Source organism: Channa argus, chromosome 1 (genome assembly GCF_033026475.1).
Source record: "Channa argus isolate prfri chromosome 1, Channa argus male v1.0, whole genome shotgun sequence".
NCBI lineage: Eukaryota > Metazoa > Chordata > Actinopteri > Anabantiformes > Channidae > Channa > Channa argus.
In genome coordinates this window covers 46,173,452-46,454,080 of record NC_090197.1, presented here as the reverse complement: position 1 = coordinate 46,454,080, position 280,629 = coordinate 46,173,452, and the positions used below count along the sequence as shown (strand labels likewise).

Genomic DNA, 280,629 nt, shown 5'->3' with positions numbered 1-280,629 from the left:
TTTAAATCTATTAAAATTGTAAGGTAATGTTTTATATTAGAGTATAACTTCATGCATATTTGTTCATGTAACTAAGAAAGCTCAAATATTCTTATGTGACAGAAAGTCTATTGTATGAAGGACCAATTTCAGTGTCTAGATGTGCTGTATATGTCCTCATTGTATCTGTTCCCGTTGTTTTTCCTTGATGACAATTACAAAGTGGATCAGCCAGTGGCCTTACACCACTGTTTGTTTCTTGTAGGGTCTCAGAGAAGAATCTGCACGAGCGCTACATATCCTGCCCTCAAAGAACCTCTCAGAGACAAACAAATGCAGCACCTCCCATACCTCGGCGCGTGCGGTGATCAACACACGTCTACATGTGCTTGTTGGTTATTTTATGTCAGAGGAAAAGATCAGTTGCAAAGATAGTGTGTTCTTCTTTATACAACCATTGGGATTTTTTCATATGAATTAACACAGAGACTGTTCAGTTTTTGTTTGGTCCTATTTTTTCCCCCCACAAAGTATCTCAATTTACATAATATAATTCTGTGTGTGCATGTGTGTGTGTGCATGTGTGTGTGTGTGTGTGTGTGTGTGTTTGTGTGTGTGTGTGTGTGTGTGTGTGTGTGTGTTTGCAGGTCGGCCGATGTATATTTTCATGTGTGTTTCTGTATAAGTGAGTGAGCCTGTGGTATTGTTGTAGTACGTTGAACTTGTGTAAAAACTTGCGTGTGATATGTATATGTACTGGTATATGGTATACCAGTATTACCTGTAAAATGTTCTTAAATAATACTGTGATATATTAATAAAACCTTTAGCTTTAGAGTACTTACGTTTTAAGTGTAATGTGTTCACCTAACCTGATGGGATAGTTTTTTGTAAAATATTGTAATTACATATATATACATATATTGTCCTAATTTATGACACATGCTGTAAACATATAAAAGCACTTAGAGATTGGCTCTGATATTTCTATAGCACCTTTCTTAATACTACCACTGGTCACTGGATACTACCAACTACCACTGGTCATACAGGAAGCCATAGCAACCTTTATACATTGCCTGTAAGGGGTAAGTATTGTTTTAAAATAGACTAACATCACAAATGTCAGAAGTCCTTGATATAATAAAACCTTTTATATATCTAAAATGTTTGTTGGTACTGGCTTTTGATTTATTTCTTGTGCAATATGGAACTTGATCACTTGTTGGTGCTTTATATTCTTTTGGTCCTTTTGAAAGGGGATTCCACATATTTCTATTTATGTAAAATTCTTTTTATGGTTATTTGAACTCATAAAAATGCAGGCGGTATATCACTTAAAAATGACTCTCTATTAAGGAAATTTACCCAAACTACTAAAACCGCCTCACTCTTAACCTTTGAACAGATATATACAATGTCTAACAGTTGTAGCAGCCAGGACTTCTGGTCAAAATTTTTAGAATAAAATTGTGACTGCTAAATACTGTATCAAAGTGAAAAAAAATACAAAAATGTATATAATAGCCATCCTGTTTATTTTGTGATTCAGTGTAACTGAGTTTAACTCCAAATCTTATGCAGATTTGATAGCATGTGTTTACTGATTAAGGTAATTGGTTTAAAAGCTTCATAATGTAAAAATATAGAAACAATTGATATATGAATAAATGTATAACAAGGTTTTCTTATAACTATGTACTTTTGCTTTTATTTGCCAATCAGTCCAGATGTACCTTTTTATGATGAGGATTATGGTTCTCCAAATTCTCCAAAATATCATTGTCTTGTCGTATTAGGTACTTTGTATTGTCACCTTGGTGACAGCATATTTTTATTAGAATTTTGTGATATATGTAAATAATATCCTATGGTATTAATACACTGTGTATAACATATACTTTTAGTGTCATTCATGATATTTCCCTCAGTTCACAAGAGCATTTTAGTATCTTTCAGCTAATTGTTTCTGTTTTAAGCACCTCAAATTTTAAGCACCCAGTAGTTAGACTTTGATACCTGTCCAGAAACGACACATCAAAGTCAAGCAAGTTATTACTGAGCATGTAGGGGCATTTACTTGTTTAAGACACATTTTCTCAGCAGTTGGGGGTGAGCTAAAAGAAGTGTAAATATTGTAAATATGTTTATCAAGTGGACAGAAATATGCTGATTCTTCTGTTTCCTAGATGTGTAAAGGTAGAAAGTTGTGAATCATTAAAAAGTTGGCCATGAACTCTATTTACAGGTCAAAGTTGTGGTTGTTATGATGCCCATCGCTGGTCATGTGGTAGGAAAAAACTATATTTGGGAAATACTGAAACAAATATTAATGCAAATTGTGGAAGAAAAATATATTTGGATAAACTGGTAAAATAATTTAGGTGATGTGATAAGAAAAAACTTTCCCAAATGAAAGGTATGAAGAGGACTTTTGCCAGCAGTCACTGCTATAAAGTAAGTACTGATACTTTGCATGTTTATCCTGTAATAATTTACAGTTTTGGAGGCTTGTTAGCCTAATGTCCTTGTTGTTGTTGTTGTTGTTGTTGTTGTTGTTACCTTTTCACCTAAATAGTTTTTTCAGGCCTACTACCCCCAAGTAGGCCTGAAAACTATATTTAGTGCTACTTTAAATCAAACTATTTCAGCGTGCCTACAAGTCCAACCTTTCAGTTTATGAAATAACGGAGTCCAGGCTTTTATTGTGAAAGGACAAAGCCCGGAGCTCCGGTGCTCTGTGTGTCGTGAGGCGGTGTTGACGCAGCTGAGGCCGCTGAACGTGCAGCGCTGACAGGACAGTGGTGGAGAGCAGCCGACGGCGCACAGAGCTCAGTGAAGTGTGTCTGCAGCAGCGATAACAACACTGGATTACCATCACACAGAGGTAGGCATGTTTCTGCTCCCATCACTGCTGCATATGCGCCTTCCGCGGCTCTGTGAGATTTCTGACAATTGTCTATTCTTATTCCAAGTCCACCTCTTATCCACAGCTTGGCACCTAACAGCTGACTTTGTGTTAATCCTATATAATGCACCACTACTTACTGTATTTCTTTTTAACCACTTTATCCTCCAAAGCCAATTCAGCAGGCTTTGTTCAACATAAGTGCTTTTATAAGTCAGTCGATTTTTGATTTTGGATCTCAGCAGACCGAGTCTGGCTTTGGGACAGTTACTGCAGTACAGGCAAATCCATACAGTGGAAATGCGACCCACCATGGGTACTGCACTCTGAAGCTGAATGCCCAGGAGAATCCCCAAATACTTAAATCTGGGAATTCAAAGCTTCCTGACTTTACTGATATTTCACCAAATTATTAACAAAACCTTCCCATTCTTTATGTTGGCAGACAGCTGGGAAGCTGTACTACCAGCTGTTATCATTGCGAGTCATTAGCAGCAGACCACAGACCACTCCACATGCATACAATAAGGCTGTGACATCAGGACAACACACTTAATGGAATTCATACTATGCGGCACCGATTTTTGATCAGATGAAGAAAAAAAATTGATTAGATAAGAACCCATGTGATAAATTATTAGCTGTTTTACTCCACAGCTAATGATTCAGGAGTCCACTACTGCATTGTGAATAGTAGTAATAAAACCCGTTGTATTAGTATTTTATAGGAAAATTGTGAGAGAGATTTTTCTAATTTTCAATTTGTATTCTTGAGATATTGTGAGTATGCAAGACTACCTGAACAACTGTAATTTGTAACTGCACAATTACACAAGTGTCAGTATCTGCTGCAGTTTTTGACCCAGTGGATCCACGAATGTTAAACTTCACGTTCAGGTCTGACAAACATGTCTGCCTGATGCCTGAACAACATGTGACGACTGTCTCACAACACAAGTGTGGACTTTACATACACATACAGTACAGCATTGCCAATCCAAACTGGCTGCTGTATGTGTATAAGTCGTAGTAACTAGGCCCGGTTAGGACTTTTTACCTGTATCTAAAGTTGTATGTAACGAGCAACTACAGTTATATGAAATTTAAATAACAAACATATAGAGTAACATCAATTATTTTGTCAGTTTTGAGGTAAATTGCTACTAAGGATAAAAATGTATCGTAAACATTTGTAATAAATTATTTCCAAGGTTTCAGGGTATTTACCGTACTCTATATATGTCCCCTATGACTCCATGTGTCCACACAAGTTGTGAAAACATCCAGTGAGAACTCTTATTTATCAATCCCATTAAATAAATTAGAAAAGTAAAATAAATCCATATCTTTAATTAATTGCACTGTCAGTGAGCAGTGTGTTTTTCCTTTGAAACTCAGCAGATCTCTTCACTTGTGTTTTCATTCATAATTTTACTCTAAAAGGAACAAGCGTAACATGACGCAGCACAAGCTTCCTAAAATATTAACCCTAGCACAAATAATTAATCAAAGCGCTGTGTGAGGACAGAGGCAAGGCCAGTCAGACTGTATCTTACTCCAAATTCATTTCTCAAAACTAACTGTTCTGGTCAAACAGTTCATACAGATACTATATCTACACTATATCTTTACTCAAAAAGCAGACAACATCCATTACTTACCAACATGTTAATAGACTTTACATGAGCAAAGACTGCTATGTTTAACTTGTGTTTTGTTGACATATTAATACTCAAATATACGTGTGTCAACTCTGGATGACAAGTTTTTCAGTTTCACTGCAATGTTGACTCAGTAGTAGTTTAGCAACACATAAAACAGATTTCTGGTTCACAGCATGTTAGCAGAAGAGTTGTAGATGTTTACACAGACATAGGACAGGTTTGCCTGGGCAAATGGAACCGGCACGTCAAGCAAATGCTTGGTACAGTATCGAGGCTCAGCCATGAGCCCTTTTTTAATCAATCACCCAAAAGGCTGCCATGTCTCTTTTGCACAAATTGGATATAATTTTTCAGTTTGAAGAAATTGAGCATATTTATTTCTAGGCTACACTGGTAGAATTTATCTTTCAGAAAGGTAATACTTGTTTATTTGACATTAATCAGCCTCAGTGCAAACTATTCTGCAGTTTCAGGCTAAAGATTGACTTGACATTTTAAAGAAGAGTTTTCTTTTGGAATTATCCTTAAGCTACTGACCAGTGATGTTTTGAGTGTAAAATATATGTCACTGCTGTAATGCTGTACAAAACTATTAAAACCAAATGTTATATTTGCTTTTGTGAGCCATTAAGATCTAGTTTTAGCTTTTCAAAGACAGAATACAGTATATCAAGGTGGTGGCATTTCAATCTTTTAGCCATGACAAACAGAAATGATAACCTTTAGAGTAAGGCTGGGAGCTGTTGGAATGAATCCCACACAGTTGTTAATATTTCATGAAGTTAGTCCAGAGTCACGTTACACAGATCCCCTAGATTTGAGATGAGCAACCCTCAGAATTATAAATCTCAAAACTGTGTTTTAAAGATTTGCTAAAGCCAGCTGGCCTCCAGATCACACAGTCTTGTTTTTCCAAGATCCCCATGTGGTTTGGAAGTCTGTCACAGTAATAGAAACTAGGAAATACTTACAGTTTGTTTATTTAAGTAAAATTCTGCACATATTGTGGCAACCACTTCTATATGTTTATTTGATACATATAGTATAGGCCTACTGTACCGATGTGTTCACAATGAGTTTAAACTTATATTTGATGTAGATCAAAATGTAATACAAAAGTAATCTGGGTTAATGATATTTATATCAGTATATTTCTTCATGCAAACTGCCCAGTGAGGCTGAAACAGACAAAACCTGTAGGAAACACTCTTGTCTTTATTGTTAATGACGGATGGCTTTGGATCAGGCCGGATGTTTCAGCCAGACACCAGGTTTCTGTTTCCACTCCATGTTAATGTTACAACAAGTTGCTTAGCAACCCCCCTAGGTCGGCTCTCTCTGTCGGCTGCCATTGGCTGAAAGCGATGGTGAAGTGTTGTGCTTTAGTGTTTCAAGGTCTGTGGCACAAAGAGGCCCTCTGATCATGAACACATGTAAACAAGGCTGTGAAAATACAATTTATGCTTTGGTGACAGATTTAAGCGGCACCCTTCTCCAGCAATACCACACCCCCAACATTTGAAAGCAACTGTTGGAAAACAATAGCATCATGTCCAACCGGAATTATCCAGTAACACTGGTGCACTGAAGGTTTATAAGTCAATCCCTACAAAAACAGTTGTGAAAACTGACATTTACACTGTTACCTAGGAAGCCAGGCATTGATGGAGCTGCCTGTTGTTTGTGTTTGGCTATGATGGGACAAGTCAGAGTGGTCCAGCGTTCCCAAAATAGCAATCTGATGGGGACCCTCTGGAGTCCTGCTGCATGCTCATTTCACACGAAGATACCTTCATAGCACTTAAAATTGCTGGATTATCACATTGCTGTTTATATTCACGCTTAGCCACCATATCCAATGACTCAATTATCAAGTAGTCCTGTCACCTAGGTGCTTAGAGAGCTATACTGGGGAGCACACTCAGAGCTTCCATTCCACATCACAGTCAAAACATCCAGCAGAGACGAGGAAACACGCTCCCTCACACAAGGATTTGAATTGTCACCGCCACTCACCTAACATGCAGTATGGCCTTGTATCTGAGTCAGGAGAAAACTTCTGTGCACAGCTGAGCTTATCTTCCATGATGACGTAAAATGAGCAAAATTATATTCCTACATTAAGTGTCACTATATTATCATATCAAAGTTTCAGTATATTGTGGATGTTGCAGATTTTTCCCAGTTTGGTGACTTATTGTGTGTTATGTTAGGGTTATGACTGTCTCCGTATTTGTTCAAAGGCTTTTCTTTCTCTGAACCTTTCACTCAGTGCCTACAAAAGTAAATTCTCTAAAAGCCCCCCTGAGGAGACACCACAAAGCTACTTGAATATTCAGTTCCATGTTTATCCTCACTCCGTGGTCTGTGATCCGAGCTTTTGCACTCTTGGCGTGTAGCCTGGAGCCCTTGCAGTGAAGATGTATCACCCTGTGTAAACTGTCAGCTCAGTCTTATTACACTGGCTCTAAAAGTCTAACAGGCATGTTATAAGCTGCCTGATTCCAACACTTCTGTAACAGGCAGTTTGGTCCATGTGGCTAGTTGCGGATTTCTCGGGACCCTCACACGTATTATCAAAATGTTCCACATCCAGTATCAGGGCTTCTTATGGACTGCGGGTCTCCTCAATCCCAAATTGACACACCTTTTATTGTGTATGAGTGTTTTTTTTTTATTCCCAGATTCCAGATGTGGTCAAAACAGGATCTGAAATATGCCGGTGATACACTACACTACTCTAGAAACTCATCAACTCCCTGTGTTACTGTCATTTTTCTTTATTCAGACATAGAAGCAGTATCTATATACTGAACTCTTGGTTTAAATGCCCTCCATTGTCAACATCAGTGCCCAATCCTGCCTGTAATGACTCCAGTGTGTAAGTTACATACATTTCCTTTTATGCTGCAAGTGTTTGAAATGAACTTCAAATAGCTTGGTAGAGGAATGTGTAGAATCCCAGGCGGCTGTCCAGTGGGGAAACTGTTTATGGAAGAGAGTTAGGCGGGTGGAGGGGTAGGTATGGGTTGCTTCTCAATTAGGGAGGGATAAGCTGCTCTTCCAGAGCAGCCCTTTCGAGCCATGTTTGGAGCTGTTTGGTGGGATCCATGCACAGCGCTGGATAGCTTCTCCCCTCTTTGTCATTTGTTGACAAAGCAGAAGTCAAAAGGCGTTATGTAACAGCTCTTTCTCTGCGTTCATAGTACAGCTGAGTGTGTGATGAGAGCTCTTTTGTGTAATAACATATTTCACTTTTAAGGCATGCTCTGACTGCACCACAGAGAGCCCCCCTGTATAAAATACCTCACTGTTAAACTTGGTACCACCACACCCTTGTTTAGTTTTCAGACAAGGCAGACAGAGAGAATCTGGAGCCGTAGTCAGATAAAGTGTTTGTTGCTGCTGATAGAAAATGTTCTGTTTGGCTGGTTAAGATACTGAACTCATAAAGGTGTTGATAGAAAAGACCAGTTTGTTGGAAATCATCCCGTTTGCTTTTCCCACATTTGATAATGTGGGAGTTTCACTCTTATCACCTACACTATACAAAGAACATAAAAGCCTCCCTTTTGTGGCTCCCTTATGTTTTACTTAATACTGTAATCAAATTGTTTAATACCATTTCTTGTAATGTTCACTTCCTACTACTCATCAAATGTTGAGGAGAAGAAAGTCCTTTTAACTTCTGTTGTATCTTTTACTTGCTCTTCAGAGAAAAACTGGGGGAGATTTTCTTTTGGGTGACTTCTTGAAATGAAAACCTATTGACAGATAAAGAGACATTATCAACTTTGGTGTAAAACGCTGGAGAGTCATATTAGTCAAAAGCCCAGAATGAGCCTTTAGGTCAAACCTCAGTAAAGTGCTTTCAGAAAAGAGTTAATTCACTTGACATTGAGCTTAAAGATGGTTAAAATAAACCACTTAATGGATTTGGTTAATGGTTTTATGATAGAGAAACAAATAAGCTTTGCATAGAGGGTGTCTGGTTTGTGTCTGACAATATATCCAGATTCAAAATATATTAAAATAATGAAGTTGGAAATGCTGAAACAGCATTATCAAATCCAATGTAATCTAATCCTTTAAATATGAATCAACCATTGCTTAGACCCTAACACAAAGCCTGAGTATCCAGAAAACTTTACACAACCATTTGCAACCAGTCATTTGTATAAAATGGTCTACATTTTAGTAAAGTAGACATTCCAAAGAGACTACAATAAATCTATGTGTGCTTTAACATGCTTAGTCAGACCAGTCTAATGGCAGTAAACTAATTAGAGTCCGGAGCCAACGGCCGGTTATCTTAGCTTAACATAAACTGAAAACAGGGAAACTGCAACATTTGGGTGTAAAACTTTGTATCCCCCTAAATGTCAAAAAGAGTAAAACAGATTTCATCTGTATAATATTTAATTCAGCTAGTACAATGTTCCTTAATCTTTTCATTCATTTATTAAAGGGGATGCAAACATTTGCTTAAATGTAATTGTCATAATGTTACTCTTTTTAATACAATCTTTGACTATTTTTGTTACTTATTGTATGATGATGAAAGAACATTTTTATTAGCCAAATGTGCATTGTTAGTTAGGTTAGGTTCATGGCTACATTAGCATGCCCTTACACTGATAAGGTACAATTATAAGGTACAGTACAATACTGAAAAATATACTGGTGCATAGGTCTGTGTCACTCTAGTAAAAGTAAAAAAATAACCTAATACATTTTTTGAGGAAGGAACATTTCTATTAGCTCGATGTGGGCGACTGTGGTGCAGGAAGGTAGAGCGGTTGTCTATCAATCCCACCTCCTCCAGGCACATGTTGAAGTGTCCTTGAGCAAGATGCTGAAACCCAACTTAGTTGCTCCTGGTGAGTGTTGGCCATCTGTATGTGTGTGAGTGTGAGTGTGAATAAGAAGCAGTGTAAAACGCTTTGAGTGCCAATAGGTAGAAAAGTGCTATATAAGTGCAGACCATTTACATTAAATATTCTGTTAATGACAGAATTTCTTCTTTTCCTTTTTGATGTTTCAAAATAAGGGAATGGAAACTTTTGCACCTAGTAGCGTTACTTTAGCTGCTTATAAGAATGTGACAACACTAACTAACACATTTTGTCATGTCTGTTAATTTACACTTATCAAAAATGTGCAGGCAAGCTAGTTCCTCCATCTTATAGTGTTTATGCTAAGCTACGCTAATCATAGACAAGAGAATAATGATGAACTACTTCTACAGGAGTCAATCATTGCTATGATTTTAACTTATTTATGACCTGATCTCATGCTATAAATGCTCGTTTTTGAAGAAAAGCATCAAAAGTTCCTATAAAGTGTATATGCAAGTGGTCTAGATGGTGTTTCTCATTTTTGATTTATAAATGACTAGCAAATGGTAATTATTAGTTACTGATACCAATTCACATTGTAGTATCTATATACACTATATATATGTATATTTCTGGTGGCATATAATTGTTACCTTTTGGAAAGATTTTCATGTCAGGGTTCTAAATATACATTTACATGCGGTCAATAAAAGTCTTTGCAGTTTAACATGCTGACTGACGATTGAGGCATTAGGGCCTTGCAGACACTTGAGTCACCCAGTAGTGAATTCCAGAAACCGTCAACAAGTCTGTTGGCCTCTCATGTGCTGGCCCTGCAAGAGCCTTTCAGGAGGAAGAGGATTTAATATGGTGGTCTGTGCAGTTGTTTAGTGGGTGCCACATTCCCAGGTGAGATGTGGTGACAGGTCCATCTGGACATGCCTGTTGTTAAAAACAAACAAACCCTCTAAATAGCGAGGGTCAAGTTCATTGCTGGGACCGTCCCACCCAGACAAGACCCTCACCGCTCAGCCAGACGTCTCAGGGGGCTTCAGAGGGACCTGACACATGTGGATTAAGGATTATTTGTGCACAGCTTCAAGTATGTAGTTCATCTCCCCACATCCACGGTGATCCCTGGGGATGACCATGGTCTTTTGGGAGTTTTTTGGAAAGGTATTTTAGCCATGCATGAGAGAGTTCGGAGATTCAATACTGTATGTTTAAGAAAGTGTAATGTCATAGTGGAACTGAGAGATGAAAATGGGATGAATCATCTGGCTTTTGCTGCATATTCCTGCTTTTAGGTACAGACAGATTTGAGTTGAGAAAGTGTTTCATTGCAAGTAATTTTTTCAACCTTGACTGATTTTAGTGCCTGAATAACAGCTGCGCTGTTTGAGGGGTTCTCAGTTCTGTAAACTTGGTGTCCTTGGAGACAAATGGAAGATGTGTAACATCAGCAGGATTGTCACTTGCATCTGTGGCAGTTTTTGTGTTCTTCCTCATTTTTAAGGAAATGTCACAGAAATTTTTGAATGTACACTTGGTGTGTTATTCCTATGAGGCTACGAGTCTAATCTAACAGCCAGTTCACCATGAGATCCTGATATTAAAAGCTTGAAAAATTGAACATTTTTAACCTTTTAGCTCCTTCCTGTAATCATTGTTATATAACTGAATAGCCATTCATGAAGCAGAGCCATCAAAAATCTTCCTATATTATAAGGTACGTTTAGGTAACTTGCTGATTTACAGGAATTTGGCTGATTAAGTCCAAACTTATCTTCCTGTTGCTATTGGCAGGCCATCCCACAGCTTCTGCCCCACTAGCCTCCTGTTTTTCACAGATTGTATCCTTTACCCAGCTCTGCCTTAAGGCTTCTCTTCCTAAAAAGGCCAGGGGTGCTCTCATGTGTTTAAACAGTGAACTGAACATTGCAAACAGTCAACTTCAGATTATCTTTCATACGTGAGAGTGTCAAATGATCCCACTTCCGTCTTTCTACTGTATATTCACCATCTTGGGGTTCATCTGAGGACACAGTGGAAGTTGAGTTTAGGTCAGTGTAAGCACTCCTCAAACAAATGTCTGGTAATGGTTTTAGAAATGAGATCATGGATGTGTTGTCTCTCTGGGACACAGGGGGCCAGGAAGTGACTTGAGTTTATTAAAGAGAGATGGGAAATAAATACACAGTATTTCTTATGTGTAGGGACAGCTCAGCTCCAAGACTGGAAGATGTTTTAAAAGGTTTGTGCTTTGTGTCCCCACGGGACTGGTTTGGAAATGCTCCTATTTTCCCTCATCCATTAAGGCCTATTTGTGGAGGTTTCCAGCTGGAACATCAGTCCCCTGCCTGTTCTGCAGACTGACTTATTTACAGGCAAGTGTAAATACACACAGGCTCACACAGAGTCAGTATCAGAACAAGCAATGGTACAAAGTTTCAAAGCAGCATACTGGAGATGACATTTTGAGATGAACTTTTTAAAATTCCTTCAGCATCAACCATAGCAAACAAATAAGAATAGTGTGTTTCTGTATTTTTATGTGCACGAGTAAGTGTTTTATTGTTTTGTGTGTGTTTGTGTCTTGACTCAATTAGCCCCTTTCTTGGCATTTTAAATGGGGACATCTCCTAAATCATTCGTGGTGGCTGAGCACAATGGGAGGCCTAGCGTAGCGATGGGAAGTGTTTCACAGCCACTTCTCTGGTGGCCTTGGTTTTGCTTCTGCATGCTCAACTGATGTAGCTCAGATTAACATATGTTTCCTCTCACTCACTCCCTCCCTTCTTGCTCTTAAAGGGTAATATGGGTAAACTTTAAAATTCATAATAATGGTTGAAGGCAGACCAAACTCCCCCCCAAAACCAAATAAATAAAGATGTGTAAACTCATCTGCACCTACAGAGTTAGCTCACTAATTTCTTAAAGGTAGCAGTTCCAATATTAAATTGTTTTTAAGGATCAACAAAATGTTTTTACATAACACCTATAAGGTTGGATACTACAAAAAATATAATTTTATTTATTAGATTGTGCTATAACCAATGTTAAAGGTTATTGTTTTGTGTTTGGAAATGTATTCACTTTTCAATAATGACTATATTAAATCATTTGACATGCTTTTCATCAGTTACCAAACAGATGCAAGTTCACTAACTTCCTTTCTGGTTGCACTAGATCTCATTTCAGTGTGTAACGCAACCATAGGAGTACCACCATAATTTCATTAGCTGCATGTGCATGCTGATTATAGCTTTTACGGAGTCTACTATTGTACAGAAGCTGCAATGAATGCAGCTCTTTGAGTAAAATTTCCTCTATATGTTTTATTACTACTGCCTTAGTAGTAAAACTTAATGCAGGCTGCAACCCAACACTGCAGTGATGCATTTGCCTGTTTACCAAACTTCCTCTGCTAATCTTAGAATCTTTCTGATGTGAAGTTTGGTAAGCAGCTTACAGAGATCTTATACACTGTATATCAGATCTACTTAACTTTCAGGTGGGGACCCTGTTTTGCTTTGTGGTTTGTTACACTCAATCACGTGTGTACTCGTGGGTCTTGTTAAAAAAACAAACAAAAAACTACAAGCTGTTTAACCTTTCTTTACTAAATGTATGCCTGCATCCGGTAAGCTACAGTACAAACACCGGGGATAATTATTTATCAGTGCTAGATTTAACTGTGTACTTGTGTTTTGAGTATTTTGTAGTTCAAATATCTGTAGGCTGAATTTTAATTACATACACACTCCAGGTATCAGCTCCTTTCCTTGACGTCACTGTGGTAAATATTTGTCTTCCCTGTTGTTTCTCCTTCAGGGCTCTTCAGCAGAGGGCAGTGTAAGACCGACCACAATCCCCAGTAAGTCAGCGCTCTGTCTGAGTTTATTAAGGAATTCACTGCATCTCATTAATATCTTCCTATGATTGTGTAATCATGTCTTCCATGCCAAAATAAAGCTAAATCAGTTCATTTAAAGGGCGAATTCACCGATTCTGAACTTGCTTTCTATGACTTTAGTTTAGGATGTAAATGCACGTTAATGCTTTTAACTTCCCTCTGCTTTCACTATATTAAAATATTCCTCTGCTTCTAGCTGAAAAACTCCTCCAGATGACATCAACCGGCATTGAATTTTTTTCATCATTAGGATTTTAGATGATGTCATCTGGGGGAACCTTGGGCAAGCAGGTTGACCATGATTACAAACTCCTACTGCTAGTATGAGCAACATAATCTGAACTGAAGGTTCCTCCAAGTGATGTCATCTGGAGAGACATTTTTCAGTAGAGAGATATTTTTAATGTAGGGAAGTAAAAGGGAAGTTTAATGGCATTTATGTACATACACTACACAAACTAGAACCAAAAGAAGCAAGTTCAATGTCAGTGAAGGCATCCTTTAAAGTCATTCATTGCTGCTTTCTCTTGCAGTTTTTCAGAATCCATATGTTCTTTCTATTTGCTTTAATGAATAGGAGATAATGCTAATGCAAAGCACATTAAAATATGCATTAAGCTTTTTATTCAATTCAATTCAACTTTATTTATATAGCTCCAATTCACAACAAAGTCATCTTGAGGCACTTTACGTAATAAAGACAAGTCTATACAGATATGTCAAATAAAAAACACGATATGCCCATTGAACAAACCCTAGGCCCTTTATTGAAAACCATTGAAACCATAATGAAAATTGAATAGACATTGAATCTATTTCTTGCACTTTTTCGGTAATACGGTGGTTTTATCTTAACCAGTAACAAGTAAAACCCTTGCATATAATACATACAAAAAATGTCATCCTGTCTCTGTGTGTGTGTATGTCCCATCAGGTCCTCGATCGGTCTGCGCTGTCAAGATCACGCCTCTGTCAACCATGAAAGGCTCTCCTGACCTAATTCCTGCTGCAGGTGAAGCATCCTCTCCACCTTATCAATCTTACAGCACATGCAACTGTGGAACGCCTAATACAAAGAAAACTTAGAAGAGACTTTTAAGACTCACTTTTTAACAACCTGTATTGGGAAGATAAGAAGCACACAGGACAAACCCCAGCTGCTCTACTTTTAGCCTTGACAGTGATCATGTGATCATGGCAATTAGTTTTGCAATGGAGTATGATATTAATTGATGGCCTGGTTTTGATGTTTCATTCTTATTTTGATCATTTGGGGCATGAGGAGTGCAAACTGGGGACACAGAACAGAAGCCTACTATGCCTTGAATAATTAGGGGCTGTGGAAGTGAAGCTCTTGTTTTAAATGTTTTTAGATCTGGACCCAAGCAGAGTGTGCAAAGGGAAAGGAGTCGTGACCTTAAGGGCCACCCTCGTCCACATAGATGATGAGGGCTGCATCAGCGAAGAGCCAAACGTGATCACGATGCCAAGTAAGTCAGGGTGAATGCATCGAATTTCACAACAACTCTCTGCATGATGAAAAACTATTTCCAGGATTGAAATCGTGTAAGAAAAGGTAAAATCCTTGTAAAATGTGGACCGAGTATGTTGCTTAAAATTAAGGAGTATTTCATCATGTCCTTTAGTTGTAAAAATTCCTCACATACCTTTCAGGGATCTTTTTGATGTCAGCATTATATAACGTCACATTTTGAAGTATATGCTCAGTCATAGGGCGCACTCAGAGTTGTGATTAAGGGCGATTGCTCATATTTTCTTTCTAGTGTCAAAGACATTTTTTGTTGCACCCTTCCCACACTGAACTTTGGACCAAAGGGCCTTGACTGTGTGCTTGTTTGTTGCATAGAGCAATACTGGAACTGGATTGGAGGCTAGCCAAGGCTTTTGGGGAGATGGTTTAATTGTTGTAGAGCCTGAACATAAAGGCCATTGGAACAAATGGTCTTTGCAGCTCCCTGAATAGGCGCTTTGTTCTGGTAGCAAAGTTCAGAGATTGTGGGAGATTCTTTTTTTCCTTTCCTGGAGATATTACCACTTCTGTGCATGAAAACCACCAAGGAAAGCATTCACACCCCATGGAAAGAAATGAAGATTTATTTTATGAGCAATTAGCTGTTATGGTTTTCTGGTTTTCTGTTATACATTCACTGAAATACTATATTATTTAGTATCGTCCTCTGTGTTCTGATTCTTGCTGCGCTGGCTGCCAAACTGAGAGAGTTCTGGACTCTTTTTAGGTGGTTGGACAAACCAGATTAATGGAGACAGCTCTAAAACAGGACTGGCTGTGGGAGGGGACAACATCACAGCTGATTTACCTCCTGTAAACAACACTCAGTGCCAGGTACGTTTACTTCCACACGATTTAACACAGGATCTTTGTTGAGTTCTCTGTGGTTTTACAGTTATGAGAACTGTGTGATCTCTTTTTTGTAGGGTGTTTGGTTACTGTGAAATTCCTTGAAACATAAATGTTTTTTTTATTTCTGGACTGTTTCAGGCTAATTCACCTGAAAGCATCAAAGAAAATCAGGCTCCATCCTTCACCAATATTCAGAACTGCATCACTTCGACTTCCAGCTCTGCTTATCCCTGCACCAGCACAGTTAACCCCACCATAGTCCTCCTGCAACACAACCGAGGTGAGGACACCAGTTTTGCAAACGTTCCTGGACAAGTTTGGAAACTTGCTGTCACCCAAAACTTTTATGTGTCTGTGTGGCATTTTAACAGTCAGCTTTAATTTACTCTGGGCTATTTCTTGACTGTTTCATGTCTGTAGTCGATCAGCGTTCCTCACTGTAACACATTGGCAGTGCTTTCACGTGTTTGCTTTATTGCTTAGTCACACTTCACTGTCCGTGTCTGTCTCTCTCTCACAGCAGAGCAGCAAAAACATCTTTCTCATTTGGAAGGTATGCCATAGATTCACAAATATTTGCAATTTATTTTTAATTTCTAAGACTGCTGAGTGTAGCCACAGTTTTATTGCAAAGCCAAAATCTTTGTCAATCTCTGTCAATTACCGATTGTTGTACATGACACATGACATACTGTACAATGCCCTGATATTCTGCTTGTGATTCATAAAAGTTGTCATATGATTGTTTTTAACGTTCACTTCATGTTTATTCATATTATGCTGCTTTTGCACATGTACCTCTGCTGTTTTCATAGTACACGAATCAGAATTTAGAATACATAAAAGAAAACATTTATCCTTCTTGCAACTAAAAAGTTAATTTCATTAGCAATAAAACACACCCTTATAATTCAGGAAGTTAGTTTATTTCTTTTTTGTGTGTGGTGATTTCTAAAGGCTAATGTAATTGATATTAGCCAACTGTAGGCCAATGTATTACAGACATTACTGAATCAGTTCTGTGATATTCTGATTTTTTTCTACCTGTGCTACAAGCCTTTAGCATTTTTCATTATTTTATATTTAGTGATAAAAGTACCATAGGATTGTTTAGTGTTTAGTGTGCCAGACAGCAAGCATTTACCATCCATCCAGTATAGCTTAACTGAACAGGATAAGAATTTTTTAGAGTTGGAAGTTTATTGTATTCAGCTTGCATTATCTGTAAATGCTGATATGTAATTTAATGCAATAGTTCAGCGTGACCTTTACTGCAGAGCCCCAACTGAACCAGGTGTTACCTCTCCTTTGACCTGTCGTGTGCTGTGTACTTTTAGTTTTGTCCAGTTTACAGGTTTAGTTTAGTTTAGTTTTGTTTTGTTTTTACAGATCCAACTCCAGAGCGGGATAAAAGTCCCAATCCTGTGAGAGACACAGTTAGTCCAGTCCCTGATATGGACGAGAAGAGGCTGCGACTATCACTGCACTCCCCCGTCTTCAGTCCTCTCAACAAGCCCATTGTGCCTGTGCGGGTGAGCAACAAAACTACTGTCAAATGAAGATTAATCTACTCTCTGTAGATGTTTAAAGGATGTTTTGTTCATCTGTGTCATCTGGTTCATATTAGTCTTTGTCTTATTTAAATACATTACATAGATCTTTTGGTTAGAAGTTCTAAAACAACTTTATTATTATTATTGTGTCTTGTTGCTTTATGCTGATTTCAGGTTTTCGTTTTATTTTTAAGCAATAAATCTTTTCTCACAGGAAATAATTTTGACCTGTCATAACAGATAAAGCACAGGTGTTACAAGCAATAACAAAGATAACAGTTCAATTATGCTTCCAGAACACACAACAGGACAGCCCTGGATTTAATGCAACCATTGTTAATAGTATTAGTTACAGCTGTGACAAGTCACGGCTCCTATTAAAAAACATGTGCTGGAACATCACCAGGCCTATTATACTCCTGTTTGAAAAGTACAAAGCACAATCTGATGTGCTTAGTTATTAAAAATGCCTACATTCTAATTTCAGAACACTGAAAAGTCCAAAGACTGGTATAAAACGATGTTCAAACAGATACACAGAATACCCGGTAAGAGAGTTAATTACCATTTCCAATCTTCGTGTGTTTAACCTGTTTTGCATGTCCTATTTCTCTGTTGGTGTCCAAGTATTGTGTATGTTTCTATATGTGTTTGTATATTATGTCACACTGTGCTCTGTCTCTCCATCACTGCACTCAGAGCCTATTGAGGAAAACCCTTACCGCCCCACCTACATTTTCCCTGAGAACTATGACTATCAGATGAAATCAAAAGGTATCCGATGGCAGTAACTCCACTCTCGCTGGCTTTACTAATTTGCCGTCATCCTGGGACCTTTCACATACTTTAACTGTGTTTAGTCTGTCATGCCTGATCACATGTACAGGTACAACTCTCGCAGCTCTAAAGTATTTGAAAGGATTTAAACATATTTCTTTCCTTTCTCCTTCATACATTAGAGCAACTAACTGATGTAACTCAAATACAGTTAAAGGCAAAATCTGCGGTCCAGATTTAATAAGTAACCCCCCCCCCCCTACCAAAAGCGAACACATTACACTGTTGTCACTCTTCAATGGATTGAGAGGCTTTTATTAAAAGATTGATCAAACAGAATCTGAATCCTACATATATCAATGTGGGTGAAAAGCCCATTGAGGAACACAGCAAATGCTTATTATGCTCATTTATGCATAACTCTTTGATTGAGCACGAATGTATCTCCTAAGTATTGTGGTCTAGGAAAAAAAATATGCAGGCTTTTATAGTGTTGGCCAGCATGTAGTCTCCCCTTTTACTGAATTTAAACAACTTGTTCATTGTCTCCTTACGTAACCAACTAACAGAGCAGTTTAGAGCAGTTAATTTCTCAAATGCCCGAACTGGGCTGTAGTGTAGTGTAGACGCCACTAGATGCTGCTGCTGTTTTGCACTTGGGTTGTGGGGTGTCCAGGCCTGGTCAAGGCTGCAACCCTCAGTCTGTTTGCTGCCAATAATAACTTCAACCAATTAATATCTGGGTTTACAGTTAAGATGATTATGGTTAGGGTTTTGTCCATGACTTTGGTTTTAGCTCTGCAGAATGACAGAAAGTCCTTTTTTGCTTTTCTCCGGTTCAGCTCAGCCCATTGACTTCCAAATGTAGTTGTGAGTTTAATGGTTTTGCAAATGCAGCCTAACAGCAAATATACTGTTTACAGAAAGATCAGTCGGAATGTTGTGGCTATGGCCTTCTTGCTTTACAATACATTACTTATTCAAAGCCTTGATGTCCATCAATGCTCAGATCCCTTTTTAGCTCAGTAATGCTTCCTGTTAAGTGCTTCGATTTGGCAAACTTTGATTGAATTTGATAAAGTCTGGCCTAATGGAAGGTGTGAAGACAGGGGGAAGACACGGGAAAAATGTGTTTTAATACCTTATGAATAATTTACTACTGTGTTACCTACGATATAGAAATTACTTTTGACTGATTGTTTTTTGCCCCCTTTCAGATGATGGTCCCACTCCCTTTGGTTACTTGGAAGATGGTGAGTTTGGCAATTTGATACAAATACCACACTCCAAATTATAGATGTGCTGTGAGATTTAAGCAGTATAACCTTCAGTAGACTGGTGTCGCATTAATTCAGCTGAGTGCAATGTTTGCAACCTCACATTTATTTGCCTGTTTTAGTGAAAACTGTCCCACGCTCAAAAAGTGACGCTGAGGTCAATTCGAGAACCTTCTCGATGCCAGTGCCAACACGGACCTCTTCCCTCAAACCCTCTGCCAAAAGGTCAGTTTGCTACATCTACTCTAACTCACCAATATTCGATTTAGTGCTTAACACAAGACCACAGGATGATTCAGGTTTGTCTTTGAAGTAAGAAGCTGTTTACAACTTAGAGTTCTTCAAAGGCCAGGTTCTATAATTTAGCTCACTATAAATGCAGTACTTTTTCTTTAAACAGTGGCTTCAATAGTAGATCTGTTCTCTCAGTATGATATTACAATTATTATTATATATTATAACTAATTTATAATAATGTTATCCTTTTATTATTATCACTCCAGAAAAAACTACGTACATCTTTTGATGAGCAGTATTGACCTTTATGTATAGTCTAAATGTGTGTAAGTGTGACTAAACGTGACTGTACACAGCATTGCCAGGGTTATTGTGTCCTCACTGGCTTCCACTACTGTGTCCTCTACTATTTACATGAAGTCTGGTTATTCTCACCCCTTCACACAAACACACACACACACACACACACACAAACACACACATGTCATCGCTGACACAGGATGATCTTCCCTCTAAGAAATGACTGAAAGAGTTATGGAGGACAGGTGATGGAGGATTAACTCCTGCCCTCTACTGCTGCCTATCACATGTTGAGGAGTGACTTTCCTTCTTCCAAAGTGGTTATTTATGAAGGGGTGTAATGCTGTTGGATGTTCTTGACAGCCACAAAGAGTTTCATTCATAAAATTGTGATTTTTACATGTTGAGAATCTTATTTCTGCTCTTCTCTGAACCATAATTTATCCTGTAATCCTGTAATAATTTAGCTGTCTGCTAAAAAAATCTCACAGGAAACGGTACACTCTGTTTTGTGTCACTGGGTCCAATCTTATTTACCCAATTGAGTTACTGACTTGGCTCAAATGTGAATTGAATTTTATGACATATCATCATTAGAGAACGTGAGGGAGGGAGAGAGACAGGGCAGGGATAAAGAGGGCAGACGTCATGTTTAAATTAAAAAACGTCTTAGCCTATACTGGTTGCCATGGAGACTACTTGATAAGGATTGGCTCTCTTCCATCCCACACCCCGCCCCTCCCTGACACCCGCCTCTCCACAGAAACGAGTGGGAGCCCCTAGATAAAAAGGTAGACACCAGGAAGTACCGCGCCGAGCCCAAGAGCATCTTTGAGTACGAGCCAGGAAAATCATCGGTGCTGAAGCTGGAGAGAAAGGTAGGCTAGCTTCCTGTCTTCTTCTCTCTTTCTCTCACTGTGTGCCTTTCGTTCTGTCATGTATGTCATGTGAGCTGTCCCCTACTCCACCCACCATCTACACCACCTCTGTATCTATGCCCCTCAGTGGCAGCTTCACTAATAGCTTGGAAGGCAACATCTGTTTGGTCTGATTCACCATGTGCAACACATTCCTGAGAGTGTCATGTTGCGGTGATAGATCCTGCTCGGCAGCAAGGGGGCATCACTTAGAAGGACAGTCATTGTGTTTTCTGTCTTCAATTTAAGGTTATTTCGATGAATAAGCTCAGCGTGAGAGGACCCCAGCACAGACAGAAAACATGAATCCTGTTTGTTTTCTTAAGAGGAAGTGTAATGCTTTGTACTGTACTTTCATCTGTAGCCTTGGTTTCTGCTGAATCAAGTACCACAGCATTATTCAGTGTCCTTGAGGGCTGTCGTCTTCTAAGGATGAGTGAGTTGTGCCTAATGGAGAATTTTGTAGCTGCTCTCCAAAAACAGCCCTGCTGGAAATATGAAAAATATTCTTGAATATAGTCAGAATGCCTTGTATTATTATTAAAATTATCTGCTAAATGGGTAAGCAAATTTAACTTAGCAAGGATTCTCAAAACTAGCAAAAAATCTAACTGCTGAAAAACTGCAATGAGCCTTAAAACTAGAAAAAATGCTCAAATTACAAATTAATTGTGGTTATTACAATCCAGTTTTTTACCACAGACATATTTTAAATAAGTATGGTCTCCTTATTAAGCTGAATTTAAGAAATGATTAGTTAAAAAATTAATTAAATCAGCTTAAAATAAGATGTAAAATTATTTAACAAATGTTAACAAACTTGAACTTCAGAATAACTTACTAAAGTGAATGAATTAAGACACTGAACCCCTAACAGCCCATCCCCAGCTATGCAGTGCCGGTCCAAGCCCGGCAGAAATTGGGGAGGGTTGCATCAGGAAGGCCATCCGGCGTAAAAACTGTGCCAAATCAACATGAGGACAATGATCCCCTGTGGCGACCCTGAACTAACGGGATAAGCCGAAAGGACAAAAAAAAAATACAGTACAAACTGAACAGTCATTTAGACATATTAAGTTAATCTCTAATTCTAGTTAAACTTTAACATAGTTCCTGTCAGCTGCCAAATTTTTCATCACTGCCTTTACTCAGTGACCACACCCCAAAAGTGTATTAATGCTCATTACTACAGCAATAATACAGTAGTAGTAAGGCAGGCAATAGCCAATTCAATTAATTTGTCACGCAAAATTCAGTTATTGAAAAACAAAATGAAGCCACAAAAAGAAAGTCAGCTTACAGCGTTAGCATAACTACACCAATGTTAGTCTTTCAACATGATGTTGAAAACTTATTATAGTCATCTCTCTATCTTCATCTCTGTCTTTGTATATTTCTCAAAGATGGCTAAAGTGCATTATAGCATAGCTGAGTTGTATTCAATTGGGTCATCCTTGTATGAATACGTGAGACTTTCAGTTTTCATTGAGCACAGCACTCAGTCATTCATGTATTGCTGTATGTGTATTGTATAGAACATTATACATTTCTTTTAAAATGTGAAATGTGAAGCTCAGGTTCTCCTCTCTGATAATTATTGTAGAATCTGAAAGTCCTTGCACTCGTTGACAATTACAGTATTAAAAATATATAAACAAATTTGAAATGGTGCCATTTCAAAAAACTCTAAAATAGAAAAGTTGTGTAAATGCTCTTATTCTTAGAATAAGGAAAACAATCCTGTTGCTCTCGTGGAGCATTATGCAGACCATTGTTGTAGCTTGTTATCGGGTAAATCAATATTAGCTGCAAAATCTTCCTAAGACAACATAAGATTTATTATCTGAGAGATTTTATATATATACTTGACAAGGTTATTCTTTCTTACAAAGAAAATAAGACTTTTTTAACTTTCTTAAAATAAATTTTTTGCGGTTAGTCACCCAGAGCTACAGTATATTTGTTTACTAGCAGAAAATACAGTTATTTTGCATTTAGATTTTTGGTCTTAAGGCTTTCATATTTTCCTGTTGCATAATAGAGGACATGAGTATGTTTATTACTGTGATAGGTAGGTAGTTGATTGTGTAATTATTGTTTGTGTGGTTCTCAGTTACATCAATATAGTAGATGTTAGCCAAGATGTGGCCCAGTTCCAGTACCAACAAATACACTAATTAATGTTTGCTCCAGTTCATCCTGGGACCACTGAAATGTTACGGTCTTTGTTGTTTTTTAATTACAAGCTTAGTTATCACAGGCTAGTGTCTACCATGCACTAGCTGTTCATTTTTTGTGTTAGGTCCATTAATTTGACTCTGTGGTGCCTTAAGTTGGGCTGCACCAACACTGTGCTGTATGTATCAGTACCTGGAGAAAAAGAGGTTGCATAATTTGATAGTTAGCCCCAGTGTTTGTTTGGTGAATAGAGAGAATTTCAATGAAAACTATAAATATGTATTTCACCTTAAATAAGAACACTTTTGTTTAATATAAACAAAGCATAGGTTTCTATTTGTCATGTGTATTTTATTTTTTATGCTCTGTTTTTAGTGGCTGAACCTTTGTTCTTGTTGTCCATGCTGACACAGAGAGACTTCCTACTCTATTTGCAATAGTAGAAATGCAAATTTCCCTTAGAAAGTTAATCTGAAGTTAACATGCGGCTTCAGAGCTGTAGGATTTGTGTCTGTCAAGCCAAGACTAGTTAGTTACCTGTGACCCAGACCCAGAATGGGTTTTTCCTTTGTCTACAGTCAGCTTTTTGGCTGCTTTAGTGTCATCTTTATTGAATAAATTAGTTCAAAAAAACAAACCTAAAAAATGTGAACCTGTTCTCAAACTCAATATTCTGTTTTATCATAACCTCTAGTGGTGATGAAGTTTCATCTTGAGTGAGATCACTTAGTGTTGATTTATATTGTTAGGGAAGAACATCACCTCAACCAAAAATATTTGATAGGCTCATTACCTTGGCATGTATTTTCTGTGCTGTCTGAACTCATTTCTCTTTGTCTTTCTCCTCCTCTTCCCATTGCCATGCCCCTAGACTCAGGATGTAAGTCCAGAAGATGTAGATATAGAGAATGAGCCTTGGTATAAATTCTTTTCAGAGATGGAGTTTGACAAAGCGGTAAGTGGTCACTGTCTTTAAAGTGACAGTGTATTTTATTGCATGTGATAACATCCATGTATGTATAATGCCTAAACACACCGTGTTTGTCTGTAAAAACTACTCCAGTTTCTGCTCCCAATTTCACTTTCTATGTTGTACTGAATAATTTTCTTTGTAACTTAGTTTGCTCAAAAAAAGTCATCTGATGGCATGTGTCGGAGGAATTTTTTTTAACTAAATTGATCAACATAGTTTAATGAGACCCACCTTTAATTTCTATTTTGTAGGATTTTTACTAAGCACTTGATAAGCAGTAGCTGTTGTCATTCTTCACACTATCACTATGCTATTTTAAAGGATTTTGTGCCCCACTTATGTGTAAAATATTCAAGTGAGTTCTATTTTTGCTTCGTCTTTAGAAGTGTCTCACGTAACATTTGTTTGTATGCATCAGCTCAAACAACCGAATACTGTCTGACAACTTATGTTAGCTGTGACTTTTATCCCCCCATAGTCTAGACAGTTAATATTTGATGCAGCTGATTATTGAGCACGATTTTATATGATCCAGCAAATCCAGAGGTACAAATGATAAATGATGAATTTATTACAGGGCACTATCATATTTCCTTTACAACAGGATTTTGCTTTCTATTGCCAGCCATGCCAGCAAATCCATTCCTCCATGCTGTTAACTTAACACTTTGTTTTGCTCATTTTGACCTGCATGCTGCCAACTAGAATACATATCATAAGTCAGAGGCCTTGGCTGGGTGATTCATTCAGAAGTCACTCATCACTTGGAGAGCCTGCAGTCCGTGCGGCTACTGGGCTCCAGCATAATCCAAGGCTCTTGAAATAATAATTGCTGCCCATCTGCTATCTGGTATATTTACCAGAATATCCAAAGGGGGTCAGGCCTGTTGAAGCAGTATACGGTGTCATGACAAATCCATGCCTCGGGCCTTAGTTGGCATCAGACAAGCGTGGCACCTGGGCGCCCACAAACAGATGTTGATTCTCCTCGCTCTCAGTCAGTGAGAGCCACACCGCCACACCCTGGATCATATGAGGTGGCACCACTGACTACCACATGAGGTCATATTCTAGCATCAGCCAGACTCAGGGGCAGAGTCTCCTGTTCCAGGTTTGTGTATATGTGGAGGAGGTTTAGTGGTGGAGGCGACCCACTCTGTCTCATGGCAGCCTGGATGCATGCCAGAGGAGCCCGGCCTGATGATTGGCTCCTGTTTAATGTCAAAGTCACTTCTAAAGCTGCATCTGGTATGTGCACTATTTGACCTTAAGGCTCAGCCAGACAGACTGGCTCATTGAGGCTTGATTGACGTATCGGCACTCACTCTCAAGTGAGTGCTTGTTCTTAGTAATAGCCTTCAGAGTGCCAAGGAGAACCACTTCTACTAACAGAATAGCATTATAGTAGGGAAAAAGTCTTGACAGTGTAAAAACAAAAATCTTCTCTGGTTTCATGTTGCTAATTAGCTAATCAACTAAATATCAATAGGAGGCTAATGCATTTGATAATCCTTCAAGACTGCACCACACTTCCCTCTTCATAATCCTGTTCTGTCAGATCATAATGAGTCGTCCTCTAGTTTCACTAAGAGTGGCACCTGCCTATAATCACAGTAATAGATCGCTCTTGATGAATATTTACTGTCAAGGTTTTAGGTTTAAGATAAATCTGGAAACACATGCAGTGACAGTTTCACCAGGCTCTTTGATATACATCACTAGCTGAACCTGGAATTCAAAACTTAACTATGCTCAGGAAGTGTGAGTCCATTAGTCAAGCATATGCTGATGAGGGGGCTGCTGCCACACTGTCTCAGCACTGAGCTTCCCTCTGCCACCTGACATATTCTAAAGGAGGCAACTCCATAAGCCTGCCAGACTGTTTCATATTAGACCTCTGTTATACACTTAACCTTTAGCTTTAATCATTTAGAGGAAATGAGATGAATGGGGTACAACAGTATTACCGGTTATTAAAACGGTTTGTTTTAATGAGAACATATCAACAAATAATATGCTGGAAAGACTGGGAGTCATCTTACCATGACCTACTCATGATCGCTATCTTGAAAATGAAAGCAGCACACAGGATCCAAAGCTCTGAGTAGCCTGGGACACCTGTTAGGAAACATGCAAATTCTGCAGAAACGTTGTCATCGGTGCTCCCCTGACTCACTAAGGCCTTCCTTCATGTCCATATACAGCTTCAGACGTCTTCCACTGTTGAATGAACTGTCAAATTCTTTGTGCATCTTTGTCAGTTTTAATGGTTTTACCTTTTTATCTAAAGATTTTACACAAACCCACCCTATTTAGACAGTTTAAAAATAACCAGATTAAGATTCCAGCCCTTTACTCCAGATAAGCCTTGCATGCTTGTTTTTCTTGTTTACTTTCCACTAGTACTGTGTGTATGTAAGTCCAATTAGTCAGATGTGTCAGAGGACACTGTCTTCTCTCCCGGATTTAGATTTGAGGGGGATTCAAGACATGGAACAAGCAAGAGCTGCAGATTATTCAATGACACTGACTTTTTCTCCAAGTAGACATGGAACATTTAGGTTTATAAATAGATTAAACTGTAGACCTGCCAGCCATTTGTTCTGTTCTTATGAAGGTAGGCATTTATTCTGAAAGGTTATTAATGACATTCTGCCCTGGCAACTAAGTGTAAAGGCATGTTGTGGCCGATGAGCTGTTGAGAATGCTCCTTGTCTGGTCATAGGTGTGGGAAGTAGAGGCTTGGCTGCACCATGGGGAAGTGGATGTGGTATTAACAGCATGGTCGAGCTCGTTGGGATAGGGATTGTGCAATCGTATTTGCAAACAACACTTGCGCTCTTATTCATAGTGTCCGTGTCAAGTCTGTTATTTTTACCCACTGTGACGTCCGAAAAGAGGAAAGCAACAGAAACAGTGGGCTAAAGTTAGTTGGCCGTAAACCATTCAAAATACCAGTGGGTGCTACCACACTGTACGACCCCCCCCCCCCAGTGGTTTGAAGATAATATTTGCTTCTAGATAACAACAACCTTTACTCTTATTGATCAATTATTTATATTTTTTCCTGGCTTTATGTTTTTGTTCTTTGTGACCATAACATTGGTATGAATATCTGTTTCTTTTTTCTATATGAATGTTTTACTGTATTCTTTACTTTGTCTGTGAGCATTTGCCTTCGTAAAGGTTTGTGTGTGTATATGTGTGTTTGTGTGCGCGTGTGTGTGTGTGTGTGTGTGTGCGTGTGTGTGTGTTAAGGAGAGTGTGTGTGTGTGTAATTCAGCCTGCCTGTGTGTGTGTGTGTGTCTGTGTATGTGTGTAAAGAAGAGTGGGTGTGTGTGTAATTCGGCCTGCCTGCACCACCAGCTGGTTAATTGTCCCGGTCTGGTCTACTGTTAATGAGAGTGACTCAATACCAGACAATAAAGACGGCTTCACTGGGAGACAGCAGCCTATTGGCTGAGCCTGTGACAGCCCCCTCCCCACATGGGTGCCCCCTGACCGATGCACGCCCACCACCCCACCCCCTCCACTCTCCTCACCGCCGCTTGTTTTCTCCAACTTGCATGCAGGCCAAAACACACGCTTACTCCTTCATGCCAAGCCCAGTCCAGAGTAACTAAGAACCCTGGCAGCTCGAGAGAGAAGCCCAGAGCAGCGACAGACAGCGAAATCAGACAGAATCTGCCCATTGCTAATGCTCCTGCCTCTGTTCTAGCTGGAGGAGACCTTCCTGTGGATCTATCAATGACTTCTTTGTTTGGTTTGTTGCAGAGTACCCCCTCTTTCAGCCCCCTGGAAACAGCCTCCGACCTGCAGCAGTAGTAAGTCCATCTTTATCCTTCTTTTTCAACGTCTTGTGCTCTGAATCCTCCAATATGCTGATGATTTTTTAATGCATGTTATGAAAATAAATGTCAGGGAGAGATTTCTCCACCCTTTAGAGCTCGCCCGCTTGCTGCTGGGGGATTCCTGCTTCCTCAGGAGATCCTGTTCATAAACCAAAAAGCTGTCTGAACAGTGGGTCCTCTGTCTGTATTTCATGATGTTTTTAGAAGGGTAGGGAATAGTAGAGTGGAGTCATAGGTGCTGTGACATTTAAACATAGTACCCTGGATGTCAGTTAGATAGAGGGAACTACTGCCTAGCTTAAAAACCGTTATCTCAGAATGAATTAGCAACTGGATTATGAACAGTGGTTGTATCCTATAGAAAGAAAACTGAATAAGCCTGATCGAAAGCTGGGACTAATATTTCTGTTTTTGTTGTTAGTAAGGAAGTTAGAACTAAACCATGGTGACTGTCTTGTGCTCCAGCCCAGAAGAAAGTTTTCTTTCCATTTCTGCCAAAACCTTTCCATCTGCTATAATCATTATGTCATCACAGTGGAGTATTTGAAAATATATTTCAGATCCAGATTTCATCCTTTGGTTTCTTTCTAGTTTTGTAAGGTAGAGGTTTCTCATGAAGGGTGGTGGAAGTCCATTTACCTAAAACTTTTCAAAGCCTCGATTCATAAACTGACTTCCTTCAAAGGAACATATGTTTAAGGCAGGATGTTTTTTCCCTCAAGGTCTGATTGCAATTTGAGACATTCAAAGGACATCTTTGCAAAGAAATGAAAAAATACACCAGAGAATAAAAGCTAAACTAGCACGTGAATTAAATCTAAGGACATGCTGTTGTACTATACTCTGTTTTACTATAAATGCAATAATTCATATGTGCAATAAAAGACTTATCATCATTCCATATAAACAGGTGAACATTATAGTTTGCCTGCAGCAGGTCTGTCATTGGTTCGCTCTGAGGCAGCGCACTGACTGTTGATTTCACCAAACCCTTCCCAACAGATGGTCTTAAATCATGCCTGGCTCCTGTGCTGTACATTTCCTGTATAACCTTATGTAAATTCTTATAGGTAACCTAGAACCAAAATGATTTTAATGGCTCTCTGCAGTCAGCAGTCCACACATTTTTCTAACAGCTGTGAAAGAGCCTCTTGTTGGGCCAGTGAACATGAAGGGGTAATGTAGCCATACATTTGTGCAAGCTTGTAAATCTGTCTTGGCACCACTGCAAATCTAAGCACATTTAGAAAAACAAGTATCTTTAGTGAAAAGGCTCTGTATGGGTTTTTTATTTCACTGGATGACACTGGAGCCTCCATCACTTGAATGTGCATACATCCATGTACATTTAAAGGATGTTAAAGACAGTAAACCCGAGAGATGTAAAGGTGCATGGTGGAAGCTGATGCACTATGTAGGAATGTCCAGAGAATTTTTATAGACATCTGTCTTGCTGGCCTGTCTAGAATGCCAACTTATGCTTATGAGCCAATGTTTCATCTCTCAACATCAGTCTCCAAATTGTGCACTTTCTTTCTCAAGTGTGGCTTTTTCTGTCTCTAAATATTTTGTCTCCCACAAGTCTGCGAAGACAGGAATTACCTCAAGATATGCTAAATAAGAACCATATGACAGCTTATTTTCCAATTTGTGTGCCTCTGTTTATCATAAAAACTTGTAACAAAACTCCTCTGAATGAACTGGAGTGTGTTTAATTAGCTGTTTTGTGTTCACTCACTCCTGTCCAGCTCAAGCAAGTCTGGACACAGCGAGGTGGAGAAGGACGGAGGATCATCGACGGGTGAGCCTACGGCTCCAGAATGCGACCGCCAAGTTTACAAGAGTGTCCTGGAGGGTGGAGACATTCCCTTACAAGGTCTACGGGCCCTAAACAAGCGCCATGGTAGCTCCTCCTCTTCTAAAGGTAGGACATGTGGCCAGTAAAATGGAAGGTGTGCGTATGTTTTTGTATTTGGATGTTGGGCTAGACAGTACAGCCGGCCCATTAAAAGCCTTTCCTGCTGAGACAGAACCAATGAGTTACAGACACTTATGTTGGATCATTTAAAATGTCAGACAGGGATACATGTGTTTCCGTTTACCTTTCTGTTGAAATCCTCACATTTTCTTTGCTCCCAGACATCACAGCATTGGCCAGTCACATCGCAGCATTCATTACCCCAGTAGCTTTTGATTTATTATTGATGTCATGGATGTTTTCACCAGACCTGTATTGGCCATCTGCTTTGGAAAACTCATGGAGGGTGTGAGGTTGCCTTGCTAAGTCGATGGAAGTTAACCTTGGGGATTTTCCCCGCTCTTGCTCCAGTTGTGAGTCGCCAGTCACTAGGCAGGCTTAGGGCAAGACTCCAGAGTGTTCCAGCGCCAGGGAGAGATGGATGAGAGGGGACCAGCGAGATAAACAAAGCATTGCTCTTTAAAATCCATCCAAGCAGGGGTGAGATAAACAGGAGGGACACAGAGGGTGGGCAGGCATGAGGAAGTCAGCTGTCAGTGTGAGGTCAGGGACTGGAATGCCTGCGCACATGGTCGAGCAAAGAAATGCTGGGGGAGGTGAGGGGAAGATGTAAGGAAGAAAAAGAAAGGCATGCGTGACATGTCATTACATTATACCTAAGAACAGAACAACACAGAAAGAGTCCACTCAAGAGATAACATTAAGAATATTTCCACAATAATAACTAATAGATGGACTATATCTACAGCAGTTCAGAAGAGAACATGCATGTCAATGGTGTTGAAACCCAGATATACCAAAATAGCTGCTAATTTTTATTTTTGCCTGTTACCTACTGGAAACCTCGCCACTCCAGTCAACTGACTACAGTAGCATGCTTCTCTGTTAGCTTCCTGCCAGAGGCACCACCTTGATCATTAGCCTCACTTACTGTTCCCCACATACAAGGTGAAGTCTTAACACGCCCAAAGTAAGAAACAAGCGCTAGAAACCAAACATTTTATCATGTGCTTGTTTCCCATAAAATCTTTTTGTTTAAAAAAAAAAATAATAATCTCCTCGAGGGCACTTTAGTGGCCAAACTGTTAACTCTTCACTTTCCACATCACATAGATTAATTATCTCATTTACTTCCTGTCTGTGTTGTTTTTCTGGCAGATATGAATGTAACAGATGGGTCACTTGTGATACAGAAGAGTCCCACAGCATGTCAAAGTGTTGTGTCATTTCCTGGTTTCCATCTGCTACCACTCGCATACTATAGCCAAGAACTGACACAAGTATTTCTCTAGAGATCTTTTACAGTGATATTTTACTCATCAGGTTGAATCAGGATAAATTTTATTTACAGCTGTTTAGGGCAGCAGTATATTAAAGGTAGTGTCCAAAGCCCATTTATTACCAGCGTAAGTGCTAAAAGTAGAGAAGGAGAATATACTTTATACAGGAGGTCAAAGCAGGACATGCAACAATGTGTGTATAATGTGTTTAGCCTCAGAATAAATACAAAATAGACAACACGTTTTATTGTTTTATTGTCTTTTTGTTTTTAAATTGCTCTGGTACTATAGTGTTAGTTTTACAAATTCCTATATGACCCTAAACAACACAGAACATTTCATGGCATGTTGCTATTTACTTTATGTTATTTGTTATGTTGCTGTTTATAGAGACATTGATAATGCAGGAATCTAATCAACAGTCAGTTTCCCCTTGTTCCATTTTTTACAAAGCAGAATTCTTCACTGCAGCACCACACTGTTAGTATAATAGCCATCAGTTACTTGATGTGCAATGCATCAAGTCTACTTCCTCTTTTCATCTACTTTTGACGGAACTTGGTCTTTAGAAATGTTCCTGACTCAGTTTTAACGTGTATGTGTGTAAACCTGTGAGCATTGTAATCTAATATGTTGTTTATTCTGTTGTCCTGCATGCTTGCCAGTGGATTATAAAGGTGGGAATGGCTATATAATTTCGCCCTGCTCCTCTGTAAATAGTCGATCAGTTCTTGCCAGTAATGCAATAGGTAACCAGTGTAAGAGTAAGAAGCCTCTGTCTGCAGCTAAAGCCTGCATACCACAAATCCTGCCCTCTAAGTTCAAGCCCAAGCTGCTGCCACCCAGTGGTGACAGTCAGGAAAGCCAGACCAAAGCTGTCAGGCACCCAAAGGCCCACAGCTGTGAGGATCTCTACACAGGACCATGTGACAGAGACTTTGCTGGAGCTGAGGAAAAAGATAGTGGGCAACATTCAGACGTTAGGTCTAGCTGTGCCAGCATATGTGCAGATGGCCTCTGTGATGTTTCCCCTGCAATTAGGAGAAGCAAGTCTGACTTTTCTAGCCTGTATAGGACCATGCATCACATCCAGCGACCGAGCTCGGCAGGTTGCAGTCCCCACGGCAGCGTCCGCAGCCTGGCTTCTCTTTTTGAGAAGGTAAATGGAGAGGGTGATGAAAGGTCAGAGGCTGATGATGGAGATAACATTCCACGAGACGCTGTGTCATCACGAGTCAACGAGTTTGAAAGGATCATCCAGCAGTTCAGCGCTGCACCCAGCCGCTCCTCGTCTCTGCCCACCTTGCACTCCAGCAACAGCCATAGTCCCAACCAAAGCCCCGCTCATCTTTATATGGCATCTGCAGTGTCAGCCGAGTCACTTCTAGTAGCCGATGTCACCCAGACAGATTCCAGTTCCCCAGTGGACGAAAAAGGCAAAACCTCCGTGGAGGAGGCCTCGTCACCAGGCAGTCTGACCTCTGACCAGTCTGACAGGTTTAACATCGGGACTAATTTCCCCTGTAACACCGAGGCAGAGGTGGAGCAGATCTTCAGTAAAGGTTCCCCAGAACTCATCCAACAAAATGTTGGATGCGCATCAAAGCTTCCAGAATCTCCTCCACAACACAACCATCTCCTCCACCACCAAGACCACCTCCTGCACCACATGAACAATCAGCTCCTCCTGAGACCCAGCAAGTGCAAAGGATCCTGCCCAGCCTCCTACACACGCTTCACCACCATCCTCAGGCACGAGAGGCAGCAGGCCACGACTCAACAAGAGAGGCCACCTCAAGAGAAGAAGACTACACTGCCTGGGAACCTCTTCCTCATGGGTCCCGCTCCATTTAGGTTACGGAAGAACCTGCAGTCCCACCAGACAAGGAGGACCATTTTAGCCACCAAGGTTACAATGGGCACCCAGAGGCACTGCAGCCTTTCCCCTGAGCTCAGACCCCTGATTCCTCAGCGCCTGTCTTCCCTGGAAGTCCTGGAAAGGCTGAGTAACGTTGAAGGAGGCAACACTGACTACCTGAGTAATGGACAGTGCTTGGATGCCAACGGGAACCTACTGCAGCCGCTGGCAGCTCACCGCAGAGGTGGCTATCTTCATCCCTTCACCACTGTCACCCTCCTCTCTCCTCCCTCTGTGGTCACCCATTTATCAACTCTGTCTTCACCTTGTGTCCCTTTTCTCTACAAAGCGACTCCGCCACCTTCCATCTCTAGTCTGTGTGGTCTGTTTAAAGGTGGCAGGAAAGCCTCCATCTCATTGTGAGCCCATTGGTGCTCTTCCATTTCTCTGTGATTGATTATGGTCCCCCAAACCTTTCAAAACACTTCGGCAGCTTTTGGTAATGTATATCTCCTTTTGACATCAGATTTGAGTTGTATGCAAGAGTGCTACAGCCTGCATAAGCATTACATCAAACCAGATGAATCTGTTACATGGTTATGGGTCATATAAAAGGAAATATAATATTAACGTTTTATGTTCCACAATGATATGTCAAATTTTGTCCTTATAACCTCATCTTTAACAACAATCCCAGAAATCCACTGCAATGTTTAAGCAGGTTATTATGACCTAAGATTGCATACACTCTCTCAAATTGATGTCTCACCATGTCTGTATTCATATTTTATTTCCCAGCTTATTGGGGACTGTTTACATCTGCCATCTTTCATTCTCACACTATAAAAGGTTTGTTTTAGCCAGACAGGATGTTTTCCTGCTTTGATTTCTTTTACGTAACAGCTGGTACTTGGAGCATCAGAAACAAAATGAAACATCTATGGTGATGTGGGGAGCAAATTAAGTAACAAATTACAAGCTGAAACTTGATCAGTAAAATCATGATGTCAGGATGTTTATTTTGTATAAGGTACAATATTATATAGAGTTCATATTTTCTTTCCTGCATTTGTTTTTTCACGAACACACATGGGATCATTCTGTGTTCATCCCTATGCGCATGCAGGATTACATTTGGCTTTTTTGACATGTGTGTGCTTTTTCTTTTAGTGTTTCAGAATTTCTAGTGTTCATTTAAAGCATGTGTGGTTGTACTGTAGTTATTGTATATTTTTATGATTCTGTTGATTAGAATTAGGGATTTGACTACAATATCATTGTCTTATGTTTGAAAAGTTTTGTTCTTTACTTGGGCTTACTGAAAAGGCTTTGCAGTATAAACCTCTCTCTGTTTCTGTTTCAGACTCATCCCCAGCCCATGGGGAGAGCCAGGATGAAATGTTGCGGAGACGTCATGGGGACAAAGAGGTGAATCCACTTTAAACTCAAGCCAAACTTTCATAAATTTAACCTCACTGACTGCTTCAGTAAAGAATAAAAGAGTACACAAGACCCATATCTGCAGGGAACAAACAGTCTAGTCTGGTTTCCTGGCAGAAAATCTTGGAGGAGCAGCGGCGGCTGAAGCGGGAACAGGAAGAGGCTGACACAGCATCGAGGCGACACACGGGCATTGTTCCAACGCACCACCAGTTCATCACCAACGAGCGCTTCGGAGACCTGCTCAACATCACAGATAACACAGTGAAAAGGAAATCAGGCATAGAGGTACAATGCAGGGCTTGTCTCATCCTTCTGTAAGCAGGAAAAGTGATGGCAGATGCTTTGTCAGTTTGTGCGTGAGTCCCAGTTTGTGCTGGGAGGGGGTGGGTGGTGATGAGCCTGTCAGCAAGATTTCTGCAGACACAGATGGCTTTCTCCTCTGAGTCAAAATTCAGACGATGAGAGCAATAGTTGTTGTAGAGTTTATAAATGAACATTTCCAACAGACTTTGCACACACAGTCGACTAGGTACACTGTATACAGAATGTGTTTATCAGTTCTGCCAGTGTTTCTAACAAAGTTTTTCTGAACTCTTGGAGGGTTAGTCTTACTGTAAACAACCCACTATAGTTTCTATCTGGGCATGCTTCAGAGGACAAGTAACCCGGTCAGTCACAAGCATGTCATTGCTGTCATTGGTAAAATATTTGTCTACAGAGGGGACTCTGAAAGGACAACCCAGGTTTACAGTTAACAACGAACACCAGAAAGTCTTCTTTATTATTGTAAATTATAAAGCACAGAGAGAGGCCAAAAAGTGACAAAGGTGTGTGTACATAAGAGTATTTAGTGTGCAAGATTTATATTTACTGTATCTAGCTGTAGTCATAAAAAAAGAGTCATAAAATGCTTGTTTTTTTTTCCTGCACAGAAAACTCCAGCCATGGCTCGCTTTGACTTTAGAGCAGAATCTCTAAAGTAAGTAGGAAAAATCTGAAATTTTATGTAGATGCAGGATAAAGCCAATTCAGTCAATGCAGAGGTAGTCCAATACAAAACTGGGAGCATTTGTTTTTAGGCTGTTTATTTGATTTAAAATATTGTAAAAATCACATATGTGGTAATATTGGTTCCACCTTGCTTATTATCAGAGAAGAAATCACTATTTAAATGTTGATGTTTTAAAATTGTAATTCTTTCATTTTTATGAGAGAAACTAATATCTCTGCAACTTGATTTCTAGGGAATTGCCATTTCAGAAAGGAGACATTGTGTACATCATTCGACAGGTAGATCAAAACTGGTATGAAGGGGAACATCATGGAAGAGTTGGTATTTTCCCGCGAAGCTACGTTGAGGTATGTGGGTTCTCTCTCTCACAATGAAGTTTCTTGAAAGGCAGCTAATTGTAGAAATTAAAGAATGTTTAATATGTTCTGATTCACATGTATGACAAACTCAGAAACTGCTTCTCGTTTCTTCCTAAAATTGTGTTTCTTTGCTCAGTCATTTCTGTTATTTGTCTTCCTGTGCAGCTCCTTCCCCCCACAGAGAAAGCCCAACCAAAGAAAAGTGCCCCTGTACAGGTCCTAGAATACGGAGAGGCTATCGCCCGCTTCAACTTCAATGGAGACACAGTGGTGGAGATGTCTTTCAGAAAGGTGTGGTGAAGGAATTAATTATCACACACTGAAAAACATTAAAGTTTTCAACAATATTTAACAATCTTCTAAACCTCCTATGTTTGCAGGGAGAGAAGATCACATTGATTCGGAGAGTTGATGAGAACTGGTTCGAAGGCAAAATATCCGGCACTAATCGGCAAGGCATCTTCCCTGTCACCTATGTAGACGTGCACAAAAGGCCCCGGGTCAGAAACGGAGTGGAGTTTCCAGACCCTCCTGTCAGCCAGTCGCCACAGCGCAGCACTAATACTTCTCCTCAGGTAAGGACAAGGAGCCAAACTGACAGGTCGATGGTAGAACATGTAATTGAGCGTTTACCTACATTTTTAGCTATTGTGATCACTTTGATGCCCACCTTTAATTTATTTTTTTTGTTACTAGTGAATTTGTTTCATCCTTCATTTCCTTTCCTTTCTCTCATCCCTTCTTCCTCTCTCTGCCTCTATCATCTTCCTCCTGTTATTATAAAAAGCTCAACCGTCTGACCACCTCTCCCCTGCCCCTCCCTCGCTCCCCCCGCCGCTCCGTGTCCCCCGAGGTCCACGCTATCTCCTCTGAGTGGATCTCCTTGACTGTGGGAGGCGGGAGCCCTCCTGCTGCCCCCACCCCACCCCTGCCACCGCTGCCCACTGTGTCTTACCGCTGCGGCGAGTACCTGCCCCCACCATTCTCTGTCAGCCCTGTGCCTCCCATCACCGGCAGCCCATACTGCATCTCACCTATGGCCTCCCCATCAGCCTCCCCGCTCCCACCGCCTTACCCTCCCAGGCCTAACTCAACCACTCCCTTCCTTACATTCACCCCTCCTCAGGGGGAGGACTTCCTACTCTCCCATCCCTCTTCACATCTGTCACGCAGCATGAGCCCGTGTGGATGGCCTGTGCTGGAGGGCTGGCTCAGGGGGGAGAAGGAATTGACAGAGGGGGAAGGCACAGAGGGGGATGGGGGCCGTGCAGCCCAGGGCAACAGGCAAAATAGCCCTGCAGAGGTATCTTCTGCATGGTGTGCGGTGTTGTATCACTCTGCAACATGGGCTTTTGGCAACAGTTTGATTCCCTAAACTAGACATACTGAAGCAGAAGTGTACATGTTGTGGCTAAATTATATGTGGCCTGAAGTTGATTTTAGCCAGTTGGAGAGATACATCTGGTAGTTTATTAAAGGCAGAATAAGTTCACCTTTATCACATTAGTGAAGACTGCAAATATGCATGATGTTGTGTGTGTTTGTGCGCTACTAACACGCTAATATTTTACAGTGTTGAAAAAGAAGAGTTTCAGATTCCTAGCTGTAAGAGCAGCTGTTGTGCTTGGATTTCCAGGACTGTATTTAGATTCAAAGTAATTTTTTTCTACATAAAATTTAACATATGATTGCATGTTGATGTGCTGTGCAGAGGTGGTAACTTGAATGCACTGGGAAGTTGTACGTTTATTTTGAACAGTGACATATTTATTAGTGAGTATTTATAGGTTTCACGTGTTGGTTTCTATTTCAAAAGGTGTTGCAAGCTAAAATTTCAACCTGCAGGAAACCTACAACCTGACTGTCTCAGCAGTATGACAGTATCTATAGCAGGTGGACAATGCTGCCATCACCAGGGAACAGCTTTTATTTTTTATGTCCAGACTGATGTGATATTTTTGTGTTGCAGTTTGTGAAGAATGAAGGTGACCATCATGGACAGAGCTCCAGAAGCCCTGTGATGCTGTTTGACATCCAGGATAACAACAATGTTAACTCATTTGCGGTAAGATGATAAAAGTTTTACAAACATATTGTGTAATTATGTAACTTCATTTTTAACCTACCATCTTCAAACATCCATTTTACTCACATCACCTTTAACAGGCATTATGCCTTCTATATTTGTTTTTCTTATTTGTGCAGCATACAGTTGCACATATAAGATTGTAGAGGACCAGCCTTTTATCAAAGGAATAGTTCAACATTTTGGTTTTATTTTTTGCTTTCTTGCCAAACATTAAAAAGATAAGTATCTCTCTTTTGGTTGTTGGTTTGTTAAATATGTTACTGAATGGCCAGTTAACTTTAGCAGCATCAAAGTTGGTTATTCAAAGCTCACTTATCAACACAATACAGCACAAACATTGTTTAAACCCGAGGATTAGATTTTTTTATTGGAAAGTAGTTCAAACCTACTGGAAAGGTTGTCTGATCATTTACATATAGACAATTGAAAAAAACAAGTCAAGCAAAGGTTTACTGGCCCATTTAGCTTTTCTCCCCACTCATTCTATACACTTTATTAAAAATACAGTTTACCTTTTACAAGCGCTACCCAAAATGTCCAACTATTCCTTTAGGTTTTACCTGTTAAAAAGTGAACTAATATTTTATGTTTCCTGTCTACGTGCTCTCACTCTGGTGTCTTGCCTTTTCATGCCAATCCCTCTGGGTTCCTCCAACATCTCCTCTGCTTTTTCTTCTGGCTTTTAACGGATCACTACCTGATTTTCCCTTTCTACTTATTGGAGCTACCTTCCTGTCTCCTTCACCCCCCTTCCCTAACTCTTTAACTCCTCACCTCTCCCCTTCAACTTCACCTCGGCCTCTTCCGGGACACTCGGTGGGCCTGCTGTCTGTCTTTCTCTGATGACTTCACCTGCTACTAGGAGGCAGTGTGTAATGAGATCTTAAATATAGCTGAGACCTCGGTGAGGTACTGCAGCACCCTGTCCCACCGCCCCCATGATTCTGTCCATAGACTGCACCCCCACCTCAGTAAACAATCTCTCATCATTTCCCAGCAACCCCAGTCACACAGCAGCAGCCCGGAGCCGAGCCGTCTCAACTGTGGAATGTGAGTAAGATCTGAGTTTTAGTTTTAGTTTTACACAGTTTTTTAATTGCACTTTAGGTCACCCACCCTTTTATTTTTAGTGAATAACGTTTCGTCTCTTTTCAGCTTTGCAAATTTGCAATTATTTTTTTGTGTCCTGCTCCAGTTTCCAGGCTTTGTACAGTTACGTGCCACAGAACGATGATGAGCTAGAGCTGCAGGAGGGAGATCTCGTCAGCGTCATGGAGAAGTGCGATGACGGCTGGTTTGTTGGTATGTGCCTTGGGATAAATTCCTCAGAGATGCAGTCACACTGGCGCTGTCACATTATTCCATATAGGGTTTCTGAAGAATGACAGTAAAGAACCACATGTGTGCAATGTTATATGTAGGCTTTTTGAAGAGTGCAATGTGCTTGCACGCTTCCTGCTCTTTACTTCAAATATATCTGAGATGACATAGTTTTGTACAAAATCGATTTAGAATTTTGAGACAGAACACTTGAATTTCCTGTTCTCTGATCTAAGTTTCTCTTTCTGTTTTTCTACAGGAACTTCAAAGAGGACAAAACAATTTGGGACTTTCCCCGGGAATTACGTGAAGGAGGTGAAACTGTAAAGATATCTAATCTGGCTAAAACACATGGTTGCCTGTCAAGCTTGGGAAGTCATTTCTATCGTGCATGGCTGATTGGTTAGAATAGTCATTTAGCCAGGCGATTCCATTTTGTCTGGGAAAGTGATCAGTTTGGCCTGAGGTATGTCAAACTGTAAGAGGCGAAGACAGAGATGCTCACTGCCCAAACCTCAATATGGTGTACACCTTGATCATTCAATACACAGTCACTTAACAGAATTTGTCCGTTCCACATGTGGAATCTTCTGTGTGAAAACCTACCATAAGCTAGCTTTTAATATAGAGTACACACAGTAGCTTCCATCTCGTCCATGTAATTTAACCATTGCGCAAGTGTTCAAGTAGCACCTCAGTCTGGAGGCCGGCAGCAGAAAGAGCAGATTTTATTACCTGAGATGGACTTTGGAGGAGTCAGAATGTATCTTTGTATTATTTGGGGGTGGGAGCGGTTTGTCATGAGCTACCTTTTAGCACCAGAGATGTTTGTCATGATGCAAACCATGCATTTCATTAATCATAATTATTTTTATTTGTCTAGCGTTTGCTTGCAAAAGAAAAATTCAGTGTTGGGATTAATTTACCATGGATGTATTTAATGTGATGGTTAATTCTTGGATGGTTTACCTCATTCAAAATGTAAGAAAATAACTATAAATATATTAGGCCTTACATGTGAAGCCTTTTTAGAAATATTAATCTGACATACAGACAGGAAAATAAAGATTGGCTACTTTTGAAGAACATCACAGTATTTAAAACTCCCAAAACTCCCAGTGTAACCCAAAAATCTTTCTATACCACTTAAGTATTGTCTTTGTATTCTATTCAAAGGTTGTAATTCAACAGCCGCATGCATGACTATGAACACTAAAATACTGACATCTCATCTAATTCAGAAACCAATACTGTGATGGATGCCTCAAAAAAACTTTAAAAAGTATATGCACATCCTATATTTTTGAGAAACTATTTATTTGTCATTTTACACCTCCTTTGTTAAAATAGAAGCAAACTGTGTTTGCTGATGGGTGATGCCTGTAAGTTAGCTGATTCCAGCTCAACGACAGGATAGGTGCGGTAGCACTTAACTTCCTGTTTGGTAAAGGAGATCCCACCAAACAAGTAATAGTAGATTACTCATTGGTGGCAAAAAAAAAGCTAATCAATGTTTTAAGTACAGCCAACAAGGTGTCTTATAAAATGATGCTGTTTTTTTAAAAGCATATGAGATTTTAACCATGCCCTTAATGATAAGATTGTATGTTTTAGTCATGTAAATGTGTACAGAAAACTTTAAGAGGCCTTCAAATATTGGCTACATATTTTCATATGTAATGACTCCAACTTGGGTAATGCAGTTAGTGGAATGACTCACATAGTAAGTATAGCATCCAGTATAAAATTGAGATTGGCAAACAAATCAGAGCAGGAAACACTGTCACCCCTATATGTGCACCTTTAGCTCAAAGAAAACACAAGCTATGGCAACGTTAACTGTGTCTGCACACTGAACATTAATATCTCCTTGATATAAAATTGCTTTGAATTCGGCTATCAAAGCATCAGGGGCGTCTTCCTGTGAGGACAAAGCTCCCACATCTTCATCATCCGATCTTGTAAGAGACACCACATGTCAGAGTAGGTTATCTACACATGCACATAGAAGCATGATAATTATTGTTATTTTTTTCTTTGCTTGTATTTTCATTAAATTCCTCATTGTCATCAACCACTGAAGTATGCTCCCCAGTCCTTAGCAGAGCTGTCAAATTGTACTTGCAAAAAATTCTCAGTGCGTGTTAGGACCTGCCCAAAGTAGTACATGGGTGTAGTTTTAGGGACAATTGTTGAAAAGGTATTTTAAAATACCAGGAGGGTTGCTCTAGTGAGGAATCTGAAGCTTACTATTACGTACTTTTACTAATCAAATGGTGTCAGACTATCAGTGGCCTACCATTCAGGATAACTCTTTGATTAGCTCTATACAAAATCTAAAATACAAAGTGAAGTATTGAAGGATAAAAGTCTCACTTAATAAATCTAACAGTGTTACTGTATATCTCAGTTTTTTTGAATGTGTAAGCAATAGTAGTGCAGTGATGATTGCCCTTATTGGACCATAATTTGAAGCTGTATGTGACTAAAACATTAGTGATATATGAAGTTTAAAAATCGATGAAGTATTTAATAAAATCCTGCAGCACTCAGTGTTTCGTCCTCTTACAAAATCAGGTGTTGCTTCATGCAATAAGCACCACTGAGACTCTCTGAAATGAAGTATTTACTCAGAAAAATAAAACAGAATGTAATGCACTGCATTGTGGGTTTGCCTGTATAGCACTGATATAATGTTCAGGTATTTTGTGACACCACAAAAGCATGTTTTTCCTTCCAAATGCTGGCCAAACATTTTTGTTCCTGTGTAACACTAGCTTCTCATGAATGTGCTGATTGGTTGGGAGTTTGTGGACCCAAAGGCTATAAAATAGTTTGTCTTCCATGAGAGAACAAGAAAAGGATGAGTTTTGCTCCATCTCTAACACACTATAGTGGTCACATAAGCAATCCCTCATTTAGCCACAAAACAACTCGCAATTAATTCTTTCTGTAATATTGTGCTCTGTAAAACATCACAGGATGTATGAATGTATGAGTATATGAATCTGGCTCAAACAGTGTACACATGCAGCACAGCACAAGAATGACTGTAAATATGTAAAATAAGAAGTCGACTGTGAGTGATGGGAGCATCAGATTGAGCTTCTCATCACTTGCAAAGGTTTATTTACCTGAAGGTTTTTTGGCAAAGCACAGAGTGGAGCGTTTATGAGCACAGGAAGTTTGACACATATGAACATTACGCTGCCATTTGTGAGGATCATAATTCCTTACGTTTGAAGCAAAATTGTGCCTCATTTTCATTTTTTGTTTTTTTGTTTGTTTGTTTGATTATCGCTGAAATGTATCCATGATATATTTAATATAACAATTGTTTTCCCATCAGTCTTAGTCTCTGGGATGGGGGAACATTTACTAAGAACTTGTCATGTACTGTACCTAAATGTGTGACACAGTGCTTCAACATAATGATTAATAATCATAACAATGGACTAGTTTGATGAGACACACAACCTGCAACACGTTTGGTTTGTTTGCTTCAATTTGCAGTGCTGTTACATTGACAATATTAAAATAAAATTCTATACACTGCTGTGACTTCAGTATTATGCAATATTTAATAAATCAATTTAAACCATTTGGTGTGAGTTGCCTTCCTGTAAACTGAATGAAAACAGAGGGAATCCTGTGATGAAACACAGTTTTTAACACAGTCTTCTGTGAAGTGTGTTTTAAAAGACAAATCCTCTGCTCAAATGCATTTGTGCTGTAAATGGAGCTGTTAGTTTGGGTTGGTGAAATGTGGCTTGTTATGTAGTGATTATTATTGATGTTGTATACTATTTAGACAACACCCTGGGCAATTATAGAAATAAATACAATGGTGAAATTAGGGATAGCTTCTGTAATATCAGTCACTTTACTAGCTTATTCTAGCTGCTCTGTGAAGCCTGTGACACATGCTGGTTAAAAATCCAATTAGAGTGATGGTGTTAACAGATGTGTTTCTACAGAAATGGATCCTTTTCACCTGGATTAAGCGCATATTTTGTAAGAGTTTGGTAAGCCCACAAAAGAGGACGTGTTTCATTGTGTCAGTGTGCCTGGGGCTTTTCTCTGCACTTTCAGCAGAGCTCCTAGGGCAAGAATTTTTATTTTGGGAGTGGCACATTCCACATCCTGGGATTTGGCTCTACCATAAATGGTAAGCTTGCATATAACAAGGTGACGTACCGGTAGGCCGACGTCCCTACAACTAACAGTACTACTTGTCTGAGAGTTAGAAAAGTGATGAAGGATCACTCCGCAAAGTATTTTCCAATCATGAACCGTTAAGTCCTATTGGGCAACACATAAGCACCCTACTCATTTTTAAATATGTTACTTTTAATCAAAAAGTTCAACATCAAACAAATGTTAGACTGTGATTTCATCAGACAGATGTGTATATATATTGTAAAGTTATTAGAGAATACCAGTTACATAACAAACAAACAAATAAATAAATAAAATTTGGAATACATCTAGCTCTTCAAAATCACTCACGCCATCTAATACAAACGCAATATAACGTTTAATCAAAGGAACAATGTATATCAGGCTCTTGATAAACAGATTATGTTTTTTTTATACATAAATTTATATATTTCATTTATTATTTTCATGAGAATTGATGACAAACAAAACAAGCTTGTCACGGGTTTTATCTTAAATGCAATGTCTCGGAAATGAATGAATATACAAGCAGTTGCTGTCATGCATGTGTCACGTGACATGTAGATTTTACAGCACCGTATTCTTACCTGACGGCTTGATCAACCTTCCCCGCACACTTTAAAGAGTGATGCTTCCTCACACAATACACGATCTTCGTTCTCTCTCACTTATCGGCGAGAAAACTTGTACTCGACCAGCTGAGTCCTGAGAGTCCTCCCCTCTCCGGTATTGATGGGACTACGGCCTATAGATCTCTGCACTTTTCGTATGCTGTAGGAAGTGAACTGGTCGCCGGGGACAGACCTTCAAAGACAGTTTGACGCTAACTTCAGTCGGCTCTGTTAACAAGTAACGACATGCCTCTCCGGGTGGAAATGCAGGGTCCTGGGCCCTGGGGATTCCGGCTGGTTGGGGGAAAGGACTTCGAGCAGCCACTGGCTATTTCCCGGGTGAGTAACGTTACGTTTTGCTGTTAGCTGCTACACTCATCTGTGCCTGTCCCGGCTAAAACTTTCACTTGTTGTCTCCTCTCGATTTTTCTAAGACTATACGGATAGAAACCTAACGTCAGTGAACCAACTTAACGTAAACCAGCGGCGTTAATGGAAAGCTAACGTTAAACCAAGACTATGTTAGCAAACATTACCTCACCGTGTTGGTCTCTGCTGTGACGTTTTATTTCAGCTGAGCTACAATCATGTGCAAAAGTTAGGACCCTTTATTTTAAAACTCTAAACCTAACATAATAACAATACACATGCAGCAACTACAAATGTTCTTTCATCAACAGAAGTAACCAAATTGGAAATGAGGGTATATAAAGGAAAAAGGCTCTAGTAAAATAATGAAAATTTAAAGTTTGCATCTACCTTGCCTCTACATTTATTAAAAACGAACTTTAGATATACAGCTAGTTGTCCATTAAATATTGTGTTGATGAAACCAAATTGCCATTTGAAAATAAGAGGGTGCTAAGTTTTGCACATGACAGTAGCTTAAACAGTACACTTGCCTGGGTGTTTTATTTCTGTTACTCTAAAGAGCTTCAAATATGGTGGTCTGAAGTCATTGATTGCTGGATTAGGTTTATGCTATTTTAAATATCTTGTTTTTGTGACCTTAACATTTTGTGTTCATGCTAAACCTGTCCACATTTACCAGTGTTTCATCATGGCTGTAGACTTTGGCAAGAACATTTAAAATGCTTTATTTTGAAACACATGAGCTAATCCAAGCTTTTGCAATAGCTGCAGTTACTTTACAAGACTAATGGCACACACAAAGGGATATCACCTGAACATGTTTTACAATGTGGCAATAATGAACTAGAATATGACTCTCTATTGTTTACCTTGTCTAAGTAGCTGCTGTTGTTTCTGCTGTAAATGTTACAGTGGTCTGTCCTCTCCACCCATGGAAAAATGATTAGGAATTCCTGGACTGTGCCAGAGACTCTGTCTGCTTCCAGCCTTTATCTTGAGTGCAGTGTTTGCCCTCAGGGCAGTGCTCGCCCTCAAGGCTCAGTGAAACATTAGAACTGTAGACATGAGTTCTTATCGGGGAATTACATTTTCCGGCTATAAGGGCACATCTAACTATGAACTATTATTTTATGTTTAAGTTGTGTTTATTTCAGAAATAGATGTTAAAAAGTACAAAAGTACAACTTGGCTTTTGGTGGTTTCAAAAAACCTAAAAGCCTCAATTCAAGCTTTTCCCCAAAAGGTTTTTAATTAATGATTTCTCTTGTGTTCTAGGTCAACCCTGGCAGTAAAGCTGCCGAGGCTAACCTGTGTATTGGTGACATAATCTTGGCCATCGATGGAGAATCAACAGACGACATGACTCACTTGGAAGCACAGAACAAGATCAAGGGGTGTATAGATGAGATGGTGCTTTCCATAGACAGGTAGAACAAAACAGCATGCGCCTGTATGGTATGCACAAGCTCAGCCACAATCCAGGTGTTCAGGGAGTGACACTATGTTTATTCATGTTTTCAAAATGGCATGTCTGCCAGTTTATGTATAGCTATGTTGTAATACTGTGCCATGTCATAATATTGCTTCATGAATTTCTGGCACCACATCATTTCAAGCAACAAAGATAAAATGGATTAAACAGGCATATTGAACCAAATGTCTTCAGTTTGGTTCTTGTTATGGAGTCTTGCCGTAAAAACAGAACAACGTCCATTGTGCATTTAAAGACACAGGCAAAATAGTTGATGTGCAGCTACATTGGAAAACACACCCAGAAACAGAATAGTTTTACATTTAAGCTATTGTAAATCTTGCACCTTTCAAGTTTTGTTTTGTTTGTTTGTTTGTTTTTGCTTCCTCTGTCTGCAGGTCAGAAGCAAAATTGTGGTCACCACTTTCATCCGAGGAGGGGAGGTCACATCCGTACAAGATGAATCTTGCATCTGAGCCACGGGTATGTGTCAACATAAAAGCAGGGCTTGAGTGTTTAAAATGATTTCCTTACCTGCCTCCATTCCCCAACTCATTTTATTTAAATTGAAATGGGAAAATCCCATGTACAGGTATACGTATAGTTTCTGGAAGCTTAAACAGTCCCTTTCCCACCACGCCTGCAAATCCTTGTGGCGTTTTTTTTTTTCTTCTCTCTTTTTCCATACTGCCAAGAATTAAGTCATTGTTTACTTCCCAACAGGAGGTTTCCTAGGAGATTGTATTTTATCAGCCAAGCTCTGACGCAAGCCTCAGTTCCTGCCTGCTAAATCGAAGGTTGAGGCCAAAGTGTGAATTCATGTAGGAAACTGTGTGATGTGTCCTAGGCTCTGTATGTTGCGCTTTTTTTTGTTTGTTTGTTTGTTTGTTTTTTGATATAAACACAGAATTATACATTTCAAGCACTATTTGAAACACACTTTTTTAATTCTTTAAGCCACAATAATGCTTTTCAGGCTATTGTAACATGCTAGCAATTCCACTTTTCTTTTTTTGTACATTTACATTTACTTGCATAGACTTTGGGATATACTGCAATTTAATTGTCAGATGCTTGAAGCATTAGCTATATTTGGAGGCATTTCCATGCTCTCTCTTACCATGAAGCATGAGCTAGATTTGGTGGTATTTATGTGCCCACTTTGATAGCATTCCAGCATCATGACGTCTTTGTCTTGAAAGACCATTAGCTATAATTAAGGCAGAAACCACAGTCATGTATCATATCCTGCTGACTTGTGTGACTTTACTTTAAACTAGAAGCAGCAGTTAAGAAGCTCTCTTACCAAACACAGTTTTTAAAATTATTGCAAGTTGCAACACTAATGTATGAAACACTAGAGGTTGGGTGCTTACAGGTGTTGAGTAATATTCATAACTCCCTTGATATCAGCTACATGTTTGTACGTGTACAAAACCTATGAAGTTTTTAGAAAATAGGAGCATGTTTGAAGTTGTCAAAATGTGTGACCACTACTGTTTGCACTAGTGTTGCATGTTTCAGAGAATGTTCACACAAACATGTGATGCCTGCACTCATCTTTTTGCTCTCAAAAGCCTTTAACAGAAGTTTTGGGGTTTTTTTTTGTTTGTTTGTTTTTTTTCTCTTTCATTTTTTAGGAGGTGAAACACATAGGTTCAACCCACAACAGGAGTGCTCTGCCTTTCACTGGTCTGGGCTCCAAAGTCGTGTCCAACCAGTACAACAACCCCTCTGGTCTTTACTCTTCAGAGAACATCAAGAACTTCAACTCAGCTGTAGATGAAGCTAAAACTACGGCACCCAATGAACCCAACACCAAGTAAGATGAGCCGAAATAACACCCTTTGATCCAGTCTGGGTCAACGTTGGGTTCTAAGGGGATCAAGAGTAACTCAAGACAGACTTAAAAAGCAAAGAAAGTGTATTTATAGTATAAAGTATACATTTACAAGAAAGTATATTACTGACAAGTGTTTCTAAATCTTATATGTAACACTTAAGCTACTTTGGCAGTCTACAATTTTAAAACGCAGTTAAAAAAAAAAAAGTTAAATGGTGTATAAAATTTAAAGAATGAACCTTATCTTATAAGGTCATTGATAACGAAAAGTTCTTTGCTGTTTGCTTTTTTTTTTTTGCATCCTGCTAGTCCTGCAGAGATATTGAAATGTAAACACTCACTTTTTAGAGCCCCATTGGATCCATCAAAGACAGGCAAGCGCCCCCCTGTAGCTGCAGAGTCAGAGGTCTACAAGATGCTGCAGGAGAACCAAGAGTCGAGTGAACCTCCTCGACAGTCTGCTTCATTCAAGGTGCTTCAGGAGATTCTTGAGACAGGTAAGCCAGCGTTTATTGTTAATGGCAGTTTTCGGACTGAGGGTGGTATTTTTTTTTTTTTTTTTAAATCAGAGATTAGAAAATGGATTTGCTTCTCATTGCCTAATATAAAAACTACGAATGAAAAGAATTACAGATGTGTAAAAGGTTTTTTGTTTATTTGTTTTTTTTGTTTTGTTTTTTTAGGCGACTCTGATAAACCATCTGGATTCAGGAGTGTGAAAGCCCCCTCAACAAAGATTGGATCATCAGTGGGGAATGCAGACCACTTACCCATGTGTGACAAATGCGGATCGGGGATTGTGTAAGTATTGAATGCACTGTTGACTTACAAATTGCATTTTTTATAGGCATTGCACATAAGCAATGTGTTGGCTATTTATGGCTTTGTCTAAATCCAAATTCATTGTCAAAGCAGTTCTGTGTTCAGGGTTTGCCTCAGGAGATTCAGCGGTGACTGTGAATGCCGTTTAAAGTTTTTACACTTTTACATTATTGAGGTCAGCCGAGGGGGGCTAAAATGTTAGAACCACCTCTTATTATAATGCACATCAGTGCGACTCCCCTACCCATTTTAACCCATTGTACAATTAACACCTTTCTGACAGTTTCAACCTAAAACTGAAAAATTATAACCTTGTAAAAGTAGAATTCAAAACACTGATTCAACCCAAAGATTCTGTTGTCTATGGTTAGTGTGTCTCCCTCTTGTGGTTGAGTTATTGAAAAGTACAAAACAAAAACCAGCAGTTCTCCTGAAGCTCGTTTTCTGCTAAGTCTTGCCATAAAATTTATTCTAGTTGATTCCACACCATAGCTTTTATATTTTATTTTTTTATGTGATAAAACTATAATTTCTTTAAACTTTATAGTTTCAGTGGATTTTACTATTGTTGTTGCTCAGGCCCAATTTAGATCTTCTCCCATTTATCTGGTAAATTAACACATTTTATTGTTGCAGTACAAGATCACATGTGCAAAGTATTAGCTAATTTGTTCTTCTTTTGCCACTGCAATATTTATGCCATTTTGAAAACTATGAAAATGAATCGTATAGTTTCTACATAAATGTGCCTGACTAGCCTTCCTAGGGCTCGGACCATAGTCCCTATCTGACACAAACCTCGTCACCCAACACTGTGGTTTTGTTACAAATGTTGGGTGTTTTGCTTCTAATAAGTTACACAAAGCCCGGTTCAGAAATGTTGTAGAAAGTCTTTCCAAACAAATGAGCCCTGTTACAAAAGCCATTTGGATGATCACAGCTTTAAAATGACATGTTTAACATGTTCACCTCTCAAAATACTACCCTTGGAGTGTGGCTAAATACCTTCTACAGTGAACATACCAAATCATTTTAATCAACGTCATATGTTAGAATCTGAATAAAGAACAGAACTTTGTGTTTATTAAGCCTGATGTTATATGTGTATGTCCGCTTCAGTGGGGTGGTGGTGAAGCTGAGGACCAAGTTCCGTCACCCTGAGTGCTACACCTGTGCAGACTGCGACGTCAACCTGAAACAGAAGGGACATTTCTTTGTGGAGGACCAGATTTATTGTGAGAAGCACGCACGTGAGCGAGTGACTCCACCCGAGGGCTATGACGTGGTCACAGTTTTCCCCAAGTAAAGTGCTTACTGAACCCGGCCTCGGACTGCACGCCACTACAGGACGCCACAACACAATCCAAGACATTCCAACATTTAGCTCTTGCTACTTCTCAGACTAGAAAATGGTCTTCTCTTGCATTCTGCTTCAGTACTGTCACTGGTAGGCAGGACCATAATGAACTACATTTGAAAATGTTAATTTGCACAATAAGTTTGGCATCTACAACTATAAGATGGCATTCCCTTTTTTCTATGTGAAAGACAACCACTGTGTTACAGTAATATTTGTTTTTGGACATTTGTTTGTACATTTTCATTGTGTTCATGATATTAGACAATTTTTTTACCCACAAGACATTCAGCATATTTTATACATTTTTATTAAATAAATAAACATTGTTATTCAGTGAAATGGCTCAAAAACACATTTGAATATTATTGCCAAATAAAATTTTCAGCGAAAACCAGTGGTTTGTCCTCCCAAATAATTGATTGTATTTTCGGAGGTTTCTTTTGTGACAATGTCTTTCATTGTATGGATTAAATTACCAGTACAACGCAGGAAAGAGGCTTTCCAACACACAGATGTGACATTATGATTAAAAAAGCAAAAATTAGGTACACATTTGGTCAGTTTCAATTATTTCTGAGATCGTTTTCAACACATAGTGACTTAAAATAGAAGGCAATAGGAATCGTGGATTCATTTCTTGTAAATATTTTAGAGTTTATTTCATCAACCGATGTGTAAGAGTATCTCGGCTCAAAGTCAGCCGAGGTCACATAACCAGACTCCACAGGTGAAGAGGATTCCCAGTCAGCAGATAAAACGCTCGACGGGCTTCTCGGAAACGATTCCACTAGCAGCTGATCTTCCCCATATGCGCGTTGGTCACACATGCGCAGAGTCTGGGTCAGAGCCCAGATGTAGTTGTATGCAAAGCGCAGAGTTTCGATCTTTGTCATCTTTGCGTCTTCGGGCAGCGCCGGCAGGATGCTTCTCAGCGCGTCCAGAGCGGAGTTAAGGTTGTGCATCCGGTGACGCTCTCTGTCGTTGGCCTTCATTCTGCGCCGGCCACGCTGTCCTGACTTCACACATCTGGGTTTGTGTTTTGGTCGTTTTGTTGAAGGAGCTTCTGTTCCTCGGAAAAATGTCTGTGGCTTTCCATGAACATTTATTCTGTAGTCTTCTGAAGTCCCACCAGCTTCATTCACAATGTTGCGGAGTTTGTGAGAGAGTCTGTGCGCCACTGCGTCTCTGGGTGTGCGCAAGTCACCTGGAGTGCATCGTACTTCAGGAGACATCCTGTGTAATGAAGCAAACAGTTATTCACCAGCTTAAATCCAATCAGTAACTCTGATACACAAGAACTCTTACCACGGTCTTACAAGACGTTGCAATAAATTATGTTGAATTGTGTCTTAAAAGATCATCTAGTGAATGCAAGACTTTGCAAGTCAAAAATTATATTTCCATTTTTTTTCCATCAGCCTCAAAAATGTAAACCCCTACTTAACTGAAATCTAAATGTAAAATCGGCTGTTCTCTTCCAGGCGAATCATCTGCCTCCATCTAACCCTACCTTCTGCACCCTCTTCTCTCAAACATGCTAACTTCATGTCCTCGCTCACTACATCCATAAATCACCTCTTTGGTCTTCCTCTAGACCTCCTGCCTGGCAGCTCACTGTCTCTAGACCTGCCTGGCAGCTCCAACCTCAGCATCCTTTTACCGATATATTCACCAACTCTCCTCTGAATATGTCCAAACCACCTTAATCTGGCCTCTCTGACTTATTCTCCACAACATGTAATATGAGCTGTCCCTCTGATCTTCTCATTCCTGATCCTATCCATCCTTGTCACTCCCAAAGAGAACCTCAACATCTTAAGATCTAGTACCTCCAGCTCAGCCTTTTCTTCAGTGCCACTGTCTCTAAGCCAACTGAAATGATTGAACTAATTTTCTCTGGGAAGTTTTTTCCTTTTCTACGTGGCAAAAATGAAGCGCGTTACGAAGAACATTGTATAACTATCTAGTGAATCTCTAAATAATAAAAGTTAAGATGCGTAACTATATTTGCACTTACCTATACTCGTGAAAGGTGAAGCTGTAGAGACAGCCAGCAGTTCTTGTTAACCCTCTCTTATAGCTTGAAGAAGCAGGGAGTGTATCTGTGCAGCTGACAGTGAGGGATGGATGCGCATCTCTGTCATTTTATATGGCCTTTATCTTATCTTTTTGCTCGGTGGACGCCTGAATCAACAGCGCTTGTCAAGTGGCCAATCAGCTTCCACGCAGGAAGTCCTTCACCCTCTCTCCCTCTCTCTCTCTCTCTTATTTTTCACAATGCTGTATTTCTTTGTGTCATATTCAGTGAAATACATGCGTGGTAAAGTGTCACAAATATAGGTCAGATCATATTTAAACTTAGGCAGCATGCAGAATTGCCGTTGCCTCTGATGATTTTATATTCTATCCACAGTTACTATTTAAAAAGTGGTAATAATAGTTTGATGTAATAACCACTCCACGTTACAATCCCAGCGCTGAGCATCTTGGAAAATACACTATATGCTAGTGACCAAGTGTTTTTACGCATATCACAAACGCAAGAGTCTATTTCTAGGCATATTCTTCCTCCAGCACCAAACACTGTAAAATGACAGGTAAAATATAGGTGTAGTGTAGATGTTCATTGGTCAGCTCCACTGAAAGCAGTCGTGGCTGCAATACATTTTCTCACATTTTCATGTTAATGAGTAGATGTTGAAATTAGGACGGTTGGTATTTCTTAAGTTTAAGAACGATTAATTTAGTACGCAAATATTTGCTGTTTTGTGTTACTTTTATTTGAAAATATTTACATTTTTTAATCGCATGCGAGTTTGCCTTTGTACATGTTATCAGATCCTTAAGGGGTACTTGTAACGCCAGTTTTTACGCACTAAAAATATTGGCACTCGCCGTGCAGGGTACTATACCTGTTATTCATGGTCACTGAGCAAACTAGCTTATAAAATCAACTGCAAGAGGACCATGCCAGTGAAAACTGCTGTTGCCACGGTTATTTGTTTTTTTAATCAAGTGATTGTAATTAGGTTGCATTTGCGTAATTTGACTGGGCGCAAACCGCAGGAGCTGGTGAAGTTGGTATTAAAGAAGTGTAAGCTTCTGTAAAATGGCCGAACTGTTAAATGGTTTCTTGGGAGCTGCCAAATATTGTTTAAAGGGAACGTCCTGTTCATATTCTAGCTCAGAAAATCTAACCCATAACAAAGTAAATGTTAAATTTTAATCCCATAGATATTCGGGCAAACTTGCTTGCTGCGTAAAGCTCCGGTATTTGGACAAAGACAATTACGCATGAGGCCACACAATTAAGAGGACTGGAGAGGGTGAAACCTGTTCTGTGAACTGATAGTACTAAGTGTCTTGTCGTGTGGCACAATAATAAAAGCTTGACTTTTTCTATTTTGCGACCCTGTATCTGTGCGCTATGACATCTCCAAAAACATATCCACTATCGCCACAAAATGGTTGCGCATTGCATTTTTGTAATAAAACTTTATTTTTTGGAAAAGTAAAGATATGTCAACGATACGCAAATACGTTTCAGCTCTGGTGAGGGCGACAGGGGCAGTGTGACAGAGATCAAACATGATTTACAATTGCCAACAAAGGACCACAAAAAACTCTCTTTAAATTTCTGTCTAAATATGTGTTTTAGGAGCAATCTGATAACCATATGCTTTCAATAAACTGGACAAATACACCAGTGAGATAGGAGATGGTGCCTTGCTGTTATAAAAGGCACGAAAAGTCTAAAGTAAACTGAATATTAGCACTTTACAAATAATCTTTGATGCCATATCCATATTCGGATATCATGGACAGGTGTGGGTTTGAAGTTGTCAGTCTCTCTCCTTGATTTTTATCAGTGTGCTGTAGTGTCCTGCTTGTTATGCAAAGTATGGGCAAACATGAGCGCCCAGTTGCTGTGGAAATAGCAGATATCGAAGCAGACTTGCTACGAAAAGTGATTTAACAATATTTAACAATAAACTCAGCGAGCTCCAGAGCAGGTGATAACTGTCCGATGCTCCTGATTAATACTTCCTCTACTACTTCACTTTACAGTCTCTTTTGCTTATTTATTAGACGAAATCTATTTATTATTATTTTAGCAAACAGAGGTACCAGGTGGGGCTTTATTTTCGTCCTCAGCTTTTTGTTTGAAGTACGTTTTGAGGGGGACAATCAAAGTCCAAAAACTCGCTGACCAGATTGTTGTCATCCCAAACTAGCAGCGAAGCCATTCAATGTGCCCCCCTCCTCTTGTTCTCTCTGGTAAAGAGCTGCCGGGGGAGAAAAAAAGAAAAAAGAAACTTCTTTAAGAAAGGAAAAACATCTTTAAAACATTTAATTGCAACCCGGATGCCATATGTACACCTCTTGTGGAACCCCTCAACAATGTGACTGGCTTTTAGAAAGTATGGAGTGCGCCTTTGGAGACGTGTGCGCTTTTGGAGAGATGCGCGCGTCGTGACCAGAATGACCCCGAACACACTTTACACAAGAAGTAATTCACTTTTAATGTGCTTTGGAGTTTCCTTTCACAGCCAGTGCATTGTACCTCTCACCTCAGCTTCTGAAGACAGTGTACACCAATTACACTGAAATAGTTGTCCTTTGGAGACGGTATTTTCTTAAGATGTTAGATTTTAGGCACAAATAGGGCTGTGGCTGCAGGTTGCCCTCTTCACCCCTTAAAGTAACGCAGAATTTTTTTTTCTTTGTTTATTACAACTTGTCTTCAATGTCTTCATTAGTGGTTCTTTGTGAATCAGAACAATAACATGGGCTCTTTCGACAAATATATGAAGTCTTCCGAATAAGTCTAACATTACGTCAACGTTTATTTATAAATGTAAAAATGTATCACTGTTCATTTAAAAAAGGCTTTACGCTCAAACAGGACGTCAGTGTAACGGGACTAAATATTTGAAATTGACTCTAAAATGTCTGTGGTTGCTTGTTGCCTAAATTGCAGGAAGTATTTGGAAGAAATAAAATACCGTTTTTTGGGTTTTAGTATTTTGTATTGCAACAAGTCGATCATAAACAATTAATTTTTCTTTTATAAACGTGGACCACATGGTTGCTATTTTCCCCAGAAAATTAAAGCAAATACGGCCCGTTTTATTGGAGACAGCTCCTAAAGTTCCAAGCCACCAATTTATTTACATTCACCTCAACATTTTTTTAAGTCGTTCATTTTGGTCATTTTTCAAATGGGTATATAGAACTTAGTTATACTAAGATAAAAGCTCACTTTTTAGGCCAACTAATTCGACTGGATAAGGCCTGATAATCAGTAGCGTCACATCCATTCAGTGCACCACAAGGTGAGCTGACTGAGAGAATGTTTGAAAGATGTTGCTCTAAAACATATCAAGTTAATCACTTGTGTAAAACTGAAGCCCCTGTAGCTCGATAACAACAATGCAATTCAGCCACAGCATTAATAATATAGAAACACAAACACTCTGCAACAGCACAGACTTAGTGCTGAACTTTAATAATTATGTATCTTCAGCATGGTCTTTATCGTATTGCCTTTGGAGTTGCAGTGCCACTGCTCGGCTACACTGAGGCGCTGTTACTCACAGAAGGAAAAAAACCCTCAAATGATGCCTTCAGCAGTATATGGGAACTAAAAGTACAATAAAGTAGAATTGATAGGCCAAAACAGTTGTAAATATGAAGGTACCACAGAATCATCACAATTTGCAAAATCCACATCACAGATTTATGGCAGTTTAAATGTCTTTTGTTTATGTGTTATGTGTCTAGTGTTTATATCAGCAATATTGGATGAATGAATATATATTTAATATATTATATTTATTAATCCAATAGTAGTTCTCTGGTTTGTGGTTAATTAAAATAACAATATATTAATTATTGTAGATATAGTCATGACTACCTTCGAGAACAGATTAGAAATAGAACTGTATAAACTGTCCCTATACGCCCTGGCTATAGCTACTGCAGTCCTGGTGATTATTATTATTATTACTAACTAGACTAGAACTAAACTAGAACTTGTGGAGCTTGTGAGGAGCAGCATCACGTCTTGCTAACTCAACCAGTTCGGAGTCTCACTGAGCGAAGCCCTTCGCTTTTGCAAATACAAGATTTACAAAACATGTGACGACCCAATGAAAGCAGGCGGTTTGGTGCCTACATGCATTCACAGCATTGTCAGATCTGCTCATGCGCAGGGAGCGTAGTTAAATCGGGCCGACTCACTTCCTGAATCAAGGTTAGCTAGATTATGTGTTGAGTAGTAGCATGTACACGAGAAGTCGAAGAGCCTGAGCAGGTTGCTGAGAATGACTTTCTAGAGTTAGTAGTCTAAAAAAAAGGGAATTTCGGTGAAATTCAGCTAAGAGAACATGGATTATTGGGTAGGTATTGTTTTACATTGTTTACAAACGATGTGATACACGGGACGATGACAGTGCTGCTACAAGACGCTAAAGAAGGGGATGACTTGTGTCTGTGCAATGAAATAAGCTTATGATTGGATTTGTTTTGCCCTTAGGGATGCTTTAAAACCCAATAACAACGAGTTCGACAATAACCGTTGTAATCAATGTTATATTGTGTTGCCGTTTTATAGCTGTTTTTAAAAAAAACATTTAACCTACATTGATATTTTAGCCCTTGAGACTACGTAAGAGGCACCACATTGTGGCATCACACGTCACATATTTCGTTAACAATACAAAGTAACAGTACTGCCTGGACCTACATGGCTGCATATTTCTCTGCTATTAAGGCAAAACTAGTTTCCTTATTGATGATGTGTCTTGTACTGTAGAGTACTTCCTCTGCAAAAGCTTCAAAGCTCCTTCCTATTGTTTATTGAGGCTCCTGCTGCTTAAAATTAGAGATCCTGTTCAACATAAACCTGCAGGAACTTTAAACAAAGCATTACTCCCAGGACTGCCACCAGAGAGTTGTTGAGATTTGTGGGGTTGTCCTTAAACGGGCAGAATCAACTTTTAGTATAGGAGAAGATCTGCAGTAGGTACACAAAAGATTTCGCACTAGAGGGCGACCGACACAGATCTGCTGTCAGTGCAAAATTTAACTTCCAGCTGTCACTTTCTTGGCTCATCCAGGTCAATTCAAACAGAAGAAATAAGATGTAACCCCAAAGGCTTAAGTTGATTTTGACCTAAATACCAGTTCATGGCATAATAGCTTAGAGGCTCTGCAGGTGGTTGAAGGAAACATTTTCCAGACATTACAGCTGTAATTAGTTTCCTCTGACTGATGTCTCTTTGAACATAAGCACTGGTGATGTTTTGCTCCCTGTCTGGTTTCTCTTGATGTATCCAGGGGCAGCTACCTCACACCCAGTACATTTCCATGAGAACATAACCTCCCCCCAGAGATAACAAAAGCTCTCCTTACAGAATAGTCAAATGTTGTATGTAGGGGAGCAAAGGAATGGGTGGTAACTGATCAACAATGAGCAGGACAAAACTAGTACAAGAGTCTTTGTGTGAAGCCAATTTAAGTTTTTCCTGAGGCAAACATAGCAATGACTGGTTTGAAGTATTGTGGGCGAGCCTGACAGTGTGTTAGGTAAGAGAGAAAGAGGGCTAGATCTAAAGGGACAGAATTGCCTTTTGCACTGTGGTTAGATAACAACAACAAATATCATTTTTTATGATGGGCGCGTGCCAGCGATCATAGACAAGCTTTGTACCTTTGAATATCTTGTAATGAAAACTCAAGACAGGCTTTCCAGTCAACACACGATAATGCCCTTTTTTCCTTTGCTTCTCCCCAAAACCTGTATGAGAATATATTATTTGAAATGATGTCAAAGTGGAGACCAACCTGTCCTAACCTCCATAGCCACAGGCTGCAACCATGATGTGTGAATGGTAGTCTAATAAACTCGTGACCAGTTCCAATGACTTGTTTTAGCAGTTCTCCATCTGACGGTAATGTATACTGTCAGCCTTTCCTCGCTTTACCAGTCAACAAACTATAGTAATCAGAGCTGCAGGTAAAGGCTGCAAAATAAACCCATAAAAAGACAAAAAATAACACCACAGCTACATATAAGTCTTAAAGTTAGTCAGTTATTATTAAAAGCTACAGGCTCTGTTTGTTGGAATGTGTGAATGGACAGTATAGAGTTTAGGTCACCTGTGCTTTGGAAGGGTTCAGAGCCTCTTTGGGTCAGCATTGCCTCTTTGCTTCAGTACAAAACTGCTTCTACTTTTATTCATGACAAGGTTTACAATATAAAAGATGAAGCCTTGCTAGTGCTGATTTTCTTTTGGCCATATTGCCCACTGTAGTTGTGGAATCCTCTTTAGTGGATGCCCAGTTCAAGGGAGACTTGCAATAGAATTAAGTTCTTTTCATTTAAGAACAGTGAACTGATGAATAGCTAAACTCTTTAAGATAATTTTTTTTTATGGTTTTTTATTTATGGTTTCACATGTTGCTCAATTGCTTATTCCTTTTAGCTTGTGTTGCTGTCCTTTGCCGAAGGGTTTACATAATTTGTCAACATACACTGTCATTGTTTTAAATATCTACAAGAACAATACAAGGATTTAAGTGTTATTAATTAAAATAAATTTTTTGGTCGCAACTTAGGTTAACATTTGTTTACATTTTAGGCTGAGATTGTGAACATACAACTGTGTGTTGCTACAGGGGTGTATCATTGGGTTCTCTCTACTAAAGCTTCATTCACTAGGAAACCAAAAGTTGTCTTAAAACACTTCAAAAGTTCCCTTTTTTAATGATTAGGCTTAAATGACAAGTCACATCTTTTAGGTTGAGCCAGTGATTGAGAAACATAATAAATGAAATGCTTGGCCTGCACATGAGGAACTTGCCTCATTGCACTATTATGGGATGTTTGTTTGAGCCAGCAAGAATTGTGATTACTTAAGATATTTTCTTTTGAACCTTAAGCTTTTCTCCATCTGATTGTGGCTGAGATGGGGAAACCAGTGTCGTCGTTATCACACTACCTGATACTGCGTCATAAATACACCAAAGGGAAGAGATAATAAGAAGATAATTTTGCTGCACGTATGAAATATCATTCACATGGCTTTTATAATTAACCTGCTTTTATAAGGCAGCTCAGTCACCCTTTTTCCATGCTGAAGAACATCGCTACAGATTGCCATGAAACATTTAGTGGCAATCTGGCTTAGAACTATATCAGTTATGTCTCTGTCAATTTAAAGGCAAAGTGTCTGTCTGGTCTGACCATGATTGACTGCTGGATGTGTTGTTGCTGATTTGAGTACTGGAAGGAGTCTGATGATAGTCGTCCAGTTAGCTGAGAGTGATCTCTCACCTGTAGAAGGAAGAGACAATTGATCGACTGAAAAGCTGCTGACAGCATTAGTGGGGGTGGATATTTGTAGGTCTGGTAATGACTGGCAATGTAAGTAAACTAACTTGTGAAATTAGAAATTTGGGCTAGGTATATAAATAAAGCTGACTACCAGCTGGCATAAGATCAATAGCATTACGGGAGAGCTTATTCGATTATCAACACTTCAGTAACTTCTTCTGTGTGTTGTCGAAGTATGTTGTAGCACTGGGGAAAGTTAGTTACTGGTCTTTAAAAGGTCATCCTAAAAGTAATTGAGTTGTTGGAGCATGTTTCATGATGTATGTGTATTGTCTTTCATTAGAGACAGTGGCACTGAAGAAAAGACAGGAGGCAGAGCTGGAGGTAGCAGGGCTTAAGATGTTGAGGTTCTCTTTGGGAGTGATGAGGATGGACAGGATCAGGAATGAGTACATCAGAGGGACAGCTCATGTTAGATGTTTTGGAGATAAAGTCAGAGAGGCCAGATTGAGGTGGTTTGGACATGTTCAGAGGAGAAACTGTGAATATATCGGTAGAAGGATGCTGAGGTTGGAGCTGCCAGGCAGGAGGTCTAGAGGTAGACCAAAGAGGAGATTTATGGATGTAGTGAGGGAGGACATGAAGTTAGTTGGTGTGAGTGAAGAGGATGCAGAGGATAGAGTTAGATGGAGGCACATGATTCGCTGTGGCGACCCCTGAAAGGGAGCAGCCGAAAGGAAAAGAAGAAAGAAGAATCATTCATAGATTAAAGTGTGCATTGACTAGTTTTTTAGTGAGTTGCATGGCCTTTGTGTAAAGGACATGATGTTAAACTAAATTGCAGTATTTCTTAAGGTGCTGAATTTAATGTCTGTATATCTGTGCATAGTGTGTACAGGTGTGGACAAATAAAAATGCATCTTTTCTTTAATTAAAAAAATATTCAAATTGAATCATTGGCTCATTTTGTATTGTTCCTGTGATCAACACATAATATAAAATAAGCAAATTTTTTATACGCACCCTTTTGATAAAATGTACTTCATTGCATCAGGATGCAGTGTTGCAAGTTGACTGTTCATTTGTAGCAGCCTGAACTTTTTTTGTAACATATGCTGTGTTTCTATGTTTAGAGTGCCTTGGACGTGTATAAAGAGATGATCCTGCTGTACCTGGAGGAGGGCCGGCGGCAGGTCAATTCGTACTGCGCCCACCTGGAGCCGTGGCAGATCATTGGAGCAACAGTCCTCACAACAGTGGGAGCACTCTGGGTCAAAGGCTTCCTCTTCCAGCAAGAAAGTAATCTTTCATACCTGATACTTGGGTGGAGAGTGGGCCTACCTGAGACACGTAAAGTTAGTCAACAATCTCCTGAAGCTACACAGGCTATGCTCACAAAGATTATTGAGTCATACTGTTAGTTGCAGTTCGCTTCATCTCAACATGTTGGCTAATAATTGAATAGCTTTTTGATGAATATCTTTTAAAGTTTTCCTGTTACTCTGCACCTGGTATCCTCCCGTAAAATACTGTTTGACTAAGTTTGACCTTCAATAAACAAGACTTTCTAGATCTGCTATCAGTCCATCAATGGTGGAATTCCTAAGCAACAAGGTCCACTTTACCCTTCCTACTTCAACTCATAGAGTAAATGTTGGTAGGACTTTTTTGGAGAGAAATTTCTGCATATTAGTGCTTTTGGGATAAGAATAAACTGCTCTGAGAACATCAGTCCAATTTTAATAGAGCATGTCTTGTCTTGCCTTGTGATTATACTGTAAGTCACAGTCAGCTGTTTGATATTTGTGGTTGAATGTGCACCAGCATTTAACCGCAGCTGGAGCCTTGTCTTTTTGGCTTATAGGTCTCAAAACCCGAATCAAGAAGCGGGCCTTCCGACTCATCAGAAAAATTCCCTTTGTTGGCGTGGCAGTAAGTATCAGTGTTAAATTTGTTCCTTTTTCTCAGCAGATTTGCACTGACTCTGTTGTCTGAGGTTTGTATGAGTCACTTCAATGTGACTGAGCTTTGGGGGAGGAGAGGGGAGGGGGGGGTCAGACCTTTGGCACACTTGCCATCATGCACTGGTGATAACGTTCGGTTACTTCTCGTCACTATGTCACTAGCAGAGCATTCTCTTTTAGGCTTTATCAGAAATTTGCATAAAAAGTTGACACAAGAAATGCTGTCAGTGTTCAGTTACATGAGCAGTACTCAGTTTAGGAAATGATATGCTATACTATACTGTTGTTTTACTGCACCCAGAGACTGTTTATAAAGATACTCTGTCCTCTCTTTATGGCAGATTCAAGGGAAGCTGAACAAGGCTTTGGATGACATGTCTGCTAGTCTGTGTACTCTGAAGGATGGGATGAGCTACACTAAACAGCTGCCCTCTAAAGGTCTTTCTCAGAACCAAGTGTTGGAAAAAATCAAAGAGTATAAGAGTCTGAGTAAGTCTTAATTCGTGCCTGAGCTGTGCCTCATGGTTCCTTCTTTGTATCAGACTTCCTGTAGTGTATCTCTGACCTGTCTCTCTACCACTAGTGAAAGTAAGGAGAGGTGGATTGTGTATCCCAGTGTTATTTCATGACTAAAAAGATTTGCTAGATTGCCCTCTTTCGTATACATAGGACTCTATTTCTGAAAACCAGTGTTTTCTGAAGAGGTGATGTGTTGTTTCAGATGAAGTGCAGTGGGAGAAAGGTTGTGTTTCTGGTGCCGTGTACTGGGGTGATGAAACACTGACCAAACTCCTGGTGAAGGTAGGCATCTCTGAACTTGGCATGACAAGCACAGATAGTCAAGGTTGATCTTGAATCCATTTTGTTTTAGTTATAGCTGGGAAGCCTTTATTTCCCCCTTGTTTATAATTCATGAAAAACAACTCCTGTTCACCCTTTAATTATTACTGCTGGCCTAGTTTGTATATCTGTAAATTTTGCTTTGTGTGTCACTTTTAAACTTATAGGTTTATGGAGATTTTGCATGGAGCAACCCCCTTCATCCAGACATCTTTCCTGGTGTAAGAAAGATGGAGGCAGAGGTTGTCCGAATGGCTTGCACACTTTTCCGCGGTGGACCTAACTCATGTGGCACAGTGAGTCAGCAAACAGTGTTTTCTTTTAAAATGCGTCAGCCAGAATGGAGCAGATTGTTAATATATATATATATATTTTTTTTTTGTTTGGTCCAGGTTACTTCAGGAGGAACTGAGAGTATCCTGATGGCCTGCAAGGCATACAGAGACATGGCGTATGCACGAGGGATTAAATACCCTGAAATGTAAATCAAAGTCTTGTAAATCATAAGTCACATGGTACCTTCAAGGCTTGCTTTTGAGCTAGAGAAATTTACCATTTTTGCTCAACCTTTCACAGCATTGCACCAGTGAGTGTCCATGCTGCTTTTGACAAAGCAGCACATTACTTTGGAATGACACTTGTTCAGATTCCCCTTGATGATAAAACTATGAAAGTAAATGTGAAGGTGAGAGTACAATACACACACAGCGTGTCCTAATTGAGCAACATTCTTGTATATTAGTCATTCCCATTTTGTTTTTTCTTGTTTCAAGGCGATGAGGAGAGCTATCAGCAAAAACACAGCCATGCTTGTGTGTTCAGTGCCTCAGTTTCCTCATGGAATAATGGATCCTGTTGAAGAAGTAGCCAAGGTTAGAAGTGAAACCTTTTTCCCTAAATAGGAATTGAAATAGAAATGGAGAAGTTAAGTCACTGACACTTTTCCTTCTTTGTGCTCCAGTTGGCTGTACGCTACAACATCCCACTGCACGTGGATGCCTGTCTGGGAGGTTTTCTCATAGTTTTTATGGACAAGGCTGGTTACCCCCTCGCCCCATTTGACTTCAGAGTACAGGGTGTTACCAGCATCTCTGCCGACACCCACAAGGTAAAGACTGGATGTTTATTCCCTTCACATCGATGTTTCCTGCAGTCTTCTTCACTTACTGTTTCAAAACTAATAAGCAAGCATAATGGAAAGTTAGTTTGGAAGTAAGTCTGGTCGTCGAGTGGCTAAAGACACATACCATGTAAAAGCAGTGTCCCCAGTTAGATGTTGGGTGGCATACCCCTACTGCTCTCTGCCCTGTTTTTTTTTCTCTATATATTGTCTATTTTAAATAAATCCACAAAAAAACATTGTAAAAGGTTAGTGTATCTAATAACCTCTCGGCAGTAGCCAATATACTGTGTGTATATGGCTACTGAATTTATAGATTGTCTTATCCTAACTGGTGCCAGCCCATGCTTGTATAGGTATTTTAACACCGCATCTTGTCTGTGTGTCCCACATTCCTCTCCAGTATGGCTACGCCCCTAAAGGTTCCTCAGTGATCCTCTACAGTGATAAAAAGTACCGTCACTACCAGTACTTTGTAGCACCTGACTGGCAGGGGGGAATCTACGCCTCACCCTCTGTAGCCGGCTCCAGGCCAGGAGGAATTATCGCTGCCTGCTGGGCCACAATGATTTACATGGGAGAGAATGGATATGTAGATGCCACCAGGAAGATCATCAGCACAGCACGCAAAATAAAAACTGAGTAAAGAACTCAGATTATTTATGCCATAGTTTTTGGTAATTCAAATATCAGAACTGTAATTCATCTTATCACCTCTAACATTCTTTCATGTTTTTTCTTAACAGAATTCGCAAGATTAAAGGAGTGTTTGTGTTCGGAGATCCAGAGGTGTCAGTGGTGGCGATAGGCTCAGATGTTTTCGATATTTTCCGTCTGTCTAATGCACTAACATCAAAGGGTTGGAACCTGAACACGCTCCAGTACCCATCCAGGTACGTAGAAAACAAATACTTATTAGTATGACAAATGTTCACTTGTGTATTAAGTGTATGATCGTTTTTTTCACAGCATCCACATTTGTTGCACAGTTCTGCACACCCAGCAAGGTGTAGCTGATCGGTTTATTCATGATGTCAAAGAGCAGGTGGCCATCATCATGAAAAACCCCAAAGAGAAAACCACAGGAATGGTGAGCCAGCTATTTATACACATCAATATAGTGCAGCTGCACTATTGGATGCTTTTACGAGGAATTCCTGTCAATCGGCAGGTGGTTTTATCAGTTCTCAGAACAAGAAACTTGCCAATTTGACTTGACTATCAGACCTGTGTAACCTGTTAGGTTTGCAGTAACATGTAGAAGTGGTTGCACCAAAAAATTGTAAATGTGTCTATAGTCTATATGTGCACTAAACTCGCTCATGTCTTACTGCTCTTTCAGGGAGCAATCTATGGCATGGCCCAATCCATCCCCGACAGATCCATGGTCACAGAAGTCTCCCGAGGTTTCCTGGACTGTCTTTACAGCACTGAGGTGAAGACAAACACGAGCCACATGAATGGCAATGGCAAAGCCCACTAAACAGGATTGGGCCAAGTCAGGCCTGATGCCACTGCACTGCAGGGAAATTTGCCCCATTCTAGAGCCCTGAATTAACTGCTCGCTGGTTGCCTTATTTTCATACCTACTACAAACAGAAAACATCTGCTAAGCACAAGCCATTATCATTTTAATCAGCCTGAGGGAAATAACATATGAATCCGTTCTTCAGTGGCACAGAAATGACTGGTTTTAAGTTAGTTTTAGTCTTTTCATTTGATTTTATTAATTTAGTGTGTGCTTTTTTTTTTTTTTTTTTTTTGTAGCTCATTTCAAATTTTTTGTTTGTTGAATGCATTGGTCATTTTCTCTACTGATTTCATAACAAAATCATGCAGCTTTTTTTTAGTTTTAAATTCCGGAACATTTCAGCCTGCAATCAATGCTTCTCTAGCTGTGATAACTCTGGATAAACAGACCACTGAAAGCATGAAATGTTGCGCTGCCCTCTTGCATGAAACCTGCAGTACTGCTCTAGACTGGCTCTTCTTGGAAGCCTGTAGAAGGTGTATGGTTAATAATTTCACACATAATATGCATGACATACAGGGATACAAAATGTTGTTCCTCATGGACGTCATTGCAACATAAAATGCATATTAATCACACTAAAAATAATGTAAAGGAAACATTATAAAGTTCATACAAGACAGTGTTAAGGGTAAGAGTGTGATCATTAACTGCACCAACATGGATCTGAATAAAAGCTCAGTTTGTTTACACTTGTATCAAAACCTGACATTATGTTTTTAAATTTTACATGATTTCAATTGCCAGCCACACTATCCTGCTGTGGTGTGTGTTTTTTTTGTTTTTGTTTTTTTTTTGTAAAAGCACTGCAATACCCTGATAAGAACAAATCTGATTAATTTGTAACTCACTCGACTCAACTACTATTCTGATGTAATGGTAGACTGAAAGCATGACCATATAAGTTTTTTTTGTTAGCACTTAGTATAATTACATTAATTTCGCAAAGGTCTGCATTCATGGTGTCCATCTGTAGCAGTTGGATTTGTAGGTAAAGTGAGAATGATTTGAATAATGGGAACCTTTAATTTCAATAAAAGTATTTGTAGTTTTTAATATGGGAGATGTTGTAACCAGGGCACAAGTACTTTAAAGTTGGTTTGTGGAATCCAAAAAAACTGCAGCCTCATTATTATTTTATTGAATTAGATAAGGATTCCCCTAAAGTCGTAGGTTTGTAATGTATTTAGACTGAAGGCTGTTTCCAACTCTGGTCTATTATCAAATAGCAGGGACTCAGTGTTTCCTCTGTAGTCTGCATGATTTTAGCTGTGTACCACCTTGTTTTAATAATTTGTCTCCTAATTCAATCTACCTCAGTTTCTACTAAATGCAGATGTTGTTCATCTACTAAAGCACATAACAGGGCAACCCCCCCCTCCATATTTTAGACATGAATTTCAAACTGTTGAGGCATTTTGCAAACTGTATAAAGTGTTCTTAGATATACAGATACTGAAAAGGAAATGTTCCCATGTGAAAGAGGTTTTTGATTCAGTGTGACAGATTTGATACTTGTAACTTCTGAAAAACACACTCTGCTCTAATTGGGAATGCATTTTGAATAAAAACCCATTCAGTGAAAGATTTACACATTAACCCACAGGTTTATAACAATAACAATGCATTACAGTAACACCAAAATAATCTGTGTTTTCTTTCTTTTGTTATTTCCTAATAATGCTTGTTTAAAATTTGTGCATTTCCATGAAAATTATTTTACATGTTGGTGCAATATGTAACCTTTCTTTATGAATGTAATGAATGAAGTGAAACCAAGGGACATGTTCCTCTATAACTGTTTGAGTGAAGAGGCATTAGTGTTCTTAGTGTAATTTAACAATTTCTGTGACTGGGTGGTAAATAATCATTATATTTGTCTGTTTTGTGAGTGTTTTCAGCGATAGTTTCTTTATTTTATTTTTTTAAACATACAGACCAGTTTGAAAGATATTAGTGTATTTAGGTTCTCACACAGGCTGGTATTTTATCATCTTAAACACAGTGCCTACAAGACATAACAAACACCATTTCTCTACTGCTTAATTAGATACCCATGCCTGGCTTCCCTAACGCAGATTCATTATGTTTTCTTTGGAGAAAAAAAGGTTTGACAGTTGAATGCCCAGGAAATGTCTTTTGAATAAAAATGTTGTTTATTCCTCCTAAGCAGTAACTGTAAGAGACTATACACTGTAACAGATTTTTATAAAAGTCAAAAACATTTAAAGTCTGTCCTGTGTTGTTGGGTGACATGTCGTAATAATCAGTGTCCACCTCTGTGTCTTTAGGGGTTTGAGCTCTGTCCGTCTTAGTAGTTTTATAACGTCCTCAGGGAAATAACTTTGTAACACCAACATAATTAGGGTGCACAACTAATAACTATACAGGGGGAACAAAGTAACACTTCAAAGTTTACTGCAGTTCAGTTCCACAATCTGTAACAAAAACAAACTTAAGCCAGGCTTGTAAGGCTAAATTAAGTGTAATTGATCCTGAAGTACTGTTTTTTTTTCCAACCATTTATGCCATGTCGTCATGTGAGGTTTTCAGTGTACAAGTTAAAAAAAAACAAAAAAAAAAAGGTTGTCAGCTCTTGTTTAGCTTATTCACCTGAGTTTAGGAAGCACCTGTCTGTCAAATAATCCATAACAAACACAGTCATTAAATGCTCCTAGTTGACATAAGCAGATGATCTATAGTATCATGTTTTCAATAAAATGCATTCAGTCCTCTGGAAATACAATTTTCTGGTTGTTTTTTGTTTTTATCAGTTTATCAAAAATAGTTTGGCAGAGAATATGACATTTCATAGTATGCCACCATCAAATTGTGATAGAAATACGCATAACACGATTAGTATGTATAATACAACTTGAATGGCTGTTGAGAAATTATATTAAATTGTTGACTTTAATGTGTAAATATGGTTTTGCCATTTTATTTGACTAATAATCTCTTAAATCACATGTGCACAATTAACATATTGTTGAAACATATTGGACCCTTCACACACAGTAACAATATCCATAATTTCAGGTGCCTTGGGTCAAGCTGACCACATCTTCAGGGTTTTGTCAGTGGAATGAACATCCAAGGAGCTTTGACTTTTTTTCCAGATAGAATGAATGATGCTCACATCAGAGATGCTTGGTCAATAAATGTGGCCAAAGTAATATCACGCTGCGACAATCCCCCACACTCATGGGTACTCAGAGTGATCTGGACCTGAGGGAGAGGATGACACTCATCACATGACTAAAACAAGCTGTTTTTGTTGTCAGCTGAAAACTAAGCACTGAAAGTAGCTGTCCAAAACAAATGGGAGGGGGTTATTAAACTGGCTGTTGAAAATTAGCAAATGTTTTTTTTTAAATGATCATAAAATGTATTATTATTATTGCCAATGGACAGTGCAGCAAGCTACACAGTGGCACTAGCTTTGGTGAGAACGTGGCGCACTTGTTAGCAAACTGTACCTAAACGATAGTTCCCAAGACCTGCAAGTACGCACAGGTGTCTCCAGGTTGGGAAGTAGTAAAAGGAAACTAGAGATAAAATAAACTTTGTGTAGCCCAAATCAAATCCCAAGGCCTGGGATCTAGCTAAAACTAACAGGGACAGAAAGTTAACACAAGGAACAATATTTGTTTTAGAGCGGCGTGTTTCTGGCTACTGGACAAATGTCCAACATTCACTTTTATTTTGGTTTTTACAAAATTACAAAATGTGTGGTGAATGATTGAACCTCAGCTATTAGGATGGTACTGGTATTTTAGCAGAGAAAACGAAACTCCTCGTGACTTTACAGTTAGCTTTAAATTATATAAAAAAAGATTAAGTGATTCAAAGTACTTATATTGAGGTTCTCTTCAGCAAGGAAAGTCAATTTCAACCAATTTAGCCCATTTGTATTCATTGATAATTAAACCCTCATGAGGGTTTTAATCTACTTTGCATAAGTCACAATAAGTCTTTAATACCTTATTATAGACATTGAACCACTCAGGGTGATGATCCATCTTCTCTGCTTGTAGAGCCACTCTGGACATGAAACCAAAAGCCTAAAAATAGCAGGACAATATATCGCTCAATAAGTTAAAAAATGAGCTATTAGTGATTAGTTATTTGGGTTTAGTGATTGTAAGTACTGTACAGTGAAATATACAAACCTGATTGAAGTCTTTAAAAACAAACTCTTTGTAAATGGCATCCCGTCCCACAGCTTCCACCCATTGAGCATCACGCAGTAGAGGAATTAGATGGGCCCTCTCCTCTTCAGTCAGACTCTGGATCTTACCAGCCTGGTAGGACAAACAGAGAGAATAGTACTACAGATTTTAGGGGGGCAGTTGCACAAACACGGACTGTGATTGGTTGCACAGGGTCCCATCTGGAAACAATGAGAGGCTGCATTCCTGGCTTAAAAACTTTGCCGGTTCAAGGGAATGTGGTGGTGGTGAGGGGATTTCTAATCTTGACACATGACCCACGGTCACACGGATTTAAAGCTATTTATGTCTATTTCAGGCTTTGTGACTCCAACTCCAAATCTGAACTGTACTCTCAACATGTTGCAACACACACCAAATACATTGCAGAGACATTTGGAGGCTTTATCCCCAGTTGAGCGGCCATCCTTATAAAAGAGCAAATAGATATCACAATCAGAACCGAAACATAGCAGTGACATCAACAGGTATCATAGCAACAGTCTAATCAGCTCTATCTGGGCGGTACCGACAATACCCACTGGCTTACAGCCAAATCTATTCATCACACACAGCAGCTTAATGCATACACAAAAGGGCAGGAAAATGTGCATAGAGTACGTCATTATATACGTCAATTTTTTAAAACTCATTCAGCTACATCTGAAAGTGTGTGTGATATATTTTTCTTGACTGCGTGTCTGCTACAAAACATCCTGTGGAGTTACATACAATGTGAAAAACAAATGGTCAACAGGTTTTTGAGGCAGTAAGCTGTTGTGCATGGCGGGTTTTACAAACCCTGTAGAGATGTTGTGTACTCACCATGTTTGCAGACTGATTGTTACACACAGGACGATTGGCTCTAGCCTGCTATTGCACAGAGGCAACTCTGCTCTGGCAGCCAGTGGGAACAACTGGAATGAATGCATCTGACACATGAGTTGTGGGTCCTGCTTAGCTGCCCCTGCAGAAGCCTGAGCAGAAATCCCTGCTGCTGATAGATTACTGAGCCACCTGTCAGCATGGGTTTAATCATAAACTGTCACCTGTTGCACAAGGCATGTCTAGGGCCAGCTACTGAGCCAGGGTTAAACACAAAGTTCAGCAGTGTTTACAATGTGATTAATGGATTAAAAAACCTCTTATACACTCTTTATAATCTATATTGTACTTACACACTGAATAAATGTAACTTAAATTTCAAACTATTAATAATATTAATGTCTCTGTACAATGGGACACAGATAAAAAAGCAAGCTCGGTTCTTCAGCTGACTGGAGTTCACATCAAAGGTTAATGAGTTGCCCCTGTGAGATTGACTCAGTGAACTCATTGGTCACAGCGAGCGCTTAGGGAAATGAACAGATTAGTGAAATGACTAGAGTGGAAGGATGTGACAAGTGATCAGCACTTTACAGTTAGCTGAATGTGGAAAGCAAGCTTTAAAACAAGACAGTGTAATTTGAGTGTAAATTGTGTGAAACACATACATATACCTGTAGCAGTTTTAGAGTTTAGAGGAATTCAGTCTAGTTTTATTTATTATCCCTTTACCAAATTATGAAAATCTGTTTTTGCCCTAAAAGTGATTCCAACGATATGCATCACAGGTAACCAGGTAAAAGGCATCACCAACCACGCATGCATACTGCCCTTTGATCACTTTTTATATTGGTGTGAGAGTTATAAATATGAGCAGTGTAAGTAGTTTTTCAAGGAGCAACATGGAACCTGTGACATTATTACAGGCGAGTTTAACTGTGTTAATTGTGGTAACCAGCAGCTATGGAGGACAGGTTATGTCAGGTAAGTCTTTACCTGTTTTATGTTTTATTAGTAGTTATTTTGATTCAAGCACAAATAATAAAAAAGATCCATTAACCGCAGCAAGAAACACAGTTCCTCAGAAAAGCTGTCACCTTATGTCAGTACTACAATATATTGTTTTGTAACATGCACATTTTTATCCTTTGGGGTTAACAATTTATTCATCATTAATTTATTTTTTACAAAGAAAATGCAAGGTAGTTTGAGAACTAGTATAGTATTAAGCAACTACCAGTAAACCCTCTGCTACTGTGTTTTATATTTATTATTAAAGCTTTGTGTACCAAGTTGTAAGTCAAGTGCTGTTTTCAATTTATTCAGGACCTACTCTAAAAATGGACCAGGCTTTGTTAACTTTTCATAATCAGATGACTGAAGAAGTGCAGGTTTTCTACACATCGGATTACTGCTACAAGGTAACAAACATGGAGTCAACGGCTTTTGGCTTGTACCTTCAGGGGTCGCCAGAGTGGAACATGTTCTACACGTTGATTTGGCAAGGATTGTTACGCCAGATGCCCTTCCTGCTGCAACCTTTCCTCTTTATTGGGGCTTGGGACCAGCACCAAGGTGGCTGTTGGTGGCTGGGCAGGGCCACACCTGGTGGGGTGGGATTCCAACATGTGGCCTTCTGCATCCCAACAAGTGATCCACCAGGCCCCCATAAAAAAAACATACACTATACTTTCAAAAAATAAACATGTTTCCTGAGCACAACATTGTCATCAGCAAATCTAATCTCCTTCCTTTACATTTTCATGCTAGACTTGCATCCTTGTGTGTAGCCAAGCTTTGAATTCTTAAATTGTACTTCTATTCATTATGACCCCATGACATTTTTCTACAGAAACTTTGGCGACCACTGTCACAAACTCCAGACTTTCTATAAGTGTAATAACCCTAACATTTTAATGTAAAGACTTGTTCACTAAATCAGTGATTCTCCTTTTTTTAGTGTGTGTACCAGCATTTGGTCACGGTGAAACCAAACAACAACAATGCATCTGCACTGATCAGCACAAAGTTCACTCTGACTGTGCAACTGGAATCACAAACAAGAAATGCAACTCTATGCAGGTAACATGTTTAATACAAAGCAGCGGGGACTGTAAATTTCATTTTACACCCACAATAGGTAAAGTTGCTGATTTTCTTCCTGTTTACTTATATTAATTTGGCCTGTGGGAGTGTATCACTCTTGCCTGCAGACATAATATAGTGTGGTGGCATCCGATGACTGCATCAGCAGTCTGTGCGATTATTTACAGGGTTGGGGGAGTAATCCTGACCTGCTTTCTGGACCTGAGTGATGCCCTCTTTTAAACCACTTCGCTGGCTATCGATCGGGAGCCTTTTTCACGTTAATAAGACCCGACATTCCAATATTGATGAAAATGGCTAATTAAAGCTTGAAAGCTAAATGTCCTTTGAAAACCTGGGCCTGAATCTGAAATCAAGGAGACACCTACCATATTTATAAACAATCAGAACGGACAAGACACTGGGGCCATGCTCTTCATCTGGGGGTCACCTGTGAACATGGTTCTAGGTTTTCAGCTGCAAATTGACAATCCTCTGGTGCTTTTTTTACCCTCAGCGGTCCAGTCTCCAGCTGCTTAGATCAATCATGAGGGCTCTAACCCGACTATGTGCTATTGATTTTTTTTCTTTGAAAAACACTCCAAGTGATAGCTAGTATGTCATCCCAACAGTGGATCAATGTGAGCGTGTAATGCATGTTTTTGGGGGTCTAAAACTAGAGATGGTGAGAAGACAGAGGGACGCACTTTAAATCTGCAGACACTAGGTGGTGCTCCTGAGTTGTTTAGATGTGAAATCCCGAGATGAAAAGATGCTTTTCACAGTCTGGTCAAGAGGTAGACAGCAGCAGTGGCAAAAATTTAGTTCTGACAAAAAAAAGCAGAGATCAAAGATTTAGTTTTATGTGCTTTTGAGGGAAACTTTTCCTTATTTTTTATTGATTTTGATGCAGGTGGACTCAGACTTATGGAGAAGGTGGTCATTACTCTGTTTGGATCCAGATGTCAGATGCCATCAGTAATCCCAGCTGCATTCACACTGTGGATGAAAGACCAAACAATGCATACCTGCGTAAGTGGACTATGCTAATAAAGAAAACAGTATGATGTTCAGTAATCAGTTTCTTAGTTTTGAACTACGAGTAATTTCTGTTTGCCCTTTTAAGAAACTATGACAGCAAAGAGACATGTGTCCAGGCTCAGGGTGAGCCTTTGTACCACTCTCTGCTTAATTTAGTCAACAATGTAGAGAATCACTTGACTTGTCCACATTTACTATGCAGTAATTTCCATCCGTCTCTTGGGACATGATGCGTATTGATTAAAAAAGACATGCTTTCTTGAAAAGGGATTAAAGAAAAGCTTGTGTTTGTTTTGAAGCTCTGGCTCCACACATGGAGGATTGTGGGTAATACATTAGGGAGTGTGGAAGGATTAGGGCGTAATGGGATTTTGAAAGCGTCTCTCTCCATAATGTACACTCTACTTAACAATATTGCAGATTATGTTGTAGATCAGACTTTTAAGGCCAAGTAGCCATTATCCGAGCAGATATATGGTCAGTGTGACTGCACCCCTCACTGTATGATGAGCTTCCATTAGCTTCACAGACCGGTGATTATACAAACTCCCCATAGGACTTGCTCATCTTAAGTAATGGTCTGGTCAGCAGCTCAGACAGGTTAGACCTGCCCTGCTAGGGAATTTCAAAGTTTACTTCACCGTCTCGGATTGATTGGCGGCAGGGCTTCATGAGGCCATTTGTTGGGTGCGGTGATTTCCAAGGATATGTTTCTGATCTGCGGCTATCAGATCCACCCTTTAATCTTATTAGTATTGTATTCTGCATTGCAACACAAACCACAAGTCACCTGCTGCGGCCTTAATTCTTACAAAGAAATCCACCATATCGACTGATATTAAGTGTTCAGTTCAATTTTAGCACACACATTGATGAACTGAACTTAATCTACTTTGTTTCAAATGCCTCCATTAATTTTCTATTTTCAGTGACAGTAACTAATAGAGCAAGCATCCTTGTTGCAGTCTAGAGTCTAGAGATGTCCCAGTTCATGTGCCGAGAGCTTTATGGTTCTTTTATGATTGGACACCAGAGATACCATGACTTTTCTGAGGTGATTAAGTGACCACTCTTTGCTCAGAGTAGATAGTGTGATTTCAGCTCAGGTTAAAAACGTTCCTTTTTCTTTGTTCTTCTTCTGTGCTTTGTGTGTACAGATCTGTTTATTAATCTATAGCAAGATAAGCTTAATTTTCTAAAACAACAAATTTGTAAGACTTACCCCATCTTTGTTCTATAATCTGGGTAGATTTCATTATTTATATAAGTAATAAAAGACATCCAGGCCACGGTATTTTTGCCCTCTTGTACTGTAAACCTCATCTTTCCCTCATTTCAATCTACAGTGGCCTCTGGCACCTCAGCTCCATCCCTCTTTCTCTGTTTTTCAATCCTTGTCTCAGTGTAGCCTTACATTTTTTCTTTTTGGATGCCTGCAGGGTTAGATTAGCCAAAGTGATTGCTCCATGATGGATTGACCTAGTGTTTGGTGCAAGGTTCTTGTTCCACATTGGTTGACTGAGATAGCCACAAGTAAAGCTGGTGGTGACTAGATCAGACAGTTTGGACTGAACGGTCAGGCCTTTTATCTCCATTCAGATCCTTTTCTGATAGTAATGCACAGAATAAAGCTCCTGACATGGACATCCAGACAGAGGGACTATGACATAGGGTGGTACAGTCTGATTACAACATGTCCATTTGTAACCATTATCTTTTTTCATTGTTTTTTCAGCATTTCTGGTTGTAGCTTTCATACTGGCACTGGTTGCTCTCTTGCTTGTTGTGGCACCCTACATCTACAGGTAGCCATGCTCTTTACATCAGCCACAGTGAAAAGCATTCTGCACTGATTACTCTTCCATCAGAACCAGGCAGATCAGACTTGTTGTCCTTTTTACAGGAGGCATTGCACAGCAAAATTTATTAAGACCATCTGCTGTCAAGGCCCACAGGACTCAGTGGATAATGTAAGTAAAATGCTGCTTCTAATGAATGCATTAGAATAATATCGTAAATGCAGTGAGATGACAGAGATGCATGATTTTATTGATTAGATTATTCATAAACCAATCAAACATTTCCATTAAGTAAGGGCTTAAGGGACATTTTTATCAGCAACAGCAGTGCAATATTTAGATACTAAAACATTCACTATGTTCAAGATGTAACATTAAACATACTCTTTTGTCCATCAATAATTTATGCATTAAAAAGTATAGGGAAGTTTAGTTTTGGAGGATTTTACACTTTGTTTGGTACTTTATTTAAAAAAAAATTCCATGTAAGTCTTTAAATGTTAAAGCCTTTGGAGAATAACAGTTCGGGATAACTGCACCATCTTAATTTCTTATAATTGACTTCATGCTTTTTGTAATCAAACATAAATCCTTCCTTGATCCAACAGTTACACTGCATTATTTTCATTGGCCAACTCTGCAGCCTGAGATGTATAATAAAATTGCTCTGAGTCTCCAGTCATCAAGTCATTTGGGAGACACTAATGGAATGATTGATACAAATGTTAGCAGAGCCAATTGTGGAGCAGACTTGCATCAAGTGATAGAGCACTGTATCCATCCAGTCATCTTGCTTGATGGCAAGAGCTGCTGTGTATTTTGGTGAGCATGAATAGCTCCTCTCAGGCTTCCAAGCAAGATGTCTCTGTCTTCCATATGCTGTCTGAATGGCATGTAGATCCATCATAACGTATTAGTGCTTGTGTCTTCCTGCTCTGGCTCTTTAAACTACTGCATGGAGGCCAGTGAGGCTGGCTAATCCAACTGAGAGGGCAATAGGCCAGAGTCATTTCAATGCTGCCTTCACAGAATGAGGGGAAAAAGTAGTGCTGCTCTCCTGCACAGAGAATGACCTGGTACAGATATCCAAATATCACTTTGTGGACTTCTGACCCATGTGGCATTATAGAATTGTTAGTTTTGTCAAAATTTTTACATCTCAGAACAATCACAGTTATGTAATACATATATTCTTTGTGGTAACAGAATAATAGCTTTTTTTGTTGTATGTATTTTAAAATGTTTTTCTGGTGTGTTTCAGTGTCTGCAAGCTCATTATTTTTAGTATTTCTAAAGTTTCAAGCAAAACAGAGCAAATTGATTTCTCTCAGGAATTAGGAACCTGGGTCTAGAGATATCATATCATCATAAACATGACTCTAAGTTAATGCTTATGTTTCCCCATGTATGTTAATTGTGTTAGCAGACTCGGTTTTGCTTATTCACACAATCAACTTTTTGAATTTGTGCTGATTCCCTTAGAAAAATATTTTAATATAGGGAAGTCAGAGGAAAGTTTAAAAGTATTACTGTACATTTACATCCTAAACTAAACCCATAGAAAGCAAGCTGAAAATTTTTGTCATTTGAATTATCTTGAATAAGTTAACAAATGCAAACAAAATTAACTGCAACAACTGAAAAAGCAATATAACCCTCACTAGTTAAAATAACATAAATTAAAAATGTACTTTACATACAATAGAGCATAGACACTGCAGTATGGGACATTAGCAAATTTACTTTGTTTAACACAACCTTATATATGACCCACACTGGTGTTTAGATATCTAAGAGCAGAAGGCCTTGCTTTGTTTTGTTTGCCTCCAAATTATTTGTCCAGGATGGAGCACAAGCTTTTGAGGTTGCTAAAGCCAAACCAACACGTCTGCACTCACTGGATGCTTTCCGAGGGTATGTATGCAATTAGGAGCCACCTTGTTTATTACTCTATCACCACATGTGGTTTGTTCACATGCTAATTCTTTTTGGAGCAGTATGAGGTATGATGAAAATGAACAGGCTCTGCAAAACGAATAATTACAGGGGTCACAGTCTGGCCACATGTTTCCCCAGGCTTTGGTTATCAGGCGGTATAGCTTTGGGCATGATTTCAGATATCAGTACGTCTCGGGTGTGTAACAGTGTGTTTCTATTGGGCAGGAGTGATGCATGTGATTGAATCTGGGCGCCTTGCTAGCCTTAATTGTGGCCTGGGGGTAGACACAAAGCAAGCCTCTCTGGAAACAGGATGCTGGTGTGGCTTTGACCTCCCCCTTGCCAAATAATTGATGTAATAATACCATCAACATATCAGCACACATCCACACGGCCATAGATCTCCTGCCAAAATGGAGTGCGGGAGAAAACTTTGCAGCACAGATGCAGCATCCAGGAGACGATTGGGATATTTTCCATCTGAGACTTCCTTTTGGATAAAAAGCCATTGGAAAGCAACATACATATGTGCTGAATTCAAAATATCACATAGCTTAATTTAGTTTATTTACCACAAGAATTTGAAGGTTTAAGAAAAGGATTCAGGTTTAAATTTTCTTTATTTACACTTTATGCTACAGCCCTTTTGTTATTATTATCTGAAATGCCACTCTGGGGTAAATGATACTTGTTGCATATTGATGGATGGATGGATTTTATTAAAAATTCTCATACCTGACAACACACTTCATCAAACAGTGGTGCACTTGAGATTAATGCTGCATTTGCCACCTCAGCCCTGTGAGTTATGATCTATACCCCTGACAAGTATCAACTTTCTCCAGAGAACAGACACATCAGTCATCTGCCATAAATGCTGAGACATTTCTAAAGGCAAAAGGCTTTTCTTCTAAACTAAAAGGTGTTTCGGATAATTTGCTCAGGCTCGACTGACATGATATACAGAGAACTGTGGAGTACGGTTGAGCGCTAATTTTTCTAAAAGGATTTGGATTTTAATCTTGTGCCACATTGCTAAAAGCCTGCCACCAGTTTCCTTACTGTTGAAAACTGCCACATCAGTAGTTAGCAGTGCTACACAATGAACAGGACAACTATTGAAGCAAAACAGTTCATTGTCAGTTTCCTTTAACGCCAGGTGGCTGACTCATTCTGTGCTTTATTTTGACTAAGTTCAAAGTTTTTATCTGATTCAGTTTCAGATGTTCTCTGATGTTTAGCCACAAGAAAATAACCTTGGCATTTCCACTGAAGATGTAATTTATTATGACTAGATTGGTGTCCATGAATTTGATATCGCCATCACTGTAGGTAACTCAATACTCTGTAGTGACTGTAACTATCCATTTGCAACAGGGAAATGTACTAAGCTAATACTCTAATTGGTAATCCATGTACAGTGATTCAAATCAAAGAAGTCCATCAACATCTATCAGTGAGCTATAACCATCTGTCACTCTTGCAAGAAAGGCACGTCTGTATGTGATCTATAAGCAACAAATCATAGAACTAATTCCCAGACTTGAATTAAGGCTATTACTAAAGTGACAAATGTTCTGTGGTGAACTTCTCAGGGATATTTACAATTTAAACCTGATTAGGAACCAAGGAACAAGCCTGTGGTGCTTCAACCTGGAAATTATCTGTACTTATATTAACTCTGGTGCAACATAAACCAAAGACATCTCATACACATCACATTAATTAAGCCCGTAATAATAATGATCAGCAGCCACGTCGAACGAGTATGGGATTTGTAATCTAATCGTTCCATAATCGGACAGCCAGAGTGTTTAATGAAAAGAATGGGCAAAAAGCTGTGATATTGCAGTGATTTTCACCTGGTCTCATCTGCCTGCTGATTTAACCTTTGTCTTTGTCACTATGGCAACTAATGGATATGTTCGTCAAAATTTGAATGATAGCCTGTGTGCTTATGTGTGTGTTAGAAAGAACATGGACACATGCAGCCGGGGTTGCTCTACTTTAATAGCCCTTTTTAGATGATAGTGGCCGATTAAAATCTTGTATCAGTAGGTTGGGGCTAAAAGAGCAGTAATGGCTTTGGTGCACTTAATTGAATCTAGGCAGAAAAACAAGAGGAGGCAGAGGTAGATACAGTGTACTTTATCAGACTCATTCTTAGAGCTTATCCTAATGTTGTCTCTCAAAGAACCCTTATGATTTTTTCTCATTATTTTGATTAAATAAAGTAAAGCTCTGTAGCCATTTTAACAAGCAGCTATTTACATTCTCCTGCAAAGTTGTGGTGTGTAATGGCACCTGCCTATTTTTTGACATGGAGCGGAAAGACCTTTTTTCCTCCAGAGTCTGATTCAGTAAAAAACTCCTTCATGTGTGCCATGTTCTAGCTGCCTTGGCTGGCCCTAGAGTATATTGTGCATCATATATTAGACGCAGAGTCTTTAGTCAGCACTTTTGCTTGAGGAGATCCAGAGGACAAGTGTTCATTTCCTGAGTGATTCATAATGCTTAGATTGCATTACCTTGCATTTGGAGTGTGACAGAATAAAAAGCCCCTACCCGGGGCTCTTTAACTTTAATTCAGATATTAATATTGTGTCAGAATTAAAATATTAACTGAATGCTAACACAACCATTAGCTGTGTTCTATGCCTGATTTTATATATTATTGTGTTTTAAATAAGGGTGGGGGTGGGGTACCCTTTATTCTTTACTGGTTGATGAAACTTACCAGAATTCTACCATTATGATGTCTAAGTATTTCCCTATAGTGTTTAATCATTGTAATGTTTTGGAAGGTTTGCCCTGACAGCGATGGTGTTTGTGAACTATGGTGGAGGAGGCTACTGGTTTTTTCAACATGCACCATGGAATGGTTAGTATTTAAAGCGCAAGATATATACATTCCATAAATATGACCAAAATAAGAATTATAATTACTTAATGAGTCATGATTACTAATCATAATAAATGCAATCTCAAACCGGACCTACAGGATGTCATTTCTCATAAGAGCCATATCACAGCTGTAATCCATCAATGGTTGTTATTAACAACAAAAAAGAAAGGAGGGGGAAGGTTGAGTGTTTAATTGACAGTTGGGAGAACATGGGAAGGAGCAGTAAATGAGAAACGCTAACCTGCAGCATCTGTGATTAAAGGACACAGTTGCTGCGTCACATTTTCCCTTTGTGTTTAACAGACTTTTAAAAATGCAAAAATGTCACTGTAGCTTTTATAAAAAAGCAAGTCATCATTAAGGGTGTTCTATATTTAAATTATGTAATAGCCTTTTTACCACGTCTATAAGGCTGTATTGATTTCAGAAGTGGTTTGATTAATCATCACTTTAGTGCAGTGGTGCGTCTGTCACAAGAGTGAGATTTTTATTAATCATACCTGTTCCAAATGCCATTTTAAGTTAATAGCAGAAGCAGCACTTTAAGGAAATAACATTGTTCTTCATTCATCTTGGAGACCAAGAAGTGTGAATTCTGTCTAAGGATTAATTAAACGATTAATTTCAAGTGACCCTGTATGTACTAATCTCTGGGATTGTTGCAGGTCTAACCGTGGCGGATCTTGTCATGCCATGGTAGGAGGACTGTTAGATAATTTCAGTCCTATATAAATATTTAAATATGCATATTTTGTACATATGTAGGTATGTTTTAATAGCTTAAAAAACAAAATGAATCATACCATTGTTTCACCCAGGTTTGTCTTTATCATTGGGACTTCCGTGGTCTTGGCTTTCAATTCCATGCAGAATAAAGGAGTTAGCCGTCTGCAGCTACTGCGCAAAATCACTTGGAGAACAGTCGTCCTCCTGTTGCTGGGCTTCTGCTTCCTCAACTACTCTCCAAGAGATGGACCATGTAAGTGAAAATTATGTTGCACGTGTGGGAAGAAATGCATAAAATGTCAGTGGACCTCTTCTGTGTTTCTTGTTTGTTAAAGCAACTATTACTAAATTATGTCATGGAATCAACGTACAGTAAGGTATATTAACAAGTACACAGAAGCTTTGAATTACAGACTGCAGCTACTCCAAAAAAAAAAAGAGGTTATATGTATTGAGATCCAGATTTGTGATAAAAGCCAAAGCTGCATGTCTGTGTCAGACCTAAATGAGGGAAATGCTCAAAATCCCCACTTCATCATCCACCTGGGGATGCACAGGGTGCTCTTCACACATTAGCCATCCCTGGTGCTAATGGACTTTTCCTGGATGGACGCCTGGATAAATGGGTTAACAAACATATTGTTATTGTGTGTGCAATCTCAAAACCCAGCACCAGGGGATGTTTAACAGAGGCAGATTGAGGAAAAGTGACCACTGCTGTAATGGACAATTACAAACAGATTGTGTTACAGTTTTCAGTCCCATGCAGCTGCTGCAGAGGCTGCTGCTTGAGAGGGCCATAACAGGACAGTGACTTTTACAATAAACTGCAGCTTTGCCCCCTTGTCTCCAAGGATGGCTGTTCAGTTGCAGGGCTTGATCTAATAAGAGAATGGTGTTGCATCAGCTCAATATCTTTGAATGTTTCAATGTCAGACAAGTCAAAAGAAGGTGTTAACCTTTGGCATCATCTATGAGTCATTTCAAATAAATGCTGACGAGGTTATGTGCTCAAATCATAGTCAGAATGGTGTTAAAGTCCTTAAAACGCCACCGTTGTTTTTAAGATTCTATTAGATCCACTTAAAATAGGTTGTGGTGAGACTAATAACATGACTCTTTATTTTGATTTCTATTATTTGATGTTTTTGCAACACAAAAATGTACCTTTGCTCAAGGTGAGAGTAGTTTATGTTTTCAGGCACAAGGTCAAATCCCAATCTCTTCTCTTGAGCAACCGCCAGAGGATGTTTCAAAGACTTTTCTTGAAAAGTTATTGGCTCAGCTGTTTGCTCTATTTTCTTTTGCTCACTTCCACTATAGAATCATCATTTTATTCAATCTATGACTAAAAGGCTCAAAGAGGGGAAGCAGACAGCAGAGCTTTTACTTCTTAAATGGTATTGAACACAAAAAAGGGTCAATTTTATACCAAACAAAATGAACATACATTTTTCAGAAACAAACAAAAGGTGTACCAGTATTTTCCTGCAGATACAGATACAGGGCAGATACAGTAACATTTCTTGTAGGGGGGTGTTGTATTTAACAGTATCATTACTAAGAGCTTCCCCTTTTCCTGCGAAAACAGAGATTTCCGCCTCTTATTTGATTTGTCTGGCTCAATGATTGGGATCACATTGTTTTTACGGCACTTTGTGGGGTAAAGAGGTTTTCAATTAACTAATGTGTAGATTACAATCAATCTCCCAACAAGAAGCCAATCCCATTCAGCCCAATTTGTTGAGACCATAAGATAACTGGTAATCTTTCATTAGGTTCCCACCTTCTTGACATGTTCATAATCTAAAACCTGACACTATTTCCCATGGTGTAATGCTGCTCGTCATCATTCTACAGACACAGTAGCTGTGAATGAATAAGGAAGAAAACGTTTAATATTACCCATGTTCTGATCTATAATCTGCTCAAATCAGCATGAATAGCTTTATAACAGTAAGCTATATTGTATCTGTGCCTTGTTTGAATTGTAGGTTTATGTATATATAATAAAAAGGACCAATGGTTTTGTGAGGGTTCATGCTATGTGTTGTTGACCGTTTTCCAGTGTCCTGGTCCTGGCTGCGTATCCCTGGAGTGCTGCAGCGTCTGGGCTTCACCTACTTTGTTCTGTCTCTCTTGCAGACTTTCTGGGGCCAGAAAGAAATCCCACTGAGAGTGGTAAGTAGCTCTGTCAGGTTCACTTTCATCAGTCATTACACACTAGGGCCAACCTAAAACAATATATTTACACGAGACAAAAAGAGTGTACAGCAATGGTTTGTAGCTGATTTTAGGCGCAGTATAGTGCTTTGAGATGAATGCTATGATTAGCATGCTACCATGCGCAGAATAATAAGTTTAACATGCTGCAGTTAGGTATAATGTTCACCATTTCAGTTTGGTGTAGTAAAATGCTATTTAGCACTGCACAAAGTACACAAAGGATTCACAGGATGCCTCTAGATGAAAGGTTAGAGGATGACCATCTTTAGGATTTGTTTCCACTTGAGGACATGAATGTCTCTGACAAATTTTCAAATAAATGATTATTTTATATTAACAATATCTGTGTATTGTGCAGTATCACTGGTGGAACCCTGTTCAGGATGTGGTCATTTATTGGTCACAGTGGCTGTTCATCATTCTGCTGGAGACTCTTTGGCTATGCATCACCTTCCTCATGCCTGTACCCAACTGCCCCACGTAAGTCCCAGCAAGCCTCCTGCTGTCACCAAGTCTGATGTGCTCAATTAATCCACTGTCCACATATGCTTAAAGTGTAAATTTCCCTCGTCCCTTCATGCTGAGATAATCTTCAGTTGGAGCCGTAGCGCTGCAGCAGAGGTGTTAGTGTGCGTCTTGTGTTGCTGGTGTTATGAACTGCCATGATTTATGGGCCTATGGTGGATGCTTCAGAGGGCATAATTAGCCAATCTCAGCCTGTCATGTGCAATAAGAGAAGCAGAGGCAGAGGATCCATCTTCCTCGCTCTGTGTCTTCTGCTCAGTTCTGCTTTTTGTGAGTGTCTTTTCCCATTTCTGTGGCGCTGCATGGCATCAGTGTTAGAAAGCCATGGGTTTCCTGATTAGTTTTTAGTTTTTACATCAGACAGTACTTTTTTAATGTATTGCTGTAGCAATTTTACAAAACTGGAATAACATGGACAACAAAGATAACACGGAATAGAGCATAAGACAGAGCAAAGATCTCATAGATATATATGCGTAACGTACATATGGTTGAGGTTCAGTGAATTCAAACAAATGACTCCATAACAGATGTGATACATGATGTGTTACTGTATATGTGAAAATGTAATAAAGTCCGTATGAGCAACCTTTCTGTTGCAAGATAAAATTGTCCCATCAGAGCAGCTCTCCCAATTGACCTGTTGGCGATATGTGAACTACACCGAGTCAAGACAGGTCCTCATCTGAGGTCTTAAAAGGTTCAGCAGCAGCCTTTTGAGTACTTTACTGATGTCTCCTGATGTGAAATACAATATGTGTATGTGCAGTGCATACTGTAGAAATACACGTGTATGTATGCATATACATGTTCTTTTCCATGAGATGGATTCCATGATTTGTATTTTAAATGTTTAAATGTATTTTAAACAATAACTTCCTTTTTTTTACCCTAATAGAATGCAATTTTTTCATTTCTTTAAATAATGGTTATACTACATTGTATGCCATCAGAGGGTATTTGGGAGCTGGTGGAATTGGTGATAATGGTCTTTACCCAAACTGCACTGGAGGGGCAGCAGGATACATTGATAGATGGATGTTTGGTGATAACATGTACAGATACCCCACATGCAAAGTAAGATATTTTTCACACACACAATCCATCATTATTTTATCTTCCTATTGAACTGAAAACCACAAAAATAACATTTTTACTTTGCTTTGTCCAGGAAATGTATCACACCACCCAGCCCTTTGACCCCGAGGGGCTTCTAGGTACAATCAACTCAGTTGTAATGGGATTTCTGGGCATGCAGGTATGATTGATTCAGCAAGTAATTTTGATATTTAAATTTTATTTTAGATTATGTAGCTTGAAATGTATTATTATTTGCAATATTTTATAATTTTCCATTGTGTTTTAGTTTGGAAATGCATAGTTTTTAATTACATTTTTTACTGAAATGTTACAAAGACTTATTAAAGGGTCAAATTACCCTTTTATTATAGATTATATTAAAATTATGATTACAAGCCATTCTAAGTTAAGATTGGAAAATTTGAAAAGTTGACCACCAATATTCAAGAAAATGGACAGCTATATATAGACTCAGCATGAGTCAAAAACAACTTGGCTGCACCTAACAACCACAACAATAACAAATAAACGTTTAGTACAAAATAGTTCAGCAGGTAACTTGCAATGGTTTCCACAGAGATAAGTTCATTTTCTGTTGTACTTGAAAGGCAACATTTTGGATTCTCAGCAGATTTAACATGTCTCTCTTTACATCACTAGATAATCCTGTATGTATTTTAATTTTACATTTTTTAAATTGTGATTTGAGTGAACTTCCCCTTGTGTCACAAAAGTAGCCCCTGATTGGCTGAGAGTATCAGCTTCTTTTATTCAAAATAAACCAGAATTTCCCTGTGGACACATTCCACCTCTGTGGACACATCAGATTTCACATCGTAGCCTTAATCAAATTTTTACAATTACTCTATTAACATTAATATTTATGGTCAAATAGTGGACCTTATGAATTTTTGCAAAGGATTAGTGATGCCTTCTGTTTTGTTGAATGTGATAAAGAGTGAGACCACGATTAACTAGAGAGCTTTTGGTCTGTAGATCTGAATCTCTGTTGGCAACACTGTCACTTGCGTTGTGGGAAGCTGCCATGCAAAAGCAGCCACATTGCTCAATTCCCAGTGGGCGGTTAGTGCTGGGCCCCTCAGTCAACGAGTCTTAGAAGACACGCCAGGTGTCCGCTACCCTCCTCTGTATTCGCCCATGCTAATGTTCTCAGCTGATACACATTCATCATCACCAAATTAATCAGAGGGTGTGTATGACTTACACTCCACATCTGGCTTGACAGGATAGGAGAAATGTGACCGCCATGTCAGGGCCATAGTATTGAAACCCACATGCCAGGCCTTTAGTTACCCAAGGACAAATACGTGGACAGAGCGATTGTTGGTGTTTATTTGGCATTTCTCATTAAATATATAAATAAAAGAGTTGGGCTTTCTGTGCTTATCTCTGCCTTCTTTTCTGCAGGCTGGAAAAATTATCCTTTTCTTCAAAGGGAAGAATGTCCACATCCTCTGTCGATTCTTTGCCTGGGCCATCATCCTGGTATGTTACATCATATGGAAGTTTTAAACACAGCTGGTAAACAAAATTATTTAAATGATAATTTAAAACCAAGGCAGCAAATCAGTTAAAATACCTTCCTGCTCCTTTGACTCACACAGTGCTGGGCACATTTTATGGTCTATGTTTTACTTTGCCTTGCAGGTAAACTCTACAACTTGGGTATTGGTCATACATGCCCAAGCCGTTCGTTAGCAGGACCTAGCAGAAGACATGTGTGTGATCTCAATATAATTAAACAACATCCATGTGTGGCTGTGTTTCCGGGCAGACATGGATATCCAGAGCCTCAGGGGAATACACACTGTCTCTCACTGACTCACATGTGGTTTTAGATTAGAAGAGTTCTGCGTATTACTTACAGTCTGCTGCAATCACTATACTAGCATCTGGATAAGAGCATGATGAATTTATCTACCTGCATGCAAATGGTCTCAGCAAATATTACACACCAAACATGTGACAGTGTTGATAAAGTTTTCAAACAGAAAAGTTCATTTCAAACCAAGGCTTAAAAGGTAACCCTTGTAATAAATGCTTGGATAACATTTGAGGTCATGTATGTTTTGGATTTGTGCTCATTATGGGTGGTCTAAAGCACAAAAAAAAGACAAGCTGTCCCCTGTTTTTTTTAATAGGGGCAATGTGTCCCACAGGGAGAAGCCAAGTGTTACATGAGATGGTTCATTTTGCATTCCTAAACCTTTGACAGGAGGCTGTTAGTCTACTGTAATGAGACTGACATGCAACCAAGCCAGATTTTGCCAAACTGTGATTAGCCACTGTTTTTATGGACATTCACTGAAATGCTGTAGAGATGTAGCTTGTTTGCAACATATTAGTAGGAGCCTGCATGCTGTGGAGGCAGACATTCTGAACTGGCAGTCCTGTGACCTGGAGCGATGATAGAGTTGGAGGAGCTGGCTCCATCACACCGTCTTTAAAATCAAACTGAAGAGAAGGGCCCAGTATATTTAGCCAGAACACACAGATGCAGAGCTAGTTCCCTCTAGTTTAAACCTATGTAGTTACTAAATCTGTAATTTTGTAAATAATTTACACTGAATGTGTAAAGTAAATGTGTTGGGCTTTATCTGACCCATGTGTCTGAACCACACTGGAGCTTCTTCAATTAGAGAGACAATTTTATTAATTTACTTTCTGCTATTCATTTATTAGAGAAATCAGGTTCACCAAGGCAAGTAATTTTTATACTGTATAGATTGTATCATATAGAGTATCTCAATTGGAAAATTAAAAGCCCTAAACAGCATTTGGTCTGGCCCATACTCTAAAAAGACAAAAAAAAAAAAGAAAGAAATCCCCAAAAGTCTTAGCATGTAAAATATAGGGACAGAACAACATATTAATGCTGAAGTCAACTTGCTTATATACTCACATTGTTTATGTTTTATTATTTACCATGTCTAATATTTTCCTTTTTCATCCTTAGATTTTGCAGTAAACAAAAAGCATAACTGAGGCTGCAAAGATCGTCATTATTAAAGTATTGAACACAATTATATTTTACAGTTTATCTCCAAGGGAAGAATTTAATATGATTAACCTAAATTCCTAAATGAAAAATTTCTCCATTATGTCTCCTGGTGTTGAATGTTAATGACTATTATTGTGTTGCAAATGGCTGGAGGGCAGTGAAGTAAATTAGATCCATTTGGCTCCTCCCAGAAGCAAAAAGTCATAAAGTAACACATGACAAAATAGCTGTATCTCTTAGTTCACAAGTCAATGCCAGATGCCACAGATGATGTGTGATCAATAATGGAACTTAAAATCCAAGGTGACTAAAACAGAGAATAACAATAAAATTTATTTTCTCACATTGTAGTTGTTGACGCTGTTTAAAGTATAAATCCTGCATATGATGGTTCCATGTGTTCTGCTGAAGGGCATTTGTTTCAGTTTATGTCCTTTAATATTAGTGCTTACATTTATTTTTAAGCCCACAAATTGTTTTCACAAAGCAACAGTAGTTTTAGTAATTGTCCTACCCTTAATTTAAAAATGTCTAATATGTATATGACTCAGAGAAGAAGCAGGAAGCAGAGCTAAACGCCCTCTTGTTTCAGACATGTGCTCTTGACATTAGCAGGTCTCCTCATTGGAGGAGGGAGTGCATTTCTGCACGCACCAGAAAGTGTTGATACAGTAAATGACAAAGCCAGGTTTTACACCACAGTTCACTGTTGTCTGATTTTCTTTAGTGGATTGATATTCAGGAGTGGCCATGTATCTTCCTAATAAACAACAGTTAATTAAAGTCCAACGATCAGGCCCCAGAAGTGGCAAATTGAAATTGAGCGATTGCCCCACATACCAGCCCCATCCCACATCCTCCTGCCTGGATAGCCTGGAGACTCAGTCTGGCCAGAGCTAGGCTATTTCCACACCATTGATTCTGTCATCTATACACATGATGGATATCTACCTAACAAGCATGTTTGGATTTTAATCTATTGCCTTGGGTTTTTCTCAAAATAACAAAATGTAATGTCAAGTATCTAAATCATATGTATAGGTAAATAGATTAGACAGCAAAGGTTCTGATTGATGTACAGTATCAGATCATACACTGTTCCTCAGGATCTTGGTTAATGAAACCATGGACTCATCCAAACCCCAAATAGGTGTGACTTTGTTCTGTGGATCTCTTTAAGAATTGTAACATTCAAGTATAGATGATTAAACTGTCAGGTTTACAGTCCAATGCTGTGCAAGTGTGACTTGATGGACCTTGCTTGTCTGCCTCTAAGATTATGTGCCAGGCTTGCTTGATTCTGTTGACTCACACTTTAGCAGCCCAATACAGCTTGCTTCATCACCCTCCATTGATTCAAAATCTGTTTCATTTCCACCCGTAGGGAATCTCTGCAGCCATCCTTTCTAAGTGCACACGAGACGGAGGATTTATACCTGTCAATAAAAACCTTTGGTAAGTGCTTCCTGACCCTCTAAATCCAGCCACTTTTTCTCACAAAAGAAAGGATGGGTTTCCAACAGGCACAAATCACCGCTGCTAAAACACGCGTTTACTTACCTCTAACGACAGCTAGGACTGTAAATAATCACCCAGGCTGTTGGGAGTGTGAGGTGTAGCGACTATACATCCTCCTAACAGGATCACTCTTCCTTACGGCCAGCAAAATAAGGGATGCTTCATCCTCTCTTCCCCAAGAGCACTTACTACACATTTTACCAGCCCTGTGTAATGGAACAGGCGCAAGCTCTGGGAAAAACATCTATATAAGCATAGTGCAGTCTAACTGTTCCCAAACTATGACGTGACTTTTTGGAAAACAAGGCACAGCATCTTGATAAATATTTGTAATGATTTTACATGAAATATAATGCAGTTATTATTTGAAAGCGTATACTTTATGACCTGTGCAGTTGTTCCACTCCCACATTCCCCTTAATGTGATGTGAATCATTTTAATGTTTCAGCAGGAAGAATACCATTTCATCTGTGATGTGTAAGCAAATTCTTCATGATGTTCCACAGGGGCCCCACACTAACACCACACTCATCCCTCGCCATTACCTACCTGCCTTTTATAGGCAGTTCATCATGCACACGTTATTGAGCTCTTGAGTACCAGTCCCAGCCTGGATGTCTAAAAGTAATTAACTCTGAGCCAAGTCTTTTTTGGCCCCACTACAGCTGAGATAAAAGAATAAAAAAAGCCCACTAAAAGGAGGCTCTGGGAGGCAGCCATTTTGCATTAGAAGATATTACATCAAACATTCTTGCACTTAGGAAGAGACAGGGACATGAGTGGCTGGCAAGGCTCCACAGGGCACATGCCGAGGATCCACTGCTGATTCTTTAGGCCAATCCACAAAACTGCAGGGCAGTTGGCAGTATTGGCTCAAGACCTCTGGCTGTTATTTATTTGCAGTAGAGGATTGATAGACTTTGTGTTCGTACACGCTTGTTCACACCGAGCAACTAACATTTTAGTGACATCCAAATGTACAGAGTAAAATGTTGCTGTTGATACAGAGTGTTGTTGATGGTCTGCTTCCCCAGGTCGTTGTCCTATGTGACATGTATGGGCTGCTTCTCATTCTTGCTGCTGGGAGCAATGTATTCTGTCATTGACATCAAGGGTTGGTGGGGTGGACAGCCATTCATATATCCAGGTACAGATTGTTCACAAATTAAAAAGCCAAGTGTGTTATACAGTTCAAACGAATAATAAAACCTCAGACACATAATTGCAAACTTTGAACACATGAAAGAGTTTTTTTCTTTTTCAAATTGAAACTTTATCTCTTTCCTTCTACTCATCAGGAATGAACTCCATCTTTGTATATGTTGGACACTCTCTCCTGGGTTTCTACTTCCCATTCAGCTGGGAGATGCACTTTCAGGAGAGTCACTGGGAGTGGCTCTTCCAAAGCCTGTGGGGAACTGCACTGTGGGTGCTCATCGCCTACTTTCTCTACAGGAAGAAATTCTTTCTCAAAATATAAACAGAATGATTCATGTGGATATCATTGTCTTGTTATTTAATGAAAACCCATATTAAAGGTAACATAAATAAATTATTTTATTTACAGATCTCACCTTAATAACTTGAGATTATGTTTCAGTAAAGCATTCCCACAAAGATTTGAATTAATTTAACATTAACAACGTTCATAACCAAGTAATCTGATAAATCAAGCTCTTAAGAGGATTTGCCTAAAGTTTTCAGTAAACATAAGATGCAGCACAGTGGTGAAATAGTAATAAAATGTTGATCTGTGTTATCACAATCCACTTTCAAAAGACGACGTCTTATCCACTTTCAGTGTGGGCAGCTGAGGATTTATTTGATGCCACTTGTTTTGTGCATTGAACACACTGATTAAATCAAAAATACTGAGGTGGTACTTAACAAATTAGACTGAGTGATTCCACAACACACCAGGCTGGCTATTATGAGTCTGTTACCATGGCCACTCTTTCTCTTTCTGTGTGTGTCTGAGTGGGAGTGTGTGTATGCTGAGGGGTACCATCTGCTGTCCAAGTGACAGTACTTTAATAGGGGTCAAGATGCACAGCTCACAAAGGAGTGTCATTAATGGGAGTGACACCTCTGGCACTCATTGTATTAGAAAATTACACAAATCCAATTCATTAGAGGACGATGACGAGTCCCTTGGAGCATTTTGAGCCCTTTACGTTTTACATTTCACACATTTAGCACGCAAAGCTTTTTAGCCACAGGGCCAGCCTTTATTTTTATACTCAGATTGTAATATATCCCTTTTTTGGTTTTATACTTACTTTTATAGAACATATACCCTGAATGACACTATTGAACATGGTCAGATCATTGGGTCAGATGGCGTGTACATCACAAAATAATCATCCAGTTAATGAAATGAAACAACACCACGCTTTTCTTCCAGAGTGAAATCATGTTACACACTCCTCAGAAGCTGTAATGACATTGCGTAATTTGTTGTAGTGGTTTTGGTAATTGTCTTTTGAACAGACGTTGTCTGAATCCCAGTAGGTACGTCATGGGTTTGTAGACTACACTTGACACTGTAATAGCTTTCTCAAACTACTGTGCCTGCAAACATAAAGTCAAAGCTGCAGCCTCACAAGAGAAAAACGTAATCAATACTTAGTCATTAAAGAGGTCTGAAGAAAAAAGTTTTATGTTTGTGAATACATTGATGAAGATGCATTAAAATGTGTGACTTGCAGTAACTGGGACAGCAGGGTCAGCACTAAAACTATTAAACATCATAAGCAGCATTTAAGAAAGATCAAGAGTGTCAAAAAAAGAAGTCCCAAAATTAGACGAAATTCACATTCAGATTTAGCATTTGCTAAAACCATGCTACAGTGCTCCTAGCTTTCTAACTAGCAACTAAGTAACTAGCATTGTCAGAAGAAGCCTGTAAGATACACCAGTGTGGTACCTCGAACCACATTTCCTCTATTGATTCTCACTGAGCATATGTCTCAAGATACCTATAGTCTGTCATATGGAAACTTTATACAATGTTCTCATGCAGACAGCCTGGTTTCTTATATCATCTAATGATCCCATTCTCCCTTGATACAGCAAACAGCCTTATATTTATCCTGCTAAATAGTGTGATTGAAGAGATGAGCACATTATCTGATTATCAGGTCATTTATTGTAAACATTTATTTCAACATTTATTTCACACATAAAAGCAATATTACAGATCTTTTTTTGTGGTCTTGTTAACTTTATTTATTAGTTTCAAAGCAGAGAAATGGTTTATTAATGCACAGAAGGAAAATGTATTATATTACAGTGGGCCTGGGTACCGTGTTGGGATTGTGCTTTTTGTTTTGTTTTGTTTTTTCCAGTTAGTGAAAGTTGCTGGAGCTCCTGAGACGCCCTGCTGCCCCACTGAGTTCCGGTGTTCTTGGTCCATGCAGAGACATTGATTGGAGAGCCATTGCTCTGTGAGTGACTGGTGTCCTGCCCTGGGGCTGCAGCAATGCATCACTCTGCACTATCCAGTCACAGAGCCTTAGATAACTCGGTCGTGAGAGCAAAGTCCCACAAATTTTGACCAGACTTATAGTACTGAGCAGATAGTCAGTGCACATGTCTACTAGTTAGGTCACCAGTGAAGGAGATTATTATTGAACCAAAACCTCACATAGTGGTAGGCCAGTGAAATCTGGTTCTCAAAGTCTTTAAGTAAACTGGCCAGTGTCATAGAATGAGATGTGCGATTAGGGACATTTCAGCAAAAAGCAAAAATTATAATAAAATAATATTCACACCTGATGCCCCCACACCTAAAAAAAAACAGTGTCTGTAACTTTAAAATGAGTCATTGCACAACTAATGACAACTGTTAATAATTTCCCCCCGCAGGGAGTTAATGAGATGACTGACCTGCTGTTAAATTATGCTCTTAAATTTCCTGTAGATGCTGTGCTGCCTGCTGCTGTGGACGCAGCGGGGCAGTGAGGAGTGGAGCAGTGAACCTCCTCCTCCCGGACAGCCAGTCAGCCCAGCAGCAGCCGCCGGAGCCGCACACAGCAGCGCGTTTATGGGACACTGAGGACTTCGTCTGACTGCACGGTGGCGCGCACACGGGACGCACCCTGGTTTATATATCGCCTTTGTTCATTTTATCGGGTTGATTTTTGTTTTATTACTGATCGCGATCCAAAGGAACTTTTTTGAATCGCGTTTTCATTCAGAAACTTTCACTTATGGTTTGAGAATATGGGGCCAAGTTGTGGTTTCTCTCCGGGAAACATCGCAGTGATGCTGCTGCTGCTGGAAGGTAAGATTCATCCTCCGCTATATTGTTTTAGACGAAGATGAAGCAAGAATCAGCTTAAATATGTGATGGTCTAAAGTATGTTTAGATTAAACTGAGTCAAAAGAATATTCTTGAAAAAAAGAAAAAGCGATAGTCTTAATGCCCAATCACTAATAAAAGTGGCGTTTGGATTTTCTGCTTCTTGCTGACCAACATGCGTTTTTTGGTCTCAAGCATCTTGTTCATCATCTTTTCTGTCAGTGTCAGAAAGCGATGCACTTTAAATTCACACAGTGTGTGATTCTCAGCAAAAACTGACTATAATGTAAAAAAAAAAAAGAAGAGGAGAAAATAACAGAGAGGGAGTGATTCCTGAGCTGCTACAGACAGTGGCCAGTGGACCTGAAATCTAGAAGGTAACTGACAAATGCACATGATTTTGGTTGCTCATGTGTGAAGCCAAATTGCTTTGCTCAATTGCAACATTTTGGAAGCTTAGTGAGTTTTAAGTCTTTCCCAAGAAGTATCTGAACTGGCACGAATACAATGCCAGCACTGTTTGATGCTGCAGAAAGTGATACTTGTATTGTGCTGCTGGTTGTTATGTCTGGTATGGCACATTGAGACCTACAGTCAAATGAATACAGCCATATATCATAATATTTTAATCCCAGTCACAATCCCACAGCCCAACTGTACTAACACCGTGCTCCCATGTAGTCTATATTTAAAGTGTTGCTCATTGCTCAGGAGTGTGCAAATCTCGCTGTGCAGCAAGTACACTATGTCAGATGTGATGCTTAGACAAATATAGGCTATTGTGTAAAATTACTGATTTTGTGTTTTTAGATATAAAAGCTCTTACCACTATAGCTTAGTGTGAAAATAAGATTATCTTCACAGTCTATTTTTGGCATTTAGATGTAAAAAATTTGTTAATTTTTATGTGAATGGCTCAGTGTAAATGAGTGCGTACCCATAAAGTAAAAGCCTGTGTTAAATTGCCCAAGGGAGCAGTTTCCTGCACAGTTATTAAAATGATTAATGAAATTTTTAAGGTGCCACATTTGAGTGTAATGTTCTGATTGTTTTTCATTGTGACAGACAGCAGAGGTCTCAGCACGTAGAGGCCGAGAGATGGAGATTCTCATCACACATGCGTGATGCTCTTATCACACGCAAATCCTACCTACATTTACATCTCTTTGTTCTACATCAGGGAAGCAGGCATTTCTCCTGATATTTATAGATGAGCACAGTTGGTCTTGTTCAATTTCACAGGGCAAGGACGTGGCGGTAATTAAATAGGTGTTGAAATCTACACTCTGCATTAGCCTCTGTGCCACTCACCTGCCTGTTTGTTGCAACAAAAGACCAACACTTGTACAGAGAGGAGCAGAAGCGAGCCATGGGCAGGTGTGCAGCAGCTGCTCCTATCTCTGGGCAAACACTGTCTGTTTGTTTTCTTTAGGAAAATATCGCCTGTTATACAAGTGCACACAGCATTCAGATTGCAAGTCAGAAGTTAGCTGTCCTACACTACTCTTATTTTGCTGTATATTCGCAAGCTGAGGATTTTGTCTCATATTTGGAGGATGTTGTAACTATTGATGTCATGAACTGTACAACTATTTCCTGCCCTGCGCTTCTGGAAAAGATTTTTATGTGTCAGTTCTCATATTCTAAGTAGTTTAATCATGCACTTTTTTATTGCATAATCTCTAATATGAGTCTTTGTTACAATTCAAGTCATTTCATTTTCATTGAAATCAAAGGAGCAGTTGCTTTTTTTGTTTAGTTTGTTGAAAACAAAAGTTGTGAATAATGTGTTTTTGGAATATCTCTGTGTCACCATTCCAGGCTACTGATTAGTTTATGTGTTTCTTGCTGAGGTAATCAAACAAAGGAAATTGACAATCAGTGCTCACTATAAGATTAATCAGCATCTTTAAAAGTGGCTGTGGCGTTGCCCTGCACTTAAGAGTAGAGTTAAGTAGAAGAAGGGAGGCAATTCAAGACATAAATTAGAATGAATTGGAGACTGGTGCCTTTTTGCTCGTGTAGTTTCAGATTGTGGAGTTGGTTTCAGTGGGGATGTGAAATATTTCTAGTGTTAGAAAGAAACATAGAGATTGCATTAAGAGCATGCTGAAATGACCTTTGGTTCATTTGGTTAATTTTAATGAATTGAAGAACAGATAAAGCCTTTACACAATAGTGTTTGTGAGTAAACCTGGTGAAAGCATTTACTGAAATTAACCAAATCCTCTTAACAGACACTTGTGTGTAATCCATCACTTTCACAAGAGAAGCCACAGATGTTTACACATAAAAGCATTGATCTGCTTATCTTCCACTGTGACCTTGCTACTGTATTTTTGACCCTCCCTTGTCCTCTGATCTCTAAAATCCTAACCAAGTACCAATCCTCTATGGTGACCCCATTCAACAGGAAGCCATGTTTGAAGTGTATCATGCTCCTCCTCCTCCTTGCATTAGAATGATCATTTTCACCAGCATCTTTTGCTTTTGAGAAGAGCCAGACGAATAAATCTCATTTGATACATGATGCTGTTTGATTTAGTCCCTTATTACTTTATATAATTTAGTAAAGCTTCTGTCTTATGTTGCCTATAGAAGCCTTATAAATTTTCCACCCTTGCTGTCACTACATTTCTTTTAGTATAATTGGAAAACATTGCGATACAAGTTTTTTGCTGCAGAGTTTATCTTTTATATTAAACTATGCAAACACCAGTGCGTCTCTGCCTGCTATAGGAAGAACAAAAAAAGATTCTTCTGTGGTTCTCTGTTAAACAGTTACTAGCAAAAATGACAATTGAGTCCAGCAGCCTTGTTTTTTTTTTTAAGTTTATTGATTTCTTTTAAAATTGTGACATATCGCATTTCTCACCACTTGATACAAAACCATAAGCATCTGGACTCTGCTTCTTTCAAATCATCTCATCCCAACACAATCGCTAAAAGAACAGTAAGCTACTGTAAGCTTTTGTTTTTTGTTTTCTATTATAGCTCTCCCTACTGCCATCTAAAAAGTATGTGATCCCATCATGTTTTTGACCAAACTAGACAATAATGGAGTGACACAGTTCATTATTACTGTCTTTGTTGGCACCTTTGCTTCTGCTGCTGCTGGCATAGCATAGATTCTGCTCCTACCTGTCAAGGCCCTGTCCCTGATCCTCTAGTCAGTTCAGGGTCACACTTCCCTCTCATGCATGGGTAGAATCTAATTTGCTGTGGTGAAAGGACAAGGAGACATTGATTGAAATTTTGCCCTCAGGGCATTCAGTCCTCTTGTTTCACATGGCTCTTGACAAGTTATTTTCCAGTCACCTAGTGGTGCATGCTGTGTTTGACTAATCATTTACAACAATGAATGAAACAAAAAACAAGCTTAGCTCATGGTCTGTGTGATACTGCATGACTGAGGTAGTATTTGCTAATTAGAACATTTAACATTTAGAACATTAGAACAGAAAATGTAATTTGCAGATTTATTGCTATTGCGCTAACCAAATCAAACCATTAAGGGGAAATTTCTCAACATTAAAAAGTAATAATGTATTGGGGAAACCTATTTTCCTTAAACCATGTTGTCAATTTTCACAGTAATTGTTGCTTCTTGCTTTTTTGCCACTAGTCCCACCCTAGCATCCCAAAGTGCCCATTTATTTGTTCCTTCACTTTAGTAAAGTGGGTAAACATGTTGGAAATGTTTTTTCCACTGCTTTAAACCACCTGTCAGTGCCAGAAACTCTGAAAGCTTCACTTCCATCTGCACTGAAAGATCAGCACCGTCCGTTCTCTGCTGTTCTATAAAGCAAAACCCCTCCCTCTGTTTCCATAAAGTATTACATTGGATTCTCTGTGAAACCCGATGTGGCGGCATACAACACAGCAGAAAGCTTCACATACTGTAGCTCTGTTAACATGCAAACCAACGAGTACCATATTTATTATATTTTATATATAGTTTAGTTTGTTTGTTTCAATAGCACAACAGACTAAAAAGAACATTTAATACACAGTTTTTATATGGTATACCTAAGCATCCCTGATTTCAGCCATGCTACTGTAGCACTGTGGTTCCCCAGTCTCTGGCTGGTGCTACTTTGGTTGCAACTGAAATATATCAACATTTATATGATTGACTCATGATATGTTTTGCAGACATTCACAGTCCCAGTGGAAGAATCCTGTTGACTTTGGTTGACTTTAGTTTGTGAGCAGAGACTAAACACAATTATTGCAGCTTCAGTTGTACTTTGTGTTTTTCATTGTAACCTTTATTTATTTAGCTTTGTTTCACTGAGAGGTTGCTTGTCTTTTGCCCTGATTACATTCGCACCTGGAAGTTACCCAGTACAACCAGAGTTTGGCCTGTGTGACCAACTTTTGCATGATAACAAGCAAGTGGTGGACTCTGTAAACATTAAACCAGCTAAACATCACAGTGGTGAGCACAGTTGTGAAGCTCTATTTAAAAACAGCTCCAAAGCTGCAAGCATGGCTGTAGAGCCCTAGTCTTGTTTAGATGGTAGAGTTTATATGGGATTAGTTTTAAATGTTGTTAAGCTGTAAAGAGTCTGTTTCTCTTGGTAATTGTTGTACGGACATGGTCTTTATTTTAGTAGAAACAAACATAAAATAGTTAAACAGTGAAAGTTAGACATAAATGACATAGCATGTTACATGGCAGTAAATTATTAAAACTAATATCGCTTATTTTACTTGCCACTGGAATTTGCAGCCTTTGTCTGTTTGTGTGTACATGTCAGTAAATCTGATTGCTTTGTACCTCTGCACCAATGAGGACAGAAATGCTTTATCGAGGCAGGATCTAATGACTATTCCATGTAACTCAGTCTGGAACTCTTTGATGTACCTCCAGTTCAATTTTTGAAGCCACTGTCACCCCCAGAGGAATGTCTCTAACTGAATTTGTACTTGTAGTTTACCCCCAAGGAGATGTTTTATTAAATTTCTTGATGACTGATGAACATGGTTCATTGGATCTCAGCTCTTGTGAGAGCTAAGGGGATTACATTATGGAGTAATTGATTATTACGTTACGGTATGCATCACAGTAAACTGAGTAATCTACCTGGAGCCCAACAGCCTTCTCCGAACTGAGATCAAGTATCATATTACTCTGATGAAAACCATAATGACTGTGTCATCATGACAGGAAACTATTTTCTTTCCTTATTACACCTTATTATTGTGAAATTGGAAGCATCACAGTCATGCTTACATTCAATGCAGTTCCTGGATCTTGTGCAATTGTGTACACAGGCACATACATCCAAAGGAGGAGAGTACAAAGCAATATGATAAATAATAATAAATAATAGTTTCGTTAAGTGGAATTATAACTCAGTGTGCAGCTTTTTAGTTAATTGAATTCTGGAAAAAAACATTTCCACAACTGTTGTTTGGAAGTGGAGTAATCATGTTAGATATCAGAGTGAATAGAAATATTTTTGTGTTTACATAACCATGATATGACTGAGAGAAATGCTTCTTAACGTCTGTGGCTACGGCCACGAATTGTTTGAAAATGTGGATATCGATGGAGCAAAATGCAGAGCCGACTGTGAAGTCAAATCCAAACATGTAACATTTCTGCGTTCATGCAGGACAAGTGGGTCCATATTATGTGTAGCACAGATGATTGGACACATGCAGCCATCAGCTTTTTTCCCAGTCTGTTTCATAAGTGAAAAACAATCAGCATCACTGTTGATTAGTGGGGTTATTGATTGGTCTCCTGTCAGAAGCATAACCTTTCCAATGGGTCATTACTAGGGACTGATGCAGCGCACGTTGACCTTGGGAATAATAGGGCAGTGGACTGCGCTCTGACTGCTCACTTCAGTCAAAGAATAAAATAATTCAGGGAATTATACAGCGCCCGGGCTGTGCCGGCCCGCTGTTCCTAAGCCTCAGTGCTGTTGACAAGGATACTCAGTAAAGGATGTATGGAGTGGGACATCCACATTTTGTTTCATTGAGGCCTCCACCGCGGTAGATTAGTAAGCCGGTGGGTTACTCCAGCACATGAGCTCATAGCCACTAAATCTATCGGCCGTAGCACGCATTGACTTAATTGAGTTCCTGCCTTTGTCTGGGACGATGAAGGGAGCGTCCCACCCTGTTGCCTCTGATTAGTCCTAGACTCGGTGTGGTCAGTGGTTTTTAAATTTTACAATGATGAGCTTTTGTCCTTTTTGTCCTTCTACAAATAAAATCTGAGACAAAACAGACACAAAACAGTGGTAACTGCTATATCTCAAGGAAAATGCCGTCATGAAAGACAACCAGGAAGAGCATACGTGTACAGATTAATGAGTGGGTTTTCCACTCTTGTTTCTCAGCTTTGTGCAATTTCACTATCCACTCAGCAGTACATGATATCTCTTGTAAACACTGTATTGTAAACATGGATTGCTACAAGAGTCCTCCTGTTCAAACACTGGCTTTGTTTGCAAAATTACTTACTTTTGCTTTTGAAGAAATGACACAGTATGTGGCAGCTCAGCATCACTTTAATAGATGTGTAAAGGCTGTAAAAGGTCTGCTTATGATGGTAATGTTTGCACAGCTTGTGTTATGGCAGGTTGAGGCTGTTGCAAAAGCGGCGTGTTGTCCATTTATACGTCAGAATCTGAAAGAACATTAAGTTGTACCGCGTAATTCATTTTCTAAATCATTATCCATGCACAGTTATAAAAGGTGAAATGTCATTACTATGTGTATTCTTATCATTCTTTTGCATCATTTAGAGAAAGCAATGAGTCATGCTTTGGAAAATCATCATCATGGCTTCACAGACCAAAGATGCCATTTGCTAAGAGAGGCCTACTTGATCCATTCAATTAATTAGTTTTGATATAAACTGCTTGCTTTTTGTTGGCTTCAGTCCTGGAAAGAAATTGAATTTTGAAAGATATAAACGAATTGTGTTGCATGGGGTCCAGCCACTGTGGCTTTGAGCCAAAGCCACCATTCATTAATGTGATCAGCTCCTACTGGTTAACACGTTCGACCCTCTAGCTTTTACTGGTAGAGCTGCTGTCATCTACTCCTTTTGATTCATGATGCTGTCATGTGTGGAGACTTATGTATATTAAATTAATTTCCCTTATTTATCTAATAAAGAGTTGTAGAAACTGTAATATTCTAGCCTGTTAGAAATACATAAGAACTGAGAATCATGAGAACCTTATCAAATTAGTACTGAAGTCAGTGTTTAATGTGTAATAATAGGGGGCAGTTTGTGTCAGCATGATAATGTCTCCCTCTAATGGCCAGTTTGAGTAAAAAGAGAAAGACCTATAGATACGTACATTTTTTTATTTACTTTCTGTGTTTTCCCTTATAAAACTGTCATGTTTAATTTTTCTTTTTAAAAACTCATTATTGACAGAAGCAATTTAAGAGTGCATGTGCTTCTGAAAGTACATTTTAATTTTGTCAGTGACGATACCATTTTGTAATGGTGCTGTAAGGCCAACCGTATATATTGAACCCCTTACTACACTGTCCTATATTATTAAATGAGAACAAGTGCAGTTGTTTAGGCACAGAGGTGCTGAGATATCAAACAACCTCAGGTGTGCATCAATGAATATCATGCATCCTGGGTGTGGCTATAACCACAGTATCAAAACATTCAGTATGTGAGCCAGAATTAGTAACAATTGAATGTCAGTAGATTTCATATATAAACCTCTCCTTGCAGCATTTGCCTAAGATGTTTTTTCAAAATATTCTAGTTTGGCATCCACAGTTTGTTCTTTTACTTAAATCCTTCCTATGCAGACACTTTTTAGTATTGTGCTGCACTGTGCAACACAGGTAGAATCACCCAAAGTCAATTACAGTAACTTAATCCTATTTGTCAGTACTGTAAATACCCTATCATTGCTGCAAATAGTGGATGAAGTTTCACATTTATCTAAATGTCTAAGGTTTCTAGGAAAAAAATGTACATAAACATTTTTCACAGTGCATTGTTAGAATGAACTGAACCAAGAAATTATATATTAAAAATTTAGTCATATATGACATATCTACAGCCTGTGCACAAAACATAACTATAGCAATCCTAAGTCAGAAAAGCCTCATTTTCAGGCATGAGCATGAATGGCCCTGATTTGGATGTGACAGATTAAGGAAATGGGACATCATGACTAGAATGTTAAAATGTCATGAAAGTGACTCCTACCAGTCCAGCAGGATTAACAAACAAGTGGCCTGGTGTTTGTTTTTGTCCTAGGAACACTTTTAATAAAAAGCACTGCACCCTCCCAGAGTGTATCTCCATCTCCATCCTTCAGGAAGGACGGCCACATTTTATCCATCAGCTTGGCCTCCTGTCGTCCAAGCTCCACAAAATTAAATCAATGTCTGAAACCAGAGCTGAGGCCTCAACTGCACCAGCAGAAATAGAAAATCTAGTTTTGCTGTCTGCTAATGACATTAGTGCATTCCCTAAATGGCCGCCTACTGTCGTCAAAGGGGAACATAGCATGGATATAATTACAGAGGGAACACAAGCGTCTCCATTTTCCTGTAAAAAAATACAGCTTCCTATAGTTTTTTATGGATTACAGCCCAAACTCACATATGAACACTTAGACATACATACATACCCCACACTCCCACACTGGCAGGTAATGATTCATTTCTCTTCCATATCATGTTGTCCTGTGTAATTAAACTTCTCAAGGTGAACACAAGGAGAATCGGAAACCACGTTATTGACCATCTGAGAAATTCATTAAAAGAGCTGCATAAGTGTCATTTGAGCCCTCCTTTCAATTTCCGCTAACCGTGAAGATGAAAGACCTGTCAGAGAGAAAAAAAAATACTGAATCTGTCATATTCCACGTATGTGTTCATTTCCATTCAGTGGTCAGACAGCATTGTCAGTGGAACACAGTGAAATATCCAGAGAGAGATGTCTGATAACGGCTGTTATCCTGCTCTGTAATAAGACTTTCAGTCATAACAATTATTTCTTTACAGGGAATATGCAGTAACTGGATTCCACTTGGATTCACATTGCTGTCTGTTTTAAACAGCTGGTTATTTTGTGTCCTCTTTTTGCAGGAGTGAGAGGGTTATACTTCCCTCAGAATGAATACACTGAGACAGTGTATGTTGGCCAGCCAGCAGGTACACCGATCCTGCAGGTCCACGCCATGCTGGACATTGACTCTGAAAGGCCATGCTTCTACTTGTGCAGACGTCCACCTTACAACTCCTGGTTCCACCTAGATGTCAACACTGGGATTCTGTTTTTGAACAAAACCCTGGAGGAGCGTGACTTTGCCTTGCTAAGTGAGTTGGCTTCAAGCATTTCAATGTTAATGTAAATTCCTGTTTCACTGCCAGGTATCCTAGACACATGAGAGTAAATTAGTTTCTCATGTTTATTCCCTTTGCATATTACTAATCCTTCTGCTCTGTGTCTAGGTTTCTGCCTTCGTGATGATAATGTAATTGGATAAAGTCAAAAGAAGTGCACAGTCATCAAAAAGATTTTGTAATCAAAATACCTCTTGTTTTTGTTTTGGCTGTGTGTCTCATCAGATCAAAATTCATGGTCTGTGAAGAAGTTGGTCCTGCGTGCTATAGTTTTACCTGACTTCTCCGAGAACATCCAGTGTGTTGGCAGAAACATCCTACGTATCACGCTGGACTTTGACAACGCCACGTTACCACAGTGTGCTCATACAGATTTGAAGGAACTCTGCTTCCCACACAGAGACACCTCCATCCCTCACATTACAGAGAACAGGTTCACCGGGGCCATACGGCAACTTCGCCGTCTCACCAGAATCAATGTCTGCCCAAACTACACCATCTCCTATAATGTGGAATCAGGTTAGACACAATAAAAACAGGCTTTGTAACATTTCAAAGAAGCCCAAACACATTTCCTCTTACAAATTATTTGTTGAACTCCCAGGTGAGTTGAATACATGCTCTTATCCAATCTGTCATTTTTACCACACTATTGACTGAATGTCATTCCTATCTTTAACTCAGTACATTTAGTTCATGCACTGACTGTAGAGACACACAGAATTTTTGTTATTCCTCATTTCTATAGAAACCCCAGCGCCATTTGCTGTAAATGAAAATACCACAGAACTGCTGGTGACGGCTCCATTGGACAGAGAGGAGAGTGAACGCTACAGACTCCTGCTGGTTTGCACAGTCCGTACAGACACGGTCATTACCAAGGTGGAAGCTTCACTGGACATTTTTGTCAACGATGAGGATGATAATGCACCATATGTGAATGGAACAGATACAGCAGATGTTATTATACGCTACAATCGGAAAAAAGTGAGAGGACTGACATTAACACACACTGATTTGATTAGTTCTGATTTTTGTATAGTTTTATGCTAATTTTATCTTCTTTACATTAGGATTCAGTTTCAGAATTTTCATTTTCTTTCTTTATTTTTTTTACAGGGTAGCACTTTTGGAAAAGTGTCTGTCTATGACAGGGATTTAACCCCCATCTATCCAATTGACCAGACCCAAAATAAGTATGTTGGGACCTTGCTCAGTAACGACCAATGGGTGAAGGAAACATTTGACATAAAAGGTACCTTTACTGAAAAGACAACTGCTCCTGGACATATTCGCGAGACTGTCCATAACTACCGTAAGTGACCCAGGGACTACTCAAATTAATAAATTTTTATAAACAATGCAGTTTAATACATATATTTTGTGGATTTATCTTTGATTTTAGAGCTTGTGCTAAAGAGGAACCTCTATGTGAATGAGAATCGTACTGTGCAGCTGGACTACTTGGTCAACGACACCACTTATCCTGGCCTAGACGGAACTGTGTTGCTGCATTTCAACATCACCATCTTACCAGTCCACATCCACTTCTCCAACATCACACATATGTACTCGTTGACACGCAGAGCTTCTGTTTATGCACAGGTACTCGTGACTACTCACAATCCATAACTCTCTATTTAGTCTGCTGCTTTCATAAATAACAACTTAACATTTAATTCCATATTTGAAAAATCATCACCTCTATTGTTTTCACCTCACAATACTGTCCCTAAAGTCCTTTTAAATGTAGTTCATGGTGATTTAAAAGCTATTAAAGAATACGAGACATGCGAGAATGGGACATGCCCAATACACACAGACTATATAACCTTTTAACTATTTAGGTCCTCGGGTTTTTCTGAAACACATGCATCTGGGTCCACTATTGTGCTTACATACGCATTGTTTTAGGCTCTGGTACTATCAACCTCAATTTGTCATTAATGAACATGATTGATAATGGTGACCTAATTAATGAGTAAAAAATTTTACATTTACATTTACATTAGGACAAAATGATGTTGTAGTTACTGATGCTCAGTCACTGGGCAAACAAAGAGAGGAGGGTTTTTGGGGACAAAATTCACAGTCCTCATTTTGCAAATGGTCAGCACTTATATAGAATTCTTCTACCTATTGGCACTCAAAGCACTTTACACTGCTTCTTATTCACCCATTCACACTCACAATCACACACACACTCATACACCGGAGGGGTAGCTGCTATGCAGCTGGCCAACACTCACCAGGAGCAACTAAGTTTGGGTTGAGTGTCTTGCTCAAGAACATGTGACCGGAGGAGCCGATGACTGAACCAACAACTGTGATATTGGTGGACAATCGCTCTACCTTCCTGCGCCACAGTTGCCCCACAAAAAAAAAACAAAAAAACATTTAGGCCAAGTTCATGGTCTACTGACATGGGGCTTTACCACTCACAAAAATCTACTTTTAGTTCAAAGTTCCTTCACCAAAGTTTCTTGTTGAATCTCCTGAAAACCCTGTCATGCATTTTCGTCCTATGTAATCGACAAGTGTTTATCACAAAATGGCCACTTGCTTTGTAAATAAATAAAAATCTGAGTTGTTCTGACACTTGTGCATTGCTTTGTTTCAGTTTGATAAAGGTTCAAACAACATTTTAGCAGTAATGTGCACTAAACTCATGAATGTAACAGTTTCATTCAGTGTAGCAATATACAGACCAGCTTTATCTATTTCTGTACGAAATCCAAGGTGTAGGAAACAAGGAAACTTTACATTGACTTTACTTTTTACTTTTTACTTTTTGAATTACCAATTGTTAATTGAAAGAATTTTCTTTCTTTTACTAGTATGTCAAACTATTTTGAATGATTAGGATTGTCATACACATCTCGTTATCTACAGGGGTTGTTGTAATTAGATTGTTGACTCATCCAGTTTACATCTTGAAGTATCTTTAAGTAGCTAGTATGATGGCCAAGAAATTAAAAGACACTTGGGGTGGATTATAATGATAGTGAAATATATCTCTACCATGTGTAGTTATTTAAAATTTTGAACACTGCTCAATCTCCTGTCTGAAGATTGAGCAGTGTTGATGCTGCTCCCTCTGTGACATCACACTGGGTACATGCAAGGATAAGCCCCTAAAATGAACTTCATGGACACTATCCCACTGTTCTGAAATACCCTGTTCAAGTCTCAGTTGTCTTCAGCAGGTTCTCCCTCTTCATATTCAGCCTTTGTTTTTCCTGGACGTTGCATATTAATTGACATTACTGTAAATGTGTTCAAATGCATTTTCTCTTGTTCCCCTTGTTCTAAGGTTGCCAGAATCTATGTGGAAAACTGCCAGCAGTTTGATGGTTTGAGTGTCACCTACCGACTTGAGGTGCCAGATAGAAATGTGTCTGCTGACGTACAATCCTGCTATACAGCCATAAGCATCGCCCAGGCCCCAGACGAGATGTGGGGGGTGCTCTATGTGAATGACTCTGAAGCTCTGCACAGGCGTGAGTGCCAGGACCTGCAGTACATTGTTGTAGCAAAGGAGGAGCACACACAGCTGGAGGCTAGCACACAGATTCACATCCGACTAGATGGTGAAGGTGAGACTGTACCAGCAGGGTCTGCTTTCACAAGCTTTCAAAATGAAAGTTTTTCACATCATAATACCAAATGCCTTTTAAAGATTTGGTTATGTGTGCTTGCTGTACATAGCAAACAAGGCGAGTCAGGAGAGCCAGCCGTTCCTGTCCTGTGCAGCCAACAGATGGCGGGGAGACTGTGAGTCTGTCCGAGGCCTGGGGGCAACAACAGGGAGATGCCAATGGAGACAAGGCACAGAGAAAGGTATGTTTGATTTTATTAGCACTAAAGATGAACAAATAAAACCTGTGTTTCTGCATTTATGTAGGATTTTAACATCACTGAATCATATCAATAATAATTACGAGACTATGGAGTATATTTTCTAGAACCAGATGAACCCATTACTGAAAGTTTCCCTAAGTTGTGGTAACGGAACCAATTAAAGGCCCAGACCCAGCATGTGAACCCTATTTTATAGAAAATATGGTCTTTAATTTGATAAAAGCGCTACAAGCAACAACATAACAAGCAAGCCGCTGCAGTGATGTGTTGTTGGTTAAAAGGCTGTAGTTTTACATTTTCATGAAAGGTGCCATGATACAGTTATGTTGTCCCTTATGTTGTACTAACCTTTTTTCTGCTTTGTGTCTGTATTTCAGGAATATCTAAAAATTATTCAACCTGTTCCCCTGACCTGCGAACTTGCCCTGATAGCTTCTGTGATGCAGTAGAAAGCAAAGATATGTCAATATGCCCTCAAGATTGCACAAGTACTAAACATGTCTTTCTTTCTCTACATACATAAAAATGTAAAGTGCATTTGTTATTTACATAAAAAGGACCATTTTGGTGACAATTTAATGTTGATATTTTATTTGTCTCTGAAGAGGAACCTGTTATTGGAGGTCATGAGCGAGGCTTGAGGAATGAGATCCAGGCTGGCTATGGAACCTGCTACTGCTACCCTAACAATTGTTTCTGTGAAAAAGAAGATGTTGAGGGTGAGTTGTCATAAATCACACAAAACTTTCAGTAATTAGGTAATATTGAATAACAGACAATAAGTGCAACATCCTGTCCTTACAGAGGTGTTATGTAATGACATGTGTAAGACCATCATCGCGACAGCTCTCCTCCTCTCCTTCGTCGTCTCTATCCTCCTGTCGTCCTACTTCATCCACCGTTATCACAAGAACTCGCCCAAGCCTCCCATCGCCTCTGCTGAGATGACTTTCCGCCGACCAGCTCAGTCTTATCCCATCAGCTTCCCTGCTAACAATGTTCGCCGGGGCTCTCAGGAGTCCATTGAGGCTGACACCTTTAAAATACCGGTAAGCTTCTACTTTCAGCCTGTGACAGCCTTTCCTTTTTCCTCTTTATTTTTCCTCTGTATTGTATACTGGACATTTGAGGAGTCAGAAATGTCATTACATTGTTTCAACAGGAGGATCCAAAGTGGGAGTTTCCTCGTAAAAACCTTGTACTTGGCAAGACTTTAGGAGAAGGAGAGTTTGGGAAAGTTGTCAAGGCAACAGCTTTCAGGCTGAAAGGGAAAGCAGGTTACACCACAGTGGCTGTGAAAATGCTTAAAGGTAAGATAAGCCAGGCAAAAACCAGACAGGCCTGAAAATAATGGTAATATATGAGGAGTGGAGATATGAATGGTTTTATAATTATGATACCCACATTACCTTCATAACAGAAAACGCCTCGCACAGTGAACTGCGTGACTTGCTGTCAGAATTCACTTTACTGAAGCAAGTCAACCATCCGCACGTCATAAAAATGTACGGAGCATGCAGCCAGGACGGTAAGACCTTAGTCCCCCAACTGATCTCTGTCAGGGTATGTGTGTTACATATTATGTCTAAACATGCATTTCTCTGAATAGGTCCATTGTATCTGATTGTGGAGTATGCCAAGTATGGGTCGCTCCGCAACTTCCTGCGCGAGAGTCGGAAAGTTGGCCACAGCTACATGGGCCGGGATGCCAACCGAAACTCCAGCTACTTGGAGAACCCAGATGACAGGGCACTCACTATGGGTGACCTGATCTCCTTCGCATGGCAGATATCCAGAGGCATGCAATACTTGGCTGAAATGAAGGTATTTGACAAACTAGAATACTACTAGTAAAGTACTACAAAACATAGTATGTAGAGAAAAGTTGAAAACAATAAAAAGAACTTTAAATGTTAGTTGTAGTGGAACAACAGACATTTAAAGTATGTGTAATGTAAGCTGTTCAAATACCATTTTTCTTTGTAAGCATTGAAAGCCACTGGGCATTTTTGTCCTACAGCTTGTTCACAGGGACCTTGCAGCACGAAATGTCCTCGTAGCTGAAGGACGGAAGATGAAGATTTCTGACTTTGGGCTTTCCAGAGACGTGTATGAGGAGGACTCTTATGTTAAGAGGAGCAAGGTAGAAAAGATGGAAATGTGCAATTAGCTGTATATTGACAAAAATCTTTTAAAATAACAAAGTTTCTTTCTGCTTTCCAGGGCCGTATACCTGTCAAATGGATGGCAATAGAGTCTTTGTTTGATCACATTTACACTACACAAAGTGACGTGTGAGTAAAATAATCATTTAAAGGAAATAGTTCTGGGTGTTCAATGGTACTGGTACTAGTAACATTGATTAGCGTTTTTTTTTTTTTGCATATCCAATAGTTCACCACATAACCTCTTGTAAAACAACAATGGGTAGGTTTTTATATGGACTAATCAAAAAAGAAATAACATCTGAATTAATGAGTTTTAGAGGTGTCCTTAAATAGATATGTTATCTTCAAACAGAGTCTAGTTATCAGCTTGTTTCCAGTGTTTATGCTAAGCTAAAGTAACCAGGTTCTGGCCAGTTTAATGTTTAATGTTGAATAATCAAGTAGAATCGATCTTTTTAGTCACCTCTCAATAGGAAAGCTTAAGCACATACATTCTCATGAGCTCCTGTGTTTTCTTCTAGCTGGTCCTTTGGTGTGCTGTTGTGGGAGATAGTGACACTGGGCGGAAATCCATACCCAGGTATCGCTCCTGAACGCCTCTTTAATCTTCTCAAGACCGGTTACAGGATGGAGAGGCCAGAGAACTGCACTGAGGAAATGTGAGCTCCACTGTGTCCCTCTACGGCATCTCTTCGTTTGTACTGAGTGCCAAAACTCTTCCCCCCCCCCACCACCACCACATTTTGACAATCAGATGTGGAAAATTGCTCTTGGGAGGAGAGTAAATCCTACTTATTTAACCCACTTTTAAACTTTTTCCTTTGCAGGTATAACCTTATGCTTCGGTGCTGGAAACAAGAACCAGACAAGAGGCCGACATTCTCAGACATCAGTAAAGAACTGGAAAAGATGATGGTAAAAAGTCGGGTAAGGTGAAGCTATCCAATACATTATAATAACTTATTCATATTGGAAAGATGTGAGGGGAGCTTATTAATCAGCCATTTTCCATGAATAACCAGCACAATCTTGACAGAACTCTTGTGATAAAGTACTGAGATCTGGTGGGAGATTGAGCAGAATGAGCAGTATATCATTTTGGCTGGACAACACTTATTCTTGGCTTACTGTTTAGAGTAACATACACATGCAGACTTGCTGGACCTGCTGTACTAAATTATCGTTCACTCTTAACCAAAATTTGTGTTTGAGAAGCTGTGCTAAAATGTGGCCTTGCACAGTGTAATCACAGAGCATACCACTCAGGCCTCTGCTACTGAAGTGAGGCTAAATATAGAGCATTTAAGCACAAGGGAATGCAGACTTCCCAGCATACAGCAGAACAGTTCTTCACTGTTATCAAAAAGACATAGCAGACAAGTCACTGGATAAATAGTTACTGTGATAAATAGAAAGGTTTTGCTCAAATGTCTGCAGGGTCTGTCTCTGACCTTTACTGCATTCAGACTCGCTGTCGCTCCTCTCCCCCTAATCAGCCTAATCACACCCTCATCTGCTCTTGTCAGGATTACCTGGACCTTGCAGCATCTACGCCAGCCGACGCCCTGCTGTACGACGACGCCCTCTCTGAAGAGGACACACCACTAGTGGACTGTAATAACGCCCCTCTCCCTCGAACCCTCCCCTCCACATGGATTGAAAACAAGCTCTATGGTAGAATCTCCCATGCATTTACTAGATTTTAGAAACAGGACACACAACACAAGCTCTTTTTTGGCAAGTTGTGATTGGCTTTTCTGTAGTCAAGTGTGTGTGACTGTGATCTAGGCATGCCTTTTGCTGATTAATGCTGATATATCTCCCATTTCATTGTAAATGAGAGACTCAGTGAAAAAAAAAAGATCTTGTGTCTTGACTGTTTTTTTATTTGGACCTGCTTCTAATGTACATGAATGCTGACCAAAAATGCTACCTTTGTAAATATTAAATATATCTCCATCATTCTAATTTATATTGCACTGCTCATATTCGTGCCTCATCTGCATTTATTTGTACATAGTTCATGGTTTTATTCCATTACATTGCCATTGTCATCATTTCATTATTTGTTTGCATTGGAAGAAATAGTGTGTAACATTTGAAACAGGTCCTTGCTGAATCAATCACTCATTGTGGTTTGAATTCCAGATTGTCATAAATTTCCTGACTTTCTAATGTATATTAACTAGTAATGATTCCACAATGCTGAACAGAGAAACAGTAAGGCTTTTGAACGCAGCTCTCAAGTGACACTGAAGAAAACTAAAGAACATAGTTACATGTGTGCATTTCTTAACGGTAAGAGCACAGCCATAGTTCTTGTACATGAGCAACATTATAGCCTTGATACACTCGTAAATAGTAAATTATGTTCTTTCATTTTTTGCTACTGTAGCTCATACAAAGCAATCAGGATTTGTTTCAGAGACAGGCACTGTAGAGTTTGATTTGAGAGCCTTACTGTCTGCACGCTTTGTATCTTTCACCGAGTGCAGAAAAATGATATGTTCTCGTTTTTAGGCATGTCATACCCAAGCTGGCCCGAGAAGAGCCCGGTACCACTCAACAGACATGATGCCACTAATCCAGTCTTTACAAGATATGCCAATGATAGTGTTTATGCAAACTGGATGGCTTTGCCTTCACCCGCAAAAGCTGTGGACAAGCTTGATAGCTAAAGACAAACCAACACTGTAGAAAAGATGACTAATTGGGAGATGTGTATATTTCTATAAGACTGTACATATACAATCTGATGATAAAGTTGGTTCCCTTTATTTCTGTTGCACGGGTATTCAATGTTTAAACCTGGGGTCTTTTAGCTGCAAAAAACATCTGGATCTACATAGACCATGCTACATTTAGCTCTTCAGTGTGTTAATTATTACCTCACAGGTCATGTTGGCCAAGTTGTATCACTGCATGGCTTTTGTACCAGAGTGTATGTCAGTGTCAATGTCTTTTAAGTGCCTGTGCCGCTTCTACAATAGCCTCTGATTATTAATCTGTGACTATAAAGATCTAGTCCCAACCTGGGAATTAAAGGGAACGTCTTTACCATCACCTGTTGTAGACAGCTGGGATTGAGTGGACAAAAGTGAAATACTGAAATTTCTACTTAGAGGAATGTGCTCCTCAAAATGACAAAGACCCATTTTGTGTATCTGCCACAAGATGTTTCAAACTGTTCTTGCCAAAGAAACGTAACACAGAGATGTTCAGTGAACGGTTTTCTTGCTTCTTTCTTTTCTTTTTTAACGTGTAAAATATCAACTAGTGAGTGCTACTCCAGTGTAAAGACATGGGACTTAATGTAGATTGTGACCATGTCTTGTGTCAGACTACAGTTGATTTTTTTTTTTTTATTCATTGTAATGGCAATCGTGGAAAGAAAATGTGATTATGTAAACTAATGAGTGTTATCATTATGCTATTATTTGATTATGTTCCAGTTAATAATAAACACAGAAAAAGATGCTGTATGTCAGTTCACATTAAGTTTCTAAAAACAGACTATACGCTTTTTTTTTTCAGACAGTTACTTTTGACAAATGCAACCTATGTATGGATTTGTCTACAGAGGACAACTCATGTGCTCTACATATGTTCAGTCTAGCAGAATGTTACAGACCTTCTTTGCCTTTTTCATTCCCATTAGGTCTAATCTCTGCTTATCTCTGGGTTTGCCTGTAAACAAACATCAAATGTTGAAAAGTAATTTAGCATTGAAAATTGAGTAATGGGAGTAATGTTTTCTTTTAAAACCTTAGGTTAAATTTGATATGTCCGTTGAAAACACTTCTGGAATAGTAAAGTGGTTCTAAGATTGTAGCACCTGGACTAGAAGAAAATTATGATAAACATTATATGCCATATTACCATTGACCATTACCCTTTCTTGTTCGTCAGCGTTTAGTCCATGCTCTGTAATACTGATGTGCCTGCAGGTCAGGTGCATATTTCTTTAAAAGCTCTGCATCAACTTGTTGACCCATTGCATTGTCACTGAGACACTACAACCCACCACCCCCACCCGAAGAAAAACAAAAGATAATGTGTCAATGGCTGCCTCTGTGTTTTCCTCGTAAAGCATCCTGCTGAGATCCCACCAATAATGGAAATTATTAAAGGAAATGAGTAAATAAACAACTACAAATAGAACCTCGTGGGAACATTTCCTGCTTTGCTTTATGTGCCACAGTGATAACTGTTGAGATCTGATATTTGTACATTCAACAAGCGATCTGTCTCCCGTTACAGCTCAGTCGTCCAGCGGTAATGCAATTCAGAGTTGTAATCTGGTGTATCATTGCAGATAAGACAGTTGTTGTGTCAGTCATAAAAGAGAAAAATGAAAAAGAGAAAGTGATAAGTAAAAAGAAGAAAAAATATCTATCAAAATTACGCTGAAATCGTTAAGCTTATTTTAATAATTAGTTCTTCTGGAAACTTAAATCTAAACAAAAATAGCAACAACAACAATAAGAATACTTCTACTACTACTACTGCTACTACTACTACTACTACTACTACTACTACTACTACTAATAATAATAATAATAATCTAAAGCTATTAACGTTATTATTTTGAACGAAGTATCTTCAACCTGATTGATGACGCCCCTCCTAAATCTCTTATTGGTTACGTCTAGTCCGGAAGTAAAACACGTCTCACTCCATTCTCTTTGCTCCGTGGCATTTTGTTGAAGCGGCTGCCTACAGCTGCAGGTTTTATACCAAACCCATACCTATGCGCACAGGACGAAATGAACAAACATGTGAAAAGGTGAGTAATTGTCTCTTTACTACCATTAATGAATAGTAGACGGTTTAACAGTTATAAAACAACATGAACGCGTAATAAAGCTACGAACATCGCTAAGCTAGCTCGAGAGCAACGACAATGTCCGGTCTAACCTTTTAAAAACAAAAGTACAGATAATGCACCATAGCACGATCTTCAAAGGAATCGAAGATGCTAAAGCTGACGCTGCCACATTTTACATAGCGACATGCTTAATAACTACAACCAAACATATATTTTCAAATATAGGCTTCTATGGCATGGACCGTGAACAAAATGTGTGTACCGCACCAAACTCACTTTGTAAAATTGTGGTAACAATATAAATATAGCAACTCGCCAGTCTGAGATTGTGTTTCCAATCAGTCATACATGCCACGACAAACCAAATGTGATCCTTTTTAATTACATAATGAGAGATCAGACTTGATTTCCTACTGTAACCACATTTTTTCTTTTTTTCTTTTTTTTTGTATTAGCTGACAGTTAAGTAAGTTGACTGGAATTTACAAGTCCCTGTTGGTGTATAAATCTTTTGGAGGAGTTTACTGCCATCAAGTTCAGATGCATTCATACTAAGAGGATGATATTCTAACTATAGATTTTTAAGTAAAGAAGAATGGACAGAGTCTGTAAAGTACTGTCTTTTACGTGAATGTTATGACTAGTAAAGATTTTACATTACATTCATATTGAATGAGCAGTTCTGCAGATTAAAGACCTGAACACATTATTGAATTTTATTTGTGTATATGTAGAAGGACAAATATAGATGTAAAATATGACTTCCCTTTTTTGACTTGAAAAACTGGTTGACGGAAATTATTCTGTCAAGCAGTTCTCCTGGTTTTTTGTTATCGGTTCCTCATTTTTAGTGGTTAAAAAACTAAAATTAGTGAATGTGATTTTGAAAATGTCTAAAATCTTGTTTCAGACTTCTGGCTTGATAACTGCAGTAGATTTGTGCATCATTAGAGTAATGGTTTCCAGCTCTGGCTCTTTGGATGCTGTGCCCTGCTGCTTTTCATTATTCTTGTCTTGAGTCTGATTTACGAGAGAAGCGGTGGGTGCCAGGCTAGGAAATAAACAGCTTTTTTTTTTTTTTTTTTTGGTGCTTGGTGGTTGAGCTGTAGATTTCGGCTGTGTGACCTTCAGAAACAAAGTGTGCATGGTATGTGGTAGAGAAAAGACATGTTCAAGTGTCACTACGGGAAATGCTAAATTGTAACTGAAAAAGCCATGCTAAACACAGACCTGTAAGTCAAAAGGTTAAAAAAAAATACAACCTTGAATATTGTCTAGTTTTAATTGTTAAGTGCCTAAAGTGACTTCTTTAATCGTATAAGGTGTGTTGGAGTTGTTTTGCTCTTAGTTTGAAATAGGAAAGTGTTTGCCGGAAGTCGATCCATAGCAAATTGCTGGTTGATGCGCTCGCCCACCAGTTTTCTCTGTCCTGTTGTTTAGCGAAGAGCTAGCTGCTGTGAGTTAGCGAGGACGCTCCAGGTGTACGTAATTGTTACTGTCCCTGTGTCTTCGGTTTAAATCTTTGAAATGTAAAACCCGTTTAGAAGTTGGAAGCATCGAACACATTGTTACAAAAAAATATTGAATATTGCGAAAGAACTTAAATCAAGGTTGGCTGAATGGTAACACGTTGTATTATCAAATGTAATTGTCGGTCTCCTAATCAGAGATTTCTCTGTATCCCCCTCCCCCCGCAGGTGATCATTGAATGGACGGAAAAACTGTAGGAAGACACTGACACCTTGTAGCCCACAAACGAGGTTTTTATAGTAAAATGACATAAACAGCCATTCACAAATCTAAGATGATGGCCATATTGCGAATAATGTGATCAGAGGAGAGAGGGAATGCAGACTTCCCAGCTATAGCTTGTATGCAAGCGTGATGCCCAGGCGGGGGCTGCCACTCCCGGGCCAGGTCCGCTGGCTCTTTCTGGGCCTCTTCTTGCTGCTGGTACTGCTGCTGTTTGCATACCTTTTGGAGTGCACGCCTCCAACTGACATCAGCCTGGCCATGCCCGGCTTAGCAGGAGACAACTATGGGAAGGAGTACTGCCAGGCCCTACTGCAGGAACAGGAGGAGCGCCACCTAAACCGTGCTGCCAGTCTCAAACGCCAGATCGCCCAGCTTAAACAGGAGCTGCAGGAAATGAATGAGAAGCTGAAACTCCTCCAGGACAAGAAAGACCTGCCTGTGGTGCAGGACCTGGCTGGCACTAAAGACCAAGAACCCGGAGATTTGCTGGAGTACCTGCACTCTCAGATCGACAAGGCTGAGGTCAACACAGGGGCGCGTCTTCCCAGCGAATACGCCCTAGTGCCATTTGAGAGTTTCACAACGTCCAAGGTGTATCAGCTGGAAATGGGGCTGACACGACACCCAGAGGAGAAACCTGTCCGCAAAGACCGCAGGGACGAGCTGATGGAAGTCATAGAGGCCGCACTGGACATTATCAATAACCCAGACGAGGAGGATGGCATTGAGGATGACATGCCAATGCAGAGACAAACATACACAGAGGGTCACTTTACTGAAGGTAAGACCTACATTTCATGGCCACACATGGATGACAGCAACTGTGTGTTTCTTTTCAGCCTGAAATTGTTTTTGAAAATGTTTTTATTTGGCAGGTCTTTACAGGACAGAGCGAGATAAAGGAACACTTTATGAGCTTTTCTATGCCAAAGAGGATTCCAGCAGTTTCCGCCACGTCACACTCTTCAGGCCGTTTGGTCCCTTAATGAAAGTCAGGAGCACATCTGTAGAGACATCAGGAATGATTATTAACATCATTGTGCCGCTAGCAGGCAGAGTAGAAACTTTCTCACAATTCTTACATAACTTCAGGTGAGAATGATTTAGATCAACACTGTTACAGTGTGTTTCTTTAATGAATTTGAAAAATGCATAACATATGTAAATGTTTTCAGGGAGGTGTGCATACAGCAGGACAGAAGAGTATATCTCACTGTGGTTTATTTCGGGCAGGAGGGGCTACAAGAGGTGAAGACATCTTTGGAAAAAATGTCAAGGTTTGTGAGACAAGAAGCTTTTGCTATGCTTATACCAGTGTTGTGTGTGTTTTATCACAGGAATTTAAATTCACTGCATTTACATGATTTCAGGGAGGAGAGCTTCTCCAATTACACTCTAATCCCAGTGGATGAGGAGTTTTCACGTGGTCGGGGTCTGGATATCGGAGCCCATGACTGGAAGAAAGGCGATGTCCTAATGTTTTTTTGTGACGTTGACATTCATTTTACACTGGAATTCCTCAACACCTGTCGTCTCCACACTGCTCCAAGTAAATGTTTACATGTTATTGCTCAGTATTATTGTATTCATAGTTTTTGTGCGCTTTTGCTTATAGGTTGAGTGCCACTAAATTTGTTATGTTACATTAAATTCTTTGTTTTTTAGATAAGAGAGTCTTCTATCCAGTGGTGTTTAGTCTGTACAATCCTGCCATAGTCTATGGAAATTTGGAGCTGGCTCCACCTATTGAACTTCAGCTGGTAAGAACTAATTTAGATCACAATTAGATTAATTAGAATGAGGACAGAGATTGCATGTACTCAAAAACTCTAATATCTGTATAATTATTTACTTAATGAAAATTATGTTGTTTTTTTTTGCAAAATGTAATAAGCTAATCTTTTCAAATAGATTCACAAAAAAGATGCTGGATTTTGGAGAGATTTTGGCTTTGGAATGACATGCCAGTATCGTTCAGATTTCCTGAATATTGGTAAGTGCCTTTACTTTAGTTTATACACTTAAAGTGTTGTTTGAGTTACTATCTTACACACTGAAATACTTCTCCCAGGTGGTTTTGATCTTGAAGTCAAAGGCTGGGGCGTGGAAGATGTCCACTTGTATAGGAAGTACCTTCGGAGTGACCTGATAGTGGTCCGAACACCGGTGTCAGGTCTCTTCCACATGTGGCATGAGAAGCAGTGTGCAGACGAGCTGACGCCAGAGCAGTACCGCATGTGCATCCAGTCCAAAGCCATGAATGAGGCCTCCCACTCTCACCTGGGCATGCTGGTTTTCCGTGAGGAGATTGAGGCTCACCTACGCAAGCAGGCATTCAAGACTCAGAGCAAAACAGAGGACTGAGCACACACACACACACACACACACACACACACACACACACACACACACACACACACACACACACACACACACACACACACACACCCAGCATTTCCAACATTTAAGACTGTGAGGTGCTTACAGTATTAATACACTACAGCAAAGACATGTTAACTTCTGCATTTCACCACACAGCTGTAGACGAATGAATGTACAAAAAAGCACATTAATCAATGTGAAACTTCACAACGTGGTACAACTATAGATTGAAGAACTGCAGCAGTATCACACAAAACCAAATGATTAAATTGGTCATATTTAACCCGCTGATGGAAAGCTTACACCCATTAGAAACGGTTTAGTAAGTGTGCTGTTATTAACTACAGAAATATGATCTTTTCATTAAGCTATCATATCTTCTTCAAACACAGCACCTGACTTGCAAACCTTTTTTTTTTTTGGCGTTCAGTTTCTACGTTTTACAGCTGAGCGTGACAATAGCCAGAAGATTTCAGCTGTTTCAGATGATGCATTCCAAATGGTATCAAATAAGATCAAATACAACCAGCTCTCAAAAGCGTTGTAACAGATAAACAGTTATAAAATAGTTTTAATTATAAAACTATGAACTGTTGACCAAAAATAAAATAAATTTCAGTTGCACTTCCTGAACATAGCAGTTAAATGCAGGTTGATGCAATGTTTTATTATTTTTTCCCCCAACTTTGTCTTAAGAAAATGTCCAACATTATACAGTCTGTTAGCAGTTATTTATAAAGCAGTGCTGCTCCGCTGTGGTGGGGGAAAAGGGACCTTTCCTGTGTGAGTCATATTTTTTACAGCTTCAACATGATCATTGTTGATGAAAAGGAGCCAAGAACAAAGATCTGCTTGTAGCATACAGTGCTATGATACCAGATCTCTGTTGACCAGTATTATTGCTCAAATAACAAAGACTCAACATTTATGCCCAGTGAGAGCACTATGACTCTTAACGCTCGACTGAGATTGAATGTTCCAACTACTTTTGTACATAATTTTTCTAATATTCTTTTGGTTCATGCACCAACTTCATGTTCATGTTGACCCTTTTCATATGTGCCTACTTGCTTAAAATGATATAAAATGTTGAACAGATTCAGAACATGCTTAAGGCTGTGCTGACTGCTGTAGGCTTCTTAATTTTATTACATCTTATAAGAGGGTGGTACAGCTACAGAGTCAGTTTAGCTGTCAAAAAAAAATGCTTTATTTTTCTCATGACAGCAGATCTTACTTGCATTTCATCCTGTACTGTAATTATTTTTATTAATGTTATTACAAATATTACACCTTTCTGTTGATAGGTTTTAAGTGTTCTCACCCTACAGGTGGAGAAATATAACGTCTTCCTCTCAGTAGTACATAACTCTGACTTTGTGCAAGGAAGTGATTTATTTTGAGAATTTGGCCATGAAGTAAAACAGTGTCATTTCTGCTGTTAGTATTTGATGATACATATTTTCAGTAAACTTGACCAGTTCTATAATTTATACTATAAAAATGTAATATCAAACCTGTCACTCATTCATGTTTCTTAATTTAAGACAAATGGCATAATACTATTGTATTATTCATCTGCATACAATAAACTACATGAATAGAAAATAAGGAAACAAAATTAAAAAAAATAATAATAATCAAAATCCAGGAGTTTCAGGATTATTTTCATCTCAGATAATTAATGTGCTAGGTTTTCTGGATGGATCCCCATGGTCTTGTAGATCTCTTTGAGAATGAGCAGAGCTGTGTCTTCAGATTGCCTAACAAAACAAAAGATAACGGAAGAGTTGTCACAGCAGTAAAAGCACAGAAAGGTTCACATTGTTGCAGTAATCAGTTGCATGTATAGATACTGAAATATTTTTTTCTTGCTTTCCTACAGCTTCTACAGTTTTATCATGTGCAAGAATGTATCCAAAGCTGACATGAGTCCTCAGCAGTCTGATCTAATTAAAGTTGATTTACTTGTATATTTAAGGCTGATGATTTTTATTCAATTTTATTTATCACAATACACATTTTGGGGGGGATGTCCTAGACATGTAATAAAAATAAGCAATGGCAAGCAAAACCTAGTAATGTTTTTTTTTTTTTAAATTAAATCTATTACATATAGCTCTTATCCTGCAGAGGGTCAATGAACCTATCCTTAAATCCTTTACAACTGATGTAAGAGTGTGATTGAGAGCAGCATGAACATATCAAACCCTAAATTTGACACTTTACAAGGTTACAAGTCTGAAAAGTCCTTTGTACCAGTAGCAGAGATGACTTTGGAGGGCAAACAGGTACTCGTTGAAACTCTCAATGGGCTTCTCCTGCAGGACGTAGTCAATGCGACTACCTCCATTCAACATTCCCATCTTCACCTGGGGCTCTTCTTCCTTTTGTGGCTCAAGGCTCTCAGCAATCTTATGCTCTGTCATAGACCAGACTGACATTATTAATCTCACACAACACAGAAACAACTAAATAAGAGTTACAAATCAGAGAATTTCACCTTCTTGTGCTTGCTTCTCCTGTTCTTCAATCTGATTGGCCACAATAGCAAGCTCAGCCTGAAGCTGAGCAGACGAAGTGTGTGCACGGGCAAACTCATTGAGGGTCTGCCAGGCGCTCTTCAATGAACTGATGAAACCATGCTTCAGGTCAGAGCCCATCCTGGAGAGACTGTCCTTCAACTCTATAACAGAGAGATCCATTTATACAACTGCATGAAAAATAAAGGTTTTTTATTTACAACCAAAACCTATCCCTAACATATATAGAGAAAGAGTTTTCTTCACCAGTTATTTAACATCTATTTGTCCACATTGGCCCTTTCTCTATGTTAAAATTTTAATCTAAAAACCTAAAGAGCACATAGGTCAGTTTATGCTGCTATGAATATGTGTGTTTCTCAGCATTTAGAATTAGGTGATGTTAAAGTTATTGGCACTTTTATTGGATCTAGTAATGACAATTGTGGATTAGTTATCTGGGGCAATGCAAACAAAAATGTTAGCGAAAACGAGGGGACATACCGAGATGAAGCCTCTTCCGCCCTTTGTGATGAGGGATCAAAACAGGCTTCAGCTCCAAGTCCGGCATTATCATGGGCTCAATCCTGTATGCCACTGGGTCCAACTTAAAAGAAAAGCAGTCACTAATAAAATACTGATTACACTGTATGGAAGTATAAACTAACAGTATAATGTGTTGGTAAGTTTGGTAATTCCAACAGGATACACAGGTGGGACATGCTGCGTACCGGATGATAAATATTGAAAAATCCCTTGCATGTTGGAAGCTGGTACGTCTCTTCAATCTTTTCCAGTCCTCGTACTGTCAGAAACATTCCGATTGGAGAACCCAAGGCGAAGAAATTCACTGGATCAAAGTCCAGATTGTGGTAGATCACTGAAACCTGCAGCAGCAAACAATTAAAAATAATCTTGAGTAAAATTTTGAAACTTTTTACAGTTTCTCCATTTGTGTTTAAGGTCAGATTTACCTGTCCAGTACCAACTTCAAAGTAATTATAGTTGACGTGAATGGAGGAGGCAGTGTTGCCCACAGGAAGTTTCTTCACAAATGGATCAGGGAAAGCTTCAGTTGCTGGTGGAGGCGCTGCAACCTGGCTGACTTCCTTGCCTTCTGCTTTCTGCTCCTGCACACAGGAAACAGCATCAAAATAAGAGGGACACAATCACCATCTGTTTGCAGACCTCACAGATACGTAGTAGAGAAACATACCTGAATATTAACTCGGTCTTTGACAAACTTGGTGATCTTTTTTCTAGGACCCAAAGGGATTCCCATCTCTTTCAGGTCCTCAATTGTGCACATAAGCTGAAAAAATGTGACAAAGTAACACCATGAAACAGCCACCACTATCCTATAAAAAAAGATTATAAAATAATAACATTTTCATCAGTTTCATATCAGTTTTCACAATTTCTCCTCCATAAATTTTTTATGGCTTTACAGAAGTTTGTGATAACTTCAAATCTCATAGAGTTATATATTTTAGGTCTAAGTAAAAATGTTCCTTTATAGCAAGCAAAGATCATTTCAACCCAATGCTCTACTACTGAGTCACCGGGTCCTCTTTCCTAGCAAATGAAAAATAAAATATTCTTACAAAAGATTCGATGTCTATCTTCTCCTCATCGAAAGTACTCTTGTACTCAGACAGGCCAAGATGTTCAAGCACAGCAGAAAGATCCATAAACTCTTCCTCATCTTCTTTGGGCTCCTCTTCCACAGCTGGAGAAGTGTTAGCATTATTAGCCTGTGTAACAGAGGCTTCAACCTGATAGAAAAAAGAGAATTTACAGTTATGTAGTCTGACATTACTCTGTTATGATCCATAATGTACGTGAATATGCCAAAAAACTAAAAACAACTAGGGTTAATTGTTAAATAATAAAGAGATATCTGATGTTTTTCAATTGATTAGCAGGATAAAAACAATATGTAACTGCAGGTTTAATTTGTTTATTTAACCTGTTTAGGGTCCCCATTAGCTGTGGGCATGATTGGCATAGCCAGTGCACTCTTTTGATTTGACAAAAGGTCAAACAGAATCAGGGAACCTGCAAGAACAAAAGGAACAAGACAATTTAGGTGAAAACAGAAAAGAACACTGAAGCCAACAATAAAATTATGTATTACCTAAACTGTGCCCAGCCACTGATATGCCTCCTCTATAGTCTGGGTTCCTCTTCAGGAACAGGGCATAAAGTCTGTTAATTTCTAGAACAACAGTGTCCATGATGGTCTGGCAATAAGTGGGACTGTTGTAGAAAAGGACATCTAACAAAGTCTCATTTGTAAAGTGACGTAAGCGTCCAATGCTAGGCAAAGTGATCGTCTTGATCCTCCTACAAAGAGAAATGAGAAAAATTACTACAATGGTATAATTAAGAAATTCTTTTTTCTTTGTGTTTGCAAATTGTCACAGTAATCCCGCCTCTCCTTACCTATCCACACCTGTGGCATCTCCATGCAGAGCAGAGTACCATTGGACAGGTAAAAACTCCACCCTGCTGATGGCGTGCTCATCCAGCGATTTTTTAAAGTGACTGTGCAGCAGCTTTAGAGACACATTACGGAAGTCGTCCACTGAAAGCACAAGGATTTGTAGAGTTTATTTCATGAATGGCCATAGAGGCTAAGACAACACTGGGGAATACCAGTCGAGTGTGGTACTCACCACACTCCACCATGCTCCTAAATCTCAGGTCACACACAGGACCGATTCCATGAACCATGAACACAAGATGATCAACCTTGGTGGGCTCACCTGGAAAAAATGTACATAATGAAAATGTTAAATATTACTTTACTGATATGCACAGAGAATGACTGCGCTGTTGGCATCTTAACAGGATTCTTAAAAGGGTTGCCGTAAAAGGGCGACTGAGGCGCAGGAAGATTGTCCACCAATCTCGCAGTTGTTGGTTCAATCCCGGCTCCTCTGGTCACATGCCGAAGTGTCCTTGAGCAAGACCCCAAATTAGTTGCTCCTGTTGAGCATTGGTCAGCTGCACAGAGGCTCCCCCATCGGTGTGTGTGTGTGATTGTGAGTGCAAATGGGTAAATAAGAAGCAGTGTAAAGCCCTTATAAGTGCAGACCATTTAAAATCTAAGTTCTAGAAATTATAATTAAACTGCATCACACAATCAGATATCAAATCCCTTTTCTAGAAAAGCTGATGTATTTTTTCCACATAAATCCCTTTGTAGTGCCTCAGCTTTATATTGTGTATTTTTCTAAAAATACTTGAGCTAATATACTACTGAGCTTCCTGAATGGATCACTGAGCTTAAGATTCATTTACTTTTAATACAAAGGGAGTTTCATCATTTGATCATCAGTTTGGTCACTTGATTAAACTGTTTGTGACTCTAAGTACTGTATTTCTGAGACATGGTATATTATGGCATAACATGTGCTCAGTTTAAAAAATAATTTGATCCGATATTATGTTAGAAATGTTAGTCATTGAGAATCTGGCAAAGAAATGGTTACGTTTGAGTCAATTTAAGATGCACAAGTCAGTCACTTGTGCATATTAAATGTTTCAGTCAGTGTGCCTCTTTAAAAAAAATCTAGAGCTTTTTCCCCTTGTAAATGCCTAAAATTAGATTAAATAACCTTGGGTAAAAAACAAAACTTGACTACCATCAGGCACTTCATCATGGTCATCATCAATCCCTCTTTTCACCACTCTGGGCCTTGTCTGCCCATCCTGAGTTGTACCCCACTCATCTGGAATGGAGGATGGCTGAAACTGCACAATCACCTAAAGAGGCAAAGTGAACAACCATCACTCAATAAATCATGCTAATCGTGACAAAATCACCATATAACACATTCAAACAAAGCTTTACCTTTGGATTGTGCATGACAATGGTTTCTCCAGATGGGAACTCAAGTCTACGATGCCACTGGTTAGTCAACACAGCTTTCTTATACTCTGTCTGTGAGTAAATATACAATGTAATTTAAACACTGCATGTTAGATTTGATGCAGAAGTTTTTGAAAAATTAAGATGTTTAAAAAAGACAGTAGCAATGTTCAATTGCAAGAGAGACACAGACCTCCAGCTTGTCACTAAACTCCTCAGAGTAAGGAATAAAACGGCTATCAGTATCCCCTTTGTAGAACCAGCTGCAGCGCCGGACCTCTGTGGGCTCCTCCTCCCAGTACACTGCAGTCCGCATGCGGTCGTAGAGCTGCACATCGTAACGCCCTCCATCTGTACGTACGATCACATTTTCTGGGTCTGGTTGAACTATAAATACATGAAGGCCACATCAATATTAGGGCAGATAACAGTTTCACTGCACTGTGAAAGTACCAACATTACCAAGGTTAGAAGTTCAGGTTTTTCTGGATCATATCTCTATCATACCTGAGTTGTATGTCTCTTCTAGCTGAAGGGAGTCGATGATACTGAAAGGAAGCCAGACACTTTTTGACTCCACCTGCTTACAGTAAAACCAGTGAAGCTGAACAGGTTCATAAACACTGTAGTTGTGTGGCATCAAGGGACCTGTGGGAACCATTGCTCCAGCAGTGGTGGTTGGAAGTGGAGGAGTTTGAATCTGTGTAGGAGGAGGCTAAAGAGACAAGAAAACAAAATCCTGATTATAAACTATCTATTTATTACTGATTGTTGCATTTCAGGGATGTATAACTGGTGCTCTTAAATTCTTATTTACTTCAATCAATACAGTCAATCAAGTATCTGACAAACTGATCAGCTTTTGTCTACCTTTGTGAACGTGGGTCCTGACAGCGGGAATGTCTGTGGTGGGGAGCTGAGAGAGTAAGGGTTTTGCTGTGGTGTATGTGTTGGCGGCATCATTTCTGGAGCTGGAATATAAGGACTGGCTCGGCTGCTGGTGGGGGTGTGTCGATATGGGTTATGAGTCTGTGGCTGCATCTGGGGAGGTGGTGGGGTTATTGTGGTGGGGGGAGGAGTGTGACGCCCCATGGGGCTTTGGTAAACTGCATTCCCAAATGTCTGAAGAGGGGAGTTCATTTGTGAGCTTGTTGGCGGTGGTGGTGGAGCCATGTTGACACTGCTGGGAACAGAAACGGGGCCAATTGTTGTCTGAGCCATGGACAAGGCAGGCGGTGGGCATGGAGACTGGCTGATGGATGCAAATGGATCACTGCTGGTTACAGGGCTGGAGAAGTAGTTAAATGTAGAGGGAGGTGGTCCATTCCCAGTTGTCTGACCTAGAAAACTGTCTTCTTCACCAACATCAGTAGAATCATCTATTTGACAAAATACAAAAAACATATCTGAAAAGTGCAACACAGGACTCTGCAATAAACATGTAAAATGCTTGCCATATTTATTTACAGGAATGAAAGTATAGATGAACATATAATAGTATAGCTGTGGACAGCGATTATTTTTATTCATTTAATTTTTAGAATAAGAAAATAAATAAGATGCCCTTAACACTGTATCATAGTCTGAGGTACCATCTAAAATCGATGGCTCTAAAATACTAGTTAAGTCAAGCACAGGAATGTAGCCAATTGTAATACGTTTAAAAAAATACATATTTTAATTATTTTTCAATATAAATTTATAAGTCACCACCCTGACCAAAGAACATCACTGTCAGTTAGGTCTAACCAAATGTCCGAGACAGTTTGTTTTTTAATTTTACACTAAATACCAGCTGACTGCATCACAGAAGTCTCTGTTAGCTATGAAGCTTAGCGTAATAACGACACGGCTAAACGTCTATCTTATTGGACCTTTTCTCTATTAGTTCTTCTTACCTCCTGACAACACAGCCGGGCCAGTGGCCTGACTCACTGGCATGAAAGGCAAATTGAAGTTGAACTCCGGAGCGCCGCTGAACAGTAGATTTGCACCAGCGTTGGGAACATTGTTAGTTCTTCTATCTGCCATTTTCCCCTAGAATTACACGTAGCCACTACCGGAGCAGGCAGGTAGTACATGCTCAGTTCTCAAAAACAGCATTTCCCCTTGCTGCACAAATGTACTGATTTACAAAACATCACCAGCAATAACTGTAGCTTAATGGATGAAGAGATGGTCACACATTGTTTGAAGATCTACTAAAACTGCGCAGGTCATTTGACTGCAGTTCGTTGGTTGTGGTGAGAAAAACAAAAAACATCTCTCATTACTGCCACCTAAAGGTCAGAGGAGTTCCATAAAATGCGTAATTTCATCGTGTCAAATAAGCCAAAATAAAAAACTATTGTATATAATGAACAATATTATATATTTATATCATAAATAAAAAATATTCTCACTAGGCCAGCCACCTAAAATTATAATCACATATACAAGACTTGAAATGCGGTAGGTTGGCTAGCCAGTTGATTGCCTCCTTCCTCCGGTTGGTGTCCGTGTACAAAACAAACGAACTACTATTTGCTGTGGTGACGCAAATTTCCCGCCGTCACTTCTGCAATCCCGTGTGGGTAAAATACAAACATTAAGTGTTTTGAAGAGGTTTCACTTTGATATATTTTATATTATTCAGATTTTTGTAACTAGCTAATGATGACTTCTACACATGACTGGATTAACAACCCTCTGGGAGTTGTTGAAGGGATGTTTGGTAAGAGAGAAACCGGAACTCCACTCACACAGTGAGCGTTAACATGAACGCGTGAACCTAGCTTGTTGGCTACATGGGTGCAACCAGACTAACGTTAGAACATCTTCTTTTATAAACAAACAAACTAAACAGGGCAGCTTTGTGTTGTATTCGCCAACGCGACTGTAGTGCTACCTGTACCCTCACTTCTTTCACTTTTAATTACACCTGTGTTTGAGGTCAAGACGGATGTAATTTGCTAAATGTAAAGAATTACAGTGCCATTAACACAACTGTTAACTAAAACGACTTTGTCAAACGTTGTGCTTTAAATTTGAACTTTGAATGAGTCGTAAACAAAGTGAAATTAGGTAATAAATGAATTGTTTTTATCATTGTTGATTACTCTGTCACTAAATTGACACAGTAGGAAAATAAGTCACAAAAATTCATTTGCACATAGGTTAAATCACGATTCCTGTTATTTTATACGATGAATGATCCTATTCTTTATATTTTAAGCTGCATCCCAGAATAATCCAAACTCTGCATGGGAGGGACTAGCGATTGAATTCTTCAAAGATAAGCTGAAAGAGAAGGATGCTCACACCTGGGTAATGCATCTCTAACACCCTTTTTACACGTTAATTACACAGAGATGCAGAAGACTCTGAAACAGCACACTGACTTGTATATAACAGCCATCTTGCTTTTGATCCAGGTCCCATCTTTGAACAACGTCCCTCTGCACTACCTGAAGCCAAACAGCCTGGTGAAGTTTCGCTGTTTAATACAAGACATGTTTGATCCAGAGTTCTACATGGGAGTGTATGAGACTATTGATCCTTCTACAAAGGCTAAAGTAAGTACTTCCATGCCCCCTGCTATTTGTGTAAGTCACAATCATCACATTATCATCATTTCATTTTACTGTCTGACTTTCCCTAGGTGCTGTGTTGTGGGAAGTACAAAGATGTGACAGACTGTGGGGTATGTGCACATATGTTCAACAGTCCAAGGCACACAAATGGTCATCTTTGCTTAAGATGTGTCATTAACCACGCTGACCCATGCATTTATCTCTAGGTGGATTTTAACTCCAGAAAAACTGTGACGGCAGAGAGACAGACTTTCTACTGTGTACCAATCCCTGGAGAAAATACCTGGGTGAAAGAGATATCCTCATCTTGTCAAAAGTCCTGTCATGCCTACATGATGGGAGTACAGTTAAATGCACATTTTATCACATGGTCTCGGATGCACAAAGCTCATCTGGACGTAGTTCTCTCTCCTTTTCCTTAATTCTGTCCTACATTTATGCCAGCTCCAGCCAAGCAAGAGTGGTTCCTTCTACCTCATATGTGCCAAGCAGGCAGAAGCGAAGCTATGAGGAAGATGACGACACAGAAGACATGGAAACGCAGCCACAGAAACAGAGGGAGCCACATACTGGTGTGTATGAGTGTGAGAGAGAGAGAGACACACAGAGAGAGAGATGCTTCTGAAGCAGAAACACTATTCATTCAGTGTTTTATTCTTCTTCAGTGTTTCATTATATTTTGTCTCGTTCCTGTTAACATGTTTTTGCATGCATGTAAAATTATCCTGGTTAAGTTAAGGAAATGTTTTTCTTAGTGCTGCAGATAAGCCTGGTTCATTGAATATTTCCTTTTTGGTGAAGCTGTGATTGAGAATGATTGCCGAAACTCCCTATAACAGCAGCTGTAAAATTTATATTAGTTCTTCCTGGGCCACTTAAGACAGTCCGCAGGGTCCATTTGGTAACTATTGTGTAGAATTATCATCATGATCATATTCTATCTAATGATCTTCAACAGAAACTCCCAATACTACTACTATTAGTACCAATCAATACTGACATTTCCATAACAAATAACCTTCATCTGTGGATGTTGACCTCCAAAAGATCCACAATAAATGTTTGAACTAAACTTTTAAACCACCACTCACATAGAAATTTATTTTCTTTCTTTTCTGTTGTAGTAGCCTATATCAAAGTCAAATCAAAGAAGTCAATTTGGCATCCTGGATTATCTAATGATGTTAGTACATTTTTTGTCCTAAATTCTGACTGCCCCGCGTCTTGCTGCAGGTCCTCATAGTACCACAGAGCAGCACGGCAATGGTGACTGTAAGCGGCAGGAGACGGAAGCTCCTTCTAGCCAGTCAGCATCTGCCTCCCATCTCGACCTCAACTTCCCCCTGCCAGGGGAGAAAGGCCCCTCCTGCTTAGTAAAAGTGTGTTTTGTTTCTCAATGGGTGATACCCCCTCAACCACCTAATTTTCATAAATCGACACCATTATATGCAGACTTTCCAAGTGTAAAACAAAAGCTAAAAGTTGCGTGTTGTTGCCAGGTGTATGAAAACTGGGACAGCTTCAAACTGAATGACACACTTGAGGTCTATGGGATTCTCTCTGTCAGTCCTGCTCTTAGCGCTTTGGCCGACGAAAAGTAAGCTACATCATTTCAGCCTTTTTTTTTGTGGGTGGTGATATCAGCCTTTTACTCATTCTTGGCTTGTTCACACAGAGATACCTCCTCATCTCTCCTGGACCCCACAGAGTGCATGGAGACTGCCGAGGAGCAGAGAGTGCACAGCCCACCAGCCTCACTTGTCCCTCGACTCCACATGATCTATGCCACGTCACTGACACACAACAACCCCCTACTGCCCTCTGCCACCTTAGAAGACAACAGTGCCTGTAAGCAAAAATTGTAGAGTATGGGTAATACTTGATGATGAATATTTTCTTTTTCCTTTTCATCTGTGGGTGTGTGTCTAAATTCAAGTAATCATGAATGTCTAATTTTCAGTTTTTAACAGAATGCTGTGTCGGTGCTGGTTTTCTCACGATTAACACAAATTACTGTCAAAAGCGGCAAATTTGTCAAATGCTTTATCACTGCAAATCTTAAATTCAGAAGGGTATTAGGAGTAAAAATGAAAGGCTGCAGATCCTTTTAGCTTACATGTAATGGCTAATATCAGCCGAGTTAAAAAAAATAATTATACATGCATAATACTGTATGCACAACAGTAACAGTAACAAAGCTTGTCAAGTAATACATAACAAATTGTCTTTTTTCAGAAGAAAAAACAAATAAATAAATAATAAATGTGTTAGTCTTGATGTTTTAAAAAAAATCTGTCAAGTGGATATACAGTATGTATTCTAGTGCTATCAGTGTGCTAAACTAAATCCAGACCCCTGAGATAGAAGAAACCTTAGTCACATTATCATGTTGCCCTCCAGCTGTTTAGGGAAGCAGAAAAAAGAGGCCATTGTGTCAAAGTCTATTCACTTTGTTAAGCTTGGCAAGAGCCAGTGTGGTTCACTGTACAGCCTTAGGGATGTGTTTTAATTCTTTGTCCTTCATCCACAGTTTTATCCTCCACCATGAACGAGATGGCGTCTATAAGGGCAGAGCTACTCAAGTACTTCACCGATGTCCTTCTGGGAGATGCCCTGGCTGCTGAGTACCTCATTCTGCATCTCATTTCTAACGTGTATGTCCAGTGTTTATCAGTAGCCGTTTTGTCTTCGTTTGTAGCTTCCTCTTAAAGACAAAGCTTTTTCATTCTTGCAGCATGTTTGATGTTTCTCATAGGTATGCTCGACGAGATGTTCTTCCAATGGGCAGATTCACCCTGAACTTGAGTGGCTGTCCTACAGTCGCCTCTTACACTGAGCACCTCTACCAGATGATCCAGCAACTTGTTCCTTCTGTGAGTAAATGTTGGCCCTAAGCGATTTGATTGTATTTTTGATTGAATTGAAAGGCCTTGAAAGGGATTTCTTTTCCTCCCTGCAGTCATACTATCTGGGCATGAGCCTTCAGAACATGAACCAAATGCGCCTGGTGCCTAAGAAGGACTATGTGGCCAACCGGTTAGTGAGTGGAGTACTGCAGCTGGCCCGAAACACTTCCCTCTTCCTGGATGAAACCCAGCTGGAGCAGGGACAACTGGACACAACAGGTGAAGCTTCTAGAACCCACGAGGGGACGACACTGAGAGGACAAATTTGGCAGTTTATGGCCTCTTACCAGGGTTTGACTGGGCTAATACTAATCAGGCTGGATCTTTTTTGTGTGTGTTTTGTGTTGTAGGTGTGCGTAATGTCACAGCCCTGGGCAACTTGATCTCATGGCAGAAAGTTGATTATGACTTTAACTACCACCAGATGGAATTCCCCTGCAATATTAACGTGTTCATCATTTCTGAGGGCCGCTCACTACTGCCGGTGAGGACAAAGAGGGGTGAAGGATATTACTGGGTGAAAACCCACTCCAGTCTACCAGGAGGGCCTGAAGGGGTTAGGTTTCCTCGAGTCCCCTGTGAGACTGAGCAGTATCAATCACCGGAGGTTGTTTCCAGTCTGCATCACGCCATCCTCTCAGCCACTATTGGTCAGCCACGGCAGTCTTTCCAGCCTGTAGCTTTAGCCTGGGCCTTGCACTGTTGTGAACAGCCTGAGGAATGTGCTGTGTGCTATTCCTGTGTGTGGCCTAATGGGTTGCCATGGTGGCAGCTGCGTGCCACAGGAAAAATCCTGGGAGAGGCGTCAGGCCTGGCCATCCATTAGTCCTGCGGTGAAGGGCAGTGTGCTGTAAACAACTCCCAGGGTTGATTAGAAGTCACCAGTACATGGCTATGTTTACGTTCACTATTGGCTGATGAGCAGCTGGAGGTACAACCTGATCAGATGTTTCACTGTCAGCTCACCAAGGCTTTGCTCCAGTCTGGCATGCTGTAAAGTTTTGTGAGGATGCCAAAGTAGGCGTGCACACAGCAGCTAGGCTTGAGTTTTGCACAGCAACTCTTTAGAATAACCTTGTTATACATTCTGTAGCTGTTCTATTTAAGTGTCAATTATTTACCCTTTCTCCACAGTCAGACTGTCAGGTTCACCTACAGTCTCAGGTCACCCCCCCACACTTGGAGGAATATCTCAGCAGCATTCGCATGCATCTGCAGGCCTCATCACAGCTAAACAAGTTCCGGGTTTACCTGAGCGTTGCTCGGCTGCTGGATTATAGTATCTCTGATGAAGTGACTAAGGTGAGAAGTGCTGTCATCTTCAGTCTGATTTTTCAGAATATGATTTTTATTTTTGCATAAGAATGAGAACTTTGTACCAGGAACTTGTGTGGGTATTAGTGTGTTCAAAGTACTTTTTTACCTTTACTGATCTCCTCAGGCAGTTGAAGACGACTTTGTAGATATGAGGAAAGATGACCCCCAGAGCATATCTGCTGAGGACCTTCATAGGATGCTTGTTGTGGCAAGGTGGGCTATGATTCATTTCAAATAAGCTTTTACTTGGCGTTTCTTTCCTTTTAATCTAGTGAGAAGAATAGCCCCCTGAGGCCTAAAGGCACAATGTTAAAGCTTGGTCAGAATGACAACAATGGAAATGCCAGACATGACATAAGCGTAGCAACAATCCCATCATTGGTCACTCCATCCAAAGTAAAAATAGACAAACGTATTGATTAAGGTGTAATCAAAGAATTTGGAATCTGTTAGAGCTGAGTGGAATGTGGCTGACTGCAGCTCTGTCCATAGGTTGCTGTCTCTGAGCCTGGGACAGACCTCTCTGGCTAGAGACAGCTGGCAGAGAGCCAAACACATCGAGATGCTGCGGAGGAGCCGGATGGAGCAGCACAAGTATGTCAACGGCAATGAGCCATGATCAGACACAAAATGGGATGGCTTGTTATTCTTTTTGATATCTAAAAAAAGTTTGTAATAAAGATGTTTTTTCATACACCATATATTTCATTCTGTCTACTTTTTTTTTTTAAACTATATAAGCTTACAGATAAGATACATTTTTGCTTAAATGACAAATTGGTTTAACATAAGGCAACATTTCACTGTTATCATTGTTAGTTTTGCCAGAAATTCACATGAGGTTGTAGGGTCTATTCCAGAGATGCTGGAGACCAACATTTCCATGGTTACAAAATATATTTAACCTTAGAAATATTTATAAAAAATATGTAAGGAATGAGGTCTGAGATTAATTCCTATGCTGCAGTTTCTTCTAAGTTTGCATACATTAAGTTATGTGCAGACAAATATATAAAAAAAAAAAAAAGCAAACAGGAATGCAGACCCGCTTTTTTGTTTTGTCCTTTCGGCTCATCCCGTGAGTTCAGGGTTGCCACAGCGGATCATTGTCATGTTGATTTGGCACAGTTATTACGCCGGATGCCCTCCCTGACGCAACCCTCCCCAATTTCTACCAGGCTTGGACCAGCACTGCACAGCTGGGGAGGGGAATGGGATGTTAGGGGTTCAGTGTCTTGCCCAGGGACACTTCGACATATAGGGATCGAACCACTCTCTCTGTGGTTCATGGACGACTGCCTTTACCAACTGAGCTACAGCCGCCCCATCCGGTAATGCAGACCCGCTAATTACTATAAAACTCAAATCACTCGCTCATACTTTTTTATTCCTGTAGAGTATCTTCCTAAACAAAAACTACAGTGCATTTTGTCATTGAATAAAATGTCCAAAGATAAGAATAAATAGGATACTTTAATATACAATACAATGTCAGTACACCATGGAAAACAATGACCGTTGACAAGAGGAAAGTCATGACGACAGACATTTGGATGAATGGTGCCAATGCTGGAAAATGTGCTCAAAAAGTGCAAATCAAATGCTTTAAAACCATGATAATGGTCTGGGATCTTAAAAGGTCAGGGAGGATTACCACAAACTAAAAATAAAGAAGTAGTTGCAAAAGCACTTGGTGTAAAAACAAAAGAAAGGTAGAAAAACAAAACATCACCTAGCAAATACAGGATTAAATACAACCATGCCAGCTTTTGCATATAAAATCCTAGAAACCAGCAGTCTAGCATTGTGGTCACTATCAGGAATGTTGAGGATCCCCTGTTCCTACAATACAGCCAAATTAGGACAGAATACGTTGCGCTCTACTTAAGAACTGCTCCAGTGTTTGCAATCCTAAAGAAAGTAAAATACAAACAAACAAAAAAAAAAACACTGCATTAAAACTTTTCTTTACACTCTTTACCTTAAAGCTTTGGCAGCACCATACAATCAGCAGTTTCAGTAACCATGTAATGTAGCTCCACCAAAGCAGCCAAGGCTAAACTTTCACTTTACACAATTAGTCAGATAAAATATACAAGTATCCCACACTTTAATCTGCTGGTGAGCTAGCTCAATGCAGAAAATAGATAAATATAACAAAGTATCATATGTGTGGCAGTTTACCTTGGGATATTTCAGTTTAAAGAGAAACAAATTATCAGACACTGATATACATACAAAACAGTGATAAGATGGCATTGGTTCATTGTCATTTCTTCTAAAAGAGGATAAAAAGGTCACGTAGAAGATTTTCCCTTAACGACCACAAAGTTTAACGGGTAACTAATGAGGCACAACCTCACCTGTTGAGGTTAATGAAAAAACGTGAAACATAATGTTTACAGCATCTTAGCACATTAATTTAACTAGAGCGATCCTAAGTACCAGCAGCAGCAGGGATGCTCAAACACAAATAATCACATACTGCACTGTACAAGGTGTGCACATGTCCAACACACAGTTTACATTACTAAAAACAGCTCATTTCAATCTTTGTGTGTGTGACCCAGTAGATGAAATATCCCAAGATAAAACTAAAAGATATACAGGAACCCTGAACATGATATTTTATACAGTACACCAAATCTAACATGTAAGAACCCGACATAAAAAGGTAGATTTTGCCATAAATACCTGATATACATAATCCCACTTCAATTCCCTGTTAAGGCAAATATGCTTTCAGTTTGGGGAGTGCATAAAGCGTCAGTGTTTCAAATAACTGGGGTGAGTGCAATTGCATATATACCTACCATTTACTACTCTCCTGTCTTTGTCGAACATGCAACTTCCATTTACAATGCTGGCTGAGGACTACGTTCAAACAAAACCTTTATAGTTAATAAGTACAACCATTAACAGAATAGTTATTTCAATACACAAATCTATCAGAAACAACCAGCAGCTTTCTGGTTCTTTATGGTTAGCAATGACAGTACTGGGCAATCATCTCAAAATATATTGCTCCTACCTCTCTGAACATTTTAAGCTGCCTCCCTACCATCACTACAAAAGTTTAAGGGAAGGCTGTACTCAGGGAACAGATAAACATACAATACTCACTCTACAAATCAACAACCAGAATACTCTTACTTAGATCTTGTATAGTCTTTTTTCTACAGTATATCTTCTAAGGTACACTTAACATTAATATTACATACAATAACTACGTACAGTTTGTCACCTGGCCAGTTTTTGACAGCTATACAAAGGGTAACAGTTAAGACAGGTTTGTCCTTTGGGAGTCACAAAAGATATTAAGTTGGATTCTACCTCAACTTTTACAAACTGAAGGTTATATCACAAATGCCAATAAGTGACCTGCACATACAGGATGACATACAGTACATGATAAAGTCAGAGTTGGTCTTTCAACATGCAGCTAATGCATACCTGCCTTTGTCAGTATCAGTTGTTACCATTAACCTCACATGCAAGCATTGTGAGTAATTACATAACTCTCCAGACTAAGGACAGTGACATGTTTACATGCACAAACCAGTCTTCACTGTGGAAGTAAAAGAGTTTAAAATGTCTTAAAACTGAATATCTCCATCATACTGTTATGGTGACCTCAATCAGAATATCTTTGAACTTTAATAAGTGCTCCGAACAACAAATGACGTGTAGAAGCAACACTGCTGGAGTGATTATATCACATGTTGCTGTATAAACTTTCAGACTATCCAAATACTTAAACAGCGTCTCAGTATATTGTGACACGTTTAAGTCAGAAATGTCACACCCATTTTCCAAGTTCCAAAGGAAGGGACTAAATTGACGGCTGATTATTAACCTATAAAAGGAAGAACACCAATATAAAAAAAGGACAGAAGCTATATGTGCCCTACATCAAAGAACTAAGCTGGACAATCAGTGCTTACTTAAGGGTAAGGAAATCTATCATGTGCATGTAAACATGGCAACTGTCAGGTTGGGCTTAAGTACTTAAGTATATACTTGTAAAGCCTGTACAAGAGTTACAATTACCACTAAAGGGGAAATTGAAGAGCGCATTTCTTGGAAGGGTAGTGACGCTATGTGCAAGCTTTTGCTACTGCTACCATACAGGAATTTTCTACATGTGGTACTGCTACAAGGAAAGCACTAGATCTGAATGATCCTGGTCTGGCACTGTGTAAACATTGCCTTCAGCTCACTCTCTTGGGTCTCATTGACAGTATCTGGGTCGGGGCTCTTCTGTACCTTTGCCACAGCAAAGTTGATGCCCTGGGTAAACCCAGCCTGGGTGAGGCTGGCCACTTGGACCATGGAGCTCTTGATCTTGGCAAAGGGGGACACCACTCGGCTGCCGTTGCTGTCAGCAGGTGAAGGGCCGAGGCTTCCCTCCAAATGTGAACACAGACTCCTCTGAGAGCCTCCTGAGACCGCAGAGCTAGGTTTCTGGACTGTGAGGAGGTTGGAACTGGAGGTAGTGGACTGAACGTCTAGCTGGGATGGTCTGGGGAGCTGAGGCTCTTTTTGCTGATGCTGTGTTGTGGAACTTGGCTGTTTGTCTGAGTCTGCTGGGGATTTGTTCTGCACAGGCACCAGGGGGTTGAGTGGTGGGACAGCAGCTGGTAGCTGTTCTCCAAACACCTCAACAGGTTTGGTTTGTGCATCATGAACAAACTGGTGGCAATAGGCATCAATAGGAGTACCAAAGTCAATCAGAATGGCTTCTTCAGCCAGTGAGGCGGCCCCAGGAGATTTGTCATCACTGACTTGAGAGGAGCTTTCCTGCTTTCCGTCACAGCCAGTGACCCGGATAACAGAAGGGATATTCAACTCCACGCTACCAATAGACTGGGAGCGGCTGCCCAGACGTGGGTTTGATGCTACTATGCCGCAGCTAGGCAGCACATAGTCCACATTTTCTAAAGAACCAGAACATGGTTGTTCTGGGTCTGAATTATAGGAGTCAGAGTCATCTGAGATTTCAGAGTGCTCGTCACCGATGTCCTTCAACACTCCCGTACTTGGGACATTATCTGATGTTTCCAAACTGCTGTCTGACTTCCACAGGTTGACATGCATAGTTGGTTTTAGGAAATTGACTTTCACTTCAGGCTTAGAGAAGTTACCCAGCTTCCCAAGGGGTTTGAAGGGGCCAATGTTCACATTCGTCTTGGTCTGTTTGACTTTCTGATTGAGAGAGGAAAATTTGTTGAGGAGGTAACTCCTGCCCTGTGCCAGACCGGAGCTACCCTGGACCTGATCAGCAGGTTTGTTCTGAATCCCCATGATATCCTCATAAGGTTTACTCTGTCGTCTGGAACACAAAAAACAACCAACCCACGGCTCATCATTGATGAAAAGCTAAAATTGTACTTTGATAGCTGGATATGTGAATTGAATCAGGTGTAAAGTAAAAGAGCTCACCTATCAAGCTTCTTTTCAACCACAAGACAATCGAGCCCCGTGGCTTGTTTTGTTATGCGAAGCATCTCAGCTATGCATTGCAATGTATCTGAAATATATCACCATGTGAGTCTCAACCAGTTTATGCTCTAAAAAGCTCCTTGTTTTTGCCATTTAAACATCTACATCCTACCTTTTCCATCATCCTCAGGATTCCGTGTTGCTGCTCTCAGTGTGTGAAAGTAGCCACTTGTTTCTTGATTTCTGTAATGCAAACGCATACAGCAGAACTTTGGCTTCCCAAACAGAGTAGGCTCTGGACCTGCAGAAGGAAATACAACTCTTAACTTCCATTTTTGTGATGTGCTTTCTTTGGATGAATCATACACAATGGAGAAATTACTGAAACAGTGGTGAGAAACTATCAGCACATTTTTAGGAAGTGTTGAGTGACTTGGTTACAGTACAAGAACACACTTCTTCTTTCGGCCCAACTTCTTACCAATTTCAATCTTTTCCAAACCATCTAAATTGAGACGCTGGTATTGGTTAACTTTATCTGCTTCTTCATCGTAACTACAAAAAAGGAAATGAAAAGATTTAATTGATAAAAACAATGTTTAAAAAACATTTAGACTTAATTAAATTTTAGATTAAATTTAACGACAGACTTACTAAGCAATGTAATATGCCTTGTCAGACAGAAGCAGCAGAACATCCACATCTTTGTTGGTTGCGTCAATGAGGCTGGTGTGAAGTAAGATAATCTTATGACAGCTCATCATCTACAGTTTAGTGCAAAACCTTGAATCTTTTACTTTAGTAAAACCCTCAATTACAACCCTTAATTACAAAACCTTTTGAAGATGCGAAAACATAAATAAAAACACAATGCAATAATTTGCAAATCTCAGCAACCCATATAGTATTCACAACAGAACATAAACAACATATCAGATGATGAAACTGAGACATTATTAGACATTAGCTAAGTTTGGCAGAAACACATCTAACAAAAGTTGGAAGAGGGGCAACAAAAGCCTGCAATAGTAATTGCATTTCAGAGAGGCAGAGCCTTTCGAATGTAAGGAGGTTCACCAACCTTTGACAAACTGCACCAAAAAAAATTGTGGAACAATTAAAAAAAAAAAAAAAAAAGTTTCTCAGGACGTTAAACACTTTGAAGGTCCCACCATCTACAGTACATAATATCATCTAAAGATTCAGAAAAATAAAAGGAATCTTAAAAGGACAAGGTAAAAGGTCAAAACTAGATGTCCATGACCTCAGGTGGCACGGGCATGATTCTCTACTGGACAATACTGCATGGGCTCAGGAAGCTCAGGAACACTTCCAGAAATCCCTGTCTGTGAACACAGTTAAAGCTGTATCATGCAAAGAATTTGCCAAATGTGAACATAATGCAGAAATGCTGCCATGTCCAAAGCTGATTAAAAATGGTCTGAGCTTCTTTTTGGAAACCACTGTTCTGTGGACTAAAGATAAGAGGGACCATCCAGCTTGTTATCAGCAGACAGTTCAAAACCCTGCCTCTCTGATAGTGTTGGGGGTGCATTAGTGCCTATGGCATGGGCAGCTTACACATCTGGAAAGGCACCATCAATGCTGAAAAGTACATAGAGCAACATATGCTCCCATCCAGACATCCCTTTCGCGGAAGGCCTTACATATTACAACGAGACAATGCTAAACCACATACTGCATCAATCACAACAGCATGGCTTTGCAGGAGAAACTCAAGGTGCTGAACTGGCCTGCCTGCACTCCACACCTTTAAACAATAGAAAAAATTGGGGGCATCATAAAACAAAAACTCCAGCAACAAAAGCCCAGGACTGTTGGGCAGCTAGATTCCTGCATCAGACAAGAACGTGACAACATTCCTCTCCTAAACCTCCAGCAACTAGTGTCCTTACTTCGCAGACATTTACAGACAGTTGTTACAAGAAGAGGGGATGACACACAATGGTAAACACCCCCGTTTCAACTTTTGAGATGTGTTGCAACCATCAAATTCAAAATAATATTTTCTAATATTTTTCAAGCTAATATTTTCCATGAAATGGTAAAATTTCTCAGTTTCAACATCTGATGTGTTTATGTTCTATTCTGAATAAAATATGGGTTGACGAGAATTGTAAATCATTGCATTCTGTTTTTATTTACATTTTAGAAATCTTCAAAACTTTTTTGAAAATCGGGGTTGTGCTTACTAAAAAAAAAAAAAAAAAAAAAAAAACCTATGAATTTTTTCCCAGTTAACAAAATATTTATTGTGATTGCACATTCAGCTAGTACAAATGTTGCATCATCATCAGATGAAACAAAAAGTGTCAAGAAGTCAAACATTTGTTTTATTCTATTTTAGCATAGGGGAGGCAAACTTTTTCACTCAACGAAAAATTCCTGCTTGAAGAAGCAAAAGAAAATTAGCAACAATTTTAACTAAACACCTGGCCACTAACCTCATGTCACAATTGATGAGCGCCCAACCACCATGAAACTTCTCATCATCTAGGAGCAAAAGCTGCATGTAGGTCTGCAGCAGGAGGCTAACTTGCTCCTGAGCTCCCCTTTGGCTCTCTTTCTCTTTCTCTTCATGCTCCTTCTCTTTGCTGAAGATGGAGTAGAGATCCTCTGTCACTGGCAGCCCCATCATCAAGTCTGCAAAGACAATGAGAGGAATGAGAAGAGTCAGATTTTGGGACGTTTACTGATTCATACATACAGCTGTAGTATCTTTCTGCTTTTCCATACCAATGACTGCTTGTCTGTAAGCATCCCTAAAGCGGTTCAGATAGTAGCGGTTGGCAGAGTTCACTCCGTCCTTCATTACTCCAGCCAGTTTCCTCTCCCCTGTCCTGGTAAAATCTCCCTAAAACAGACCAACCACTTTGTTAAATATATGTTCCGATTTACCTTTGACAGTAAACTGACCTGTACTTTTACAGATCCAGAAAGATCAGTGTATGTTTGTCATTCTGATCGGTTTCATTTTCTGAAATACTACAAGCTCTGTTAATGTTTCAGTGCTATGGTTAGTGAAAGTTGTCTTGATTGCTTAAACTCCCTATTAATTATGTCTAAGGAAGATAGGACAATTCATTACTGAATGTGTCTTAAGCCTGTTTTACATGAACTAACTGTCAGGATAAAACAGCCTCGGACAACGACCAGAGTTGTGTTTCATACATTTAAAACACAGGAGGTCATCTGAGTGGGAAGCATCCTCATGGCAGAAACTCCACTAGACTTCAGTGCACAGGAGGCACAACTAAGGCTGAGGAGACAGTGTTTTGTTTACACCACATCAAAGCCATGCATCTTAAAAACTAAAATAAAAAAATAAATAAAAAAGTTGCAGCACTCATTTCCAGTCGCTCACTTTTAAATTCCTAGACAATCTGGACAGAGCCTTATGCAAGCTCACCCACATAATACGGCCACTGTACTAGGGGGCTTGAAGGATAAAATCTGAATAATGTCAGGGGCATTCTTAAATATAGCCCCTTCAGACAAAATCAGGAGAATCCCAATGCATGTGTGAAAGGGGCTTAAAATGCTAATTCAGAATGTGTGTGCAAATACAACGATGTTACCTTAAGTGCTGCTGTGCCTGCATACTGTTTACTGATAGTGTCTCCATTGTTGGCCCACATTATCTGATAAATCCTATAGCACTTCGGAGGTAAAGGCTGCTCTGGAGGCATCACACCCAGTTTCTTCAGCTGCAAGAAGAAAAGTAACATATCTGTCCAAGGGCATGCTGTTACAAATGGGAGTCCATTGTGAAGGCTCTCTTGGTCAACTGGTCTCAATTTCTATGGAATTACACTTGTATTACATGTAATGCAAGATCCATGTAGTGGATATGCTGGCTAGAATCTATAATGATTCGGGGGTATAATGTAGGGTTAGGGTGCTAATGTGAAAAGACTCAGTCTGCTGTCTTGGCATTTTGTGCCACACAAACATTAAAGATGTTTTTTTACAGTCTGTGTGTGTGTCAGATCTGATTAACAAATACATGCAGATGTCAGTAATCATTTATACAAAAACAGAGTTAAATGTCTACAAGATAACAGTAAATTCACATTGTTCAGCAAGTCTGATGCATCATGCTTACACATTTTGTAAAGTACCTTGCAATCCCAAGGAGTCGCACAATACTTTAATGTGTATATTATTGTAAAGAATAAAAATCAATGTATATTTTCTGAATAACTGATTATGTTCATTCCCTACAATACTTGATGAGATACTGATAGAATAAAGTCTAACTTTACAGGCAATAAAAAGTCTGACCAGTCAAGGCAACTTATGCAAGTTTGATAAAGAACAGTTCATTGGTACAGGGCAAGCAAGGCCTACAAATGAAAGCAGACATTTATACTTGATGTGAGAAACATAGATTTATTTGTTTGTCTTGGATAAAACAAACAAGGAAAGCCTCTCACCTGTTGCTCCATCACCACCCGAGCAACAGCAGCCTGAACCACGTTGGTCCTGTCAAGACAATCCATACAGTTGACTCTAAAGATTCCCTCCTGTTTGCAGATGACTCCGGCTTGGTCCACCCTGACAGAGGAAGATTAATTCTTAACCCTTCATACGTACTCATATATTAACATTTTCATCCCAATGATAATCAGGAATAGTAACCCAGCCTATTGGGCATTTCTTGTTTTCCGTCTCACATATCCAATAATATTCTAGTGTTCATGTTCTAAGCACAAAATACTAACATGTCACTCACCAGGCCCACTTCATGTCAGCGATGATATCAGAAATTGCATCGGTCAGTATCTGCACATTTTCAAACTTCATACCTCGGCTGAGAAACAAGATGTAAAAAGCATAAAAGGGAAGTTAATGTATTGTGGTATAAAATAGATATCTTTGAGTACATTTTTGAACATATGCCACTTGTGGGGAATGTCACTCTCTTACCAATGTTCATGGAAATCAAATGAAACATATGTGAGGTTTGGGTTGTTGTAAAGTAGAACTTGCTTTATATAAGCATCACCAATGATCTTCTCTCGTCCACTTTGATCCACCAAGTTAACGATGACCTGAAAAAGCCAATAAAAGTGCTGCCATTTACCTCACTACATTCTTGCTTAGTCGTTTGCAATACATTTTCAAACTAATTTTTAAGTAATACTGGATATTCTAAAAAGATCACCAGTGGGGTGATGGCGCAAAAACAAATGCTATTTTTGTCTTTTTTAAGTTACCACAATCACATTGTCAGTCAGAAAATTCAAATCACATACAGCCATGTGTGGCACAATAACCACAAAAGCAATACAACAAACTTAACACAGGACATACGCATTTAGCATGTGCATTGGTAATGTGGTTCACCTGCTTCTTATAAAGTTTGAGCTGTTCTTCAAAATGAGCAGCAAAGTAAGACATAGTCTCTTTCTCTCCTGCAACATCAGAAAAACACAGACTTTAACTTAATATTAATGTATTTTACATAATCATAATAAAACAAGAATTACAACTTTTTAATTTACTTGACACACAGCAAATACTTTATACATAAAATCTAAGAAAATGTTAGTATCAGTAGAAAAACTAGGGCAGAAATGCCTCAAGCACAACTTTAAACAACAAGTGCAAGGTCTGCTACAGTCAAACAAAGCTTTTCAGAAACCTATGAAATATAATGTAGCCCTACTGACCTTTTTCTAAGCGTGGCCGGGGATTGTAGCGATACCCTGCCTGGCTCCAGAAGACAGGCACTGAGCCACGAGTCTGCACAAAGGACAGAGTGTGGCTGTGCACATGGATCAGCTGCTCTGTTTCCACATAGTTGGCCACATGGCCATCTGCATCAACCCCTCTGCGTTTGTAGCGCATCCCTTTGGGCAAGGAGAATGCATCAGCACTATTTAGATTATTTATAGAATAAAGAGAATAATGAAACACTGTCTGTAAAGTTATTCAAGGCTGTTTGTGAAAGAAATACAATTTCCATGTTGGGTAAAAATCTATCCTAACAACAACATAAGTTAGAGCTTTTGGCTAAACCGGAGTTCAGACATGACCTTCTTCTAGACCCTGCTGACAGTAATTTGCTTTACCTGCACGGTGGCGGCTCCGCCTGGAGATTAGGGCCACAGTGAAACGGGGATGGATGTCATCAACACAGGTGATTTCTTGTGGTGGTGTCTCAGGGCTGCTCCTGTCGTCATCAGAGGTCTCATTGTAGTTCACAACAAGTTCCTCTACCTGGACAAACCCCTGGATGATTGGTACCACCCAGACGTCAACCTCTGGTACCTGGAGCATTCAAATCACCATCATAAAGGACACTTTTAAAATCTCCTGTTTGCAAGGTTGATAAGACAACACATTGCATCCACCAAGTATCAAGTATTCATCACATTTCACAACTCTGGCACCATTATTCATTCTTACAACTGAATTTTTGCATGGTCTTTTAATAAAACTTTGGTACCAGCTCAACTTTAATGCTTACACAGCGGAACCAGCTATGCTCCTTAAACTGACAAATGTAAAGAAAAACAATCCAATGATGTCAGCAATGTTTTAAGAATTAAAACTTAACCTGAGAATAGAAAGAGAAAATCTTTTACCTGAAGGTCAATAAGATCTTGGATCATGTGTTTATTCCAGAAAAAACGGTCATCCACCTTTCAAAAAGATTGAAATCCACTATCAGTCTGATGTAAGGTGTTTTTTAAACATACAAATGTTAAAAAATGGCTGCCATTACAATTTTATATTACAGTTTCTCTCCACACCTGTTTCCACAGGGGTAAGTTGGACTTATTGGAGTCTCCTTGACGCTGCACACTGTTTGTCAAGTCATAGGTCATGCTGTAATAGAAGGAATCTGAGTCCATGAATATCTTGTAGAGCTCATCCAACAGACGCCTCTCCAACCGTTCTTTTTCTTTGTTTTCCTTGACCTGGAAGGCAGGGGAATACTAGATTGGGCAGGTGGATAAAAAAAGTGGGAAGATGAAAAGACAGCCAAACAGAAATCCCAAGACAACCTCAAAGCTTTAAAAAAACAAAAAAAACAAAGGGAAAGACAAAAAAGGGTATTGTGCAGTTTTGAAATTAACAGAAAACCTTTTAATGGAGTGTACAACAAATAAATACCTTTTTCTTGATGGGCACAGCTACATTAGATTTGATCTGACTTAAAGTTTTCATCAAAAACTTGGAGTCATCAGGAGACTGGGTCAGTTTCTCTGGCTTGTCGATTCCAAAGTGATGCTTCTTACAAAGCTGAAAAAGAAAATATTGAATATAAGATGTATGCAACTGTACAGATCTTACAACCTTGGTAATGTTTTTTTTCCCTTTTTTAATCTGATGATATTATAAACTTTAGAACCACCTTGAAGTTCACAAAACCAAACAGTGACATTCAAATTTCATACTATCCACTAAATATAGCAAAGAACTACAACACAGCACTATATTTTCTAGTTTCATATTCTCCTAAACTGACAAATGAAACAGTTAAAGCTAAGCAGCTAAACTGATCTAGAGGATTTCGAGGCAGAAAATAGGCAGAGATCTTTTGCAGAAATAGGACAATGTGTAACAGGATGGGGTCTAAAGGCCTATCCCAGCACAACTATCCTCCTCTGTATATACTCACTTGAAAATATTCTGTCTCACCATCAATGAAGCTCTCCTGAAAGACTAAAATCTTAGCAACAGTCCTTTGATATCTTTTAGAGCAATTCTATGCATGCATTCAATTTTTACTCTGAATGTCTGAGTAAAAAAAAAAAAACAGCAATTTAAAAAAAAAAAGACACACACACTGTTATAATGACTATCAGGGGTATTGAATGCAATAATTAAAACGCAAGTACATGAACAGTGCTTTTCCTTTCTTATTTATAGCATTAGTATTTGCACCTCCAGCTCAAGCTCCTGGGGCTCCTCGTCAGACAGAGGGATGACAGCTATCTTGGTGATCTTGTACACTTTGTGGTTGCCTGGTAAATGGCCCACCAGGGCTTTCTGGCGGATTAATACGAGGCCAAGAGGAAGATCTGCCAAGAGGAGACAGAAGAAGGGGGGAGCTGCGTCATGGGTGCAGGATTCTTCACATTCTGAAAGGTGTGAAGAAAGCAGCTGCACACCAGCCAGTGATTACAGATTTTTTTAAGGCAACACCAGACTTCTGGTAAATAAATATTTAATTCATTGTAATATATCTGAGTTACAACAATGCTCTCATTGTTCATATATTTTCTTGGTATGGGTATAGTTTCACCATCCTCCCCTGAGGCACGCAGTAAACAAACTCAGATTTATCATCAATTGAATCTTCACCATCAGATCACTCTTCTTAACACACACACACACCTCATTTTTATTAACTCAAGTCTAGTAAACACTGACAAAAAAAACAAAACAATGTGGATGTGTCTGTTCAAAGCTTCTTCATTTTCCACTTACCAGCATGGAGCTGTATTTTTCCAATGACTCCTTCCACTAAACCCAAACACACTGGATTCCAAGCTAACAACAGGTCCGTTGCTGAAATAAAAACAAGGAAATAAAAAGATTGAAATGAAACATCAGAACAGTGCTGTAGTAGGACAGCTCACTGATATCTTTTAGGACAGATAAGCTGCCTGGATGAAAAATAACATATGAGCAAAACAGTGCCATTTAGCACAGAAATTCTCTCTTAAAAAGGTCTAAGAAGCTACATATTATTTCCCAGAAACTGCTAAATAATCACACTAAGCCATTAATCTATTAAGTCAACCAAACTGAAGGTACCTCATAACAATAATGGCAGGTGACTTTACCTGTTACTAAATTAAGTATGATTTGACTGAACATTTTCAAACACCAAGCCGCGTTTGAAATCAGTTATGGCTATGCACAAACTCAGTTAACAAAAGGAAAATATAATGCTTTGCTTTGGTGACAAAAAAACACAAGATGGTAAACTGGCAAGATGTGAAGGGTGTGGCTGAGAGTGGAGAATATCAACCAGGCAGCCTTATACAATGACTCTTCCTGTTTCAGGGGCCAGACAATTTCATGTACAGAGGAACCAGCTGCGAGAGCTCCACCAGGAAGGTGGAAATAAAGGAAAACAAAAATTATACCACAACTTCACTGGTTACGTGCATTATCATGGAAAGCCTTACTGTGAGCTTGAGAATGAAGTGGAAACCCAGTGAGGAGCAGAAACCCTTTTTCCAATTAAATAATGAAACAGTGGTGCAACTGAAAACCTGTTAAGGATGGGTGCACAGCCATACAACCTCCACTGACAGATAGGACAACACACACAGACTTATGTTGACTGCAATAAAGCTTACCTTTCAGTTTAGAAGTTCTTTCACTTTAGATGGGGAGATGCAATTCCCACAGCATTTTATTTACTACAAAACCATGTGCAATTATTTGTCATAACTACAAGACACAGCAGTAACGTTAGGACTTACTTCTGCAATGTCAACGAGTTGTAATGGCAGGCGATGCTATTAAGACCTCAGCAGCACATAGCATGCTGGTCAAAACGTGTATTTAATGTACTACTCACTGTTCTTTCACATTAAAACGGCGTTATACTGTAATTTTGCCATCCCCCAAAGAAATTGTCACCTTCTTACTGTCCTGGAAGACCTGGAAAGCTCAACTCACCCTTGAGTGTGTAAAATTAGAAGCAAAGCAAGAAGTTTGAAGTGTGTTTGGGGTGTTGGCACTCCGGGAATGAAAGCTAAAGCGATGGTTTCCAAGTTTTAGGAATGGCGTAATCAGGGATTTCTATATCCACTTCATCAAAAGACTGTTTTGTTTGGGTCAGCTGGAGCTGATTTGGAGCGGTTAAATGATCCTTATAAAGATTAAGGACTGACCGGAGAGATTAGACAAAACCAACGAAGTGCTTTACATACGGTCACATAAGCGTCAGCAAAACGATGGACAGATCCAGCCAGGCCCTAAAATACATCCCTTTTATATCCTTCTGATGGGTAATTACGGCTAATGTTAATTCCACGTAAATGGCCGGCTGCCAGCTGTCAGCCAATAACGTACATACCAGGTCTGACTGTCATGGTCCCATCTTGTCGGCTGCACCACAGAGCCCGGTCCCCGCTCTGGAGAATGTACTGGTCTTTGGCTTGAAACAGCTCCATTTTGTTCCTTTACGTTATCCCAAAGACAAGCAACTAACTGGCTTAGCAGCCATGTACAGGTAACAGTCCGCTTCCACGTCTTGGAGGTTAACTGCAGCTAAGCCAGAAAGCGACTGGCCAGCCACGGTTAGTTAACGTTAGCTCTTTTCCCAAACAGGCCGGTGAGCTACTGTAAGCTAGCTACCGAGCGAGCTGGCGGCAGCGGCAGCAGCTGGATGGTTGTTGAATTTGTTTATTCCACATCTACGCATATTGATAATCAAATTCGCCTTCTACCAGAGAGGCATCACTTCCCACAACCATACTTGACGTATCATAGGCAAATTCACATCAGTGAGTGGAGAAAGTGACCCAGAAAGCGGCTGCTGTGTATCGTTCAGACGTGACCGAGTTTCCTGGTCCAAACACAACCACGTGACTGAGCCGTCATCACCGGTGCACAGGTGCTGTTTATAGCAACAATTTACATCAGTTTAATGACGAGAGTAATTGTAAGATGTAGGATGAGATTATAGGACGTGTCAAAGAAAACATGTGAATCATAAGACGCCCCATTTTGGCAAAAATCACAATTCAGCAAAATAAAGTATGTTTGGTTTTATTGGATCGAATCATCTTATTGCCTGTATAACGTGTGGAACGCATTTTTTCAGTGAAAGCAAAGTTTCAAACACACACACACACATATATGTGCACATTATGAATATGCCTCCTACATAGTATTGAGGTGACAAAATTGCAACGTGTTCTCAGCTATGACTCAGTGGGGCCCTGACATAAAAAAGCAGGGAGGAGTTGCACTACAGACATACTATAACTCTTAAGTCTTACCATTACAAACTTAATAAGTAGTAAATAGGACAGACTTCAGATTGCTGGAAAGCAGGTCATGGACTAAATCCCAAATGGTCACACATTGTATATAATGTAATATGTATTACAAATTGTAAAAATTGGTGTAAACGTGTTTTTATGGTTTGATTTTAATGTTGTCGAGGACAAAGATCAGCATGAAAAAAAAACATAACCTGGATCCAGCAATAACATGTCTCGTGTCATTGTACATATCTGTGGATGTGGGATTGTTTACCAGAACAAACGAAAAAGTTGATGACACCACATAGGCCTCTGGTAAATTCTTGTGCACATTTTTACTACAATTTTTTGCTATTTATTAGAGAAAATAATCAGACAAATTATTAAATATCAAACTTAAAATCATAACATACTAATAGTAATATTCAGATAATACAAAATAGGTACCTGGCTCCTAAAAAAATTAGTCTGAGCCTTTTTTAAAGTTTGTACAAACTCAAATATGAGTCACAAACCATGTCAAATACATTTTATTTTCAACCATGGTTACCAACCTGATTGACTTGCTTTTATCAAGTGATCTGCCTGCTACTCATAAGAAGAGATCAACACTAAGCCACAATCCATAATCATTAAAAGTGTGGTTGAAAGTGACTCTATCTTAAACCTCGCTTATGATTGTATCCTTGTGTAGTATTGTAATGACAAATTACTACACAAACAATTAGGCTAATCATAAAAGTAATTTTGAACCTGTTTAAATTACACATTTGTGTTTCCTTGCACTTCATCTGTTTCTGAAACAAAAATTCTGAACCACAGTTGGTATCTCAAGGCTTTTATGCCATTTGTGTATTAGTGTTATTACAGATTGTGGCTTTGGTAGTAATACAACAACATTCTGCCTTTTTAATTCTGAAGTTAAAACTGTAGCACTGAGTGGTGATTGTTTCGGCTAGTTTCTCAAATATGGCACACCATATCACCTCCATTTGTCATTACACATTCATTAATGTACCAACATACAATATAATGATATAAATACTGATATAAGTTTTTGAAATAACAAATAAACCAATGCACATACAAACACTCAAACACATCAATCAAAACTTAGTAAATTATATATTTTGAATGAAGTGCTGCTGATCTCTCAGCATGAAACATTTTAATGATGGCAAAGTGCAAAGACAGCAAAATCAGTAATGCACCAAAAAGCAGCATATAATAAACATGTTCACTGTGTTGTGTGAAAAAGCAGCTCCAAAATGGCCATATGGCAATAAAGGGGGAAATGCTTTTTTGTTGACTGAGTTCTGCAGTGAGTTCGGCTTTAAAGCCCCAATGTTTGCAATTGTGTACTAAATGTCCTCACTGGCTCAAGAAAAGCTCCATACAACATTTGAGCAAGACAAAAGGCAACTACACATGACTTTTCTTAAGAAAATACTTTCATGTTTCTTCCATTTTTTGATAAAGGCCTCTTATTCAAACAGAAATTGTTGTCGACACCTCGACCATGACAGCTGTCTTAATATGAAGAGTTGGCACAACATAGAAGGCAACAACATTGGCTTGAAAAACATGATTGCACTGACCTATCATCAGTTATGTGCTGAATGGCAGGAAATACCAACACTGTTAATCAATGCATGCAACTTCCACAAATGCTGTAGATAGATAGAGACAGAGGAGAGTTAGCCAGAGCACACTTGTTTACTATCAAATATACAGCAGGTTTTCCATCTCCCCTTTTGGTTACAAACTTTGCACTTATTATGAAATCTCCTTTGCCAGCTCAACATTCTCTTTGGTGATCATGCTGGGCTCTCCTTTCTGTGTTACACTGTCTCCCTCCATCACATTGTTGCAGGCAGGCTTTGCTGGCTGTTCTTCCAGTTGCTCCAGTTCTTCCAGTATGGTCTGAACACGACGAACTCCATCCCGTCTTGCCTGCCGTACATCAGCGCGACCCTCTGGGTCAACTGAGTCCAGTGCTAAGAGCTCTTTGGTCAGCAGTTCCTCCAGTAACAAATATTTCTTATCATTCTTCTTTCCATCAAAACACTTCACCTCCTGCTCCAGTTTAGCAACCCGCTCAACTATCTGCTGTACTTTAGCCACACCAGGGTGGATTGGACACTGAGCAGCTTGTTCAGCCTCTACTTTAGCAGGTTGGGCCTCCGGAGGATTACCTGTCATGTCCGGGCCTTCTGGTTTTGGAGGTATATGAACAGTAATATCTGACATATGCTGTTGTGGTTGCTCTGGTTTCTGGGGCTGCTGGAACTGTTCCGGTGACTGCATGGGCCGTTCAGGCTGCTGAGGCTGTGGAGATGTCTGAGGTGGTGCATGCTGGAACTGTTGTGGCTGCTGGAACGGCTGAGGTTGCTGAGTTGGAGGCTGTTGGAAGTGTTGAGGCTTTGGGACATCAGCTTCTGTGTGCAATGGCTGAGGGACCTGTGTGTTCTCGGGTTTCTGCTGCATGCTCTGTTGTTCGTGTTCCATTTTCTGGGGCGGGTCCCTTGTGAGAACATGTTGCTGAACCTGAGAAGTTAAGACCAATTTTAATGGTCTCTGTCACAATCCCAACACACTGACATAAAAATCAAACATATGTGGACCTCAAGAAATAGCCAAGAGAAAACACACAAAAGTCAAATTACCTGTGGCCTTTCTCCCATCACTTGTGATATAACAGGTGACTGGCTTTTAACATGATGCTGTGGAAACAATACTGGAGAAGCCTTTTCCCGAGGAGGCTGCATTGCTACAGAGTAACCAGGCCATTCATCTGTCTGAAGGCGATGGAAGGGCTGCTGGTGCTCTGAGTAAGGGACACGCTGAGAGTAGATAGAGGGATTTAACTGAGTCTGTGTTTGTGTTTGGCCACCACCACCTTCATGGATCACAGGGATAGGGATGTAACCTGTTTGAAAACCCGAGCTGCTAGGCCGGGAGGGAGGGTGGTGCGGGGCAGCATAAACCTTACAAATAAAACAATAATTTGAAACAGTTAAAATACAGTAATCTGATGTTTGTTTCACATCCCAAAACTCTGCAAACAAATTATACAGTATTCAGTGGCATTTTTTCTAAAGCATCTCCATACCTACCTCTGCTGTTTGTGAGACAGGTGAGCTAACCTTTCCAGGCTCTGCAGTGCAGCTATCTGAAGGTCCATGTAAAGGTGATCTAGGCCTGCAGTGGAGCACTGGCGTTGGCGAAGGTGTCCGCCCATCTGTCCGGATATTCTGTGCAGTGGATGGCTGGATGTAGGAATAACATGGATGCTGCTGCTGTCTCAGTTCTGCGCCCTCATGGAAGACTGGGATGGGGACATAACCTGGACGTAGAATGGGGTGCTTCATCTCCCTCACAAAGGTCTTCTGGGTTTCCTGGGGACTTGGTTCTGGTGGTATGTTGGGTCCATTTGATGACACTTCTCTGACCTGAAATACAGCCAATAATATCTGATTAAAATGTAAATTCTTGACTAATTATGTTTGACAACTGAATGTGAACATTTATTTATGTTGCAAATTTAACCAAAGTATGCTTTCCTTGTTATTTAGAAAACATTTAAATTAATAAAACTTTAGGAAACCTTTGTGATTGTTTTTTTTATTTATAGTAAAGTTATTCAACTACATATTCTAAAGTTGTAATCTAATATCAATGACTTCGATGTCCCCCTTTAACAATAAACTTGGCTTATAACTTTAATATTGCCCAAACGGTAATATAATATTTTGTCCAGTGACTGTCCTGTGACAAAACTATTCTAGCTTACAGTTGAGAAAAAGAAGTAAAATCTTTTTAAATTTTGTAAATTACTAACTACTAATTAATAAATTACTAAGTTACTAACTAAAAACCTTAGCATTTAATATAAGTCCATCTAAACTCTATAAATAAATTAATCACAAGGGTTTTCAAAAACTGACAGAGTTCTAAAAGGAAAGTGGTCCTAATCTTTAGTTAAAAATGACTGAGAGCAGTCTAGGTCATTGCAAAGGTTATAGGTTGAAATGTGGTATTTCTACAGGGAGATGCCAAAAGTATCACCTCTTTGAGTATTTAATACATGAAAATAACTTTTGGTGCATTTCTAATCAGATCCTTCCTATGTTTGTGTTTACTATTTTCCTTCACAATGAGCACATTATTTGGCTTAATTTCCTGAATTACTTACAATTGTTTGGCACACCCTCTAAACCAACATGTTATTGGCTAACTGTTATTATTTGAAACAAACCCACACAGAACTCCTTTTTGCTCTGCTATCTGACTAATGTCATGAACATTTGAATTGTTTTTGCACACACTTTGCATGAAATAAAATGAATAGCTGAGTTTCTTGTGTGCGTCAGTCAACTTTGACCAATATTGCTCTGGTCTAACCTTAACTAAAAGTGCATTAGAACAATAATATTTTCAGAATATATATTAGCGTACAATACAAATAATCACACCGCAAATAAGTCCTTCTTGAGGGGTCACTATTGCAGGGAATGAAATAGCGCTGAAAATAAAAATAGTGTAAAAATATACAACAGTGGCACTATAAGACAGTTCGACTCGTACTGAATCCTGATGTACATTTCCATTAGCCAAAGTAGAAAAAGTGTGTGTTATTATAGTGTACCGAGTGACAACTGCTGCTGACAGCTTTGGAGGGGAACAAGCAACAGGTCTCCTGAAAGTTGAGCAGTCTGTCAATGATACGTGTGAGAAGTGGTCAAAGTTTGCCTCTAGCCACCAGCAATACTACTGGATGTTAAAAAAATGTACTTGTACGTAACCAGTGGCATTTTTTTGCTCCCACAAAAGTTCTGAAACATAGCTGCCAGTGACCCTCTGCCCTCTGCCATTTCAGTACAGGACACTGCACACTGCCAGCACCATTGCACCAATTTTATCCCCTGACAGCTGTGTCTTTCTAGCAGATTCTTCGGGACCCTAACTTTGGACAACAGTGTCTCTCTCCCTGAGACGAAAGATTACCAGCTGGCAGGCTGTGAAGCTCACTTCAGCCCACGGGTTTTCTCTGCAGACCTCTCTGTTTTCACAACATGTAGCCTAATAAATGCAGCTGAATGTGAAAAGCAGGGCAGCCAGCGCCTCTCTCATTCGGTATACGAACACAGGCCAAAGTGAACCGGACCTGCCTCGAGCCATGTAAGGGAAAAAGTTTAACATGAGCAGGACATCGATGTGTTCTCCACCGTGAGACACGCGTTGTTAAAATAGTGGACGCTCATCATAGGTAGCCTTTACATACTGCAGAGTGAGTCATCGAGTACTAATGGTATTAGATCATGACACGGGAACATAACAGGCTTGATCACTGGTTATTATAGGCTTATGAGGTGTCTGTGAGGGCGAGGCGGCGGTGCCAAACAAGGCCTATAGTCAACAAGATTAATATATAACAGTGATGAAGCACAAGGCTTTTGTTGCTTTAATAGCTTGTCTAAGCTACACTGGCAATAAAAGCGACGCAGCTCGACACAAAACCAGCTGCCGAGGAGTTGCACGGCCGCTCGCCGCTAACATTTACACACCAACTTTACCCCGCTGCTCTTTTACCTTTTTGGTGTCGTGTCGCGGGTCATTCCAGGTTGTCGTGCGGTTGTTGTGATCCACAAAGAAAGGCCATCCCGTCTGAGGGTCAATTTTTACTTCCCATCCGAGGGGCAGAGGGTCGTTGTCATTATTTGCCATTGTCATTATCGGTGATTGTGTCTTCATGCCGTTCACGTTGCAGGTTGTCGAGGACTGAGACATTTTATACAGGCGACGGACGCTTTAAAGATTCCTTCAAGTGACGTGGAAAAGTGGGCTGGAAGTTTCTCGAAATAGCAGGGTTAATGTTGGGGGCGGACAGCGCTGGATACGGTGGCATGGGTTCTAACTTGTTATGCAGCAGACCCCCCTCTCTTCCCAGCATAAACACAAACTCAACCTCTGCTCTGCATTTTAACCCCACCCCCCAGGAGCTTCACTTCACTCAGGAGGATTTTTGCTGCAGCTGCCGAACAGTGCGTTTCTCCTTTAACTTTGCTGGAACTCTTCCTGGAGCCCCCCCACCCCTCCCGGTCACACCTGTTCCACCTTTGACACCTGTCCGAACCCCAGTTGAACAATCTTCTGTGCCTAGTCAAGGGAATCCCAAGCTTTTTCATCACAAAAAAAGCTCCTCAAATAGATGAACTCAGACTCCCACATGACAGATCTTGTCCAAGGAAACTCAGTCTGGGTTTGCCATAATTTGGTACACAATTATGTAACTGTGGTGGTGTGATACAGTGTGGGCATTGTGACACTTCTAATTACTGATCTTCCTTAATCACAGTACTATGCCAATTCAACCTCACACTGCTAGGGGAATACTAGTAAAATCCTCACTTAATTGCAACCTATCTGAAACCACCGCATGAATTTTTAATTTGGACCTGCATTTGAAGACCATGAAAATAGTGAGAAGATTTACTAAACCAAAACATGTGTTGCATAACCTGTGGATCTAATTCCTGTAAAAAGATGTTTATAAGTGAAAAGAGCAACACCATCTTATGAAATTACCACATACAGGAATTTGTTTTTGAATATGTCAGCTCTTTTAACATTTTTAGTAATAAAACTAAAATTACTGTTTTATTGTAGTGACAGAAAAATGTGTGTGCTTCAATAATTGATGCTTCAAGTCACTGAAGTGATGAATCCAGTGATAAATCACATTAGCAAATGATCATCAAATTCTTCATTGAGTGATGATGTGGCTACCGGAATATTTCATGACATCTTTCCATAATATTTGCATGACAAGACCAAGTGGCATCTCTGTCCTTTGCAAGGATAACAACCAGCACTAGTAGAATATGTATTGGGTAACCACCCACCATCCATCCTGCTTTAAATATTCTGTGAAGTAGCTTCTAATGTGCCAACAAAAAACAAAACAGCAACAACAACAAAAACATTGCTAATACAAATTCCAGCTCTAGAATAAATTCAAGAGAACTTAAATCCGTTGTAAAGTGTAATTGTTTTAATTGTTAAGTGGTGTATATGATGAATTGAAACATAATTATTTGACTCCACAACACCAAACCAAGGTTAATGTGTAATTGTGTGATTGTTGATGCTGCTGTTCTGGCCAGGTCTCTCTTTAAAATAGGAATTGAATGGAATCCCAATGAGGTTGAACCACAAGAATTTAATGAGAAATGGAGCGTACCTAATGGACATGTTTTTTTAAGTTCTTTCTAGCCTCCTATGGCTAATTCCCCGCCACCCCCAAAAGGAGCATGTATAGCTGTGTTATTAGTTTTCTTTATTTATTTATTGAAAATTACAGACAGAAAACGACAGAGGCAACACTTTCCAAATAAAATAACAACAAATTATATTTAATTAAATTTATTTCCTTATAGACTTTCTATACATTACTCTTATGTTTGTTTATGGGCAACAGATCCACCGTTTCTAAAATGCAGATTACCTAATTTTCTCAAATTGATCTCTTTTCTTTTTAAAGGATTTAACTCTAAATATACTTTAATACACCATTAGTGGAGTTACAAGGAAACTGCTCTTAGCTAGGATTTGTCATTGAAATCATGACTGTATTAACGTGATCGGACAGAGGCTTCACGATGATACCTGAGCTGAGATTCCAGGAAGGTGAACAAAACAAGCCCACCCTTTTATTCCACTTCAAATTAAAGGTCGCGCATGCAACTTACTTTTGGAATTTGGCAAATGTGATAAAATAAGTACTAAGTATGTTAACAATCAGGCTTCGGTAGTTAATTAACTGATCGGTCTGGTAAATTAATTTACTCCAAAAAATTATGTCTACTTACTACTAAAAACAGTAAAACTGACCACATCGACGTTCTTTTCACACGCACGTAACGCTACGTACACACGCTCTTTGGACTCAAAGAGCGTGACGTATGCCCTAGCGTCCGGTTAGCTATCACCAGCTACTAAGCTCTAAACTAACGTTTTAGCTTACGGTAGTTTTTGCAATCGACAGCATACTCCAGAGTCGATTAACATTAGATAACTAGTTAGTAACTAAAGTTGTCTGCCCTAGTGACCGTCGGTATTAGACATGGACGACGAAACCCACCCCAGAACCCTGTAAGTAATTCTAGGTGACAGCCAACGCTGTCATTGCTTTGCTAATCTCGGAAACTGGTGGCTAATGTTAACTTAGCTAACATAGCTTCACAAACCTGATTGAGTAACATTACAATAGTTCAGTGCCGTCAGGTTCGTTAACATGAGGCTAAACAAAACTTACACTCTTTAAAGAAGGCAATTTGTGTAATTTCTAGTTTAGCTGTTACTCGTCAACAAAACAACTGTTAAAAGTTAATGTTACGTGGGGCCAGCTTGCAATTCAGTTAAGATAACTTAATGTGAATAATGTTACATTAATAACTCCCATCAATAACCACCAGGTCACTAAATCCCTAAAATGAGACATATGTGCATCAATTAAGTTATCACTGCCTGTACAACGTAATTTTTACTTCGAAATAACTGTAAGTTAATAACTTAGCTTTCGCAAAAACTAACCCTGTTTTTACTTACAGGTATGTGGGAAACCTCTCCAGGGATGTAACAGAAATTTTGATTCTGCAGCTCTTTACCCAGATAGGGCCATGCAAAAGTTGTAAAATGATCACAGAAGTAAGTAGCCCTAACTTCCAATGTTGTTTGTCCTTTTAGCTAATCCCCTTCACATCTGCAGGGTGACTACTGTATGCCCAACTTTTAACCTAAGAAAATTACTTTCACTAATACAGTAATTTCAACTGTGGCCCCTTGCTGTTGGAAACTATTATTCTAATATTGGGAAACATAAATACAGTGCATATAGATGATTGTTAGGCACTCTCTTTTTGACTAATGTGTTTGACCTTGTCCCTTGTAGCATACAAGCAATGACCCATACTGCTTTGTGGAGTTCTATGAACACAGAGATGCTGCTGCAGCCCTTGCAGCCATGAATGGGAGGAAGATATTAGGAAAGGTAGGATATATTGACTATCTAAAATTTACAATAAAGCTTGGCAGTTCATCTTTGTCAGACACCCCACTGAAATGCTTGTCCCTTGTCAAAAACATGCATCTTTCTCTGGTTCTTTGAAATAGCCTTAAATGCTCTCCAAACTCTGCTTTCAGGAGGTCAAAGTAAATTGGGCTACCACTCCAAGTAGCCAGAAGAAAGACACATCCAGTAAGTGTTCATCTGTGGATTTTCTAATCTGCAGATATCAAAGTTTATTACGGAATAGTAAATAGTTTCTTTCCTTTTGTTTGTCTCTTGTGTCATTCTAGATCACTTCCATGTTTTTGTGGGTGATTTGAGCCCTGAGATTACCACTGAAGATGTCAAGGCTGCATTTGCACCATTTGGGAAAATCTCGTAAGTTTTTACTTTAAAAGGAAATTTATTTTTTTGCAGCACAGCTATTTCAGTGCTATAATGCAAGCATATTGATTGAAAGTGGGCGCTATACTTATGAAGTACTAGGTATTTTATATGAATTGTCTGTAAGCTAATAACTAAACCATCTATGACTATGTTTACATGTATATAGGATAGGTATTGATTTGATTGTATATAAAAATATAAAGAAGTTCACTTTTAAAATTTTAAAACACTGGTCCCCAAAGGCTGACATCCTGAAGATTTTTGTTCATCCTCAATAGTTTACAAGTTTCCTTGGATCTCTGATGAATGCTTTGCTATGATTTGATTTCAGGGGGAAACAATGAGACACCCTGCTGTCCTAAGGGTCCAGGGAACTTATTTACAGAGTTAGTTTTGTTTGCAGAGTTGCATTTGCATTACTATGATGTGCATCTAAGCATGTAAGCATAGTTTATGATGGCCAAACACCCTTTTAACCATCAAGTGGAAGTAGAAATAATATACTGTACCTTTCACTATTACATGTATTGCTTTGTAAATGCTTAACAATTAAAAAAAACTAATTTAAATAATTAGATAAACAATACATATACTGTAGGCTATCATATGATTTATTGCAAATATTTGCTTGTGGACGCTGTATTGTTTCTGTGTCTGTTTTTGTAACTGAAGTGTCAGCTTTTAGCCTACTTTTTTCATATTTAAGATGTGGTAAGTAAACTGTACAGTATGTCATCGAAATGTAAGCTGTGTGTATGAACCTGAACAGCTTTTAGTTGTGGGTCTCAGTGGAGTAATAGCACTTTGGTTATTTTACAGAAATGCTCATAGGATTGGACAGGAGCTTGAAGGCTAACAGCAAGGAACTGTGCACTCTGGAGACTCAGATGTAGTTTCTTTCTCTATTTATTCCATTCTTTCCATATGTCTTTTATTTGTAGATGCTATGTATTAACATGATCTAGTTTAGATTAGCAAAATTCCAATACTTAATGTGTTCCTCTATGTTAAAATTTTCTAATTTTGATTTGCATAGTTTTGTTTGTAGTAACATGATCTACTTCCAAAATTTCTGAAAATGTCAATTTTTCAAAATTTGCAGCTCCCCATATTGGTGGTCAAGCATTGACCAGGGAAAATAAAGAAATCTGTTAACAGGCCACGTATGCCGTTTAATTCCTTTTTTCTCTTTTGATATTTTTTTTATATATTACTATTCATAGGAAGGGCACCAACATCATTTTTAACTATGCATGGTAATCCATATAGTTGTTTCTTTTATTAATTTAAATTAGTAGCCTATGATTCAGAGGACTAAACAAAAAGTGGTGCTGTAGTGGCAAGGATCCATTAATACATCTAAAAATATTTAAAAAAAATTTTTAACCTGCATGTATTTGTACTTTTTAAGTTTTGTTTTTGAAGTGGTGCTCTGAAGTTATGTTACGAGTCAGTGCTTAGTACAAGGTCATCTCGCTAATATACCTTTATTTAGGACAGAGTAGAGGATTCAAAGTTCAGTTTGTTTTGCGTGGTTCCTTTTAGTTTGAAACATTTAAACTGCAAAATGCACTAAAGTTTTTTTTTTTTACTTTTTCCTCTAGAGATGCCCGTGTTGTGAAGGACATGACGACAGGCAAATCAAAGGGGTATGGATTTGTGTCGTTCTACAACAAACTGGTAAGGCTCCAGTGCAAGAACACAGACTGAAGGTTATTTCTATTTTCTGTTTATTATCTTACTTACAAGCATTTACAGCAGTTAAAATAGAATTGATCACGGTAAAACCATAGTCATTACAAATTAAGTGACATAGTTTCTTGTTTACTATAACCATTTAGATTGCTACTAAGAATAAAAACATTAATCTATATTTGAGAACAAATTACAGTTACTAGTAACCCTTATAGATTTATAAAAATCAGATAAGTAACTATCTTTGATTTGGATTAATAGGATGCAGAGAATGCTATCATTAACATGGGGGGGCAGTGGCTTGGAGGACGCCAAATCCGGACCAACTGGGCAACACGTAAACCACCAGCTCCAAAGAGTTCCCAGGACAGTAAGTTTTAAAGGCCCTACCCTGCAATGCCACTGGATACCTACAGAGGGTCATTTACATATTGTGGAGGATTAGAGCTCCTTCACTCACTCACTCAATCACTCACTCACTCACTCACAGAAGGAATAGGGAGACAAATCCCAGGAAAGACATTTCAGGGAAGAACTCCATAGTAGTAAGCAAGTTTGATGATTATGTATGATGTGTTAGATGTTTAGACTAATTTGTCACATAACTAAATAAGTGACAAAGTTCTGATGAAGTCTATTAGTTGTCCGGTAATTAGCTTTACCAAGTCACCATGAACATGTAAGTGAAATCACTTAATGTTCATTTAGCCATTCAACTTTTGACACCAACCATGTATAGGTAATTTTATCATTGATGCCATAAACCACCACTCTTATATTTTGATTGATCCTTCTATATAAATGTTAACATATCCCTTTTCAATTGTTTGTTTTTATTATAGATGGTTCAAAGCAGCTGCGTTTTGATGACGTAGTGGCACAGTCCAGTCCACAGAACTGTACTGTGTACTGTGGAGGAATCCAGACAGGACTATCAGGCAAGTTTGTAGTTACTCTGGGGTATTAGGCCTAATGTCAGTTTTATACCCCAACCCTTTCTTGTCAATTTTTAAAATGGTGTAAAAGGGTAGTGGTTGACATGTGTCCCTATGAAATAAGCTGACCATTCAAGACCATTATGTGCTATCAGTGCACATGAGCAGTCTCGTTGGCTTAGGAGTGCCTGGTAAAACTATACAATGTATTAACACAGGGATGCATACATGCTCTCTCTCTATCTCTATCTATATATATAAAAAATGGGGTTGGGTCTTATTATGTAGCATTCACAAAAATAGCCTAAAAACTAACTACACGACCATTTTCTTTTTGTTTTTTAGAACACTTAATGCGACAGACCTTCTCACCTTTTGGTCAAATTATTGAAATCCGAGTTTTCCCAGAGAAAGGATATTCTTTCATCCGGTAATGGATCAGTGTGTTGCAGCATTTGACCTCTAGATGTCAACACAAGCACGTTGCATGATTTAATTACAACCCAGTTAATACTGAATCTTTTTCAGTAGCATTTTTTTGTTGTTTGTTTTCATTACTTAGCCTAGTTCCTAGTTTTCTTACTACTTTTTGATAAATTTGATTGCTAAACTGCTGTTTTTTATTTTAAGGTTTTCCGCCCATGACAGTGCTGCCCATGCTATTGTTTCAGTAAATGGCTCATCAATTGAAGGACACATAGTGAAGTGCTTCTGGGGAAAAGAATCTCCTGACTTGACAAAAAGTCCACAGCAGGTACGGGAAATAAAAATATTATAATTATTATTTTTATGCTATAAATGGACATGACAGTAGATAGATGACATGAAGTGAGCATAAACATGGGACGAAATACAGGACAAAATATAATAAACTTGACCCTATTAAGGTATAAACACCTTTTATATGACCTTTGCTGTATATGGAAATGAGTTAGATGATTAAAAATAAAGATCATATCTATTGCGGCAGTTAAGAAAAATATTCCCTTTTGTCTTTGTTGGTTTCACTCAGGTTGAGTACAATCAGTGGGGACAGTGGAATCAGGTCTATGGAAATCCACAGCAGCAGTATGGACAGTATGTGACCAATGGTTGGCAAGTTCCCTCCTATAGCATGTATGGACAGACATGGAACCAGCAAGGATTTGGAGTAGAGTGAGTTTTACTCTGTAGTATGTGTTCAGTTTAGATTTTTCTCTTTCTCTTACAATATTGTTGCAGGTTAGTCATCTTGCATACAGTACATCATTAAATTACTATTGAAGATACCACTAAATATTTGTTTTCCTGCAGCTTGAGGAACATTGGTTATTTACGACATTGCTGATCTTTGTACAGAATCAATACATTCTTAGTAATCAGATATTTGTGGTATTTCTGCAGGCAGTCCCAGTCCCCGGCCTGGGTGGGAGGGTTTGGATCTCCTTCAGCCCAGGCTGCAGCCCCACCCGGTCCAGTCATGTCCAACCTGGCCAACTTCAGCATGGCTGGCTACCAAACACAGTGAGCTGGCCCTAACCTGAGTGTAATAATAAGGGGATTTAGTCAACCCTTGTGCAACCACACAGCACTCTTTCATCTGGACAGCTGTTGTGGTAAAACAAGGGCAAGGTCATATTCACAAAGCCTTTCTAGCCAATAATTGCTCCTAAGCAATCAGTATAACAATTTTGTTTTTACAGTGTTCATTTCACTTGAAACATTAAAATTTTATTTGATGATAATTAATGTCTTTGATGGAAAAGTGCCCTGGGGCTTTTGAAGAAAAGCCTAACCATCTGTCCTTTACTATAAAGGGAATGTTACAGGATACTCTAACCTTTTGAATGTTTGGCTCTATAAAAACCTTACCTGGTATGTGGCAAGAAGATTTGCAGTTATAGCAGGCAGGATGGAAAAAAATTCAACATACACAGACCATTTGTGCACTCATTATACAAGTGTGACCAGTGGGCCAAATGTTGAAAAGTCTGTGTAGTTTTTAAGAACTAATTGTTACCCTCCTAAATTTAAAATATAAGCAAACATGTATGGCAATCAAAATATATTTAACAGCTGAGTTATTTCTTACAGCTAAAAGCACACTTACTTCAAGCCATTATTTTGGTCCAGAGCTCACTGGAACATGACAAGATTAAAAATCTTTAGGACGTTAATATTAAAATATCAAACTATAGCAATATCTGCACTCAGTTTGCCAATTTTGTTTTTATATTTCAGAGAAAATGTGTTTGTTACAAACTCAAAGCGTACAAATGTACATTAGGAATTTTCTGTCGTTTTATATAATAGAAGGCAAAACTCTACCTGAGTCTTCATGCATTGATTTATTTTTGTAACAAAGGTCAAATGAGTATGATCGGTCACAATGAATTAGTGCTACAAACTGCACTGAGCTACGAGAAAGAACCAACCTGCTAAATGTTGGTCCTGGCTTCTGGGCTATAAATTGAGTCCTATTTTGATGTATTGATGAAAAATGCTTTGTGAATAGAGGCCCTGGAATGGTTTACCTTTCCAGCATATGTGAAGAAATAACTGTATAAACAACTGTGGCTTTAGCAGAGCTTTCAGCATAAGGTGGCAACTGTTTGATGGCTTTTGTGCCCAAAGGGATTACATCTTAGTTTTCCAAGCAAAAAACAATGTTTTTTTTTAATGTTTTGTAATAGCAAGTTGTTGGCAGATTTTTTTGATCAATTATAGTTTGCACCTTTTAATGTAGCAAGGATTGGATGTATTGATAATCCGTGTGTCGTAGAAAAGGCTATAGCACATGCTCAATGTATAAAGAAGATATTATATACAAGACTTAACCCTTAAACTTTGTAGAGAATTTACTGTCTGCAGATTCTGGGGCTGGTTTCCTAGAGGAATATTGAACCTTAAAAAAATTCTTCCTTCCTCTTGTTGACCTTAGTTCATTTATACATTTTATACTAATTACTTTCAAATGGCTGCAAGAGTTTTTGCAAATACTGAAGACTTATTTTAGCACAAAAACTATAATCACGCACTTGTGTAAAGACAAACTGTCCTACTGTTTTATGTTTACTGTAAATTGAGATTTTATTTTGTTTATTTCAGTAATTTGTCATGGCAGGGGTTTTCTGTCCCTCAGCAATCTGAATGTTTTCAGTATTCACAGAACATTTTTATTTATCCCAGTAAAAAATTAACATCTTTTTTTTTTTAAATCACTGACAAGGATTTCTCAAAGATGTCCTGCCATTTGTCATTAGTTTTCATATGTAATTCTGTACAGCATGTTAAAACCCTTGTCCTTCTCTTGTCTTGCTAGCCCGCAAACTAAATAATGTTTCTGTTTGTTTTTAACCTGGTGGAAGTATTTATGTAAAAAAACAGGGAAATGGCTGGGAGTGTAAATATGAACTTTGATCACAAATCTCCTTGAAATTTAAGAAGTAATGTACATACTGTAGCTAGAGTGCAAAAAACCTCAATTGATGTGCTGGTGAATTCAGACTGTGTTATTTACAAGGCTTCGTTGCAGATTAATATTATTTTCCAGTGTGGTTTTTCCCATTTTTAAGTTTGTGCCAATTTCAGGGTGTAGCAGGAAGCAGGAGAGGTTTCCACTTGAACTGCACGCTTACGAAATGAAATATCTTTGTCGTTAATAATGAATGTAATGGCAGTAATTCAAATTGAACAACAGAGATGATGTTTATTAATATTAAATCAGTTTTCCATCAAATGTGTGAGTCACTTCAAATAAAGAAATTCAAACCTGGTTGTTTAGTATATTTATTAGACAGTAAATTGTGCTTTACACAGACATTCAAACAGCATAACATAAATGTACTGTAATGTAAATTTAGTCATTCTACCAGACACAGTGAAAGACATTTAACAGTTCTTAAATAAATATGCTTAAATTTCTAGAATCTAAATTATATTTCTTCTGTATAGTTTGTTCTGTTTTTTTTTTTTTTATGTGATGTAAATATGGTCTTAATGAATTGCTGTTAACATTATCATTCATATTTGCATGTATTATATTAAGATGTAGACATATTCCATGGAATTCTTTCGTAGATACATCTCACTAAAATACCAGTAAGTTAGGAGGCCAGTAGGTTTTAAGCCCCTGTATAAGAGCTTGAACATTCATAAACAAACAAAAAAGAGCAAACAATCATTTGCTTTAGTGACATAAGTACTGAGTAAATTTTGATTATATTGGATATTTTTATTTTGCTAAACTACAGTTATAATTAAATTTTCATTAATTTGTAGGTTATGATTCAGATTCAGTCTACAGTATAATGGAGTCCTTGCAGCTTATCTTGTGAGTTCAGTGTCGCCACAGCCATATGTTATAACTTTTTTCACCAATTTTAAATTTGCATTAGTACAATTACCTAGTAAGCAAAGAATTTCAGAAATACATTTATACAGTTTTTACATAATTATTAGATGGCTAACAAGTGTATCTGAAGCAAAGTGATGAACATTACCATAGGTAAGTCATACTGCCTTTGTTGATCTCTACACTTCACACCAAGAAGCGTGGATGTTTGATTCTGTTCCTCAAAGGTGAATCACATGCGACAGTCGTATGTGGAGTTGGTGTGAACTACTGGTCTCATTAATGACACCTCAATCTTTGTCCTTCTGTCCTCACAACCCTTGACACTCCCATCCGCAGTGATTCCATCACTCTGGATATAGGTAATTGAGAATCAAATATTTTGTATCAATAAATTATGTATTCATAAATAGAATTTAAATGGTGGAATTCGTGAGTAAAAAATAGACTATTATTGTTATTTTATAGCTTTTATGTAACTATTATGTTATATTTGTTACATGAATTTTGTATATGTTTAAGTGTACTGCCATGAACTAATCATCCCTAATATTTTTAGGGTGAAGCCTCCTTGCGTTGTAGTTTTCCATTAAAAAAATTAAACATGAGGTTCAAGAAGACTAAAACGGGGAAAAAATGTGTTCCATACTCACATCATTGTTGGGTTTTCCTATTCTTTCATTTCTTTTAGCTTTGTCTTCTAATCCCAATTTCTCCATAATCAGCTTGATCCTGGATGTGATGTCTGTGACAAAGCTCTCAAGGTGGACAACCTGTTTGCTCAATCTGCCATCGTGAAAAAAACGTACTTTAGTTTTTGTTTGAATCCTATTGTTATTAAATGAATTGCTCTTGTATGTAGCATAAAAAATAGACATTTTATCATTTGAATTTGAAAACTTTTTCCACCTTAGGAACTGCTCCTGATCCACAGTGTTTTGACTGGAGTTTTTCTGCTCATTGGAGGTTGTAGGAGGCTTCTCCAGTAATTCTTTTCCATAACTCATTCCAAGATTGTTGAGTTCAGCATTTAGAACATTCTAACAAAAACAGAAAAGCAATCAGTTCATATTTATTGTTTTAAATAGGTAAACATTTGTCAGCATTAAAAAGAAATTAGTTAAAAAATATGGAAATTTTTTTTTTATCACTGTATAGATCATTCTACAAACCCTCTTTTCCTCCAGCTCCAGTTTCATCCTCTCTTGTTCGTCTTTGTCTAGAATTTGGTTCTTGTCACAGTCATACCGTGAGAACGCTGCCGAAATTTCCTCATCAGCATGTCCCATCCTATCAGATTGTCAGAGTTGTGAGGCTTATGTTTCAGTAAAGTTAGCATAAAGTATGCTGTTATTTTGTTTTATTATTACTTACTCTTTCAGAGTTTCCCTAAAGTCCTTGAATTCAATTTCTCCAGATCCAGACTGTAGTGCCTTCTGCACATCTGATATTTTCTCCTTTTTAAGTTTCAGCTTCATAAACGTCTTCATGTAGCTCTGAATTTCAAAATGTAAACAAAAGTAACTCTTGTAAACCAATATCTCTAGATGTATATGGTTTTACATTGCTTTTACCTGTTTGATTAGGTCAGTAATCCGTAGATCATCCTTTTGGGATGAGAGCTCCTCCTTTACTTCAGAGTATGTGTCATTAATTATGGCCAGAAACATGTTCTGGAAAATAGATACATAAAGAGATGGTGAGACTTCTTGTGATTACCCTTTAAAAGCACTTTATTTAGTAAACTAACTTACCAGCAGAACAAAGAAAACAAAGAACACGTAGGTAACAAAGTATATTGGCCCGAGAATCCTGTTAGCATTGTCAATGGCATTGTAATCAAAGTCTCCAAGAATGATCCTGAACTGTGTGGAGCTACAGGAAGAATAAAAGACAATAACCAATTGGTTGATGGTCACTTACATCTTTTCTGTGTAATGCCACTTTTAAATGCCTCTTACATGCATGTCATGAAGGTGCTGAAGGACTGAACCTGTGTCCCAAAGAGCAAGTATCCAAGCTGAGCATAGGCGAAGAAGACAATGAAGAACATGATGGCGAATCCCAAGATGTCTTTAGCACATCGACCCAGGGTTGAGGACAGCTGAGTCATGGTCTTATTAAAACTGATGTATTTGAAAATCTACAAGGTCAAGAAAACACACATTCTTTGTATGATACCAGATTGTTTTTGTTATCGGCTTCAAAGTGAAAGCTGTTGGTGTTTTACCTTGATCCATGCAAAGAATATGTTCACTGCATTCATGTTGTTGTACTGTGTTTGCCAGAAGGCCAGAAATTCAAAATCAGCATAAGTATCAGGGTGTTTCAGCAGGTTGCCAAGCAAGTTGCCCACTTCGACAGTTCGGAATATGTTGAATATAATGGCAACGATGGCGAGCTGGGAAGGAGGAAAATGTAATTATTTAGCTGGTCCAGGTAAAAGTCTGAAAACGATGTTTGTATCAAATAAAAGCATTTTTGTACCATAATGACAACAATATCCAGAATGTTCCAGATGCTTTTGAAGTAGGAGAACTTATGTATTCGAAGCTCAAGCACCTCCTCCACAGTGTAGTAGAGGATGAACAAACAGAAAACCATCTCACAGCCAAGGACGAAGTAATCCCAGTTGGTGACATAGCGAATCAGCTTGACTGTTCTGATCTGGTAGGAGGGGATTGCTCCACCAGTCGCTGGGAATTCAACCACCAATCTGAGAGACACGGATAAACATTTGGTCAGTTATTGAATGGGTACAAGCCAACTGGTACTGACTGCAAACACTGCTACTGTTCAATATGTTTTTTACCTTATCACACAGAACAAGTTAATGTTTGCATTGTACGTGGAGAAGTCAATGAACACTGCTCTGCTTCCTCGGTCCAGCCAAATATTGTCCATCAGGTTTGTAAGTATGACAGCGCTTTCATCTCGGGTCCGACTCAGGTCCTGATAGTATCCTGCTCCACTATAGGTGGCCAGCAAGCCCCAGTAAGAGGAACCATTCATCTGTTTTTCTGTGTGGTAGGTCCAGCTGGGGAAGTATAAAGCCACAAATTAGCCAAAACACTCAACTGTGCTGTAATTCTTGTATGAACTGTAAGAGTAAAAACGGTGATTGGCTCACGCAGTGCCATTTATGAGACCGAAGCTATGGTCATCCTCCTTCTTCGTATTGTAAACATCATAACATCCAGTGATTTCATATGTAAAGTCTTTGGGAACCTTGCAGGAGTTGTTCATGACTTTGATCTGCCTGATTCTGGGAACTCCGAGCAGCATGTTCTCATAGTAGATGAACGACTGGTCTCCGTTATCTAGGGACTGGTTATTGTACCATGTAGTCCAGTAGAGGCCATCCAGCAATGGGCCTTGAGCAAACTGTGCATAAAAAGAGTGTTGAGGATGTGTCATTTGTAAACAGTAAACATGGTATATTCTTATTCTTGTTGTGGTGATCATGGAGAAAATTAAAATGATGGAAAACTCACAGTCCAGACGTCAGCCATTGCGCCAATGGACTGAAAACTAACTCCACTTGCACCAGCTGTATTCACAAAGAGGTTCGTCATGGCGTTGGTGTAATAGTAGGTGCTTGAGCTGGTCATACCATACGTTACTGAAAGACAACGTAATCACATTGTTAAACAAACATTAAGTCCTATCTGGATTTGCCCAGGCAGAGCTTTAAATGTTACCCCATTGAATGGCCCATGACAACTCAGAAGGACACACATATTGTCTCACTGAAGACTTTTTGTTTGGTTGTGTTTTATCGCCACAGCCAAATAGATACAGATTAGAGGCCATAATTTGTTTGAAGAGAGAGCATGCTGGCTGGATACAAATAGCCTCGTCAAACAATATAAATCTAACCCAGACAAAGCATCAATTGTTGAGGCCTAATGCTTTTATCAGCAAAAAGCAATAGAGTTATGTCCCGTGTTCCTTTCACTCTCAGCTGGACAAAGGGTTCTGAGCAAAAGGGACTGAGAGGGTATTTGTGTGAGGCATTAATACAGGGGGGGGGGGCTTTTAGTGATAAATCAACAGTCCAGAGTGCCCTATTCAGGAACATGCTCAAGAGCTTCAACAAGTGATGAGCAGCGCTAATAAACAAATGACTGAAATACACTAATGTTGACATAAGATATATGAATTTATCAACAGCAGATTTTGTAGAAATTACAGTATTATGTATTTAACCCAAACACAGAGGCACATTTGAGTTCTTTTCACTCCTTTGGCAAATTACAAATTATTAATTTGTGTAAAATAGAAATTTGATACTTAGAAATATTTTACATGCTTGCGTGACAAGTCATCAACTTTCCTTATATTAAATAAATCTAAAAATATGTTTAGTAGATTTATTCAAGAAGTGCTGTCCTTGAAATAACTATGTATTTCAGTTGTGTAAGTGCAAAGAATTATTTGCAAATACTTCTTGAAGTGAGTATTGAACACTTAAAACACAGTAAAAAACACTTACAGAGGCATATGTCCACCAGGAACACTACATAAACCACTAACTCTCGTATTGTGGTTCGGAGAAACAGTTCGCTGTTGTTCGAGGTATTTTTGGTCCATGTTGTGCCCCACAACCCTATAAGAATTACCAGTGCAAGTCAGTTATGCAAATAGAACACATATTTTTATAGGTGATATTATTTATAAAGACACATCATCGAGCCCAAAATTGCTTAACCACCAAGATAGTTCACAGGTGTTTTGGGTTAAGAAGGTGAAGTTAAATGATACTAACTGTTCAGTTGATCTTCAGGTCAGATATACAGTGTGAAACTAAGGAGAATGTTTTCCTACCTTTGATAAAAGAGCAGCAGCCTCTTCGTTTCTTCACCAGGCTTTTCTCAGTGGATTGTGGTTCTTCTGGTGAATGGTGGAACAGGCCTGGCCTGTCCAGTTTGTACATGCTCTCTATGGAGCCCTGGTAAAGAGTCTGAGAGTTGTAGATGGTGCTGACAGCTCGGGGCAGGGGCGGAGGAGTGCCACAGTAGCCCTGGTTCACCCAGGCCCCATTGCCCATGTCGTCCAACTCGCACTCCACTTGTCCAGTCAGGTGACTGTCAGCCCGGTTGTTGAGAGACTTCATACTGTGTTTCTCTATATGGACTGGTGGTCTTTAAATTGGAAAGTGAAGCAGAGCAGCGTAGCCAGCTTTTAAACACCTGCTGGAGGGATGGTTTTAAAGAATGGGTGACATAAGCTTTGTCGAGGGAGGAGCCGCTGGTTCTCTGCTAAAACACGCTGAGGTAACACTTGTGTCTTGTGTGTGTGAACAGCTTGTGTGAGCATGAACACTTCACCAACATTCTCCCAAATTCTTACTTACTGACTAGTCAGTCGTACAATTCAACCATTTAACCTAAAACTGGTACTTTGGCCTGTTTTTTGATTTGATTGTAGTTTCAGCAGCCAGGTACCTCCAACATAAAGCTATTTTCATTAAGCTACAGGAAATGATTTGCTTGAAATAAAATGATGTCACCAGAAACAAAACCATAAAAGTAGTGTGCATATTATTACAATGGCTGGAAACATCAATAATTCAGCACTTTTTACTTTGCTTTTCTCTCTCAATTACTTCCATGCTGAGCAAATTGTTGTCGCTATTGATTATCAACTCATTCAATAACAGAGTCATATTGAGGAAATCATTTCATTGCATGCCAAACTGAATTAATGAGGAGCATAACTGCAGTGTCACTGACTGTTTCACACTTTCAAAGCTGCCATCTATTCATTTTAAATGTGCAGATTGTGTGAGTGTTTATTAGGTATGCAAACATTCAACGTGGCAAATTAATCATTGTGAACATCTGCATTGACACCTAATCTCCATCTCTCAACTAGGCCTCTGCCACATGACTCAAGTGTATTCAAGAGGTTTAGGTTAAACCTTATGACTGGTTAATAGGCATACCGATAAATTGTTTAACTATGTTTGATTTAGTATATGCATCCACATATTATTGTAATTATGTATGTTTATTTGGTATAGTCATTTGGAATTAAACTACACAGACTAGAATCTAAGATGGTCCACTTTTAAGTTTCAACTTCAACTAAATCAGCTGCAGGGTAATAAGGTGTGTGTCGTGTATTAGCAGTTGGACATTACATTGCATGTGACACTGCTGTAGATGTCTCCTACTTAATGCAGATAGTTTGGTCCAGCTATGGGCGTTCATGCTTCAGCGGCTCTGAACAGAGCGATCACACACAGCCATTACACACAATAGAGTTTAATTTCTGCTCCCTTGCTGAAGCTGTGGCAGGATCTGGCACAGAGGCTTTCTTAATCTGCTGTGGCTTGTGCCACCATTCAAACTGTAACAATCACTGTTTAAATGTATAGTATGTGGTTCCAACAATGGAAAGTCGACGGCCATATGGCATCATGGGTTATCTGCCCTTATGTTTAGATCTAAAATCAGTTTGGGCAGCGGAAATCTCTTTAATACTTTTAAACTGCGAAATGCATAAATTTGAGAATAGAATTGTTAATTGATTAGACTTTGCTTCTCTTGGTTCTCCCTTTGACGTAACTATGTCTTATCTCAGAACACAGGCGCTCTGGATAAAAGGATGATTTATTCCCCAGGGTGCAAAGTGAGGCAATGCAGCAGACACGACCTGCCATCACTCCTCCTGACAACTGAAAACAAAGAATGTGCCTTAAATTACTTGTTCTTAGTGACAACCCACGGTTTATAATCACATTAAGGAAACATGTCACACTGTGCCAGTCCAGTCTACCTAGCAATAGTATGTTTTGTGCTCTAACATTTTAACATGATTAAGTATTTTCAAGTTTATATTTTACAAACATAATTTTAAAGATGAAAAACAAAAGTGATATTATCAAGAATCTTTCTTTTTTTAGTTAAAATTGTTCAAACTAACAAATTGAACAATAGACAAGGAATTACATTTTTTATATTCATGAAAAAGTTGAAAGAAATCCCATTTTCTTCACTGGAAACAAGAAAAACAAGAGAAACGCTTTGAATATAAAATAGCTTTTATTTTTGGTCAGAAAACTATAATTCAACAAAATAGAGGTCTGCGTGAGAAAAATATCTTTCAGCTCTACAAACATGTACTTACACTTTCAAAATAGTTACATATCAACTTTATTCAAACAACTGAGACCACAATGATTTTCTTAGAATCCATTGAAAATTGCACAACATTTTGGGGCCATATTATAACAGGTGATAAAAATAAACCATTCCCTGCATCTTCAGTACAATCTAAAGGTCATTATAATGATTCTAATAATCATTATAATATAAAAATACATAAGACCTTAAAATCAAATAGAAACTTTTTTGATTGTCATACAATAACTATATAAATACAAAAAGAAAATAATGCAATACAAATGTATTTACTTTCTCCTAGACTGGAGGAAAATATTCACAATGTCACTCACATCCAACGTGACTGATACAGCTACAAATGGCAGCACTTTATGTGTGGACCTTATGTTCGTCAAATTGATAGGTGAGCGGTGAGTGGATGTATTCTTGTCCAGTCGGACAGTCGTACCTCGTGAGGCAGGCGTAGTTTTCAGGCTGCACACAGTCAAACTGCAGTTCCAGCCACTGCCTATGAGAAGCGTTGTACCTCTTAGCATCTGTCAGGATCCGGTTGAGGGCCATGATGTAGCTCAGGGCCATCTGCAGAGTTTCATACTTGGACAGTTTTTTGTCCTGGCCCCACTGTGGCACCACTTTACGTAAGCGATCAAAGGCTGTGTTCAGACCCTGCATCCTCTTTCTCTCTCTGGCATTGGCAGCCATCCGTCGCCTTGTGGCAGTCTCATATTTTTGCGGGCTCTGGGAGTCCAGTTCTGAAGACTCTGATCCAGAGTCAGTGCAGCTGGGTCGACGGGACTTCATAATTGTCCTCAGATTAGAAGGACTCCAGATGTCTAGTCAGATCAACTGTAGTTGTATAGCACTGGTAGCAGCAGATTTGTTAGTTTCAGCTTAAGAGGTCCTTGGAAGTCTCCTCTTTATTACGTCCAGCTGTGTGTCCAGGCTTTGCGTTGAGAGTCAAATATTTGTAACTCCAGATACTGGTCAGTCGGAAGAATCCGAAGTGTCTGTGATTCCATAGACAATGAGGATGCAGCTTTTATAAGATGGAGCAAATGAACAGGTGGCAGCAGGTGGAGTCCCTGCCCATCTCCCCCCATCCTTAATATTGTTCATGGAGTAGCACACCCATGTGGATTCATAAACCCCCACACCCACTCGCAGCACACACGCACACGCACACGCACACACACACAGACAGGCATATAAAGGCACACTCAGGACACAAACACAAAACAAAACCTTAATGAAATTCCAATTATCTTGGGCTGGGCTATCTGGCAGTGGCTTTGCTCAGAGCCATGTGTCACATTCACCAAAAGTCCACCATCTGGTAGCTCAACTCACCACAGCTGATGATGCAAACAAACTTTTAGGCTAAGATTATTGATATTTCTGTGTTAAATGCACATTTCCAGCAATAGTAAAATCACTACCTAACAGACAAAACTATTAATTAAGCATCTAATTAAGCAATTAAACACTTACCCATAAGCAAAACTAGTAAAGCTACATCACAGTGACTTTTTACCAGTGTTATTGGAATTTGTGTTACTGGATCAAAATAATGAATGCAATTTTTACTTATTGTATTAGAAAACATACAATTTCATTATACTATAAAAACATGATCTTCTCCCTAAAAAATAAAATTTTAAATCTCAGAATAAATAAATCTGTAACTTTCACAAATTATAACAGAATTTTCATTTATAAATCAAATATGAAATCTTTGCAAGCACTTCGACCATTAGTCCATTAGCTTTAGCCACCTAAAAGTCCCTTTCACTCCTCATGTAATTTATCTCCATGTGATAATAATCATAATCTGAGATTAGCCTAAGGCAACAGAAGTGTAAGTGTGGTCTTTAACCTAAGGGATTTTAACAGCACATCAGGGGATTATGGCTTTCCAACAATATGGTCCAAGATGTTGTATATATTAGTGCACCATCTGAGCAGATATTCTTAAAAAAAAGTGTACTTATCTCTTGAAGGTAACGCGCTAAGGTTTTAATGAACCACAGTTTGTGGGATGCATTAATTCCCCTTTTGAGGTAAGACCCACTACATACAATAAATAATTGATCTGTGTATTGGTCCGAGAAATTGGGACAGACAGAATAATTTGTCTGTCTGTCCTTGCCATCTGCAAACACCAAAATTCTGTAATTCAGGAGGATGAGTCACACACACTCCAAACACACTGACTACCACCCAGAAGCCAAAAAAATACACTACTTTACTCACATTCAGCTTTTACTCTACTTTAAATTCAAATAAGGGTCTCGTAGACTTGCAGACTAAACAGCTTTAATTTTATTGGACTGCATAGAATGTTTTTGGATTTCTTGTAAACTTCTGAAGTACAGTTATGTGTTTAAACTTTATACTGCACACGACTAATACATTTTTATAAAAACTCAGCAACATAGAACTATATAAAATAATAGCAACAGTGTTGCACTATATTAAAATCTGCATACTGTACATTCCATACCTAAATACATTTTGAGTAATACTGTGTAAAATATAAATACATGACCTTTTCTTCCAACAAAGCACTTTTACAAGGTCGTAATGTTGTTTTTACTTAACCACCTTTTTCTCACATCTCTGATTTAATATCAGGTTTTAACTTTGTCATCCATTGTCATGAAGGACATGCAGCTCCTGTTACTGTGTCCTGACAAACCCAAAGCTTGGGTGTAGAGTCAGGTTATGAAAGATTTATTACTGATGGAGGCCTCGAATAATGCTCATCTCTGCTACTGGGTCATGCACACAAGCTGATGCTGTCTGGTCATTTTTGGATAGACTGGTTAGCTGTGCAATTAGGCATATAATCCCATCTACCAGTTGGTTCATTGATTACAGATTGATGTAGTTTGCCAGCTGCTGCTTGTCTTGTCTGAGGGCCTTGTCTCAGACGTGGCCTGTCCCTTCCGTGTCTTCACTCTAGTTTTTTTTTTTCTTTTTTTGGTATTCCCTTACATGATTGGCTTGTCTGAGCCATGTTCTCTGTCAAAAGCCATATGTCAAAGCTGAGGAGTGGTCCGACTGCTATAACAGAAACCTGTACCTTCAATAAAATCCAATTCTCCTTATGGAGAAATGGAGATTAGGGCACAAAACTTATGTTTTTAATCCAGGAGAAAGTGTACGATAGGATTCTCTCTGCATTTTCTGTTTGACTTTACCAAATCTCATTGTCAGGATTGTTTATCAGGAACTAGCTGTGGGAATAAGGTCATACCTTATTTTGAGAGAAACACTTTGCACGTGTATTAATACGTTTGGTTTTAATTTGTGGAGTTTTATTTTTGTATCAGTAGTTGTGTATTATTATGCAAAACTGTAGTATTTAGCTCTTTTGAGCTACTCATGAAATCAAAGAAATTAGAATGAAAAATTAAATTGTAAAAAAGTTTTTTTTAATTTGAAATAAACAAATAAATAAAATCTAATTTAAAAGAATTTAATAAAAAATTTAATAGAAACCCAAACAGCACCCAGTTAACAAGTAGGTCTGGCAGCTGGTCAGATGAGGCTCAGGGTATAATAAGGTCACGTAAGGTGAATTTAATTTTATGCCTATTTGAACTCTCTTCGCATCTAATTGGACTGATTAGCAGTGCTTAATTGGCTTGGGGGATCTAGTATTTGTTTTGAATTTGCCATCAGTTTAAGTTAGCAGGTCTCTGATAACAGCATAATCAAAAGAAGCTCCCATGATATTGAATATATTGACAGTGATTCCTTCTTCAAATGGATTTAACATTCTAAAATATGAATTATTTTCACATCAGACACAAGGTAAAATTCATCAGATGGAGAAAAGGAGAAAGAATGATTGCAGGTGCTGTCAATGCATAATTCATATAAAACCTCTTGTTCCAGAAAAACAATGATAATTTGAATAAATATGACTTTATTCTGAGAAAGACAAAACTATTTTACAATGTGCAACTTCACATCCGTTTACTATGTTCTTTGAAACTTTCCTTTAATATGTGTTTAGGCTGACTGAATTTGATTAATCAAAGTTCAATACTAACCTCTACATAATACATTTGTCCTGTAGGTGTGATTTTCTAAAGAAAGGTCGAATCACAAAACAAACTTTTAAATGACTCTGATAATACATCCTGAACTCTAGATGTAATTAAGGAGATGGCTCTTTGTTAATACAAAGACAAATACAATTACTTGAAAGCAAAAAATATCAAATAAATAATTTCAGTTTTTCATCTAAATAATTAAGTTAAACTCAACTAGCAGCATATTATTATTGGGGACTGTACTGTGTTTCTTTAGTCAAGCTTCGGTAAATCTTTATCAAACATTGGCATGCACATGAAAACATGGTGCAAAAATGTAAAACCAGTGACGGACATCAAGAAGTAATTCAGTTAAAGAAAGAATCCCACTTCACTGGCGGCACATTCAAATGTCAAGAAATCGAATCCACATTATTTTTGATTATTAATAAACAATAACATATAACCGCTTTTTATATAAATCTTAAAAGAAACTAATTCTACCAGTAAATAAATTTTATTATTACCACTTCTGAGAATAGGACTAACAATTAGGTACAAACTTTACCAGCCACATTCACCAACAATCTTACCATCATAGTTAAATACGACGTATAACAACGTGACAAACGTGAATCATTCAAACCTGTCAGAGAACAATATATTCAACTCCACTGATGGTTCTTGAAGTAAGACTTTCCAAATCTGTCATTTATGTGAAACACTCATCAGAGGACTTAAATAGGAGTAATTAGGAATGGTGACAAACCTACTATCAGTGCCAATAGCTTTAATGCATCTTACTTTTTGCCATTCTATTCTGAATGTATCACTTCAAATGCGTCACATAAATCACATGACAATCTGCTCATATTCATTCTCTTCAGCCTTCTGTTTGCAGACGACTCACAACTCCTCACTCTCCAGCATGGCCTCAGGAGGGGAGCTGGAGAACAGGATGGGGCTGGTATCTGACGTGGGGAAGACTGCCTTGATGTCAAGCCCCTGGCCTGTCAGAGCTGCATAACGACTGCCTGAGGCTTTCTTCATGGCTGCAGGGATGTTCTGGTGCCACTGAGCTGAAGGTGCAGTAGACAGTTAGTTTCCACATGAAAGCATTACTGAAGACCCTTGATGATTACATAGACATACACAACACTTACCATAAATATCAAGCCTGCAGGTGCAGGATACAATTCCAGCCTCATTTTTTGCTGATACTGTGTACCAGCCAGCATCATCTTTAGTTGTTGGCTGGATAAGGAGACAAACATAGCCTGTAGCATCCTGGGCCATGCTGAAATAAACAAATAATTGAGAATTCATTCAAATTACAATAGGGATTTTATTATTTGTTTTTTGCTCTTACTGACCTGATTCTGTCCTTGGTTTTGGGTATGGTGTCATTGTCTTTCTTCCAGAAGATGAGTGGAGGGGGCATACCCACCACCCGACATTCCAGTCTGACTGGAGTCCCCTCAGGAATACCCATGTTCTGCAGCTTCTCCACAAACTGGGGAGGGTGCTTCATTTCTTTCTCTAAAGTAGGAATGATTTATGCACAAGAGCTCACACTTTTTGACTTTAAAGTGAGTATTAATGTGCATAACAGTAATTTTTTCCTTACATAACCCTAAAGCATTCATTCCTTACCCACAACTTTCAGTTCCAGACTAAAGGAGCTCTGTCCTGCTTTGTTGCTTGCAATACAGGTGTAGCTGCCACCGTCATTCTGCGTCAGAGGGTCAATAACCAGAGAATGGACGCCATTCTCCCGCACGAGCATCTTGTGGTTAAGGTCTGGATAGATTGGATTCCCGTTGATAAGCCACATGAGTTCTGGGTTGGGTAGTCCACTGACCTTGTAAATAGAATGGAAAGACAGAGAGGTGAGTTGAACAATCAGTGTTTTAATGATTTAATTACATGCTATGACTTGCTGCCTACCTTACAGTCCAGTCTGCACAATTTTCCCTCATGGGCCAGCATGTCTCCCGGTGCCTGGAGGAAGTGAGGCCGAAAAAAGCGCTCTTGGGTTTGCTCACTTTCAACTTCCTGTATGCGGGCACGCACCCTGACAACACAAACATGTTGAACAGAGTGTGTTAGTGATATGAATCATTGTCAGTCTCTGTTATAGTGCATATTTGTATTTTAGTATAGCAATAGATGTGACATGCTCAATCCTAAATATGAACAGTATAACACATCCCTGATTAGCATATTATATAATATATATATATTTGTTAAAAGTTCATATCAGACTCCAATAAAATCTATTGACAAATCCAAAACCGAAGCTGAAGTATGACCAGATAAGGAATAACAGAATGGCAAAACATTGTTATAATACTATACAAGTGCATTTATATGTAAACAACTGAATAATTAGTAAATAGTTGATTGAATGGTTTTAAGTTTTAAGTGAGGACAACCAATAACAGGCTGGTTTCCAGTGCTGCAGAGGGATTTCTTCTTATCTCTGCACACTGCACACTCAGTCCTGCTCACCTCTGAGAGTGAATAGGTGTCAGTCGGTTTCGCGGAGGTCCCGTTTGGACTATCAGGTGACCCGAACAGCTGACCCGTCCCTAATGGTCATTAAAAGTAAAATAGGGAAATCAGGCTTTGCAGCTGAAAAGAACGTGTTGATAATGTGACCAGAAAACTGAGAATGAAGTATTACCTGCGGATTAGCTGCCATGATGGTGTAATTGCCATCGTCTTCACCAGTTGTGGACTCTATGTGTAAAGCGCAGGTCCCGTCCCCTTCTCTTATCTTCTTATAGTGTACATTCTTCCTCAGGATCTGTTTGCCATCCTTGAACCAGTAAACCTGATGAGAGATGCAGATTCCTTATGATAAATATGAGGGGCGAAAGTGAAACATTATCCTGTTATTTATACAGAATAGATATCAATTCTCACCTTTGGAATAGGGATTCCTACTACTTTACATGAGAATGTGACAGAAACACCTGCCATGGCCTTGAAGTTCTTCAGTTTCTTGTCAAAAATGGGTGCGATGCATTTTCCTGTAGGGACATCATCGTGCTGCACTTCATCATCTGACTCCTCCACTGGCGTTCGCTCCAAACGGAACTCAATCTCACTCATTAGTCTCTGCTCAAAATTGGACACTTTGTACTCCTGGAAAAGGAAAACCAATATGTAAAAGTAATCTCCACAGTCAACGCTGCATTATTGTATGTGCCATCTGTCTTTGTTCCTTCAGAAAATTACTCTAAAAATCTGTGACTACAGTAAGGGACATAATTTTTAAAATGAAGCTTGAATGAAGAAGTATCAAATGCTTTTGGAGAGAAATACAATAACCAGGAAGATGAGAGGTTGTGCAACAATTTAACATGTAACAACAGTGGTACTAAAGTAACAACCTGTAACTCAAATCACAAAAAAAAGATACAGATTGTGACATTAAACCACTGGATGATGAGGATCATGCAGTAGCATTTGCCTGACAGTAGTACTTTTGGTTGGAAAAACAGTTTGCTCATCCAACCAAACAAAATCCTATTGAGGGTAAAACAGAGAACAGAGAAGGATAAAGTGCACACATAAACTATAGAGTTGAACAAAAAACCTAGACCTTTTTTGCGCTATATTAAGTACCTCTAGAACGATATGCAGGTTTGTAAGAGGAGGTTTTATTTTTCAGAAAATATAAAGAAATATGATTACATGATGTCTGCTTTTTGACGAAATCTGAAATTAAATCAGGAAAAACAGGGCTGTAAGTTTGAATGGGAAAGGTATAAAACCAGTTTGCTGAATTCGTTGTATCGGCTACAATTAAACAAACAGTTGAGTTATTGCATTTCACTCACATCTTAATGAATTTAACTCTAAAATGTGTCTTTACATTAGTTAACAGAAGCATGATTTGATAAGAAGTATTAATTAAACAGGGTATTCAGATAAATATTTGAGAAATTTGAAAGTTTTGTGATCCCAATCTGAACTGACACTGATACTGATGCTCAAAGCAGTGCGTGGGACAGGAAGGTCCTTGTACCTCATCATAGTTAATGACAGTAGCACCAATGTTTGGTCCAAGAGGTCTACTCGCTGTTTTCCCCTCATAACTCAGCTTCTATGAGAGGATAGGGATGGATGATGAACACCACACAAACATATGCTTATGGAATAACACACAAGCTATTGTTATTGGTATGCATATCTAGTAACAGTACATGGACACACAATGAATAACCATGAATGCAGGGGAGGGAATGACGTCTTATGCGCTACTGAACTGAAAGGAGTTCTTCATTGAGCATTTTTGTATCTTAGAAATAAAAACTAAAAAGTATGAAGAAATTAGCAGTGTGATAATTGCCGTCTCCCTTTTCAGCCAACCACACATCCCCTGCCTCCTAAAGCTACGATATGTAACTCTCAGTCAGTTGTTAAATCATTAGCTACTGTTAGTTAAAGCAACAATAATGCCAAAGCGAATGTAACACAACTGGCTGCTGCAGTAAATAAAACACACAAAAAATCCACTGTAAATGCTTCAAAACATTGATATAAAATATTTTACTAAGAAAAGCTTAACTATCAGGCTACCTATAGCCAGGCATGGTTGTGATCTTGGTTCATTACTCAGCTTCAAAGGCACATCTGCAGGATAATTCAGAGTTAATTTATAATACTGAAAGAAGGACATGCAAAGCTGTGAGATGCAAAAACACCTTTGTTGTCATTCACAATGTCTTGGCAACAAAACTAACACTGGCTTTAGATTTTGAGGCTGAGTAACTAATTCACAGGTGTATTTAGGCAGTTTTGTAACGCTAAGACCTGCAGTAAAAGCTAAAGATGTTTCTGTAAATTTGTGCTGTTTTCATTTACTGCAGCAGCATCTGGCTCAGTTTTACTTTGGATTTGTTGGCACTCTACTAATCTGACCAACTATAAAAAATGCTATGCGATAAAAATATAGTTGATAAAGATATTTTCTTTATTTCTTCCTTTGTTTATATGTATCACACATTGTATTCATTATTTTTCTTTCATACTTACTATATTTAACACCTAGTGGCTCCATGAGAAATGCAGCAATAATTTGTCAAATTTGTTCAATTTCATCGTAAAGTATTTTAAAAAATACACTGCTACACTTAGTTTAACATTAATTGAGATCACATACTAACATGTCACCAATGGATAATTCATTGACATTCATAATCTCAACATTGTCTTTTTTTAACCAAGCACAGATGTAATGGGCTCTAATCAACCAAACAACCCAGGACTCACTAGTTGGGCTTAGGTAAGCAGCTTTGTTTCTGCAAGTAATCGTTTGCAATATTATATTTTTTACCATTGCAACTGAAGAAGTAAAGAAAACAGAGATAATTTAAAGCAGCAGAGCGAGAGACTGCTTAGTACCTGTTGATGTGCAAAATATGGAGTTTCATCTTTGAATCGAAGCTTTTTTTCAATGTCATGAAGGAGAATTTCTTTGCTTTCACGAATTTCTTTAGCTGATGGCAGGCGCATTTTGGGTGCCTTCTTTTGTGCCCTGGTGAGACAGATGATAACAATGTATTAGAACATGTGGTACTGTATGTTCAAGAGCACTGTAGCCTGTCAGAGAGGACGTACCCTGTAGGAGCACCCTTGGGCAGGCCCATTGCATTGGTGGGTTGACTTGGGCTCAGCGACGGCAGGACAGAGCTGAGGAATGCCACTGGGTTTAGAATAGGGCTTGGAGTGGAGCTGCTGGAGGTGGGAGAAGACGACTGGGTGGGCGACTGGGCTCGTAAGGCGAATACACTGTTTAGTAATGGGGCAGACCCAGGTGTGGGCGAAGACAGGGAAGGAGGGCTGGTGGGAGACATTAGAACTCTTGTGGGGAAGGTCCTGGGTGGAGGAGAAAATGGCGGGAGAGTGGGGGAGCTGGCTGCAGAGGAGTTGAGCTCAGCGGCCAACTCCTGGAGCAGAGGGACTGGGGATTCAGTTGGGGAAGGACTCATCACTGGAGAGACGATCTGAGCAGCTATGAACTCTTTAGGCCGGGTGTAGTTGAAGGTATGGGAGAGGGTGGTGAGATTCATGAGGGAGGCATGGGTGCTTCTCAGCAGAGGAGTTGGAGATGTGATCTGCTGTAAGGCCGAGGCTGAATGTGTAGTGACTGTACTAAGTTTTGGTGCTGGTGGAGGGCAAAATTGGGGTGTGGGTGCTATTTTGGCAAGAGCTGCAGGGGACAGGTTGATGTGGGAGGCATGCATGGTGTTCATTTGAGTTACAGCTGCTATACTAAGGGCGGGAGTTGTGTCCAGCGGTGGGGCAGGTAGGGGCGAGGTCACCAATGATGAAGTCTTTAGTTGAGGAAGAGAAGGAGGGAAGGTGAAAGAAGTTGCAGAAGTGGTGAGAGGGGGTGAAAAGGTGGTGTTGAGTGCTGTAGCAGAGCTCAGAGATGGAGCAGGGGGGGCAGTGGTCAGTGGAGGCACAGAGTGGAGTAACTGCCCTGGTGGTGTGGTGGTTTTAAGATGGGGCTGAAAAGGTGGTGGATGAGGTTCCCGGTTCACTCTAGGTGACCACAGAGGACTTTCATGGGGGCTTTGGACCCCAGACTGGACCTGAAATGGGGAGTTGGATTGTGCTACTATGTGGGTGTGAGCCTGAGGTTCAGTCTCCTGCTGCTGCTCCATGAGGACCTGGTTGTGCAAAAGCTGGAGGTGGGCTGGGTCCCTGTTGATCGACCAAACCAAAATAATGGGGATAAAGTAACAAAAAAATGACACTATACATGGTGAAGAAGAAAGTGGCTCAGTGTACTGTTGTAATAAATTAAGTCAGTGCAGTAAACCCACAGCAGGAATGAGCCAAAGTCAGCACGAGGAATACTCTGCCCTTTTATGGATAATCTACAAAACAAGCTGTCCAAGCTGAAGATGCTTTTAGCTTTCACATAAGAAAAAGTGATGTTTTCTTTTATTTACCATCATATTGCTAGAAATGCAGTTAGACTAAACAGCACAAACATTCTGACGTATTTTAATTTGTTGCTTTAAGCCTATAACAGCATGTTCAAAAACAACAGTGAGCAAGATGCAAAATTTCATTCAGCCTCATCTGCAATATCAGGTAAACATAAATGTATCAACAGTATACTTACAAATAGAAAATGCCATCCTTTGTTTTAGAAAGCCTGAAGATCCACATTTGAAGTCTACATGCATTCATATATGAATTACAACTGACCACAGCTGCTGGTTGAACTGCTGGATAAGGAACCTCCCACCCCTAAAAACAGCCCATTTTAATTCACTTTGATGTGGTGCACAGTAAGAACCAGATTTGGGCAACACAAGTAGAAAGGATTTTTTCCCCCCTAGTATTGTATTGTTTCAGTGCATTCAGACAGTGTGTGTTAGTATCAGTGTTAAACCAGTTCTAGAGATTTCTGAGACTGTTTACTCACAGTTTGGGTTTAGCCAACACAGGTGGTGGTTCTTTGCTGACTGACCCCTGAGCTATGTCTTCGTCCGACTGAGCAGATAAATCACTTTGTTCATCCTTCTCTTCCTCTGGCAGCTTAAAGTGCACACGCCGACCGACTCTGGTACCTGACCGTGCATCTTTCTGGTTTGTTTGGGCGCCATTTTTTAGGCAGGAGTTAGGAGGTGGATCAGGCAGTGGCATCACCACATGGCTCCCGTTTTGATGGTTCGAGATCCCCTTAACTGTGGAGCTTGTGTCAGACAAAGGTTTGGACATTTCCTGTTCAGCTGTAGATGCAGATGGAGGAGTGAAAGGTTTTAGGTATGAGGGCACCTGTCCATCGAGCTGTAGATCTAAAAGTGTTCCAGTTGATACAGGAGTATCCTGATGGAGGTACTTAGGATCTAAGTTTGGAGTGCTGGTGCTGTGAGAGTCCAGGCAGCAGCTGCTGCTCAGGCTGCTGGGCTCCAGGCTAGGCAAGCTGGTTCGAAGGGGCTCTGGACGCAACACGTTGGAGGTGAGGGGGTCCAGACGGAGGGTGCTGGTGTTTAAGGGATCCAGGCGTATTGTGCTAGAGATGAATGGGTCTAGGCGAATGGTGCTCGAGTGGGGCTTAAGGCTGTTGATCGCAGTAATGTCTGGTTGAAGGTTCACAGTGGGAGCTGATGGGGAAGGCTCTTGTACTTGATTTGACTCCTTTGTTAAACTGCTGAAAGGCCTCATGTGGTTGCTGTTTCTGCCATTGCCTGAATGGAAGCCGAGAAATGGATGTACAGAAATGTCAATGCACTGTTCTAAGAATATACGAAAAGTGTTCGTGTTTCATGAAGAAAATAAGAAGTGTTACCTTTGACCCTCAGTTCTGCAGAGCTGGACGCTGTTCCATACTTGTTGCTTGCTGTACAAATAAACATCCCTGAATCTTCGGGAAAGACCTCAGCAATGACCAAAGTGCATATTTCCTCTGGAGGTAAAAAAAGTGATACTCACATAATTAAGTCAGTTCAATTCACTGTAACCGTGTTAGGTCACGTGTAATAAAGAGTATTAATACAATTAAGAAAAACTTCATGATTTCTATTTCAATTCATGTATTTTGCTCAGCAATAAGGCTTCTATGTATCCGTAGGGCTGAGACTCTTTCTGCAGTTGAGGCAGGTTAAAATGATCTGCCATCGTCCTTTGACACAGGATGAGAAACTACCTTATATGGTTCAGAGTCGGGGAAAAGCAGCTCTGGTTTATGTACAGAAGAAGAGCAGAATACTCTGGCAAAGACTGTAAACACTTCAGCAGAGTATATGTACACACTGCAGCATCATTTACAGACAAGCGGCTGCTTTAGTGTAGTCAGTTCCTACGGGATGTTTGATATAATGAAATGGAATATGTACCTGATTCAGCTGGAGATCTTGGCTCTGAAAAGGAAAAAAGTACCAGAATCATTATGAAATAGTTAGTTTGTCTCTGTTTTACCAAAAAGATACCACATATAATATTTAAAATGTAGACATTTTCTACATAACATCAGTCAGTTTAATGATTTTGTGATATTCAGTAGGATTGCTGATATATTTCTGAGTTCAAATGAATTACACTGACTTATTTAAGATTCTTACTTTTCTGCAAGATCCTGAATTCTGGGCAGTCTACTATGATTTTTCCCTCTCTGTACCAGTCCACTAGAGGTGATGGCACCCCTTTCACACGACACTCTAGCACCACCAGCTGGCCTTCTGATGCAAGAATTTCCTGCAGGCTCTGGGAATGGTTTGGTAAGACAGCAAGTTGCATTGATAAACGTACAAATGTATAATGGACAGCAGCATCCTTTTAAGAATGACTCTACCTTTGTGAATACAGGGGCAGCTATGACACCATGCCTGTTTAACCCTTGTAGATAGTTAGACGTTTGATTCTGAAGAAAAGAAAACCACACAGGTCATGATGATAAAACATTAACTTAAAATCATTTCACATACATCTAAGTGGAAGAAAGTGTTTCAGCTGATTTACCTCAGGTTGTGATGTCTGCGTTGAAGCTGTCTGAACAGGAAGGACAGATGAAACCACAAGGTTCAGAGGCAGTGATGTAGCTGTCTGTACCGTCTGTGGCGTGGAAATGACTGTGACAGGTGTTGACACCTCTGTTAATTCTGTTTGGCCTTGTGCAAAAGTAGGAAATACCTGCACAGGTAAGACTGTATTCTTCCCTTGAGCAGGTTGTTCAGTGGATACCACAGAAACTTGTTCAGGGACAGAACATTCTGTGGTGGAGGTCTGGAGTGATGGATGAAATTGATTTGTTGGTGTTGAGGAGTGTTCTGCTGTTGGTTCCTCAGTGGTTGCTGCAAGCTGAGTTGACACAGACTCTTGTTCTGCAGAGAAACTTTGGCATGATGATGGAGGTAAAGATGGAGCAGACTTTGAGGTTTTTTTCTCCAGCCTTTGAAAATCACAGAAGGAAGAAAGCGATGTTGTCATTTAGAATTAAAAGCCTAATAGATTATTTTCAAGTGTGTCTTTATGACATTACGATAAAAACTCACTGGGCTACATGTTCAAAGTGCTGCTCACCCTCAGAATCCGAAGAGGAAGCTCCTGCAGAAGTGAACATATGTCAAGACTTTGTTACTAAGAGACTTTAAATCTAGATGAGCCCCAGAGTGTGTCAGAAACAAAGAAAGAAACATAAGAATAACCTTCGACGTAGATCTCAGCTGACGTGGAGTCTGTGCCATAGAAATTAGATGCAAAGCAGGAGTAGCGTCCAGTATCTTCCTCGAATGCCTCTGCGATGATCAGAGAGTGCAACTCACCAATGGTGATGATCTGAATGTCAGGGCTGTTCTCCAGCTCCTTGCCCTCACAAAACCACCTGTAATTGAATATAAATAGATATACTACTATATACTAAAACTACTCAGTACAGCTTAGCATTGCTACTTCCAAATTTGTGAAGGACCGACCATTGATTCACATCACATCTTCACTCATTAACTCAACACAAACAAAACCCTCTCTGCTTTGCTTTCGAGTCTCTTTTTTTCTCGTCTTAACCCTCTGACATTACTGGGATGAGACTGAGACTACTTCTGTCCTTAATAGTGCATCTAGCTGGGTACCGTTCAGTTATGCAGGCCAAGAGGAAAACATTTGCATGAGCAGATCTACCCCTTTCCCTGTAAGACAAGAAGCAGCAGCAGTGCGTCATGCCAGTTTAGAGATTGATCAAATTTACTGTTGAAGTTATGAAGATGAAGAAAAAAATCTGTATTTAAAGGTTTATTGCCTTTATTAATTAGGCACAAACGGGGGATGATTTGCATCAGAAGTGCTCAGCTGGATTCAAACCAGGTTGAAATAAAGACGTTTTTACTGTCAAATTAGTGAAAATAAAATCATGTTAAACATGCAATTGACACCTGGATACTATTATGTGGTATTACTCCTACTTACTAAAATCTAGTATGCTGAAGCTAGAGCTGAAGCTGAAATCAACAGTCTATTTTCTCACTGTAAAACTATAATAGTAAACCTCTGACTGCCTCCCTGTTCTGTCCAGCAACATTTGCAGCAGCCTCTATGTCAAAGTACATCTATTTTGAGGAGTTGATGCTTTATAAAATCCAGCCAATAAACAAACAGGCATGAGGCGATATGTTACTCTCTGGCAAGACCAGAGATAAACCATATCCAGTTCTCTTACTAAGCTCATAGAATTCTTTCAAATAAATGTACAGGCAGGTATGCTACTTAAGACTGTAGCTAAACTTTTCTATACTCACAAAGCAACACTAAAGATCTGTTCCCGATAGTAGGATGCAACACAAGCGATGCTGCTGGAATGTGCTGCCAGAGGTCATGAGCTGGGCTATGGAATTCCTAATGAGTAAGGGTCTAAATTGAAAGCATGAGTAGTAGAGGAGGTGGCTGATCCATTAAGCAAAGACGTCACTTGTTGCACCTGTCAGGGCTATTTTCCCTTTGGAGATCAGAACTAGAGAGGAGATTCCCACTGGAGCCTGAGAGCTTTGACTGGCTCACCCAATCATATATGCACAAAGCTAAACATAGAGTTAGAATACACACAATGCTACAGTAGACTATGGCAAATTGATGAGAAATAACATCTCCTCTAAGTCAGAGAGACATACACACTCAATGAAATGTGCTTTATAATAACTAAAATAATAGCCATGCTTAAACATAAAATGAGAGGTAACGCATCTTATATCGTATCTTATCATATCTATAATAAGAGGTAACACATCTTAACGAGCAACCACTCAACTCAAATCTTCAAATCTGAATGTTTTTAAAAGACCAGGTTGAAATCATGTTAAAATATCCACCAGGAAACTACTGTTTAAATTATCTTACCAAACTCTTCATGCTTTGGTCAAGAGCTCAGTCAGTTGCATTATCAGAAGAGACCACTGCTCACAGTGCCAGTCTGGTCTAAAAATGGCAGGGAGCTACATTCTCCCTGGACAAGTATATGTTAGTGCTTCAACAATGTTCAGCAGGGCTAACAAGGCCATACCCCCTATAGTCTGACACCTCCGCTTCACTCATTCAAGCCTATTTTGTCAGGGAGGGGAAATTGTAAGAGTTTTAAAACCTGTCTAATAAAATGGTACTTTCATGTTTCAGAATAAATTCTGCTTTAATTTTCTTCCAAAGTTTGTGACAATATACATAATCAATATTTGCGATAAAACATTATAAGGAACTTGAGAGAAAGCCTCAACACACACACACACACACACACACACACACACACACACACACACACACACACACACACACACACACACACACACACACACACACACACACCATTCAGAATCAGCTGTTGGCTATCATCACATGTCAAGTCTGTCTGGATTTAACTTAATTAAACTAATTATTTAGTATTATCTGCAGCCTATACACAACATACTTCATATTATGGGTCACAGATGATTACAAAAAGTTATGTAAACAATCAAATCAAACAACCAAAATTGATAAAAGTGCTATATAAGCGACCATTTACCATTTAATCATAATAAACTGGTAACAATGTATCAGCTGCTATTTGATTTACAGAGACTAAAACCACAAAAATGGTTTTGGCAGAGCCTAGAAACAGGACGTCTTGTTGTATATCCTGCCAAGTAAGAAATAAACTTATATCAGGAAGACAAAGAGCTTGGAAACTGCCAGGCTGACCATTTCTTACCGGACTTCAGGCAAAGGGTGTCCTCTTACGATACAGTCTAACTGGACCTTGCTGCCCTCAGGAACCTCCCTGCTTTTCAGTTTCTGAATGAAGTGAGGAGGCTCGGACACAGGAACCTCTCCTCGGTATGGAGTATCCATTGAGATGCATCCTTCACCCTCTGCCTCCACCTGGGAAACAGAGTTGTACTGCTGCTCCTCAGTAATCCTGTTATCCTGAAACTCCACATGTCCAATCTTAGAGTCCAGTTGGACCCCTTGCTGGTGGCTACCAGCTTGCCTGGGTCCCTCTTTGTCCACCTCCATGGGCATGTCAGTACGCTCCCTATTGTCTGAGCCAAGGGGATGAACTGTCCCCTCATTCTGGTTCTTGTTCTGGACCCTACTCCTGTGCGCTTTGCAAGCTCTTGGCCGTATCCGTTTTGAGCTGTTGGCCTTGAAGAGAGAGGAGAGCTCCTCAATGAAGTCTGCTGCCTTGTTGAGAAACTCCTTTTTGGACTGGGTCTCCAGACCATACGGGGCAGACCTCGCTGCCCTGTTATAGTCATTGAATCCTTCACTGGAATCTCTGCTGTTCCTAATCATGTTATCCTGCCGCATAGAGGCTTTATGCATCTTTCTGTCTGATTTCAATGTAGTGTGTGTTGTTGTTGTTGGCAGTTCTTTGAACTCGGGGGCTGGCTGTGTGAAGGACACAGTGGAAGGGACTGTAAAAGGAGCAGGAGAGGGGTTAGCGAAGGCGACAGAAGGAGATGTAGAGGAAGGAACCGAGACTGTTTGGATGTTGGAGGGAGTTAATGATGTGACGGATGCTTTGACCTCTCCCCTCTCCTCATGGGCTTCATGTCCAATGGCCTGTCGGGCAAGGTTCACACTTTTATCGAGCTCCTCCTGGCTAAGGAAAGCTGAGAGGTCTGGGAGTTGGGGATCATTGTGGCCAACAGAGTCCTCAGCCTTGCCTTTAAGTGATCCGTAGATTTGGAGACATGTGGAAGAAGCGTCTGAGCGACTCATCTCAGTGTGACGCTGCTGGGCTCTGGCCTCTGCCAGGTAACTCTCTCTTAAGAGCTGAGACAATGATGGTGGCTGCTCAGTGCTGCTGTCTTGCATTCTGTAGAAAAATTGAAAGGACATCCAATAACTTTCAGGTTGAAGTTCCAATGTCTAACGCAGAGGATTTTCTGTCTGCCAAGTACACCAGTATAATTTTGAAATTCATTTAAAATAAAACAACCAAGAATACATGGATACTGCCTATTTGTTGTATTTAATTTGATTACTGTCATTCTGTCCTCAGACCTTAAGGATGTCTATATGAAATCGACTGAATGTGGATCCAAGAACTGTAAGAATTAAGCAAGATCAAGTTATTAACAGGGATTTCTCAGCTCTTTTACAGTACTTTTGATTTGATTGTCAGTAAGACTCCCTGCTGTGCAGAACTGACATAAGAATTAAGTTCACTGTCACATTTAACATGTTTACAGCATAGTTTAATCCCCCTGCAAGCTGAATTTTTTTTTACGGTGCAGAAAATGACTAAAACTAGTGGCTATCTGAAAGTTCCATCTAAAATTACAGGATAAACAGTAGAACTGAAATGATTAGTCAGTAAATTGATTGGTTGTTCAGAAAATTATTAGCTACTATTTAATTCTTACCACAATCAATGTAGTTTTTCAAGTGACGTGTCCAGGTTGCTGTTCAAATGTCTACCCTGCTCTTTTTGGTCTAATGTTATAGCAGCTTAAATAGCTTCAGGTTTAGATGTTGTGATACATCAATTTGGACTCTACCTGGACACCAAAGTGTAAGGGGATTTATAAAAACTGGTTTCTGATATTTTATAGGACAATTTATCAATTCATTTACAAACTAATTGACAGATTAGTCACTAACCGATAATTGCAGCTGTTCACTAACCGATAATTGCAGCTGTAACAATGTAATGAGCATTTGCAACTTGGAATAAAACATTCATGGTTCTTTTGAGTCATTAACATACCAAACACACCTAATGTAACTAACAGAGCAATGTGAAATGTTTATTGTAAAGTCAGAAGGCTAACACAGAGGTTATTAGCATGATTGATATATATATATATATATATATATATATATATATGTATACATTTTTGCCAGTGTCCACCTCAGATGAACCTTTATATGATGTTGAATCTTTGCACAACTTTTTGACACTAGACATGAACAAGTTATTGAATATAGGAATAAGATAGGGTACACATGTGCTACTGACACTCAAATCTGTGCAATTAAGAGAGCCAGCAATGCCCTTCCAACAGACCTGAAGCTGCAGCTGTTGTGTACATTAATCCTTTGCAAACAGGCTCCAGCCCACCAAGTCATATCTAATAATAGCAAGGGTTCAATTTACATGAAGAAAATCAACAAAAAAAGCAGTCCCCCTCTGTGCACCCTTGTTATCGTGATTTTGATCAGTCACAACAGTCATTAATCCAATTACACAAACACAACTGTAATTATCATAAATGAAGCTCTGCTGAGTGAGATAAGACAGTCGCAGCCCATACAGATTAACAAGCCCTGAGCTAAACACAGCAACACATGTCCAGCAGGTTAAAATAATGCAGTGTAAAAGGAGCATAGCAGTCAAACACAAACAGACTCAGCTTCTTTGAGTCTCAGTGTCAGAAATTGTCTGAGGTTATAGAAGGCACACCATGCTGATGCCACAAGACAGTCAACAGGACATAGCAAATAACAATTATATTAGGGGGTGGTGTGTTTTACCTCCAGAATAAACTCAGCTGACCCCCTGCGTAGGACTTGTAAATCCTCAGACTGCACCTTTGTTCAAAGAGGTGGATTCTAGTCTTCTGGTTCTTGCCACCTGGGGAAATCCTGGACACAAGCAGCTGCCCAGCTTTACTGGTTTTCTCACACACAGTTACAGTTAACTTTGGAGTTTACTGGAAGATATGAAGCTGAGTAGGTAGGGTAACCTGTCACCAGTAAAAGTAGCAACATTTGTCAGTGCTGTGGTCGCAGGTTATTTTGAGGAGGTCTGGCCCATGGGTCTGGGTGGCGTCCCTGCTCATTGGCCAGGGACGGCGTGCTGTAAGGAGATTCCTCCTCCAGTGGTCTGTCCTAGACCTCTGTCCAACAGACGTTAGAAGCCCCTCGTAGAGCCTCACACACCAATATTAACACAACAGATTGACAGTGATAATGAGGGTGGCACTGTAAAAAAAAATGCAAAAACTAAAACATCTGGCAGTTGTTTGACAATATCCTGAATTGTTGTTAGACCAATGAATCTAAAACAGATTTCTGAAACTTTTGAGCCAAAAAAGATTTATTCACAGTTGTCCAGTTGTTTTAACATGAATATTTTTGCAGCATGTTAAAGATAAAGAGATATTATCACAGCATGTAAGGTATTACACACAATGGTTTGGCATCTGCAGTGATTCTGTTTTTTTCAGTTTCTTTCAGGTTAATATAATGTCTTATTACTTTTTTAAGACAAGGTTAAAAAACAGAATTAGTGAAAAACAGTTATCTGTCTCACATGATGAAATCAGTTTGACAGACCATGACTAAAACCCACAAAAACAAAAAGCAAGCCTGAGCATCTGTTTACACTTAAAACAGTGTAAGAACTATATAGAATTGTTCTATTCAAGTGTATAATTTAACAAAAATGCATCTGTGTGAAAAGCTTGTTTATCATGACCACTGTACAAAAACTATGCAAAGATGGAAAACTCTTACTGTACATAATGAACAGGCTATACACAAAGAGTACTCCAGACTCTGACTAACACATTATTTGCATATAATTTTTTTGTTAAATCCATGAAGCAAAGGATTCAATATATTTACAGTTAAGAGACGATGGGTAATTATCAAACAAATTTAAGTAAAAAAATTAGGAAAAACTGTTCTGTGGATATTTAAGGTTTCTGGCACTCAATGTCATGTGCTGCAGTGCAATCGCTGCTAGTCCTCAACAAACAAGTAAAATTTAAAGTTAGAATTTTACTTAGGTCTAGAAAATAAACAGTTCAACCAAAGCTCAAAACTTGTTAGTATAAAAAAAACTTAAATGGCTCAGTGATTCAAACAGCATACAATGCATTGTTAGCCCGAATCCAATATATATACACATACTAAAAAAAGGGTACTGTACTCTTTGGCATAACTGGATGTTTACCAAGACATTAAAGGCAGATCAACTTCTTCCCATGTGTCTTCAGCCATATTTGTATTCCTATAGCAACTGGGTTAAACACACACTGCAAGCAAAACCAAAGATTGTGTAGTATTAATTAATAAGGGACAGGATTGTTAGCAGCAATAGTAAGTCTTGATTAGCCCAGACGATTAAAACCACACGTTAAAAGTTAGGAATGAAATATCCACCATCAGCATATTCCTTGTCAGCAGATCCAATTAAACAGACATTGTGAAGGCACTCTTCAAATGAGGAGAACATGGACAAAGCCATCCGAGCGCTCACATTCCACAAATACTGAAGCTGGATGCATGTAATCATGGAGGAAAGCACCATAATGGACGTCTGTGTGCTTTTTTAGTGCAGTGAGATTAAGCTTCTGCTCAACATCTCAGTCTCATGCTCTCTTTGTTGTTCACAGTGTTTTGTGACCTTGAGTTGAGAGAGATGGAACTGACACATTGCTGACACTGAACCTAGTGCAGGGAGCCAACTTGTGATAAAAATGTAGGAGGCACCATTTGAGTTCTGCAACAAATATGGCAACGCTACTTCTGCTATCAGGAGTCATCACTGGCCCGCTTGCGAGACTGGTCACCTCTGGAAAACAAGCACATTAGTATTTTTAAATAAAGTGTGTTGCAGTATTATAAACCAGTTTCCAAACTTGACACACTTTGTATAATGTAAATTAAAATAGAATGCTGATCCTGTAATACCTATACTTGATTAAAAATAGTATAATGAAAACTTTTCAAATACTAACAATGAAATGTCGAACATTTTATTGTTTCTTTAATATAATACCAGTTACAAGTTTCAAAAAGGGCAAAAAAGGACTGGAAAGGTTGTGTAATGCTTAGAGAAGGGAAATAAATAATAGAGACATGTTAAAACAGGAAGTGATGTTATGCAGTGGAGCTGTAACGTGTCCTATCATCTAAATTATATTACATTGTGGTAAGGCTGAACTTGCATCTGTTGTTTGGAAATGGTTCAGAAACAAACCCACACCAGCAATAGGTAGAAAGAGGGATCAAATATGATTCACCAGCTCAAACACGAACACCAGAATATAAGGAGGAAATCACGGCAGATGTTAGAGTAACGACAGCAACAAACTCCTTTAATTGATAAAGGTTTGGCAGTGTCTTTAAATAAGCACGAGTTATAAGATGATAAATATCGATATCAACGGAAAAAAATATTATGATTGATTATAAATTTTATTTGATTAAATTATCAAAACAAATTATTTTGTATATCACTGAGCTCTACAAGACGGTGGTAAACGTCAAACCTTGTAGTGTTGCCAGTATAAAACTCTAAATAAGCAAATATTTAAAACGACAGATTTTTTAGTTTGAAGATTCCATGTGTTTTAACTTATTTGCAAATCTTGGCATTCTTCTTTTTTTTTTTTACACTTTACAAAGTTCAGCTTTTTTGGAAGTAGGATTGTAAAAATGAATAGCCGCCATCTGAAATTGAAGCGTTGGGAAACTGACCGTGGAAATCCATTCATGGAGAGCTCCATCTGTAGCTTCTGGTCATAAGCTGCATAGTCAGACAGCAGGGACTCCACAGCAGGGGGGTGGATTTGTGGAATAAACCCAGAAAATAGAGCTGGGGCAAGCTGGGCCCACTCTGTGAGGGAAAACAAGAGCATATGTAAAAGTGTTTTGTTTGCCATAGTGGAGACAAACTGATCTGTTTAACGCTACAACAACAGCTTGCAGCATTAAAACAGGTCATACATAGTAAAACTTTCTGGTAGCAGAATGTGTCAAGAACACAGATATAGATTACCTGGTCGCAGGCTGTAGAGGCCTTTAACCACACTTGCCATTGTAGATGGCTGAACTTGAAAGGGCATGGAATGAGCTTTGATGAGAAGAGCTGAAAGGAATGATTGGTTTGAAATTGTTGTGTTTTTTTTGTTAGCAAGGAATCAAGTCATTGGAGGTGATTTTCCCTCATCTGAAAAATACACTCACGCATCACTGTGTTTATATGTTTATCTGCAACATGATCAGCAAACAGCTTCATCAGATCCTCCCTTAGGTCTCTATTCAGCTTTGACTCAATGTAGAACTTGTTCTGAAAACATTACAATTAAAAAAATGAAGAAGGATGCATGAAAGTGAATTCAGGTAATAACCTAAAACAGGGTTATAACCAACTGCATGGAATGTGTCAGAAGTTTTACATAATAGTTCAGGTGTTTTGTTTGTCTTTACAACAGGTACTAACAAAAAAAATTCCTACCAAGTACATAAATACAGGAACTATACATTGAAGAGATGCTGTGAACTGTGTCAGTGCAGTGTTGAAATTCTCAATGAAATTCTCAGGTGGGCTATCCTGGAAAATAATAATAAAAGAATTAGCTAATTTTGTAGTTCTGTACTTAATAATTTCCTTGTAACTGAATTTGCTTACTTGTAGATGAGCGGAAACCTGTTGCAGATGATCTGTTATTTTTGATGTCAAATCATTGTAGAGCAGCTCAGAGTGCTGCTGACAGACACATTTGTACACGTAACTAGGAAAACAAAGCCAATGAGAAAGTCGTTAAAAAACAGGCAGAGCCCAGAGGGGCTCAATGAAAATCAGGTGTGTATTTATAACACACCCCGTTACTCGCATGGTCTTACCTGTATATCTGTGCATAGGAAACTGAGATGTGGTCCGTGGGATTCTGAATTAGCAGACGGTCAATCGCCTTCTCCAGGTCTGGCCAGTGGTTTTTCCGGTAGTCTTCTACTGCCATGGCATTCAGGACTGAGAGAAGGGAGGGGAGCAAGTCAGGTGGGAAATTAGCTTTTATAGCATGCGCTAGACTCTGGTCAAAGCCCGATTTCAAAGCTGTAGATGTCTTACCAGTGACATATATGAAAACACACAATAGAAGTCTAAGTTTGCAGCAGGCCGAGCTGCTCAGTGGTTACAGGACGCCAGGCCCTACTGTCACACTGCCCACTAGCTGAACTCAACTTACGGAACTTGGAGGTAGAGTCGAGAGTGAATTTTCCCTCGACAGCGGATGGCGGAGCCCTGCAATCGGTTTCAGCGACTTCACCGCTCTCACTGCCTGAATCAGAGTCCATGAGTTTTGACCCTCCGCTGCTGCCGGACCACAGTTTTCTTCGCCGAGCGCCCGCCTCTCCCATTACCGATGGACAAACGAGCTGCGGGACCGTCGTTACGTCCGACAGCTGACTGCTGAGATGCGTGCGGGCTCTGCTGCTCGCACAATAGTTGTGGTTGTGGTCGTCTTTTAGGTCCAAACTGTCATCTTCCATGGCCTCCATTTTCACAGCCAGTCCCGTTTCCTGATGTCTGGCGCCACTAGATAAACATTTCAGGAAACAAATAAGGATAAAGATTTAAAAAAGTGTCAAGCGTCTTTGGTGACTTCCATCTCGGTTTAGGTGTTGGTGGCTGAACGTTTACGGCACGTCGTATCAGCGGACAGCTCAGGGAAACAGGGAATTGTAGTTTCAGAGCATTTTGCTAAATGCAGAAATGTCCCGGGCCTTGTGTTACTAAACCGGTTTCAGGAAGCTATGTAGAGCTGTCCGATAACTAAATATTAACAAAGCGACTGCTAACATTACGACTAAATTATGACTAAGTTAATATTACCGCATACCTTGTAGTCGCTCAGCAGCTCAGCCTTCTACGCATGCGCGAATCAGGACCTCTTATTAATGGAGTAAATTAGTCTTTAACTGATTCCGTCTAACTTAAATTCTTACATGTTTTACTGTATTTCTATTATAGAAACACTAATAATACCGAAATATAATTTACACGTGTGTCGCAGGAATTCTCTCCTGACTTTATGACACTTACTACGACCCTGTTACACTCTTTGAAGGCCCTGTCGAAAGAGGAACTAGAAGGATGAGCTCAGGATGCGCTGGGCGGCGCAATGTTCATGTTAGCACCATCACATGGTTATATGATCACCTGTCAAGAGTAGGTGTATCAGCAAACCAGGGTTTGCTCTATTTCTGTTTATTTGGTAATGTAAGGTTATTTAGATCAAGAACCGTATGTACGTGTACTGATTATATCATTAATGACGTAAGCGAAGGCCTTTGAAGTTTGTTTCCTAAAATGGCCTTTAAAGTTTGCCTTTCAAGTTAATTTAACCAGTTGGCGTAGAAACAGTGTATATAGAAAGTTTGTGACAAGAGTAGTTCAACTCGGCCTTTAGAAAGAACGGACACAGCCAATGGAGCGGACAGAAAGAGGTAGCGCGACAACGTGGAAGTTGGTTCGTTTTGTAGCTGTGGAGTAACACGGGATTGTAGAATTACTCCGTTATGGTGTCAGTTGACACACGTGGAATTTAATAAATGTTCCGTGTTCGATCTCTGAAGTGGATATTTGTTGTACTGGATACGACTAACATCGCCTCTACCGTAGGTGTATGAAATAAGATAAATGACTATTCAACGTTTTTCATTCTTTTCTTTTGTTTTTGTTTTACTGAGAAGAGAAAACAACAATGATGATGTAAAACTGTTTCCCTTTAACTGTAAACAAAACATTACCATTTGAACAATGCTGATGTAGACATATATCCAACACATGGCTCAAATATGTCTATCCACCAACACTTAATCTTAATAGGCAATAAACTATGAAATGTGACATAACAAAACCGGTTTTATAAGAAGGAAAAAGTGCCATTTCTCAACATTAACCCATTGAATATATTCCTAAGGCTTAATATTACAACTTAGTATAACTTTATACAAATAAAAACTATCATCTACTCTTTGATGAGTATGTCTCACATCAGAGTATAAAAATATGAGGCCTGACCATAAAAAGTAGCTGCCACATGTCAGAAGGAACACCTTGTCAATAGTTATATTTTCCCAAGATTTAAATGACAGGGGTAAACATAAAAAGCTCATGACAGTGTAGGAGTGTGTAGATAAAGTGTTCTTTGGTCTAAAATTAAAGAGTACTGTTCTTTTTTCCCTAGCATTTACTCTTATGAAAGGGCACAGCTGAACTATCTGAAAATGTATGTATGTGTCTGAAACTCATAGTACTAACTATTTAGCAGGCAGTAGACTTTTATATTTACATGTTTCCCACCAGTTACATGAACCAACTCTACACATCATTAGACCACAGCTGACTGTACACTATGGACTGAGGTTGATATTTAGAGCTTCAAGAGCATCAGCTAAACTTCTGAAAATGCAAATGTAAAAATGGGACCAGCATGTGGAGGGGAAAAAAACTAACTTGAATAAACCTACTGCATTCTATTTAGTACGTAGTATACAGTATGAGATTTCAGACACAATTCGTGTGACCAAAATGGGCACAGGAGGGAAAAAAAACAAAACAAAAAACCTTGCTGCATATCCACACAAAGTTGTCACTGAATTTTAAGTTTATGAAAAATAATAGTAAGGTTGATGAGTCAAAAATATACGAAACATATATGTAAAAAAAGACAATTAGTGCTTTATCAACTGGGTACTTTACATTTAAAGGTGTGTTGTGCTTGCAGTCTTTTCAGAATTACTGTCTGTCTGCACACTTGATGTGGCCTCATTGGCGAAAGTGTGTTCTATTGTGTTTTTGAGGCATGTCTCTCCATCTGCTGCTAGTTCGTCGGCTTCCTCTAACTCGCTGTCTTCTTCCACACCATCTGCACTGCATTCAGACTCTTCACTGTCACTGCCACAGGAGCTTGATGTCTCATCTTCAGAGTCAGAGTAAACCTCAGCCCCATGGAAAATATAGCGATTTGGAGTTTGAAACAGGTACTGGCCTGCTGTAGGAAACAATACAATTTTTAGTGCTGAAATTTTATATTGTGGGTGTGTGTGTGTGTCATAATTGATCTAGATAGATAGATCGTTCTAGAGAGAGAGAGCGAGCTCTATATTAATATATTCTCTAATGTGGTCTTAAACTTACTTTCAAGGCGTTTACTGATCGGACTTCTGTTGATTCGACTCATCCAGCATCGTCTACGAAATTCAAGGTTGGAAGTGTGGCTCTTTAATTCAGCAGCCTCCTCTTTTGGTTCCTTTTCAGCTTGTAACTCTGAAGGCTCCACTATCTCTTCACTGGGGCACTGAGCATTTGGACAAGGCTCTGGGGGTGTAAAATTATTACCAGCAAGCTCTGTGACATTCAAACTTTTGGTCTCCTCTAAAGGCTCAATTACTGAGTCTGTACTGTGCTCCTGAGCTGTGGTGCTGGAAGCAGGCAAGGCGTCACTTAGTGGCTGTTCTGGTAACCGGGGGGGTTTCTCTGTGATCTTAGTGAGTTTTACAGTGTTGTAGCAGAGTTGCTCAAAGTCTCCATTTAATCTGTGACAGAGCTCATTGACAATGACATCACAGTCCCCAAGTAGTTCCACATCAAAGTTGAGGTGAGGCAGTGGCTCCCTATTGATTAGGACCTGAGGCACTTCATGAGGAATAGAGTCTGTATGTAACAATGAGAAAATAATTATGTGCTGTGTGTTTGCATTTTTATGCAAGTACAATTGAAACCCACTGGTTATTGTTTGAATTATTTAGAAAATTTAAAGTAGAACTTACTTGGGATAAGGGCAACTGGTCGGACTTTAAGTGAAGAGCCTATGACAATCAAGAGGTCCACCTCATCTTTATCCCGTTTCATGGCTCTGTGGAACATTTCTGGAAGGTTCTCTCCAAAGAAGACTATGTCTGGTTTCATGATTGCCAGGGGAATGTCTGGACATCGTGGGCAATGAGGGACAACCTTAAAGAGGAATTTGTTTTGTTATAAATATGAAAAAAATTATGTGAAGCCAAATTTGATCTTTATTTAAACCTACAATGAGCAACTTGAGCTGGAGCTAGAATGAGACTCATAATAAATCCACTCTGCTCTGCCATTCCCCTCTCCTGTTATGCTCTTCTGACTAGATCAACAAGTTTCGGTCATCTGTTTTTTGATGATGCGATATACAATAGTTTATATTTACTTTTAGATAAGTTTGTAATGAATACACACTTGGTTGAAGATGTCCTCCCTTATAGCCTCACAATCCACTTTGTGTTTACAGATAAGACAGGATGCAGTTGCAAACGACCCTGTAACAAGAAGATTACAGAACTTTAACAATCACTATGGACAAATCCATTTAAAAAATAAGCAAGAACTACCTACATGCAGTATCACTTACCATGGCATTGGATAATTCGCTGAACACCCGCCACTTGTTCTAATGTATCAATGTTTTGTGTGTAATTGCGTAGCAGTTTTCCTTGTTTATCCAGCATAGATATGAACTTGTGACAGGGTGAAGGCTGGAACTGACCAGGGTAAATCTCCTGTAACAAAGTAAATGCATTCAGCATCAAAGAGTACTCATTCATATGCCTCCTTAAGTTCGCTGATTCACACAATTCATTAAGATCTTTTTGGCCATAAAAAAAATATTCACTGTCGCAAACTGGACCTTTTATAACCACAGCCTAATAGCCTCAGGACAAGTTCTACTCATTCCTTCTAAGTTCAATCTCATGACTGCAGATGAATCCAGTTTTGATAAGGCTTTAAAGTTTGTCAATGCAGGGAACTTTGTAAATTACTCTAACATAAAGTTATCTTAACAAACAGGTAAATGTCAAAAACATTTTTTAAACACAAGGTGCTGGTGCATCCGCTATTACTACAATACAAGTTTTTGTTCACAGACCTTCAGGCAAATGACAGATATATCTTCTGTTATGTTCAAGGCTAAACAATGGACCATATTACTATTTTAATGTGAGACAGCAAAAAAACAATGAAATCTAAATGATACAATGTTTAATATATGATGGACCCTTATTATGCTACAATCATACACCTGGGATACACAGAACTACATACACATACTCCATAGAACTATTTCTTTGCATTTACTGTTTAACCTTATAAAATAGGTTTTAAGATCCAAGTTGTTTGAAGCTTCTGCATCTATGCATATTATCTCTGTAGCAGCTGTCAAAGTTTTGTGAGAACACTTCAACTGGATTTATGTTATTAAATTACATACCAAATACTAGCATCTTAAATAGAACTAATCATCAAACCAATTTTGTGATGCATGGTTATCAACTCAGCGCATGTACAAGAGCAAGTGGACACAATGAACAAACCTTTGCAAACTTAAAAAAGGGTCTTGGGTCCCGTCTGAAGTATTCAATGTCAAACATAGCTTGTGGGTCTGGAAGATCAGGAAAGTCTACAGCAAGCCGTGCATAAATTCCATCTCTGGAGCGAAAGTCTGGTATTCCACATGAAACTGACACCTACAAAGACAAAAACCACACAGGCATTATGACTTAATAGCATGAACACTGTAAATACATTTTAATCAAACATATGATAATCTGCAATAGTACAGCTGTATAATACTAGTGTAAATACATACCCCAGCACCAGTCAGCACAAGGATCCTTTTACTTTCATGAAGTAGCCTGACCACATCTTCTAAGGTATTAATATCCTTCCGCTTCTTTCTTTTTGGAGGTTCTGAGATATTGATGATGATTTGCCACAATGTCATGTCATCTAAATCTGGTGGAAGTACAGTCTCAGGCAGCAAATCCCTCAGAATTGTCCTAGGATCGGTCTCTCTGATGTGTTGCTGGATAAAGCTGTAGGAACCTGACCAAGTATACAACATCGCAGGATGACTCCAAAATGTATTTGCTGTAACATTGCATAATAAGGCTTAAATAAGTACTGACTTAAAAAAAATGCATACATTCCGAAGAATAATAAAAGTTACTACATGCATGGTTTCGGCCAGATGTTCGACCCAAATTCACCTATTTGTGGTTGAGGAGTCCAGTCGCTTGAGCTTGCATGTGAGGATCTGTCATCTTCCTCAGTGATGTGGTCCGGTGTGACAGACAGTCCGTTAGAGGGGAGATCGTCGTGTCCAAGAAAATCTGAGCAAAGAGAAGTTTGGAAAATGAATAACTACAACGAGACGTGAGTAGCGTATATCTGTTAATCATGGGTTACAACTATATCTTTTTACAGTTAACTAAATAATCGGAAGTGGCCGTTTTTGAGAAGTACTAACCTCTCAACGGCCACTCATCTTTACTGTGATTAACGTCAGCTAACTAGCGTTAACTTATTTTCTGGTTCACGTTAAGTTAATTCGCCGGTTAACGCTAAGTTGGTAAAAGAAACACTGCTCACTGTAAGTCCAGTAAATACCAACGCTCTGGTAAATGTCCGACGGTTTTCATACCAGCATCCTCCTGGGTTGTCCCAAGTACTACGCCGTCGTGTAGTTTCATAACTGGTTTGTGCGACTCTGAGACCAGCAATCCCAGTCCATTGTTGTCTCCGCCTAGTACTGCTGGGGCCTCCTCTACCGCCATCACCGGCTTTGCTTCCTTCTCAGCTGGCGGAGCACTATTCACCGCCGAATCCCAGCTCCTGGTATCTCCGGAGACGCATGATAATTGCGCTTCTTCGGCGACTTTGAATCCATAATTCGTCACCGGACCAATTTTGGACCTTTTCGGGGCAGGCTCGTCCATTTCGGAGGCGCCAGAAAAGACCATTCCGAGACTGCTCTCCCCGTCCGCCATCTTCAGCCCGCAGAGCCGCTGAGCAGATCCTTCCTTTCGGACAGCTGGCTCGTTTGCATAGCGCACGTGACTTTTTGTCCACCAATAGCTACGACTGGAACATCCCCACTTTACGTTGGTGACGTAAAACCATAAACAAAATATTGATGCGTTCACTGTCGGTTGAGTAGGGCCAATTGTACGAGTTTGTGAATGGCTGCACAAAGTTGTGAGTAAAACGTAGACGTATAACATTTTTGACAACAGAGATTAAACCATGTCCAAGGAGATTTTGTAACTTTTATATTAGGTCTAAAGATTGTAATTTTGAATTACAAACTAAATCACGTATTGAACCCTATTCATTGTCACATCTGCCACATTTCGTTAGATATAATAGGAAGTCCAGTCATCAAAACAATAAAATCGTGTTAATGTCATTCATAAATTTTACGCATTACTTAAAGCTGTCTTTGCCATAGTGTCATTCCTCCTGTAAATGTTAGACATTTTGTGGCTACCCTTGCGAGGACCATGAATGCAGCATACGTCATATGGTTAAAAGGACAGCTCATGCGTGCTCGCCCCACAACTCAGGAGAGAACTCCCTTAACCATTTGGCAAGTCCTTTATTGATTACACAACGTTAGTTGACAAAATAATATACACTCTGTGAATACTGTCAGTGAGTGACCCAGCGAGAAAAGGCCAGCCCATCACCAACCCAGAAAAGCTGTGATCCGGGGTGGTCCGTTACAAGAAACCATAGACATTTCCCCCGTACTGCTTTTGATGGAGGCTGCTCTGAACTGCAAACCAGGGGACTTGGAAGATTACTACGGGTTATTGGGTTGCGATGAATTGTCGTCGGTAAGTTGAAGCGAGTCGGTTGAGGCTCAGCCTATTTGCTAGGTGACACTATGTTTCATTTTTAATTCATATGTATTCATATGAATGTATTAATATTTATATTTAATAAGGTTTATGGTTTAGGTAATTTGATAATTGTCTAAATATGCAGGATGCACAACAGTGATGAGTATGTTTAAGTTTTTAAACCAAGAGATTTATGAATTTTGGATATTCCAGAGGTTAGTCTGAGCTCAGAGACCTGTTGATGCTTCACTGTACCGAAACACGTCGGATGAACTCGTGCGTCATCTGGTGCTTCTGTTGTGTTAAAGCTTACGGGTAATAGGCTGCTTCATTCTTATGCACATGAATAATTAAATATAATAACCTTACATGCTCAAAAGAATATTTCATATATATGTGTTTTATAACCGTAACATCTGTGTGATGAGCATACCCAGACAGCCCCAAATGCGTCGTGCTGACGTAGGCAATACGTTGCTCCTCTTTTAAAGGACAGTGGTAGCGTGTATGGCAAGCCTTTTTATTATTTACCAGGTAGACAAGATTTACTTTTTAAGATATATGTAACAACATTTAATTCGTCAGAATTTTTAAACAAAGATATCTGTAATTACATTTTGACTAGTCAACATTTAAATTACAGATATCTTGAATGACATTTCGACTAGTCACAATTTCATTTAAAGATATCTTTAATTTGGCACATTTACAAGATATCTTTATTATGTTTTTGGACGTCTCAGACTAAGATTTGACCAGTCGAAATTCAACTATATATCTTTTAATTGGTCAAAACTGTATTGAATATACACTATATTGCTCACCCATCCAAATAAATGAATTCAGGTGCACAAAGCAAAGACATGGATGAGTGAGTTTGGTGTGGAAGAACTTGACTGGCCTGCACAGAATCCTGACCTCAACCCGATAGAACATCTTTGAGATGAATTAGAGCGAAGACTGTGATCACTGTGTATTATGTATTTCATAAACACACTCCTCAACCTTGTTATTAGCCTTCCCAGAAGAGTTGAAGCTGTTATAGCTGCAAAGGGTGGGCCAACGTCATATTAAACCCTATGGATTAAGAATGGGATGTCACTAAAGGTCATCTGGGTCTAAAGGCAGGTGAGCGAATACTTCTGGCAATATAGTGTATCTTTGATACCTAGTCAAAATTAATTTTAAGTTATCTACAAACACATTACAGATATGTTATGAAGGTATGTATTCATACCTCAGGTTTTTTTTGTTGCTGTTGTTGCTTATTTTGTATATCCAAAATGACATCACTGTGATCATTGCACCATTGAAGTAATAATTGGAGTGACTGTGATTTAAGATATCTGTAATTACATTTTGACTAGTATGAATTTCCCATTGACTTGAATGGTAAAATGAATTTAAGATATTTACAATTCAATTCTGACTATCCGTAATGTGAATTCTAGATATCTTTAATTACATTGTCTAAAATGACATCACAGACTTCAGTGCCCCATTTTAGCACATATTAGGTATCTGCAATATATTTATGACTACTCAAAACTGTAATTAAAGAAATCTGTAATTTCATTTTGACTAGTCAGTATGTCGCATTTGAAAATGAATTTAAGATATCTACAATTCAATTCTGTTGTGAATGTGAATGTGAATTCTAGTTATCTTTAATTGCATTGTGACTAGTCAAAATTCTATTGAATTTCGACTTATAATATCTTTTTACAAGTCGAAATTCAATTATAGATATTTTAATTATGACTATACATAATGTAATTACAGATCTTTAATAACAGTTTTATATAGTCAGAAATATATTGCAGAAATCTATGGGAAGCCTTTTTAACATTTAACAGTTTTCAGTTTTCAGATATACATTTCAGATACATTTCAGATATCAAGAACTGCATTTTGACTAGTCTAAATTAAAGTGTGACTGGTCAAATTTATAATACAAGATATGTATAACTGCATTCTGACCAGTAGGAATGAACATCTACAATTATATTTTAACTATGCACAATTCCTTGGTGGATATCGGAAATGACATCACTCTCATCATTACACTGTAATGTGTCAATAGACTTACAGAATTCAAATTTCAGATACCTGAAATTTATTTTTAACTGGTCAAAAATTTAAATTAAGATATCTGTAACTACATTTTAACTAGTCAGAATTTTATATAAAGATATTTCTAAATAAATGTTAACTAGTCATAATATTGACTTTAATGAGAAAACTAATTTAAGATATCTACAATTCAGTTCTGACTATCTGTAACGTGAATTCCAGATGTCTTTATTTTTTTTTTATTTACTTCATTTTAAATTACAGATGTCTTCAATGAAATTTTGACTAGTCCCAATTTCATTTAAAGATTTAGCACATCTGCAAGATATCTTTATCTTTTTGGATGTCTCAAACTAAGTAATTATAGTCAAAATTCAATTTAAGATATCTGAAAGTAAAATTGGGACTAGTCCAAATGTAATTACAGATATCTTACATTTCTGTTTTGACTAGTCGGTAATATATTGCAGATATCTAATTTATGCTAAAATGGCACACTGATGTCTGTGACATCATTTTGGATATCTAAAATGATGTAATTTTGGATATCTGTAATTAGATTTCGACTAGTTACAATGCAATTAAAGATATCTAGAATTCACATTACGAATAGTAAGAATGAAATTCTGGATATCTTAAATTAGTTGTCATATTTAAGTATGAAATTGCAGATATCTTAAATCACAGTTTTGACTAGTCATATATACATTGCAGATATCTGTATTTTAATTCAGTTGCTCCAATTATTGCTACAACGGCGTAATGACGTCATTTTGGAAATCCAAAATCAGCAACACCAGCAACAACAACAACAACAAAAAAAACGTGAGGCAGGACCAGTCACTAGACTTTTACAATAAAAAACCTGAGAGTAATTTGAAATAAAGCATTGAATAAGCTCGGGGTCTCGCGAGGTCTGATGATGTGCTCTTACAGATACTGGCTGATACCTAAGCACAACTTGAAAAAATATGAGCGAGGTAGTTTTAACTGAAGCTCATTAATGCTTGGTGCTGATGACATAAATCTTCAGAGGGACTGGAGAGACTTCTGGTCAGCTAGTTCAACTCTCCTGATACACCTGGTTACCTGTGTCAGTGCAACCTGCCATTAAACCTCGATACACACAGGTACTTTCACTGTGCAACAGTTCAAATATTACAAATCAATGGATGTCCACGGAAAATCTGCTGCTGAAACATCAGAAGAACCTGTGATAACGCTAAAGGTAAGTTAGCTGTTAGTATTCTGTTTAGTTCAGGGTAATGTCAGGAGTGTGATGTTACTAGACTTTAGTCAGCATTGGATTAGAATCAATCATTTATACACATTTATTAACTGTCCTCATTTTATCGCTACAGTTATTCTGTGTTTGTGTGAATTATGTTCAGTTTGCCATAAGGTCCTTGTGTAGTGGTGCTGTTCTTCCTCATTGTTTAATTAGTTAATATTTGATGCATACAACATCAAAATACCTGTAAATGCTTTCTATTTAAAACATACAATTAAGATTAATACACCCTTTTTTCTTAATTTATTCCCCCGTTAAAATCATTTCAGCTCACAGTGATCAAAACTAAGCACAATTTTGACTTCCCCTTGTATTACAGGGTATTTTGAGACGATGGACAGCGAGGTGGTGTAATCCTATGTAGTTTATTACAGATTATTCTATAGTCATATATATAACTTTCTTTTCACTTACTGTATATTGATGTATTTCAGACATTGTTTTGGCTGTGTGAAATGGTAACCACCTACCAAGTGTGAATGAATTCCTTTACACTTTTAATGCCTGTTACAATGGATACTATGTACATTTTTTACTAATTGGGTGTTTATTCTGTGTATTGGACAGGGTGGATGACAAGAATGCAAACTCATGTCCTCTATTACACCTGGAGATGTAGGTCAAATGTAGGTAAACTATGTACCCACAAAACAAGAAAAAGTAGCAAAACCTCATAAAACTATACACTGAACAGAGGGATCTCAATGGAATCTTTTACTGGAATATAGAACTTGACAGTGCATTGATATTCTGTATTATTATAGTTGTTGGTAAATATCAGGAAATAAAGAAACACGTACAGTAACAGTACAGTATTGAAATATATTAGCCCTCCAATCCTAAAAAGATGACATTTTACAGAGGTGCATATTCTCCCTGTGTCTGTGGTGCTCTCTAAGTACTTGGAGATGCAAAGATATGTAGGCCAGATGGATTGGAAACTAAATATTGCAAATTAATGAGTATACGTGCATATCTCTGTCTCTACCTTGTGATACAATTGTTACCTGTAAATGTTGTACGTGGTCTGTTATACACTGTGAGCTGGGTTAGAACCTGACTGCCATTAATCTTTTACAAGCTGAAAAAGGAATTAATCGATTAGTGCAACTTTAAAATAACGGTGACATAGTCAGCCTGCTTTTTGCCTTATGACAACATAGACAGGCATAGGCATTCAGAAAAGAAAATATAAGCAGGAATTAATATTAGCTTAAGTAAAAATCACAACACACAGTTGTGGCAATGCAGAACGATAAAGTGTGCTCACCTGAATATAAGAATTGTACATCATTTAATAACTTTCTCTTCCTGCATCACCTTTACAGATAGATGAGCACAAATGGCATGGACCAGTGACACAATGGGATGAAGGAATGTACATTGCTGACCAGGGGTTCCAGCAGGAAACTTTAACTGTTTTATTCAGTTATTCACTTAAGCCAAGGTTGTTGTTATTGCTATGGGTCAAACATTTTGGTGTGTACTCTTATTAATCATTTTACCATGGTAAAATTTAAAATGACAAAATTTGCAAAGTGACTGATGCGAACACCTGACTGGCTAACAGGTCATTGACAGTACACTACTGACTTCAAATGTGTAAAATAAAATGTAAATCCCTGGAAACTTAAAATTCTTGATATGAAATGCTAAATGTATATTTGTGTGTTTAAAATAAATTCCAACATAAAATGTGAACATTGTCAATTATTGAAGTGATGAAATTATTCAGCCTTCCATGTATTTGTTTTGATGTTTAGACATATTTTTGTGTGAGTATTATAATATTTTACATCAGCCAAGCCACAGCCATATACTGTTTAGAGAGGAGCAACGTCAGCCAATGCTAATGAAGATTGCGTAGACGGCGGGAGAACGTAGGGAAAGCAGCGGTTAGCGACGTCTCCGCGACATCTTTCCAAAGAGCAAGCAAGCTTTGCGATATCTTAAAGATCCCTATTAAATTCTCCATCTTCAATCAGAATTTTACACCACACATGTACTATATCTAGAACAACAGGAACATAACTTACAAAAACAAATCTATTTTCTTTGATAATTGGTTCAAAAACAACCTCATATTAGTGGGTCAGTTGTTTTCTAACAAATACTTTTTTTGGAATCTTTAATTAAAAGAGGAAAGTAACAAATATTTTCTAATAAATGTTATCTTTATATTTGCTAAATTCTATATGCATAAATGTAAATTTTCTAATAATAAACCACTCTTTATTGTGTTCATAAATGACATTAAAAGATATTTTGAAAGCATACAATTTTTCAAAAAACAAGGCTTTAAAAATACTACGTTATTGAGTGTTATGATATAGATCTTTAATTAATTGTTTTGGGGTTTTTTTGTGCCGTCTGTACCCTTATATGTTATTGTTGTTAAGCACCCTGCTGACTGTGTTTCTATTTATAAAACATTGGATAAAATGTATTTTAAAAAAAAGCAAGCGACCTCTGCACTTCGTAATGTAGACAGCGGGAGAACATAGGGGAAAGGGGACGTTTACGTGACGTCATCCCGCTGTTCAAATAGACGCGCCACTCTTTTCACGACGTCTCCACTACGTCGATAATACGTCATCAATGATAAATGCGTCTAGATAAGATTAAATTGATAGAAAGTTTCAAAATAAAAACGATCAATGTAATTGTAAAGACAGCATAGCCCTGATTCAGAATATAAAAAAGTAGGCCTTACACTTTCCTAGCATATTGTGTGTAAGATGGTGAGTTTGTGGCATCTTAGTTATGTATAAATGATTGAAAGATTGATTAAAAACAATGATTCTTTTCCTTTGCAGACTGAGCAGATTCTCAATGAATACAAGATAAGAGCCTTAGCATGTCACCCTGACAAACATCTAGACAATCCAAGAGCAGGTAAATATTAATGCATTGATATGTGTATAAAAAGGATTTTCAAATGCTGAATACAAATATTTTACGTAAACAGAAATGTGATTTGAAAATTTGGTAAAGCCACCAGTTGATTAAAATTTTATATTTGAAATATTTTTTGTCATTGGACTTCATCTTACTTGTCTCAGAAACAGCTGAGTGACTGATGTCATGATTTAAAAGCAAATTATGTTAATGGAGAGGTGCTTACAACTACGTAAAAGGAAGAGGACTGTTTATTTCAACTAATTTGTTAAGCCTAAAGTCTAATTAATGTCTGATTTATATTAGACTAAAATGTTCTCTCTGACAGTGGCAGATTTCCAAAAGTTGCAGGAAGCCAAAGAGGTTTTATGCAGTGAAACCAAAAGGAAAAACTACGACCTTTGGAAAAGAAGTGGTGTTACTATTCCATTTCATGACTGGCAAGCTCTGAATGACTCTGTAAAAACTGTAAGTCACATTTTGGATATTGATGTTTTCAAAATTAGTAATCTGTATAACAAGAAATCACATTGATGTGTTTCGTTATTTGGCTCCAGTCAATGCACTGGGCTGTAAGAGATAAGAAAGAACCAATGTTGGAGGCCCCAAAAGCAGAAGTCCCCGTCACTTCCAAAACAGAGGATCTGCAATGTGAGCTGGAAGCAATAGGAATCCCTTTATGTGATGCCACACCAGCCTCAAGTTAGTATATTTCATCATAATTGTCATCCTAATTGTTGGGGAGTATAGAAGACAACACTGAAAAAACCAAACTCATACAAACGTGGAAATGTTTGCGCATATTATTACATTGTAATACAATTGAAGATGTGATTATTTAGCAATGCTAAATGTATTTAATCAGTTAGTCTGTACTGTCTCTATTCCAATCAGTTTTTACTTTGTAACAACAATGTGAATCTGTGGTTTGCATAGTATTGATTAAATTACCTTTTTACAGATTATTAACAGATTTTTGTTTAACACCACTGCCTAGGTGATCACTGCCACCGCCGTTTCCGTTGGGCTGCAGACTCACCATCTAGTCTACTGCAGAAGTTTAGGAATTACGAAATCTAATATGAGCAGGTTAAATGTTTGTGCTTTGTGTCTTGTTGTTATTAACTTTGGACCATGTTAACTTGCTGTCACGTTTTATAAATATTGTTTTGTAACTCCCTGTTGCACAAATTGGAAATTGTGAGCTCTTAATGTGTTTGAGGTATGTGTAAAATATGAACAAAAATCAAACAGTGGTTGCATATATGAAATATAAAATATGTTGCTGTTAGTTATGTTCACTAATACAATAGAGATGGCATAGAACTATTTTCGTGAATTGTGTGTGAATGTTGCAGTGAAGTTCACAATTTTGGTCAAATTAAACTGAGATGTGTACATGGTATTTGTGTGCATTATTTATTATGTTTGGTTATAACAGGCTCCATCAAATAAATAGAAATAAAACATTTAGTTTGCTACTATTGTGTATATATCATGGTGTCATTACACAAAAGGTGGTCATTTTGTAGTTTAAATATAATGTGTTTGGATAGAATGGTAAAGGAAATTATAGCCAGATAAGAGATACGTTTCATTTTCTAAAAATACACTGTCTCTGTATGATTCTTGGCAGCCCATCAGTAGTTGGTGTTTAATTGAAACTTCCCTTGTGGAGAAGGGCCCTGCATTTTTAAATGCCTCATTACTTCCTCGCTTTCAAAGTGAGGAAGAATAATCAGAAGAGATGGATGACAGAAAAGATGGATTATTTAGGCATCATCATACAATTAAAAACCAGAAATCTATCAAACACGAGATATACCTGTATGGATACTAGTTCAGTACTAAAAGAAAAAACTGCCACCTCTAACAGCTTGATTTAGTTCTCATGATGTGAAAAAAATATTTGAATATTTATGCACGCATACATACAATGCTTTATTTAGCCATAGACCGTAGACGGCGCCCAGATGAAAACCATGGAAACATGTGGCCTCCGTCACCAGATGGCGCCATGCTTTATTTTTGATGACGTCAATTTTGTAAAAGCTAAAAGTCCGATGAGTGCAGTTGTTTCTTGCCGGGTGCGGTGGCGCGCGCCTGTAATCCAAGCTACCGGGAGGCTGAGGCTGGCGGATCGTTTGAGCTCAGGAGTTCTGAGCTGCAGCGGACTATGTCGATCGGGTGTCCGCACTAAGTTCGGTATCGATATGGTGCTCCTGGGGGAGCCCGGGACCACCAGGTCGTCTAAGGAGGGGTGCACCGGCCCAGGTCGGAAACGGAGCAGGTCAAAGCCCCCATGCCGCTCAGTAGTGGGATCGCGCCTGTGAATAGACGCTGTAGCGCAGCCTGAGTAACACAGCGGGACTCAGTCTTTTTCTTGTCTTTATACTGTTCAAACAACACCTGGGACAAAACACACGGTCAAACGTCATGTTTGATCGTGATACAGCAGCTTCTTTTGTCTGTCTTTATCTGTTTGTCTCCTCTAAGTGTTTGCTGTCCGTTGGTCCTACACCGCCTCCAGCTGGAGCAGAGCAGCAGTGACACCAGTGCACACATCCAGATCCACAGCAAACTAATGGGTAATTAGCTCTTAATGTAAGGCCTGGAGTGAGTAATGACTTAAATTTGCTGTGCGCAAAGTCAATGCAACACACTGTTACACCAGTCAATGCAACACAGTAAAAATAGCTCCAGGATTGAAGGAACTTGGTTCAAATTAAAATTACATTCTACAGTTTCTATTCTACTGACATGGGTCATTTTGCATATTATGAATTCTACTTTTGATGACGTTCTACTCAATTACATTAAATATATATTTTAATGTAGGCATTATATCCAAACACAACACTGCCTCTCTTTGAGTGTGTAAATGTGTTAGTGTGGGCGGGGATGACATCAAGGTGAAGTAAAAATGAAACTTATTTTCATTAAACAATTTAACTGCTGTACACTTTAAATTGGCATATGTCATGCTTTAGAAGCATCAATCACCAGGTCATTTGACAGTAATATAATTACAGTATGACTCTTGAACATGCCGATATGACTTATTTGATCTGATTTTTTATTTGCCAGCGACCCTTTTACCACCTGTTCCTCGAGATAAGTCTGTTCGCCACGTCTTAGCGCTGATTGGTCCGAACAGTTGTCAGTCAAACGGATGCCAGTGTCATTTTAGTCCAAACGACAGCTGAGACTAGTCACTTTCCGTGTCTGAAAGTAAGTCCAGAATCATGGCGGGACGTCTTCTTCTCAGGGCTTGTACAACAACACTACGGCTGAGGAGCAGTGCTGTGGCTCGACCATTACACCGAGCCATGGCGACACAGAGAGGTATTTATTTAAATACTCATTATCCAGGAAATGAATACTTTAGAGTCTAAACTGCTGTTAGGCCCACTCACGCATTTTGACACGCAATAACGATGTGTGCTTGGAGTTACTTACTTTTATGTTGCGCGATTATATTTACTACCTAAAATGTTTTAGTAAAGTACTGAAGGTCATTTGAGTTGTAACTCGTGGAAGGGCCTTCAATGGACCCACCTCCTCTGGTTTGAAGCCAATATGCAGATAGGGAACAGGAGTAGGTTGTTGTGGCTGACGGCCACTGCCGACGTGCAGTTTCGGCTGCATCCACGTACACCGGCTGTTTCCTGCAGCCTGAAAGTAATGGGACGTTATTTCGAGGCTGACTTCGAACGTTGTCATTTACAAATGGTTTGTTTAGATTGAATCCCCTGCCACATATCTTTTACAGGAATACCAACTGATGAAGAGCAGGCCACTGGACTGGAGCGACGCGCTCTGCAGGCGCTCAAACAGGGAAAGGTAAGTAACTATACGCAGGTTTAGACAATGCGTTACCCTTTCATGTACTCATGTTCTGTAAATGCCCAATACAGGATCCCTACAGTATGCTAAAGCCCAAGACGTATGCTGGTACCAAGGAAGACCCACATATTGTGCCATGCATTGGGACCAAGAGGCTGGTGGGCTGTCTTTGTAAGTGCTGGACATTAAAACTTTAAAGTGTTTATTGAACGTGCACATTACAAACCAGGTAAGCGATAATATTACGTCCCTGCAGGCGAAGAGGACAACACTGCTATTGTGTGGTTCTGGCTTCATGAGGGAGATGCCCAGCGCTGTCCATCCTGTGGTTCTCACTATAAACTGGTTCATCATGAGCTGCCCCACTAAAAGGAAATGTGACAAATGCCTCATTGGATAACGCAGACATACACATTTGCCTTCTTCTTGCCCATATACTGCATGCATATCATTAAAGAGCCATTAAAATGTAAACCTAAACTCCATTGTGTGAATAAAAATTTGTTATCAGGCATTTAAGAAACACATCCACAGCAGAGCAAAACTGATTGAGAACTTGGCTTGAAGGGTTCACATCACCTGAAGGTTAGGCCATTGTTTAAGTTGTGGTATTACACAAAATTTATATAATTGGCCAATTTAGCTAAAAGTAACATGCTTATATATAATCAATAACATCAACCAACCAATAATCCAGAAGAAGGTACACGAATACAACTTAAGCAGGATGGTATTTTATCCCCAACATAACTAATTTATTTCTGTGCCTGTACCTTTTTGTTTGTGGACTGTTTAAGTCTTACAGCCAATGAAATCCACACAGGATCTAAAGCAAATGCTTGACACCACTCTCACACAGAAGTTAACAAAGAGTTAATTAACATTGTCATTGTTTCAACATTTAATTCACATGGGGTGGACACAATATCATTAACTCAAGTAAAATACAGTGTGACTCACTGTAGTAGCCATGCAGCAACTTCTACCACTTTGGAGCTTAAAATGTTACAAATCTAGTCTATGCCTGGCCTGGCAAGTGTATTTATGTTCTGATGTTTCTGATAAACATTACAAGCTTCAGAAAGGTAGTGTTGTTGCATTTCATTACATTTTACAAGTGTTTATTTTGTTGTATGTCATCCCTGTATTGTATATGCCAGTAGTTTGCTTAATCATACTTGTCATATCCAAACATGACTAAAAGCATATATACATGAGCAATATCAAATGAGACTCAACTTCTAATAGGGCATCAAATACTGTGACATTGGATAAAAAAAAAAAAAAAAAAAAAAGATGTAAAAATCAAAGTCAAGATTAACATGAAAGTCTAGACATTCAAGCAGCAGATGTCAGACTGAGAAGCCTGCAAAACAATTGGAAATATGGTTGCTGCCAACAGTCTAGATTAGATGTTTTGGGCATTTCTTTGTGCCATCAGGCAAGATTAAAGCCTTGATTGTGATCTATAGCCTGTAGGAGCTTCTCACGGAGGGTTTCTTTACTTGTGTACTTGGGCAAGTCCAACAAGTTGAAACAGGTGTGGGCAACAGGTAAATAATGCTCTCCACCACCAGTAGGCTGGATCACCAGTTTTAGGCTTTTCATGCCCAAGATAGGTATGCGGTCACTTCCTGTGAGGAACACTGGAGAAAGAGACGAGAAAATGCTGTTTCACCTGGAGACAAACATTTAAATTCACCTTCATGTAAGACAGTCTCTGGTTAAAAGCAAGTCACATACAGAGGCAGCACTTACAGAGAAACAGTTTTTTCTTTTCCAAAGGCAGATCATGGAACACCTCCCAAAAAAGCCTGATGGTGGGGTGGTCATTCCAGTACTCCCCTTTATATTCAGTACTCTGAGGAGTGGAAACAATAATTATTTGTACTATGCAACTATTTTCTTTAATATATTTCTTAGTATTTGAAACCAGACCTTTTCCAGCTCATTCCAGTCATAGTTAGTGTTGCCAATGACCATGGCTTGCAGTTCATTTGGCTGGAAAAGCTCCAGAACCTTTCCTCCGCACACTTTGTGGAAACCTGCATAAAAGCACTCAAACAGGGGAGCCACTGATGTGTTGAAAACGTAGTCTACATAGGCATTGACAAAGTCTTGCCTGAGGGAACAACAGAAGAAATACAGAATTAATAGAAAAGGTAAGATGCTACATTTTGCATTTCCAAAAAGATCAAAACAACACCTGGTATTTGAGAAAAAATTTACCTATTTGATTTATTGACATTGATGTCTTCGCCATTAGGTACCAATTCCAAGACCTCAGTAGCACCATAGTTTTCCTCTGTGATCTGAAATCACAGACAGTGTTTAGATTTTTCTAATATGCTACTTAATGCAGGGTCAATTGTTGTTTGACAGTCTTCTTACTGTGAAGTTCAAGCAGAAGGTTTCTTCCAAGTCATCATCTGTGTAGTCCAGTAATTGCTGCAGACTCCTGGTTTAAGAGGAGACACAGAAATATTTTAACAAACTATTTTCTTAAATCAGTAATTGTTAAACACTTTAAAAAATAATGTATAAATGTGTTCAAAACACTATGTAAAATAACTGCATTATTAAAAGATTCAATCTGCAACTGACATTCATAAACATCTTAAATGGAAACCTCAGATGACTGATCCTTGATCTGACCTTCCCACATCTGGCATTAGTTCTTTCAGGTCGTCAAGTGTTGGCTTCCTCTTCAGAAGTTTCTTGTAAAGAGCTACAGGGAAGTTGAGCTCAACTATGGTGAGATTGTATATAGCCAGACCACAGATGACCCCGATAAGGTTGAACAAATCAATGTCCTCAAAGGTCTGCAAGGAACAGTCATTAATGTTTTTCATTAATTTCAGTCATTGATTTTAATAGCACTTTGAAATTTCTCAGGTTACATTTGGGCTCTACATATACTGATTAATATTACCAACACTTCAGTGACAGAATTTAAGGGTATGAGTGTGCAGGTAAACATAGCTAGTGATATTTAAGTAGTCCTTTAAAGTGGAAGGTTTTTCTGCATGGTTTGAATAGAAAAAAGTTGTGTCATCTGGTGGACAAACATAAGCATTACAAATAGAAGGCCAGCAAATTTAATTTAAGCCTAAAGTTTAGCATTAGTTTAGATTAAGATAAATGTGGGACATTTTTTGTCGATAAGATAAAATGTGTCGGTTTTTGTGTAGCGTAGCCATTTTAGGCTAATTTAAGAAACTGAAACGACAATATCAGACTGATTTTTTTTTTAAAAATGAACATTCTCTGGCAAATTTGAGCTACATTGATTCAACACAGCCAAAATGGCTTGAGAACAAAAACCTGAATGGCACAAAATGTCCCAAGGATCTCTTAAGGGTGAAACAACATGTAGATACAACTGTGAATTATTATAGCAAGTACCTTGTTGGAAAACCAGATGAGCCTTGATTCCTCGTAGTAACGAAACATCCCATACTTAGGATCCAGCAGCTCTTTCATGATGAGGAGGAAAAACTCCTTTCTTACACCTCCTGCGTCAACCGCCTCTTCTCCCACAAAAATCACCTGCCATGGATGTCAAACATTAGCACACCTCCAGTAGCCTTTGTGTCTGAATTTAAATGCCAGCACAGATTTGTAAATACACCATCTGTATTTTAGTAGCCGAGTACATATTTAATGTACCTATTCATCTGTCCACAACTAACTTTTTTGATATATACTGTAAGCCCTAACATTTGACAAGCGAGACAACCTATGATAAACAATATTGAGACAACCCTATACAAAATTGGTAAGATATTGATTTTAGCAACTCTTACCTTGAGTGGTTTCTTGTAGTCAACATTCTTAGACTTCCTGAGGACTTCCATAGTGTCTCCAACAATATTTTCTCTCCGGACAATGAGGATGAGGCATGGGTTGACAGACTCCACTGCTGGTAGGAACATGGAGCTGAAATTTTGCATCTGTGCTTGGTCTACTGCCATCTATCAATACAACAAGGCAGTGATAAATGATGAAATATTTGGGGTGTAGCAGTTCTGAAATGCAAACCCAAACTGCGACACAAGTGTCCATAGTTTCCACTCAAACACCACCAAAACCAGTTGCAATGTAGACATCGTTAAATTTGATTAGATTTATTCAGTAAATACACACTCCAAAACGTTGTAAATTAATAAATATTACAGACTAAGTTAGTGTGCAGGAGTGTTCTTGTCGGTTGGATTCAGGTTCAGAGATTTTATCTGAATTAGCTTAAGACAAATGCTACACAGCAGGTTTACTGGCCTTGCTATGTTAGGGCGAACAAAGTGGTGCTTGAATGTCTACTTGTGTTTTTTCTGTAGAACTTTCTACACACTTTATGTGTAGAACTTTCCTGAACTTTTAAAAAGACCCTTTTGCTCACTGCATTAATCTACTATTTATAGTTACTGTTAAATCCCAAAAATCAGGAGTAGATTCTGGGGAAAGTACGCATTTGCCTTCTTCCTTAATCTGAACTGATTCTGTCGCCACTGCCTGCTCTATTACAATTTTAATATGAAAACTTTGCACTCCAGTCTGGACCCACCCTGGAGTCCACCATTTGGTGACCACTGCCCTAGATTGTAATATAAGAGTACTCCTACAAAGAGGATGCCTATCGGTTATTTTTTCTTTGATTCAAAGGAATATGTTTAAGCATCCTTCAACTGGCAGCAACATTTTTGTTAAAGACAGAATCACATAAAACACCAGCTTTGCTGTTTATTGACTAAACAGCAACTTCACTTATTTTCAGTTTTGCCTTCCATGGTTCTTGTTGGAAAAGAACATTAATATTTATTAAAAATTCCTAAACTTCAAGCTGAAAAACTACTCTGGTTGACATTTGTACTGCTGTCATATAGATGCTCATATACTGTAGCAGTTGTTAGGGGGTGGCTGTAGCTGTAGTGGTAAAGGCAGTCTACCCACAGGGTCAGTGGTTTGATCCCCGGTCCCAGCTATATGTCAAATTGTGTCTGGGTAAGACACTGGAAAAGACTGGAAAAGCCAATTCCCAGATGAAAAGATGGACAGCAGTGCCGGTCCAAGCCCTGTAGAAAGTGGGGAGGGTTGCGTCAGGAAGGGCATCCAGCGTAAAAACGGTGCCAAATCAACATGCGGACAATAATCTACTGTGGAGACCCTGAACTCACTGGATTAAACCGAAAGGACAAAAAAAAATAATAAAAAAATACCGTAGCAGTTATAGTTGTTCTTTAATGACCCCATGACAGAGGTCCCTGAGATGACATTATCTCAACTGAAAAACACATCCAAATATCATCATCTGGAGTTTTCCGACCAGAATTTTAACACAGGGAAGGTAAATAAAGAATGAATGTCACTCAAAAATGTTTTTGTTCTTTTGTCCTGTCGGCTTATCATGTGAGTTCAGGGTCACCACAGCGGATCACTGTCCGCATGTTGATTTGGTAAAGTTTTTACACCGGATGGCCTTCCTGACGCAACTTTCCCCAAATTCTACCGGGCTCGGTAGAATTTTATTCAACTGGGCTCTGCTCAGCTGGGGAGGGAATTGGGTGTTGGGGGTTCAGTGTCTTGCCCAAGGACACTTCGACATATAGCTGTAATCAAAGATCAAACCACTGACTCCGCGGTCTGCAGTCGACTGCCTATACCAACTGAGCTACAGCCACCTCCTGGGTTGCAACAGCGGATCATTATCTGCATGTTGATTTGGCACAGTTTTATACACTGGATGCCCTTCCTGATACAACCCTTCCCAATTTCTACTGGGCTTGTACCGGCACTGCACAGCTGAGGATGGGAATGGGCTGTTGGGGGTTCAGTGTATTGCCCAGAGACACTTCGACCGGGACCAGGGATTGAACCACTGACCCTGTGATCCGTGGACGACTGCCTTACCAACTGAGCAACAGCCACCCCCATCATTCATAACTATTTACTCCTCAAGAATAGAACCATAGTAAATGGTTTGATATACTGCATTTTACAAAAACAGTATTAAATCTGAAAACTAATATTCAACTAGAAATAATGATGATTCCTGTACTTGTACCCAGGTATTTTAGTGATTATAACCTTTGGGTAATGACCTGCATAAATGCACGGTGAAACTGTTTAGGTTCCCTGAGGAGAGGTGAAGTTACTAGAAAGCAAGAGTTTTCCTGAATTGGTTGCTATGGTAATTAGATGCCACCTGGCTGAAAGAAAGATTTCACACTGTATTGTTGTGAAATTACTTTGGGAATCATCTTGATCGATTGTAAACTGTTTTAACACTGTTACTTTGCACGGTGTGAAGGGTGAAATGTTACAATTACTGTGAAGCGGGGGCCTTTTTCAATGCCCAGTTGGGCTGAATGTGTTCAATTTATACCATACATTTTAAAGTTAAACTAAAACAGTTGATGTCCACTTGATAGCACTAGATTCGGCTACTTTACATGAGGTGAGAATGATGATCAAATGGAATTGAAAAAGCAACAAATGCCATGAAATATTTTAGAGTACATTACCTGCATCTGTATAACAGCATCTGTTTGAAGCAGAGTGGTCTTTGCTTGAGCATCAAATACAAAGGGATACCGGCAGAGGGTCACTACACCATCATGACCCTGAGGAGACAGTGGCATAAACAAATGGCTCATACTGATGCCTAAACATAGACTAATGTACTGCAGTGAAATGTAGTAGTGACATCAACAAACTCACCAGTGGATACATCTGTCTCTGGATCCATGTGACATAATCATTTCTGATGTCTATCAAGTCATCCAGCTCATGAATGTAAAACTTATCGTACTGGATGATGTGCCCTGCTCTCTCACTGACCTGCAGCAAGATGCACAGATGTTAACAATATGGTGAATGAATGGACTTACAACAGCTCCAATACAAACGTATAAACATTGTTTACATTTCTCACCGAGTGCAGGATCTCCAAGAGTCGGAGAGAGGTGTTCAGGAAACTGTTGAAAATAGTCTGCTCCGCTGACGGAATGCCCACCTTGTGCATCTGAAGCAAATACACCACCACTTCTTTGTACACCTCAACCAGCCGCTGGAAGACAGGCGGCTCAAACCTAGACCACCAGTTTCCTTACATACATACATACATACATACAAGACCAGCTTTTATTGAAACATCATCTGCAACATTCTTGTGAGAAATATAACAGTTGCATCAATCTAGCAAAAAGCTAAAAAAACAAAAAACAAAAACAAAAACAATGATCATCCTACCTAGAACTTTCAGTGGAGCATCTTTCAGACTGATGAGGGATTTGGCAAATGGGATAACAATAGTGACAAAATTATTCCGCTCACTGAAGAGAGGGCATTCTGGAAGAGTGAGGTAGAGTCTTAGGGCTTCAATGTCTGGAGGAGAGCTGCTGAGTCTGGGAATTAAATTCCTCTCCAGACTGGCAGCAATCTGAGGAAAACAGAGCAAAGTGTACAGGCCTGTTGGAATGATTGCAATACTCTCTCTTTCTGGTGCTTTTCCTGGCTCAGTGGAGGTTACCACAAGTTTTTGAATTGTTTGATAGTTACATTTTCAGTGTTTCAATTTCAAGTTTCTTAATTTGCTTGTGTTTTTCTATTTGCAGTATGCTGAGCCCAGGGTCATAATAATGGTTATTAATAACTATTTTAAGTAAAATAATTTTATTTTGCCGTTTCTATGCCGGGACTAATTCTGCAATAAAATACGTTGGACAAATCATGTCTCAGTGTAGGAGCCAGGGAAAGATCCCTTTGTTTTATGCCTAGGTATAAAACAAACATACAGTGCCTTGCGAAAGTATTCGGCCCCCTTGAACTTTGCGACCTTTTGCCACATTTCAGGCTTCAAACATAAAGATATAAAACTGTAATTTTTTGTGAAGAATCAACAACAAGTGGGACACAATCATGAAGTGGAACGAAATTTATTGGATATTTCAAACTTTTTTTAACAAATAAAAAACTGAAAACTTGGGTGTGCAAAATTATTCAGCCCCCTTAAGTTAATACTTTGTAGCGCCACCTTTTGCTGCGATTACAGCTGTAAGTCGCTTGGGGTATGTCTCTATCAGTTTTGCACATCGAGAGACTGAAATTTTTGCCCATTCCTCCTTGCAAAACAGCTCGAGCTCAGTGAGGTTGGATGGAGAGCATTTGTGAACAGTTTTCAGTTCTTTCCACAGATTTGCAATTGGATTCAGGTCTGGACTTTGACTTGGCCATTCTAACACCTGTATGTTTATTTGTGAACCATTCTATTGTAGATTTTGCTTTAGGTTTTGGATCATTGTCTTGTTGGAAGACAAATCTCCGTCCCAGTCTCAGGTCTTTTGCAGACTCCATCAGGTTTTCTTTCAGAATGGTCCTGTATTTGGCTCCATCCATCTTCCCATCAATTTTAACCATCTTCCCTGTCCCTGCTGAAGAAAAGCAGGCCCAAACCATGATGCTGCCACCACGTTTGACAATGGGGATGGTGTGTTCAGGGTAATGAGCTGTGTTGCTTTTACGCCAAACATAACGTTTTGCATTGTTGCCAAAAAGTTTGATTTTGGTTTCATCTGACCAGAGCACCTTCTTCCACATGTTTGGTGTGTCTTGCAGGTGGCTTGTGGCAAACTTTAAACGACACTTTTTATGGATATCTTTAAGAAATGGCTTTCTTCTTGCCACTCTTCCATAAAGGCCAGATTTGTGCAGTATACTACTGATTGTTGTCCTATGGACAGAGTCTCCCACCTCAGCTGTAGATCTCTGCAGTTCATCCAGTGATCATGGGCCTCTTTGGCTGCATCTCTGATCAGTCCTCTCCTTGTATGAGCTGAAAGTTTAGAGGGACGGCCAGGTCTTGGTAGATTTGCAGTGGTCTACTCCTTCCATTTCAATATTATCGCTTGCACAGTGCTCCTTGGGAGTTTTAAAGCTTGGGAAATCTTTTTGTATCCAAATCCGGCTTTAAACTTCTCCACAACACTATCTCGGACCTGCCTGGTGTGTTCCTTGTTCTTCATGATGCTCTCTGCGCTTTAAACGGACCTCTGAGACTATCACAGTGCAGGTGCATTTATACGGAGACTTGATTACACACAGGTGGATTCTATTTATCATCATTAGTCATTCTGGTCAACATTGGATCATTTAGAGATCCTCACTGAACTTCTGGAGAGAGTTTGCTGCACTGAAAGTAAAGGGGCTGAATAATTTTGCACGCCCAATTTTTCAGTTTTTTATTTGTTAAAAAAAGTTTGAAATATCCAATAATTTCGTTCCACTTCATGATTGTGTCCCACTTGTTGTGAATTTTCACAAAAATTTACAGTTTTATATCTTTATGTTTGAAGCCTGAAATGTGGCAAAAGGTCGCATAGTTTAAGGGGGCCGAACACTTTCGCAAGGCACTGTATATAAAGATGATTTTGAAAAAGAAACCAAATATTTTCTCTCCATAAACTGTATGGAGATGGGTTTAGAGGGTTAAGGAAAAATGCCTCCGTAAGAAAGGAAATCAGATATAGGACAACAAAGTCAAGCTAGTGGTAAATGTGCAGTTAAAGCATAATACATTCATTAAGATTGTGCTGAAAAGAATTTTGAGTTACAAAATATGCTGCCACTATGAGAAAGATTTATGTAGGGAGACATCTGTTGGTTAGATTTCTAATTAAATTCAAGTTCAAACTTCTGTGTAATATCATACACAACATTAAATGACACACACAGACATTTCAGGATGTTTAGTTCCATCTCCTCCATTTACAAGATCTACAAACCATTTAAAGTGCTTTTCTTTTCGCATTTTTGCCTTTATGAAGACAGAGATTCCTTGCTGTATATAAACATGGGATGTTGTGGTCATGGTCCCATATGCTGTAAACATTTGGCTTCTGGGGGGCTCCTATTAATACAGTGCTATTAAATAAGGTTCCAATAAAATGGGAGTGAAATAGCCAAGCATTATGTAAGATGTGGTGCAACAACAACAGTATTTATTTTGAACACTGACCTGCTGAGCAATCTCAGGGTGATCTTGTTGGATCAATCTGTGCAACAGGATTCGAGTCAAGTTCATATTCACCCCTGAACAATTTCTGCTGGTACTATAGTGATCTGGATTACTGTGTGAAGAAAAAAAACACAATATGAGACCATACAAAGAGGTACTTCAATTAATAAAGCCACCAATTAAATAATACCCTTGTATATAAGAGAATTCTGACTACAACAAACACATCTTACTATAACAGAAATCAAAACGCAACACTGCCACTTATACACTTCCAACTATAAAGTTCAATTAAAACCTATGACAGCCTCTTTGAGCACTACACGTTGGAAGCTCTACCAAAACCTGATGTTAGTGCTATTGTTCCAGATAATGTCATACTGTACACATTTGTCTAAAAGTGGTAAATCAGTGTGGCTCTGGTAAATAAGCTTGGCAGCCACCATCTCTCAAGAAAGACAATGCACAATTGGGATAAATGATTATCTGTAATATTGTATTAGAGACAAATCAAGTTAACAAAACAACTTTTAAATAACAACAACTCAAAAATTATAAATGATAAAAAATAAAATTATTAAACAAAATTTGAAAATCTAATTTACCTCATTGACAGAAACGATCCATTGAGGCAGCTTGGTGAGGAGAACACGAGATCAATCTCACTAAGAGAATCATAAAAGGCAAGAAATTAGTGCGACTGCTTTTCACAAGCAACCTGCACTGTTGTAGAAGTTTTTCCCAACTATAAAAATGATACAATGAAGTTAAACTAGAAATAACATTAATCACATGTAGTCACTCAAAGTTTGTGTTAGGGGACATTTACTTGGAGATTTCTAGCAGGAGTCTTCCTGGTGAATGGTTCAACCATTTTTGTACAAGTTCCTCACTCAAAGTGCAGATCTTTCTGTGGGAATCATGCATCTTTACGTCATCAATCTTCTTGGGGTCCTATAAAAAAATATAGATAATGTATGTCAATATAAAAAGCACCTCTAAGTTACCTCTAGGAGTGAGGCCTATAAAGTAAGAGGTACTTTGTTTCTCAGAACTTACGTTGTTAGTGCAATAGTGGGCAAAACTCTGATCTCCTCCAGCATAGATCCTCTTTACATAACAGCCCTCCATGTCTGGGATGTCACGCAATTAAAATATTTTTATTTATTTTTAACATTTTTTCCCCACACCAGAAATCAATTGATGCAGCTGTATTTACTGAACCTCACCTGTATCTGTTGAAGTGTCAGAGGCAATCCAGAGGCCCTTAACAGAGGCCGGGCTTTTTCTGTTGGAAGTGGAGCGTGTACCAAGCTGCCCGTTACCTCCAAGCCCAAATGAGTCCATCTTTCCAGAGGAAGGTGTGAAAGCTAACGTGTGCTGCCTTAAAATCACATAGCAAATTGACAAATATTACACACACTGACGTTTCATGTATATATTGATGCCAATACATGTTTCTGACAAAATGTGTAAAAATGCACAATAAACTTTACCTTCCACATGCAATTTGTGTGACTACATTTCCCATGAGTTCAAAAACTTTCCTTGGGTTGATTTCATGGTTTGTAGAGTTATGGCCCAATTGTCCGTATCCTCCTGCTCCAAATGTAAATACACCTCCTTCCTGTAAAATCAGCAGGAGTTATTTAATATCCTTAAGCTTTCAAATTACCAGCATATCCGCCATTTTCTCCAGCAATATTTACCACTTTATTTCTGAGATAAGGGGTCATATGTAACACAAGTCTAAGGTGAATATTAACTATATGATTAACTATAACCATGCAGTTTACTTACAAGGTTTTGTTATTTTGATTAAATTCCAAGACTTGGCTTGAATTTGAAAAGGTTTACTTAAAGGGCGACTTCACCAATTTTCAACTTGCTTTCTATGTTTTTAGGCAGTAAATATCCATAAATGCTTTTAAACTTCCCCGTGACTTCCCTGTATTAAAATATTTCTCTGCTTCTAGCTGAAAAAACCTAATGATAACATTTTTCAGCTAGGCATTTTTCAGCTAGAAGAAGAGAGGTATTTTGATATAGGGAAGTCAATGGGAAGTTTATTGGCATTTATGTACATGTACTACTCAAACTAGAACCAAAAGAAGAAAGTTTACAAACAGTGAAGGCGCCTTTTACATACAGAAACAACTTTGTCGGAGGTATAGCCTGTTGTCCCACCAGCTAAAAATGAGTGAGTAAGTAAATTGATTTTTTTAAACACTCCCTGTTCAACTATCCCAGTCTGGTGCAACACTAACACAATCACAAAGTCAACAATTACACCATGTGGCTACACCTCAATTTGACATAATCCTAACTTTCAATTGTATAAAACCCCTATCCACTTTCCATTATGGCAGCACAAACAATCTCTCGCTTTTACCACCTATTTCAGACTATTGACTTATATTATATTATTATATTATATTGTTCTATTTAATACACTAACAGTACATCCAGCAGTATGGAGGAACTTTATATAGCCAAAAACCCACTGCAGACATCTAAATTAGCTTACAAAACAATGAAATCTACAAGCTTAAAGTAAACAAACTTGATTATTGGAGATGCACAATATTTTGTTTATCATCGTCATCATGACGTGAGCATGTACAATAGTTACATTGCAGGACATGCAATGTTTCTGTTGGAAAACTTGCATGGGTTTCTTTTTCCATGACTAATGGAAGTCAGATTTCAGGAGTGCTTAATTTTTGAATATTACAACCTTACTTTAGAAGAACGATATCCTGTTTAACACAGAGCAAGTATAAATTCACCAACCCCTTGTGCTGTGTGAAAATTCAAACAAACACATACACAATTAGTTTGCAAATGCTAGCAGCCAAGGCTAACAGACTCTAAGGACCACACAGACCATTATGATAAAGCGGAGAATGGCTTAAGAGGACAGATATATGATAATCAAAAAAGAGTGGCATGTAAAATAAAAGATCACAGAGCAAGTGAACGGTTATGAGCAATCATTAACTTTACACAGCTTTTCACAGTTCAGTTTCTCACCATTTTTGTTTATAGTTTTATTTGCCTGAAAGTTACTCTACAGCTCCTTAACATGCAAATTTAAATACTGTTGGATTTCTAAAACAGTGGTGTTACATATTTAAGAATGATTACAGCGAGGGGACAGAAATGGGGAAAAAGACAATTCAATAAAAACATGGAGTGCATTTGTAGCACTAAATTACAAATTCACCCAATCACTCAAGAATGATAATTTTTAAATAGCGCTATTTATTGTTACTGGTGAAGATTTCTGTATTTTTTTCCATATCCTGATAGATATTGCATCGGGAAAATAGTGTTTCAGTAGCAATAGTTTTGTTGTTAGTTATCATCATTATAAATATTACTGTTTGTTATTAATTAATCAATATAATAGCTTACATACATACATACATAGTGTTATTCCAAACACCAATAAATTCTTTGAGTGTTAACCCCCCAAAACTAGGCTTCTTGTGGTTTGGGAGGTGTTTTCGAAGAGATCAAGCACTAGTTCTGTTCCTACCCACTAGGATTGGGAACTACTCAGAGCTAGAGGATATCAGTTAAAACCAACCAAAAACAATGTGACAAGTAGACTTTACCCGGTGGGCTGCCCTGGAGCTCCCTGATGGAGCCCAAACACACTGCCAGCACCCTCTGTGCCTATATTAATTATTATCATTGTTGTTGCTATTATTATCCTAATTTATTTTGCTATTAGCATCTGTACTGTTTTCTGGTTTAATAAAAATGTATGACATTTTTACTTCACCAAGTAATAACACTCAATCTAGCAAGGCATTTGCACATTTTTTGTTTTCCTATTGTTTGTTTTGGTAAACAAACAGTCTTAGTATATCACTATTTTTGCTTTAAATTGTATTTGTCCTCTTCACTTGAGTGGTCACTGCTTTACTCCTTGCATTGACAGATTACTCAATCTAAAAACTCCCACTCTACTCTATCTTCGGTGTGTGATCTTCTTTGCATGGACTTATAATGTCAAAACAAATGTTGTTAGGGTGGTGTGATTAATCTTAGTTAAAAATATTTTAGCACAACCTGAAAAGTTGAATTTGAAAGATCCCTAAAGAGTGAACTGATCAGCTTTATTTAGTGGATCTCAGTTATACAGCCCAACAAACAGAATTATGTAAATCAAGAATTCAAGACTACAGATTGAAATCAAGGTCATTCACACATAACACTGCACATTTAACAAATGACTTCTATAACTTAACTTAGTCAGTGCTGCTGTGTGATCTTCTCCACAGGAGATGTAAATCACTCTCTGTGATCTAAGAGACTTCAGCAGGGTTGGGAAATACCGATCTGAAAAAGACCTTCTGACAATCAGTCATTAGATTTTAAAGCTTGCCTACTCACAAGTACAGTAGTTTAATGATTTGTCCACGAACCACTGGTGTCATTGAGACCCAGTTGACCAAACTTGTTGCGTCCCCAACCAAACACTGCTCCTGAGAGAGTGAGGGCAAAGCTGTGAGCACCACCGGCTGATATCTGAGCAAAAGGAATGCCGTGAAGAGATTGTACAATCTGGGGTGTAGCAATGCTCTGTCCATTTGTTCCTAAACCTAGTTGTCCATATCGATTTTGGCCCCAAGAGAAGACTTGGCCTCCTAAGAAAAAAGAAAGAAAAAAAAAAAGCTAAAACATTGAATGTCTTATTATGTGAGTTACATATATTTTTTAATGAAGTTGAATGAATAAATGTGCATTTTGCAAGCTTACTGCAAATCATCCTCACCTCTTGAAAGCGCATGGGAGTGCCAATATCCACAGGTTACCTGAGCGATTTGTACATCTGACAAACTTTTTATGTTTCTGGTTATTAAAAGGAGAATTAATAATAGAGAAAATAAATAAAAACCATGATCATCAAATAAAGTGTCTGGCAAAGCAATAAAGATGTTGAATTTACCTAGGCACACGGATGCATTCCTCAAAGTTATTTAGGCCTAGCTGCCCATCTGATCCCAGACCCCATGAAAAAACCTGCCCTTTGTCATTCAGTGATAGAGTATGGGACTCTCCACATGACACTGCCACTATGATCTGTGCATCCAGGGCCACAACCTGTTCTAAGAGAAGTCAGAGACACCTGGTTTATGTGAATTATTATTATCAAACTGATTTATTAAAAAAAAGAAAAAAAGCACCAACCTGGTTTCTTTCTGGACTTCTCATGTCCAAGCTGCCCTAGGTCATTGCAACCACAGGTGTAAACTGTCCCATCCTCCAGCAGGAACGCTGTGTGTTTGCGGCCACACCCGACATCACAGACTTGCTTCCCGTGAAAGAATTCACATTTTCGTGGCTCGACAACAATCTCCTCATCAATCCCACCCAAGCCCAGCTGTCCATAAGAAGCATTTCCCCAGCACAGCATTCTAAGTTAGCTCTCCCCTTCCACACGCCAGCCGGATCTTCGTCTCTGTGAATACGAAAGCGACACCTCGGCTAAAAGAGCTTTGCAAAACTCATTCACATAATCGCATATTAATTAAGTTGCAAGACACACTCCAGGTATCACCACCTAGACAAAAATAACGTAAAATTATTGGCAAATTACAATTCTCGCTAACGCTACGTGCAACCGCCCCCTGCGTATGGTTAGCTTAATTAAGGGTAAAGGATTAAATGGTGTGTATATATAACCATACAATGAGCTCGTAGCTGTCCTTTAACATGTAAACAGATTAGCCAAGTAAGCTGCAGTTACACAGCAGTGTTACAGCAGTTGGGTTACGTTAGCTAAACTGATCGAACGTCACGACTTCCGATTTGGGTGTCTTGTATTCCAAAATAAAACGCAAATATCCATGTTTGTTAACTAGGTATTGCATGACTTACCTTTGTGTTGAACCCACACTGGTGCAAAGCATTATTTTACCAGAATACCTAGTTGCGTTCCTTAAAATATCTATATAGATGTTTCACATTTTGACAACGGAAGTATTATTTTTGTTCTGGCTGAAGAACGGCAGAGAAATACTCCCTTCGTTGCCATGTATTTTGATGGCCGTTTAACATCATAACAAACGAGGAAGATTACACACCACATACGCAACCTGATAAAGTTAGCCAATTTGGCTAAAGTAAACGCTAAAGTATTGCTACTGGGAATAACATTCAAGACAACACTTGTAGTTACACACGTGGTGACATTTGATACAGTAGCTAACCGCTAACCCATAAGTTATCTTCTCTCTAACAGCGCTGATATGATGACAACCTCACATTAGCCAAAAAATAATGTAATCATCTGAAATAAAGACTTAAATCAGGTGACAGCATAAATTAGCGAAGTTGCCGCAACGCAATGCGGGGGTATTTATGTAACGTTACATTCAGAAAAAGTAGAACGCATAAGTTACGACCAGGTTACCGTTAGCTAGAGCGGCAACAGTAAGTCCAAACCAAATAGCAGCTCTTACCAAACACGCTAAATCAAACAATGTTGTTGTTTTCCAGGGTTTTGCTCGCTTTCTGGTCTGGCTGTCACAAACTCCCAGAACAGCCCATTTTCACTATTTATCACCAAAGAGCACCCTCCACATAGTTGTAAAAATCTTCCCCTAATGCCCCTATTCCAGAGACCTGTCAACAACGGCTGCACGTTATAGCTGAAGAAATCCGTCAAGGCACATATGCTACAATCTGGTTGTCCGGTTTATTTTTTTCGCAATAAAACTTTTGCTAGAGGGTCATTGCGGCAAGACCTAAAGGAAATGCTAATATGCATTAAATGTTCAATGTTTAGTGAAAATATACTTAGGTTTATCTGAATCCCCTATTTAAAAATGCAGTGCTAACTTAGTCTATCTTAAACATGAGTGAGATTACCTTTATTTTGATGGGAATTGTATTTAACCGGAAATGTTAAATACATGGAGGCGAAGAAATGTCGAGAAGATCTAAATTGTTCTAGACGGGGCCCTGTCTGCAGTTTCGCGTATACCTAAAAAGGATCACACATGGCCCAAGTTGTATGTAAAAGAAAAAAAAATAGGAATACATGTGAAAATGCGAGAGAGGTAATATCAACTAATATCTAAAAATATCAAAAATTCTAACCAAGTTGGCAAAATTTATTAACTAACTCTAAAATACATGGAACATTTACGCACCACAATAAAACATATTATAAGAAAAACGAGTAATATTGTGCATAACATTTCACAATCCAGCTTTCAAAATTAATAATATGCCTATTCAAAATATTTCTCTTCGATTTATGTATTGTGCTGGAAGTATCTAGAACTTGTCTAGGGGACTTGTGAAAACATGTAGACACTTTGAGCAAAGGGAAAATATTTAAACGCGGTTGTTTAAGCATCTGGCTCCCTCTGGTGTTTCAGTCGCTTACTTTCCTTCATGATAATGAGACTAAATAAACCACTTAATAGTGTGTAATTCACATTTAACGCCAGTTATATAGGTGCACACAGCAAAGGCCCCGCCATATTTACTAACAAGTCATGATTATGAATTAATGAAAATTAATGTTGTGTCTGAGGATGATTTGATTGATGATTTGGAGTTTGGAGTTCACAACTGATTTTTAAATCTTAGTAGCATAGTATATAATATTACAGTATTATAGCATAGTAATATTACCATAATGCATGTTAGTTTGAAAAAATGATTAACCTCTCATCCAAAAGACTTCATAAGAACAATTGTATTAGTATTAGCTCTTCTACCACCATATGCCTACTCTTCACACCTTAGCTCAGTAATGCCCTATACATAAAATATTAAATATTATGTTGTTGAATAGTGACATAGTTTTACTTAAATTTACAGGTCCCATATTTATTATAAAGTGTTTTCTCTGAGCAAATGGAGTACACTGGTACTTATTAACATGGGGAAAATTTAGAATTTCCTTTTTATTGGGGTGACCCTATGGTCCAGTCTGGTCACCCCAAGATAGTGTGTCACATTTGTAACATTTTAAGTTTAGTTAAACTCAAATGTAAAAAAGTTTTCGGATATAGTTAATTATATATTAATAATGCTATGTTTATAAAGTGTTTTATCATTGTACGAAATGCCAAATATGTAACATATATATTTATTGTAATTTATTATTTTTCATTCCAAATAGTCATAAAAACTAAAAAAAAAAAAAAACACCTGGGGTGGCCGAACAGAATTTAGAGGTGGCTAGTGCCAACCCCCTGGCAGGTGGGTTTGTGGGCCAGGCTGTATTTGTGGGTTAGGCCAGTTGGCTGGACTACTGTATGCTTGGTCCTGGGGTTATCAAAATAAAAAGAAACTCAGAATAAATCCGTGAATAATGCCCAGAAAAGAGAAAATCAGGTGAGGAGGAGGCATAAGTTAGAACAACAGTGAAGGACCTGTTAAAAAAAAATAAGAGATGAACCAATCCAGGCCACATCAGTAATACCACCAATATATTTTACAACATCATATTGTTTGTTTAGTCTATTTTAAAAAGTAATATTTTGAATAAGAAAATGTAATTTGCAATTTCTTGTTCTGTATTCCCCAATAAATTTAGTAGAGGGGTACAATATATACAGTATTAAAGCATAATACAAGTCTCTTATACAATACATTTCAGGTTATATTCAGCTTCATTATATGCAAAAAAACTGAATGGACAGTTAATAAGGGTGCTTTAATGTGTCAGTTTGATGAATAAATTGACAAATATTAGTAAAAAAAATATAAAAGTATATTTACAGTTATGGATATTGTGTTTATAGCCATTGATAAAACTACATTTTGCATAATTTTCTATATACATTTGATTAATTTCTAGAAATGATATTAGTAAACTTTAAAATGTTGCTGCTTTAAAATGTACAAAAGGTCATGAGCCAGTGATAACTCATCTCTATTATTATTACAGCGACAATTTGCGCAGGCATTTGCGTAATAACATTGTCCCATGATTAACATCTTTCAGCTTTAAGGTTAGGTACTTCCTGAAAATGCAGTGTATCCTGTAGTGCTGGTTCTTCACCTACGCACTGTGGTGTGATATCTCAGAGCAGGAAAAAATTATTCAGTTCACAATAAGTCACAAACCAGAGTACAGGCAGGATAAAGCCAGGAGAAGAAGAAATGTTGCATTTGCTGGGAGTAAGTAAAAACCTTTTACATTATTTTAAGCTTGTTTACCTGTTAGCAAGCACTACTGTCAACTAACGTTGGTCTAATAAAGATTTTGACATGTTTTTTTTTATGCTCAGGTCATTGTTGGCCTACTTTTGGTCATAGCTTGCTTTTCAAAAGGACTTAAAGAGGTTAGTAAACTTCTACAGTGTTTTTCTTGTGCGAGATGTACAATTTTCAGTTTTGAAATGGAATTTGGATTAAATATCAAACAAAAACAAACAAACAAGACATGAAATGACAAGTCAAACAACAACTGCACATTATATGCTGGGGAATATGATCAATGTGAAGAAACAGAAGACTTTCTAAAATGATTGTTATCTTTGACAGGGAAATAAAACAAAAAAATCCCAGCTTCTCGAAGCTTCTGCCAACAGCAAGATGGTGAATAATCATTCAAATTCTATAATTTAATTACTGTATTTGTCATAATTGAGATTTAACATTTTCCATCCTCTCTGTAACAGATGGACCTTAGTGAGCAGGATGTGCATTTACTGGCTAAGATCCTGTCAGTTGGATTGGTGGATGCAGATCCTGACTATCTCCACCATCTTAAAGGCTACAGAGACTTGCATGGTACATGAAATATTCAGTGCCCTTACAGTAACAAGTGGACAAAAACACGCAGCTCTTTCTGGAGAATAGGTTTGAGACAACATCAAATCAAGCCTTGTGACTGTTTTGTTTTGGATGACTTCATGCCATGTGATTCTTGCAACCTCTCAATCATGTTCCATGACGAATGAACAATATGCAGGTTAAACATGACATTGGAAGTATGAATGAACTCCTCGTCGCATAGACATGATCTTTAGTGTTAAGTGATATTTAATGTAAAAATGATTATGCGGTTGCTGTATATTGACTGCTTCATTTATTGTCTAAGTATATAGTTTAAAATATGTGAATATCTGGAAGAAGTGCCTCGGATATATTGTATAACCTCACCTCCTTTTGAACCAGGACAAATATGAATAATATAAATATAGACTAAGAACTTTTTTATATAGCTAACCAGCTGTTTTGTAAAGTTTAATACCCATTTGTTGATTACCGGTAAAATTGGAAGTCAGCATTGTGGGCTGTTTCAGAAAAAAAGACACCTCTTCAAAATGCAACTTTGTAATTCTTTATTATGTTTATTTATTTTCTCTGTGACTCAATTGACACTACCAGAACAGATGTGAAGTTGCTGTTCAGGATTTGTTACAAAGAATACAGTAAAGCAGCATGAGTGGGGATCATTATTGAGTCTGTGATGTGACTCAGTAATGTGTGTTATGCAGCAGAATTATATGATTTACAAGAATTAGTCGCCTTAAGTGACCGGACATTCCAGATCAACAACGGCTGTAAACTCTGTCCTGTTAATAGCTTAAGCAATGGCAAGTTTTATTTCTTATACATTCAAATTTTTTAACTGTAACTGTTTATTTCCATCTTGCATATTTGCGCTGTAAAGGTTTAATACATAACATTTTTTTCATTTTAACTATTACGATTTGCACATGGGAAAGCACAACAGGAAAAGACAATAGAGGTGTATTAATATAAGATCAGTTGTTTGTCTCTAAAGGGAAATTTGTAGACATTACTTACTCCACACAAGCCTGTTGAGCTTGTCTCCTAGCAAGTACAGCAAGGTTACCACAGAGATGTTTAAAACAAAGAAGCCCACCAGACCAACAGTGCTGAAGTGCCCAAGGAGGGGATAGACCCAAATCCCAACTGACATGTACACCCATATAATCCTGCAGATCATGTTTAGAGGAAACAAGAAGAAAAAACAATTTCCAGTATCACTGTGTTGGTTACATTATGCGGGACTGTCATTTGTCAGGAAACTGGCATCTAAATATTTTTTAGTTCACATCCAGTGACATTGGTGATATAGATTCCAGAACAGTTCTCAGTAGGCTTTAATAGTATGTTACAACAGGCACAACATATGTTTATAATTTGCATCATCAGAAACATACATGTTTAGGCAGTTTTAAATTAATGTGAAAATGAGCTAGAACAATTCAAGATTCAAAGGAAGCTTTTAACCTCTGGCTGTTTGCATTGTAAAAGAAGACACTCGCTGCACAAGACTAGTCTAGACTATTTATTGTTGGTACCTTGCTTTGATTTTAGCTGCATTGAATTATGTTAATCATTCAGTCAGCTTCAACTGATGAATATTATATCAAAATGGATTTAAATGTTTAAAAATGCTGTCATATTCTTGTTTTAACTATTACATTTTTTAAGTTTTATCATGAATATACTGCACAAGCTGACTCATCACTTACCAAGATAAGTAAGCCAAACCTACAAGTCCCAATGCTGCCAGAGCATGTTTAGCCTGTGGGTAGATGTGAGGCTGCAACAACACTTCTCCCAGTAAAACAGGAAGGACGAATGTGTGCTAAGAAAACAGTGCATTGATAACACATTATTTGGGAGGGTTTAGAGAGAATCACGATGCTTTAAATTTGCTTGTTAGCTGGTTGAAAAAGTAAGTTTACAGACCATAGCATGATTTATCCAGGGAGGGAAGAAGGTGTCAATGGTAGCTGGATAGACTAATTCTCTGTCATAGGCAAAGATTGTCCAGAAAAGTAGAACGACAAACTGAAAAAAGGCAGAGAGGTTAATGCAAAGCATAAAAGGTTATCGATGTCACAAAATTAGGATTTCCAAAATATGTTTCTCACCATGCCAACAGGAAAGGCAAAAACAGAGAAGAGTAGATCTTTACATCTGCTCAGAGATCCCTCTGTGTCCTTTCCAGGTTGTAGGTCATTCAAAGCAGCCAGTCCAAAGAATGACATTTGCACTAACTGGAATATGAACAACATCACTGTTCCATAGTATTCTTTATAATTATCATATGGTAGATCTATCTAATGTACTAATCTAATGTACTCACCAAATTTAAAAAGGTAAGGTACTTCCATGGTCCTCCATAAACAAAAATTCCCGGTGGTAACTGCTCTCCATCCTTTGCAGCAAGACTCTTCATGACAAAAGTGTACCAGCTGAACGCTGCGATGTGGTACACTTTCCTCAGTATTAAAGTCATTCTAATGAACAAGAATAAAAGAAACACCAGCAAAAACCTTTACATGTGAGGTACTTCAGGCACTGAGTATCCTTTAATGATCAGTGTAGTTCAGTGCAGTACAGTCCAAGACATTTGCAAGCAGTGGAGACAAAGCAACACTTTGAGACAAGAGGCCCACTGTTTCATATGAAGCATAGGGGTCGTTCTTTCATAACCAGTTTACTGTAGCACATGATTTGTGGCAAGTTCCTGCATAGTGGGAGCTTAATCCGTTTCATGGTGTTTTGCAAGAGTCAAGTTAAGTAAGAATGAAACATTAGTCAAAGACACTGTGTAAAAGGTTGAGAAATTCAGCTATTAAAGACAAGAGATAGTCAAGAGCAGTACAAGTACAGCAAATATGTAGTTAAGTACATGAATGTAATTAGTTCCTTACCACCTAGAAGTGTCCTTGAGCAATACATTTAAATCCCAGAGCACATCATTAATGTTGTTTAGTAGCTAACCCTGCCCTTATAGTTTTGTTTTCAAACTCTAAAATTAATGAAATAAGAAAATGATACAGCAGAAATGACATACCTTTAGATTAGATAAGAAACACATCATCTACACTTCCAAATGCATGCCCATCCAAGAATAAAATAACCTTTGCTGTATAGGACTGTAAATCTCATTTTACATTCATTACTTTTGTTTGTAAAAAATAGAGGAAAGCTAATAATCTCTACAAAAAATATATTTTGGACTGAGTCTGAGATGAGAGGAGAAGTCACAACATCTATTACCAAAGTCCTCTGATGGGTGTAACATGTTTGGCCTAAGTGTGGTGCTAGAGGAGAGATTTTGGGAGGCACTCATGATGTTCATTTAGCTTGCATAACCTTGGAACTCAAAGGAAAGTGGGTAAGAAACCATAGTGTCATGATCTACACAGTTATTTCCAAGATTCTGAGTTTTAATAAAAAATGTTAAGCTTGTAAATAAAAGATCACCTGCTGCATTTAACCATTGCAAATGTGATTTAATTATACTTTGATTTCAGTTCACCTAACTCATGAAATTAACTCACCTAACTCATGAAATTATTTAGTAACGTGGTCTTACACATAGTAGGTCAAAATATATATTGTCTTTCTTATTTTGACCTATTTTGATTTTGAATTTGATGGCAGCAATACATCTCAAACAAGTTGGAACAGGGGAAACAAAAGGTGGGAAAAGTTATTGCTGCAAATCAATAACAAATGAAGGAGCATTAAACATCTAAGTAGGTTATTTGGCTACAGGTCAGTAACATGACTGGATATAAAAGGAGCATTTCAGAGAGGCAGAGCCTCTCAAATGTAAAGATGGGCAGTTTCACCAATCTGTGACAAACTGCATCTAAAAATCGTGGAACAATTTCAGAAAAATGTTCCTCAATATAAAATAGTTAAGACTTTGAAAATCACACCATCTACAGTAGATAATATCATCAAAAGATTCAGAGAATCAGGCGGAATCTCTATGTCTACGGGACAAGGCCAAGGTCGAAACTGGATGCATGTGATCTTTGGGACCTCAGGTGGCACCACATTAAAAACAGGCATGATTCTCTACTGGACATCACTGCATGGGCTCTTCCAGTTCCACACTTCCAGAAATCACTGTCTGTTAACACATATCACTGTGCATCCACAAGTGTAAGTTTAACCTGTGTCATGCAAAGAAGAAGCCGTATGCGAACATGATCCAGAAACATTGCTGAGGTAAAATGAAAAACTGTTCTGTGGTCAGATTAATAAAAATTTGAAATTCTTTTTGGAAACAATGGATGCTGTGTCCTGTGGACTAAAGAGGAGAGGGACCATCCAGCTTGTTATCTGCAGACAGTTCAAAAGCCTGTATCTCTGATGAAACAGACAAGAATGGGACAACATTTCTCTCTTAAACTTCAGCACTGGGGACAGTTGGTAAAAGTAGAGGGGATGCTACACAGTGGTGAACATCACCGTGTTCCAAGTTTTTTGAGATGTGTTGCTGCCATCAAATTCAAAATTAGCTAATATTTTCCATGAAATAGTAAAATGTCTCATCTGATATGTTGTTTATGTTCCATTGTGACTTTTTAGGTTTTACACATTGTCCTAACGTTTTTGGAATTGGGGTATTTGAATAAAAAATGTTTGGACTTTTACCACCTATGCATTAGTAGTGCTTTTTGCCTTCAGAACTCCTTTAGTTCTTTATTGCATTGATTCAAAAAGATGCTTTACTGGATTGAGATCTGGTGGTTGGTGGTGGTTTTAGCTTGGTGACATTTTGCTGAAAGTAGCCATTAGAAGATGGGTACACTGTCGTCATAAAGGCATCCACATGGTCAGCAACAACACTCAGGTAGGCTGTAGCATTTAAACAATGCTTGATTTATATTAAAGGGCTGAACGTGTGCAAAGAAAATATCACCCACTCTACCACCATCAGCCTGAACTGTTGATACCAAGCAGGTCCATGCTTTCATGTTGTTTATTCCAAAATCAGACCCTGCAATTTGATGTTCACAGCAGAAAATTTAACCTATCAGACCAAATTATTAAAAATCTTCTATTGACTCATTTTGGTGGGTAAATTGTGAATTGTACCCTCAGTTTCATGTCCTTTTCTTACAGGAGTTGCACCTGGTGTAGTCTTCAGCTGCTTCAAGGGTTGATGTTTACTGTGTTCAGAAATGCTCTCCTTCACAAGGAGAGCAATGGGGGTAAAAACAATGTAGCTATTAGTGGCTAATTCATGGCTAGTGACGCCACAATTCTTCAAACATTTGTTTTTGGTACTGCTCATTAAAAATTTACTTAATATAACAGGTTGAGCTGCTTCCTTCTGCAACACACAAGACTCATGAAAAAAATTTTTTTTAAAGAAAGTTTATTTACAAATGGCAATAGAAGGCAGTTGTCACACATCCATTAAAGTTGAAATTTAATGATATTTTATGTCAACTCTTTTCAGATGCAGAATTTCTTGTTTCAATGTACAGCAATTGTATTTGAAATTGACAGGGTCAGACACATTTTCATAGACAATAAAGTGGTGAATTGAAGCAAATTAAAAATACATCTCCAGATTTTCAAGTAGCACAGGCTATATGTGGCCAACTTTTCTTATGCTGGTTTAACCATCATCGGATGATTAGGTTGAACTGACACATTGAGGAAACCTGGTGCAGCTTGCAAAATTAATCTTTATGTAAGTGACGCCTAGTGGATAATTCAATAAAAAACAAAACCAACAATATCATGATGGAATTCTGTTTCTATCTTATGTTTGTTCATAATTCTCCAATCTATGTTTTATTCAGATAACAAACTCTATTTATTTACAGCAAGATAATAAAAGTCCTGCACAGATGTGCATTTACATAGCTACTACTTTCACAAAGGTAAAATACAAAATTATCGCTACAGTAAATGCAAGGTCAGTTGCAAACAGTTTTACAAGGTCAGACTACTTTGGTTGATCTGTTACAGTTTGTCCTAAAACCACCGGACATTATCATCAGTACTGTCGCTGCTGAAAAACAAAACCAACAGCGATGTCTCATCACAGATCTCCTGCAAACATTGCACTTACCCACAGTCAGTAAAAATATAGATATAGATATAGAATCCATTTGTGCTGGTAGCAATTTTATGATTCTGCCAGAGTAAGAAGCCCTGTGTAGTTCGTGCCCATTTAAATGGAATTTGTATTCTTTTGCATCACCTTCACCATTTGTCTTTGGTCACAAAGTGGTTTGTTCATTTCAACTCTTTAGCTAACCTTCTTTCTACACATACTGTTTACACTGTGTATTGTGTCATCTTTCCAATTCCAAATAATGGTGTCAACCGGTTGAAGTAACAGAGACACAAAATGATTTACTATCGAGGTAAATGTGTCGTTACAAAGGTAGCTGATATAACAACAGCCATTTAACTGGATTCAGACCTCAAACCGACTGTAAACTTTCCTCTCCTTCCTCATGCTCTGAATCCTCTCCAGCAGCTTCTCACGCTCCTGCGTTGACTTTGGCTGCCCTTTGTTAGATGTCCCGATCCTTAATTCTTTTTCTCTTTTGGCAATTTTGTCAGCTTCATCTTCTTTCTCATCATCAGTGACTGGAGCCTCTTTATTAGCCTCATTTCTGCTTTGGCTATTAGCGGAAATCTGCTCTAGAAGCAGCTTTGTATCGTCTCTAAGATTGCTGCTTGAGAGCACGTTAACTGTTGATGAGTGGTAGCGAGACTGGCTTGAATTTGGTAGCTTGGACTGTGGTGAAAGAGGAACAACTTCCTCGGATGTGATCTCTGCTGGTTCTGAGCAGTTATTTTGCATTGCTGGGTCACTTGTTTTTTCACTGCTGATAGACTCCTGTGTGACTTTATTTTCGGCCTCAGTATCCTCAGGTTTTTTCTCACCAGGGTCAGACAATTCAGGTTTATTGTTTATTTCACACTGGTTGTCTAGTTTGCTTTTAGCAGGTACAGTTGTCTCTAAAGTGTGGACTTCAGGAATCTCCGATTCAGATGTTCTGCATAGCACATCAGGCTCTGTAGGGACCTCTGAGGTAAGCTCAGTTAGGACAGAAGTTTTTGTTGATGGGAACACTGGAGTTACATGTGAGTTTGTTATAATCTGCTGGAGATTACAGTTTGTATCTGAGGGGCTATGCACTGTAGTGAGGTTGATTTCTGGTCTTTTAGCCTCACGGGACAAAACTGATCCAACTGACTCAAGTATAGAAGAACATGGGACTGTTTCAGCATGAGCAGGACTGTCCAATCCTGTCAGTTCAGAGGGCGGGGTTGCTTGTAGAGATGCAGTTATTTCTGACTGTGAAGAACTAGAAATTGTATCTGGATTACCTGGAATGCTTACTTCTGATGGCACATGCTCTGCTGGAAGGTCTGCTGGATTGGGTGTTGAAGTAACTGTCTCCCCTTGATCGGGTTTGTAAACAGAATTCTCTACACCACATACTTTTAGTAAACCAGACTCAGATAACAAAGAACTGAGAGCACCCTCAGATTTAACATCTGTTGGTGATCCAGGAACCTCAGGTTCCTTTTCAACAAGGTCCTCATCTTGTGTAGGATCACAGGCTTCTTCAGAGTTTGTGTTTGTTGTGGAGTGTGAGGAGGATGTGTTTTGCTCTAAACCAGCAACAACTGTGTCATGACAAATATCAGATTCCACAGGTACAGAGGGAACTTCTGAAGGGGTGTTGGAAGATGACAGTTGGCAAACAGGATCTGGATGAACTTGGGTAGACTCAGATCCTGTCAATATTTCACAGGTTTCCTCTGCTGATATGGAGGATTCTTGCAGTGAGAGTTGGACAGCTTCCTGTGTTTCTGTATTATTATTATTTGAAGACAATATGATGGAAGTTAAGGTTGAGGTGGAGTCATCTGCACTCACATTAAAGGAAGTTGTCTCAGCTGGAGTAGTTTGTATTAATGGATTAGAAGATCTAGTGCGGTGTTCAGGTGGCAGTAAAGGAGAAGAAATGCCAGTATCTAACTCGACAGAAAAAGAATTTGGGGTTTTGGAACCGAATCCTGCAGATGCAGAAGATGGTGGTACATCCACTGAAATGGGAGTGAGTGAACTGGACTCCTGTGAAGTAGAATCAAGCCTTGGGCTTTTACTTTCACCAGTACCTTGAACATGAGAAGGACCTTTAGCAGCTGAGTCATCTGTTGGTATAGGTGCATGACTGGGGCTATTGTCTTTTAGAGCAGGTTTTGACAACTTTGGCTCTTCCGGGGGTTGGATTTGAGGAGACTCATTTTTTCCAGAAACAGGCAGAGATGTTTCCAACTGGGTATTACTCAGCCAGATGTCCTCCGACTCCGTCAAATTCTTAAGTTCCTTATCTCCACATGTTTGAGAGGTACTGGGATCATTTTGGACAGGGCTGCCAGTCTTATGACTGGCATTTGACAGACCAGTTGACTCACATTCTTGTATAGATACAGATTTCCCTGCATCCTCTACAGTGGCATTTTCTTCTAGCAAACTCTCAAACACCGACTTAGCTGCATTTTCTTTCAACTTTGGTACCTTATTTTTAACAGTTATATTGTTTATTAGATCAACTGTTGGTATTATCAAAGCTGTCTCTTTGCTCTTTTCAGCTTCTACACTCTTGGCTTTATCTATCATTTCCGGTATTTCTTTTAGTTCAGACTCTTCCACTTTAGCATTGTCACTGCCTTTTAGATCAGTTGGTGGTTTCAATGGAGCCTTGTCTTTTTTCTTTCCAGCTTCTGCAGCCAAAGCAGCTTTGCGTTTTGCTGCCATCTCTTTGAAAAACATGAGTCTCTTGTCAGGATCACTCATATCTACATACGATGGAGTGGTGAGCAAAGATTTGGGTGGTTTTACATTTATGGGTAGCTCCACTTTAGAAGGCTTTGGTCGGGGCATTGATGGTGAGGAATTAGCTTGGTCTACATCTGACTCCTGTACTTCTACTTTTGAATTTCTTTCCTTTGATGTGTCTTTATCATCTGCTTGACTGTTATCACTATCTAGTTTGGATGTTTCCGTGGCAGAGTCATCTATAGTGGCTGATTTTATGAAACGGCTCCATTCCATAGGTTCTCTTGCACCAGACTTCCTTTGCCCCGAAACCTGTGAAGCAAAAGGTAGTTTTGTTTGTCGTGCCTCATTTTTGTCCCCTTCTTCATCTTCCTGTTGGCCTGAAGCAGTTTTGGGATCTTGAGAATGCTGCTGTTCCAGAGAGCTGAATATCAGCGAAGATCTTAACCTGGAGCTTCTAGGGGTTGCTGGGTTGTATTTCCTACGGAATGAGTCATCTCTTCGAAGAATAGATGTTTTTGGTTCTTTTTGTTCTGCCTCCTCTCCCTTTCCCCCCTCAGCTGTGGATGATGAATCTGAAGGTCTTGGTGTTATTTTGGTTTGGTTTACATTAGATTCATCAGGCACTTTCTTTGGCTGCTCTCGTGCAGTGATTTTGGCATAACTTGGCATCTGACTTGCCCTAGGCACTGCAGGAACCTTAAATTCTCTGACATTAGGGATTTTAGGAGCTGATAAGTCTATGCCCTGTGTTGTTTGTTGTATTGGGTAAGAGGGCTCTTCAACAGGGTCTGGTGCCTTAAGTGGTCCTGATGGCAGTTCTTCATCTTCTGGATTATCATACGCGCAGAGGTATGAAGAAATCCTCAAGTTTCGTAGCCCTCGTTTTACCCTAGGATCCTTGCGGTCTGAGTTAGGATCCTCATAAAACAGACTCTGTTCTGGTGGATTTGCAGTTGTGGGAGAGGTTTGGCAGGCATATGGCTGCCCTAAACTCAGTCTTCTAGGATGAGATGAACTAAATGGTAAATCTGCTGCAGGTAGTAATTTGTCTGAGCCTGGGTCGAAGTCCACATTTTTGGTAGATGATAAATAGTTGAACACAGGGTCAAAGTTATAAGGTGGTTCAGAGTACTGATCTGCTGAAGGATAGTTTTGGCTCGTGAATTTGTCATAGCCACTATATTCAACTTCAGGTCCTGGTCCGGGCCCATGATAAACTTGTTGTCCCCTAAGAAATTGCCTTCCCTGGTTTTCAGTCTCGGGCATTCCCTGTTGTTGTATGAAAGGGGAAGAAAATCTCCCATGACCACCTTCAGCATAACTGTTACGTTTGAAGGCAGGATTTTCAGACATGGGCATTCTGGAATGACCTTGATCAAAAGACGGATCCATGGATGGCAGCTGGGAAGGAAACCTGTACATATCTGAAGGGCCGTGCAACGAGTCTTGCTTTTGAAGTGCCATCATTCTCCAATCCACATCCATACGTTCATCAAAGGAGTGTCTCCGCCATTCCTCGGGACGACCAGTGTCCAGTGATAGAAGTTTCCTGGAATCTTTGTACAGTGATGCTCTTTCACTTGGGTATTGCGTCTTTTGTAAAAGGTTGAACTCTTCCATGGGAAGGAGCACATTTTCAATCATCAGCGGTTGAGACTGAGCAAACAAAATCCGAAACTCTTCATCAAAGGTCGATACAAGCTGTCCGAGGAAAAGGTGTGCCATGCAGCGGTGTAGCTTCTCAAAAGACCACATGAAGCTGGACAAAGACATGACAATGAGTTAACAGAAGCACTAAATTGACTACATACTAATGTCTTTTTATGTAGCCCATTTACATTCACAAAAATCACAATAAAAATGTATCACTCAGATCTTGAAACCTGAAACTCAATTCTGAAACTTGTGAAACTTACAGATACAGCATGGCATTCTCACCTGTAGTTTCCACTTAGCACAGCCCTGCAGTCTGTCAGCAAGAAACGATCCATCATTTGACCCTTGAAAGATTTCCCTGAGCGGCAGTGATATGTGATGCCAGGCACTGTTCTCACACGTAAAAACTGCACGCAAGACAAGAAAATAAGACACAAAGGAAATCGTTCAAATGTAATGAACATTCTAAAGTGGCATTGGCGTTAAACCAAGCTAGGTGGCAGCATTGCATTAGCATTATTACTTCCAAACCAGGAAGATAGAAAATGGCTGCATTTTAAGTTCCCCTTTTACCACATAAGCACCAACATGTGCACTTCCTATCAATAGGAAAGTAGTTTACTTTCTATATTTACTGTATACAGTGTATATGCACCAGTGACATATAAAGTAAAAAATTAATTATGAGCAAACACAGAAATAACATTACAATAGACAAAGTAACAAGCACACATACAGTAAAAGTAACGTAACACACAGGCTATAAAGCAGTGACTAACAAGATAAAGCAGTGATAGCAGCAATATCAAGCTTATAAAATTTACACTGTTGGTCAAAGCAAAATAAAGGTGTATGATTTATCTTGATTCATTACTTGTACTTTTCTTCACAAGTTCTTTCAAAATGAAGACAGGAAGAAAACTGGCAATACTTCATCTTACTGTAAACAAAGACCAAAACTAGATGGGTTTAACATTATATACTGAGATTTAGGCAAATCTTACTCAATAATGACACAAACTGTTGCTCCAGTGAATATTCACAGCTGTAGGACATGGTATGAGGGACTGGCTCAAAATAAACAGAATAAACATGTTACCAAGTACAGTAGTTGGTGTAGATCTATTGCAGAGATAAATGAGCTGTATCAGGCTTCAAACAGACAAAATATTTACTCCCTTTTTCTAGGATTAACTGACACTAAGAAAACTTAGTGTTGGTACTGTTAAGTAATGTCTGATTACTTAACTGTCACTACAACAATGCATTGTTATGTTTCATGTTTTTCAGTCAAACTGGAATAAGAATTAAATTGTTAGGCAAATTATTCATAGGCTTCTTTACTAGTTTCTTAAAGGAAGAAAATTGCCATTAACTTCTTTATTAACTAATTTGTGACAATTAGTGGTGGTGGTTCTGATCAAAATGGTCAAACTGCCATGCTCAGACTTTTTAATAAACTGCTTCAAAAATGCTTGGAACCTCACTCGTGTTTTGTCATTTTGGTGGGTGAATTGCGTTGACTGGCAGCAGGGAAAGGGGGAAAATATCCAGTGGAATGATGTTTTTTTAAAAACTTATTTACTCACTTGAATGTTCTGTAGATTGACCCTGCAATTAGCCACCATGTTGCCAAAGTGATGCGCATTCTGCTCGTCTAGAATGATATAGACAGCAACATTTCTCATTGCAGCATTGAGGATATCTGCAAACATGTCAATGTCAGTAAACATGTCCATCACTACAGCGATGACCTGAGGAGACAAAACCAGTGTGAAGGAAAAATGCCATGAGCGTGACAATTGAATAAATGAGTCATTTTACGAGGAAGGTAAAATATCTACCTGCTGAGCGTTCTTGATAAGTCGTCGGGCCTGATCCTTAATACTTGGCATGTTAGGCTCAGGGGGGTTGACCAGAGTTGTGACTTCTGTAGGCCCAATGAAGTGATGGATCTGAGGCCAGCCGAGGTCCAAACCTGGGACGTCCAGGTCAGAGTGAATTGGCCAGTATGTGTCTGAGGAACCGTCTCCTCCAGTATCCAAAATATGCTGTTCAGGGTGTTCAGGGTGATGGCTCTTCTGAGGGTCCTGAACAGAGCTTTGAATGTACTTTATCTCTTGTATGGACAGGAAGCCCACTACATCTGCTTTTTGGAGGAAGTTATAATATCCTTCCAAATCCTCCTCAACCAGGGCATCAATAGCTAACCGATACTCTTCCCGATAGTGAGGAGGGAGGTAGTTGGGGTCCAGGGGGTTGTCCCCAGCAGAAGAAGACTGAGAGCGACGTGCCATACTGTTGTCTAGAGACAGTGAGGGCAAAAAAAGACACGTGATGGCTATAGTGTATATAGTATTGTAATTTCACATGTGAATGTGGCAAGTCAATTAGCAGTGAGATGATTATACAAAAATAAATCTGCAACAATTTATCAAATTTTTTCAAGTAAAAATGTTTTGCTTCTGGTTTTTGAAATGTGAATATTTGCTATTTGTCTTAATTTTATATGATATAGTTAATGGAATATCTTTATGTGTGAAGTTTTTGCACTAAAATAAGACATCAAATTGGGCTCTAGTGACCTTGTGGTGGCATTTTGTTTTGGTAGTTTAGAGACTAAATAAATACAGATAACAGTTATCAGTGGCTGCACTAAGTTCATGACCATTTCTTATTGTCTTTCACCATGTTTCATGTTGTCACTATAGTCAGTTCCGTCATTCAAAACTGAATATGAATGGTCAGGCATAGTAAATTTGCTGTTTTATAATAGAAGAAAATTCGTTTGACTATTTCATTTTATTCTTCTGTTCATATTGATAGTTTGCATACTTCTGCACAACTTAGATAAGTGTAAGTATAAGAAATACTATATTATAATCCACCAATATATAATCCAACTTTGTCAAGCTGTCCTACAGTTGATTTTATCCAAGAAACCTCAAGTCGAAGACTTCAACTTCTGCTCAGATCTACAGATCCTGCAAGCTGAGATTTCTGAGTTTTCATACTACACTGGAGAGTTTAGTACTCTCTTGGGCTTGCATCTCATGAAATGTAAACACTTTTCTGATAGGACTTTGCTGTGATGTTTTCTCCTTGACTTAGACTTTTGCATTCCTTCTACCCTAAAACCGTCTACCAAATGCCTAAATGCAGAATGTGAATGGGGATAGTGCGCACACAGTAGATGACGGAAGATGGACCCTAACCACAAGGTACATGGTTATGGGTGTGGCTCCTCCCTCTGGCCAATTCACCATTTGCAAGTTCATATAAAGCCACATTAAAAGTGAGTATTGCGGAGAGGAAATTAAATGATCCAACAAACCACTTAAAAAGCCCTACAACGTTTTATAAGGGGGGTAAATGACCCATTAGTTTCTGCTGGTTACTTGGATTTACGCAATAAGAGTCTAATCCGGAATGTTTTTTTCCACTCAGAAAAAAAAAAAAAAAGAGTTCGGTTACCGACGCCAGTCTTACTAAGCTGACCAGTCATGTGCCAAACGCCACATCCTAAAGTCTCTGTCTTTCCAGTAGTGACCGTGAAGGCCTGTTTACTCAACTTACCCTACTGATGTTTACTCGTCACGGTTTTCCTCGGTTAAACTTTAATCCAGTCATGTTGTCTTCATCACCAAGTTTTTCCTCCACGACTGCGTCGCGCATGTAGTCCAGGTGGGACTTACCGAAGGTTTTCTGCTTTCCCCCCCCCTGTCACCCAGCTAAACCAGTTTATTGTCATGCTTGAGGCATGTTGGCGAGAATGTTTGTGACTGAGCACACAGAGGAAAAAACTGCTCGCCCCGCCTCGACTGCAAGCTCCGCTCTTGGCTCACTTCTGCTCCCCACCGCGCAGCGTCCGTTCTTGTCCTGAGGCAGCTGAACTCTGCACATCTGTTATCTGTCTGCTGGCGCTGCAGCTGTGGGACTGGTGCTGGTATCAGCTGCGACCAACAAACGATTCATCATCAAAGTCACCACTCACTGCCATTCACGTCTCAAGCATTCGCCAATGCTCTTTACACTTTATTATAGGCTATTATTCCTCATTACACCCACACATTTTCACTTGCCTCCCTTCTTTAGATGCACAGCTTATTTTACTATGTTACATCTCGGAAATCGTGTCATTATTTTAGTATAGTATAAAGACATGACGTAGTATGTGTAGTGAAGTACTGTACTTGGTAAAATTTTGAGTTATTGTACTTTTACTCCACTACATTTATTTTACAGCTTTAGTTACTACTTTTTTCACCTGAAGGTTTTTATTTATAATCTAATTAACAAATAAATTCTGATTTATGATTAGTACAGAAAGTTGTTAAGATCAAATCAAACATTACTATCTATGACATTTCTTTCCAGATCAGGTTGGGAGGTAAATTGTGCTCTTATTTTTTATTATTACTATAATTTAACTTTTTTCTTATTATTTACCATAATTGTTATTTTTAAAGTACTTTTTATTTCAACTTGAATAAAAAAATGCAGGGAAAAATTATTTAGTATTCAAAATGTTTGGCGAGTATTGGTTTTGTGTACTTCTACCACGTCTGCCAAAGTGATACCACTTTCTTATCTGGCATCTTAAAATGGTTTGTAAACTGTACCTAATGGCTCTATTAATGGCTAAGGAATTATTTAATCAAACGTTTTTGATCCATTATTGTCTAATAATAATTAAATCTTTATAAAGCAAGTTATACATCAATAATGATGGTTTAATTCTGGATAGTATTCTGACATTGAACCTCAGTTGTTTAAAAAGGTCAGGCCAGCACCTTAGCTCAATGTCATCAGTAAATGACAAACAAGTCATAGTCCAAAGCTACTAGTTACAGATTCTTAACAAAGATTTACTAATAGGACATACCTATTATCCTGCTGTCCCAAACCCTTGGGGGAATTGAAGGCTCCATTTAGCTGTGTGGCAATAACATTGTGGTAATTTGATTTATTGCAGATTTGCACATAAAAAAAAAATCCATGTGGTCAGTATGGACCACGAGTTTGTGCCCAAAGGCCCCATGGGGAATCAAGCCCTGCTAGTGAACTTAAACAGTTATTTTGAAAGAGGGCAGTACCAAACTGTAGGCGTTAAGACCTCTTTATAATTAAATTTGGTGGAGGAAGATGAATAGATAATTTAATACAATTTTATTATCAGATTTGCACTAGTTATTGTCAACTGAGTATTACGAGCTACAGCAGTAGATGCATTTTCGGTTGTTTATTTGTTATTTAGTTATTCGCAAGGCAAAACAAGGTGTGGTTGATTCTTCCACTCTAAAATAAAATGATTGAAGCTTAGTGTCAGGTTATCTTTATTATCTTTAAATTTATCTTAAAGTTTATACATTAAATTTCCATGACTTCAAATGCTTCTTTATTGAATACAGGCATTTATAATTGGACTGGGCCACAATAACTTGCAGTACATTTTGATTAACAATAACATACCAAGAAGTGGCTTGGTAACAGAAGAACACTTAACAATGACAATGATAAAGAGTGACAATAAGGATTAAACTTTTGAATGTAACAAAGAAAACCAATTCACCTCTTAATGTGATGGGGTGTCAGAAATGAATAGAGACACGGGCTGAGAATGATTATAATAAACTACTCGTCTGCCATGAAGGTGCAGTCTAGTAACCTAAACAAAAGAGCGGAGCATCACAAGGTCGCTAGGACAAAACTTTATTGCCTGCAGGAAAGACAGACAACCTCTGCCAAGATTCATTCTTTTGTTTCTTTCACTGATCATTAACAAATTTTCCTGCATCGGTTACAGTAATTGCCCCAAATTGAATTACATACCTCACCAGACAGGCTGTGATGGATTTTGACTTTGTGGTTTTAGTAAGTGTTTCTGTGGAAACCCAGTTTTAGAATTGGAGGAGGGCCTTTCGGGATTCCAGGACAGGACCTCGTAGCACATGTTTTGTTAAACCCTGAAAGGAGAGAAATGAAGAGAGTAAATCCACTGGTTGGGGGTTGCTCCAAACTGAGACCCAAAATAGCCTTGTCAGCAGAAACCTTGATGTAGCTAAAGGAAAGGAAGTGATGCAATGTAGATGCTCAAGTGAAGACTTGAAGACAATCCCTCATTGTCAGCTTCAGGCACCACCCAAGGCACACAGGGGAGCAGTTAGGATAGAAACATCAAAATTACTCAGGTCACTAGGTTCATAAATAGTTATTACACGATGTACCATTTACCGCTGCACCCTTTTAACCCCAGCAGCTCACAGTAAAACGTGCATTTGCTGTCCTGCCTTTTGGTTTTGTGACTGACAGCTCGGATTACGGAACACCGTCCAAACAATGAGTCAGAGCTGGAGCCCTCCCCCTTCATACCATCGCCAGAGTGTTGCTAATGTGATTTATGTAATAACACAATGTCAAATTTATCTGTTACTTTTAAAAAGGGACAAAGACACACTATCTTCTGTGGCAAACAAACAGTATGCAATAGATTAGATTGAGTTGATAACTGTGATAACTGTGGAGGCTTTATTAGTGTGGTTTACTCATACTGCATATTGCATATACACATATGCGCATAGCCTAACCCACTTCATGTAAAAACAAATATAATTTTCTTCAACAATTGACATTTTACAAACCAGTGAAGAAGTGGCATATGCCAGTCTGAATAGATTGGCTCCAATGACCTTCCACATATCAGACTTTTGATACTGAAAGCAAAACCGTACAAAACTATCAAGCTCCCGTACATCAAGTGAAGAACTGAATAGCCAACTCACTATTAACAAAACTGAATACATTTTTGTGGCTGGTCATGTGAATATACAGTGATTGTTATGGTTCGGATTTATGTAGGTGAAATGAAATGCTCAAAAAGATCAAGGAAGAAAAGCAAACATAACGAATGACAATAACAAAGAATTAAAAGTTACGGCTGACCACAGAACACTTTAATGGTGAAACAAAAAGTTGAACTTCAGTCAAAGGGTGGGGTTGGACAGGCATCAGCAGGTTCCTTTTAATGTTGGTGCTCACCTGTGCAAACCAGTGGCAAAATGGATGGTTTTCAAACGAACTTGATGACAAACATGGTCTGTCATTAGTTATGATGAAAATATCTTAACAATTGGTCCCCTGATGATGATTCCTGACGGTCATCTCTTGACATTTCATCAAGCACCAGCATCTGGTCAACAGTATCATTTTAATAATTTTTTTAATAACATACCTACAGAAGTTAACTGCATCTGTTGACTATTACCTCGGTCACCATTTTTCCACACTAAAATGTTGAAAAAGATAAATGTTTTACGTGCTAAACATTAGGATCTGAGCATGAAGAAAACATGTTTCAAGTGGAAGACGTGGAGAAAGATGATAAGAAAATAAAGGGAAAAGGAAGAACAACAGCTGCAGGATCCATTTCAGTGCCTGGTTTGATGGAGAGGCACAGGAAGACTTAGCAGTTCTAAAGGAGGTTAGATCATGCGTTGCTGCAGATATGGTGAAGGTCTAATTAATAAAATGTATGATAGGGTAAGAGCATGTCAAAATACTTGTACTGGGATATTTAGTCCTGGCAGGTCATCACAATTCATAAGCTCATAACCTACCAGGCATTAAACAAATTTAATGAAAGTCTAATTTTAAAAGTACAAGTGAACTTTGAGATCTAATAGTAAATGTGTGAGAAGCAGCACTTTCTAAGAGCTACTGTAGACAGTGGATTTGGTGGCAGTGATCGTTCTGGGAGGCTGCGGGGTGTTGAACATGGAATAAGGAGCAGACATAAAAACTCAGGTGAGACAAGCACACAGCAGCAAAAACAACACACTCTTGTCAGCGTGAAGGTGTGAGGTGCTTCCAGGCTGTTGTCATCTCTGTTGGAGCAGTGTACCACCCAGCAGGTGTACCACTCAGAAGCACATGTGCATTTGTATCTCACTTGACTGCGTTTTGCATGTTGACAGTGCTTGTGTGTTTACCCTGTGCACTGGGGTTATTACAAAATATTTGCACAAAGACATCCATTTAGAGTTTCTGTTCTGTGTGCATGCATATATATGTGTAGTTTTGTGTTCACCTGCACAGTTATAGTCCTTGCACAGTTACAGTTGCATGCATGCTTGTGCCTGTCATTGCATTTAGCGGGTCAATGTAGGAGTGGCTGTTCTTTAAAACAGAGTTGGATTTTCAGAGACTCCACATTAGAAAGAGAAGATGTGAGAAAAGGAAGTGAAAAGTAAAATGTGGCTTCTAGTGGCATCAGAGAGACAGACAGTCAATTCTGACCCCACCCGGACTCTTGTTGACTAAAGCATTGTATGAGACAATCTTTCAGTTTCATCCTTTCAAAGAGCAAATTTACACAGACTTGAATAGCTGTCGACAATGATTTCATAATTGCTAGCTGACAGTGGAAAAAATGAAAAACAGGGAACAACAATTGTGCTTTACATTATACAGTGTTGTCTTGTTTACCTCAACACTGTTTCGACTTGCCCGATTTGTTTCCAGCTCTATTGTATTATATCCTGTAGGACATCCTGCAGCTGCAGCACATTCTGGAATGTCCTGCACACATCCCAGGATAAACATCATATCCCACAATACATCTTTAGATGCAAAGACACAACAGTGGCTCTAGTCTTGGCATAAAAGGTTAGAAGGTGTAACTTGAACCTCAGCATGATCAAGCCCAGAGTGGGGTTATAGCACTCGTTTAGAATCAATGATAGCAAATTATCTATATGCAATCATAGTAATGTCACTGCACTCTTTCTGGATGAACTGGTTTAGCTGCAGAAAGAGCACACTGAGAGCTAAATGAGCCCTGATTGTGACAAATGTACAATTAAGTTACATTTCTCCCACTTGTCAGTGCCAGGCTGACTTCCTTCATACTTCCACTGACCTTTCAGGTTGTGCTGTTTGCTTTTGCGGCCTGTATTTGGCTTTGGTTAGCTAGTTTGTTGCATTGAAGTCAAATTGGCAAAGGCTCAGAAAGCAGCAGAACAAGCTGCTGAACCACTAAACCGTGCCAAGTACTGTAAGCTCTCACGGCTGCCTATACGCTCATGTTTTACATAAAATGCTGTAGATTAAAAGGAAACAGACAGTTTTACTGTCAAACGTCCCTTACTCAGATGCTTTTGGGGAATGTAGAAAGATAAAGAAAGATAAGACGTCAGAAATGTGTCATAACTGGATTAAAAAATGAGTTCAGTCTTGTTCTCACTTTGAGTTTCATGCACAAACAGACGCTTTTATTTTTATTGGCGCTATATTCCTGTTTTGTTAGACGGCAGCACTTAATCCATATTTGGCAGTAGTCTTGTCTCATCAGTTTATCCCTACTCCAACAGCTCCCTGCTACAAAGACTATCTAGGGAGCCTGAAGAACTGACAGCTGCTTCCTCTTGGCCAATCAGATCAAAATGTATTATCTTTTTCTATTCACACTCCTAATCTCTATCCCTATAAATAAAATAAAGACTGTGGAATCAAATCAAATTTCCACATGAATTTTATACCAAAAGCTAAACACTTCAGATTGGAGTGGAATAAAATGCATTGGTTATGATATCCAAACAGCGCCACTCCCCGGACAGCCTATCTTCAGCATTTTATTCTGTTGACATCATCCTGCCTAAGATCAAAGTGCAGCACCGTTTCAACATTGTTTTGGCACCTACTGTCACAGTCACAAGAGGATAACATGGGTTTGTTTTAATAGAAAAGTTAACTTCATAAAATATTTCTGAGAACATTTGTATACTTGCAGGTATTGAACCATAACAGATCTGTTGATCAAAAGTAAACCTGGCTCTGTAAGGTATGCAGACGCATATTTGGTCTGGCCAACTACGTGCACAGTTGAAGTTTACAGTGAATCCCCTGAATGTGCTGTTCAGTGCAGTATGTATAAGTAAAAGCCTGTATTTCATAATAATGTCTTCTAATAATACTTTTATTTAAAACAATAATTGCATTCTCTTCTAGGACAGAATCCACTGAACATACAAATGATAGAGAATTCAAAACTTTACAAGTTCACTTTCAGCAGTTCTCAAGAAATGCATCAGTAAATTTGAACAGTGCTTAATAAAAAACAAACAAACAAATAAACAACAACAACATTAGTTTCATATCTACTGGCAGCCATAGTTGTTAAGACTAATACTGTGATTTCTCTAACCTCACCTCAAGTTGAAGATACCTTCCCTGGGGCAATAATTAATTTGATCTTTTTTACTTTACATTATGATCTCAGTAGCCACTTTTTTAGTAAAATCCAGAGGGGACAAAGGTCGAGACAAAAGCAGAACAATGCAGCCACAAAGTTACACTTATGTGGAATGATGACAAAATGTGTTTATTATTCTACGACTAAAACGTGCACTACAATTTGGAAAGACGTTTTTTTCCGGAAGCAGTGTCAATAATCTATCGCTGTAGGGCAATATGCACGTTTCTACGTCACAATGCTACTAAATCTTTACCAACGAAGAAGATTTCCGGCGAATGAAAAAGTGCGTCTTTTTACTGCACGTTGTAAGCTCCGCCTTCACGTTTTCTCCCCGCGGTTCTTGTATGAAGTTATGATGCCATGCATGACCCTAAATATATACAATTCTAACAAAAATCTATGTGTGTCTCCAGCTGTGAACTACTCTTGAAATAATCTGCAAGTAGGCTTGTTGTATTGTCAACATGGCGGGAGTTATCCGGAGGCTCGACGAAACTGTTGTCAATCGGATTGCTGCAGGAGAGGTTATCCAGCGTCCGGCCAACGCCGTCAAGGAGATGATCGAAAACTGGTAAATTACCTGCTACAAATTACCTACTATAAAATGTAGTTCTTAAAATGTGGGCAAATCGAATAGTGGCTAAAATACCAAGTAGTGACAACAATACAGGAGATAACATTTGGCACGTTAATGTGTAACATTAGCCTTAACAGTCCTGTAACCCAGTGACTCTACAAGCTGACTGAATAATTCCACTTCTATTTGATGTAACTGTACAGTAACTACAACTTCTTTTTTAAATTGCTACAGTTTGGATGCCAAATCCACCAACATTCAGGTGACAGTCAAAGACGGCGGACTGAAACTCCTTCAGATTCAGGATAATGGCACTGGTATTAGGGTAAGGTGATAGGGTTGTCCACAGGGGGAGCAAAGGTGATGACACAACCTTTTCAGGGGTGGGAGGGGGTAGGATGTAAATCTTTCTTTGTCAGTACCTACATTTTAATGCCTCTTGTAAATCTTTCTTTCATTGTTGCAGAAAGAGGACATGGAAATTGTTTGTGAGCGTTTTACCACCAGCAAACTTCAAACCTTTGAGGATCTCTCAGCCATTGCAACCTATGGATTCAGGGGAGAGGTGAGCAGTCTTCCTCTCTCTGACATCTGAAGCAGGACATTAAATATTGAACTACATTTTGTTGTCTGTTCTTGTTTGCAGGCTCTTGCTAGTGTAAGCCACGTTGCCCATGTGACCATCACAACAAAGACAGCTGATGCCAAGTGTGCCTACAGGTACAGTAACATTACATATCATGGCAAACTCAACTCTCTTTCCTCCTTGAGATTAGACTCTAAATTATAACAGTAACCAGCGTGTCAAAGCCCTTGTAATTAAATCATTCTCTTATTCTGCTGTGCAGAGCCAGCTACAGCGATGGCAAACTAAAAGCTCCCCCAAAGCCATGTGCTGGCAACCAGGGCACACAGATTCTTGTGAGTTCATTGATGCACATCACCTCTTACAGAACAAAGATTTATGGATACTAAGAAGCAACAATTCACTCTCCCTGTCTGCAGGTGGAAGACCTGTTCTATAATGTTTCCACCCGGCGGAAAGCCTTAAAAAGCCCCAGTGACGAGTACTCGAGGATTGTAGAAGTGGTCAGCAGGTCTGTCATATTACACCGTGTTTCTCTTAATTCCCCGTCTTCTCATGAAAATCATTTTATTTGGATATTATCTTACCTATAGTTGTGTTATCACACTGTTTTGAAGGTACGCCATACACAATTCAGGAAAAAGTTTTTCTGTCAAAAAGGTAAGATGTCTCTTCTTTTTATTTTTTGAATATAAAACTCAACCAGTAGCAGAATAGTTTGAGAAAGAAAGTTGACCGTGGCTCGTTAGCACTACTTACTGTTGTCATGATTCCTTTTTCAGCAAGGTGAGACGGTTGCAGATGTGAGGACACTACCCAACGCTTCTGTAGTGGATAATATTCGAGGAGTTTTTGGCAATGCAGTCAGCAGGTATTTATCACCCAAGGAAGAACAAAATATGCTTTGATGCTCTCTGAAGTCGAGGACTGCATGACTGGCTTTGTGGTATTTTCTTAGGGAGCTGATCGAGGTTGGATGTGAGGATCAGAAGCTTGCTTACAAGATAAAAGGCTACATTTCAAACGCAAACTACTCAGTCAAGAAATGCATCTTGATCCTCTTCATCAACCGTACGTATCATGGAAAAGTTACTCATAATGTAGCTCTCTTGGAAGGTTAATTTAATCCTGTTAGCTCTTTGTGAAATGAAAACTGTAAACTGTGATGTGTCAGATCGTCTGGTGGAGTCAAGTGCTTTGAAGAAAGCGATCGAGACAGTTTATGCTGCATATCTGCCCAAGAATACACACCCTTTTCTTTACCTCAGGTAACTTATTTATTTTTTCAGCTTGGGTCAGTGCACAGCACTTAAATAATGTGTGATGCATGAAGAAGGAGCATGGAGAAGAAAAGCTTATATTGCCTACCTGTTAACAGGCACGAAGTAACATGGAAAACAAAAGATCAAAAGGCTTTGACAATAATTTAGCATTAAATAATAAGGGTATAATTTATTAAAAGGCAACTTCACAGATTTCTAAATTGCAGCCTATGGTTCTAGTTGGGGACTTCCCCAACTAGAACCATGAATGTATATGAATAGCATTAAACTCCCCTCTGCCTTCCATGTAATAAAATATCCCTGTGCTTCTAAAATAAAACCTCTGGATGCTTTCATGTGGAGTTTTTTTAGCTCTGATGATATCATCTGGTTACTTATACTACAAAAGGTTTTCAACTTGATCCAGCTGCTTCTCCAGAATGAGAGATTTTATTACAAGGAGGGGAAGTTTATTATCATTTATTTACATGTACTCTTCAAAGAACTATAGGAAGCAAATTAAAAATCTGTTTTTACCCCTATACTTTTTATTTTGTAGATATTCTTTTTCTTTACCTTGTCAAATATTGTATTTCAATTCAGCCTATTTAAATAGTGTCAACTCGCAACAAAAAAATAATCTCAAGGCACTTTACGTAGTAAAGTCAAGGACAACCCCAGTTTTCAAATGCTTTGCCTTAAATCTAGGCAATATTAATCTCAAATGGTCCGCATTTGTATAGCTCTATTCTACCTCACTGTACAAAGGGCTATAAAATGTTATTTATAAATATTAACGAAAATTCTAGGGTCACCGTTGTTTTGGCAGTGGCTGTAGGATTTGTAGGAATGTAGCATCCGTTACACCTATAGTTTTTCCACACTTTTTAATCTAATAAAAGCCTGTTTTAGTTTTTCGTATGTATGTAAAACATATATTTTGATCAAGTTATTTCTAAAGTTTGCTTATTTCATCTCTGATCAGACTATAAAATATTGCTGTATAGTATATTATCTAAATGTTTTCTACGATGGGTTTTTTCCGACAACCTCAGCCTAGAGATTGCACCACAGAATGTAGATGTGAACGTTCATCCCACAAAACACGAGGTGCATTTTTTGCATGAAGACAGCATCATCGAGAGTGTTCAGAAGCACATTGAGAGCAAACTTCTGGGCTCCAACTCTTCACGCACATACTTCACTCAGGTAAGATATAACGGGATTGTTGTCATTTTAATAAAAGCGATTGAATTGATCTCCATATGTTTTGAGGCAACATCGTTTTACTAAACATGCACTTCTCTCACAGACCCCCTCAGTCTCTCTAAAAAGGAGATAAGTGTATTGTGAGTCAGTATTATGAATGTACACTGTATTTGTGCAGACATTGCTGCCAGGGCTGCCAGTCTCAGGTGGAAGTGATGTTAAGTCCTCCAGTGCTGCAGCTGATTCTTCTGAGAGAGTCTACGCACATCAGATGGTAAGGACTGACTGTCGTGCTCAGAAGCTAGACGCATTCCTCCAGCCAAAAGAGAAACCGCTTCCTGACCCAGAACCAGCTGGTCCAAGCAGCAAAATCGGCCAGCTTGACTGTGTAGCGATGGATGAGGCAGATGATGCAGACATGCTGCAAGCTCTGGCTGAGCAAGAAACAGAGATGCCCAAAGGCGAGGAAGAAAGCCATGCCAGTGCTCGTGATGTTCAGAGGTGATTCACTTCTTTTCACAACTGAATCACGCCAGAGTACAGTTGTTAGGGTGGGTCGGTATGTTCCTTCAGGAGAGGATTAAGTACTCGATTAGTATGATTGTGAGCAATTCAGACATTATTTTTGCAAGTCAGTTCAAGTCTTTATGAATGACGAACTGCAGAGCTGAACACAGATTTTAAGTTAGGTTGAGTAAGAGAGCAGGAAGAAGACAGAATAAATATGTATCAAAACTCCCCACCCCTCCACTCCACTTGTGGATTACCTCTGCCCCCTTCAGGCCAAAAAATTATTCATGAAATTACTCATGCAACTTTTCAAGTGCATGTTGCACTGATAGTATCAAGACAAAAACTGCTACTGATGTGCAACAAAATAAAAGTTTTACATAGTTGTACAGCATGAACACTATAAGCTGGGGTGAGTTATTGTCTGTAAACATGCAGAGCGGACTAATAAATGTGTGTTGTGAGTCAGGAAGCGTCCAAGGAAAGAGCAGCAGCAGCAGCAGCAGCAGGAGGAGGAGGATGAAGACCTGACAGCTACAGCCACGCCTAAGAGAAGAATAATAAAACTGACCAGCATTAAAGAGCTAAGAACCGAGATCACTGACAACACACACAAAGGTAAAACAAACTTGGATCACAGCTTATTACATAAACTGATCCTTCCAATGCTGTAGTTGTCTGAACACAGTCTGCAACTCATAATAAAAGAAAATTCTCACAAATGTTCTCCAGGTCTTCAAGAAATGCTGCAGAATCATTCGTTTGTGGGTTGTGTGAATCCTCAGTGGACTTTGATCCAGCATCACACCAAACTATACTTGCTGAACACCACGAAACTCAGGTCAGTCAGGAAACACATGGCTTGGCTTTCAGTGACTCAACCTGCTGCTTCTTAGTAGACTACTCTTTCTCTGTTGCAGCCAGGAGCTTTTCTACCAAATACTGATCTATGACTTTGGGAACTTTGGGGTGCTAAGACTGTCTGTAAGTAAAGTCTAGATGGTGAATGATACTGTGTAGGTTTGGATTTTTGTGGCTGATTATGTGCATTCAGACACCAGCTCCACTTTATGACCTGGCCATGCTGGCACTGGACTCTGAAGAGAGTGGCTGGACAGAAGATGATGGACCCAAAGAAGGCCTGGCTAAGTATATAGTGGACTTCCTGAAGAAGAAAGCTGAGATGCTGGAGGACTACTTCTCCATGGAGGTTGACCAGGTCTGTTTGGCTGGGTCAAATTCTCATGAGGGCTCAAAGTTCATTTTCCATGCATGCGGCAACAGTTTCTTCACAATAGGTCATGTTTTAAATCTGAGCTTTGTGCACTGTAGGAAGGAAATCTGACTGGTTTGCCACTGCTGCTGGACAATTACACACCTATCATGGAGGGTCTTCCCATGTTCATTCTCCGTCTGGCCACTGAGGTGATGTCCTTGTTAGTCTCACTTCATTTCTGACATCTAAAAACATGAACTGTATGTAAATCTTTTTCATATATGGTACTGTGCAGGTAAACTGGGACAATGAAAAGGAGTGCTTCAGAGACTTCAGTAAGGAGTGCAGCATGTTTTACTCCATCAGGAAACAGTATATTCTTGAGGTCATGCCAGGAGAAGAGCAGGTATGAAAAAACACCACTCATCTAAAAGTTGTTTTACATTTGACTTTTTTGGTTGTAATAATGTTACCATCAAAGAACTGAAATCAGTTTTTTTTTTCAGGACACTGACATGAACTCATGGCGTTGGAAAGTTGAGCACATCCTCTTCAAAGCTTTCCGAACCCTCTACAGTCCTCCAAAAGACTTCAGTGAGGATGGCACTGTGCTGCAGATTGCCAACTTACCTGACCTCTATAAAGTGTTTGAGAGGTGCTAAATAAAAAGATAAAAAAAGCTGCCATGTTATACCCAATATAACATTTGTGTTGTAAATAAAGATTTTGTATTCAACAAATCTTCTTTTTCTTTACCTCAAAGGGGAAAAAAACATTCTAACAGGGCATTATGTTAAAAGACATCTTTGTTCAGAATGGCCTATTTAAAGAGCCAAGCTCTCATGTTTTTTTTTTTTAAAGTTAGACTTTAGACATGCTGCCAGGAAAAACTGGGTCACAAGTTCCATAATGACACATCCAAAACGTGCCAGCTCACAGCTCAACTTTTATTACTTCTACATTTCCCCCGTCAGTCTGAGTTTGGTGTAGCGGGAGGGATCAGAGCTGACCATGAAGGAAATTTCACACCTCCACTTCCAAATATCTTACAAACTCTTACTATTTTGTAACACCTATTAAGTACATAACCATTTCTTACATTTAAGCTGTTGCAGAATTCCTAACTCTGCCTTTAAATCTGGGACCCAGTAATAGATGAACAAAAGCTAAGTCAAAATATTAAATATGAAAAACATGTTAGTCTTTTGCTACAGCAGTTCAAAACTGAAACAAAACATTAAGACATATCATTGGAAAACTTAAAATGGTAAGACTGCAACGTTATAAGGCAAAGAAAAGCTTCAGATTGTGTACTCAATTCTGTAAATTACACATTTATTTTCAAGAAATCTTTTAAATATTTTAATGAAACTGCAGACGACACGGTTCTGTATATAATGACTGCACCTTTTTAAATACATCATTTTGTACCTGTTAAAACAATATTTTTTATTGAAAGGTGCAGACCCCAAGTCTCCTAGTGTCAAAAGGCACTTCACTGTGTGAGGGAACCTGGGACGGTGAAGGGCTGAAGCAGCCGTGAGTGTTGAATAGTTTAAAAGCCTCATATTCATTCATGCAACTTATCAAAAACAAAACCAAAAAAGAAGTACAGCCAAGCACCCAACCAGAGAAAAATCTCATGGATAACATGTTGTAGTAGAAAGCTCTGAAAAATTAAGTAGTGACTAGAGAAATTCCCTCAAATGTATCTCCCAGCAACTTTAGAGTTTTATTAGTTGAGTTTCAGAGTCATTTCCTTACTGGCAGCTTGCCAGACAAACCAACAGACTCAGTTCTGTTTATTTGCCTGTGCTACATCTTTTTTTCTTATCTTTTCTTTCTTTCTTTCTTTTTTTTTTATTTTTTAAGTATTTTTGGTTAGCTACAAGTCTTAAAGTGTTATACATGAAAATGGAAATGTGCTCCAGACGCATTCTGACAGTCAGAGGTTTGAGGTGCGAGTTTAAGGGCTTTTGGGTGATGCTGCCTAGCCTCACTGCTGTGCCAGAAGGGCATTCCTGTTGGCCTTCATCTTCTCCAGGCGCTTTACTAGGTGGTTATTGGTCATCTCCATCTCTTCTATCTTATCCAGAGCTGTGCGTAACTGTGGAGGAAACAAAGTAGAGTAATACCTACTGATTGTCTTCTGCTAAAAAATGTGTAAGTTACCCGGGAGTTAGTCTGTGTTTTTACCTCTCTTTGCAGTTTCCGTTTTTCGGCTTTAAGTTCGTCTTCTATTTTCTCTGCATTATCTGCTGCTGCTTTGTATCGGGACACTTGCCCTTCAAGTCTGATTATCTGGAAAACATACAAATGTATCCTATTTTAATTTGATGTCAACTATTTTCTTTAAAAAAAGAAATTACTTTTCCACTTACATTTTGTTCCATTGTACCAATTTCCTGTTCTGCTTTAGAAAGCTTGAATTTGTATTCACTAATCTGTCTGTTAGCATCTCCTAAAGAGGAAAACAAACAAGAGTTTAAAAATCTAAAAAACAACAAAAAATTTTATGTCACTAATCCTTGTGTTGATAACTAAAGAGGAAAAAAAAAAAAAAAAAAAAAAAAACTTACTCTGCATCTCAATAATGTGCAAGTCTGTACCATTCTCCATCCTCTCCCCATCTGTGTATGCACTGTCCATCTTTGAGTGTTTCTGTCTCTCCTCCTCAAACTGATTCTTCAGCTTCCTGATCTGAGCCAACAGTTCATCCTTTTCCTCTGCCAACTTCCGTAGCCTGACATCTACAAGACAGATAAACAATATTACTTTTAACTGTTGAAATTTCTGTTGACAAGAAGACAAAATTTTGTGATATATTCACAAAAGAAATGCTGTATATTCTGCTATGCTCACTGCTTTGGCCAACAGGAACATGAGCAGAATGTTTTCATCACTGAGTTGTGATGTTGAAAGAGTGTCTTATTGCAAGCTTGCAACTTAGGCACACCTAATCAGATCCAGAGTTTCTCTAGATAAAATTCACATTCTCTGACTTACCCAGCGGGCCTTCTCCTGCGGACTCCAGTACCTGGGCGGCCTCCTGGGAGACCACAGTGATCCCTGAGGACAGAGGCTCATGGTTGACATCTCCATTTGGTGTACCATCTGGAATAATGACCAACCCGTGTTTCTGTTATGAGAAAACAGCAGTTACTGTGAAAAAAAAAATCCATATTTTGCTGGCAGAAAGTTCATAGTACAAGTGTTCACAATCATATGACTGAATGAATAACTCAACCAACCAATGAATGAATAAGCAGAGTTTTGATACAGAATAAAACATAATGCATTTTGAAAAGTAAAATCATGACACAGTGTATGAAAAACTGAGTAAATGAAAAAATAGAATGTATCCAAAATGAAGGTTCTTATCTTCACACTTCACACTACACACTTCTTCACACGAACCGTAAGCATGAAGTTACAAATCAAAGCCTACTTGTCAATGATAAAACAGGTTCTGTGAACATTTGCATTTACTAAAACAACAAGTATCTGTTGTATAGTCATTTGCAGAACCACTTGTAACCAACAAAACCAGCAAAAAAAAGCAGCAAAGTTGTTAAAAAAGGTGACAAAGAAATAAAATGAAAAGGAAAAATTAGGTAAAAAAAACCCCATAAAAATACAGTAGCATCTTTGATAGCATTAACTGGATTCTAACCGAAAGCAAAAGAACAGAACACTTTTTTGGACAGCAACTATCCAACTTTGTTTTCAGTTCAGGGACTGCTGCACCTACCTCTCCTGCTTTAGCTTTCCCCTTGATGTCAGCGAGCTCATCTCTGAGCTCATCTCTCTCTTTCCTAATGCAATCAAAGTACTCTTTCTGCCTCTCTAGAGCCTGGCCACATAGATGGGAGAGGACAAAAGAGAGGAGAAGAAGCAGAGAAGTTGGATAGACTTAGACAAACATGGCAACCCAACATGCAACAGTAAGACATGTCCATGCAAAAACATGCACTGTGCACCTTGACCCAACAAGAAGGGTGTGGAAACAAACAGTAAAACAGATGGGGACATGGTGACATGCTCACAGCTTCAGGGAAATCCTAAGAAAAGAGGCAGAGTACTCAGGCTGATGGGTTTATTAAGAGGTCATTTCTTCTGCTTTTGCACCCTCTGAAAAAACTACAGATGTAAGTATGATGCTTTCAACATTAGGAAGTCTGACTTTTCTACCTAACAAATGAACTTATCCACAGGTGGAACATGCATGTCATGCTAGAATATTTGCAATACATTACTCTTCAAGTTTAAACCACAGTTCTGAACAAACTTTGATTTCAGTGGCAGTCTTTAACAGAATTAGCCTAGGTTACAGAATCCAAATTGAAAACCCTGTTATTTTAACATGCAAAAATCCAATTGTGAATGTGGGATGGGTTTAGGTATGTGCTGTTGCCTAAGGGTCTCAAACATGCAGAGACAGTATAAAAGGCAAAAGACCTGGTTGTTAAAAGGCTGAAAAACCCAACCATCTGTTGCCTCTCATGCTCTGTCAGAGCACACACATGAGACCTCCTACCCCAATCTTTTTGTCCTTCCAGTTTATCGTTTCCTGAAGGTCAAACACCTCTCTGGTGAGGGCATCTAACTTAGTCTGCATTCGCTGGCTTTCCTGGAGTGATGTTTAACAGTAACAAGATGACACAGCACAGTGTAAGAACAGAATAGGGAAATTTGAATGTAACAAAAACAAAAGAAAAAATAAAGGTATAGACATAAATAATGAGATGCAGAAACAAGTTAAAGGATGACAGAAGGAGATAATGATAGTATTTAGTCAGAACAATGAATGTCAGAAGGGACAGAGAAATTGACATAGAGGCAGGCTAGTACCAACAGAACCAACAGAGTCCCCTCTACAGCCTGCACAGAGGCACCAACTCTTTAGAGGTATTGACAGCATTTGGCCAGAAACAGTTTGTATTTCTAATGTAAGGGCAGTCTGACCTCTATAAGCTCATCTCTCTGGCGGATTCCCTCTTTTAGTTCTTCTTGTTTATGCTGCAGCACTGTACATGTGTGCTTCTGTCTTTCTAGTTCCTGTAAACACAGACAAAAATTTTTAGCTAAAACACTTCCAATGCAAATATTTTGTGTATTGACCTGCGAGAAATAGACTCTTCTGTGATTGAGTGATATTTCACCTTTGACTTATCTTCCAGCTCCCTCTTCATCTCTGCTGTTTGTTCCTCCATTTCCTCTATGACGTCCTTCAGCGTGTCCACTTGATAGATGAGGTTAGCTTTGTCATTGTCCAGCTGTGCATTTGATACCATGGCTTTCTTATACTTCTCCTCAACTTCTGCAAGTGACTCCTGATGATGGGGGGAGTATGTTAATAAACTGAGTAAACGAAACGACAACTTACCTACATACATGCAGCAGGTGGGCTCTGGTATAAAAACTATTTGCGTCTTAACACAGCAAACATACAACACACTTCTAAAATTTCTAAATATAACTTTAAGTAAAGGCATTTCCCCATTCTCCATCATCCTTTGTGTTTTTTATTTTTTTATTTTAAGCACTTTAGGCCTAATATTTGATATGCAATTAATCAGAAGGGTTTGAATCCCTTTCAAAAATACAACAAGGCAATAGTGTATAAAGGTTATATGAAAGAACTACATGTAAACCAGGAAACAAGTAGGAAGAAAACTAATCTAGCAAAGTACATTGGCTGTATCCAACTCTATCAGGACCAAGTCAGGAGTTGGGTTGGTTAGTAAACTAAACTACTCTCGTCAATAAAACATACAGTGTTTTTACTAAGAGAATGGGAAGCCAAATCACAGCACCATCTAAAACTTTGGAAAACCAGGGTGGAAATGGAGCCTCAAATCGAAAGTATTACTGTTATCTGTCAGCAGGTGGAGCTTATTACTTTACTATTTGGAACCTACTGAATTGTAGGAGCGTCTTTATTTCAGACCACAACCACTGAGTTGGATCAAAACAAGAAGTGAGGGAGATCATGCAAAACAGAAAGGCTCATTACTAAGGATATAAAATACAGCTATAGTGTTAAGCAGGGGAGGGGGGGGAAGTAGATTTGGGGAGGCAGGGGTGGGCGGGTGGGGTTAGCGACACCATTCTGCTCCCAGAGGACAAGAGAAGACATGCTTTGAGCTCAAGCCCCTCTACCTTTAGCTCTTTAAGCCCTTGCATGTACCGCCCTTCTACATCCTGAATCTGGTCCTTTAGTTCATAGATATCCTGTAGAGCAGATGGAAGGAATGATTGGAGTGAACTGGGGCAACAGAGAAAGTGGGGATCAAGGGCAGATAACAAAGCACCCTTGCTGCCATCTCAAAGACAGTTCAGCTTGCATACACATGACCGCCAAGTATAAGGAACCGGTACACATGACACATGTCACATCCAGTTATCCCGTGCACAAATACAGAAATAAAGGATAAAAGCAGAGACAGAACAGCAGGGAGGTTTATATGCAGAAGATCCAGATTTTTATATAAATAGTTCACACATTGAACATGTTGATATAAGCAAGCATGAATATGTCATGCTGAGCAACACGTAAAATTGTATTTTATGTTTGTATTTGCAATCACGTTATTCGTGTATTCATTCGTGCATGTACAGGTCATACTGAGTGTGTATTGTGCACTTTACCTTAAGTTCACTCAGACTTGTGTCAGGGTCATAGATGCTCCCAGTGTCTGTGCTGCCCCGTCGTGACGAGGTGCCACCCAGTGAAGCCAGAGTGGCTGCTGAGAGACCTGGGGTGGCACCACGGGAAGACGGCTAAAAAACAAAGTGCCAGAGAACTCCAGTCAGAGGAGGAAAAAAACGAACAAAAACAAAACAGAACACTGTCACTGATACTCAGATGGATTTTTGAAATCTGACAAACTAGCTCACAATCACTACAGGCAGCATGTAAAAGCCAGAATACACTTCACAGTTAAGGTTTTGCTGTTACTGTGTAACAGCAAAACCTTAACTACCATCAACTTATTTCCGGTCAGCATAGGTTTTTACTATTGATTAGGATCATGTCAGAAGTATCATGCAGGATCAAGCACTGGTAACTATTCATGTCATATTTAAATCTCATTCACTTTGTGATGCAGGGAAATGAAGCAAAGGCTTAGCTAGAAGATACTATTTGTCCTATGTTACTGTGGTCTCCACATAGCCCTGGGCTGTAGTTACATTCTTGAGGAAATCTGCTTCAGTGGGCCCAATATGGAGCTACTGACTTCTAAAACGTAGGAATGAACTCTTTATTTTTAATCAAAAAATAAACAAACAAACAAACAAAAAAACCACTATTTAGTGCTTAGTGGGGTTTCGTAAATTAAAAAAAATAAAGAAGGCAAAACAATAGCAAACTTACCCGACTAAAATCTGAATACTGCTTGTCACATTTTTCATCCAGCTGAAAAAAAAAGGGTAGAAATATTAGAAAGGAAGATACAGACTATTTTCAGATAACACATCTTGAGTGATCATGCTGGGAGTGGTTTCCTTATCTGTAAATCAGTTAGTCCATGAGTTAACATGAATCAGCTATAAGTTCAGCATTTTTACAGATCATAAAGTTGACAACAACATGCAACAATGATAACCATTTATAAGAAAAAAAGATCTGTTTTAAGTCCATGCTGCTACACACTGCCGCACTGCAGTCACACCCACTTCATCTACCAACAATCATGGATAAAATAAAATAGAAACCAAGTTATTTTTAATCATGCACAGTCAGTCACCCATCTCTGGTGCAGCACTGCATTATCCAGCACACTGTTATGAGCTTAGTTTAGCCACTTACAGTGTCCAGATCTGGAATGCTCAAATCATCAAGGTCAGACACAATACTGCCCCTTCGGTTGGAGCGGCTGAAATAATCAGCAGCCGACTCACTAATATCTGAGAAGTCAGATGACTGCTTATAACAAACACACACACAAACACACACACGCGCGCACACAATGAAGAGGATTGAGACAGAGGCAAAGGTTAAAAATGATAAATTTCAAGAGAGGAAAAGATCAGAAGGAGAACAATGATATATCCAGTCAGTTACTCTAGGCGTTAAAACTTAATGTCAGGTATCTGATGCTCTGACCTAAAACAATACATAAAAAGAAAAAGATGAAAAAGCTTTACAAGAGCATCAACTACTGCAACACAACAATCAGTTTAGATTTTGTACAGCCTAGCCCCCTACAGCTCACCACACTGTCCCTGCGTCCTCTGTTGAAGTGTTCCCGGGACACGCTGCTGACAGTGTCATCATCTGAAGAATTCTGAGAGGAAAACCCACACATAAAAACACACACAAACGCACATGTTGAAGAGGCGAAGTAGTGGCTGATGGGTAATGGCTGCATGCCCAAGGCTTTCACACACACACGCTCTTTAAACAACTTTCACTCAACAACCAGTAGTAGTTTCAATATTAAACAGATACCTGGATCACTCCACTAAATGTAACTGAATTGTATAAGTATCGCCAATTCATGCAACTAAAATATTTTTGTCAAAAGCATCAACTGGAGAGGACTCAATTATGACAACCTTGGTACAACTTTTTAGCCTGCACAGCACAAAACGTTCCTAATTCACGCTGTTTAATGAAAATCATAGACACCATTCCCTAAAGCAAGCTGCAGCCATTTTGGTATGAGCAATCAACTTTGCCACTGAGAACAGTCAGGTCTGACGTTGTAAGGGGGAAGGGGGTAACCTCTTAGGAGTTGCCATCTGTGTTTCTGTTAGCTGACATCATGCAAGTTAGCGGTGGTTTAAAGGTGCTCACCACAGGACTGCTGTGAGTGGAGCTGGCTCCAGAGGAGTACCAGCTGTATTCAGAGGGCTGTGGGTGATTGGAGGAAGACAGGACACAGGATCAATATGAAGATAGACAGCATGCCATAGTAGAGGAGTATGCTGCTGTGGTGGTGACATTGCTGAAACACTGTTTGACAAGCATTTGAAAGACTTACAGCTTTTGAACTGTAGCCCGAGCCGCAAAGACCAGTGTCATCATAAATAGATGCCTGAGGGTACATGTGGGAGACAATGCAGGGCTCAGCAAAACACGAAAGGGAACAGAAAACCTTGACAGACTAGCTAAGTAGGTTGAATAGAGTAACTTTCTCTGGATTACGCAGTCCACAGAAACACCCTGTATTTCCAACATCAAGAAGGCCAAGTGTTTCTGTGTTCTACAACAAAGGCCTTGGCTTCAGATAAACTTCTGCCTTATCTAACTTAAGCACAAATCTCCTGCCACCACCAAGTGCTCAGTGTCCAGAAGCTAAATATAAGCCGCCCTAACCACCCTGGGTAACATAAATGTTTGTAGCCACAGAAAAGGGAAATTTGCTTTTGAGTGTAAACAAAGGCAAGCGAAGGGCTGCTGACCACACACTGGACAGAAACTGACCATGCTGTAGCTGCGAGATAGCCCCGTGCCTATGGTGGAGGATGAGGAACTGGTGGCCTGTCAGAGAGGAAAGGAGCAGGGAAGAGTTACGTGACAGAGGAAAGTCAGACTTGTAATGTAAGGTAGAGAATGTAAGAACAAAAGAGCTGCAGTAAGTGGAATAGGGTAAATGTTTTGCTGAATCAGTAACATTTAAGGCCTTCAGCCTGAAGTGTAGAGTGAAGATGTCAGGTGAGGTGAGGTGATTGTCCCTGCCGACTGTTTTAATACTGGAGGAGCACCGCCTTTGCCAGTAAGCCAGTAATTTACATGAATTCAAATGATCACACAAACTGTTTTAGAGGAGACACAGATATGGTATGCAAGGGAATATCAGCTACACCAGCTATAAAAACACATTTCTCTCTTTGCTTTGATGCTTTTGTAATACACAATTTCCCTCACTGCAGTTATAAATTATGTTTGCTTTACAAAAACAACCTTGCAGACAGGAAGTTACTGCTTCAACTCATTTCTAGTTTCACTGAGTATCTTTTAAAAATCAGCCTGCGAATAAAATAGCTAAAAGTTGTGGGGCATTAAGAGGAGGACCAACCCGAGGCTGATAGGTTGAAGCGGAGGGCGGAGGAGGTGGTTTGGTCTTCGTCAGGCTGGTGTAGTTCCTCTGATCATGGTACAATCCTGTCTGGAATGTTAGCAACATAATAGGATCTCAAATAAACACTGACACAACAAATTTTATCCTCAAGTGTTAGACCAATGTCTATTTAAGACACATTTAACACTGTCTAGCCAACATCTTTGCAAGAAAGGAAATTAACACAAAATGTAATAAGGCTAAAGCTGCTAAATATAAAACTGCCACTGCAAGCCACTATTCCACTAGTCTAGATTGTCTCTATGCTTGAAGCTGCTACAAAGATGCCAACAATGAGAGTACACTGACCAGCAGGTCCTTCTTCGAGGATGAAGACTTTTTATGGCCATGTAGATCATTGTATACAGAACTCTATCCAGCCATGAAAAAAGTGTCACAAAAGCTCAAATGAGACAAAGGACTAAAAAAAAGGCACAGAAATAAATGGACTATAAACACAGTTACATACAGTAGAGCGGGAACTCTTGAGGATGGAGCTAGTGGAGAGGCCATCAGACTGACGGGAGAACAGGAGTCAGAGGAATTATGATCAGAAGAAGAACATTTGAGAACCCATTAGGGGGCTGTTAGGTCTTGCTGTCTTTTGTCTCACTGACAGCATCTTATTTGTTTAGAAGATTATTTAATCCAACATGCCAACAGACAATGCAAACCATTTCTCCATACACCCTTGCCAAGGTCAGAGTGAGAGAACAAAATCAGTCACTGGCACTGACGATTACAGTGCTTGTGTGATGTTACAAAGTGAAGAAAATGCATTGTTGAAATTGCAATGTCAAGCAAATGATAAATAAGTACATGTATCAAACATTACAAATGCAGGCAATTAGTCATTTTATTCCATATGCAATCAAGTTTAAAACACCCTGTGTGTCTAAATTTAGAAGGTTAAAAAAAAGTTGAAATGTTGGCAAAATGCTAAAAATCCAATTTAAGAGTCATCAGAATCCCATAGTTACACAGTTAAAGGATGGTACAGGTTGAAATTCAAAGTGGAAAAGAAAGTAAAACAGTGGCCTCCTGCAGTCTTCTTCCAGGTGTAATCTAATCAGTCATATCATATTCTCAGATACTGAGCCAAAAACAAGAGACAGACAGATATTTCAAGAAAATCCTCAACGTGAAAACCGCTAGTTAACATCAATCCCATCCTTTGGAATAGAAATTAATTCTTTAAAGTTAGCTAGACCTAAACTCTGGTTACATGATGAGAATCCAGGTGTTTAGCAAACTCCACACAAATATCTAATATGCTGTATATAAGTACATGCATACACAACGCACCAAGGCATCCTTTCTGCGGGAGCTGGATCGAATTTTACTAGAATCCAAGTCACGTATTGCTGAGGACGTTGACTTAAAGTGAAAAAATTAAAAATAAATAACAGAAAAAGGCAAATATTAAGATAGATCTGCTCTAAAAGAAGAAAAGCATACTTTGTTTAACAGGCATGAACTCTAGTCTATTATGCATTTTGCTTAAATGAATTTGTTTTACAAGTTCTTTCTTGACAAGAACAATGGCTTTCACACATTAATGTGACCCTATGAGAGCAAGGTCTCAATACAACTTCCATATTATGTACGCACCCTGTAGCTGCGGACTGACATGACATCATCATCCAGCCCCTGTTGATGTGGAAACAGAGTCACAGCAGAAAACCAGACAGAGAGGAACATGAGTGAGGTGAGATTAACTGAAGGATTAAAGCAGAAAGAAGAAAGGAAATACAGACAGACAAAGAGAAAGTAAGAGGGGGAGATACAGACCCGACGATGGCGGCTGCTGGCTCTACTACTACTAGAACCTCTGGCTTTTTCTGTGTCAGCCTAGAGTCACAGGAAAATTGGTAAGAATTATACAGTGAGAGTAGAGAGGCTCAATCACAGGGGTGAATAAGATCACTGCAATGCTCAACTATACTAAAACAAAACCATGCAAGATTTCTGACACAAAGTTTAAAACCAAATGGATGTCAGACATTTATAAATGTTATCCTTTAGCACAACAACATTAAAAGTTGTTAAAGGCTGCAAGTTTTTGTCTCAACTGTTCTAAAAAAAGGCAATTTAACAAAATGATTACTTTTTACTGTTTAAATAAACCAACATACATACAGATGTATTCCATGCAAAAGTGAATTTCAATCATTCAAAACTATTCATTAAGTTCACCCTTTCTGAGGTAGCGGGAGTTTGGAATATGGCTAAACCTCCAAGCCACCTTCCTGCATGCAGTCACCCGCCCTAAATAAAGTCAAAGGCCAAAGCCTGCTCTACAAATACACACAGTCACAGATTACGGTGTCTCCAAAGCAAATACACTGTTAAGGCATAGTTCCGCAATGAGGTACAGTGTAGTTTATGAGTGAAGTGCAGCTAAATGGTCAGGGTTGACTGGGGATCAATCCCACACACCAGGCTGTATTAGTGGAGTGAGAGGCTACAACACTCTCTCTCTCGCCTACCATCCATTGGTGAATCTGACCCCATTTTCTGTTACTACTGCTGGATGAGTGGTAAGAGAGCTGGATAGAGGAAGGAAATGCCAGGAAAAACATACAATCATACTTTGACTCAAAACTGCTGAAATGTAAAAACTGGGCGACATGCGCAACTGAAATAGAACTTTTGGTTTCATCTGTGGACATTCTGTACTCGTTTTTTTTTTTTAATGTGTGGTATCTGTGGGTATATTTTTCCATACAAACTGACAGGTTAAGGTAAACATTTCAAATAGACCAGAGTTTCTTCTGCACCAGCATCTATGGATAAGGATGAATAGGTTATAGAGACTGAGGAAGTTATTGTTATTAATAGGCCATGTAAAAATAAAAACATTGGGGAGGAAATGTCAACATTTATTCTGTGAAGATATGAGCTGAGGTTGTAAAATGGTAACAGTGCACCTTTGACAGTTAGGTGCATTTAGTGTTATATACCTCTTTCTGTTGGCGTTCAAGTTCCCTCATTCGAATATCCCTGGCTTCTGCCCGTGCTGCCCTTTTTGCTGCCAGCCTCGCCTCCGCCTGTGAGACACAACATGAACATATTTATTAATACAAGAGGGGGGGAGAAAAACAAGCACACCACAGTATAATTTACAAATCTGGATAATCAAGCCATACACTTCCTGTTAAAGAGAGGAGATACTGGGAGATTTACACATGGCTTTAGTTCCCTTCTTCACAGCTGTCAAGCCTTAAGGGCATGCAGCTTCTTTCCCTAGCACAAATCAAATTAACCAAGCCTTTGATGATGAGTTTGCCTTTATGGTTTATGGTTGTGCAGCACAAATTAAAAATGACAACACTGTGATTTATTTACCAGACATAAAAAGAAATTAGAAAGTTCTTTAAAAAAAGAAGACAAAAGACAAAACAAAAACTGCTTTCTTTTCCGAGATATACAAATTATAGCTATGTGCAACATCAGAAAATGGTGTCCCATATATAAAAACCTACTCCAGTATTAAACAATGTTGTAATCATATTGCTGGATGTTAAGTAAGGAGACACAGTAGTACACAATTGGTATATGTATACTCAGCTGCCAGTGAATAGGTACACCTTATAAATATACATACATACATACATACAACCCCTAGAAAAGTTTTTCTTAAAAGGCATTCATTTAGCATTAAGACGACTTAACTTTAGGGTTTTTTGAGAGGACACTGTTGAACTGGAACAACTCGCTTTTAGTTATCATACTCTCACTGATATAAATAAGTTGGACAAAATTACAGAAACTAATTTGCATTTGTCTTAGCTAGGTGATAAAACAAGTGCAAAGAGTAGTTTTGGCACATAGTGTATGTTTACCTTTAATGAACCATCTATGAGTTTCTTATCTGTCGACTCAAGCACCCCTGTGATCTTTAATGAAATAATTAGTAAATTTAATGCATGGACAGGTGGATGGATAATTTAAACTCCTAAATTAAAAAAAAAAAAAAAAAAAAAAAGTAATTTAGACTAGTGTGTCCAAACTGACCAATTTCCTCTGTGAACCCTGGGGTCCTGTGCATAATGAGTACTAGGAATACCTCATCCCCAACATGTGCTAACCATCAGTTTCAGGGGGTCTAATTTAAAGCCTTTGTATGGGGGATACCAACAAAGAACAAACAAACTGACAGAGAAGTACAGTATCAAGAAAAAACGAGTGAGTCACCATATTGTGGTTCTGCTCAGGCACTAAACATGGAAGTAATTTTGCTGTATTCAAACAGTTGAACCTTATGAATCACAAACAGGTCTAAACTAAACTAAACCTAAAAAACCCTCCTCTAGGGTAAAGCGAAGAAACATAATTTGCTCCCAACAGAGTCTCAATATGAACAGGACTTTTATAAAGTGATGGACAGCAGAGAAGGGGTCATTTAGACAATCCTATAACCTAAGGCGGTAGTACACAGGAGAAGAATATTCTTCTGTTACATTCATGTTACAGTTTACATAGCACCATGCTCTGAAACTAAACATCCCACCAACAAAGAGTGGCACACTTGCTCATGGAGCGGAGCCCATTATCACCAACTAAAAGACAGTCCATAAATACTGTGCATGGTGTGTTCAGTATCTCACTGCAGACAAACACTGTCAGCGTTCCAGCAATTTCTTATCTGCATAGTCAGAATGGAAGGCCTATATGGGCTATCTCTGTCTCAATGATAGCCTGAACTGAAAACTGTTGTATATTAATGCTGAGCAGACACCAAAAATTAAATCTATAAATTTCTAGCTATTACACAAAACTATTATATATAACCAGAAAAGTGTGTGAATATGTTTGTATGTATGTTTTACATGTAATGTTTACAAAACTGCATGAAAACGAAACCAAAACCCAAGAGCATTAATGGTTGAACATTATCTTGCAAATATAAATGCTTGTGTGGGACACTGTTGTTAACCATTTAGTATTGTTTCTCTTTGCGACTTTGGAGTTTAATTGGTCAAACTGAAATATTAAAGTGCAGAGAGCAAGTAAAGTTGTAAATGGACAAGGAGGGACAGCAAATAGGAAAGAGAGACAGCTGGCTCTGTCCTCTGCACCTGTTGAGCCGTCCGACAGTATGACCTGCACAGAAGCACAGCTGAGCTCTCTGTCTCTGTCCTATCTATAGCTTCACCCACCAGTCCCCATTTCTTGGGCAGCCACATTATGTGTAAGAGGGTAATCTGAGCAGCAGAAGTTCACCATCAAACACACCTCCAATAATTTGGTTAATGAGAGTCCAGTAATCCACCATGAGAACACCTGGAGCACTCAGAGTCACTGAGAATGTGATAGAAATCAAATAATGCCACAGTTATTGTAGTAGTTATGAAAATCTATCATAATAAAAAACAAACAAATAATTAAAAATAATGAATTAAAACAATAACTAGTAAATGTGGTACAGCATATCAAGTCAAATTTCTGTGATTATTTCATTTACTATCTCAATCCAACACCATTTCATTACAGTTCATTTCAAAAAATAAACTGTCAATACATATGGTAAATGAAACGATCTGATAATGCTGTAAATACAGCTTGAAACAGAATACTTTCAGATCAATATGTACATGCCTAAAATTTAGCAATAACCTCGGGTTTACCAACTACACATGGTAACAGTACCTGGAGTCCACTGGCTTTTAACATACACTGTAATATGTACATGCTCTCTGCAGCCTAAACATTCTTCTAACTGCAGGTTAAAAGAGAAAGTGTAAAATGTTGATAGCTCAATTGCAATTATATGGACTATGAACTATAGCTTCCAAACAAATACACTCCCTCTGTACTGTAGACTGAGGAAGTCAATGATTGCCTTGTTCAAGCAACCAATAGCTCCCTTAGATCCTAAACTTAGACAACAGGTATGAGATGATCACCCAGTTCTAAAACTTGGAGAGTGTCAGATTTGTAAGCAAGCAACTAGTATTCAAAATTACTGACTGCCCAGTAATGCAAGAGGCTGGTGACGACGCAGGCTCAAATTTGCTCTCAGCAGTGATGAGTGCCAAGTGCAGACAGAAAGGCTGTAACTTTCCCTAAGCAGACACAGCCAACACGAGGCAAATGTTTTGAGCAATGTTTTGAAGATTTGTTTGTGTGTGCAACATGTTTAACACTGACCCCTTGAACACCCTGCACAGCTGACCCAATCTCTGATTCACTTCACGAAGAGATTCAGATTTAGGACCTAACTGGGAGGGTCAGATGACTCATGTTTCTATGACCGGCCTGCATGACTATAAAGAGCAAATGGAGCTTTGTGCTTAGTGCCCAAGAATGAGGTACTGCACAGCACAGATGAAGCATTTTTAGTGGATCAAGGAAAATATATGTAAAAAGATTTTTTCCACTCTTAAGTGTGTACCCAGAAAAGCATGAAATCTTTTGGCTTGACTGCAAACCATCACGCTATGTGTCTATTTTTTCTATGACAAAAACTTTGAACTCTGAAAAACCATATTAGCATTTCATGTTATAGCCACTCAATTCTAAGAAAAGGCAGAGGAATGGAAGCCCAACTTTGGAAAAAAATGTAATAATCCCTGGGCATGTCGTTACAGGCCAGGCAGCTTTTCTTCTCTACCCGTATTTTTCCTCCCCAAACAAAAACACTACAAGTCAGGTCTGCCTCTCTGTAGTGCAAAGCAGCTCTCTCGATTTGCTTAGGCTAAAACATACATTGACCAGCAAGACTTGATCATGCCAAATCCAACACACTTCAAATAGACATTATTATTGGCACAGCCAATTGACTGAGGCCCTGACTCTCATTCACTTACCTACTGGGCACTAAACAGATAAATCTGTAAGCAACCCTCTAACCTCATTGACTAAGACTACTGGGTGTTAACTAGACAATTCTTTAAGAAATATGACAAATCTAGCACATTAAAATATAAATCTAATACTAAAGTTGAGTCTGGCTGATTGTGGCTGATTTAACACATCTGTCTTACAAACCCTCGCGAGTTGCTATCAAAGCAACAAGTCTCTAATTCAAAATTTACTTCTATCTAATGTTAGATTGATTGTACTCTCTGACACCTCATTTTTACTAAGTCTGCTCCATTTCTTAGTATTGTGTTTGTAGAAATAAAGTTTTCTAAGTAAATGCTGAAATATCAAAATCTGTTTTTTTAAAGGTAGTAGTAATTTTTTCATAATAATTACAACAAATCCTTAACTGCCTGATAGTTCTGCCAAAATTAACTTTAGAAGGGGTAAAAATATATATTTCTGTTGATTCTTTCCATTATCTCTCAAAGTAGGATAATTAGAAAGATGGTTCAACTATTAACTTTGGTTTTAACAATGGCAATGACACAGTTAAGGCCTCTCTTTCAGCCACTGTCAGACCATCATGAGAGCTGGTAATGGTTTCAATGGTCTACTCATGTTTGTTTTATTTTAAAATGTTATGCTACTGTGATGACAAATGAACAACATTTAAGAATGACAAATCAATTCTCCACCTACCACTGAAAAGCCCATTATCTAGATTACAAACAATGAAATTTGAGCTGGATAAAATCCTATTAACATAGATTTGGCAATGCATGGATGGAGAAATGTAGGGGGACTATAATACAAGTTTAACCCAGTGTGCTTTAAAAACAGATAAACATCATAGTGTACGAACTTACCTCCCTAGCAATGCTACTCAAGGCCTCATCCTCTGCTGAGAACCGATCTTTCAGTGGGGCACGCTTTCTACCAGAACCTTGGGTCCCCATGTTGTCTCTGGAACTGCTGTCCCACCAATGATGTGTAAGGCCAGTTTAAAAAAAAAAACAAAAAACAAACAAACAAAAAAAATATGTACAAGTACCTAGAGGAAAAAAGAAGAGGTAGAAGAATCGTACTTCAACAGGTCAGTAAGCTAAGCCAGATGCTTTAATATTCTGGTATATGCATGTCTCATGTAATTACATTTTATTATCTATGGTTTTATGGACTTCAGTCTCCCTAGCAATCCATACATCCATACACTGCTTATCTTCAGTCACTCATATATGCCACCTTCAAGAGCTTTGGATATTAAGTTTTGGCTACATGAACCAGTTTGTTAGGGGCAAGTACGTCTATTAAACATTTTAAACCACAAACACTCCATATATGATTGCAACACATTTCTTCATAAGAAAAATATGATGAAAAATAACTTGAATATTGATCTGAAGTCCAGATTGTTTACTAATTACTTTTGCCTTAGTCTTCCTAATGGCCAGCACAACACAACTAATTTGATGGAACTCCATTAATATCAAAGTTAAGAGGTCACGTTGACAAATCGTTCTGCGGATGACTGGTGCACACAAGGGGGAAAACGCCTAGTTTAGCACCGGGATTTGTCAGAGGACCCAAGCGATGGTCGTTGACCCTGATGAACAACATAACGTTAACGCTAGATCCAAACTTCATCAAGCCCAGTCTGACCACCTGAGAATGTCTGACCGGCAAAAAAAATCAATTCAGATAATGACGTAAACAAATGATAAGATGAGAACTTAAGTTATTGTTATCTGAAGTGAATCAACCAACTACAAATAACGTGAACACACGTTAAGTTGCTGAAACATTTATGACGTTTGCTCGGTCAGTTTTCCACTCAGCGAAAAGCTAACATTACCGTTTCTATATTGTGCCCATTCTTGATAAGTATTGGTTACTACCTTAACTTGGCCACAGCTGATGTTACACAAATATACTTTAGCTAATGATGCTAACTTTAACATTGACCAGAGTTAGCCAACTCATTGATAAGCTAACTGGGGGTTATGACAAGCGTTCTGACCTACTGAAATGCTCATTAAAACAAAGTCCTTTAGCTAGATTCTTACTGTACGTCCTTTAAAGCTAACGCGTTACAAAAATGACAACTATCGAGATAAGTCCTTCCTGCGGCAAATACACTCGGCACCCTAGAAAATCCAGAGCTAGCGGACCCGTTTAGCTGGGTAGTTAGCTTAGCTAGCCACAACCTCGACTCTCCAGAGATAGACAGGGCAAACTGGCACTGATCATCCTGTCGTATTTCCCACCCCAAAAATATAACGTTACCTTCGTGAGAATTTTGAATAACGCGCAGTAGCACCACGAAGTTGTCCCTTTTCTTCTTGAGGTTTAGGAAAGAGCCATTCGGTGTCTCTTCACAGATTGGCAGTGTTTTTGTCCACAGTGACAGCTGTCACCAGTCCGCTTTTCCACCGATATCTACTGTCCTCCTTACCCAGTTTCCACACACTCTGGTTAGCTCCAAAGGTCCCGGATGCTGGAAAAAAATGTGGGTGTGATGCTGCATTTACGGACCCTCAGACTCGTTAAACGTCTATCTAGACCGAGACAGGATTATTTCAACACAGAGTGACTAGTTTTGTACAACATTTTTATAACTATAAAAGTGTATTTTCAATATGGAAATTCAAAATCGAAATTTTGTAAAAAAAAAAATCAAATATTGGTATAGCATGATTACCCTGATGAAATGTAGAACATATTGCTGCTGGTAAAGGCTTTGTATGACACGCTATTTTTTAAATAAAAAATTTAATTTTTACCTATAAATGGTTTGAGTTTCAAATAAATTGTTATAAATTTCAATTCAAATCTATAACTGTTTATCATTTCCAAACTAGGAGTACTCTTTCACTGAGAGATGCTGACCAATTATATGTTGGTTACTGGTCTAGGAAAACGATTGTCAATGAACAATAATCAGATGGGAAATCTGGTTATACACAATTTGTATAATTTCCTTTTTTTCAAGTATTTTCCTCAAGGGAGTATGCAACCTTATTATGAACCGAACTTGTCCTATGATTGTAATGTAAAATTAGTAATCTTACTTAAATGGTCTGCACTTATATAGAGCTTTTCTACCTATTGCACTTTACACTCCTTCTCATTCACCCATTCGCACTCACAATCACCCACACACTTACGCGCCAATGATCGAGCTGCTATGCAGGTGGCCAACACTCACCACGAGCAACGAAGTTGGGGTTCAGGGACAAATTCGACATGTAACCAGAGGAGCCAGGAATGGAACCAACAACTGTAGGATTGGTAAACGACCGCTCTACCTCCGGAGCCACAGTCACCCCCGTCAATGTGGAATTATTATTGTTATACTGCATTTAAGTTGGATGTATAATTCGTTTTCTTTGTCCTTTTACACCAGAATATATATATAAAGTATAGTTGCATAGCAAATATGCATTTACAGGAAATTGATCCTCTTAAAGTTTTTGGGTACTTTATCCCCCCATTAATCTAAGGAAAAAATAGCATTTTTTTATTTAATTAAAAAGTGAATTCATCAATTTTCAGCTTTCTTTTTATGGCTTTAGTTTAGGCTGTAAATGTACATTAATGCTCCTAAACTTCCCTCTGACTTCCATATATATAAATATTTCTCTGCTTATAGCTGAAAAACTCTTCCAGAAAACATCATCTGGAGGAGTTTTTCATCATAAAGAGTTCAGATGAACATCATCTGGAGGAGTTTTTCATCATAAAAAGTTCAGATGATGTAATCTGGAGGAGATCTGGAAAAGTTGATTGACCATGATTATAAACTTCATAGTATGAGCGATGAGATGACATAATTTGAACTGAATGTTCCTCAAAGTGATGTCATCTGGAGGCTTTTTTCAGCTAGAAGTAGAGAGATATTCTAATATAGGGAAGCCAGAGTGACATTTAATGACATTTATTTATATGTACTACCCAAACTGGAGCTAAAAGAACCAAGTTAAATATCAGTGAAGGTGTGGTAGTGTATTCCATTTACATTTTGTTCACAAGAGGGCAGTAGCGTATAATGATGACTTGCAAGTGTGAAATTCATGTAAATGCATATGCTGACTCAAAACTGGAACAGTCTTAAAAAAGTGAATGCTTTTAAAAATCACATTTTAACTAGTATTTACATAGTCAATATCATGCATCAAAGCAGCAGAAAAACATATATTGGCAACAGATGTAGTACAAGCTATAAGCCTCATCTTATATTTTTGTATGCAACAGACCAACAGGAACTGCATGGGAAACCACTGACTGACACCCAAAACACAGGTTACATGCAAGCAATCAAACACACCTACACAGACACACACACACACAGCTATATTATTCTCACTCATTACATGAAGGTAATGACTATTTTGTCCCTATCACCCCTCTGTTTGCTACTGTGCAGACAGGGTTTACTGGAGTCTTAACCTAAAGACACTATCAGCCCTGCAGTCTCTATGCTTCCATTCCTGGTAAACTTTCCATGTAGTCATCATTTTAGCCCTAATTAACTATCTTCTACAGTCACAATGATAGAAGATCACATATAAACAAACAACAATGAATTAAATTAGATCTAGTTATGCAGCTACTAATCAAAATGTAATAATAGTAATTAAAATTCTATGGCATTTTCTCTGTGTTACAGTGCTGACAGATAGTCTTCATGTGAAAATGAAGAAAAATTAAGAAAGTCTGTTTGGAACAGTAACACAGCTAATTTTGTTTAGCTGATTTGACTATATATAATAATAACAAAACAGGTGATTTGGGACTTGAATTTCAATAAAAAGACATTCCTGCATTTAAGACAACCACGTGTGCATATTATTAGACAACCTGTGAGTGGAAGCACCAGAGATAAACAAAACGCCCAAAGGCAACCAGACAGTGTGTTTGCCTAGTTTTATGGCCCTTTTAACTCATAAACACTTAAGCACTCTGGTTGTTTTCCTGGGATAGTCAGGCATGCACTCAGCTGCACCATACCTCAAAATGACTTCCTATCTTTCTCTATAGTAATTTTTGTTCTTCCCAACTGTTTCACT

At 38.9% G+C, this 280,629-nt stretch overlaps 26 protein-coding genes and 2 long non-coding RNA genes across 72 annotated transcripts in view; 14 read left to right on the top strand and 14 right to left on the bottom strand.

The window, feature by feature from the left end:
* pik3ap1 (phosphoinositide-3-kinase adaptor protein 1) overlaps positions 1 to 819 on the top strand; it is a 9,330-nt gene extending 8,511 nt beyond the window's left edge. The window contains exon 17 of the mRNA XM_067526970.1: positions 245 to 819. Within this exon, the coding sequence (XP_067383071.1) occupies positions 245 to 347 (103 nt within the window). The 3' untranslated portion in view covers positions 348 to 819. The remainder of the gene's footprint in view (positions 1 to 244) is intronic.
* A 1,896-nt stretch (positions 820 to 2,715) lies between these two features.
* On the top strand, positions 2,716 to 42,691 carry LOC137139514 (sorbin and SH3 domain-containing protein 1). 9 transcript variants are annotated; one of them, XM_067526896.1, is made up of 29 exons: positions 10,524 to 10,565; positions 11,708 to 11,776; positions 13,224 to 13,266; positions 14,240 to 14,317; positions 14,679 to 14,795; positions 15,564 to 15,670; positions 15,827 to 15,968; positions 16,209 to 16,241; positions 17,078 to 17,220; positions 17,729 to 17,789; positions 17,941 to 18,015; positions 19,236 to 19,271; positions 19,418 to 19,520; positions 20,596 to 20,710; positions 23,799 to 23,882; positions 27,675 to 27,724; positions 29,500 to 29,675; positions 31,675 to 33,111; positions 34,231 to 34,295; positions 34,425 to 34,595; positions 35,243 to 35,289; positions 35,555 to 35,669; positions 35,847 to 35,972; positions 36,062 to 36,256; positions 36,469 to 36,984; positions 37,651 to 37,746; positions 38,768 to 38,820; positions 38,966 to 39,072; positions 39,350 to 42,691. In XM_067526896.1, the coding sequence occupies exons 1-29, from the start codon at positions 10,533 to 10,535 to the stop codon at positions 39,415 to 39,417; spliced, it is 4,461 nt and encodes a 1,486-aa protein (XP_067382997.1). In that variant the 5' UTR covers positions 10,524 to 10,532; the 3' UTR covers positions 39,418 to 42,691. The 9 variants fall into 9 exon arrangements, with proteins under 9 accessions (XP_067383007.1, XP_067382997.1, XP_067382958.1 ...); XM_067526857.1 differs by having other exon boundaries at positions 38,633 to 38,820; XM_067526906.1 differs by lacking the exons at positions 10,524 to 10,565; positions 11,708 to 11,776 and adding an exon at positions 2,716 to 2,866 and having other exon boundaries at positions 38,633 to 38,820.
* A 1,287-nt stretch (positions 42,692 to 43,978) lies between these two features.
* pdlim1 (PDZ and LIM domain 1 (elfin)) lies at positions 43,979 to 50,142 on the top strand. Its single transcript, XM_067526943.1, has 7 exons — positions 43,979 to 44,219; positions 45,528 to 45,679; positions 46,122 to 46,206; positions 47,364 to 47,545; positions 47,915 to 48,063; positions 48,250 to 48,367; positions 49,508 to 50,142. Exons 1-7 carry the CDS (start codon positions 44,127 to 44,129, stop codon positions 49,692 to 49,694), a joined length of 966 nt encoding a protein of 321 aa, XP_067383044.1. The 5' UTR covers positions 43,979 to 44,126; the 3' UTR covers positions 49,695 to 50,142.
* Positions 50,031 to 51,975, bottom strand: neurog3 (neurogenin 3). Its single transcript, XM_067526956.1, has 2 exons — positions 51,766 to 51,975; positions 50,031 to 50,981 (listed from the first exon to the last, which is right to left on the bottom strand). The coding sequence occupies exon 2, from the start codon at positions 50,978 to 50,980 to the stop codon at positions 50,312 to 50,314; it is 669 nt and encodes a 222-aa protein (XP_067383057.1). The 5' UTR covers position 50,981; positions 51,766 to 51,975; the 3' UTR covers positions 50,031 to 50,311.
* Positions 51,976 to 55,989: 4,014 nt separating this feature from the next.
* Positions 55,990 to 65,168, top strand: sgpl1 (sphingosine-1-phosphate lyase 1). Of its 3 annotated transcripts, none has more exons than XM_067526812.1 (14): positions 55,990 to 56,149; positions 60,222 to 60,387; positions 60,953 to 61,020; positions 61,394 to 61,541; positions 61,774 to 61,853; positions 62,060 to 62,188; positions 62,285 to 62,373; positions 62,469 to 62,577; positions 62,666 to 62,764; positions 62,854 to 63,000; positions 63,416 to 63,654; positions 63,759 to 63,905; positions 63,982 to 64,102; positions 64,355 to 65,168. In XM_067526812.1, the coding sequence occupies exons 1-14, from the start codon at positions 56,138 to 56,140 to the stop codon at positions 64,493 to 64,495; spliced, it is 1,695 nt and encodes a 564-aa protein (XP_067382913.1). In that variant the 5' UTR covers positions 55,990 to 56,137; the 3' UTR covers positions 64,496 to 65,168. The 3 variants fall into 3 exon arrangements, with proteins under 3 accessions (XP_067382913.1, XP_067382922.1, XP_067382930.1); XM_067526821.1 differs by lacking the exon at positions 55,990 to 56,149 and adding an exon at positions 58,890 to 59,178; XM_067526829.1 differs by lacking the exon at positions 55,990 to 56,149 and having other exon boundaries at positions 60,330 to 60,443.
* A 2,287-nt stretch (positions 65,169 to 67,455) lies between these two features.
* pcbd1 (pterin-4 alpha-carbinolamine dehydratase/dimerization cofactor of hepatocyte nuclear factor 1 alpha) lies at positions 67,456 to 69,734 on the bottom strand. Its single transcript, XM_067526843.1, has 4 exons — positions 69,580 to 69,734; positions 68,716 to 68,847; positions 68,527 to 68,607; positions 67,456 to 67,771 (listed from the first exon to the last, which is right to left on the bottom strand). Exons 1-4 carry the CDS (start codon positions 69,580 to 69,582, stop codon positions 67,679 to 67,681), a joined length of 309 nt encoding a protein of 102 aa, XP_067382944.1. The 5' UTR covers positions 69,583 to 69,734; the 3' UTR covers positions 67,456 to 67,678.
* A 707-nt stretch (positions 69,735 to 70,441) lies between these two features.
* On the top strand, positions 70,442 to 92,509 carry si:dkey-192p21.6 (uncharacterized protein LOC565246 homolog). Of its 3 annotated transcripts, XM_067526758.1 has the most exons (19): positions 70,442 to 70,563; positions 70,906 to 71,000; positions 71,540 to 71,661; positions 72,578 to 72,696; positions 74,441 to 74,510; positions 74,609 to 74,675; positions 76,348 to 76,418; positions 79,247 to 79,323; positions 80,013 to 80,043; positions 80,166 to 80,326; positions 82,142 to 82,254; positions 82,658 to 82,779; positions 83,778 to 83,901; positions 83,996 to 84,082; positions 85,333 to 85,410; positions 88,311 to 88,381; positions 89,480 to 89,592; positions 89,744 to 91,891; positions 92,368 to 92,509. In XM_067526758.1, the coding sequence occupies exons 1-18, from the start codon at positions 70,449 to 70,451 to the stop codon at positions 89,923 to 89,925; spliced, it is 1,818 nt and encodes a 605-aa protein (XP_067382859.1). In that variant the 5' UTR covers positions 70,442 to 70,448; the 3' UTR covers positions 89,926 to 91,891; positions 92,368 to 92,509. The 3 variants fall into 3 exon arrangements, with proteins under 3 accessions (XP_067382859.1, XP_067382880.1, XP_067382869.1); XM_067526779.1 differs by lacking the exons at positions 89,744 to 91,891; positions 92,368 to 92,509 and adding an exon at positions 86,882 to 86,935 and having other exon boundaries at positions 89,480 to 89,549; XM_067526768.1 differs by lacking the exons at positions 89,744 to 91,891; positions 92,368 to 92,509 and adding an exon at positions 85,573 to 86,935 and having other exon boundaries at positions 89,480 to 89,497.
* ret (ret proto-oncogene receptor tyrosine kinase) lies at positions 92,406 to 111,646 on the top strand. The gene is made up of 20 exons (XM_067526730.1): positions 92,406 to 92,730; positions 101,851 to 102,081; positions 102,334 to 102,627; positions 102,857 to 103,095; positions 103,228 to 103,423; positions 103,514 to 103,713; positions 105,422 to 105,704; positions 105,817 to 105,948; positions 106,347 to 106,457; positions 106,575 to 106,688; positions 106,774 to 107,018; positions 107,132 to 107,279; positions 107,390 to 107,497; positions 107,579 to 107,793; positions 107,990 to 108,112; positions 108,193 to 108,263; positions 108,659 to 108,796; positions 108,965 to 109,064; positions 109,664 to 109,811; positions 110,658 to 111,646. Exons 1-20 carry the CDS (start codon positions 92,670 to 92,672, stop codon positions 110,813 to 110,815), a joined length of 3,315 nt encoding a protein of 1,104 aa, XP_067382831.1. The 5' UTR covers positions 92,406 to 92,669; the 3' UTR covers positions 110,816 to 111,646.
* A 1,123-nt stretch (positions 111,647 to 112,769) lies between these two features.
* csgalnact2 (chondroitin sulfate N-acetylgalactosaminyltransferase 2) lies at positions 112,770 to 117,171 on the top strand. Of its 2 annotated transcripts, none has more exons than XM_067526790.1 (8): positions 112,770 to 112,923; positions 114,663 to 115,501; positions 115,596 to 115,812; positions 115,896 to 115,997; positions 116,091 to 116,269; positions 116,386 to 116,480; positions 116,632 to 116,713; positions 116,792 to 117,171. In XM_067526790.1, exons 2-8 carry the CDS (start codon positions 114,850 to 114,852, stop codon positions 117,082 to 117,084), a joined length of 1,620 nt encoding a protein of 539 aa, XP_067382891.1. In that variant the 5' UTR covers positions 112,770 to 112,923; positions 114,663 to 114,849; the 3' UTR covers positions 117,085 to 117,171. The 2 variants fall into 2 exon arrangements, with proteins under 2 accessions (XP_067382891.1, XP_067382900.1); XM_067526799.1 differs by lacking the exon at positions 112,770 to 112,923 and adding an exon at positions 114,409 to 114,575.
* Positions 117,172 to 118,478: 1,307 nt separating this feature from the next.
* sec23ip (SEC23 interacting protein) lies at positions 118,479 to 125,566 on the bottom strand. Its single transcript, XM_067526745.1, has 18 exons — positions 125,400 to 125,566; positions 124,372 to 124,880; positions 124,009 to 124,216; positions 123,695 to 123,888; positions 123,484 to 123,573; positions 123,275 to 123,395; positions 122,303 to 122,392; positions 122,070 to 122,211; positions 121,762 to 121,970; positions 121,594 to 121,682; positions 121,229 to 121,399; positions 120,841 to 120,936; positions 120,599 to 120,754; positions 120,356 to 120,511; positions 120,129 to 120,231; positions 119,606 to 119,788; positions 119,362 to 119,524; positions 118,479 to 118,865 (listed from the first exon to the last, which is right to left on the bottom strand). Exons 1-18 carry the CDS (start codon positions 125,530 to 125,532, stop codon positions 118,784 to 118,786), a joined length of 2,895 nt encoding a protein of 964 aa, XP_067382846.1. The 5' UTR covers positions 125,533 to 125,566; the 3' UTR covers positions 118,479 to 118,783.
* Positions 125,567 to 126,023: 457 nt separating this feature from the next.
* On the top strand, positions 126,024 to 131,997 carry mcmbp (minichromosome maintenance complex binding protein). Its single transcript, XM_067526716.1, has 16 exons — positions 126,024 to 126,214; positions 126,716 to 126,807; positions 126,915 to 127,055; positions 127,142 to 127,183; positions 127,280 to 127,371; positions 127,509 to 127,645; positions 128,307 to 128,452; positions 128,573 to 128,670; positions 128,749 to 128,921; positions 129,604 to 129,727; positions 129,829 to 129,946; positions 130,033 to 130,198; positions 130,330 to 130,463; positions 131,114 to 131,281; positions 131,421 to 131,509; positions 131,789 to 131,997. Exons 1-16 carry the CDS (start codon positions 126,154 to 126,156, stop codon positions 131,913 to 131,915), a joined length of 1,908 nt encoding a protein of 635 aa, XP_067382817.1. The 5' UTR covers positions 126,024 to 126,153; the 3' UTR covers positions 131,916 to 131,997.
* A 753-nt stretch (positions 131,998 to 132,750) lies between these two features.
* Positions 132,751 to 147,316, bottom strand: inpp5f (inositol polyphosphate-5-phosphatase F). Of its 4 annotated transcripts, none has more exons than XM_067526675.1 (20): positions 146,811 to 147,316; positions 145,205 to 145,285; positions 144,659 to 144,795; positions 143,885 to 144,013; positions 143,521 to 143,706; positions 143,353 to 143,409; positions 142,837 to 143,035; positions 142,435 to 142,614; positions 142,109 to 142,176; positions 141,689 to 141,813; positions 141,495 to 141,572; positions 141,196 to 141,316; positions 140,338 to 140,466; positions 139,496 to 139,613; positions 139,204 to 139,402; positions 137,393 to 137,464; positions 137,220 to 137,293; positions 136,911 to 137,039; positions 136,739 to 136,826; positions 132,751 to 136,628 (listed from the first exon to the last, which is right to left on the bottom strand). In XM_067526675.1, exons 1-20 carry the CDS (start codon positions 146,905 to 146,907, stop codon positions 135,464 to 135,466), a joined length of 3,432 nt encoding a protein of 1,143 aa, XP_067382776.1. In that variant the 5' UTR covers positions 146,908 to 147,316; the 3' UTR covers positions 132,751 to 135,463. The 4 variants fall into 4 exon arrangements, with proteins under 4 accessions (XP_067382776.1, XP_067382787.1, XP_067382797.1 ...); XM_067526686.1 differs by having other exon boundaries at positions 143,521 to 143,688; XM_067526696.1 differs by lacking the exon at positions 146,811 to 147,316 and having other exon boundaries at positions 144,659 to 144,877; positions 145,205 to 145,270.
* A 173-nt stretch (positions 147,317 to 147,489) lies between these two features.
* bag3 (BCL2 associated athanogene 3) lies at positions 147,490 to 153,768 on the bottom strand. Its single transcript, XM_067526641.1, has 4 exons — positions 153,316 to 153,768; positions 150,840 to 151,175; positions 150,390 to 150,710; positions 147,490 to 150,270 (listed from the first exon to the last, which is right to left on the bottom strand). Exons 1-4 carry the CDS (start codon positions 153,511 to 153,513, stop codon positions 149,500 to 149,502), a joined length of 1,626 nt encoding a protein of 541 aa, XP_067382742.1. The 5' UTR covers positions 153,514 to 153,768; the 3' UTR covers positions 147,490 to 149,499.
* Positions 153,769 to 155,668: 1,900 nt separating this feature from the next.
* tial1 (TIA1 cytotoxic granule-associated RNA binding protein-like 1) lies at positions 155,669 to 163,564 on the top strand. 2 transcript variants are annotated; one of them, XM_067526653.1, is made up of 12 exons: positions 155,669 to 155,877; positions 156,336 to 156,432; positions 156,677 to 156,775; positions 156,928 to 156,982; positions 157,084 to 157,171; positions 158,785 to 158,860; positions 159,137 to 159,245; positions 159,718 to 159,813; positions 160,156 to 160,240; positions 160,441 to 160,564; positions 160,823 to 160,965; positions 161,194 to 163,564. In XM_067526653.1, exons 1-12 carry the CDS (start codon positions 155,849 to 155,851, stop codon positions 161,315 to 161,317), a joined length of 1,125 nt encoding a protein of 374 aa, XP_067382754.1. In that variant the 5' UTR covers positions 155,669 to 155,848; the 3' UTR covers positions 161,318 to 163,564. The 2 variants fall into 2 exon arrangements, with proteins under 2 accessions (XP_067382754.1, XP_067382762.1); XM_067526661.1 differs by lacking the exons at positions 155,669 to 155,877; positions 156,336 to 156,432 and adding an exon at positions 158,000 to 158,069 and having other exon boundaries at positions 156,689 to 156,775.
* Positions 163,565 to 163,668: 104 nt separating this feature from the next.
* pkd2l1 (polycystic kidney disease 2-like 1) lies at positions 163,669 to 169,311 on the bottom strand. The gene is made up of 15 exons (XM_067526626.1): positions 168,971 to 169,311; positions 168,639 to 168,752; positions 167,638 to 167,765; positions 167,274 to 167,527; positions 166,956 to 167,180; positions 166,631 to 166,859; positions 166,374 to 166,544; positions 166,105 to 166,286; positions 165,898 to 166,018; positions 165,718 to 165,816; positions 165,518 to 165,639; positions 165,316 to 165,433; positions 165,053 to 165,183; positions 164,797 to 164,929; positions 163,669 to 164,495 (listed from the first exon to the last, which is right to left on the bottom strand). The coding sequence occupies exons 1-15, from the start codon at positions 169,257 to 169,259 to the stop codon at positions 164,376 to 164,378; spliced, it is 2,436 nt and encodes an 811-aa protein (XP_067382727.1). The 5' UTR covers positions 169,260 to 169,311; the 3' UTR covers positions 163,669 to 164,375.
* Positions 169,312 to 171,642: 2,331 nt separating this feature from the next.
* Positions 171,643 to 172,074, bottom strand: atoh7 (atonal bHLH transcription factor 7). The gene has a single exon (XM_067519566.1). It carries the CDS (start codon positions 172,072 to 172,074, stop codon positions 171,643 to 171,645), a length of 432 nt encoding a protein of 143 aa, XP_067375667.1.
* Positions 172,075 to 175,045: 2,971 nt separating this feature from the next.
* Positions 175,046 to 189,284, bottom strand: mypn (myopalladin). The gene is made up of 20 exons (XM_067526564.1): positions 188,014 to 189,284; positions 185,489 to 185,664; positions 185,336 to 185,387; positions 184,803 to 185,232; positions 184,636 to 184,704; positions 184,406 to 184,547; positions 184,181 to 184,204; positions 183,634 to 183,750; positions 182,767 to 183,532; positions 180,945 to 182,033; positions 180,729 to 180,861; positions 179,350 to 179,427; positions 178,242 to 178,463; positions 178,000 to 178,149; positions 177,825 to 177,904; positions 177,261 to 177,387; positions 176,967 to 177,174; positions 176,687 to 176,852; positions 176,477 to 176,610; positions 175,046 to 176,392 (listed from the first exon to the last, which is right to left on the bottom strand). The coding sequence occupies exons 1-20, from the start codon at positions 189,144 to 189,146 to the stop codon at positions 176,220 to 176,222; spliced, it is 5,469 nt and encodes a 1,822-aa protein (XP_067382665.1). The 5' UTR covers positions 189,147 to 189,284; the 3' UTR covers positions 175,046 to 176,219.
* Positions 188,991 to 195,815, bottom strand: cacul1 (CDK2 associated cullin domain 1). Of its 3 annotated transcripts, XR_010916309.1 has the most exons (9): positions 195,233 to 195,812; positions 194,889 to 195,015; positions 194,674 to 194,776; positions 194,500 to 194,595; positions 194,229 to 194,331; positions 194,041 to 194,130; positions 193,740 to 193,878; positions 190,785 to 192,831; positions 188,991 to 189,123 (listed from the first exon to the last, which is right to left on the bottom strand). XR_010916309.1 is itself a non-coding variant. In XM_067526593.1 (8 exons), exons 1-8 carry the CDS (start codon positions 195,543 to 195,545, stop codon positions 192,792 to 192,794), a joined length of 1,011 nt encoding a protein of 336 aa, XP_067382694.1. In that variant the 5' UTR covers positions 195,546 to 195,812; the 3' UTR covers positions 190,314 to 192,791. The 3 variants fall into 3 exon arrangements, 1 of the variants encoding a protein (XP_067382694.1); XR_010916314.1 differs by lacking the exon at positions 194,500 to 194,595 and having other exon boundaries at positions 195,233 to 195,815; XM_067526593.1 differs by lacking the exon at positions 188,991 to 189,123 and having other exon boundaries at positions 190,314 to 192,831.
* A 1,277-nt stretch (positions 195,816 to 197,092) lies between these two features.
* Positions 197,093 to 201,907, bottom strand: sirt1 (sirtuin 1). The gene is given in 10 exon segments (XM_067526578.1): positions 197,093 to 198,043; positions 198,190 to 198,705; positions 198,822 to 199,005; positions 199,261 to 199,340; positions 199,433 to 199,580; positions 200,394 to 200,546; positions 200,669 to 200,904; positions 201,069 to 201,191; positions 201,503 to 201,877; positions 201,880 to 201,907. Coding segments are annotated over 10 exon segments (2,133 nt in total). The 3' UTR covers positions 197,093 to 197,753.
* Positions 201,872 to 210,370, top strand: dnajc12 (DnaJ (Hsp40) homolog, subfamily C, member 12). Its single transcript, XM_067526606.1, has 5 exons — positions 201,872 to 202,697; positions 208,884 to 208,962; positions 209,294 to 209,433; positions 209,523 to 209,667; positions 209,963 to 210,370. The coding sequence occupies exons 1-5, from the start codon at positions 202,620 to 202,622 to the stop codon at positions 210,043 to 210,045; spliced, it is 525 nt and encodes a 174-aa protein (XP_067382707.1). The 5' UTR covers positions 201,872 to 202,619; the 3' UTR covers positions 210,046 to 210,370.
* On the top strand, positions 202,704 to 208,877 carry LOC137139415 (uncharacterized). The gene is made up of 3 exons (XR_010916323.1): positions 202,704 to 206,004; positions 206,635 to 206,693; positions 207,396 to 208,877. It is a non-coding gene; the product is annotated as an uncharacterized lncRNA (long non-coding RNA).
* A 1,774-nt stretch (positions 210,371 to 212,144) lies between the features above and the next one.
* cox5b2 (cytochrome c oxidase subunit 5B2) lies at positions 212,145 to 213,291 on the top strand. Its single transcript, XM_067526536.1, has 4 exons — positions 212,145 to 212,310; positions 212,738 to 212,808; positions 212,883 to 212,982; positions 213,068 to 213,291. Exons 1-4 carry the CDS (start codon positions 212,211 to 212,213, stop codon positions 213,178 to 213,180), a joined length of 384 nt encoding a protein of 127 aa, XP_067382637.1. The 5' UTR covers positions 212,145 to 212,210; the 3' UTR covers positions 213,181 to 213,291.
* Positions 213,292 to 213,688: 397 nt separating this feature from the next.
* On the bottom strand, positions 213,689 to 229,497 carry herc4 (HECT and RLD domain containing E3 ubiquitin protein ligase 4). Its single transcript, XM_067526551.1, has 25 exons — positions 229,300 to 229,497; positions 228,026 to 228,296; positions 227,784 to 227,943; positions 227,610 to 227,686; positions 227,260 to 227,481; positions 227,083 to 227,173; position 226,802; positions 224,320 to 224,450; positions 224,053 to 224,207; positions 223,883 to 223,956; positions 223,653 to 223,777; positions 223,429 to 223,488; positions 222,824 to 222,935; positions 220,060 to 220,249; positions 219,743 to 219,915; positions 219,529 to 219,648; positions 219,333 to 219,431; positions 216,618 to 216,785; positions 216,217 to 216,360; positions 215,467 to 215,633; positions 215,203 to 215,269; positions 215,041 to 215,123; positions 214,750 to 214,933; positions 214,570 to 214,672; positions 213,689 to 214,457 (listed from the first exon to the last, which is right to left on the bottom strand). The coding sequence occupies exons 2-25, from the start codon at positions 228,249 to 228,251 to the stop codon at positions 214,249 to 214,251; spliced, it is 3,141 nt and encodes a 1,046-aa protein (XP_067382652.1). The 5' UTR covers positions 228,252 to 228,296; positions 229,300 to 229,497; the 3' UTR covers positions 213,689 to 214,248.
* Positions 229,498 to 231,838: 2,341 nt separating this feature from the next.
* LOC137139372 (uncharacterized) lies at positions 231,839 to 233,100 on the top strand. Its single transcript, XR_010916304.1, has 4 exons — positions 231,839 to 231,979; positions 232,090 to 232,143; positions 232,346 to 232,399; positions 232,483 to 233,100. It is a non-coding gene; the product is annotated as an uncharacterized lncRNA (long non-coding RNA).
* Positions 233,101 to 233,134: 34 nt separating this feature from the next.
* LOC137139368 (androgen-dependent TFPI-regulating protein) lies at positions 233,135 to 235,187 on the bottom strand. The gene is made up of 5 exons (XM_067526516.1): positions 234,933 to 235,187; positions 234,718 to 234,843; positions 234,533 to 234,634; positions 234,313 to 234,428; positions 233,135 to 233,769 (listed from the first exon to the last, which is right to left on the bottom strand). Exons 1-5 carry the CDS (start codon positions 235,083 to 235,085, stop codon positions 233,610 to 233,612), a joined length of 657 nt encoding a protein of 218 aa, XP_067382617.1. The 5' UTR covers positions 235,086 to 235,187; the 3' UTR covers positions 233,135 to 233,609.
* A 2,769-nt stretch (positions 235,188 to 237,956) lies between these two features.
* On the bottom strand, positions 237,957 to 246,945 carry fam83ha (family with sequence similarity 83 member Ha). The gene is made up of 5 exons (XM_067526500.1): positions 246,648 to 246,945; positions 244,916 to 245,376; positions 244,661 to 244,825; positions 243,354 to 243,478; positions 237,957 to 243,174 (listed from the first exon to the last, which is right to left on the bottom strand). Exons 2-5 carry the CDS (start codon positions 245,366 to 245,368, stop codon positions 239,028 to 239,030), a joined length of 4,890 nt encoding a protein of 1,629 aa, XP_067382601.1. The 5' UTR covers positions 245,369 to 245,376; positions 246,648 to 246,945; the 3' UTR covers positions 237,957 to 239,027.
* A 6,688-nt stretch (positions 246,946 to 253,633) lies between these two features.
* On the top strand, positions 253,634 to 259,408 carry mlh1 (mutL homolog 1, colon cancer, nonpolyposis type 2 (E. coli)). Its single transcript, XM_067526486.1, has 19 exons — positions 253,634 to 253,894; positions 254,135 to 254,225; positions 254,367 to 254,465; positions 254,547 to 254,620; positions 254,749 to 254,821; positions 254,906 to 254,997; positions 255,104 to 255,146; positions 255,269 to 255,357; positions 255,445 to 255,557; positions 255,661 to 255,754; positions 256,804 to 256,957; positions 257,136 to 257,458; positions 257,937 to 258,085; positions 258,200 to 258,308; positions 258,388 to 258,451; positions 258,522 to 258,686; positions 258,800 to 258,892; positions 258,979 to 259,089; positions 259,190 to 259,408. The coding sequence occupies exons 1-19, from the start codon at positions 253,788 to 253,790 to the stop codon at positions 259,343 to 259,345; spliced, it is 2,199 nt and encodes a 732-aa protein (XP_067382587.1). The 5' UTR covers positions 253,634 to 253,787; the 3' UTR covers positions 259,346 to 259,408.
* Positions 259,409 to 259,996: 588 nt separating this feature from the next.
* lrrfip2 (leucine rich repeat (in FLII) interacting protein 2) lies at positions 259,997 to 278,044 on the bottom strand. Of its 26 annotated transcripts, XM_067526319.1 has the most exons (27): positions 277,847 to 278,044; positions 276,430 to 276,614; positions 271,717 to 271,803; positions 271,243 to 271,302; positions 270,545 to 270,604; positions 270,365 to 270,403; positions 270,059 to 270,130; positions 269,223 to 269,270; positions 269,063 to 269,125; positions 268,712 to 268,801; positions 268,117 to 268,173; positions 267,674 to 267,727; positions 267,487 to 267,543; positions 266,903 to 266,974; positions 266,497 to 266,610; positions 266,062 to 266,103; positions 265,335 to 265,466; positions 264,846 to 264,917; positions 263,846 to 264,016; positions 263,649 to 263,741; positions 263,221 to 263,313; positions 262,435 to 262,536; positions 261,690 to 261,822; positions 261,263 to 261,433; positions 261,065 to 261,144; positions 260,880 to 260,984; positions 259,997 to 260,790 (listed from the first exon to the last, which is right to left on the bottom strand). In XM_067526319.1, exons 2-27 carry the CDS (start codon positions 276,517 to 276,519, stop codon positions 260,680 to 260,682), a joined length of 2,268 nt encoding a protein of 755 aa, XP_067382420.1. In that variant the 5' UTR covers positions 276,520 to 276,614; positions 277,847 to 278,044; the 3' UTR covers positions 259,997 to 260,679. The 26 variants fall into 26 exon arrangements, with proteins under 26 accessions (XP_067382420.1, XP_067382365.1, XP_067382461.1 ...); XM_067526264.1 differs by having other exon boundaries at positions 270,365 to 270,604; XM_067526360.1 differs by lacking the exon at positions 270,059 to 270,130 and having other exon boundaries at positions 277,847 to 278,043.
* Between the last annotated feature and the right edge of the window lie 2,585 nt (positions 278,045 to 280,629).

Bases quoted from the DNA above. Each gene is read 5' to 3' on its own strand.
- LOC137139514 (XM_067526857.1), top strand. From the start codon at position 10,533: ATGACCATGGTCTTTTGGGAGTTTTTTGGAAAG. The intron at 33,112-34,230 runs GTGGCTATCTTC...TTTCTGTTTCAG, and splicing joins GCTGGCAGCTCACCGCAGAG to ACTCATCCCCAGCCCATGGG. The intron at 35,973-36,061 runs GTGTGGTGAAGG...CTATGTTTGCAG, and splicing joins TGGAGATGTCTTTCAGAAAG to GGAGAGAAGATCACATTGAT.
- pdlim1 (XM_067526943.1), top strand. From the start codon at position 44,127: ATGCCTCTCCGGGTGGAAATGCAGGGTCCTGGGCCCTGGGGATTCCGG. The intron at 46,207-47,363 runs GTATGTGTCAAC...TTCATTTTTTAG, and splicing joins ATCTTGCATCTGAGCCACGG to GAGGTGAAACACATAGGTTC. The intron at 48,368-49,507 runs GTAAGTATTGAA...TGTCCGCTTCAG, and splicing joins AAATGCGGATCGGGGATTGT to TGGGGTGGTGGTGAAGCTGA.
- neurog3 (XM_067526956.1), bottom strand. From the start codon at position 50,980: ATGTCTCCTGAAGTACGATGCACTCCAGGTGACTTGCGCACACCCAGA.
- sgpl1 (XM_067526812.1), top strand. The intron at 60,388-60,952 runs GTAATCTTTCAT...TTTGGCTTATAG, and splicing joins CTTCCTCTTCCAGCAAGAAA to GTCTCAAAACCCGAATCAAG. The intron at 62,765-62,853 runs GTTAGAAGTGAA...TTTGTGCTCCAG, and splicing joins CTGTTGAAGAAGTAGCCAAG to TTGGCTGTACGCTACAACAT.
- pcbd1 (XM_067526843.1), bottom strand. The intron at 68,608-68,715 runs GTTTGTATATTT...TGCTATTTTTAG, and splicing joins TTTTTAAAGACTTCAATCAG to GCTTTTGGTTTCATGTCCAG. The intron at 67,772-68,526 runs GTATTAAAGACT...CCTCTCCCTCAG, and splicing joins GGTTCAATGTCTATAATAAG to GTCCAGATCACTCTGAGTAC.
- si:dkey-192p21.6 (XM_067526758.1), top strand. From the start codon at position 70,449: ATGAGCAGTGTAAGTAGTTTTTCAAGGAGCAACATGGAACCTGTGACA. The intron at 79,324-80,012 runs GTTAGTATTTAA...GGATTGTTGCAG, and splicing joins TCAACATGCACCATGGAATG to GTCTAACCGTGGCGGATCTT. The intron at 85,411-88,310 runs GTATGTTACATC...TTCCACCCGTAG, and splicing joins TTGCCTGGGCCATCATCCTG to GGAATCTCTGCAGCCATCCT.
- ret (XM_067526730.1), top strand. From the start codon at position 92,670: ATGGGGCCAAGTTGTGGTTTCTCTCCGGGAAACATCGCAGTGATGCTG. The intron at 92,731-101,850 runs GTAAGATTCATC...CTCTTTTTGCAG, and splicing joins GATGCTGCTGCTGCTGGAAG to GAGTGAGAGGGTTATACTTC. The intron at 109,065-109,663 runs GTAAGGTGAAGC...TGCTCTTGTCAG, and splicing joins AGATGATGGTAAAAAGTCGG to GATTACCTGGACCTTGCAGC.
- csgalnact2 (XM_067526790.1), top strand. From the start codon at position 114,850: ATGCCCAGGCGGGGGCTGCCACTCCCGGGCCAGGTCCGCTGGCTCTTT. The intron at 115,813-115,895 runs GTGAGAATGATT...AAATGTTTTCAG, and splicing joins CAATTCTTACATAACTTCAG to GGAGGTGTGCATACAGCAGG. The intron at 116,714-116,791 runs GTAAGTGCCTTT...TACTTCTCCCAG, and splicing joins TTCAGATTTCCTGAATATTG to GTGGTTTTGATCTTGAAGTC.
- sec23ip (XM_067526745.1), bottom strand. From the start codon at position 125,532: ATGGCAGATAGAAGAACTAACAATGTTCCCAACGCTGGTGCAAATCTA. The intron at 120,755-120,840 runs GTATGTTTCTCT...TCCTGTGTGCAG, and splicing joins AAGACCGAGTTAATATTCAG to GAGCAGAAAGCAGAAGGCAA. The intron at 120,512-120,598 runs GTAAATCTGACC...TTGCTGCTGCAG, and splicing joins TTGAAGTTGGTACTGGACAG to GTTTCAGTGATCTACCACAA.
- mcmbp (XM_067526716.1), top strand. From the start codon at position 126,154: ATGATGACTTCTACACATGACTGGATTAACAACCCTCTGGGAGTTGTT. The intron at 127,056-127,141 runs GTAAGTACTTCC...GACTTTCCCTAG, and splicing joins ATCCTTCTACAAAGGCTAAA to GTGCTGTGTTGTGGGAAGTA. The intron at 129,947-130,032 runs GTGAGTAAATGT...TCCTCCCTGCAG, and splicing joins TCCAGCAACTTGTTCCTTCT to TCATACTATCTGGGCATGAG.
- inpp5f (XM_067526675.1), bottom strand. From the start codon at position 146,907: ATGGAGCTGTTTCAAGCCAAAGACCAGTACATTCTCCAGAGCGGGGAC. The intron at 144,014-144,658 runs GTGCAAATACTA...TTTCTTTTTCAG, and splicing joins CCCAGGAGCTTGAGCTGGAG to CTTTGTAAGAAGCATCACTT. The intron at 143,707-143,884 runs GTATTTATTTGT...TGCCCAATCTAG, and splicing joins CTGTGCCCATCAAGAAAAAG to TATTCCCCTGCCTTCCAGGT.
- bag3 (XM_067526641.1), bottom strand. From the start codon at position 153,513: ATGTCTCAGTCCTCGACAACCTGCAACGTGAACGGCATGAAGACACAA. The intron at 151,176-153,315 runs GTAAAAGAGCAG...GCTGTATTTCAG, and splicing joins CGCGACACGACACCAAAAAG to GTCAGAGAAGTGTCATCAAA. The intron at 150,271-150,389 runs GTAATTTGACTT...TTAACTTCTCAG, and splicing joins TGATGGGAGAAAGGCCACAG to GTTCAGCAACATGTTCTCAC.
- tial1 (XM_067526653.1), top strand. From the start codon at position 155,849: ATGGACGACGAAACCCACCCCAGAACCCT. The intron at 156,983-157,083 runs GTAAGTGTTCAT...GTGTCATTCTAG, and splicing joins CCAGAAGAAAGACACATCCA to ATCACTTCCATGTTTTTGTG. The intron at 159,814-160,155 runs GCAAGTTTGTAG...TTTGTTTTTTAG, and splicing joins AATCCAGACAGGACTATCAG to AACACTTAATGCGACAGACC.
- pkd2l1 (XM_067526626.1), bottom strand. From the start codon at position 169,259: ATGAAGTCTCTCAACAACCGGGCTGACAGTCACCTGACTGGACAAGTG. The intron at 167,528-167,637 runs GTGAGTTTTCCA...TTTTATGCACAG, and splicing joins CAATGGCTGACGTCTGGACT to TTTGCTCAAGGCCCATTGCT. The intron at 165,817-165,897 runs GTAAGTTAGTTT...TCTATTTTCCAG, and splicing joins TTGTTTTCTTTGTTCTGCTG to AACATGTTTCTGGCCATAAT.
- atoh7 (XM_067519566.1), bottom strand. From the start codon at position 172,074: ATGAAGTCCCGTCGACCCAGCTGCACTGACTCTGGATCAGAGTCTTCA.
- mypn (XM_067526564.1), bottom strand. From the start codon at position 189,146: ATGTCCTTTCAATTTTTCTACAGAATGCAAGACAGCAGCACTGAGCAG. The intron at 184,548-184,635 runs GTAGAGTCATTC...AACCATTCCCAG, and splicing joins CTGCCCCTGTATTCACAAAG to AGCCTGCAGGAAATTCTTGC. The intron at 183,751-184,180 runs GTACATATTCCA...TTTTACCTCCAG, and splicing joins AAGATCTCCAGCTGAATCAG to AGGAAATATGCACTTTGGTC.
- cacul1 (XM_067526593.1), bottom strand. From the start codon at position 195,545: ATGGAGGCCATGGAAGATGACAGTTTGGACCTAAAAGACGACCACAAC. The intron at 194,596-194,673 runs GTAAGCAAATTC...ATTATTTTCCAG, and splicing joins AGGTTTCCGCTCATCTACAA to GATAGCCCACCTGAGAATTT. The intron at 194,332-194,499 runs GTAGGAATTTTT...TAATGTTTTCAG, and splicing joins TTCCTGTATTTATGTACTTG to AACAAGTTCTACATTGAGTC.
- dnajc12 (XM_067526606.1), top strand. From the start codon at position 202,620: ATGGAGGCTGCTCTGAACTGCAAACCAGGGGACTTGGAAGATTACTAC. The intron at 202,698-208,883 runs GTAAGTTGAAGC...TTTCCTTTGCAG, and splicing joins GTTGCGATGAATTGTCGTCG to ACTGAGCAGATTCTCAATGA. The intron at 209,434-209,522 runs GTAAGTCACATT...ATTTGGCTCCAG, and splicing joins TGAATGACTCTGTAAAAACT to TCAATGCACTGGGCTGTAAG.
- cox5b2 (XM_067526536.1), top strand. From the start codon at position 212,211: ATGGCGGGACGTCTTCTTCTCAGGGCTTGTACAACAACACTACGGCTG. The intron at 212,311-212,737 runs GTATTTATTTAA...TATCTTTTACAG, and splicing joins AGCCATGGCGACACAGAGAG to GAATACCAACTGATGAAGAG. The intron at 212,809-212,882 runs GTAAGTAACTAT...TGCCCAATACAG, and splicing joins AGGCGCTCAAACAGGGAAAG to GATCCCTACAGTATGCTAAA.
- herc4 (XM_067526551.1), bottom strand. From the start codon at position 228,251: ATGCTGTGCTGGGGAAATGCTTCTTATGGACAGCTGGGCTTGGGTGGG. The intron at 227,482-227,609 runs GTGAGGATGATT...CTTTTTTCTTAG, and splicing joins CTCCCATGCGCTTTCAAGAG to GAGGCCAAGTCTTCTCTTGG. The intron at 223,778-223,882 runs GTAAGTTCTGAG...ATTTTTTTATAG, and splicing joins CCCACTATTGCACTAACAAC to GACCCCAAGAAGATTGATGA.
- LOC137139368 (XM_067526516.1), bottom strand. From the start codon at position 235,085: ATGACTTTAATACTGAGGAAAGTGTACCACATCGCAGCGTTCAGCTGG. The intron at 234,635-234,717 runs GTGAGAAACATA...GCCTTTTTTCAG, and splicing joins TTGCCTTTCCTGTTGGCATG to TTTGTCGTTCTACTTTTCTG. The intron at 234,429-234,532 runs GTCTGTAAACTT...CTGTTTTCTTAG, and splicing joins CCTGGATAAATCATGCTATG to CACACATTCGTCCTTCCTGT.
- fam83ha (XM_067526500.1), bottom strand. From the start codon at position 245,368: ATGGCACGTCGCTCTCAGTCTTCTTCTGCTGGGGACAACCCCCTGGAC. The intron at 244,826-244,915 runs GTAGATATTTTA...TTGTCTCCTCAG, and splicing joins TTATCAAGAACGCTCAGCAG to GTCATCGCTGTAGTGATGGA. The intron at 243,479-244,660 runs GTGAGTAAATAA...TCTTGCGTGCAG, and splicing joins TCAATCTACAGAACATTCAA to TTTTTACGTGTGAGAACAGT.
- mlh1 (XM_067526486.1), top strand. From the start codon at position 253,788: ATGGCGGGAGTTATCCGGAGGCTCGACGAAACTGTTGTCAATCGGATT. The intron at 256,958-257,135 runs GTAAGATATAAC...GTATTTGTGCAG, and splicing joins CACGCACATACTTCACTCAG to ACATTGCTGCCAGGGCTGCC. The intron at 258,309-258,387 runs GTCAGTCAGGAA...TCTCTGTTGCAG, and splicing joins CTGAACACCACGAAACTCAG to CCAGGAGCTTTTCTACCAAA.
- lrrfip2 (XM_067526264.1), bottom strand. From the start codon at position 276,519: ATGGGGACCCAAGGTTCTGGTAGAAAGCGTGCCCCACTGAAAGATCGG. The intron at 271,804-276,429 runs GTAAGTTCGTAC...TGTGTCTCACAG, and splicing joins TGAGTAGCATTGCTAGGGAG to GCGGAGGCGAGGCTGGCAGC. The intron at 263,314-263,648 runs GTCAGACTGCCC...ACATCACTCCAG, and splicing joins AGAGAGATGAGCTTATAGAG to GAAAGCCAGCGAATGCAGAC.